General features: G+C 42.1%; 2 protein-coding genes across 3 annotated transcripts; both read right to left on the minus strand.

The window, feature by feature from the left end:
- Positions 1-18,191: 18,191 nt before the first annotated feature.
- ZNHIT6 (zinc finger HIT-type containing 6) lies at positions 18,192-58,743 on the minus strand. The gene is made up of 10 exons (XM_079981710.1): positions 58,585-58,743; positions 56,263-56,328; positions 56,062-56,168; positions 54,375-54,460; positions 50,474-50,577; positions 44,100-44,168; positions 43,241-43,321; positions 42,967-43,047; positions 24,822-24,946; positions 18,192-18,593 (listed from the first exon to the last, which is right to left on the minus strand). Exons 1-10 carry the CDS (start codon positions 58,653-58,655, stop codon positions 18,529-18,531), a joined length of 855 nt encoding a protein of 284 aa, XP_079837836.1. The 5' UTR covers positions 58,656-58,743; the 3' UTR covers positions 18,192-18,528.
- Positions 58,744-64,530: 5,787 nt separating this feature from the next.
- Positions 64,531-234,760, minus strand: COL24A1 (collagen type XXIV alpha 1 chain). 2 transcript variants are annotated; one of them, XM_079981022.1, is made up of 60 exons: positions 234,183-234,760; positions 220,026-220,090; positions 210,025-211,319; positions 206,552-206,605; positions 202,448-202,501; positions 198,783-198,836; positions 197,926-197,979; positions 190,908-190,952; positions 188,672-188,725; positions 184,892-184,936; positions 182,959-183,012; positions 181,707-181,751; positions 177,866-177,919; positions 173,714-173,758; positions 169,261-169,314; positions 169,110-169,154; positions 168,570-168,623; positions 167,388-167,441; positions 166,061-166,114; positions 161,466-161,519; positions 151,883-151,936; positions 151,023-151,067; positions 148,710-148,763; positions 146,980-147,024; positions 131,011-131,064; positions 128,112-128,165; positions 127,289-127,342; positions 125,918-125,971; positions 121,012-121,065; positions 120,319-120,363; positions 120,158-120,202; positions 117,940-117,993; positions 113,405-113,458; positions 112,542-112,595; positions 111,598-111,651; positions 109,073-109,126; positions 108,314-108,421; positions 99,679-99,732; positions 99,366-99,473; positions 98,822-98,875; positions 97,947-98,000; positions 94,329-94,385; positions 93,156-93,209; positions 91,751-91,804; positions 91,558-91,611; positions 88,279-88,332; positions 86,953-87,060; positions 84,827-84,934; positions 81,953-82,060; positions 81,810-81,863; positions 81,281-81,343; positions 80,378-80,431; positions 79,839-79,874; positions 73,484-73,519; positions 73,367-73,393; positions 70,717-70,782; positions 69,342-69,510; positions 68,470-68,579; positions 66,916-67,131; positions 64,531-64,730 (listed from the first exon to the last, which is right to left on the minus strand). In XM_079981022.1, the coding sequence occupies exons 1-60, from the start codon at positions 234,236-234,238 to the stop codon at positions 64,584-64,586; spliced, it is 5,070 nt and encodes a 1,689-aa protein (XP_079837148.1). In that variant the 5' UTR covers positions 234,239-234,760; the 3' UTR covers positions 64,531-64,583. The 2 variants fall into 2 exon arrangements, with proteins under 2 accessions (XP_079837148.1, XP_079837149.1); XM_079981023.1 differs by lacking the exons at positions 117,940-117,993; positions 120,158-120,202; positions 120,319-120,363; ... (4 more) ...; positions 131,011-131,064; positions 146,980-147,024 and having other exon boundaries at positions 113,405-113,452; positions 148,722-148,763.
- Positions 234,761-288,358: the final 53,598 nt, after the last annotated feature.

The raw sequence follows: 288,358 nt of genomic DNA on the forward strand, positions 1-288,358 counted from the left end.
CCATCATTTTACCAAAGAAGTTAGTAACTCTTGCTCAATTAAATTATACATATCTTTGTACTTGTAATCTTTAAACACAGCATTGTGCTTGTTCCAGGTCAGTTCTTAAGGATTCTAAATCAGAGCATAAACTGATTGTTAAGTACGCAGTGAAGCCAAAGTATTTTTTCATTATTGATGGCATTTCTCTAAAATGCAACATACTCACTCTGCAGCTAAATAGGTTGTTGCTAGTGCTTTTAAGGATTTCTGCTGCTGCTGCTGCTGCTGCTTCTTGCAGATGAATACATTTCTTTGTTTGTGGGGGAAAGGTTTCCTTCAGTCTGCAGGAGGCAGTTTGCTTTCACTAAATTCAAACTTAAATGAGCTTGAAGCAATTACTTGTGTTAATCCTAAATAACATGGTGATTAAAAGTAAACATGTTGTTAAAAAGGAAAAGAATGCTAGGAATTCATAGTATTTTTCCAGCAGGCGGAGAACTAGCCTCTCCTTTTGCCTCTGCTTCTCTCCCCACCCCCCCTACAATGTAATGTCAAAGAGAGTAAAGGAAACAGAACTATTCAAAAGGAACAGAAAGCACAAACTTATATTTACTGGTCTCAACTGAGTTCAGTGAGGCTTCCTCCCAAGGAAGTGGATCTAGGTGTGTAGCCAAGGTCTAAACAATTTCAATCCTATTTTCTGGTGTTCAGAGTGCTTCAGAGTCCATAATTTATCAATCCTCAACAATCCAGCAACAAAGCTAATTTATATTTCCATTCATAGTTAGGGGGCTTAGAGCTGATGGACTGGGACTCGTGCAAGGCCATTTGGCGAGCAGAGCTCACACAAATGCTATATACCTAGTCTTAAATTGGGCCAAATTGGCATTAAGAGCATGAGGCTCTTAATCTCAGGGTTGTGGGTTCAAGATTCCTGCATTGCATGCCCCTTCCGACTCTACAATTCTTTGGAAACCCTTTGGCTCAAGCTTTCGGTTTCTGATGTTCAGCTACGAGTGCTGATGCCTTGATGCAGCCAAATGGTACCACCCACATACAAGTGGGAAGTAGAATAGAAGGCTTGGGTGAACCTTGAAGTTTACAGAAACACACACAGAGAGAGAGAGAGAGAAAGAGAGAGAGCGCCAGGTATTCAAAAACAAACAAACTAGAAGGTGGGGAAACCCCAAAGCAGCTGATGGGGGCAGGGTTGTATAAAAATGTCCGGTAGGAGGGGAAATAGAAGAGAACATTCTGAAGAATGGCATGGCTGGCTGACTGGAATGCTGAACTGGAATGCATTCCACACTAACACTTTCCTGAAGGGCCCACTTGTTCATATTTCTCCTCGCACCTACGTTATAGAAAACTCTGCTAAAAGGGATTCAATGGCTGCTTTTAGATCCAGCCAGGTGGAGACACTTTCCCAAGGGATTATGAGAGCACCATGTGCAGCCTCAACACACCCACTGCTAATCATCCATTTTGTAGGTCTACGGTAATGCCTTGAGGGTTTGAGGTCCTGACTGGTTGGTTAGGTCCTAGATGGCTTTAAAAGGGGGGGGGGGGAGAGACGAGACAAATTCATGAACGACAGAGCTACCGATGGTTATTATTAGCCATGGCAGCTAAATTAAACCTTCCCATACGGAGGTAGCATACCTGTGAACACCAGGCATTCAGGAAGCACAGTAAGGAAAGACTTTTGTTTGTTTGCGGCATTTCTGAGTCTCCCCGGAGCCAGAGCTCTCTGGGTGATGTACACAATCTTCCTTAAAAGCTTCCAGATGCATTTAACTGTTCTCTTTTGGAAATGAGCTGGCCTGATTTGCCAAGACAGGTCTTGTGAGTCTATATGTACAAGAGGCTCTTTAGGCGGAGCAATTGTTAAACACAAGGCTGGTGTCAAGAGTTTGGCATGGCTGGGCGTCTGCCAAGGCCCATGGCAAAGTGGGAAGGCCCCCTGCCAATTCCTAGAGTCTCCTGCTCTTACTGCTCTAACTACCTGTTCACCTGCACTTTCTAAGTGAACAATCAGGGAGAGGAATGATGAGAAGGAAAATAATATTTGCTTGCCTTGTCCTCTTTTCTCTGGAAGGTGGGGCAGGCTGGGGCCAGAGGGAGATGTAGCAAATGGGCCGTAGTGACAAGGAGCAGGTGGGAACATCAGTGGGAGGTCCACTGAGAGCATCTTGCCCTAAGGTGCCCCCAAAATAAAAGCGGTGTGGGTCATGCAAGCACTTCTTATATGAATAAGCCATCAGCTGAACACTGCAGCTTGATGAAGCAGGTCTAATTTGATCCCTGGGCAACGTGGAGTTGTTATTCTTTTAAAATAACAGTCCAGTGAGGAAGTTTCGGCAGAGGCAGACAGCTGGTTAAAAAAGCTCAGCGGATATTTGAACCCAGGATTCCCTTTTCAAATCTAGCATTCCTCACAGCTTCACATCTGTCATCATATGCACATGGGGGAGCTGTGTTGCTACAGTTTCACTACCGTCCTGGAGACATCAGCTATGGTTTCCAGCACCACGCATGCATTCATTCATACATTCATTTCCTACGAAGGTCTAAGGCAAGAACGGACCACCAAATTGCTGGCGTGCGTTCGACTAATAAATGTAATACATCACAATCAAATGACTAGCCAAGGGTCTCGATAAGCATAGCTTCCACTTCACTTTTTTTATTTTATTCTAATGGCAGCTCTCCTTATCTCTGCTCAGTCATGTTCCTCTCCCCGCAAGGCATTCGAATCTTGAGCTGGTTTGGAATTTAAGTACCACCTGGCCACCAATTGCAGCTACATCTGAACTTGTCTGTACAATATTTTTGTTGACAAGGGAGGTTTGAAACTAACTGAAGCATGTTTGGCCAGGCTCCTATTTAATCCCGGGAAGGAGCAATGTACTAGTTAAAAGAGGACTAAATGTTGTTTTTCCTCATGGAGCAGGGCGGTGGGTATATGGACAATGAACTGCGTTTTTGATACACCTGCCAGCTGATTTCCTGTGGCTGTGTGGAGACGTTCCTGTGCTCAAATGAGTGGCAAGTTTGCAACCAGCAGTTCCTTGAAAAGTTACAGGAATTCACCGGGTACTGTATTTCTGTTTGGTTTTTCATCTGAGCCGTGCATCACATTGAATCAAGCCCCTTCCAGCTCAGGGGCAGCTGGCAGTATTGCTCCTTGTCCTTCTGCTCTTTACCTGGATGTTAATAGAGGCACCGTGACCGTTTCTTAAATAAGAGAACATTATTATACACAGGTAGGAATCTGCAGTTGGGGGCTCAGAGTTGAGGCTTGTTCTCTCACAGTCTGAGGGCCACCACAGAACGCTGCTGCAGACTGCAGAGGGGAAGGAGTCTGTAGAAATATGTGGACAATCCTGTAAGCTGATGCCAGCAGGAATTTGGCATGCAAAACTGCCTTAGTTTATTAGACTAACTGGTTGATCTCAAGCACAGCACTGTTTGCACAGATTGAAAGTAACTCTGGGAGATTTCAGGTAGAAGCATTTCCAAGCCCTGTTTGCTACCTGATAGACTGGAGATGAAAGAGACTGAGGCTGGGCTGTTCTCCATCCAAGGCGAGTGCCCCTGAACTATGGCTCCTCTCCCCTTTAAAGGTTGCCCCATGGAAAATCCACGTGGATGACACACACACACACACACACACACACCAACAAAGCATTCTTGGAATGCCTCCCTCCGTGGGATTACTAAGTCCAAAGACATTATACTGGAAAAGGCAGAATGTTTCAGGACGATCCAATGGCTTACAGAAATTGCAGTTTGCCAAACTTTGGTTGCTCAAGCTCTTTCGTAACCTCTCATCAGGAAAATTCTCATGATTGCCATTCCTGAAGTCTTCTATGCAACCAAAGACCCAGCAGTGTCAATATCTTCAGTGGCTTCCAGATGGGTTACAGATATCAAAAATTCCCTGCCTTTTTATATCCCCCTACACCATGGGCAACCCCGGCTAATGAGATAAGGAGTGAAAGCAACATAACTGTAGGCAGAAGATCCTATTAATCTTCCAGTTGCCTGACAAATTGCAAGGTCCCCTTTTCAATGGTAAAACTGAGAATGGAGAAAAGAGAGAGGAAAAAGCAATCTATTCTGAGCTAGGGCTGTGATTGTAGCTAATTATTTATACAGCAGTTTTAGATTGCACAACACTTCACAGTTTTTAACTGTGCTGGCCTACACAACAGTCTGTGTTGTAGGGGATTATTACTCCAATTATACAGATGAGAGACATGATGCTACTTCTGCTCTCACGGTGCCTAAATGATCCCTTAGCTCTACTAGTGCTCTGTCCCTTCCGAGGTCAGCTGTGAATACGCAGAGAACATTGTGGAGTCCCAGAGAGACATTTCATTTACATTCATCACTGGGCTTAAAATACCCTCCAAAATTAAGGGACTTTCCAGTGAAATATGCAGTCCCCTTCCATCACTTGTTTCTCCCCACCCGCCTCCAGCCACCACAGAGGCACCTCCTCCATCCCAGTCAGGGTACACCATAAAAGGCAGTATAGAAGCCCCAAACGTCTGCCTCCACAGCCACAGGGGGATATCTCTGTCTTTATTCAAGGAAACGGCAACACTTCCCAGCAAGTCTTGCCCCTGTGGAGCAGTTGCCAGGACTGAAGGGGCTCCCGCCTTCCATTCTTTCTAAGGCTCCTCCTCTCCTGGATGTTTCCCAAGCAGTTTCAACCTGCGTCTGCACACCTCTGGTCTCTGTTCTGCCCTCCTCATTATTCTGCGCGTTCTTAGAGACCGGGGGAGGGGGAAGGGAGCTTTTCACAGCAGGAGCGGGAGAGTCCCTGGCTTCTTCAGCAGCCTCTTAAGCCCCCTCCTCTGCTTCAGCCTTGGAGTCTGAACTGCTCCCATTCACCAGCTCTTCCTGCTCACTAAACCCTGTTGCCCCTTCAGCACCTTCTCCCAATCCTCTTCCTCCGACTTCTCCTCAGTGTCCCACCACCAATCCCCTGGCTTTGAGCCTTCCTCCTCTAGGGTTTCCCTTGGGGGTTCCCCGACTGGTGTCTCCCTTCACTCTTCGTCCACCCAGTCCCTGACATTATATCAGCAGCTTCGCCCAACTACAATTTCCCGGGTTTGTTTGTGTGTGTTATTAAGTGAGTATGTATATTTTTTTACTTTTTATCCATGGTTGATTAGGGCCTTTCACATTTACCGTATTACAATAGAACAGTACACCAAGTCCCTTAGCCTCCCTCCCTCCAACCTGATTCATGCCTTAAAAAAAAAAAATAGCTACAGTATTATCACATCTGATATTGGGTTGCTTGGCATGCTTTACAGTGCTCAGATTTGCATGCTCAGAGGTTATCCCCAGATTTCATGTCAGTTAACTTGGCATAGTCTATGACTCTGTAAATGGTTGATAGAAAGGATGCAGAAGACTACAACTTCCACCGGCCCCCGCCAGAATGGCCAATATCAAGGGATGATGGGAGTTGTAGTCCAAAACTGCCTGGAGGACACCGGGTTGACGAAGGCTGAATTAAAATAATATGAACATTACTTCACCCATCTTTCTTGTGAACTTCTATTCCCTTTACTGAATTGGCTGGAAGTCACAAGGAGCCACCCTTGTGCTACAGCAAAACAGGCAAGCCTGGAAACATTCTCGAGAGAGAGTATGCTAGATTATGTCAGCTCAAGAAGCACAATGATTTATTACTGGGTGTCAATGTGGTATCCATAAGTAAATAACAAGGATGCTCCCCACTCCCTGCAGTTTCCTTCTTCCGAGATTACAAATTACACGAAGAATTTTATGTTGTCATAAACAGGAAAAAACATGAAGCCCAGCCTTCGCCCACCCTGGTTTCGGCAATGCAGTAATTGTCTCAAACGTCTTGCTCACAAACATGACAACTCTCTGTGTGCACATATTAAACCTTGCAATACTTGTAATATTCCACACTCTGAAATATTTCGCATACCCTCCAACTGCCCCCAAAATACCAGGATCGTCACAAAGAGTCCCGAATTCCCAAGGGACATTCCTTGCAGTACAGCGTTTCAGTGTGTTACTGGAAGTTCAGATCTAACACATTTCTTCGCTCTATCCCTCCCACTCCATTCCCTGCTCCACTCAATATGGCGTCACTTCCTGTTTCTATCAATTTTGTAGATGACGATGATGCTACTGGGTTTGACTAGATGGTCCAACTCAAGTGTCGTCAATATGGTGGTGCCTTTCAGTCTTTAGACTACAACTCCCATTGAGTATGGCCAATGGCAAGGAAAGATGGGAGCTGTAGTCTCCCAATTCATTATTTTAGCGGATGGGGAGGATTACAGCCTTGCTGCCCTGCTCCACGCAACTCTAAATTCCACAACTGAAGCCAGGTACAGAATCCAAGGAGGAAGACTAAGGAACACGCAGAACTTGGGAAGTTTGCTATGACCAGCCTGCAAAGCACTTCCCAGATAACGGCTTGCATCTCTTCCGGCTTTGGCTGTTTACAAAGTGTGCCGGTGGTATTTATTGCTCTCTGTTATCAGGTTTCTATTCATATCTTTCAGCTTGTTTCGCCTGAGAATGCGGACAAGATTCTTGTTGGAGTGCAGCCAACTATGTGTGTGTTTGACCCTTATTCATCCCAGCTGATTAGGACAGCAAGGCTGGGAAGGGCCGACGGGTCGCTAGAGGTTGTTAATGCATCACCGAGGGAGGGTGATGTTCCAAGTGTTTTAAAGAAAGTGGCAATACATCTCTTCTTGGAAAAGTAATTGCTCAGAATGTCCTGATTGGGGTAAGTATAATCCATTCTTCAATATTTTACCCTTGGGCCAAGGGTCTGGTTTTAGGTGCAACACAGCAACACCACGAGGCATCATGACACCAATTTGGAAGCTGGTTAAAGCAGTTGTCTCCACAAGGAGATCTCTTTTCAATTACCGTATTTTACTCTCTATAAGACGCACCAGACCATAAGACGCACCTAGTTTTTGGAGGAGGGAAACAAGAAAAAAAATATTCTGACTCTCAGAGGCCAGAACAACAAGAGGGATCACTGCGCAGCGAAAGCAGCGAATCCTCTTGCTGTTCTGGCTTCTGGGATAGCTGTGCAGCCTGCATTTGCTCCATAAGACGCACACACATTTCCCCTTACTTTTTAGGAGGGAAAAAGTGAGTCTTATAGAGCAAAAAATACGGTAGCTAATACTCTGCTGAAGGAATTAATAAAGCTATGTTGCACAGTTCCTTCTGTCAGCTTAGAAATGTAGAATAAAGTTGTCTAGATGAGCAGGGCTGGCTTGTTTCCTGCTGCCTCTGGGACTGCTGTGGTGGTGAAGGCCTAGAATTGAGGGAGTTTCTACAAAGGAGTTGTCTGTATCTGATGTACCTAGCTGCACATTATGCATTAGAGTGAGGGCACCAACTGGCAACATTGCCATCATCCAAAATATATTAGGGAGCGGTTACCAGGCCTTAGCTCCCCAATATACTATGTGTTGCTTTGAGCAAATACTAACATTATATTTCTACTGGCAGTAGGGGAAGCCATAAGGCACCTGTGTTTATAGAAATCATGGGTGAGAAGTCTACTCTCAGGCATCTGATGAGCTATGATGTTGTTGCTATTTCTGCTGATGTTATCTGCATTACTTTTCTATGAGCTGGGGTGAATTTATTACTATATGGATGACTGGTGTTTTTACCACCTTGTTTTAAATCCTATATATCTTATATTTGTGGAAGTTGCTCTGAGACGTCCTGAGAAAGGTGTCTCGAAAAATTTAAAACGATGAGGATAAATGTGGGCTATTGAACTCTCACCAAATGAACAATATGGCATATGGTAGGGAAGCCGCTTCGGAAATGAATGAAAAAGATGAGAAATGCTCTAATTCGTTGGAAGTGTTGGAGAAACAGAATTAAAACTGGCAGTACTCAACACAATCAGATGATTTCTGGGAATATCAAGGATTGGTGGCATCTGCAGTACAGATGTAGGAAGAAACCAAAGTGGAGGACCAGAGCCAGTTGAACCTAGTAAGGAGGTATGATTCCTAGTAATGGTGTCTGATGATTAATAAATGCTGAGCATGTATTAGGATTTCTGGACTTTATGACATTTACATTCCTGACATTTTGAGTCCGGTCGTTGACAACTTTATAGGCTCGTCAAGGGATTGATGAAGTCAGAATCTGGTGGAACTCTGCATGGACAACCAGGTTTGGCTTAATGACTAGTCTAAAGGTCATTTGTGCCAAAATGGGTCTTGCCCCACCATGTAGGAATCACTGGTACAAAGTGTGTGCTACGGCCCCTGCATCACACATTCCATTGGAGACAAGGTGAGAGGAGACCAAAGAAACACCACACATAAGGGGGCTGTACAGCAGCAGACTGCATAGGATTTTGCGTGTGTTTGTGTTTGTACATTGATCGAATTAGTCACACAAACCACCTGGGAAGCTCAAGTGCCTGGCTTTTGAATTCGTTTTCTATTTGGGTTTTTATAGCAACCTGGTGGCATGTCCAAAGCATAATTAGGCAAGCAGGCATGTAGCAAGGACAGTAGCAATGGATTTCCCAACCTTAAAGTTTGACCTCGAATACAGAAGTCAAACTGCTATGCCTTGCCGACTGCCTTCCCTTCAAAAGAGAGCAGCAACACAAATCCAAGTGATGGAAATGAGGGCAAGGAAAATGTTTCTTCCCTGCCAAGGCAATCCGCTCACTGCAATCCTTTTAAACTCAGGTGACTACTGACATTTCAACATCTCCTGGATGAGAACATGCATTTCCTGTAGAGAAGCCTTCTCCAAGCTGGTGTCCTCCAGATGTTTCAGGCTAAAAACTCCCATTGGCTTCAGCTAGCACAGCTGTTGAAATTTGAGGCATCGACTTGGAGGCAGCAAGTTGGGAATGGCTGCTAGAGGCAGTTGTTTCCTCCACTCTCCTGAATCAGTACTCCCATCATCATCATAAAAATATATTTATGAAAATTATTGGTACACTACCTTTGATAGGGACGGGGGTGGCGCTGTGGGTTAAACCACAGAGCCTAGGACTTGCTGACCAGAAGGTCGGCAGTTCGAATCCCCGCGACGGGGTGAGCTCCCGTTGCTCAATCCCTGCTCCTGCCAACCTAGCAGTTCGAAAGCACATCCAAGTGCAAGTAGATAAATAGGTACCGCTCTGGCGGGAAGGTAAACGGCATTTCCGTGCGCTGCTCTGGTTTGCCAGAAGTCATGCTGGCCACATGACCCGGAAGCTGTTCGCCGGCTCCCTCGGCCAGTAAAGCGAGATGAGCACCGCAACCCCAGAGTCGGTCATGACTGGACCTAATGGTCAGGGGTCCCTTTACCTTTACCTTACCTTTGATTAAAAAAAATAATCCACATAGAATAACCAACAAACCCACACCGAACAATAAAAACACTATATGTAAAACAGCATAACATTAGTTGCAATAACACCCAGAAATGCCAGGAGCAGGTAACAATAATCAAGCAAAGTCTGGATGAAGAGGTATGCTTTCAATTTCTGGCGGAAGCACCCAACAACCTGTGCCCACTTGATCTCTGGGATAAGGGGTATCATTCTACAAAATAGGCGCCACCAGAAATAAAGCCTGTTTTTTTAATGCTTCAGGCCAATTTCCATATCAAGAAGATATCCATATCAAGATTCCAAACCCCCAAATCAACAAGGTTTGCTTAATCACCCTTCTGTAACCCCAGCAAGTGTTGTGCAACTGTGCACACACAGAAGAGTCCTGAGCTGCTCAGAACCAAAGAAGCCACGATGGTATGAAACAAACAAACAAAAACCCCACGGAAAGGCCAAGCAAAGTCCCATCCAATTTGCTCACGAGGCAGCTAATGCAGTTTGTCAGTGTTATAAATCTCTGGATTTCTATGAAGACAGGATTGCCAAGAAGAGTCCAAGTTAGCGGCGGGGCTCGTTTTATCTTCCGGTCTCATCATAAACGCCACACAGAGGCACAGTCCAAAAGACCGCAAAAAGGCACAATCATAACCATGCTTACTGGTAAAAGAAAAAGGAAGCAACACGGTGATCTGATTTTTAAAAAATATTTTAAAATCAAGGCCTGGCTGGCTGCTAATCCTCTTTGCGTCAAGGCCTCAAAAGCAGACAGTCAATCAGCCATCCTTCTGAACAGAGGGCAGACAAGGTTATAGGTAGGCAGGCCAGGGGAACTCCGCCTGCCCCTGAACATTGTTCCGTGGAATTTGCACAGCAGGGTAGATGGGAATTTGGAGGCTAGCCAATGCTGGGAAGCCATACAAGTCCCTGAGCCAAGCCTTTCACCTTCCTGCATTTCTGAAGCATCAGGAAGCTCCTGGCCAGCATCCCAGCTTGGTAGAACCCATAGAAAACCCCCAGTATTGTAGTATATGAGAAAGGGCTTAAGCAGAGGGGGGAGGGCAGGAAAGATGCTCATTCAAGATATTGCACATAACATCTGTGGAAAATTATTAGAGGCAACATCAAGTTCATTGCTTGCATTCTCTGAAAGCAGTTGTCTTGATACGGGGTGGGGTGGGGTGGGGACACTGTACAAGGCTGCCATCTGCCGGTTAGGGTTGGCAACCGTTAAGATATTTTATCTGCCCAGTTGGGACTTTTGCCTCAACTTCAGATTAAGGTTTTTAAAGAAAAAAAATAATATTTATTTTAAGAAGTGATCTCCTCCCACTCTCACACTCTGATCCACCTTCAGGGGAAGGGCCAGAGCTCAGTGATAGAGTATCTGCTTTGCATATTGAAAGTCTCAGAATCAGTCCCAGGTATCTCCAAGTAGGACTAAGAATGTCCCATCTGAAACTCTGGAAAGTCATTGCCAGTCAATGCAGATAGCCTGAGTTAGATGGACCAATAGGCTGCTTCCTATACCTCCCTTGGATCTGACTAGCCCCCTCTCTCTGGTCTTATCTACCAAAAAAACCCAAAAGCAAACCCCAGGCTGTACCCTAACCTGCCAAAATCCCACCAAGCTCCCCGCAACTGCACCCCCTTATCTCAGTATCTTTCAAAACACACCTAAGAACAATACATGAGTGCTTCGCTGTTCCTCAGAGCTAGAAATACCTGCTTCCTCTCTGGCCCCACTAACCACCACAGCTATCTTATTTGTGTCATCCTTTCCACATCCAAAAGGTGTGCCAATCAAGGGATGTAGTAGTCAGACCACACGTGGAGTCCCGTGTGCAGTTCTGGGCCCCACAATTTAAGATTGACAAGCTGGAACGTGTGCAGAGGAGGGCAGCCAAGATGATCAAGGGCCTGGAAACCAAGCCTTATGAGGAACAAATTGGGTATGTTTAGCCTGGAAAAGAGGAGACTGAGAAGAGGTATGATAGCCAAATATCTTAAGGGCTTCTACAGGGAGCAGGGAGAAAGCTTGTTTTCTCCTGCTCTGGAGGGTAGGACTTGAAGCAATGGCTTCAAGTTATAAGAAAGGACATTCCACTAAACACCAGGAAGAACTTTCTGACAGTAAGAATTGTTCGACAGTGGAAGAGACTCCCACAAGCAGAGGTGGAGCATGACCACTTTGGTCACGCTGGGTCTTGGGGGCCCCACAGAGGATGCTGCAACTATTATTTAGAATGGAGTACGAGAGGCAGTGGGGCACCAAATTTTGGCATCACACATGCTGCTCGCCGCTGAAATTTGAGCCCTTAAGGTTTTCCACTGCCAGGAGAGGTGGTGGACTCTTTCCTTGGAGGTTTCTAAGCAGAGATTGGATGGCCATCTGTCATGCATGATCTACTTGAGATTCCTTTAAAAAAAGAATTATTATGCAATACTGTCTCCACAGAGAAAAGAACATAGCATTCAGTTTATGGCATTAAGAGATTCCTTCATTGCAAGGGGTTGGACTAGATGATCCTCTACGATTCTATGAGAGTAGGAGTGTTGGCTTCCTACCAAATAATACAGCTTGGCAGGAAAGAAGTCTACCTTACATGTCCGGCAATTACCTTACCTTTCTCATCTGTGACTACCCATTCAACTTGTGCATGTATGTGGAGCTGTATTTGTTGCAATTTCTTGTTTGTTTGTCTTGCATGCATCCGATTTCCTTCCATTTCACTGCAAACATCCACGAAATAAAACCATATGCTCTGCCATAGCAACATTCTAATACAAACACAGACTAATCTTTGTTCACTAGAGTACACAGTTCTTTTTTATTTCTTATTAACACAATCTGCATCTGCATACAGTTCACCCAAATTCCATAGCAACCACACAAATACAAATTAATGTTTTTGGGGGTTTTAAAAAAAAGTTTTCCGGGAAATAGCTTGGAACTTAAAAGGGCAGAATGCAATGTTTGTAAGCAAATGCAGCTTGAATTGGGTAGCACTACTGACTATAAATTTTTTCTGTCTGTCTTCTTGCAAGTTGAGGACTTCTATAAACTAGAAATATGTTGAAAAAGAGTGTCTCTTATACTAATACACCTTATACTTGTTATTAGAAGCAGCAGAGGCAGAAGGAAAATGCTAAACAAATAAAGCTCTATTTCTGAAATTACTTGCAAATCCCACTGCAACTAGTGGGATTTATTAAGTTGCATGTGGCTTGAAGAACTGAAAATAGATGCTTTGGATGCTAAAGCTTCCCTTGCTTTTGCCTTTATATGCAGTTTATGAGAAGGAGGCAAAACCAGTCAGAGGCAGCAGCACCAAGTGTTACTCGCAGACTTTTCCTATGACAAGGAAGCACCTGAAACATTCCTGAAGGTTATCTGGAGCATTTAAAAAGACCCAAGAGTATGTTGCCTTTTAAAGCATCCTTTCCATGCCTATTCATCCATATTCCCAACTGCATTTGAAATTTTAGCTTCCAGTGATTATGTTTGCCAAATACCCAGGGCATGTTGGTTGTTTTCAGAAGGTGGTGGTAGTAATATATTGTACCAGACAGCACTGTGTACCATTGCCATGTAGGGGTGCAGGTGGTGCTGTGGTCTAAACCACTGAGCCTCTTGGGCTTGCTGCAAGGTCAGGGGGTACCCGGTGCAGAAAATTTCTTGTCATACCCCCCCCCATCAATATCTACTTGGACTCCCAAGAGACTGTGATCTACTCACAGTATAAAAAGGCTGCCTGTGATCTATCCATTTTTTTTTAGGGGAGGGTTGGTCAAAGTTGTTGAGCTTTTTGAGGGGCAGACCGGGAGCAAGGGCCTGTCAAAAACGAAGGGGGAAGGGTGCAGCTCCCCCTTCCCCCAACAACTCGGGGTAGGCACGCCCTCGGAGATGACATCACCCCCCTCGGAGATGACACCAGGGCGGTCCACACCCACCTTGCTCTGCCCCTGCCTGCCAATCCAGCAGTTCAAAAGCATGTCAGTGCAAGTAGATAAATAGGTACCGCTGTGGCAGGAAGGCAAACAGTGTTTCCGTGTGCTCTGGTTTCCGTCACCGTGTTACATTGCACCAGAAGCAGTTTAGTCATGTTGGCCACATGACTCTGAAAAGCTGTCTATGGACAAACGCCGGTCCCATCTCAAGCTCTAGTGGTTCACTATAGAACAGACTTCAGGAATTGTTCATCAGTTCCCACATTCCCTTCTGTTCTGCTGCAGCTGTCATTGCTTACAACCAGCCACACCTTTTCCTGGAAGGGTGCAATACAGATTCATGTAGAAGTGTTTTTAGAATTGCCTCTTTGTGCACATTCAGGAAACTGGAAAAGCAAACAGGGTATTGCGAATCCATTTTGTTTTAAAAGGTTGCTGAGTCACACCTGGCAACTTGCCAGGTGTGGCTCACCCTTTAAATGTGGATTTTTCATAGCCTGGTAAGACATTTTGTTTGGGTGGGCATGTGCAAAATATGACTAAGCCCCACCTACTAGCCCTTCTCCAAGTTCTGCCTATGCCTCCTGAGCTTTTATCACTACAGTCGTGAACCTACATGATTAAATCTATATCCAGCCCCAGTGCCAATCCTTATTGATATGTAACATACAATGGTACCTTGGTTCTCAAATGCCTTGGTAGTCAAACAACTTGGAACCCAAACAATGCAAACCCAGAAGTGAGTGTTCCGGTTCACGAACTTTTTTTGGAAGCCGTACGTGCTCCATTTTGAATGCTACGGTTCCGATTTGAGTGCCACACTTCCATTTTGAGTGTTACACTGAGGTCTGCCTGTTTTTGCTATTTGTTTTGCGTTTTTGTGGCTTTTTTTGTTTTGTTTTTGTGACTGTGTGGAATCCAGTTTAGCTGCTGATAGATAGATAGATAGATAGATAGATAGATAGATAGATAGATAGATATAGATAGATAGGTGATAGGTGATAGATGATAGATAGACTGTGTGACTGCAGTAAATTGTTTATTGTTTTCATTTTATGACTCAATGCTCTTGTTATATAATAAAATTCATGTTAAATTGCTGTTTTAGAGGTTGTTTTTAAAAGTCTTGAACGGATTAATCCATTTTGCATTACTTTCTATGGGAAAGCGCATCTTGGTTTTGGAACGCTTTGGTTTTGGAACGGATTTCTGGAACAAATTAATTTTGAGAACCAAGGTACCACTGTATTATTTTGCTCCCAAGTATAAAACAGATCATGCTATAGGTTAAGGCAGATATTACATGAGGAGATATAATTTTGTGACCCAATTTTCAGCCAATTTATATTGGACCATTAATTATTTTCTCATTGTCAATGAAAAAGTAGTTTTCAGGAACAGATGTATCAATTTATTCGCTTGTTCAGGAAGTAGGCTTGAGACAGAGTAACAATGTCAATCTTCCTTCCCTGTCCTGCTAGCGCCCCCCACTAGTAAAGACTACTAGTTAAAATCTTGGGCAGCTATCTGCAGTCAGTTGCAGAGAGTACTTGGCCAGCCAAGCTGTTGGTCTCTCTCAGTATAAGTCAGCTTCTCATAGACTATTCCTTGGGGTCCTCTGAACAGGCAGTTAATCTAGTAAACAGACCACATGAATTGTTTGGCTGTCGCTTTGGTATTGCACCAATTTTCTATGTGCCCTGAAACAATTATGGGGTTTGCTACACCGCCCCACCTCCTGTGGGTTGTGTGTGTGTTTTTTTGTAAAACAAAGACAATAAAGTCATTGTAATAAATACTTACTCACTCTTTCATGCGAGGACAATGAGCTAATGTTTATTTAGTACTTTGAAGCTGCAAATGTACCAACACATGAGCTGAAGTTGCTATTGCCGCAGCACTTTTTCCAGTGCTTTGTCCAATCTAGCTTTAAATGACTCAGTTAATGAGATGCTCACCATTTCCCCAGGGAGATCATTGCGCAGTGCAGTTGAAGAAGTTTTCAAGACTTTCAGGGTACTCATCCAAAATCTGTCAACTGCTTGATTTTGTTGTGTTTTCTTATTTAAACTGAAGTCCATCCCAATCCACCTGGTCTATTTGGCTGATGCAGTGATGGCACACCACTGTCTACAGCTTCCTTATAGCATAAAAGGAGGCAAAAGGTCAGCCCAATGGATCAGGTAGCTAACAATATTCAAGTTCAGGCAATTATCCATGGCCAAATGTTATAGTGAACAGCTTCAAATGCATATACTGTTTGGCTTCTAACTAATACATTAGCTCATTTCAGAACTACAAATTAGCAAGGAGCACATTGCACCTTTGCAAATAATTATAGTTGCTTGTATTTTTCTTACTTTATTATGCAAACAGAAAGCTTCTTTATTTCAAGTATTCCCAGTTCTGACACCATCTTTTAACAATGATGGTTATTCCTTAGGGCTGCTCTGTGTTGTTCTGTTTATATCTATCTAGCTCTCTAAACCGCAGCATTGAAAAGTGATTATTTATCTACTTAGGTCAGGGAGAGATAAGCGCCTTGCCGAGGCATTATTTCCATTATACAACATTACAATCACATTTGAATTTGTCAGAAGTTCCATCTATCCAGGGCAGGTTTACTTGCATCCATAAGAAGACCAGGGATCTATTACTCGGAATTAAACAGGTCATTAAACTATTCATGAGTCAGGGACCATGCTGAGGACTGCATTGGGGAGGAATGGTGGGAACCGCCCCCCCCCCCTTGCCCTGCTGCTTCCAGGAGCAGGAGGACAGTATAGATTCGGAACAGTGGTTTGCAGAAGGACATAGTTCAGAAGGCAGAAGCTGGAAAGTACTGGAGGGGGAACAGCTAGGAGGAGAAGCACTGGGAGAGAGTTAACAGATGCACTGTCTCTAGAAAGCATTCACCCATTCTGCCCAAGGTCAAGAAAAGCAGATAAGGTGGCAGCACAGAAAGCACAGTGGTTACAAGACCAGGTTACAAGACGTGGTAGTGATGTGGGTGATTAGGGAGGAAGTGGGTGGGACCCTTAATTGGGAGCACCTTCATTCCTAGGAATGGATTCTTTGTTCTCTCACCGTGATCATTAAAGGTTATAACTGGTAAGAAGAGACCTTTCTCTTTGTTCTGCTTATCTATGGCCAAAGGGTGGGGGGGAGCTGATTCCCTGAAGCCTGACATCATGCAAACTATGTAACACAATGCAATCCCGTCTTCTCAAACCTATTATCCCAGAGTTTCTTGAAGCCTGGTTTTTGTTTCTTGAAGCCCAATTCAAGCAAAGTTCCAGGAACATGTTTAGAAGAGTATGTTACGTGTCCTCTGGGAAGCATCTATTTGTTTCAGTTTTCAGTCCTCATGGGCAGAAACTGAAGTCTTAATGAACCATTAAGGCTGTTGATGGGCATAACCCGGCCAAAGTAAGACTGACTTCAGATACTGATCTCACTTCACGTTTCAATTGTCATCACCAATCCACTATGCAGTGTTATTTTGAGGGCAGACAGCAGCTGATTCTTCAGGTGCTTTGTATAAATCAAGAGAGAAACAAAAAGATTGCTGTTCACCACCTTATAAAAGCTAGTTGGGCTGTGATCTTACCACATATACACACAGCACAGGAAGAGACCAGTTACAATGTAAAAAGAAGGGCAATCAACCTATAGGGTCTTCCCAATATCAAAAGCTTGTTTGAATTACCTATGAACCCGACTCCACATCATCAGTTACAGCAAGGTAAGTTCTTGCCAGTTTAGTCCTTGATAACAGCATCTTGCCAGACAGGTGCTCTTCTGAGCACATGATGGGGCAAAATTTCTCTAGATTCCATCCACTTCTGCTGCATCATGAGCAACAGATTTGGCTCACTATGTGGTAAAATCTTTCAATAGCATGTTAGAGTAGGGCTGGATCTAGACCCATCGAAGAAGCATTTCAGTTAAACGGGTTGTGAACTTTGTATGAGAAATTGGGCTGGCAAAAATGGAACTCCACAGCACCATCTTGTGTCATAGTGTTAGAATGCATAAACAATGCATATAAAGTGTTTATTCTTTGCGAATGTAGCTGAGTCCTGGATGCCCTGGCTTTTTCTCATTTTCTTGTTTTCAATAAACTCACTAAGGGAAATTCAACACTAATCTTTCCTTAATATTTACATTGCCTGCATTGTTTTTTTAAAAGCTAAATCAATTACGCACACATTTTAAGGTAGCTTAACACTGAGTCAGACCACTGGTCCATCTACTTCTCTGACTTCAACATGAATTGACAGCTACTTTCCAAGGGCTCAGTGGCCTCGCCGTGCCAAGCTACCTGAAATTCTTTTACCCAGATGTGCCCTGGGCTGAACCTTGCACAATTCTTTCTAACAATGGCCTGGTTCGTGCATCACAAAAAAAAGACTGGCTTAGAATGAGCATGTGAGCATGCATGCTCAAGGAGATCAGAGGAGCTCTGCTTCTTCCTGATCATTCTGCTGCTGCACTGCACTAAGCCTCAGTACATTATCCAAACCCAGGTTTGTGGTTTAGCTCTCCTTTGCAAACCATGAGCCGTAGAACAAAGACTAAACCTTGGCTGCAGCTCATGATTGGTTTGGAAAGAACTAAACTGGAAGCCCAGATTTGGATGACATGTTAAGCCTAATGATGTCTAAGCACAGCGCAGCAGCAGAACAACTGGGAAGGAGCAAGTGGCTGTGATTTCTCTAGGAGCCCACAAACTCACCCCAAGCTGTTGCTTATGTGCAATCCAGATCAATATATTAAAGCAGGGATTTATTGCAACAAATATTTGTTTCTTTTATGAGTTGGTTGCTTCTGTTTCATGTTCTTTACCACACCCAGATATTTGTACAGATGAAAGGAGAGTTAGGTGTTTTATTAAAAGTATTTATAGCTTTCTACTTCAATAAGTGGAAAAAACAGCCAAGTGTACAGAGATTGGCAACAGAGTCCTGTAAAACTGCAATTGTTACATCAGTGATTTTCACACAAGAAAGCTAGAGCTAGGCACCTTAATCTATAAACATAGATTAGAACATAATGCAGAACATACATTAACAGATTGCAGTGCTTTTTAATAGCTGTAGGTTTTGGATACTATTATTAAAAAGCAATGCTCAAAACTAATTTGCTGAATATATGTTCAACGAGTCAGGTGCAAAGCAAGTTGCTCCAACTCCACATCCGATTTTGCTTTGTCAGGAGCTATCATGGATTTCCCCTTCTTCCTCAGATGAGTTTTCCTGGTTGGATTTACTGGCATCTAAAGGAGAGAAGGGGAAAAAATACAATATTTATATATTTACTAAGCTAACCCCAGCCCTGGTTTTGCACCCTCCACAAATGTTTCCTATTATTCTCTTCGATTTAAATGGATTCTTATCTACTATATGCTTTTTTGTATTCTTATTTATACCACTTACAAACTTTGGTGATTAAGTGGTATAAAAATAGGTGGAATAAATGAATAATAAATGCACATTTCCACAGTACATAGTTACTTGCAAAGTAACTATCATTCATTCATTCATTCATTTATAAATTGTATACTGCCCTTCCTCTGTAGGTCTCACAATATAAAAACACAATATAAAACTACAAAATACACAATAAAAAAGAACAAAAAAAAATCCCACAAACCAATAAACCTCCTCCCCCAAACACATTTAAAAGGAGTATAATATGTTCATCATTAATAGGTGGAAGTTCTACCAATTGTTCATGGAGTTACTCCTAAATCAATCCCTAATCAGAATCCAAGAAGGACTGCCATGTGGTGTTGGACTTCTTGCCTGAGCATTTTGTTTATTGACTAGACCTGGGCTTATAGTTCTGGAGGTGCAGCTACATAGGCTTGCAATTTCCGAGGAGTGTTTGGAAGTGTAGGAGGGCTTTGTAAAGGTGAAAGATTGCTTGGCTGATTTCTTGTCCATCTCCCTTAGACAGAGCAGTCAGGCTTTTTTTGTTGCCCCTAGTTCCAATGAGGATGGCTTCCAAGTGGTGCTCAGAGAGCTACCTTCTTTAAAACGGGATGCCTGTGACTGCTGCCTCACATCTACTACAAAAACTGCACAGCAACAGACATTTTCCTTTTTTAAAAAATGTATACCTTCCTTTCTACTGCACAAGGCGGCTCACAACAATTCAAATCAGAATATGAAAATATAATAAAAATGTTCCTTTCTGATGTGCCATCGGAGACCATGGGTACAGTTTCAAGTGAGTGCTTCTAGCAATTCATTGGCCAGGAAGACCACTGAGAGGGACAAAAGGATGCAATTTTTTCTATATTCAATGTAACACCTAACTGATGGAACAATCTATTATCTAGCCTTTCCTTCAAGGAATAAAGTCAGCATATATCCCCCCCCCCCCCCCCGTGAGAAAAGTTAGGCTGAGAGATAGCGACTGGATCAAGGTCACCCGGTGAGCTTTAAAGCTGAACCCGGGTGTTCCCAATCTTTGTCTGGCACTCTCAGCATACTGGCTCTCATAAGAAACCGTATTTATAAAGCAAAACTGGATTCGTGGAACACAGGGTGTGGTGATGTATCACTAGGTGGAAAGACTCAACATGACAGCCATCATTTGTAATGTCAGGCAGAACAGAATTTGGCATTTCATTAAAACTTCTGATTTACACAGAGCACTACTGAGAATTGGTCTTGTTTCATGTTGGAACCCTTTCAACGAAACTAAGACATGACGCATACATGTTGCCTTTTTGTATAGTTCAACATTTCAACATAGCGTTTGCAAGTCTGAGCCAAAGTGAAGATGTTACAGATTCAAGCTGTCCAGAGTTCCAGGAGTGACTGATGTCATCATTTCCTGAAGTGTTTGTCAACCTTCCCCTCCCTCTCCCACCCTCCAGATCACCCCAATTCTCCTGCCACAGCCCTACCAACCCCTCCTCAGATGAGGTCAACAGATATATATATACACACACACATATAAAATGCATGTTTGCAAAGGAAATACACATAATTTTTCTTATGGGTATTTTCATTTAACTAGTATTGCTTAACACCAATGTGCTTTTTTGTACATATGAGGCCAAAGGCTTCTTATTAGAGAAATATTACTAAGATGAAGTTAATGGGGAATTGCTACGTAGTCATGAAATGCTGAGCAGATGGTCAGCAGGGGTAACACTGGGATCAAGTGTGCACCTGTATAACTTCAATGGAATCTAGACAAGAAAATAAAAGCACTTCACCCAGAAACGGCTGAGGTCACATTTTGTCTACATTAAATCTAGTGTATAATCAATTAACATCTATATGCCAGATATGTACTGAGTACTGAGATAGAAAGAAATGTTTTTGTCCCTAAGTCTTGTAATAACTTCTATAATCCTTTAGTAATTCTAGCCGTGACTATGCTTGCAGACAGAATGGCGAACACCTGTACTTTCTTTAAACAAGACCAACCATACTAACCCCATAAAGCAGCGTAAACAATCTGATTTAAAATTACTTTTAATTTGAAGGCTAGGGCCCTTTTTCTATTATGCTTTCATCGCAGAACACTGCCTGCTTTTTAAGTGGAATACTGTATTTCATTGTGTATGCATATATAAATTCAGGTTGTGTCTTTTGTCAATTTGTGCAGAGAAAAACACATACTTTCTAACATATTGCTCAGTTACAAACGTAACTAATGAAATATCAATCTTATTCAAAGACAAGAATATAAATCCAGAATTTTGGTGATCTCATTACAAGGCCCATTGTAAGATCTTTCCAAGGTGACCAGAACAGAAAGAATCTGCTGTTTCAATAGGCTCATGAATGTTTTCAAAGTTTTTGGGTCTCATAAGGAAAAACATTCCAGATATTTCAATTCTAGAAGTGTCTGGTTGTGACCTGCACTTATATCCACATTACTACTGACTATCTATCTATGTAAAATAAAATAGAAAAATTCTACATAGGCAGCAACTAAAATACCATGGGAATGCAAAAGCTTGCTAAGAAACGGCCAATCAGGCACAATTCACAGCAGCTTCTTAGCAAGAAGGTTTTGTAAGGTTCAGTTTCCCATTCAGATTAGCTAGCACTCACATGTTCTACAAATGGAAAGGTGTGATCCACATTATGCTATTAGCAGCTAGATTAAATTCTGTTTTTTTGTTCAAGCTACTGAACACACTTATAGAGCAAGCTTTTTGAAAAAGGTTATTTTGATATAAACCACCTTGCACCCTGGTTATATATACAGGACATATGTATACATAGAAAACATAAGCAAGCGAAGAGGGATATCAGAAAAACTTCCTTAGCCCCAAACTTATTCCAGAAGACAACGATGGCATCTTCCCTTTTTAAAATGTATGCCATTACTGTGCCTGCTCAGCACTGCCAGTGCAACACTGTAGCCATTTACCACTGAAGCCTACCCTGATGTGTTTGATCTTTGTTATTTGTTAATTATTATTTGTATTTATAACCTCCTCTTCCATCAAATAGTTGCGGGGTGGGTTGCAAAAGCGTAACCATTGCAAAGTACCACGCACAATTAAAAATTCAGGAACAAAAAACTGCTGCACAGAAAAGAGCTATGCTAAAATACCATGATATACAACTAAAATACAATGCAAGGGATTAAAACATTGTTCCAGCTGCATTTAAAAGCTCATCTTCCATTAAGTACAGCACCCTCAACTCTTAAAAACATAGCGAAAGGAGGAAGGGAGTCTGCAGGTAGCATAGACTGGTGACTGGGAGCGGCCGCCGAGACCATATAACACCGGTCTTGAAAGACCTACATTGGCTCCCAGTAGTTTCCGAGCACAATTCAAAGTGTTGGTGCTGACCTTTAAAGCCCTAAACGGCCTCGGTCCAGTATACCTGAAGGAGCGTCTCCACCCCCATCATTCTGCCCGGACGCTGAGGTCCAGCGCCGAGGGCCTTCTGGCGGTTCCCTCATTGCGAGAAGCAAAGCTACAGGGAACCAGGCAGAGGGCCTTCTCGGTAGTGGCCCCCGCCCTGTGGAACGCCCTTCCAGCAGATGTCAAAGCGATAAACAACCATCTGACATTCAGAAGACATCTTAAGGCAGCCCTGTTCAGGGAAGTTTTTAACGTGTGATATTTTACTGTATTTTTTGTTTTTATGGAAGCCACCCAGAGTGGCTGGGGAGGCCCAGCCAGATGGGCGGGGTATAAATAATAAATTATTATTATTATTATTATTATTATTATTATATGATGCTGCCTCTTCTGTGTGGTATCTAGGTATAACATGGAGTCAGTCTATGGTAGGAAAATATGTTGCTATGCACACTGGAAAGTTACTGCAGCAACCAGAGAGGTAAGGTTGTGTAGAGCCCCCCCACCACCACTTTTTGGTACTTTTCATGTCGCCCTTGATTCTTAATTCAATTTTGACTCCAAGCAACATTTCTGTGCCAATTACTAATATGTCTGGCTGCAAAACAGCTGGCCGCCCAGATGGCACTGGGTTCTTTAAAGATGCACTTGATAATCAGGTAGCATTCTGAGATGCATTCGTTCTTTTTCTTTCGCATCTACTCTACCCAGAAATATTGGCCAAATGTATAGGCTATAAAACACTTGGGCATGTTCAGGTCTGTGCAGTTTGCAAAGCAGAAGCCTTATTTGTCATAAGAATGTAAGAGAGCCTTGCTAGATCAGGCCTAAGGCCCACCTAGTTCAGAATCCTGTTTCTCACAGTGGCCAACCAGATGCTATGGGAAATCCACAAGCTGCGTACGCATGAATTAGCCCTTTTATGCCTTAACAACTGATATCTGGACCATGCTTCCTCTGAGCCTGGAGGCAGCATATAGCCATCATGTCCAATATAAACATTAACATATTTATGTGGCAGAATATTAAAATATTATTTCTACCTAGCATACTGACTCTGGAATATAGGATATGACCAAGAAAAAGAAATGGATTAATTCTGTTCCAAGGTATTTTGAAGGTTTCACAGTAGAGGAAGCAAACTTTTCTCAGTTATGTAACCAACCATAATTTGTAAGATATATTCAAGCATTGCCTGGTGCCTTCAAACTTCCAGTTACCAAGCAGGCATTTGATCTGGTAAAACAAATCAGCTGCAGATGTTAACAAACGCTACGTTGCAAAATTGTCTGGAAGGTTATTCATATAACAGGTATGTGTTTGTCTACCATATCAAATTTGATGGCTCAAAAACCCGGAACTATAGTTTTGAGGCATTTTAGATGGCAAGTTCTTAAAGAAATGGGAGTGCCTGATCACCTCATCTGTCTCCTGAGAAATCTCTATGTGGGACAAGAAGCTACAGTTAGAACTGGATATGGAACAACTGACTGGTTCAAAATTGGGAAAGGAGTACGACAAGGCTGCATTTTGTCTCCCTGCTTATTTAACCTATATGCAGAATTCATCATGCGAAAGGCTGGGCTGGATGAATCCCTAGCCGGAATTAAGATTGCCGGAAGAAATATCAACAACCTCAGATATGCAGATGACACAACCTTGATGGCAGAAAGTGAGGAGGAATTAAAGAACCTTTTATTGAGGGTGAAAGAGGAGAGTGCAAAATATGGTCTGAAGCTCAGCATCAAAAAAACGAAGATCATGGCTACTGGTCCCATCACCTCCTGGCAAATAGAAGGGGAAGAAATGGAGGCAGTGAGAGATTTTACTTTCTTGGGCTCCATGATCACTGCAGATGGTGACAGCAGCCACAAAATTAAAAGACGCCTGCTTCTTGGGAGAAGGGCAATGACAGGCCTAGACAGCATCTTGAGAAGTAGAGACATCACCTTGCCAACAAAGGTCCGTATAGTTAAAGCTATGGTTTTCCCAGTAGTGATGTATGGAAGTGAGAGCTGGACCATAAAGAAGGCTGATCGCCGAAGAATTGATGCTTTTGAATTATGGTGCTGGAGGAGACTCTTGAGAGTCCCATGGACTGCAAGAAGATCAAACCTCTCCATTCTGAAGGAAATCAGCCCTGAGTGCTCACTGGAAGGACAGATTGTGAAGCTGAGGCTCCAGTACTTTGGCCACCTCATGAGAAGAGAAGACTCCCTGGAGAAGACCCTGATGTTGGGAAAGATGGAGGGCACAAGGAGAAGGGGGCGACAGAGGACGAGATGGTTGGATAGTGTTTTCGAGGTTACCAGCATGAGTCTGACCAAGCTGCAGTGGAGGACAGGAGTGCCTGGCGTTCTCTGGTCCATGGGGTCACGAAGAGTCGGACACGACTAAACGACTAAACAACAAGATCCATTTTACATTATCATAAACTGGTAAATAAAATGCTAACAGTATTACAGTGATTAAATCACTTAAAACCTAACTAGAAAGGATCAACATATACACTGATAATATATATAATCCAAGTAATTGCAACAGGGGGAAATGCTTTATTATTTACAAGCTGATGCTCATTCCTGGTTTTAACAGGATAAAGAGCCTTAATTCTTGTTTGCATAAAATGTTATTGCATTGTAACGTATAGTTTCTTACCGTGGCCAAGAATCACCATATCCGTCTGGAATTTCTTCAAAACAATATGCAAAGTTGGGTATTCTATGACAACCTTCCCTTTCAAATTGTCTCGAAGGCCTTTGCTGGCATCCAGTTCTTCGTACCTTTGAAAAAGTAATTGCAAAAGTTTATCAGCAAGCAGATATTTGAAAGTGTTAGCAAATCAAAGTTATTCACAGGTATCGTGACAAATATCTCCTCCAAACCCAGTAGCGGCCGATAGGCGGTGTGGCACAGCTGTTTTGCCAACGGGAATGACTGCTGCCATTTACCAAGAGGGACAATGTAAGAAGCACAGAGGTGCTGGATTGGCTTCACTATGGCACTCACGCCGTGCTGTGCTCTGCACTGGTCAAATCCAAGAAAGGAAAGGGCAGTTCTGCAATCTAACATTGTGTCCAAAGTGTGGCTAGTTTGTGCTGGCATACGGGCCTATATAAGTAATTCCAGGTCTCGTTTTGTTGATTACGTCATAAAAATCTCCCATTTCAGACTTCCCTTCCCTTGATAGTGCTGAAGTACCATGGCCATTGAGGATTAGGTCCACCATTTTAAGGGACAGAGTTAGAAAATAAAAATCTGAAAGGGAGGCTATCAGTGTACTCTGGGATAGATGTGAACCGAATTTCAGCTTCCTGGAAATAAAACAAACATTTCATAACCTGTTGAGCCAGTCAACCGAAACCACTGTTTATATATATATATATATATTCTCTCTCTCTCTCTCTCTCTCTCTCTCTCTCTCTCTCTCTAGTAATTCAGTTTGTATGCTGTGCTGTACACATGGAGGCACATTCCAGGCTGCCACTGGAAATCCCCCAAAGCTCATTCAAGTATTTGAAGCAGCAATTGCATGCCCACAGCTCAACATTCCGTACCAATGTGCAGTTCTCCTCTGGGTTGTTGGCCTCTGCCTCGAGACACAAACAGAAAAAAAATGGTTCTTTTTTAGGCTCTTTGACATAACTTGGGCTGCAGGCATGTATCAAACTTTGGTTTTGCAAGTGATGTGGATATATATCACCTCCAAGTCTTTTATGACTCTTTTTATATTCCTCTAGCAACAAGAGTGACTTGATTAAACCCAATAAATAATCCAACTATTTTAGGCACGTCCAAGCAACGTGAGGTCCTTTGGGACCTGGAAAAATGGGGGTATAATGGGGGCGGGGAATAACAGGGGGCGATAATGCATGCTGCACCGATGTGCACAGGGACCAGATTCCCTGTGCTGGTCCCGTGGGATAACCATGAGGCATGGTCCGAGTCCAGTCCTAGGTCGAGGGTGCAGTATGGAGGCAGTCCATCAAAGTTGAAGCTGGGTTCAAGGCAGGGAGTCGGGTGAGGTCAGGAGCTCTGGCAGAAAAGCAGGACAGGGTGCAGGCAGGAACTGGCTACCAACAATGTTGCAGCTGCAACTTGGGACTGGGGCTGGCTGGCTTTTATCTGCCCCGAGGCATAGTGCGGCCCCGGTCCCCAGGTGACTTGCCTCTCCTGGAGTGGAGGTGAGCACTCCTCCTGCGGGAACTTAGTTTCCTCCGCCTCTCTGCCCTGAGCCTCTGCAGCTCAGGAGAGGCTGGAGGGTTACCGGACCCAGAGGGAACCTCAGCTTCCCCTGACGGGGCTGAGAGTGAAGCACCTGCAGGCAATGGGTCCTCCATCACCTCAGGAGCCAGAGCAGACTCAGCTGGTGCCTGCACCTGAGGATCCAGCACAGGTGAGGACCCTTCAGGCTCAAGCCCCAGCCCTGGCTCAGCTGGTTCTGGAGGCGGAGAATCCTGTGCAGGCTGGGATTCCTCAGGTTCAGCCTCAAAGTTCAAATCCCAGGCCATCACATTCCCTGTGCAAAATGGTTGCAGCCTATATAAAATTGCAACTTCCCAGCCATGGCACCTGTACACCCTCCTTTGCTGCCCACCAAGGCTCTCCCATTTTCTATTTAAAAAAATGGGGGGGGGGTGTTACCAGTTTTGGGGAGTGCTGCCTTCTTCATCCATTTTATTTGTTTTAGTGGGATGCAGGTATTTCGTGTGATCTGGGCATTACAAGTTTTTCTTCTGTGAAGAAATGTGTCCTGGGCTCAAAAAGGTTGGGAACACATGTTTACAAATAGCTCAGTCATTTGAGGGAGATATATAAATGCTTCCTTAAAAAAAAATAAAAATCCAGTAATCGGGGTATCTTCTATCTGACTTTAGTGTACACGACATTAATTAAGAACTATCGTAGTTAGATGGCAAAGGTAGGATAAAATTATATCAATATACATGTGCAAAACTTTGAAAGTTACAGAACGGCAGAATTATGTAGCAAAACAAAACCAGAAATCTAGTTGACGAAATTAAGAACTATTTGTTTGTGGAAATAGAATTTAAAATGTCATAACTTCATAGTATAATCCACAGCTACTCACACCAGCAGCTCCAAACTAAACTCCCAAAAGAAAACCTCATTTTATTTGTGTGTTCTGGCTCATCCATGTGACTTGGATTGGCCAGCCAATTCCATATAAGGGAGACTTTCTCCTTCTTGGGAGAATGCATTCAAAGCCAGCAGCAGGCATCATCATAGCATTTCAAAATAACTGAAGTAATCCTAAGAACTTAACTGTGCCTATTCCTAATAATTATTACATAAGCAAGCTACGGTCCTTCCAGACCTATACATTTCAAGAGCAAAAAAAACAACAACAAAGAAAACTTCAACTCCTAAGGCTATTAATAGCCAACACTATCTCAGCAATTACTTCAAAAAAAGCAAAGTGAGCTGTAATTCCTCAATTGCCACCAATCTACTAAATCCAGTGAATAAAAAGTTTAGATATAAAGTATTTGCCTGAAATAGATTCCCAGTATTTGCCTGAAATAGATTCCCAGTATGTTGCCTAGCCTTGACTTCCACCAACTGTATTATCTATTGTAGAATTCCTTACCAGTTACCACAATATTTTAAATCGATATTGCTGGTATACCTCACTGCTTATTGCATAACACTGTATCAGGAGTCAGATTTTTAAAAGTCAAGATGTTAAAAATTTGCAACTTGCTTTTTCTGGTTCTGGAAGAAACAACTTTAAGCAATGGTTATGTCCCTCAAATCCAACTTCAATCATCATGAAAATATTTGGTTTCATGTTTCTTTCAACCCAGAGTAATTATGACCAGCTCTTTCTGAAACCTTTTAAAAAGGATAACAGTATATTGCGTTTCTTATTCAATGAATGCATTCATAAGTTGTGGATTAACACATGAACAGAACCATATTTACTGATTTATTTACAGTACTTTAATGCAAAATATGGCAATACCTTTCTATTGGCAAGAGTCTCAACACATTCTTTTCTGGTTAAGCAAACATCTACCACCAAAAGGCTAAAGTCATTCACATGCCACAATACACTTTCCATTATCTCATGTTTTAGACAAAACATCTTTAGCGTCCAGCTTGGCATAGCATAAAACATTTGTACTTTAAACTATTTTATGATAGTAAATTATTCAAGTGTTAGATCACCAAGGCATAGCTTTAAGTAAACTTTATTGGTTGACAGACAGTGACAGCTTTTGGCAAATAGCCAAGACTCTGGTGCAGTACGAAGAGCAAAAGAATCTTAAGAGAATAGTATTTTCCTGTAGTGATCTAACTAAATCTCTGGAACTTACTATTCTATTTTGCTTTTACCTTCTTGGCTTCCCTCTCCCCATAAAAACAAACAAACAAACAAACAAACAAACAAACAAACAAACTGTTAACTGTATTCTGCTCTCTCTCAAATACAGCTTTGATTTGCTTTGCTTTTATAAATTAAAGAGTGTCCCATTTATAAAATCTATCAACACATTTCACAGCACTTCAAACACACAAAAACTGTTGCAAATATTAAATGTTTCAAAGTAAATGACAATGTTAGACCAATATTTTACCATTTTATTACTTCTATTGATCATATTTTTGCACAGACCAACTTAATATTTTAAAAAATCCCATAAACAAACCGCATATAAAACCAGTAATAAACAAAAACAAAGACTCAGAGAATCGTAGAGTTGGAAGGACCATCTAGTCCAAGCCGCTGCAATGCAGAAATCTCAGCTAAAGCATCCCTGACAGATGGCCATCCAACCTCTGCTTAAAAACCTCCAAGGAAGGAGAGCCCACCACCTTCCATGGAAGACTGTCAAACGCCTCTTACTGTCAGAAATTTTCCCCGTTTAGTCTGAATCTCCTTTCTTGTATCTTGAAGCCACTGGCTCAAGCCCTACCCCCCAGAGCAGGAGAAAACAAACTTGTTCCTTCCCCCAAAGTATGTATTTCAAGGAACAAATCACACCCACCCCACCTTAAGTCCACTTTTGGACCTGTCCTTGGAACAAGTTGCACTCTCTCAGCCTAACCCACCAATGGTTACTGTTAATGATGGCCGTATACTGGCTCCAGAATCAGAGGCAACACACCTCTCAATGGCAGTCACTGGGGGAGAACAGCGGGAGAAGGCAGTTGTGCGCCTGTCATTGCTTGTGGGATTCCTACAGGCATCTGTGCTGGTCAAAATGGGCCCTTGGTCTGTGGTCCATCAGGGCTTGCGATTAAGAGGGTGCAAATGTAATTGGCGTTCTTGAATTTTATCCTTGAGGGTGGGAGGTTTTTAGATCGATTGATTGTGAAGATAGTTTCTCACAAGTCAGAGGCTGTGGTCTCCTTAGCGACACGTTCAGGAGCTCTTCTTTTAGTGGAATTTGTGGTCCACCCGGTACCTTTGGTGACATTGTTTTAGCACCAGGTGAAACATTGATGGACTGAGATTATTTTGCTTGTGTGGCTGTTGCATGTTTTAAAATGGGTATTACCGTATTTTTTGCACCATAACACTCACTTTTTTCCTCCTAGAAAGTAAGGGGAAATGTCTGTGCGTGTTATGGAGCGAATGCCTGCGGGTGGCGGGGGGGATCTGCTGCAGTCGTGAGCAGAGGATCCATGGTTCCCCTTCCTTCCCTCCTCCGTGGTTACAAAGCATGGAGCCACATGGATCCTCAGGATTTTTGCATTGGGCTACTCCACACTCACTGTCAGATCACATGTCTGTGGCCACAGCATGAACCACAAAAATCATATATCCACTATTTCGTTTAGAGTATTTTTTTTCTTGTTTTCCTCCTCTAAAAACTACGTGCGTGTTATGGTCTGGTGCGTGTTATAGAGCGAAAAATACGGTAATTGCCTGGAGACCTTTAGATAACAAGTCTAATGATAAGCAATAATAATAATAAGGTAAAGGACCCCTGGATGGTTAAGTCCAGTCAAACGCGACTATGGGGTTGCGATGCTCATTTAACTTTCAGGCCGAGGGAGCCAGCATTTGTCCACAGACAGCTTTCCGGATCATGTGGCACAACTGAACACAGTGATGGAAGCCAGAGTGCATGGAAACGCTGTCTACCTTCCCGCCAGAGCGGTACCTATTTATCTACTTGCACTGGCATGCTTTTGAACTGCTAGGTTGGCAGGAACTGGGACAGAGCAATGGGAGGTCACACTGTTGTGGGGATTCGAACTGCTGACCTTCCAATCGGTAAGCCCAAGAGGCTCAGTGGTTTAGACCACACCACCACCCTCTCAATTAAGCAATAATACCATTGTAAGGAATATGAAGCTCTAGTGCCTTGATACAGGGGACAGTCTTCTGGAATCATCAAGGACAAGCTCCCCCCTGCTCAGCATTCACGCCAACTGGGGTTGGTGGTATCGTTTTTGCTGCTATTTGGATGTTTTGTATTTTATTGTTATTTCAGTGTTTATTAACATGAGATGTTTGTTTGCCCTTATTGATATTAGCATGACTTTGTGTTCTGCTTTGTAACTGTTAAAGCATCATCACGAAATGTTGCATTTATTCTGTGCGTTGTTGTGAGCCACTCTTTTCGAGCATGGTTCTAGCATGGGAAAGTGGCATACAAATAAGATCACGGTGTACACACCTGCAATTTATGTTTGTGTGTGTGTAAAAAGATTGCATTTTCTAGAATTACCCTGTGACGACTACCATATTAAAGGATTTCAAACAGCATCTGAACAAGTATCATCAGTGCAACATGATGGAATGGATTTACCTGTTGTGCCCCAAGAAAAATGATGATGCTGAAGAGAGACAATATTGGCAAGAGCTTTGCGCCTGCATTTTAATGCTTTAATTTTGTCCATTATGACTGACCAGAAGCCGCATAAGCTCCGAAAGAGCCTACTGGCTTGCAAGAAGGCCAAAAAGGCAGCCAACTAATCCTTCTGAAAACTGCTGCATTCTACAGAACCCTCCATCATAAATGTATACCTCTCCAATGGAGCCTCCAGCTATTATCTTAGTGGTGAACTCAGTCATCCCTGCCAGCTCAGACAGCAGGAAATTCCCTGCTAAGATCAGTCCTTCCTGCATGTCATCTGCACAGCCTTTCGTTTTAATAATGGCATTTTTGTAGTCTGTGATTAAAGATAAAAACGAAAATCCCGTTGAGTCTACTCTCCTATGATAAAGCATGACTGCTCCATTGAAGCATCTTCACTGGAACAATGTATTCGTACTTTGTGAGGAAAAAAAACTCTTTTTAACACAAGCTTTGAAATCCCCCCACAAAACATGCTGACATCAGCATACAATGAAAAATGGAAGTACTTCCTGAAGCAGCTATGGGCACCATCCCATTTTATTAAAGCAATCCTTGACAGAAATATTACTGCCAAAACACAAAATATAAATGAATTTTGGTACTACTGCTACTAATAATGCAGAAGGTTTAACCCCATTTCAGGAGGGGGAGTTAGAACAGAGGAGATGTCCACTGCACTTAAGAATCCTTTCAAGTACTAGTTGTGAGGGGCTGCAGTGCTGCAGAGATAATAACTAACAGATGGACATTCATTCCTAAGTGGTGAATAACTCTTCCTTGTGGTTATGATTTGTGAACGGGAAAATAGTGAAATGCTCTTCTCAGTTATACAGCAAGGGGGGAAACTACATTCTGGATTATAAAATTCAGTTCCACCTACAACTATAGCATACCTTAAACTTTGCACTTATGTTTGTCTAGTTACTAATGTGATCATTCAGATTTGTTAAGTATTAAGGGAGCTAATGTTTTCCGAAAGGATTTATAAAGAGCTTTGGCACTTGAACTATAACTTGGTTTAAGTCCCCATAAAAAGGATTACAACACTGCAATAAAATGCAACTTCCTGAAAATAGATATGCTTTGTACACTGAAATTATCAAATATTCCACCTCAGCTAACCAAAAGTGTCTATGCATACAAGTCACTTGTGTATTTGCCAGCTGAAGATGAAGATGCTGCTTCAGATGTATTTTTAGGAAGGATAGCAATTATCTTCCCTTCACTGCTACTTAGCTCCAATTAAGACCTTTTGCCCAGTTAACAAAAAATAATTAGTTTCAATTGTTTGCCTCATGAAGCATATTTCACCATGAAAGCCTGACTTTTAATAGGACATATCCTTTACATTTAATGCTCCATAACATAAACATTTGTTTACTTATAAGCAGCCACCGTCCACCTTTTGGAGTATAGCTGACCCAAAGAGGCTTACAATTTCAGCCTAAAACTAGCAATGGAAGCACTAGCTACACAAGGGAATGGGTGTTTTTAGGAGAAAGGATTCTGAAAAAGATGGGTTTTAAAGGTCTACTCAAAAATAAGTGGCATGGAGGCCACACATACCTCTGTGGGGGATAGGTTCCACTATTTAGAGGTCAGGCTATATAACTATAATCATTTGAATTGTAAACCGGCATTGTATATCTTTGCCTATGTAAACCAAAATGGGGGACATGACAATATATGAAGAGAAAGTCCCTAGAGTCTGTGTCTGACATCTGAAGAACATTTTTGTCTTAAAAACATGCCACTTGTAGTTACTTAGGACAGCTCCACCACATGGCAGATGCAACAACTGGAAAGAAGTACCTTCACCACAATCACTGCTATGCAGTAGGGTCAAAGATCAGATCTTATCTGTGATTAATTGGTCAGGTCTGGTCTAGCCTAGCATCTTTGTTCTAGTCATCATTCCTGTCACTTCATTACACAAGCTCTTAATAGGCCAAGGATTTGCCTAGCTTCTAGCTTGCAGTAGGAAAACCCCAAGACCTTTCAGGAAACCACCAGGATCCACCTGGCAATGAACTATCTTAATAGATTCCCCCATGCCTATACAGTTTTAGATTCTCTGTAAGTCCTGCCACATAAAGATCTGTCCATAATAAAGGAGCCGCACAAAGCTGCCAATCATTCCTGATCATCTTCGTATCCTGGATATAATACCAGATCAAGAGCATGCCCTGCCACAAATATGACTGATCCACCATTGCTATAGAAATTATGGAATTCTGAGCCACACCCAAGAAAGAGATCTTGGTATCAATGTCAAATGATGGCTGCCCCTTACACAGCTAAGTGTCTTCCTGCTTGAGCTGACTGTGGAGTTGGAATTGCATCAAAGGAACACTGATTCTGGCTCAAGAACCCAGTGCTAGGAGCACACTCTCAAAATTACATGGCTTTTGGGCAGCTTATCCTGAAAGGGAAACAGAACCCATGACAGATCATAAAAGTCCTCCCCCCACCCCCACCCCACCCCCACCCTCCTCATGTCCAGGCAACTGATGAATCAAAAACTGAGGCAATTAAAACACCTGATATGCAGAAATCATTGACTGCCTGAATCCTGCACTGATCGAGGAGAAACAGCCAAGAGAATGATGAGGACGATAAAAAGAAGAAGATATGACACTCAAAGCAGGAAGCACTTTTGATGCAGCAGCAGACAGAAGCCACTTTCCCTTCCCAGCACTCTTCTCTTTTCTGCTGTACTCATGTAGCACAGGAAAAAGGACTACAGGCAAGAAGTAGATAATAGCCCACTGAGGCTCATGGGGTTAAGTTATGTATCAAGACCCAGGTTTTACTGACAAGCCTGGAACGGAAACCAATGAGCTGGTGGTTGTTTGCTAGCTTGATGTAGGAACAGACTACAGACTCCTTAAGACATTATTAGTATTATTATTCCCTACATCTGTAGATTTCAAGGCAGTTCACAACACAGCATTACAATATACAAGCCACAAAATACATAATAAAATTAAGAACAACCCAAACTAGGAAATAGGAGGGATAGATGTATACGGGCTACAGGCCACAAGGCAAGGGCCCTGATTTCTGCTGAAAGGACTCCCTGGATGTAAAGGTACAGTGCCCAGTGCAAACATTTCAGAGCCTAATACAACAAACAGCCATTCACTTAGCAACAATCAGTGTTTGTCCTGCAAGTGCAGCCTCATTGCGTCTCTGTAAGTTTACAGAAGGCAGCAGCACAATGGCAGTCAAATCTCAGGAAAGCAGATGGTAGGAAAATATGCAACAAGTGAGGCACAATAGGAGGAAATATGAAAGGTAGTTAGGGAATCCCCGAAAACAAGCGCACCCCCCCCCCTACATTTTCCAAGTGTAACACTGTTAAGTGACGCTCCATAGTGCAATGATCCAAAGGAAAAGGCTTGAAAAGCTAGTCAAGGACTTAAAAAGGGGAAAGATAGGTGGTTAAAGTTACGCAGCCTCCAGAACTCAAAATGTCCCCCCAAAAGTTGGTGATTCCTGGTCTATTACAAAACACCAACATTGAGGGAATTTAAGATATTAACTTAAACATAAATGAAATTCATAAATATCTGTTAATTTTGTAGCTAAGAGAGATCTAATTTAATACACAGATGTTCAAAGAGTACAAACGCAGAACTTAACTATGAAGCGGGAACCGTGTAGCACATACAGAATCATCATGTTAAATCTTCTCTCCTACACCAAACGAGAACTTTAGTTTTAAAATGGAAGTTCAAAACATATCTTGTTGCTGTATAATTGTGTTACTTGCTGATGAAGTTGCATGTTGTACAAACAAATTACCATGGCAAAAGATACATGCAAAACTTTCACATAATTGTTTTGCTATGCACCGGTAATCTATGTGAAGGAAAGATGACAGCTGTGCCACAAAGGTTATCTGGATTTATATCAACCAAAACATGTCTGAAGCATACACTCAGGAGCTTAAACTCTGGCAGCTAATCATCACTACTGATGGGAAATTGATTGGGAGCAGTAGGGCTGCTTGTCAATGGAAGCCCCCACCAAATTACTTAATCAAAAGTATTTGCCACAAATCCTGTATCTGCCAATTTCCTAAAGAGGAGTTTGGGAAAATAGGTCAAAATTATTAAATTTTGATTTGGGCAAAAATGTTCCATCTATGAAATACCTAGTAACTGTTTTGTTTCAAACAATGCAGTCCCAGCAGTTGTTGTCGTATACCTTAGAACAGAGCTTTCCAAACTTTCCATGTTGGTGACACACTTTTTAGACATGCACCATTTCACGACTCAGTAATTCAGTTTTGCTAGCAAACTGGAGGTTAAATGAACCCCTTTCCAGCCCCGGGAGGAGCATGGGGAGCGTTCACGCAACACACCTACACCCTGCAGCCAACACACAAACGTGTCACGATATAAAGCTCTGCCTTAGAATTTTGTCCAGAGATTTTGATGAAGCTTGTTACAGAGCAAACTAGGGCACCGTTTCAAACCACAGCATACAAATTCTCACCTTGCTTACACAATAATGTCTTTTAAACAGAGTCCACGCTACTTCTGGATTCGTATTATGAAATTGTAAGCTGCCCTGGAAATGCGAATGTGGCCCTGGAGGCACATAGTACAAATCCCACATATATAAACAAAAATAAGTATTGATTAAGCACAGCTTATTGTTGAAGAGTTGTCCTTGTTACTTATACCAATTCCCATGCAGATTCATTCCATCAGGTCCAACACCAGATGTAAGCGGTATATTATTGATACTGGCCACTCCATGATCTTGATACAATTGGGACATTTCTGTGAGGCAAACAAATACAGTGGTGCCTCGCAAGACGAAAAGAATCCGTTCCACGATTCTCTTCGTCTAGCGGTTTTTTCGTCTTGCGAAGCAAGCCCATTGACGGCTTAGCGGATTAGCGCTATTAGCGGCTTTTAGCGGCTTATCGGCTTAGAAAAGGGGGGGGGGGGAGGAAAAAAACCCCGCAGGAACTCGCAAGACATTTTCATCTTGCGAAGCAAACCCATAGGAAATTCGTTTTGCGAAGCACCTCCAAAATGGAAAACTCTTTCGTTTAGCGAGTTTTCCGTCTTGCGAGGCATTCGTCTTGCGGGGCACCACTGTAGATTCTGTTGTGCTACATAATGTACAACTTTGCCCAAACTAAATCACACCAGTATGGGATGCCTGCTGCAAAATATCCTAATGGGATCATCTGGTCAATAGCTGAAAGACATAGAAAAACCTTTAATGCGAAAGCTATATTGATTGACTGAGCACTATACCATAGTCAATGATAGTCTAGAACCGTGGTTCCCAACATGGGGCACACGCCCCACGGGGGGTAATTTGATTTTTAAGGGGGGCAATTCAAGAATGAGTTATTAACAGTGAATGGCATTTTAGGCTTTCTCCATGTGAATAGGAGTTCACTTTTTGAATAAGAAGAATTATATGTAACCGGGGTGGGGTGGGGCATCAGGATTTTAGAGATGCTTAGGTGGGGCATGGCCAAAAAAGCTGGGAACCACTGGTCTGGAATCATATTGTCTCTTTTTTCAGGGGTATGTGAAGATCAATCAGTAGCTTCAGGGACAGTCGAAGATACTGATGGTGCAATTATATAGAGTTCTATCTGACCACTGGCTGACACTTGTTGGTTTCTGCAGCTGGCCAATTCTGAGCAACCATGAGCCTCCCATGAAATTTGGATCCATGTCATGGATTTCAGATCTGCAAATGCCATATAAGCGCCACTTGACCCTCCTAACCTCCAAAATAAGGCCGTGTGTGTGTGTGCGCGCGCACGCACACACTTATGTGTGTACACACACAGACACACAATAGTGGTCTTCTTGCCTAACTACAGTTATGACAAAACCTAGTGGGAATAAATAGCTGATGCAACAAGCATTACATAACTCTATGTAGTCATTTGTGGTTCTGGACAAGGCCATTGGGAACAGAAACATGGACTCTTTAATCTACTGTGGAGAGAATGAAACTTTAAGAAAAGGAATAGTTACTTCTATGTACGGTATTCATTTTATTTGGCATGTTTTCTTCCATGAATAAGAGAAAGTTGAGGTTATTCTCCCAATTAACACACACTGAGTTATAAAACACAAGTATCTTAATCTCCGTACTTTTAACATTCCCATCACAGGTCTTCACATTCTTACAAAGGTTGTATTTGCTGCCTGCCAAAAATTCACTAACCCTTGCAAAACAAACATGTTCCCTCTTCTCTGCCAAGGAAGGAAGGTCAAACCTCTCCTGACAAGGTCAGAGGAACAGTTCTAGTTCATTACTGTCGGAAAGAGATAAACAGAGGGATTCCCTTTTGGCAACATAAAATGGAAAATCATTCTGGGGATTCTTTTCGACAGCAACATGTAAGATTCCCATCTCAAAACCAGTGAAAGAAACAATCCTAAGAATACTATTCCCAGCTATGCCTTTATCCCCTTTTCACCTCAAAACACCAGCTCATATTCAGCTACATCCGTATACTATGACATATGTATTTATTGCTCCATTCTAAAGTTTCTAGAATGTCTGTGGGTTGTATGAACTTTTACAAAACAGTTAGAGGTCACAACGGTTAAAGTGATTTCAACAAGATGGTTACAGAATAGACCCTTGAGTTAAGGCATTATCAACACCCTATAAACGCACTGTTTGCTCTGTGCAACTCTTCAGATATACAGCATTTTGCTTTATACTTTTGAAAATTCTGCTGTTAACCAGAGATAAGAACTGACTAGACACAGGCTAATTCCTTTAAGGTGGTGTTGGCAGACTGAATCATAAGTAAATCGAGATAATCAGTGAACTAATGAAAACGTTACAATGCTGGAATGTGAACATTCAAAGTGGGACAAGTTTCGATATTAAGGTCCCCCATATTTATTTGAAGATCTATTGCATTTAATAACATTTAGCGACATTTTGATTGCTCCCTAATTGACTGCTTCTATACTACAAGGATTTCTTAGCAAACTTTTTGATTCATTTCTAGTCCATAAGGGGCAAATTAAACTGAGATGGTTGTTTTGGAAGGTGATTAATAAAGCAATGATGAGCATCATCATCATCATCATAATGACAACTAAATTGCTGCACTATCAACAGCCAGCACAAGGAGTCCTTAACAGAATAACAGGGCTTCCCACCATCTCCTCTTCCCGTGCCCCCAATCTGGGCACTAGGAGAAAGTGATTGAACCTGGGACTTTCTGTATGAATAGCAGATGCTCTGAATGGCACTGAGCTGCAGCCACAGAAGGAGATGTCCACACACAGATTATTTGCTGGATCAGGAACTTCAGAGGCAAATCCAATTTATATCTGAAGGTAAGTGTTGCCTATTTGCATCCATTCACTTTTGATGGAGTGCATGGGCATACAAAAAGGCACCCCTATTAGTCACAGGTAGATACTTCTTAAATATGCAACTAGACCTGGAACAGAGCCAGTGTTGATCTACTAGCCAATTCACTAAAGGTTGGCCAGGTTTTCGATAAAATGACAAAAGCCACCCTTGCTAACATACTACAGTGGTACCTTGGGTAACATATGCTTCAGGTTACAGACGCTTCAGGTTACAGACTCCGCTAACCCAGAAATAGTACCTCGGGTTAAGAACTTTGCTTCAGGATGAGAACAGAAATCGTGCAGTGGCAGCGGCGCAGCAGCAGCAGGAGGCCCCATTAGCTAAAGTGGTGTCTCAGGTTAAGAACAGTTTCAGGTTCAGAACGGACCTCCAGAAAAAATTAAGTTCTTAACCCGAGGAACCACTGTATTCATGGTTATTTCAAAGTGTATTTAATGTATGCAGGAGTTTTCTTACGAAGCATATGAGACAAAGCCAGCTTGTTTTTCAGCAGAATGTAAATACCCACAGGAAACTGACACAACAGAAGAAACAAAAGCAGATTCTACAGCAATGACTCTTAAACCCTTTTCGACTTTTAGGTATGCAAAGCTTTGTCAAGATCACACAAAAATGACGTACTTAAAGAGTAATTCGTTTCACCAAAAGTTTACTTTCCCTTGGAACAGTAGTGAGGGAACAGGAGGTAGAAAGCTTCTCAAGAACTCTCCTCATAGACCACAAGTTTTCTAAGCCACAGCTATAAACTAAGCTGTTATGCTTGGATGAAGTTCAACAGATCATGGTTACATTTTTAAAAGCAATTTTTTTTGTTGAGGACTGTCCACTTGATTGCAGCTACTGGGTCTATAATCCATGCAAGTGCTAAAATGAATGGTAAAAAGTAGCAATCCTTAAAATACTTGCCATCCATCCCTGGTTTCTGCAGCTGCAAAGGAACTGGAAGTGTGCTCTTCAGTGTACCCGATTCTTTCTCCTTTACAGCAGCCGCTTCAAGTTTTGAGCCATGGCTTTAACTTTCCCATGCCTAACTTCTTATGGCATCAAGCCTGGGAAATGTGGGCGTGGCTCACCCAAAACGGCCTGACAGGCCTACCTCCATGGCCTTATGGGCCTAAATTTGGCCCACAGTCTGGAAGATCCCCACCAATACCATAAAAATAGTTAGCAAAGTTATATAGGAAAATAGCACTGATAGAACTTAAGGCACTAACAAAACCGAAAGGTAACCATCATCTTTACATATCCTTAAACTGAACTAGGAAATGTCTATTTGGGCATAAAAAACGGATATCACACAGCTGAAATAAGTATCCGTTCTGAAAGTAAAACTTAAGACTGACGTTTTATTGCAGATTTCCCATAACGAGGACTATATTACCTCAACGAAGAACAAAGACTTCAAACAGAGAGAGCATTAAGCACCAAAGTCTTACAAGACTCACTTGCAGTCTGTCTCTTTCCCACACTATGCTTGAATCAAGTCGCCAAATACATCTGTTCTACCATTAGCTTTAAAGAAAGTAAGCTCATCTTGAGATATCTTAATTGGTACACAATGGCCTGGTTTGTGCATAAACCATGGTTTATTGCTTTAGCACCATATGCCTCAATAAGCCCACAGGAAGCATTGCACTTGCTGCTCCCCTGCAGCTGAGAGGCTGACTGATGCTTTGTTCAGTTTCAGTTTTACTGCACCCTGTAAGAAGTCAACATCAGACATGGGTTATGAAACCTTGGTTCAAATACAGTGGTACAGTGGTACCTCGGGTTACATACGCTTCAGGTTACATACGCTTCAGGTTACAGACTCCACTAACCCAGAAATATTACCTCGGGTTAAGAACTTTGCTTCAGGATGAGAACAGAAATCGTGCTCCGGCAGCGCGGCAGCAGCAGGAGACCCCATTAGCTAAAGTGGTGCTTCAGGTTAAGAACAGTTTCAGGTTAAGAACGGATCTCCGGAACGAATTAAGTACTTAACCCGAGGTACCACTGTACCTCGGTTTACGAACTTAATCCGTTCCGGAAGTCTGTTCTTAAACCGAAACCGTTCTTAAACCGAGGCGGATATGCATAAGCTCACAGCTTCACTTGGGCCAGACTTGTTCAAGCCTGCCCACAGTGCTAAAGCATGGTTTAGCATTATGTGTGAACCAGGCCAACCATCGATATGCAACCATCAAAGTAGATTCTGCAACAAAAGAAAAATATGTAAGGTGGAATTTAATGGGTGTTGCTCTGCTGATGAAAGACATCTATCAGCAGAACGGACAAAGAGACACTTTTCAGCAACCTCTCTTCCTCCATGGAGCCTCTGCACTGAAGGGTTAGGGAATGGCTGGAAATTGCTTCCTTCCCTATTCTGCTGATGTATGCCTTCTACCAGTGAAGTTACACCCACTGAATTCCCATATGCTCCGATACTAGCTTTCAGGCTGGAGTCTCCTACAATGGGATCCGCAGAATTACAGCACTAAACCAGCAGTCAATTGATGGGGTCCCCACCATACAAGGAGCAAAACCCTAGAACAGTGTTTAGGTCCTAAGAACATAAAGCAGAGACTCTTCACAAAAGAAAAAAGATATATCATTAATGGCTAGCGCAGGTGTCATGCTAGTCAACTGTTTAAAGATCTAGCACAGGCCACATGGTTTAAGATCTGCACTGATATTAACCAGACTTAACTGTACCCTCGAGACACACCTAACTGAGCATTTGAAACCAGGTAATGCTGGCTTTCTATGAGAAATAGCTCGAGAGAAAAGTTGTCCTGCAATAAAACTTTGTCACAGTCAAGCGTCAGAAAGTCATACCAGTCATTCATGAATTATCACCAGGGTAGTGTTATACTTTGAATTAAAATAATTAATTAAGTATCTCAAACACTCATTTTGTTAATTAATATCAACTTCTTTGGTTACAAAGACTTGTCTGACCACTCTCCTGGGAAAAGGAGAAGGTGAACTTCCCTAACCAGATTGTATAATTTGGCAGCAGTTTCTTTCCTTCCTTTACTGGAAAAAGCAATATCCCCTACTGCATGAAGTCATTCTGAAGGCATCCCAAACATAAAGCACTAGACAAAGTTATTAATTTATTCTGAAGAGGACAAATAGATATTTCTAAAAGCAACGCAATGAACTGCAAAAAAAACCCATTGAGTATGCATCAGGTAAGCTTCACTTGGAACTGACTGCCCCCCAAAACAACAGAAAAAAAGGAAAAAAACCACCTACTGCGTTACCAGATGGCAAATTTGTTTTAGAGATTTATCCAGATTTTGATCATTAGCTTTTGCATCCTACTCAGAGTCTAGAATTTAGAATATTTAGCAAGTCTGTTTTTTTTACGCCATAGTTTTTCTTTACTGATACCTACCTGTTATCACCCTGAACACCTATACCTGATTTGTACAATATGATTGTATTATTGGCATTTCAGATATTTTATTTTTGGAATTCTGGGTAACACACAATTCAGATACCCTCACAGAACTGGAGCCGGTCATGATTACGCAGAAGCAGATCCTAATGCTTTCAATGGAACTTACTCTAAAGTAAGGGCAACACTATATAACCATTTCCTAACCTCTCTGGGCAATTTACAATCCCGTCTTTCTTCTCCTTTTCACATTCCACCCTCTCTTTTGCCTGGGACTTAATTAGTTCAGCTCCCGTGCTGCATCTGTTGTTTCTGAGGTAGGCGAGTCTATTTATGGACTTCCTCTGTGGATGCTGTTAAGCGTGTAGATCTGTGGATTTCTCTTTGTCACCAAACCCAGAGCAAGAAAGAAAGGTAGGACTGGAAACCTGCTAGGACTGAAAAGGACTAAAAGCCACTGAGTGGGCTGGTGCTGTAGTGGGTGATACAGGATTGTGGCGCAGATTCCCCATTCTCGGTCTACATCTACCACAGTGGCTCTCCAGGGGTTCAGACAGTGGTCTCACCCCCAGTCCTACCTGGAGATGCTAGGGAATGAATGTGGGCTCTTTCACACACAAAACATGTGCTGCATCACTGAACAGCAGCTCTTCCCTAAAGTAAAGGTAAAGGGACCCCTGACCATTAAGTCTAGTCGTGGCCGACTCTGGGGTTGCGGCGTTCATCTCGCTTTATTGGCCGAGGGAGCCAGCATACAGCTTCCGGGTCATGTGGCCAGCATGACTAAGCCGCTTCTGGCGAACCAGAGCAGCACACGGAAAGGCCATTTACCTTCCCGCCAGAGCGGTACCTATTCATCTACTTGCACTTTGACATGCTTTCGAACTGCTAGGTTGGCAGGAGCTGGGACCGAGCAACAGGAGCTCACCCTGTCACGGGGATTCGAACCGCCAACCTTCTGATCAGCAAGCCCTAGGCTCTGTGGTTTAACCCACAGTGCCACTCGCGTCTGTAAAGTACCACAAGTGAAAAGAAAGTAACTGCGTTCTTCCATGCATGTCTTGCGTTTTGGACCTAAGGGACAACATTTCGCTCCACATTCTTCTAAGCTGGCCATTTTATAGCTGCCTTACTACTCAAAAGGTATATGGAGATACAGAGTTTGCTGCTTTGTAAAACAAAAATCTCTTACCTGATGGAGTTTTGTGGTCTGTTTTCCACTTTCATTAAAATTCGTATGTCTGACTGAGGGGACATTGCATAGGTTTTTAATCTGAAATGAAAGGCGTAACATTAGATAAACCTTGCCACGTAACAAGAAATCTGTTTCATTCCAAACAAACCAGACCAAGTAATGTGCTTGTTGGGTGTAAGCCACGATGCATCACAAGACTGCCCAATATGCTTTAATGACTGATTTGTATCTCAACAGAACGTTAGGATGCTAAATATTTAGAAGCATGTACCTTTGATGAATGACAGGATCAGAATCTTGAGGATCAACATACCACTTTAGAATGTCATACAGTGGCTTATCATCTGCGACCCTTTACACAAAAAGACAAAAGTGAATCAATCATGAAGCTTAATACTGGCAAGAACTAGAATAATCAGGTTAACATGTGTGAAACTGTAGTTATATAAGCCCCAGTGTCAGAGCTGTGGAAAAGGCTATAGCACAAGAGCACATTCAAGAAGAAAAGAGGACCTGACTTCTCTGACACCGGTACAAGAATACCAAGGGCCTTTGAGGAAAGGTTTTCCTGTTCTAAATGTCTCATTTCCATAATACAGAGATGAGCTGGTGCTTTAATTTTAAAGAAATCTTCCACATCTTTCAATCTATTCTATGGGAAGACAAGCTTTCTCCCACCTTTTCTAGATAAGAAATTATAGCTGGGAGAGTGCCTAACTAAGTAATGGTAGTCACCAAGCAAGATACAAAGTGGATGGTAATAATTCAAGAACATCTATGTGTTGCAACAGGGTCGGCAAAATATAATGATCAGAGCTGCCCTTGACTGCATGATGAATGGATAAATTAAACCTAAAAACTATGGAACACATTCAGTTTTATAACAGATCAGTTACACTTCTCAGTAGTAAAGATGGACATTTTAAAACAATAGGTTTTAAACCAAACCACAGAAACAGTATCTTAAAATCAAGATTTAAATTTTATGCTATGAATTCAGTTTATTGTTTAGCCAAGAAGGCTGCAATAATCATTTTTATGAAACAAAAAGCAAAACAAGCTGTGATACAATACAACGGTAGCGGTTTACATTTCATGGTAAGCAGAGGCTAACAAAAACATTTGGGTACCTTTTTTCTGTGAATTTAGCATGACTATGAGGAAATAGAAGCTTCAAGTGCCAGTAGAACTTTTGTTCCCTGAAACAAAACCAGCGCAGACTATTAATACTTCATTATGTAAACTATTAATCACAAATGCAATTGCCTGAGCTCTGTGGCAGAGAGTCCAAAATAAACAAGGTGGTAGGAAAAGGTAGATCAATATCATCACGAAAGGATTGTTCACATGATCACTTATGCAGGTAACAAACTTCTTAAAATCACTTCCACCTTGGGTTGTTTATACAAGTCAATTCAACCCAACACTGAACAGAACTAATGACTACTGCATCATTCAAAGCACAATGGTGCCTTTACATTCTGTATAGCTTAAAATGTATGAACTGCTGCTTCCCTGATATTTAAGATGTGATAATACTTCTTTTATTATACAAGGCTATATATATATATAAATACAAGTATCAAGTTTACGAGGCTCTGATATCAGTGACTGGAAACAATGCACTGTTGCCATAGCAAAGTTACTTTGACTATTGGGCAGATAAAACATTCAGCTGAGTCCAACTTGCTACAGAAACATGCACAGTAGCAAAACAGTAGACAAATCTGTTGCTATGTACAATTAAATATTCACTTGAGATATTGTTGGATTGATCAGTCTAGTAACGAGCAAAGCACTTTGCAATATTTACACAGAAAGCAAAATGCAAGTTTCGCTAGCGTGAAGATGCCATGTTTTAGTAGCTGACCAGGCAGAAAACGAGTATGCTGTAAAACATATTCTGGATGGGATTTGCAGTCCAATGATGGGATTTTGAGGTCCACAGGATAGCCACCCTTGCTGTACAAGGGATCCACTCGATTACAGAATAAATGGCAGCTGAAAGTGGATTTCCTGAGGCTATTTGTTTTCATGTCCAATGCCCCATTCTCCCTTACCCCTGAGGAATCTCACTGCCATGAATGTAGGAAATTTAATCTGAATTAGTTTACTAGAATTCACAAGATCACATAACACGCTTAGCTGTAGCTCTTTCCTTTTTTTTTTTAAAGGTAAGAGTAATCAAAAGGCAAGTTATGAGAAAGAAAAATGGGCTAAGGTTTTGGAAACATTAACCACAAGTTATATAAACCACTTGTTGCATTGACATGGATGTCAAGTGGGGCAAAATTAAGCCAAAGTAATTATGAAAAGGTTTATTCTTCTTTAACTAGTGGTGACTTGTTTGTCCACTGGATAGGGGCCACCACATGCTAAGCCTCTGCTTTTTAGCCAGTCTAATCATGAGTCCTTGAGGGGGTCTGTCCACAAGGCTGCAAAAAATAACACTGAGGTATGTTAAGAGGAACGGTGGAACCACAGGCATGGGAGGGCAATAGCTACTACCCAAACATAATTATACGTAAGTGCATTACTTCATTCTGTTCAGAACTAGACATTAAGGAGGGGAAATGAGAACCGGGATATGCAATAGCATTTTCAAACGACCCAACTGCTGCTTTAATACAGACCTTAAACTTATTTAAGAAATTTATATCCCATCTTTCTCACAGAGCCTCCAAGATGGCTTGTCTTGCACCAGTAATTTTTTTTTTTGGGGGGGGGGGGTAAAGGAGGTCTGCATAGGTGAAGCAGCATTCATTCCTGAACCTTAATGCATGTACAGCCAGGCTTAATTCACTTTTCAGTAAATGAGGTCCCTGCAGTGTTATATATGTCTCATAAGCTTCTGTAAACAACACAGATCCAGACTAATTAAGTGATTATAGTCTCCTGTGAACCCCCGCCCCCACCTAGAAATCTCATTAAAGTACATGAATGCTGAGCCTTTTATGACACACCGACCACTGAAGCGCCAGTGTGACATAGTTGAGTTCCTAAACCACGTAAGGCACCAGAGAAGCCTCTGTTTTACTGAAGCGTAGCTAAGCATCAGTAACAACCCACTAGAGATTTGATATATAAGCAAGAAAGTTGTGCTAACTTTACTGCAAGCTCAACTATTTTTTGATCCCTATAATTGGTATAACAAGACAATTCACCTAGAACTGATTGAAGTCCATTTTCATGGTACACAAATGACTTACCAGAAAGGCCTCACAAGAGCAGGAAAACTACCTTGCTAGGTGCATAATAATAATAATAATAATAATAATTTATTACTTATACCCTGCCCATCTGGCTGGGTTTCGCCAGCCACTCTGGGCGGCTTCCAACAAAATATTAAAATACAATAATTAATCAAATATTAAAAGCTTCCCTAAACAGGGCTGCCTTCATTGTCTTCAGATGTCTTCTAAAAGTCCAATAGTTGTTTATTTCTTTGAGATCTGATGGTGTTCCACAGGACGGGTGCCACTACCGAAAAGGCCCTCTGCCTGATTCCCTGTAACTTCGCTTCTTGCATTGAGGGAACCGCCAGAAGGCCCTCTTGCTCGAGCATGATGCAGCAGATTTAAAATTTACAAGGATAATTCCAAGGCGACTAAACATGTAACAATTTAAAAATTCTCAAGATTCTTCATTGATTGAAAACAATATCTACTATATTGGCTACATTTGAACATAAACCTTGGCTTACTACACACAAGCAAACTGTTCCCTGCTTCAATGCACCTGCTTTAGTGTTACATCTGAAGCACTAATCCCTGGCTGCTTGCTCCCATTACTCTCAACAAACAATGACCCAATAAAGTTTGGTCTTGGCTTACTGACCATGGAAAACATCACAAACCCCTTGTTCGGACATAACATTAAGCTAGGGATCATGGTTTGCTTCCTCCCAGCACAAGCTCAAAGGAACAAATTTTCTTTTGTGTGGTAAGCCAATGTTTACGGTTTACTGTGACATGCAACTGCTGTCATTCTTTCAGTTCATTTTTATGATCAGAATGGAAAAGCTACATTACTGTTCTCAATACATGGAAGACAAATAGCATTGCAGCATTTGACAGAGTACACAATTCTAACTGTCGGTCTAAACTGTATTGTTAACATGTATCTACATCAACATGAATTTTACACGTCAGGCCTTGGAGCTTAATATGGATTCTGAAACATGAGTTCAACCATCATTGTGGCAAGACATCATGGCTTGACAACCACTGAATAATGCATTTTAAAGCTACACTTTACATGTTTTTGTTTCCCCTGATTGCTTTGCACCTGTACTGCTTGATTTGCGCTACATGGGTCTGTTAGCATAATGAGTGTGTTTTTAAATGGCTGCTGTTGATAGTATTTTGTCTGCATGCTGCTGACTGGAGGAGAAACCCAAATGAACAGAGACCATGATGATATTGGTTTATAGCTTGTGGCCAAGCTAAATCTATTTTTGTTAGAGGCGGAACAAAAATGGTTCAAAGTGTATGCAAGAAATCTCAGTGTACCCAATGTACCTTCATTCTAGACAAAAACTTGATTTGATCTGCCTAGTCTATATGCCATACAGCTGGGGAGTGATATAATCTAAAAGGCAGGGAGGCAGGGAGGCTCTGGCCCACATGCCAAACTAGGACCATCAGGCCTTCACACTTGTCCCACAATGCCATTTTGACCAAGCCATGGCAACGTGCACTACAGGGGCTGAAGGGGCAGGTCTTGGATGCAAGGGGCTTTGCAGGCACTACCAACCAGCTCACCAGAGGTTCTTGCAAGCATCTGACAATCAGCTGAACTTGGTGCTTTGGACGTACTGCACTAGGTGTTTTGTAAGCTTTCAGGGCAGGGGGAATGCAGTTTTTAAAAGAAGCATTTCCCCCCTGCAGGGACTTCAAAGCGGTTTCCCCTAACCGACAATCAGTTCAAGGGATGAAAATTTAAAGTAAGCCTTTTTGAAAGCCTGTTACCAGTGCCAATCAGCTGATTGCAGTTGAAAATGCATCTTCAAAGGAGGCTGGTCTAATTGGCAGTCAACTGATTGGGGGTTACAACTACCTCCTTTGATCTGTGTCAGGTGTCAAGTTACCTGATCACATTATGATACAGGCTGAGTGACATGCTTGCAGTCCTACGCACCTGTCAACATTGGCCCACTCTGGTGGGGAACATAAGGATCTAGCATGCTGGCAGGTTCCAGTTCTCCACCCCGAGCTAAGGCTTGGAGATATTTTATATTTTTGGCAGCGTTATGTTAAGGGGTCAACATCAGTTTTTGGAACCTCATTCTGCATCTGAAAGAATATTCCCATTTTTTTTGCTACCCAAATACCAGTCAGGCACCTGCAATTTTTTTTCCGCCTTGGAATGGTGACCCAAACAGAACCATACATAGTAGAGTGCTATAGTGCAGAGCACTGGAAAAAATGTTAAGGAAACCCAGGTTCAAATCTGCAGTCATCCATGAAGTTCATTAGATGACCTTGTGTCTGTCATTATCTCTTAGCTTAACCTACCTCACTGAGTTGATGTGAGAATACAGTGGTACCTCAGGTTAAGTACTTAATTTGTTCCGGAGGTCTGTTCTTAACCTGAAACTGTTCTTAACCTGAAGCACCACTTTAGCTATTGGTGCCTCCTGCTACTGCCGCACTGCCGGAGCACGATTTTTGTTCTTATCCTGAAGCAAAGTTCTTAACCTGAAGCACTATTTCTGGGTTAGCAGAGTCTGTAACCTGAAGCGTATGTAACCTGAAGCGTAAGTAACCCGAGGTACCACTGTAAATTGGGATGGAGGAAACAGGGAACTCCTTGCAGGAAGGGTGGGTAGCTTATTAAAAACAACAACTGCACATACCAAGTGGTTACATGCACATCATTGTAAATTACTACTGGCCAAATGGTTTTCTGGATTTACTTAGGGTAAAATTGCTGCAAGCTAAAAGGTTGTCAGACTTAATAATTATTTGAGTCCTGTTGCTAGGAAGAAAAGATGCAGCATCGTATTTTTTGGAAGAAAGAAATATTGCATTTGCTTTGCAAAGCTGCATACAGGCACTATCTTTTATATCCTAGACGTGTTAGGTAACCTTTTTGCAAATTCCTGTGATACTTTGCTGCTTAGTTCAGAAAATACATGCTCAATAGAGAACTATTTGGGCTGGTTTCATAATTACTCCTTGCAAGCACATCAGTGTTGGAGAATCTGTTTGCTAATATGCTGCAAGAGGGACATCTACTGGTTTATAGCGAAACGTCACATTTCCCCTCCATCACTATCTGTCAATGAGAGATGATTTTCTAGTGTTCCTTCCAAGATATTACTCTAGGGCTTCTCACCTTCCATTTCTATCATTGTTTTCTGAGGACTTTCTGTTTGCAAGGAAAAAAAAACACCAATTCCTCTGGCATAAACCACACACATAAACAAGTGACCCATAAGTACCTGGTCACTAGTAAACAAAAAGCCTCTACCTACCACTAACAGAAACACAAGTGGATTCATTAAAACGTCCCAAAATTATTGATTGCCCCATACAGAACAAAACAAAAATATTGCAAAGTAAGGGACATCTGAATCCATGTCCCTGAGATTGAGTCTCATCCTCTACCGACTGTAGGTGCATTATGTTACTGAAAGTATATTTCTAATTTCACTTGACAATTAACATGCTGACCAATTCACATCCTTTTGAAAAATCCCAGTATTTCCTAAAATATGCACTGTAGTTCAGAAATACTATACTTCAGCTTGCAGATGGAATGAGCCCCCTCTCCCCTCCCCAGGCACACTGTTAGTGCAGTGTTCTTTGGACATCCTCCGGAGCCAACTGCAAGGGAGGAGAGAAAGTGGGTGGGGAGTCCCATTGTGCAAGCAGAAGTCTTTGTCCCGGGCTTAAGTTGATGAGGTTACTTAGGTGAATCCTACCCTATATTCTCCCAAAAAGAAGAAATGCAAGTTATTTTCTACTCCCTCCGTCAAAATTTTGCTTCATCAAATATTCATTAGAATGCACGGAAACTGTTTGGTGAACATATTGCATTAATGTCAACTATATTGTTTATATAACCTAAATATCCATCAAGGGATTGTTCCTATTGTCCAACTATCGCCATGGCGTAAGTTTAGCACACAGTAAAGGAATTAATTAAAGAAAAAAATCTTGAAAATACCACGGGCTAAAATCAAGCACAAAGCTAAGCATATACAAGCCTTTTTATTTCAGTGGGCTTAATACTAAATTGTGACATATAGGCTTAAATTTAATGCATGAGAATGGCATTTAGAAAAGGTCTCTATAACTTGGGACTTTTCAACTTAGCACAGTCCAAACCTATTTTTGAAGTCTTAGCAAACCTTGACCAAAAAACAGGTATCACTGAGTTTCTGGTCAAGTCACCCTTTCTGGCTGACGGGCTAGCTTTAACTTAGTGGGCCATAAGTTATTCAGAATGACAACTTTTGATGACATTATCCCCATAGTAATATTAACTAGAAACTTACTTGTTGTTAAAGAACGTAGAATTCTCTCGTCTCTTTGTGAATCCAATTGGCAAAGTTCGTAGGCAGATGTCGAACCTTCGAGCTCGGTTTCTCAAAAAATTCACCTGATTGAATGTTTCAAAAGACAGAAAAAATAATTGCTGACAATTTCGAAGTCCAGGCTAATGGTCTTGCTTTTATGCAATGCTAAGCCATGGTTTACTAAGTGTTACAAGAATGAGCTGCAGTAAGCTTTGCACCTGCATGCTGTGACCATAAGGAGAAGTTTGGAAACTGCTGCTTTGGTTTTTGATTTACTGTTGCTCGTTGAGATACCTGAACATGGATGAAACATAGCTTATTGTAATGATTGTTTACTGAAACAACCCAAATGCAAACCAGTTTATGAAGCTGGCTTGTTTCAACAAAGCATAGTTAAGATTAACCACTGTTTATCTAGGTTTGCATATCTGTAGTTAATTTAAAACAGAAGGGGAAACTTCTAGTCTCCTCCTTACAGATATACCAAAGGAAGAGAGGGTGGAATGTTTGAGTCCAAGGCCCAATGCAGCTTGTTCGTGAAACACTAAACTGTGGTTTAACATTACATACAAACATAGCCAATGAAAGAGAGCAGTGGCGAAAGAGCTGAGTGAGAGGCAAGTACAATTTCTACCTGAGGACCTAAACCCTCCTGGCTCAGATAGGTGTTGGGCTTAATTTTCAGGAGTTAATATTATTATTGATTTATACAGTGGTACCTCGGGTTAAGTACTTAATTCGTTCCGGAGATCCGTTCTTAACCTGAAACTGTTCTTAACCTGAAGCACCACTTTAGCTAATGGGGCCTCCTGCTGCTGCCGCGCCACCGGAGCACGATTTCTGTTCTCATCCTGAAGCAAAGTTCTTAACCTGAGGCACGATTTCTGGGTTAGTGGAGTCTGTAACCTGAAGTGTATGTAACCCGAGGTACCACTGTACTATTTTAGTATAGTAGTCTTTACAGAGATCAGATAAATAACCAAAAGTTCAATTCACAAGCTACACAAGTAGTTGCTCTCATTAATGGCTTAATATAAAACATATATATAGCTGGAAGTAAATCCCATCAATTTCATTTGGATTTATGTCTCAGTAAGATGTAACTAAAAGCATAATTATACTTAAAGCTGTAGTTTAAAGGCCTATCAATGTACATTTTTAGTAGCACATAAATGCCATTATTTGATGAAGAACTATTTATGTATTACTGTATAAATAATACATCAGAACTCTAAAACAAATTTCACCCATGCTGTCCCCTTAAGATTCAGAAGATGTTTGATTGGTTTTATACACAACTAAAATAAAAACTATTACTTCTGCATTAATAATCCACACCACGATATGAGATCCTCCTGCTTTAAATTCAGATACCAACAACCACATATTATAGCCTCCAGGTCTCATCACAACTCTGAAGACATTTGCTAAGGTGTGCATGCATATATACATTCTATATGTTATAATTTTGTTACCAGCAACAATTCTATAGTGTATATTGGTGTACAAAATGCTTCTCTCATAGCACCACAAATTCTTAAGTGTACAGCCAGGTTGAGAGTGGCAAGTTGCCAATTTCCCTCCCTTTGCAGGGTTCTTCTTCCTTAACAGTAACCCAGCAAGAAGTAATTCAACAGGTGGCATTTCCCATCACGGCGTATTTGTGCTAGAAAGTAATCTACCTGTGTGACCAAATGGAGAGAAGGAAAGAGAGAGAGAGAGGAAATACTTTTTCTCACCTTGGCTCAGTGACACCCTCTCACAGATGAGTGGGTAAAGAAGATAGGCAATTTCTAATTTGGGCAAATGTTTTCCGCTGGCATCACCTTTGAATCCCACTCCCATATTTCTCATGTGAGGAACAGAAATTTATATGCCAATGTTTATTGGTAAACACTTGCAGGAAGCACAGTAAAGCACTCTTCTGTGGTGTCAAAGGTTGCAGACATTCTGCAGTGTTCCTGGATATTACTCACTATATTCAACACTTGAGCCCATTAATAACTAAAACTCTATCCCACAATGCACAGTATATGAACTCTATAACAGCTACAATACTGATATGGTACTGCAAATCATGTACTGCAAATACAATGCTAAGTAGTAATGTGATTTTGTTAAAGCAAAAACAAGCACCCAGGAACACACCTAAGCTTATGTGTTACATGTGTTCTATTTCTTTTCAGATACTGTATTTTTTAATCACCTTCTGCATATTTTTAAAGACTTGCCTTTAGCAATAATTTTAATGTTTCATATTTATGTAAGCCACATATACCAATCTAGTGGTATATAAGTTCTGTTAAATAAAAATAAACAAATAAAAATGTTCCGACCCTCTAGCAACCAAGAGGCTGAGATGAGATTCTTTCACGTTGCAGTTTCACGGGATAGAAACGTGGGCACATTCCTTCTAAATGAGTAAAGAAAGTTTTTACCAAAATTGTTCCTGCGCTCTTTTAGACCCATGAAACTCAGTTCCCTGATCCAACCCATAAAATTTAGACATTATCAAGCTATCAGGATATAATGTAATAAGCTGGATTGGATTTTGTTCCCGCTAATACAGGCAAATGCTGTAGTTTCGTTCCTTGCATTCTTTTCAATCTGACTTGAAGGACAAATATTTTAAAACTGCTATTAAAAAGAGTTATTAGTGCTGTTTTTGAAAGTACAAGACTGAGATGATCTTGATAGTGGAGTTAGCATGGCATTACTCACTAAATGTGTTCTCTTTGGAGGAAAACTAAGTGTGAACAACACAATCATTGTATCACTGCAACCTTTAAGTGTCAAGAGGAACTAAATGAATAATGTCATTAGATTACATTATAATGCCCAAAGGCTGCCCTCCACTTTGAGGGTAGATGGATGTACCGTATGTATCACACTCCCCAAACCTGCACAATTGTCCCTGTGAACCCTGACGCAGGCCATCTAGCTTTGGCCAACCCAGGTACACAGCTCATTTTGGACCAGTCTCCAGAAGAGGTTTCACTGGGGCTACTTTGCAGCTCCGGAGATCTAGCTGGAGACGCAGGCTTGGCAAGAGATGGAAAGTGAACAGTCCCCCCAAACCCCTACTAAAGTTAATGTAACTTACCAAGGTGGACAGAGGGAGGGGGCGGAATGGAAGAAGCCAATGTTCTACAAAAGCTGGCTTGAGATGCCATTCTATCTGGCCAATCTCTCCAACCTCTTAAAATACAGCAACATCTGGAGGACAACACCTTGGCTACTACGGGGGGGGGGGGGGAAGGTTGACACACAGAAAAGCAGCCAAATTGTCTGACTACAAACAAAATTAAGCCCTGTCACCAATTAATATCGCTATGTTTAAAAATGACAAAATTCAGAAGAGATGGGTTTTTAAAAAGCGCATCCACTGAGCTAATGAGGTTTTGTTTCTTTGCTTTTAGAAAATCTGCTATCAATAGGGGTGACTGAAAGTGAAGAAGCAATGGGGGAAAGGGGCACTTAAATCTTTCTGCCACTCATTTCTCTGCTCAAAACAGCTGGATATAATTTTTGTTGTTCTTGTGGGTTTTAAAATGAATACAAACCTTTGCACACATCAGGTGTGTGTGTGTGTTAAATACACACATTAGTGTATAATTTGTACTTAAGTGATTTTCCTTGACAAATTTCTTTAAAACATTAACCTTCAATTAGAGGGATCACTTTTTGAATCTGGTTCAGTATGTTTCTCAGTTTGAAGGATAATAAGCAACTACTGTGACTGAATCAAATTCTTCCTTCCACCTCCATCTGCCCCATCTGGTATTTGTCATTTAAGTTTCTAATACTACCCTTTTGCTTTTTAAAAAGGCAATGAACATTTGTTTTCTGTAGTATGCTCAAGGTAGCTAGAAAGACTTACAAATTTATTGCTTTTTGGTCTATGTGAAGTGTCATCTCGAGCAGCGCCATCAGCTGTTCTTCCCACATCTTCCAGAAACCGGTAATCTGAAATTGAGAAGGGCAGTGGGGAAAAGGCTCAAATGAAATTAGCTCCCAATACCCTTTACAACGTGATTCTTAAGGGATCATACGAAAGTGATGGGTTTTAGCATAAGTTCACAGCAAATAAGAGAGGGTGTGCATCAAAAATTTGTCATTTGGTTGCTGTGCTTTCTAAAGCTTAAATATGTGATATTATTGATGGGGTTTTAAAAATGTGAACCACCATATCTGAAGCAGCAAGGCAGGACAAAAATGTTTTAAATGAAATAAATGCCTGTGCTAATACCATCCTAAGTACCGTATTTTTTGCTCTATAAGACCTACTTTTTCCCTCCTAAAAAGTAAGGGGAAATGTGTGTGTGTCTTATGGAGCGAATGCAGGCTGCGCAGCTATCCCAAAAGCCAGAACAGCAAGAGGGATTGCTGCTTTCACTGTGCAGCGATCCCTCTTGCTGTTCTGGCTTCTGAGATTCAGAATATTTTTTTTCTTGTTTTCCTCCTCCAAAAACTAGGTGCGTCTTGTGGTCTGGTGCGTCTTATAGAGCGAAAAATACGGTACTTACCTACTGTGCATTACTCACTTGCTTCATACAGGGCCAGATTTCTCTAAGGGGGACAAAGTTTGTAGGTTAGCAAGGTGCAGAAGGACCTGTTTTCTTTCATTCACCCCACAAGCTGTATTTAATGTGCCATTTAACAGCTTTGTGCAACTATACATTTGCTGATGGTGGCTATACTTAGGCTGCAGTCCTAAACCCTGAGTTCAAAGCAACTTATTTATATGTAAACACACTAAGGATTGCATTATTACTTCAGTAGTGGCACCCAAGGTCTTGTACCTGCTGGCAATGCAGATAGGAAACTCCAACACTATATACCGTATTTTTGCTCCATAAGACGCACCTAGTTTTTAGAGGAAAACAAGAAAAAAAATATTCTGAACGAAACAATGGATGTATGATTTTTGTGGTTCATGCTGTGACCACAGACATGTGATCTGATGGTGTATTTGGGGCGACCCAATGTAAAAATCCTGAGAATCCACGGGCTTTTACCTCCCCACTCCCAGGCAGCCTCAGGTAGCCTCCCTTATCTCTCTTCCGATCCCACTGATCAGCTGTTTCCTTTCCCTCTTGTTTGCCTTAGTGTCTTTTCCTTAGCTGGAGAAGTTTTTTGCTCCTCCTTTTCTTCTAATTTCTCTCCTTATTGCTTTAGTTTTCCTGTTTCCCCCCCCTTTGCAAGTTTGCTGTCTTTACCTCCCCCCTCCCAGGCAGCCTCCTTTATCTCTAGCGTCCCTTATCTCTCTCCCCGGCAAACGATCAGCGGCTTTGTTTCAACACCCACTTCCCTCTTTCAAAAAAAAAGGGGGGGGGAAGGCATGCACTGCTTTTTGCCCCTGGGCAATTCGGCTCCAGGGACCACACATTCGCTCAGACATTTCCCCTTACTTTTTAGGAAGAAAAAAGTGTGTCTTATGGAGCGAAAAATATGGCAATGGTAGGTATAGAACATTGTAGGTGTAGAACACTGCCTCCTCCATACCCACCCATCGCAATAACACCCTGGAGCTTTAGAACAATTGAGATTTTTAGAGACTCTCTTACCACTTAGAAGATTTAAATCACTGAACTCATTTATGGAAACGAATGCTGTCTTTTCTCTTACTCCATTACAACTGAATGCAGTCTTATGTTGCTTCACGCAAGCCAAACTGAAAGCACACAGAGAAAGCAAAGCAATCTTGTCACTCTCTTTTCAGTACACAAGAAAAAATAAGCAAGGGATGTCCATCATTTTCTATCTACCTGCATGAGTATTTCATACAACGGGGGCATCGATATTTTGCTTCTTCTGTATTGCAGATTTCACAACTGAAAGGAGAGAAAAATGAAAGGGCCTCTTTACATTGGAACAACATGGGTGAGTGCTAAAACACCATTTTGAGAAAGCGTCCCTTCATGCTAATAAGCAGTAAAAGCAATAGATGTATTTGGTAAGTGTGTGTGTGTGTGTGTGTGTGTGTGTGTGTGTACACACAGTGGTACCTCGGGTTACCGACGCTTCAGGTTACAGACTCCGCTAACCCAGAAATAGTACCTCGGGTTAAGAACTTTGCTTCAGGATGAGAACAGAAATTGGGTGGCGGCAGCAGGAGGCCCCATTATCTAAAGTGGTACCTCAGGTTAAGAACAGTTAGGTTACGAATTGACCTCCAGAACGAATTAAGTTCTTAACCCAAGGTACCACTGTGTATATCTATCTATCTATCTGTCTATCTATCTAGCTATCTATCATCTATCTATCTAATCTCCAGAATGTTTTTGTTGCATACAAATAGTATTTAAAAACCCATCTTATATTAGTGGCCTAGAACATCTCTCAATAACAAGGATTAAGTAGTATCAATATGCTTCCAGCAAAAGGCTCTGGGATTGAGACACAAGTAATATGAGTAGCTCAGAGCCTTCAGTCAGAAACAACAAAACCTGAACTAACGCTCCTCTAATGAGCTGCCACTATTCTGAAAATGTTGGACAGGTATTTCCCCAACACCAAGCTTGCACTTGCTTTTTACTTCTCCTCTTCTATTCATTAGCAAGTGATCTTCCTGCCCTATGATGGATGATGGTAACATCTTAATAGCAAAGTCAGTGATTTTATATCAGAGTTCCTATTTTAGTGGGGGGAAAGTCTGATCGGAGCATGTGTGCTCTGAAATGAATCCTTTGGGGAGAGAATGTGCCCGATCACAAGAAGTACCTATGATCCACAAAGTTCTTCACATACTCCCATCAGAGCACAATGACCTTATTTACGCGCAGTCATCTCAACTTCTGGTTTAACTGCTGTCCCTCTTTTTCTCGCAAAAACATTTTTAGAAATTAAGTTTGAAAGCTAGGTCAGACTGACCCAGGCTATAGTTTAACACAGTAAATTTGAGGAAGTGGTTTACAGATCAGCCAAAAGGCAACAGTGAGCTAATAACTCTGGGACTTTGGTTTGGGGCTGCCATTTTTTTCCTCTCCTGACAGGGTTTCTATGCCCTTCACAGCTAATCACTTAAGTGTCTTAGTTAGTGCTGTCTACTTTATTGTACTCGATATGGAATGGAACAAGACAAAATACACAAAAATCACGCATTGTTTGAGCGTAGATCACACATTGTTTGAGCATAGACCACCAAAGAAACAGCAGCGGTTTCACCCCAGGGCATTGCGGGACCGGGGCTAATACAGCTTGGGTCTTCCCTCCACATGCCAGGCACTGGTGGCAGAGAGAGTCAGGCACAGGCAAGCCTTATACCCGTGATATACCTACCGCCAGGTGAAAATGCCATCACGCTCTGACCCTCAAACCCGTACTGGGCGATGTATCGTTACATTGCCCAGGCCTATGTACAAATTTAATAAATATGTAACAAATAAGGTGTTGTTGTTTTTTAAATCCATATTAAGAAAGGCGTGGGCTATCTGGTAAAGGTAAAGGGACCCCTGACCATTAGGTCCATTCGTGGCCGACTCTGGGGTTGCGGCGCTCATCTCGCTTTATTGGTCAAGGGAGCCAGCCTACAGCATGACTAAGCCGCTTCTGGTGAACCAGAACAGCGCACAGCTTTCTGGTATCCCTTTTAAAATAAGTTGCCTTGACCCAAAGTTAAGAGGAAGGCTAATTTAGCCCCAGATTATCTTCCGCAGAAGAAAACTTCTGGAAAACTACAATCCGCTGCGTGCAAGGACATCACAACATATTGCCCCCGCCCCACATAATAATAATAATAATATATGATAAATTTTATTTTATTATACACACACACTACTACTACTACTACTACTAATAACGCCGCTCCTTAAATATTATCCTGTTAACTTTGCTCGCCTTCCCGTCCTTCCAGACACGTTTCTCTCCACGCCGCGAGGAGCCCTCTGGCTTTGCGCGCGCGCCCCCCGTCGCCTCCAGGGTGCGCGTGTGAATGTGTGGACGCGTGTGTCGGATTCCCCCCTTTCCCGCTTTCCTCCCGGCTTGAGCCTCTCCCCTCCCAAGCCAACCTAATAATAATAACTCCAGGGCAGGAGGGCAGAGTGGAAAGAGGCCAAGGAGACATTCCTCCCCGCCTCACACACACACACCTTCGCAGCGACATCTTCCGCCTCGCGCTCCCTTCGGTCTCTGCCGCCGCCGCCGCCGCCGCCGCCGCCATGCTCAGCAAACGGCCTGCCCGTCGAGGTGGCTCCCCTTCCTCTTTTTCGAAGTCCTAGACAGTCGCCTCGTCTCGGCGGCGCGCGGGCGAAAGGGAGGCTGCTGACCCCTGGCGGGAGGTCGGGGAGCTGCAACGAAAAGGATGCCTTCCAGGGTGGGCGGTGGGAGGAGGAGGAGGAGGCAGGGAGCATCCTCGCTCTGCGATTCTAAAGCGCCAGCCTTGGGGATGCTGGGCGCAGTTTGGAGGAGCGCAGTCCCGCGAGCAGGCGGATCCCCAAATTTTCCCCGTTTGAAAACGGCTGGGGAGAGTTTGGCTGACCCATTTGAATTGGTGTTTTGGGGTCGTCCCCCCGCCCATGCTAGGCAGGGCCTGGTTTGGGTTTGGGTTGTTTTAAAATTGTGTTTTTTGTTGTTTTAAAATTTCCCACGGCGCCTCCTTTCATTTATTTTTGTCACACTTCGAATTCCATAAACGGTACAAAAATGCAACAGAAGGAAAGCAGTTAAAGCTCAGGGTTAAAATATGGGTGGGAATGGGAGTGTTTTATTATGCATTTTGTTATGCATTTTGTGTTTTCATGTTGTGCTTTTAGGTTCCATCTTCGGAGGAAGAGCGATGTACAAGTTTAATAAATAAAACAATATAATCGGTAATGCGACACAGGCCACCGGAATGAAGCTCATGGACCTCTGGCAGATTGTTCAGTCAGATAGTTAAAAACGTGGTGCCGAGAACCCCAAAGTTTGATCCCCATAGTTGCAAATTTCTTCATTGCAGGGGGTTGGACTAGATGATCCTTAGGGTCCCTTTAAACTCTACAGATCTACAATTCTATCATCCACGGACTGCTATCTGGAGGCCTTATCTGGGAGTAAGTCCTGTTGGACCTAATGGAACTTCGTTCTTCTGAGCCGACATGTGGGACTCCAGCATCCTTAGGCTTGCCCTACATCAGGAAAATTCCTGACATGTTCTGGTTTCTGGGTGTAAAAATGGCATCCATTTTGCCAATTTTTTGCTCCAAAAGCGTAAGGCTTCCCCAACAATTTGGGTTTATTCCCAGAAAAAGCTCAAGAAAAAGCTCAAGAATTTTACTTTTTGAAATATGGCAACCCTAAGCATCTTCTTCTTCATCATCATCATCATCATCATCTTCTTCGTTGTTGTTGTTTTTATGTATATTCTGCCTTTCCCCCTGACAGGTAAAATAGATCCTATTCCTTCAACTGGGCAGGAAGTCCCATTCCACTTCTCAGGAACTCTCCTAGTTAATAGCAGCAGAAGGAAGGAGCCTCCTATCAGATACTGTCTGTGTGGTAATGTAGACCCCACTTTTCACTATAGTGCCTTGAAGGGACTTACCCTTCTCCTGGCCTTTGTCTATAACCCACACCTGCTAAGGCTACTTCATGTGTTACACAATTCCAGTCTGGGAAATAATGTAGAGATTAAAGGGGCAATCCCCTTGTAAAGGTGTAACAGATGAGCTGTGGCCTTCAGGGAGACATATTCTGAACTCCTCACCGTAAGTGTACACTTGGGACTGTTCCTCATAAGTGGTAACCCTAACCTGGCTATGTAAGATATCTGAGATGTCCTTTGCAGCCTGAAAGAAGGAAGTGTTGCTAGCTACACAAAATTGTTTTGAGACAACGATCTCTCTGAGTAGTGCTCCCAGTATATTCTGAATAACCTGTCCTGGGCTGCAAGCCTAAACGCTCTTTCTAGTGAATAAGCCTCGTTGAAGATACTGGGACTTGTTTCTGAGCAAACAAGTATAGGGTTGTATTAATTTGCTGTAGCTTCTTCCAGATCTACTCTCAAAAATCCTAAAAACACATCCTACAACCATAAAAAACAATTGTTTCTAGGCGAATCAAGGGGTGACTATATGTGTACATGTGTTTTTAATATTTGGATGCTTCCACCATGTATACACTCACACATCTATGCATACGAATGTGCAGAGTACCTGGAGAAGCTTAGGATATGAAAGCAAACCCCTCCTTTCTTTTTCTGCTTTCTCATTATACCCAGGATGGTTCATAACATGTAGCACAAGATGGCAGCTGCTGTCTAGAATTTATAAGCCACCTCCTCTGCCATAGACACCCTTCTAGTCTCAGAAATTAAAAAAAGCTATACTGTTACTTGCCCAGGAAGGGCACTCTGCCTCTGTGCAAATGTATTTTCTTTTTTCCTATGTTACATTGTGGAGGCCTGGTGTTGACAACAGGTTTTAGAGCTGAATTCTCATTAAGCTTGTCTTGGATTAACCTCAGTTATCACATCTGTGTAGTAGGGCAGAGCAATCCAGTGGTCCAGCTATCGCCAGCATAACATTATACAGTGGTACCTCGGTTACAAACTTAATTCATTTCGGAAGTCCATTCTTAAACCGAAACCATCCTTAAACCGAGGTGTGCTTTCCCTAATGAGGCCTCCTGCCACCGGTGCCCTTCCACTGTTCGGATTCTGTTCTTAGACCGAGGTAAAGTTCGCAAACCAGGACACTACTTCTGGTTTTGCGGAGTCCGTAAACCGAATCGTTTGTAAACAGGACTGTTCTTAACCCAAGGTACCACTGTACATATATAATGGTAGTAAATTTTCAGGATCTGTTGAAACAGAGCACTAAGCACTTCAGTAGAAATCCTTAAACTCTTCAGCAGATAGAAATTACAATGCAGTATAAGCAAACTACATTTTCCAAGTCATTTTACGCTAGAATGATCCCTTTGATGAGACTCTCAAGTAACAGACTTGACCCTAGAGTTTGGGTTGTTTACAATGCAATCCTCTTTTTTTTTTGGACAGCAACTGACAAATTTATGAGGCGTTGGTTTGGGTGGATCTGTGAAACAGTGACACTTTACTTGTTTGCTTCCTAACCCTGGTATATTTCCTAGGAAACATCTGCAATAATGATGTTACTAACCAATGGATGAAGCATTAAATCCAGGAAGGGTGTAGATTTCTTTAAACAAATGCAGTAGCTGTATTTTGAGATCCAGATGCATAAAAAAATATGAACCAGGTCCCAAACTCCATCTTTACCGCTTAAATCACAACAAATAAGAATGATTTTAAACATCTGTGGGGGTTTTTTTGCTTCTGTACATTTAAGCCACAAAGCCCTATGTGTATGACTTTTTCTGTAGCCAAACCTTTACATCTCCTTTTATAGATGTCAGATCTTACAATTGAAGCTATGGGAGTAGGGCTACATTAATGAGTTGACAAGCTTGCAGAACACCAAGCAAAGGCTTTCTGCTGTTGGTGGGCATACTTGAGGTATATGCTTCATAAGTTTTACAATTCTGATTCATGAAACTAGGCGTCAGATCTTAGACTTCATAGGATCTAACAGTTGCAGGGCAGGACATCTTGTAACCTGGAAGAACTGCATAAATTGTTTAATGCCTGTCCAAAAAGCATCCATCAGGTTTTAATGGTCATGTTGAGGAGATTTTTAAGAAGGTAATTGACAAATGTGTGCACCTAGTGGAGAAAAACCAGATGGTGAGGAGTCAATAAAGTAAGATCTACGAGGAATGGTTGAAAGAGATTGGTACAATTAAGCCTGGAAAAGGCTTGCATAAGCCTATTATGCAAAAGATGGCACAGACTTGTTCTCTTTGCTCCAGAGGGAAGGCCTGGAACTGATAGACTGTTTAAAAACAACTACTTCCCCTCCCCAAATACAAGGAGGTGCAGATAATATTGGATTGAACCTTGTTGACAACAGAAAGGAACTTTTAAAGGGTAAGTTGCTAGACTGTTTCTGACAGTTTGATGGATAAAATATATTATGATTAGAATTTATATACCACCCTGTACCTGGGGGTCTCAGGGCGGTTAACAGAATAAAATAAAGATAAAGGTAAAGGTAAAGGTACCCCTGCCCGTACGGGCCAGTCTTGACAGACTCTGGGGTTGTGCGCCCATCTCACTTAAGAGGCCAGGGGCCAGCGCTGTCCGGAGACACTTCCGGGTCACGTGGCCAGCGTGACATCGCTGCTCTGGCGAGCCAGAGCCGCACACGGAAACGCCGTTTACCTTCCCGCTGGTAAGCGGTCCCTATTTATCTACTTGCACCCGGAGGTGCTTTCGAACTGCTAGGTTGGCAGGCGCTGGGACCGAGCAGCGGGAGCGCACCCCGCCGCAGGGATTCGAACCGCCGACCTTTCGATCGGCAAGTCCTAGGCGCTGAGGCTTTAACCCACAGCGTCACCTGCGTCCCATTAAAATCAAGATATAACACCACAAAATACCTAATAAAGATAAAAACAACAACCCAACAGCCTCCCCCCCAAAAAAATACATTTTTAAAAGAGCATAGGATGCAAATCAGATCACAGAAAGGCCTGGTTAAAAAGGAATGTTTTTGCCTGGCGTTTAAAGGTGTACAGTGGTACCTCGGGTTAAGTACTTAATTCGTTCCAGAGGTCCGTTCTTAACCTGAAACTGTTCTTAACCTGAAGCACCACTTTAGCTAATGGGGCCTCCTGCTGCTGCCATGCCGCTGGAGCACAATTTCTGTTCTCATCCTGAAGCAAAGTTCTTAACCTGAGGTAATATTTCTGGGTTAGTGGAGTCTGTAACCTGAAGCGTATGCAACCTGAAGCATATGTAACCCGAGGTACCACTGTATAATGAAGGCGCCTGGTGAACTTCCCTGGGGAGAGCATTCCACAGACGGGGAGTCACTGCAGAGAAGGTCCGTTCTCGTGTTGCCACCCTCCGGACCTCTTGAGGAGGAGGCACACAAAGGAGGGCCTCAGATGATGACCACAAAGTCTGGGTCGGTTCATATCGGAAGAGGTGGTCCTTGAGGTATTGCGGTCCTGAGCCGCAAAATATTTGGGATGAAATAAATACATATGTGAAACAGTATAATATTACTGGGATAGAATGCCCCTGAGCCTGAAGTAATTAAGATTATTATAATTTAATAGCAGCCATTTAAATATATGCTGTATTAACATTTTCAACAAGTTACAAAATATTTACACAATACATCATTGTAGATGGCCTTTGATAGATAAAATCTTTAACTGCAGTCCAAAAACTTCTTAAAAGACTACTGTGTGTAGTCGTCCTACAACTACAAAATCCTGTTCTTCTTATAAGCACCAGATACTGTTCTGCCTCATGTACCATTTCCATGTCTACAGACATTTTAAACATTTTAAACAAGGTTTTCACATAAATAATGTTTTCACTCATAATGAAGTATGTGACCAAATATTTTTTTAAAGACACAATTTTACAATGAATGCAACCAGCACATACAGTCTAAAAAAAAAAGTAATAAAAAAATGATCCAAATAATCTTGACCAAGGCCACAAAGACTTTTGAGTTGTACAGAGAGCACCAGGCAACACAAACAGGAAACACATAAGAGGTAGTGTATCATCTGTTAAGATGTCTGTGTCCACAAAGGACTGTAATACAACTTAAGTGTCTAAGGGAACCATTTGTTTTACGGTGGCATAACTCATTGTCATACAATTATAATACAAGCTATTGCACATTTGGGAGCGTTAGCCAGACTTGCTCCTAGTACTGCATGCCTCTATCTTTCCTTAAGGTGTCCCGGGACGATGCTGTTACGGAGGTTAAAAAACACTGGGTTTTCTGAAGAATTTCCAGATATATGTAGTGTTTTCAGTTCCAGCGAATAATATAAAAAGCACCAATGGAAAATTAAATACTTTATTAAGGTTGTCAAGGTCTCTCTCTTCTTCTTCTTTATTTAAGAGCAATATCTCCTTCTTAGGAGGAAGTCTTTTTCTTCCTGAGATTCGTTTAGAAAGCACCAACGTTTTTCTTTATATTTCTTCTGCAGTTGTTGTTTTTTTTTTTAAAAAAAAACCCACTACTTGCAGCAATTCCATGTGAGAAACTCCACTCCATTCAGAAGTCTAGAGAAAACACACCGGGCCACTTTCTATGTAACGCTGTTGTCCTTGTTTGAGATGAGGAAATTTCTGCACTTGAACAACTGGAAGCTGAGTGGTGTCTTGAGTATGAAAAAGGAACTGGGTTTTGTGCCAGCTGCCATCTTGAATCTGCAATGCATATAACAAGAGTGTTAATTAACACACATTAACAATCAGCCCCTATGCTGGTTTTTTAATATTTTAATATTTTCTAGGCCTTTGAGAGAAAAACAATAACGAAGGACAATTATTTATTCATTACACTTGGTCTTGTATATTAATGTGTTCAGGATTTGGTACATTATTTTATGCCATGGGTAGGTAAACTAAGGCCCGGGGGGCCGGATCCGGCCCAATCGCTTTCTAAATCCGGCCTGCGGATGGTTCGGGAATCAGAGTGTTTTTACATGAGTAGAATGTGTCCTTTTATTTTAAATGCATCTCTCGGTTATTTGTTGGGCCTGCCTGGTGTTTTTACATGAGTAGAATGTGTGCTTTTATTTAAGATGCATCTCTGGGTTATTTATGGGGCATAGGAATTCGTTCATTTCCCCCCCTCCAAAATACAGTCTGCCCCCCACAAGGTCTGAGGGACAGTGGACCCGCCCCCTGCTGAAAAAGTTTGCTGACCCCTGTTTTATGCTTTCTTAATGTTGTGTAGAAAACAGCACCATGGGGATAATCCAGAAAGGATTTGGAAAGTGAGCTGATGTAGCTCCTTTTTGTGTAACGTGCTCAGTTCTAAAAACGCTCTTTAAAAAAAATGTTATAAATAAATTAAAAGCTATATCTTAGTACACACTTAAGGATTGATAACGTTTGAATCAAAACCTTGTGCAATCTACACACACACACACACACACAAAACCCAGTGTATTGGGTTGAAGAGGGCTTTGGAAGTTTGCAATTTTTGTTTTTGCCCAATCACTCAAAGATGTGAGCGCAGTGGAAGCCATTGAAAAGTGAAGTCCCTGCAGACAGGCATCTGTGAAATTCTGTAGGAATCTCTTTCCTGCAGAAAGAGATAAAGATCTCAGAGAATCTCACAGAAAAACTGCACTTTTCAGTAACTTCACAGCACTACCTTTATCATATATTCTATTTCCAGCGTGCATTCACCACAGTTTCATAAAGAGCCAGTGTGTTTTAGTGGATAGTTTGGGGAACTGCAGAAATCTGTTTGCAGATTCCTTTGTGCTTACTAAATTTATTGACACTGGACTAACACATTATCATTCAGTCCCACCTCACAGGACTATTATGAGAATAAAATGGGATGCCCTTGTGTAGACTAACCTGAGCTGTTTGGCGGAAGGGTAGGATATAAATACAGTACATAATATGTTTAATAGCTGTGAGTGGAAAGAGCTAGAAAAATAACCAATTGGAAAATGCTGATTTGATAGCATTTTAGCACCTACTTTGCACAGCTTCCAGTTCTTTAAGGGCTTGTCATGCTGACATTTATTCTGCTCTTTGAGGTCAGGGAGAGCAAATGATGACAAGACCAGATCATGTGTAAATGGATACTTCTTGGCTTTCTCAAATAAAAAAACATGAAGTATTTGGATTGCAACAGCTTGTTCATAAACCAGAGGCAATTCAATAGTGATTGGGAGGGGAAAGGAGCTCTTTCAAGTTTTCATCAAATAGTCCAAAACATTCTGACTTTTTGAGTTCTGTCATTCGTTTAGGACAGTGTTTCCCAAACTTGAGTCTCCCAACTGTTTTTGGAATACAATTCCCATCATCCCTAGCAAGCAGGACCAGTGGTCAAAGATGATGGGAATTGTAGTCCAAAAACAGCTGGAGACCCAAGTTTGGAAAACTGATTTAGGACATGGGTGACCCATCTTTGGCATGGGTACCAGTAGTGCACAGAGGGATTTGTGACACTTGTGCACTGTTGCAGAAGGGCATCCCTCTTTATCATCCTATGAAGCACTATTGCTTTCTCCAGAGTGGAGGCTTCTAAATACAGTTTGATAGAAATGTTGTAACCTCCCCAGTGAGTAATTAAGAACACCAAGGCTAACAACTCTGTGGTTAAATGGAGTCTGATGCTAAGTGATGGGGGGGGGGGAAGCACTACAGCTGCTTGCAGCTTTTGGACAGAGGTACGTTTGGATTTTGCATGAGTGCTAGGTGTGTCTCTGTGTTGGTATCCTTAAGAAATAAGAATCACTTAAGTAAAATCTTAAATGTTAACAGTAGTGGGTAAAGTAAATGTCCACAATTTCAACTCTCATCTGTATTAATTCAAATTAAACACTACTTTCACTGCAAATTTTAACAATGCAAGCAGATGGCTTACCATGCATTCATCTAGAAGCACTTTTGGTTCAAGCGGAGCGTTTGCTTCAAACATTTGGCCATTCCATCCTTTGAAGCTGACGGAGGGCCTCTGAGCACGTAGGTCATTGGTTCCCCACACCGGGGTGTTTAGACAGTGGACTGTGATGGTATGGATTGCTTCTGAACTCAGTAAATGAAGGAAGTTCATCTGCACTTTTCCAGTGCCAAACTCCAACTGTTTTAACAAAAACACACATTAGTGCGGAAAGTCAGATTGCACTTTATAGCCACAAAAGCACAGTGATCCCATGCAATTTAGACATACCTTCACAAAGGCTTCATAAACATTTCTTTCCACTGGTATAACAAACTATTGACATTTAATCTGCTAATGTAAACTATTTAGACAAAACATGCATACCGCTCTCCACAGAAATATGTCCTTCTTACAGAAAACTTGCACTACATAAATATGAGTAGGAAGATGACAGTGTGCAGTTCATAATGTTAATGGGGGGAAAAGAAGACGACATTCTTTGAAGCAATGCCTGCTCTTCCATATGTCACTCCCATATGACACTTTGCTAGTGTTTTCCAATGTTTCTTCAGCTGTGTACAACATGGTCTTTTACATTAGTCTACGTCCCAGGGTGTAACAGCATTTTAAGACACTCCTGTTCTTGTTTTTTTTCAAATTTTCCATTAAAGCCACCAAATGTTCCAGAAGCCAGGGTACAGTGCCACATCGAACAACAGAAATTACTGAGTGATAACTCATTTTATCAGTAAGAAAAGAGTTTTGTCTTCTGTGTAACTTGAGAACTCAAATTAACCACTTCATTTCAATGTTACGACTGTTGGATATGACAGTAAGTGGAGCTTACTATCATGCAGTCACTCAGAAATACCTATTTTTTTTCTTTTATTTTTGGACATCCAGCCTAAGGAACAAGCCCGTAATTGATGACTAAACTAACACTTCACTGCAGCTACGTATAACATTAGCCTAAGAGTTCGCTGCTGATTGCAAAGGTTACTCCCCACCAACTTTTCCCTCCTCCCTTTGCTAGGGTTCTGAACCTGATTTATCTTGCAAACATGAGCCTGCAACCCTGCATGGAGAAAAGTAGCTGATTAAGCACACATTTCTCTTGCCCCTTCTCTGCTGCAAAGCACCCTCTTTTGGGGATGGGCTGTAGCTCAGTGGTACAGCATCTGCCTTGAATGCAGAAGAGCCCAAGTTCAATTCCTAGCATCTCTTGATAGGGGTGAGGGAGCCGTACTGCCTGAATCCCTGGAAAGCTGCCTGCCAGTGTAGACAATAACGATACTGAGCAAGCGGAACCAATGGTCTGACTCTGCACGGCAGCTTCCTATGTATATATTGCAAATATTCACTGGCCCTAATGAGGAGTTGAAGTTTACTGATTTTCAGAAAACTAATCTAGTGCTAACAAAGACTATCAGGGTATTTTCCTGTTCTTAGGCGCATATGGTGAGGTTACGTTTAAAAAAAGGCGTAAGTGAAATCCAGAAGACTATAATGTAGGTCTTTCAGAAGAGAACAACATACCTTGGTTACAGAGACAGGTGATAAGCATGTCTGGCCACCAGCGCTGAAGTTGCAGAAAACCTCAATGGCATCAGAAGGACATCCAATATTCGGATCAATCCAGTATTTTCCTACCAGTTGGGGAAGGCAGAAAAATTAGAAAAGAAAATAGAATTTTCCAGCCTTATGTTTCCAGTTTCCAAGATGGAGAGGGAGGGGGGAAAATAGATGCAAGTTTAGGCTCAAATATGTTCAACAGAGAAATCCAGAAGTGGGAAAAGGTGTAACAAAGTGTTTTACACTTTTTACTCCTTTTTAAAATTGGCTCCACAGTAACAACAGCCAAAGAGTTGTACAATCATCTTGTGAAAGCAGCAAGAGTTACTTTTCTTTTGGTGATATGTTTATGCTAGCCGAATCCTACAGCAGCGATAGGAGACTCAAGAGAACACTCAAGTAGTGTGAGAGCCATGCTGCAGAGGCAGTGAAGAAGAAGAAGAAGAAGAGGAGGAGTTTGGATTTGATATTCAGCTTTATCACTACCCTAAGGAGTCTCAAAGCAGCTAATAGTCTCCTCCCCCCCCCCACAACAAACACTGTGAGGTGAGGCTGAGAGACTTCAGAGAAGTATGACTAGCCGAAGGTCACCCAGCAGCTGCATGTGGAGCAGGGAATCAAACCCAGTTCACCAGATTATGAGTCCACCGCTCTTAACCACTACACCACACTGGCTCTCCAACCATACACACCATCCTACCTCAAACTGGCCAAAAATGCCCAGATAGCTGAATTAAACCCAAAACCAACTGCACTGTATATTGTGTACGGTTGCTACAGATATGATTAGGATTCATTTCAGAGCAATTAATAACAACTGGGGGGGACGGACTTACCATCAGACACCTTACGTTCACAGTTAAGCAAATCCCTGCAGATACGTGCTGGGTTATCTCGAGTTCCCAGAGGGTTCTTAATACTGTGCAGTAAATTGCTAAGGTAATGTAATGTTTTGAATATCTCGGCACTGTGATCCAGTAATGTTACTTCAGTGTTTTGGTAGCTCTGCCAAGGGGGGAAAAAAACAACAACAATTGACATTTTATGGCATCACCAAAAAAATGCCTTGGTACCAAGACACGGCCAAATGGCAAACTGGATCATAAAGCTGGATTTTCAACTGAAAGGGCAACGTATTCACAAGAGATACTGAAAGTTACACTGAGGTAAAAGATACTTAATAAAGAGGGAAATTAATTTTTTAAGTGAAAGTGATTCATATATGCAGAAAATCTACACATGCTAACCCCCCAAAATCCAAACAAGTATACCCCAATGACATTTTTGTCTTTGAAAGACAAAATAGCTAATCACTATTGTAAGGCAATCACATGAGATCCTTCCCATACATAATGGCACATGGAAGGAAACAAGAGTCTGGATGCTGCTGCTGCAGTAAATAGGAATTCTGCTTTCCCTTTCAAGGAAAAGAATAATAATATTAATAATGCAGATTTGCATTCCTATCCTAGAGAGGGCAACAAGAATTGTGAAATGAAGAAGGGAAAGAAACCACCACATCTTCAAAGGTTAGATGGGTGCTTTGTCCCTTAAAGAAGGTTGAATTAAAAAAAAAAACTTTTAAAAAATCATCAAATGGCTCAGGAATGACATAGGCACAGGGGTTGAGATATTTAACTATTTTACACAGAGATTGTAATGGTGTGGACATGTTTGGAAGAACAGCATTTCTCAGTAACCGAACCTTGTGGTCTGATTTCTGACAAATTGGGAACTCTCTGCAGAAGAACATCATTTCAGCCCCCTACAACGATGACTGACCCCACAAGCACATTTATTACATGAACGGCAGCGACGAAACAAGTTCTGATGGAGTGGTAAGGTCCGAAGAAAAGCCATTAGTACCTTTTATAAATTACGCTTTGCGTTGTGTGCATATCTCAAGTTGCAGCCTCCCAAAAAACACAATACTTCATTCATATAATGTGTTTCCAATTAAGCAGACCACTATTGCATAACGTTCTGAGCATTTAGGCCAGAGGTCTCAAAGACTCAGCTGCAAAACTTATTCTCTATATCCTGCGGTGTTTATATGTACAGTTTCCCCCTCATTATTCCCGCCCCTGCCAAGTAGTATGGTATTTGTAAATGTGTGATGAATTAAATATTTGTGAAGACATACAGCTTATCAGTGAAGCAACTTTTATAACATGTATACATGTGACAAACTAAACATGCAAATATTTTTACCTCCATCTGTAATGCAGTATTGGAATCAATCAAGGCTTGAATAGCAACACTGATGTCAATCTGCTTCTGTATATAATCAAACATTTCAATATCAGCAGCATAACAAACAAACCATCAGAACATCAGAAATTAATTATGCACATTCTTTGGCTCCTGCCACATAATTAAAATACTTATTGCCAAAGAGTATTAATATTGCTGTTGTTGTAAAAGGGATTATTATTATGACCGGAATGCAAGTGAAATGAAAAAGATTTTGGAATGCAGGAATAAAGAAAACCAGAAAACCAGCAAATCCAGCATGCGGGGGGGGGCACTTTATCTAAATTATATAATTTGGTATTTGAATGATTGGTATTAATAATTGTATTGGAAACTGGTATTGTTATAATGAGGCTATTATTTGACTGTAATTGAAAACTACTTTAAAATATTATAAAAAAGAGATGGCTTTTTTGGGGGGGGGGTGAGGAGAGAGTGATAATTTTACTATAATCTTCCAGGCTTGCTTGCAATTCCTACATCTGCCATTTCTATGCTTCAAGGTAGTTTGTGCCTTGCAATGCAGGGAACTGCCATAAATCACACATTAAGGCTTGTGGTGAAGTTGTGACTGAGGACTGGTGGATACTGGTTAAAAAGAGCAAAACGTGGCAAAGAAGGGAGAAGGGTTTTTTAAAAGCATTAAATACTTTGGGTGGACACACTCCCGCAATACTCAGAGTAAATGCAATGGACTTAAGTCAGCCATGATTCACTTAAATCCATTGGCTTCAATGGATCTATCCTTAGCATGGCTTAGTCAGATATTGCCTTTTAGGAAGAATCCCTAGGAACAGCATGATGTGTAATATTTTATAAAGACTCAGTATATTGCTTATACACACAACATGAACCAAGTGAAAGGCGAACCTTTCTAAGCCCTGATGTAGCTTGAGGCCGCAATCCTAAATGTAGCCCCATGAAAGTACCGTATTTTTTGCCCTATAGGGTGCACCGGCCCATAGGGTGCACCTAGTTTTCAGGGGGGGAAGTCAAGGGAAAAAATATGATCCCCCCCCCTGCAGCTCTGGGAGCAGCAGACAGGCTGCATGCAGCCTGTGCGCTACTCCAAGACCTTCTCCCTGCTTTTGCTGGAGGTGACGGAATTCCCCCACCTCACGCAAAAGCCCACAGGAGCCGCGCGCGACTCCTGCGGGCTTTTCGACCAGGAGGGAGAAGGGACTGAAATGGCCAGTCAGTCCCTTGTCCCCCCTCAGGTAAAAGCCAGCAGAAGCCGTGCAGCCTTTAAAGAGCGTGCGGCTTCTGCGTGCTTTTGAGGGAGGTGGGGGAATTCCCCCATCTCCCGCAAAAGCCCACAGGAGCCGCACACCCTTTAAAGAGTGCACAGCTCCTGCGGGCTTTTCAACCCAGCTTGTGGGGCTGGCAGTGGGGGGCAGCGCTGCTTTCCCCCACCGCCAGCCTCAAAGCGGGGTTGGGGAGCAGCGCTAAGGCGTCGTGCGCCTTCCAGCTGCCCCCCAAGCTTGTGGGGCTGGCGGTGGGGGGAAGCGCTGCTTTCCCCCACCGCCAGCCTCAAAGACCAGACTCTCCTGGCTTCAGCGAAAGCAATGCGACGCCTCCAGAGCGCAGGCTTCGGAGGCTTCGCGTTGCTATCGCTGAAGCCAAGGAGCCTGCATTCGCCCCATAGGACACACACACATTTCCCCTTCATTTTCGGAGGGGAAAAAGTGCGTCCTATAGGGCGAAAAATACGGTAAACATGCCTAGGAGGAGAAAGGTAAAAAAAAGGTAAAGGACCCCTGGATGGTTAAGTCCAGTCAAAGGCGACTATGGGGTTGTGGTGCTCATCTCTGCTTTCAGGCCGAGGGAGCCAGCGTTTGTCCACAGACAGCTTTCCAGGTCATGTGGCCAGCATGGCTAAACCGCTTCTGGTGCAACAGAACACCATGATGGAAGCCTGAGTGCACGGAAACGCCGTTTACCTTCCCACCGCTGCGATTCCTATTTATCTACTCACACTGATGTGCTTTTGAACTGCTAGGTTGGCAGAAGCTGGGGCAGAGCAACAGGCGCTCACTCTGTTGCGGGGATTTGAACCACCAACTACACTGCATTGCCCCTGCTCAGTGGGCAGAGTCCTCCAGAATCTCCTCCTAGGCATGCTCCATTGCAAAGGATGGCGGCTGGGCATGATTACTCTTGTCCACCTCCCGTTCGCTGTCCTTATTATTTATTAAATTTGTATACCGCCCTTCATCCGAAGATCACAAGTCAGTTTGCAACATAAAAATACAAAACCGAGAACACGAAATGCACCCCTCTCCCCCAGGGAAAGTTCGTCTGGCATTTTCAGTACCAGGCCTTTGGGTGAATAATATTCTACAGCCTTTTAAATGTGTTTGAGGGAGGGGGGGGGAACTATTGTGTGTGTTTTTTTTTTTAAAAAAAAACTATTTGTGTTTTATCTGTATTTTTATCTTGTCAACCACCCTGAGATCTTTTAATGAACGACGGTATATAAATCTTACAGCAACAACAAACTAATACCACCACCCCTTCTTAATAGTGACTACAAAAGTTCTAGATGATAGTGCCCCAACTCTTTTACAATTCAATGCTGAAACCATCATAGAAAACATATCCAACTTACTCTTGGACCAGGTGGCCCTGGTGGACCCTAAAGGTAGGAGAGAGGAGGACACCATATAAGAGTGGTTCATACAATTATGCAGTTATGCAAACTTTAAAATAATGTATATTCACTTACAGGTGGACCTGGATGGCCTCGTGATCCTTGAGGTCCCTGAGTAAAAAGAGATGATAAAAATGCATGAAATATAGTCTTTCTTTTTTTAAAAAAAAAAGTAAAACAAATCTCTATATACCACTTTGGAATGAAAGGCAGTTTACCAAGAGGACTGACATGTTTAATGCATATATTCAACTAGCTGTAAAATGGACCAGGATGGCAAAGGCTATTCTCTACTAGCTATGACCTACACAAAGATTTCTTAGTGCACTGTAGACCATTTGCCTGAGTTGCTGTGTACTTTTAAAAAAAGCGAGTCTGTGTACTTTTAAAAAACTGAGTAAGCTTTCTGTCAAAGGTGTCAGCCCAATACGACTCAATTACTGAAGTTCTCTGTTTATCCAGTCCTACCCCCTGTGAATACTGTGGGGGCATTTAGCATTTTAAAATGGTTTAATAAAGGATTTAAAGCACGTCACGAGCAAGCAATTCTGCGTATTTTTCGACTAGCCAACCCATTAGTCAAAAAAATATCATTTATTAAAATATGTATTATTAATTTATTAGTCATGTATAATGTACACTGTGTTTGTTTTTCAGAAAATTAAATAAGCATGCCATATAGAGAAGCAACACCTCCCCATATAATGTCTACATGCTGTGCCATGGGATGGGTTGAATCCATTGGTTTGGGTCCTAGCCTCCAGTGCAGGAGAAAACCAGCTTGCTCCATCTTCCCGGAGACAGATATTGGAAGATGGCTGTCATATCTCGTCTCACTCTCCTGTTTTCCAGGCCGTTGTTGTTTAGTCGTTTAGTCGTGTCCGACTCTTCGTGACCCCATGGACCAGAGCACGCCAGGCACTCCTGTCTTCTGCTGCCTCCTGCAGTTTGGTCAAACTCATGTTGGTAGCTTTGAGAACACTGTCCAACCAGTTTTCCAAGCTGTTGCTGTTTAGTCGTTTAGTCGTGTCCGACTCTTCATGACCCCATGGACAAGCACACGCCAGGCACTCCTGTCTTCCACTGCCTCCCGCAGTTTGGTCAAACTCATGTTCGTAGCTTTGAGAACACTGTCCAACCATCTCGTCCTCTGTTGTCCCCTTCTTCTTGCGCCCTCAATCTTTCCCAGCATCAGGGTCTTTTCCAGGGAGTCTTCTCTTCTCATGAGGTGGCCAAAGAACTGAAGCCTCAGCTTCATGATCTGTCCTTCCAGTGAGCACTCAGGGCTGATTTCCTTAAGAATGGAGAGGGTTGATCTTCTTGCAGTCCATGGGACTCTCAAGAATCTCCTCCAGCACCAGAATTCAAAAGCATCCATTCTTCGGCGATTAGCCTTCTTTATGGTCCAGCTCTCACTTCCATACATCACTACTGGGAAAACCATGGCTTTAACTATACGGACCTTTGTTGGAAAGGTGATGTCTCTGCTTTCTAAGATGCTGTCTAGGTTTGCCATCGCCTTTCTCCCAAGGAGCAGGCGTCTTTTAATTTTGTGATTGCTGTCACCATCTGCAGTGATCATGGAGCCCAAGAAAGTAAAATCTCTCACTGCCTCCATTTCTTCCCCTTCTATTTGCCAGGAGGTGATGGGACCAGTGGCCATGATCTTCGTTTTTTTTGATGTTGAGCTTCAGACCATATTTTGCGCTCTCCTCTTTTGCCCTCATTAAAAGGTTCTTTAATTCCTCCTCAATTTCTGCCATCAAGGTTGTGTCATCTGCATATCTGAGGTTGTTGATATTTCTTCTGGCAATCTTAATTCCAGCTTGGGATTCATCCAGCCCAGCCTTTCGCATGATGAATTCTGCATATAAGTTAAATAAGCAGGGAGACAATATACAGCCTTGCCATACTCCTTTCCCAATTTTGAACCAATCAGTTGTTCCATATCCAGTTTTAACTGTAGCTTCTTGTCCCACATAGAGATTTCTCAAGAGACAGATGAGGTGATCAGGCACTCCCATTTCTTTAAGAACTTGCCATAGTTTGCTGTGGTCGACACACAGTCAAAGGCTTTTGCATAGTCAATGAAGCAGAAGTAGATGTCTTTCTGGAACTCTCTAGCTTTCTCCATAATCCAGCACATATTTGCAATTTGGTCTCTGGTTCCTCTGCCCCTTCGAAATCCAGCTTGCACTTCTGGGAGTTCTCGGTCCACATACTGCTTAAGCCTGCCTTGTAGAATTTTAAGCATAACCTTGTAGAATTTTAAGCATAATTTCCAAACTAAACATTCCCAATTCCTTCAACCGTTCCTCATAAGGTTGGTTTCCCAACCCTTGATCATCTTGGTCGCCCTCCTCTGCACACGTTCCAGCTTGTCAATATCCTTCTTAGACTGTGGTGCCCAGATTTGGACATAGTATTCCAAGTGTGGTCAGACCAACTCAGAATTGAGCAGGACTATGACTTCTGAAGAAGTGTGCATGCACACGAAAGCTCATACCAAGAACTGACTTAGTTGGTCTTTAAGGTGCTACTGGAAGGAATTTTTTTGTTTTGACTATGGCAGACCAACACGGCTACCTATCTGTAACTATGACTTCCCTTGTTTGGGACACTATATGTCTGTTGATGGAGCCTAGAATAGCATTGGTTGTTTTGTTTTTGCTGCTGTATCACACTGTTGGCTGATAAAACCATAGAATTGTAGAGCTGGAAGGGACCCCAAGAATCATCTAATTCAATCTTCTGCAGTGCAGAAATATGCAGCTGTTCCATACCTGTCCCAAACCTGAAATCAGCACCACGCTCCAATGTTAAACTTGTGGTCCATATTAAGACCCCTAGATACTTTAGCTGAAATTCTTGGATAGCTGGGGGTTAAACTAGATGACTCTTGGGGTCCTTTCCAATTCTACAATTCTTTGATCCTTCCCCTCAAGTCTCCCCCTTTTCTCCTCCTCTTCTGTCAGTCTTATTTCTTCTGTTTATCTATCGCCTTCTCTGCTACACCAGTTTCCCTTATCTGCTCTGCCTCCCTGTTTACGTCGCAGAAACCCAAAAATGATTGTCTGTATAAGCCTTGCAAGGCTTCAGAAGCCTCAGTGTCACTCTGCGGCCTCATTTCTGGTCTGTCCAACCCTATGATCGGGTAGGACCACCCAGGATGCAGCACGACAGTTGGCTGCAGACTCTGTGCTCTCCAGACATAGATACAAACCATAAAACAAAAATCACAGAAAATATTTAATAAAATTAAAATGATAAAACCACAACACTACAAGTCAGTAGGTGGCAGCAATAGGGCCTTTCCTCTGGCCTTGCAAAGCCATTGAACTCAAGAGAAGAATAATTTTGCCATAGCTTTGCTTTGCAGGCTCTTCCACAGGTCCAGAACAGATAGGTATGTGACGCTGGGTATGTGCCATAAATTTAAAGAACATGGCTTTCCCCTAAAGAATCATGGGAATTGTAGCTCGTTAGGGGTGCTGGGAACTATAGCTTTGCAAGGGGGTTAACTATATTGCCCAAGATTCTTTGGAGGAAGTCAAAGATATGTTTTAAATGTATATTGTGTATGCAGCCTGACTTTCTGAAAAGAAGAGAGATAGGTTTGAAATATATTATACCTCTTATAGAACTCTTGGGACCTCCATTACAGTTTGTTCCCCTCTTCCTTGTATCCAGCCTTTTCAAAATCAGTTACCATTTTCTGACTATTGATGTACTTGGTTCCCCCCCCCCGCCCCCGCCCCCCCCAAAAAAATGTGAGCAGAAGACTATAATCCTGAAACTCAAAGAAGCATGATCTTGCTGTTTCTGCACTGCATATTTTTTGTTCAGTACTGAACTGGCAAAAAATATTGTTTCCAGGAAACACAGTATACTTTTGACTTCTTGTTTATTCATAGGAAAAGAAGGCTACCCATTTCTTATTTATTGTTTTTAATTGCTCTGCTCAGAAATCCTAATACTATTCCATGTTAAAAGTAATCGGGCATCTAGGAAGGATGCCAACAGTTTTCTTTGCTTCAAAGGAATGTGTTCAGACTCAGTACAGAGCTGAACGAAAATTATTTGATGTCTGTGAAAATACATGGAAATAGAACTTTCACCCTGGCTGTAAAGGCAAAGCTAATTGCTTTGTGCTGCCAACAGTCGCATTCCCCTTTTCTGACAAGTGGCTCATGCAATGAATTCGTGATGGAAGGAAATTGCTAATTGCCAGCGGTGCACAATTTCAAAGGCAAAAAGAGTACTTAAATGACACAGAGACGCCTATTTTCCACTGAAACGCCCTGGAAAGATCCATTAACAGGAAGATGTGTTTATGTGACAGCAAAGTAGACTATCAGCGGGGGGAAATAAGAGGAGGAGGAGGAGCATCTTCGGACACTGAACATCCATAAAAATATCAAGAACACAGAAGAATTTACTTCTGGTAACCATGCATGGAACATGTCTGCTGCCGAAAACGCAAACAATAACGATCACAGAAACCAGTGATTGTTTTGAAGGTTAGCCATGAACTCGAAAGTTATTAGGACCAGACTACTGCGGGTTCTTATATGGGAAAGACATTGGGGTGTACCATGGTTCCAAAAGGTCTCTGATAATTGCTTTGCTCTCAAGTAAGATTGAGCTGCAAGGATTTGGCGTTGAAGATGACATTTCTGAGAAAGGAAAAAGTCTGTACTCTCTGGCCTATGTTGCTCCATCCCTTAGTACTAAAACGAATCTCAATAAGGTCACTTTACCAGGGTTGGCCCAAGACATTTTGCTGTTCTAGTCATCTATGCTATGATCCGGGAGAAGTGTCTCAAGACCCCTGAACAAATCTTGAATTTCATGGGTTGCTTTTAAAGTTGGGCTGGTCCTGATCTTCACTCCAGTCACTGCAGTGACAACAGAGTTCATGATTAGTCCGAGTGCTGCTAGCTGCTGGACTTAGCTACTATTGAAATACTTTTATTGTCACTTGTAGAACTTGTATAGTGAGATTACACAAGTACCCCCCACTCAGCTCTCTTAGTCTTAATTCCTCTCGTTTACTGACGCACACCCACCAAACCCAGAAGTCAGTTGCCCTGTTGTTATCTTTTCATTCAGCAGCCTAACAGCCCACGGATAGAAGCTGTACTTTACCCTGTTGGTGTGACTAATCATGCTTCTATATCTTCTGCCTGAGGGCAGGAGATCAAGAAAGTGCCGGCCAGGGTGTGAATCGTCCCTGATAATTTTCCTCACTCTCCTGAGGCAACGTTCTTCCGCTATTTCATCCAGCGGATTCACAGGAACAGCCCATAATATATTGTGCTGTATTCACCACCCTCTGTAGGCGCTTCCTATCAGATGATGTCAAACCAGTGTACCACACCGTGACGCAGTATGAAAGGACACTTTCTATTGTTCACCGATAGAAGGAGATCATCAAATGTTGATTGACATCGTTCTTCTGCAATACTCTGAGGAGATGGAGTCTCTGTTGGGCTTTCTTAACCACCCGGGTTTTATTTATTTTCCAAGTAAGGTCTTCACTGAGATAAACTACTAGGAATTTAAAGGAAGAGACTCTCTCCACACAGCCCTCCCCGATGTACAGTGGGGCTAGTTCTCCTCTCTTCCTCTGAAAGTCCAAACCATCTCCTTTGTCTTGCTGATATTAAGGTGCAAGTTGTTCCCTAGGCACCATGTAGATATTTTTTGGACCTCCCCTCTATACGCTGATTTGTCTCCACCTGTTATTAAACCCATTATGGTGGTGTCATCTGCAAACTTAATAATTGCAGTAGACGAGTCAGATGATACATAATCGTATGTATACAATGAATACAGGTAGGGAACGTATTAACATATTCTGTGAACGTATTAGCAAGCGTCACCTAAAGATGCTCTCAACAAAAAGCCCATATTACTACAATGCAGCTGCAAGCATAACTAATATTTCTGGTGACATTCTACAATTCTTGGCTACACAGAGGCACATCTATCTACCACTTGCACTTCTGTCCCCAGAAGCTATGTAATCATGATGTTGCAGGAAGCACTGTAGGTGAGTGGTAGAGTACCGGTATATCCTTTGCATGCAAACCCCCCAGGTTCAATTCCTGGCATCCAGGTAAGAGCCCTGCCTAAAACCCTAGAAAGCTGTAGCTGATCAGTTTGGAGAATACTGAACCAGACAGGCTAGAGAACTGACTCACTGTAAGTGCATAGATTTCTTTCACCTGAGCAGCTGGAAAGATGCAAATAAACACAGCCCACAACTTCTTGAAAACAAGGAATTAGTAAGGAAGTTATGATCCCTCCCCTCAACTTGGTACTTTTGCAGGATGTGGGTGGAGCAGAAATCACCCCAAACATGCTGTGTCCCATATATTGTGCATCCTACCCTATTTTTAACATTACAAACTTTATTTTCACGTACCATTTCGCCTCTGGACCCCTTTTCACCCCTGGGTCCCTGAAATTAAAAGAAATACATGTCATCTTAAAAAACCCCAAATACAGTGAATTATAGTCACTCCAGAAACCATTTATTTCAATGTGTTTTACACTGTGAACAAACCATTCATTTCTACAGAACAGGAGGATATCTAACTTTACTTCATTTATGCATAACATTTGTGCAGATATATTGGAATGGCTCAATACCACCTGAACTAACCGAGCAGCAATACTTACGGATTATAGCAGCCCTTGCCAACCTGGTGCGCCCTCCAGATGTTTTGGACTACAACTCCCATCATCCCTTGCTATTGCCCATTTAGGCTGGGGCTGATGGATGTCCAGAGGACATCAGGTTGGCAAAATTTGGATTATTAAGGGAAATCAGTGCTCTCGTGTTCTTGTCTACAAAACAACTTTTATCTTGCATGCATGTTACAATGCAAAAGAGTTCTCTTGTTCAAAGTGTGGAAACCTTCATACTATGAAAAGCAATGCTGGGAAAGACCAAGCACTTACAGGTTTGCCTGCTGGACCTATGATGCCTTCATTACCAACAGGGCCAATGTTTCCCTAAAAACAAAATGCAAAATTTTTTTCGGAGCAATAAATTAACGACAGTACTGTGCTGTGTGACATTTGACTATTTAAAGAACATACAATTCTGTGCCCGGTGAAAATTAAACAATAGTGAAATGATATGAGATGAAATTCATGTTCAGAGAAGGCCAGTTCTGTTTCTGGATATAAGAAGGGCAAATAGACAAGTTTGCATCCCTTTCATTTGCACACCAAATCTAATGTATTTCTGAACATGCATTTATGAACACCTGAATACTGAAAGGAACTTGACCTCTGCTGTTTATCTAAGAGCCCTATCTATATGTGACGTAATTTTCAGCTTAAAAGACAAACAATACCATTACTTGTAGTAAGTAATAAGAGAAAGTGATCCTTAACTGGTATGCTTGTGCAGATTGCACAGTGATCTATTCGGCAAGTTTTGAAATGTTATGGCTAGTTAATTGCTGGGGATTGTGTGGGGGAACAGGATTATCTATGGTTAATGCTTCAATGGTGCTGATTAATTCATTGAATCTTGCAGAAAAGCAAATTTTGCCTCCATGGTGATTAGAATTAAAGTATATAACTGGCAATGTGCTGCCCTCCCTTGGTAACCCCCAAATTTTCTGTCAGAAGCAGGTCACCTGACCTTGCCTCAACCAGGGTCAACCAAGGTGTAAGTACAACTCTCACAAATTCTGCTCTGGGTCACCTGTCCTCAAATTCAGTTGTTCCTACTTATCTGCTGGCATAGGAGGAAAGTGGTCTGAGTTTTCACTATAAACCCATGGGAACTGCAGAGATGTCAGTTAGATTGTACAGTGAACAGTAATTTTATTAATAGACAGAATCACTTACTATTTGTCCTACCGGGCCTTTAGGTCCCAAAATTCCAATTAAACCAAGGTCACCTTCGGGACCCTAAAAAATGAAAAGGAAAAGCTTAGTCATAGTACATCTGATACACTTTAAAAAAAAGCATTTGTCTAAAAAAAGAAAAAGCTAAAGTAAATGAAAGTGAAACTAATATAAAATATGAAATGTTATGTACTGCAATCTTCTTCTTTAGATCTCTGATACAGTGAAAAAGCCTCAACAGACAATGCACTTCTAGTCAAATTACTGTAGCTGTTTCATAAAGTGAAATATTATTTCTTTTGCTCTCCAATCTCAGGGCAATTAAGAAGTGCTCGCTGAAGATCTTTCATGCACGACAGATGGCTTACAGTTCAGCTTTTAAAAAGGACATGATCCAGCCACACAAAGTTTAAGAACGTGTTAGTTCCATTTGCTCCAATGGGAGAGTCAAGGACATGCTTAACTATTTCCCATTAAATGGGATGTAAAGATGTTTAGCTTTTGGACTGGGCTCAAAGTGAGCACATACCTTGGGACCTGGGAATCCCTGAAATCCCATCAAACCATGATCTCCAGATTGTCCCTGGAATATTAGCAGAGAGGAAGATTAAGATATGAAATTGCACCTGAATGGTACTAAAAACTGTTTTACATACAACAGGCGGTACATACAGCATGACCCTTGAGGCCAGGATCTCCCGGGGGGCCTTGATCGCCTTGGGTCCCAGGATGACCTCTTTTACCTTGCTTTCCTGGGTGACCCCGAAGCCCTTGTTCGCCCTGCAACAAGAGGGAAAGTACACACTCATTATTATTCTTATACAGGAGAAGCATACAGTGCCTTGGAATTTCTTCATGAAGAAACCATAGATAATGATTGCTAATGCAGAATTCACCCCGATCCTTTTTTTTAAAAAATGTATTTCTAGTAAAGATTTTCTTGATTTACAAAGGTATGTGCAATTTCTCTCTCTCATATTTTTTTCCACGTAACACTTTTTTAAAAAAACCAATCAGTTTCATTTGTTTAGACATTAGGAAGAATAGGAGGAAAGAGGTGCAGGGCGGGAGAGGTGAGTGGGGTCGGGGTCGGGTGGTGATGTTTCTATTTTACTTAATATATGTGAGGTTTTGTGTTAGCGTCGCTTGTGCAGGTTCTCTGCTGTTCACTTGTGTTCCTTTGGTGGTGAGAGAGGTTGGGGTTGGCCTAGGGTGTGGCTGTTCATTTGTGGTTGGCTGTGGTGATCTTTGTTTTCATGTGTGAGTGGGGTGGGTGGGTGTTTTGGATCAGGTTAGCCATATTGATTTGTATGCTGTTGGTGGATTTTTGTCATTGTCTTGTTAGGCTGTGTATGTGATAAAGGGGAGCCATACCGGGGTGAAGGCATCTTCTTCTATTTGTCCCTGTGTCAGTTTCAGTTTATTGGTTAATTTTTCTAGTAAGGCTGTTTCCCATACTATTTGGTACCATTGGTCCATGCTTACTCCTGACAGGAATTCACCCTGATTCTGAGGTTCAGCGATTAAAGGATTATTTCAAAACTGTGCTTAGGATTTGAATACGTTATCAGCTTATCAGCCTGATCTTGGCAATGGTGGCGGGCAACTGTTGTTGCTTGTGTGATGTCATTACTTTTGGCCCCTCGTTTTCTGTTGGTGAATTTTGAAAAAAAGCAAAAAATTATCAGCTAATTTGGACTGAATGGTGAGACTTCTTGCATTGTGTGTTCATAGAAGCAAAGCCAACGCTGCTGAAATAAAATAAAAACTCCTTCTTTCAAACCTGGAGGAATAACACCCTAATACCCAGTCCACCAGGCATGTAAACTCAGTAGGAATATTCCTTGTGGATCGAGGGCCCGACCCCCAATATGTGAAATAAACACACAAGGACACGCGATATAAGGTTAATGGGCAAGAAAAGGCCACAACTTTATAGATTACAGCAGTGAAAAGGTATTGGCTTAGGCATTGGATGACTATAGGAGGTGGGTTTATTCAACAGTAGGTGGAGCCTGTTGATGCTAATACAACTATAGGCTCACCCCCTGATGTCACCGAGGGTCGTGCCATGGCCTCCCGCCAAGCAGGCATCGGACGGAATACACGACCGCCAGATTCCTTTAACGGAATAACACACGGTAGATAGCATAGGCGATGGCCACACCTAGCCCTTGACACACATGAATCCAATGCCTAACCTACCCACCAATACCACAAAAGTTGTGACGATTGCTACGAGGTAGGCGAAAAAACCAAAAAGCCTAATGCCAAATGGAATAATTCCTACCAGGCCCCCCAGACAACCGGGGCGACCAACCTAAGGTCCATAGCAAGGCCAAAAACCTAGACCCTGAGCTAAATGGGAGTGGAGGGTGGGTGACTCGCTGCGGGACGACGACGACTGAGGAGGAGGCGGAGCTGGCCCCGCAGCATTAAGCTGCTAAACACGCCCCCCGGAGACACCTGGTTGGCTGCCTCCGGTGGGCGTGGGCACCAGCCAGGTGAGGAGGGGCGGGGGCTACGGCCCCCGGCCAGGAGGTGGAGCTCGGGCTCCCGCCCACAACCACTTCCAGGGAGGAGAGTCTTTTCCACCAACCCCAGCTTGATCTTTACTGCTAGAGGGGGTTGGGATGTGGTGGAATCGACATGCCTCTGGCCTGGGGAACTGGGTGGGCTTTACTGCTGCAGAAACCCTTGTTATGCCCAGCCAGATGGGAAACAAACACAGTTGGGTCTTCTGCCACTGATGGAAGCCAGCAAAGAACCCTGATATGGGGCATTTCAGGATGGGGAGCAGTGGTGCCATTCAGTCCAAAGAATCCAAAGTTCCATGGATCCCCTAAGCAGGGAGTTAGGGTTACTCTGCTGTTTTAACGTGCTCCCAGCTGGCAATATTAGCAACCAATAAACTGACAACCCCACATTCCTCCACAGTATTAACAAATGCAATTATAATGACAGTTATAATTACCCCCTCCCCTCTCCCAGTAGTTCGCTCTAAGTTTGATTCACTTATCATAAAAACAGAAAGCAGTCTCTTTCAAGGCAATTAGTACAAACTAATTGGCCTTCCCTTTGGTACAGAGAGCAGGCTGTGCCTATCTTTCTTTCCAAACTGCTGGGAAATTAAATGCTCCCCCCCTTTTTTTTTACCCTTTCAAAAAGCCTTGTCTTGCTCCTGAAGTAAATTCAGAGAGATAGCTCAGTTTGCACTGGAGCAGAAGAAATGTCTCCTAGACTAATTAGGGCTTTCAGATTTCACAGGTCGCCCTTGTGATCCTATAAAATGCTAGTGTGAACTGCGAAAGTTTGTAAAGAGCCTAAAAATAAATAAATGGGAAGCCCTATAAGAAAAACCCTTTTGTTTTAAGGCAACTTACATACATGCATTTTCAGAGAGGGAAGGAGCATACTTCCACAATACCAGGTGCATAAGCTTTGGTAGAAGCTGCAGTTTTGCCTTTGATATTACTTCCGAATGAGTGGGCAGAAAGATTTCAAACACAGTGCCAGCCGGCTTGAGAAGCTCCCCATTCGAAGTACCTTTAGTCCTGGTGGTCCAGTGTTTCCTGGCATACCTGGTAACCCCTTTGGTCCCTGAGTTCCAGGATATCCTGCCAGTCCAGCTAGTCCCACGCTTCCTCTGTTACCCTTGACAAGCAAGTTATACATAGTCACATCAACCACTGGTTCCATATTTTTTGAGCAATATGCCAAACACATGCTTTTGTTTCTTCAAAGTAGCCATACTTGATACACACACCTTCGTACATTTATCTGCATGCACACTCTTACACAACATCAGTACAATGATGGCATCCTATAAATTGTTATCTAAATAATTATGGTATTATTATTAATTAATTATTATTATTATTATTATTATTATACCCTGCCCATCTGGCTGGGTTTCTCCAGCCACTCTGGGCAGCTCCCAACAGAATATTAAAAACATAATAAAACATCAAACATTAAAAACTTTCCTAAACAGGGGTGCCTTCAGGTGTCTTCTAAAAGTCAGATAGTTGTTTATTTCTTTTACACCTAATGGGAGGGCATTCCACAGGTTGGGCGCCACTACCAAGAAGGCCCTCTGCCCGGTTCCCTGTAACCTCACTTCTCGCAGGGAGGATACCACCAGAAGGCCCCCGGAGCTGGGCCTCAGTGCCTGGGCTAAACAATGGGGGTGGAGATGCTCCTTCAGTACCAACACTTTGAATTGTGCTCGGAAACGGGATTAAATGATGGTGCTTTAACAATACTATTTAAAAATGAGGACATGCTGTCTATTTAAAAACATTGTTACTTAGAAATTAACTTTTAGCATTTCATAAATAAGCACTAAGTTCACAACCCCCAATGACTTAGAGAAATAAGGCCCTAAATCAAAGCAGACTAGGGTGATCGGGTGTAAAACTGGCCAGGGGTCCTGCATACATAGAAAGTGGTGTTTCAGCAGTTGTATCCCGCCCTGGTATCTCTGCTGATGAAAAGTGGGTTGCAAATATGCAGGAATATGCAGCTGTCCCATACGGGGATTAAACCTGCAACCCTGACATTATCAGCACCATGCTCTAACCAGCTGAGCTATCCAGGTGTTGTGAAGCTACAGATGCTCTGTGTGTTTTGCACCTAAAACAGACTGGGGCTCCTGGAACTGATTTGCTATTGCAGAAAAAAAGCCACTAAGGTTGTGCAGAAAGGTGGCCGAATCTGATCAATATGTTCCCATTGCAGGATGTCAGATGCTTCTGCATAATAATATAATATAATAATAAATTATTATTTATACCCCGCCCATCTGGCTGGGTTTCCCCAGCCACTCTGGGCAGCTTCCAACAGAATATTGAAATACAATAACCTATTAAACATTAAAAGCTTCCCTGTATACCTGAAGGAACGTCTCCACCCCCATCGTTCAGCCCAGACACTGAGGTCCAGCTCCGAGGGCCTTCTGATGGTTCCCTCACTGCGAGAAGTGAGGTTACAGGGAACCAGACAGAGGGCCTTCTCAGTAGTGGCACCCGCCCTGTGGAACGCCCTCCCTTCAGATGTGAAGGAAATAAGTAGCTATCTCATCTTTAAAAGACATCTGAAGGCAACCCTGTTTAGGGAAGTTTTTAATATTTAATGATGTATTGTTTTTAACACTCGATTGGAAGTCGCCCAGAGTGGCTGGGGAAACTCAGCCAAATGGGCAGGGTATAAATAAATTACTATTATTATTATTAACAAGGCTGCCTTCAGATGTCTTCTAAAAGTCTGGTAGTTGTTTTTCTCTTTGACATCTGGTGGGAGGGCATTCCACAGGGAAGGCGCCACTACTGAGAAGGCCCTCTGCCTAGTTCCCTGTAACTTGGCTTCTCGCAGCGAGGGAACCGCCAGAAGGCCCTCGGCGCTGGACCTCAGTGTCTGGGCAGAACAACGGAGGTGGAGACATAGTTGGCCCTACACTACAATGGCATGGAACAAGAACCATACTGGCAAACAAATGATGTAGCTACTTCTCAAACAAGTGCTGCTGGCCCTCAGGGAGAGGTGGCAATAGGGCAAGAGGAAATTATGGAATTCCCTTCTTCCATATGGTTCTTGCTTACAGGTATTTATGATGCACTGAGAATATTTAAAGACTTTTTCATGTGGAAAACAACCATGCAAGTACTACTCACAGGAAGGCCCTGTTGTCCAGGTAAGCCAGCCTTTCCAGGATTCCCAAGAATGCCCTCTGGTCCAGGATAGCCTTGTACGCCCTTCTGACCCAAAGGACCAGGTATACCCTGAAATAAATTTGAGATGTATTAGGACAACCCTGAAGAACACACTATTTGCAACTAAGCTATGCTAAACATGATTTTACACAATTAAAAAAAGTACAGTTATATACCTTGAGAAAGTTACTTAAGTCTGAGAGCAGACAACTGTTAATTTGTTTTTAGATATTCTTTCTCTCTGAATGGAGACACTTTATATTCTGGATTTTCCTTCTTTTGTTTTAGGGAAATAATACTGGCTAATGCCTTTTTTTTTTAATCAGTAGGACAGCTAAAGTACAACACCTAGCAACATAAACTACAACCACTCTTTCCGTCCAGGCCATTCAGCTTCTGTAGCAGAAGAACAAACATGTTGTACACAACTATGCAACTACAGTATGGAAAAAATCAGAAAAGAGGAAATATCTATATTAGAGGACTTTCCGGGGGGGGGGGGGGGGGGGAAATACTTGAAAATATGCCAGGGAGATCCCCCCCTGCCCCACTTGTGGGTTTCATTACAAATTACCATTGAAATCGTAGGGCTTCCTTTTGTATCTAAGAACAGGTTCATGCTTTAAAGCACTGTGTCCAAGCATGCTAAAAAAAATTAGGCCCTAGTGTTTTCCCTGCACTTTACCACTGAATCAGAGCAAACAGCAATTTGTGGAAAACCCTAACTGCCATTTGTTCCGATTCATTGATAAAGAGTGGGCTTTTGCAGGAAAAATTGCAGGGGCAGGGAAAAAGCCTTTGTAGGCTTGTCTAGGACTACAATAGAGACTTTATGAAGTGTGGCTTTATAATGCTCTATTAGACTGCAATCCCAAACACACTAACTAGGCAGAAATCCTCATTAAGCACAGTCCAAGTAAACATGCATAGAACTGAGATAGAAAGGTGAAATATACACATGGTACAATTTAAACCAGTTTTTCTACTTTGCATGTTAGTGAATATAATTCCATCTGATTAGTTGTTTTTCATCACTACATGTCACTGCCGCCTTCCTCTTCTTCTTCTTCTTCTTCTTCTTCTTCTTCTTCTTCTTCTTCTTCTTCTTCTTCACCTCACCCATCTGACTGAGTTTCCCCAGCCACTCTGGGCGACTTCCAGCACATATAAAAACATAATAAAATGTCAAACATTTAAAACTTCCCAGTACAGGGATACTTGCATTTGCGGTGGGTACCTGATACCTGAAATCTAGTGTGCTATTAATAAAACATTTTGCTTACTTACAGACATCCCAGGTTTCCCAGCTTGACCGCTCATTCCTTTTTTCCCAGCGGGACCCTAGAAATTTCAAAACATGTGTTCACTGACAAAGCCAATGAAACATAAAAGCAGAATAGAAGCTAGGAGGATATTTATTATCTAGCACTGGGGGTCAAAGAACACAAGAATCACTTCAGTTTCAGGGGAATCTAAGATCATAAACCGGCTGGATATTCTTTCTACTTGAGTACAAAATCTGTCAAAGCACCGCAGTCATTCAGAAAAGCACATTATCATTTCCCCGAGATTATTCTGTTTCAGCAACATGTCATTTATGAAAGAGCATGAATGGGCCAGGCAGAATTGCATCCTCGTTGCTCACAGGTCAGTTAGAATGGATTTTGTTTTTGTTTTTTTAAAAATGTCCCCTATTTATAGGATTTGTGGTATTTCCTATTAATAAATAAAACATCACAGGAGTACTTTCAGCTTTTAACTGCTCTATATTAGCCCAAGAACAGATTGTGCCCCTGCCAGAATACATACTGCTTCAGTGCTTAAGACCGCGTAAAATAAGAGTTCTGTGTCATCCAAGCCAGGAAAACTGGTTTAATATCTGCTTACTAACCAGGGCTGAAACCATGGTTCATTCAGTCTGAACCAGGACAATGTCATTTAATGATCATTAATTTCTACAGCAGCTTCTTTGTTATAAATGTAAGCTACATTATTATGCATCATTGTCTTTTGAATCGCTGCTGCTGCCCGCCTGACGTTAAAAATGCAATATTCATAAACAGAAAATAAAGCAAGCTGGGCTGGGTCACACAATCTCATTTCTAAATCTGTGTGTATGTTTAGGGGGGGGGACAGGATTATACACATGTCCCTCCCTGCTTTGGAGGTAATGCTAAACCCCAGTGCATTCTAAGGACAAACCTAGGTGAGCCTCATGGCTGTGAGTTTGCAAGCTTCTGCTTCCATTTTTGACCGGCCCCAGTTTGCAGGGTCATCTGAACCCAACAAACTGTGGTTAATATTAACTAGGCCTTGATGGAACAAGCCAACTTTAAAACCAGGGTTTAAGAAAATGATTTGTTTCAATAAAACACTGTGATGGTTAACTTTAGGTTAAAGGCAAATCTGCAGTTATTTTTTTTTTTTAAAGAAGCAAATGCTCCTATCTCTTCTTCATGGCTGCACTGATGAGGGGAGAGAGGAATTTGCAAGGTTTGCTGAACCAATAGTTTATAAACTATGGAACTTGCTCACACAGGAGGCAGGGATGTCAACCAACCTAGACGCCTTTAAAAAAAGGATTAGACAAATTCATGGAGGAGAAGTCTATCCATGGCTATGAGCCATAGTTGGAGGAACTAATGTTTCTGAATACCAGTTACTGGAGTGTGCTCTTTGTACTCTGGTCTTGCTTGCAGGTTTCCCATAGGCCACTGTGAGAACAGGACGCTGGACTAGATGGGCTATTAACCAGATCAAGTTGGCTCTTATGAACACTGGATATGAACCCTCCTACACAATTTTACATTTGTTGCCAATTTGGAGTCCATGTGAAAGAAAAGTGGTTCATTTCTGGTTTGGATTCCTGTTCTACGTGATGCATTTTGCAGAACTTAGCAGCACAGTATGGTTCAAGTTATGGACACAGGTTTAACTGCAGTCTTAAGATGTGCATTTTTCACTAGGCTTTTGGTTGTTAAAACTATTTTTAGGAATAAAACTCTGATATAAAATTTCAGCCTAAGGGACATCATAGAAAGTTTGAAAGAAGCCCAAAGAGGCTGTGGATTTGGGGTTCTATATTACACCCTGCCAAAGTGGCTTGTGATCACAGTGTAGGCTTTACAGAACTACTGAGATATGCAAGTTAATAAAATGTGGTTTTGCTTTGAGTCACAGATTATCACATACCCTTCAGAAAACAACTTTATTGCAGCAAGACTTGGTGGAAAGTGGAAGTATGAAGGTGCAATGGGGATATTAAAAGCCGTTCCTTATGTAATCCTTTAAAAACATATTAAAAGTCACTCTGTGGAAGAGCAGAGCATTTCTTTGGCAGCTTTCACTGCAGCCTCAATTCAAAGTATTATTCAGAAGTGGAACATTTATACTTGGTGCTCTGGAACTTGCCCAATACACATTACGCCAAACATGTATGTGCTGGACCTTCTTTACAAATGAGTTCAAATGGATTTGTACCATGGCCAGAATCCAGAGAGCTCCTATGGATCTCGGGCATGCTAAGTGGGATAGCAAACTCCCCGTGCCCAAGAGTAGCAGCCCCCAAATGCCACATCACTGCTCTTGAAATTAACCTTATTTCCAAATGTGCTGGAGGGCAGAGGAAGGGGGAACTGCTGCTAAAAACTAGACAAGGCAAAAGTTCTGCAAGGTATGCAGAGTTTGTTGTGTGGTTCTTTTGATGGTGGCCTTTATCAGCCCAAATGCTCATCCAGATCTGGCTTCCTGTGTTTACTTTTAAAGTCACAAAATAAAAGGATTCAAGGATTAAAGTCACACAAAAAAAGGATTCCCCCCTCCCAAAGGAAGAAGCATATTTTCACAACCAAAAATATAATGGTTAAACATATCCACAGAGACGAAGCCAGAAAGGCAACTGTCCATAAATGCTGCTGCCCAATGTATCATTGATGTCAGCAGTGAAGATCTTCATCTGCTTTGCTTATTTTCGAACAGCTTCGTTCTAGGAACTGCCTCTCAAGATATCACAGCACAATGAAAATTAAGCTCGCTGCACTTGAGATCAACACCTGGAGTTCTTGTTCCAGCACCCAACCCTAGACCTCTGCAGGTTGCCACTGTCTGCTGAAAAGTGCGGCAGGTACCATCTAATGGGAAAAGCTGGAGTCTTGATGACCACAGGTTCCTCATCCCAGACATAATGAGATATGCAAAGCTAATGGGGTTAATAAGAACTGCCTTGTTGCATCATCTTGCCCAAGGCTTTTTCACCAACAGTGGCCGAAGAGTTGCCTCTGAAAACTCACAGGTACCTCTTTCAAAATGCCCTTTTTATGTAAAATTAGACAGATGGGGTTAAGGAGAAGGACTTTCCAGCAAATGACATCCACCTTATGAATACATATCCCACTTTCAGAGCAGCTTCAGCAATATATTATATTCCTTTTAGAGTTAATGGGTTCTGGAGACAGAAACAAGCTAACAAAACAAGCAAGCTTATAAATGAAACTGCTGGTCTGTCTAGTGTTGCAGAGTTCTAATTTCAAATATCACAAAAAATGTGTCTTGCTCTTTTCTACCTACTTGAGATCCTTTCTCTCCTTTTAGTCCTGGTTCACCTCGTTCACCTGGCTCACCCTTTGGAAAAAGCAAAAAAAAAAGTAATATGAATAAAGCCTAGAAGACATCAAGGCAAAGGAACAGGGATTTCCCAGCTGGTAACAAATATAGTAGTACCATTCATTTTATTATATTTATCAAAGCACAAGAGACTTACTGGTGGCCCTTGTTGTCCAACAGCACCTCTAAGTCCTGGAAGCCCCATGTGGCCCTAGAAATAGGAAGTACAATATATTATTGGGAGGCAACTAATGCTATCAGTTTCTGGTGAGATGACAAGCCTGAGAGGAGCCAAGGTGTACTCCAACATGTTTGTTTCAATATATTTCAGTATATTAATCACCTTATTGGAACTTGGTCTTCAAGATATAGTCCATCTCCCCAGGTGTTGTGGACTCCCATAATCCCTGACCACCAGCCATGCTGGCTGGGGATGATGTGAGCTGTTGCCCATAGCATTAGGTACCCCAGATACACCCCATTCAACCTGTTTTGTCCTAAAGCATCTATTGCAACATATTGCATTAATCTGTTAATCCTTTGCTCCACCTATTGGCTCATAACCTGGTAAATCTTGCCCTTGCCTTCTGTACAACCGCCTGTTCATCCATCTGGCTTTTGCTAGTGGAAAAATGCTCACATGCCTTTATGCATCCTTATTTCTGGTCTGTATCTGCACTACCCCTATACTGTATCCAAGTCTTAAAGCCATGCTACCGCCCACAATCTCGAGGCGTTGTTGTCAGATAGCATTTGGCCTGGGCTTTGATCCTATTCATCCTATTGGCTCCTGCCCAACGCATACAGGCAGAGGCTCTAACCTGTAAGAAAGGGATCTCTATTCAGACAAGTAGCAGTATAGGGTCAGGAGCAAACAAAGCGGTTCAGGATCAGGGCAAGGCAGTTAGAAATGACACAGATGTCCCAACAAGTTTTAACCCTATTCATCCAGCCAGTTCCCAAATCTTTACCCAGTTTTCCAGTGGTGACCCTGATACAGTTGAACCTGAATTCTGATTAGCTTCTAGTATCAGATCCTGTCCATAATTTCTTTGGCAGTAGTCAACTCTAGCCCTGTCTTTTGCAATATCACTGACACTGAAATTCTATTCATATCTAGACACAGAGCCATAGCTAGGTGATCTTGCACCCCTGGCAAAACTATCCAGATTGCACCCCCTAGCCACAGACAAATTAGCTCTTCTTTCCGCCTCTCCTCCAACCCACCCCTCCACCCACTCAGTTCACCCTCTATTTAAAACAATTTCTTATGAGGCAATAATAAATATTTATGGACATATTTTTAAGCCGATTTTGCGCCCCCCAATAGCCTGCGCCCCTGGCGAGGGCCCACCTCGCCACCCCCTAGCTACATCCCTGTCTAGACAGAACGAAGATTCATTGAGTTTAACGGAATTTACTCCCCGGTAAGTTAGTATAATGTTAGTGATGTTGTACTTAACATGCATTCACATGTACAAAAGAGTGATTTTTTCTATTGCTGTTTTAGAATAAACTACAGAGTACGCCCCATATCAATACAAATGGAAGCAGAATTCTACCTTGTAACCAAAATCACCAGGTTCTCCTCTCTCTCCACGTTCACCAATAGGGCCCTAGAGAAATAACCACAAGAAGTCCAGATGGTTTAAAATTTCTTTGAAATATGGCTGCTTTAGAATAAAAAAAGAAAGGGGAACTTATATTCAAAAGTAACTTTGAGCAGGCCGGGGGAGCAGGAAGAGAGAGAAGAGAAAAAAAGAAAGGAAAAAGAAAGCAAAGCAAACATAGTCAATACAATAAATGATGTCTAAAATTATTTTTACTATGGCTAGTTGAGGTTTTGAATCACATATATGTTAAACCAAAAACAAACAAACTGAAAATGTAATTTCAAGAAATTAGGACTAATCATACTTTAGTTATTGATAAGAATATTTTAAAACTGCAAACTCATTAAAAAAAATAACATTCTGTGTACAATAAATTATCAAAATGCCACAAAATTAGGAAATAACAAAATGCAAAAGATTATCATCATGACCAGATTAATTGTCTAAAAACAAAGGCAAAACAAAATCGTTTTGAGCAAGTGATGAAATAGAATTGTAGGTACCTGCCTGATTTCTATAGTAACAATGTTTAAATTACTGGTGCTACTGACACTAAAAATCTTTGTCGGAATTAGCATTTATACAGAAGTCCGAACGCTCTAAAATGTTACATTTAACCTTACATTTGACCTTTGGGTCAAACTAGATGAGATAGTAAAAGTGTTAAAAACTACGACAGAGTTTTGGGTTTGTTTGTTTGTTTGTTTTACTTTGAAAATAGGTCTGATTTTTATCAGAACTATGACTGGGGAGGAAAACATTAAACCTCATCTCCCTGTGTCCTGCTATCTCTACCCCTACCCCTGCCCTCACACCCCTATTACTAAATGTCTTACAAACCCTGACACAGTTTCTAATTACACATTTAGTGCCACTTCTAGTTTAGCCCCTTGATACCCCTTATGTTTGCTGCTTTCCAAAAAACCACACATGCAATTGCTGGTAGCAATGAAAAAGCTGGAACCTGTACAAATCTAAACATAACGTATTTCAAAGCAACTACACCAATTCCACACATCTTTGCACAACATGAGTGTAGTCTCTGGAGGCAACTGTATAATTTTGGGGAACACTTTCAATTCTGAATCACGTATATAGTTTTCTGTATAAAGAAAGACCTACTGGTTCACCTATGGGCCCAGGTGGTCCCAGCACTGCGCTGTCTTCCCCCGGGTAACCCTGAAATAGAGACAAATCAATGGTTTATTGGCCATGAAGCCTCAGGGTATTGTTAGTAAACTATGCATGAAAAATCGAAATATATTCCCTATGCAGGCCATATGTACGCAAAGAGGTACTGAGCCATTTACATAAAAGACTTAGTAGTTTGTGATAGTTATACTTGTAGCATCCCCTCAGCAAACAGATTTTATAACTTATTATTCTGAAGAACCATATACAGTCGTACCTTGGAAGTCGGATGGAATCCGTTACGGAAGTCCATTCGACTTCTAAAATGTTTGGAAACCAAAGTGCAGCTTCTGATTGGCTGCAGGAAGCTCCTGCAGCCAATCAGAAGCCACAGAAGCCGAATCGGACATTCAGCTTCCAAAAAGCGTTTGAAAACTGGAAAGCTCACTTCCGGGTTTCGAACGTGATTTGTTCAGGAGCCAAGGCGTTTGAGATCTAAGATACAACTGTACTTGCTGCTTCACAGCAAATCTATTGGCTGACCAGTAGTAAGTTCAGTTTCCAAACAGACAGCCCCCCAGAAATAAGTACCACTCCCAGGTAGATGAGTATGAGATTGTGTGTCCATTCTTAGTATTGTATAAATTGTTTTTCCATTCTTTCTCTTTCCATAAACAGATATAAACCAAAATGTACAAATTACTACTGTTACAAACAGACATGCAATCTAATTATATAGGCACAGCAAAGTAAAACAGCTAATATCTGAAGCACAATTTAATAATAAAATCAGTTGCCATTACGCAAGCTACATTGCATAGAACAGTAATTTATTAAAATTAAAAGTTTAAGCATATTTTGTAAGGGCACAATCACCAAACACAAACGTGTAAAATTAGATATTTTCAGCATCAGTTGGATGCTATCCTGTGAGTGTACAAAAAAGAAGTAGAATTGCACGCAGAAAACCATCTATTTGAGCCACAGCTCCATGTGCTCTCCAAATGGAACACCTGGGAGTTTCAGAATTAAGACTTTCCCACCAACTGCAGTGTAGAGAGACAGATCTGAAAGTACAACCCTTTGGACCTAATAAGCTGCCCACTTATTGAAAGATGTACCGTATTTTTCGCACTATAGGGCGCACCTAGTTTTCAGAGGGGGAAATCAAGGGAAAAAAATTGATTCCCCGCCCAGCTCTGGGAGCAGCAGACAGGCTGCACACAGCCTGTGCACTTCTCCCAGACCTCCCTGCTATTGCGGGAGGTGGGGGAATTCCCACAGGAGGTGGGGGAAAGCCCACAGGAGGAAGAAGGGACTGACTCGGCCAGTCAGTCCCTTCTCCTGTCAGTCCCTTCTCCCTCCTTGGGAAAAGCCCCCAAGAGCGGCACGGTCTTTAAAGGCTGCGCGGCTCCTGCGGGCTTTTTCAGGAGGTGGGGTAATTCCCCCATCTCCCGCAAAAGCCCACAGGAGCTGCGCACCCTTTAAAGAGCGCACGGCTCCTGCGGGCTTTTCCACCGAGCTTATGGGGCTGGTGGTGGGGGGAAGCGCTGCTTTCCCCCACCGCCAGCCTCAAAGACCAGACTCTCCTGGCTTCAGCGAAAGCAACGCGAAGCCTCCAGAGCGCAGGCTTCGGAGGCTTCGCGTTGCTGTCGCTGAAGCCAGGGAGCCTGCATTCACTCCATAGGACACACACACATTTCTCCTTCATTTTTGGAGGGGGAAAAGTGCATCCTATAGAGTGAAAAATACGGTATTTTACATTTTATTTGCAAGTGTCATCAGTATCCACCAAAATTAATGGAAAAGCTGTTGAATACTGGAGAGCTGTATGTGTTGTGCATACTGGAAATCGCACGCCTGCAAGCAACCTCTGGCTGTTACCGCGCCTGCTTCCCCCTTTTTCTGCCAGGGGACAAGGAAGGAGAAGACAAGCTGCAGTTGCTACAAACCATGGGGGAAATCCCCTATTTTGTGTAAAGCCCTGCCCCCTTTCACAGTGAACAAAGAGATAGTCATGTATACCCTAAGGACAAATTAGAACAGTGGAAGTGCCTAGCAAGTACAAGAAGCGTAGAATCTTATATGATGAACTCTTAAGAATGTCTGCACTGCTGGGAGCCAAAGGTATTGTTATAAGAATTTTAAGGTCTCAAATACAGAATATTCATAAATGCACACATATCTAAATATATGAATCATGTGTCTAAAATAGTATGGGAGAGCAATCCTGAAGCCATTTTAACTATCCCAATGGCCTCAAATATTCCTTTGCAGTAAAGGAGGCAAATGGGGAAAGCCTTCCCATTGCCTTTTTACTTGCAAATCCTGTCTTAAGGGCATATTTGTGTATGAATAGGGTGAGCCTGTGACGTGGATTCAGGAACTAAAGTATTATCCATCACAAAAGAATGGCCAGACTGCCCAGGTAATGCAATCGGTGACCATTATCAGCTATCCTGGCAGACAGGATTTCTGCTGTAGACCACCTCCTTCTGTGATGTATGTATGGTGGTTTGAGGGGTGGTCTTGGGCTACAGGATGGGCAATTTCAAAAGTCTATGTAAGGGCTTGCACACCATTGTTCAGCGTTTTCCTCCCTCCTGTGTGTAGTGAGCGGGGACCGTGTTGCAACATTTCCTTTAATAAAGATCAGGCTTACTAGTCGCTTGGCTTCTCAATATACTCTGCTTGGCCTCTGTTTTCTCCTACCGATAGGGAAGCCACTTAAGGACTCCAGAATACCCCATAAGGGAAAGGGAGCAGTTTTTCTTTTAAGAGTTTGATGTGACAGGAAGAATCAAACCTCACACAGCATATGCTACATCAGGGATGAAATATACTCAAGAGTCGAGAGTGGATTTCATGCTCTTTATTCAGCTCATAGTGGTGAGGAGGAATGGAAGTTCCCCCAGAATGTCTGCTTTATATACATTATTTACACAATGGGCCCCACGTGATTGGCTAATTCCGGGATTCTCCTGTAGGCCAATCAGGTTGTGGATTCACTTCCACCTGGAGCTGGATTGGGTGGCTCCTGTGGACCAATCAGACTGCTGCATTCTGGGTCCTATTGTTCTTGGACCAGTCAGACTGCTGCATTTTGGATCCTATTCAACTCAGTACATAACAAGGGACAACACGGATTAGAAAAATCAGCACATGCCCTGCTCCCAGCACAATGTCATCAGTCACGCAAAATGGCTGAGCATCAGTGCATCTGTGCTATAAACCGAACCTGAGGATTTATGCTTTGGCATAAATGTGTGCAACCCAACCAAGGTCATTTCATTAATAATATTCAGAGGTTTCTCCTCACACAATATTATTCCCTCAGAGCTTTAAAATAAGAATGTGTAAGAATCAGGGATAGCCCAGTCGGTAGAGCATGAGACACTTAATCTCAGGGCTGTGGGTTCAAGCTCCATGTTGGGCAAAAGATTTCTGCATTGCAGAAGGTTGGACAAGACTACTATCATGGTGCTTTCCAACTCTACAATTCTAAGTGGATGGAGGGATATGTGTAAAATATATGCTTATTTTGTGAGCCTCTGAGACTTCTAGCCAACCACCTCTGTCAACTACAGTATTTGCTACCACTCTTCATACCTTCTCTCCTTTGGCTCCTGGTGGGCCAGGAGCGCCTGGCTGACCCTGGTGACCCTAGGAAAAGAAACAAACATAAACGCCATGCCATGTGTGCAACCTGTTTGCATTGTTATGTATTCAATATGCAGTCAAAGGTGACATGTCGGGCAAACAGCGTAGTTGGACAATTGAAGACAATAGATCACAACATTTGGGAACAGAAACCTGTTTTCAACAGGCCCAGATTCAGTTTTAGTTACCACATGTGTTTTCTGGTCTTGTTGGGATTGATGGAGGATGCCCTTTGATCCGTGACGGAAGAAAGGTATATATATGTAAAAAAAAAAAAAAACCCACAACAAGAAGTAAATAAAATCTAACTTGTGTTTGGCAGTTTGCCTTTTTGATAATTTTCTTGAAAAATGAAAGTTTCCCAACAATAAATAAATAAAACGGAGCTATCAAATGTGTGTGTATCAGTTTGATTATTTAAAATATAACTTTCTTGAAAAATGGAAATTTGATGGTTAATTCAAATAACTTGTTTATTTTTTAAAAAGAGAGAATGGCCATCTAGAAGCAGACAAGGGACAAATGGGCAGAGCAATCCACACACATGCCTTGATACCAGGCTGCGTGTGCGAATTATGTGGCGGTGTAGTTCTGTCTGGCTCTCCTGGCTAAGCTGGCCTCCTGCCAATGGTAACCAACCTCCCCTTTCTGACTAATGAATGGGTGGGCAAGTGGCCCCCACCAGCGGGAGACAGCAAAACTCCCAAATGGGGGGGGGGAGGGTGTATAAGATTTTTTTGCACAAGTCAATGGGCCATAACAAATGTAGCGCAATGTACAAAGATGGTACACAGTCAACAAACTCAACAGAAAGTACAGCCTACCCCATAACCTGGAATTCCTGGCTCTCCTGCAGATCCCATTGACCCTAAATGTCCCTGTATGTATAAACAGGAGTAAACACAATTTAATTACTAATTACATAAGCTCTCAATCAACCTTCTGATCAGAAAAACACAAAGGGCATAACCCTCACCCAAGTTAAGCAGACATAAATCCCGTTGATTTCAAATTGTGAGAGTCAAACAGATACTGTCAACATAACATATGTTCATAGTGGCTGGCTCATGCCAAATAGGTACAGCACAATGTTGTTGTTGTTTAAAAAATGCAAATGCATTAAAAAAAAAACCTATACCCCAATGAACTAAAAATATAGGCAAACAAGTTCTATAAGAGTTTAGATAAACAAATGAACAGAGAGTCAGTGTGGCATCGTGGAGCAGGAAGATCAAGGTTGAAATTCCCACTCAGCCATTAAACCAACTGGGGGTTCTTCAGCCAGTCACATTCCCCCCCCCCTCTCTCTGTCTAACCTATTTTACAGGGTTGTTGTGAAGGTAATAGGGAGAACAACTGTATACCAACCATTGGGCCTCTAGTTCCTCTTGAACCCTTTGGACCAATTTCTCCAGGCTGCCCGCGGTCACCTGTGGCGCCAATCTCTCCTGGGGGGCCATGCTGTCCCTTTGCCCCCTTTTGGGGAGGTTAAGAGTCAAAGATAAGACAATACAAGATGTTATTCCAAATGCAAACTGCACTGGAGAGCCAGACAAGAGTCCCAAAATCCTGTTAACATTCTGTTTCAAAACTGTTTGTTTACGACCTGTCCATTATTAATAAATAAATGCTAGGCCCTCAATTAATACAAATACATGACAGAAGAACAAAGATGAATTACCTTTTTTCCTGGGCGGCCCCTTTGACCTAGATTTCCTGGAGCTCCTTCGGGCCCCTGAAATATTTGTTATGAAGGAAGAGAGCTTTGAGAGCATGTTTAAACTTTGGTGTGAACTGCATAATCTTAGCAAGGTCTTATAACAAGGGTTATGGGAAACTCTTATTAAACATTAGTACGACTGTTCTATTTTGGAGAAGAGTGATATAATGCTGGTGATTTTTATCAAGCCAGTGAAAATGCCACAAAAATCTAACATGTCTGAACAGAAAACAACAGCTGGAGACTAAAATAAATTTTGTGCTCAAGCCAAACACTTCATTTAGTAGGGATCTATATTCAACCAGGGAAGGACTAAAGAATGTCAGATTCAGGCCAGAGAAGTATCTCCAGTGAGAGTACATGTATTTGCATTACTACGGTTCCTGACTAGGCCAGTTACTCACTAAGGTAGGGATCAAGCCCACTGGGGCAGACACATGTCCAGGCTTCAAGTTTTCCTCTTAAGCAACACAGGACATGTTCAATCATCCCTACATGTACTTGATCGGGAAAACTTTTGGGATACAACAAGATATTCTGGATTTGCATTGGCACGGTGCAAATCAAAGGCTTAGGAACCACCACAACTGAAGCAATATGTAGTCCACTAATACTAAATATATTATGTAGCCACCGTCCCCATATTCCCAGTGTTTTGAAAGAGCGCAGAGGTCAACAAGTGTCCTCTCATTGAGCAAGTTAGTGCTCCCCTTTTATGTGGCAGTCAGGGATAGAAGCCCCAACTACCACTTGGCACAATGGAAAGAGAACTTTCCCCTCTGGTCCTGAAAACTCTCCGTCTCTTTGTTCCACCCAGCGCTTTCAAACACCTTCCATGGCACTAATGTGCACCTAATATGTAGGAGGAAATTAGGGTTGCCATATTTCAAAAAGTTGTTGAGGTTTTTTTTTTTTTTTTTTTGGAGAGGGGAGCAGGCCAAGTTGTTCAGCTTTTTTTGCAAAATCTCTGGGGGGGGGGGGTTCTCTTAGGAAGTTCTCTTAGGAAATTTGCCTAAAAAATCCCAGATATGCCCAGGAAATTCTGGACGTATGACAGCCCTAAAACAGTTCTAGCAAGATTGTTCTCTCTGTTGTGTATTGAGTCAAAGGATTTTATATCTGCATTATTATTGTCTGTATTTGCATTAGGGTAAAGTAACTGCCTTTTGGGTACAGCTACTATTGGTTCATTTAAGCTGCTGTATTTGGATCCTCTGTCTTATTGGTTGCCTCCAAAAGGCAGGACTGTGATTGCCTGATATTGTTCCCTCCAAAATGTATCCTTTCTAGTTAGTTCCCTGTCCCTATAAATGTAGCTCTCCCCTCCTCAGTCTTCAGTCTTGTTGCTTTAATAAAGAAGTGTTACTAGAGAACTGTCTCCAGCATATTATGTCAAGAGAGCTGAAATCACAAACCCCACGTCACAACAACTGGCGACGAAGGTGGGATCCGGAATGCTGAGGAGCGGTTAAACGCAGCCCTGCCTCAGAGTCCGGATTGTAGCTAAGAACAAAACTCACTGGCCAGCTGAGAAGACGACCCTGCCCACAGGACAATGGAGAGTCCAAGGGTATTGGAGCCCTTCCAGCCATCAGAGCCCCACACGTGGGAAGACTACGTCGAACGCTTTGAGTTCTTCGCAGTGGCTCAAGGGATCACCGATGCCAGCAAAAGAAGGGCCACATTCCTGAGCTACTGTGGGCCTGAGACCTTCAAGCTGGCCAAGGCATTGCTTGCCCCAGCGAAGCTAAGTGAGACATCTCTCAAAGATATTCTTGCCTGCCTAACAAGCCATTTAGCGCCTACTGAGACCAAGATGGCCCGGCGGATGGAGTTTCATAAGAGGCAGCAGCGTGCTGGGGAGTTTGTATCTGCATTTCTAGCTGAACTGCGGAAGCTCGCTCAGCACTGTGACTTCCAAGATCTGGAAGAGACTCTCCTGGATCGGTTTGTCGGTGGTCTGAGCAGCAAGAAAGCCAGAAGACGCATCGTGGCTAAAGAAGAGGTTACCCTTGCTTCAGCCTTGAAGGAGGCCACCACCACGGAGAATTATGAAAGAGAGGAGCTTGATGCCAGTTGCAGGGTCCCTAAGCCACAGATAGAAGTTGCGCATGCCATGGACGAGCTAGAGGCTACTCCGAGTCAGAGCCCAGTCCATGGGGTCGAGTCAGTGCGTCAGGCCTGCACAGTGCACAAAGATCACCGAGGCAGGTGCCCTGGTTGTGGCGGAAACCATGAGCGGAAGAGTTGTCGTTTCCGGGATGCTATGTGCTGGACGTGCGGAAAGACAGGTCACATCGCCAGGGTCTGTAGATCGGCGGCGTTGGGAGCGACAGGAGCACCTAGACTGGAGCATCGCAGATCGGCCACAGCAAACCATGTTCTAAAGGACTGCCAATACGTAACGGAGATCAACGGGAGGGTCGTGCAGTTTCCAGCGCAAGGCAAGGCACACGTCAAGGTGAAGATTGAGGGTCAGCTGTGCGACATGGAGGTGGACTCCGGATCTGGATTCACTATCGTGTCGGACCAGACCGCGAGGACATTCTTCCCCAGGGGTAAGTTGCCCCCTCTGGAGCCCTTCCCAGCAACTTTGCAGTCATACTCAGCGGGCCGCATCCATGTCATGGGAATGTGTGCCGTGAGAGTACAGTTCCGGGACAAACAGGCGGTACTCAAACTGGTGATTGCGAAGGGCAGTCGCCCCAGTCTCCTGGGCACTGACTGGTTCCCCGCCCTGGGACTGAGTATATCAGGGCTTAATTCAATCCAAACCTGCCCTGAGGTGAGCGAGGCATTATGCAAAGAATTTGCTGGTCTCTTTAATGGAAAACTGGATTGTTATAAAGGGCCCCCAGTTGACTTCGAATTGGACCCTGGGGTGGCCCCAGTCCGACTCAAACCAAGGCGAGTGCCATTTGCACTGCAACCCAAGATCGAAGCAGAGCTGGATAAATTTGTCAAGCAGGGAGTTCTCTCACCCGTGGACTCCGCTAAGTGGGAGACTCCAATCGTCACGCCCCTTAAAGCAAATGGGGAAGTCAGGATCTGTGCTGATTACAAATGTACTATCAATAAGGCACTCAGGGGAAATTCATACCCCATTCCAGTCGTATCACATCTGTTGGCTAAACTGGCTGGGGGCAAGGTGTTCGCCAAACTTGACCTGGCACAAGCTTACCAACAGCTGCCAGTAACCCCACAATCAGCGGAAGCACAGACTATTGTCACACATAAAGGGGCATTCAGAGTTAACAGATTACAATTTGGAGTTTATGTGGCCCCAGGGATTTTTCAAGGGCTCATGGAACGCCTGTTAAGAGGTCTGCCGGGGGTCTTGCCATTTTTTGATGACGTTTTGATTGCTGGAAAAGACCCACAGGAACTGGTTGCGCGTGTCCGTGCAGTGTTGCTCAAGTTCAAGGAGGTGGGATTGCAACTAAAAAAGGAAAAATGCAGTTTTGGGGTGCCAACTGTGGAATTCTTGGGGTTTAAAATTGATGCATCAGGCATCCACCCCACAGATGCTAAGGTTAAGGCCATCATCGAGGCACCACGACCACAGAACAAGACGGAGTTGCAGTCATTCCTGGGACTTATTAACTTTTATCATTCGTTCTTACCCCAGAAAGCTTCGGTAGCTGAACCATTACATAGACTGTTGCAGAAAAAGAATGTGTGGCGATGGGGGCAGGAGCAGCAGAAGGCTTTTGACTCTTTGCGAGGAATGCTGAGTAGCAAGAGCGTCCTTGCTCATTATGATGAATCGAAGCCGCTGGTCCTGGCATGTGATGCCTCTCAATACGGCCTGGGGGCGGTGCTGAGTCATAGGGAACCGGATGGGTCGGAAAAGCCCATCTCTTTCTATTCCCGTACGTTGTCGCCCACGGAGCGCAACTATGCTCAAATTGACAAAGAGGCGCTTGCAATTGTGGCAGGAATCAAAAAGTTCCATGATTATGTGTACGGTCGTCATTTCTCCATTGAAACGGACCACAAACCACTGTTGGGGTTGTTCAATCCGAACAAACAAACGCCACAAATTCTCTCCCCCAGAATGTTGCGTTGGTCTATATTCCTGAATGGGTTCCAGTACACCTTGACCCATGTGCCGGGGAAGCGGTTGTGCCACGCTGATGCGCTGAGTCGATTGCCCCTTCCTGGCGGGAGCAATGAGGATCCTGCTCCAGCGGAGCACATAATGATGCTGGAAACACTTCCGGGGGCTCCTGTAACGGCTACTGATATTGCTGAGAAAACGAGGAAAGATGCTGTTCTCTCCCGTGTGCTCACTTGGGTGGGGAGGGGGTGGCCAGGTGGTCCGCATGAAGACAAATTCAGGCCTTATGCGACAAGGCAGCACGAGTTATCCATGCATAAGGGTTGTCTCCTGTGGGGAGATAGGGTGATCATCCCAGCACCACTGAGAAACAGGGTTCTTGAGACACTTCACATGGGACACCCGGGAATGGTCAGGATGAAGTCGCTAGCCCGATGTTATGTGTGGTGGCCTGGAATGGACCAGAACATAGAAAAATGGGTACGAACATGCAAGGCATGCCAAGAGGTGCGGCCAGAAGTGGCCAGAGCACCAGTTCACTGGTGGGAGCAGTCCAGATCTCCCTGGAGCCGGCTGCACTTAGATTTTGCTGGGCCATTCCAGGGGAAGGTCTTTTTGGTTATCGTCGATGCATATTCCAAATGGTTAGAAGTGGCGATGGTCCCTAGCATGGCATCAGCTGCCGTAATCAAGGTGTTGAGGCAGCTGTTTGCAACCCACGGGTTACCTGAGACCATTGTATCAGATAATGGGGCAGCTTTTGTATCCCAAGAATTCAGGGCATTCTTGGCTGATAACTTCATAAGAGGGGTCACATCCGCGCCCTTTCACCCATCCTCCAATGGGCAGGCGGAGCGCATGGTAAGAACAGCCAAAGAATCCATTGCGCGCTTAATGGAGGGTAACTGGTCAGCTTGCATTGCGCGAATGTTATTTTTGCAGCATGCGACGCCGTGTACTGCGACGGGCAAGTCGCCAGCTGAGCTGCTCTTGGGTAGAAGATTGGTAACGGTGTTGGATTATGTCCACCCGGATAAAATGCCAAACCGTAATTCAAGAGCAAACCCCCAGGCTGAGACTGACACAACAAGGTATTTCGCCCCTGAAGATCTGGTCTGGGTGAGGAACTATTCACGAGGTTCGCGGTGGGTGGCTGGTGTGGTCACCCGGGCTAGTGGACCTGTGTCCTATTATGTGACCTTGGAAAATGGGCAAGTTTGGAAGAGACATATAGATCAGCTGAGGCGCCGGGCGCTCAGCAGGGAGGAGTCTGATAATTCATCCCTGGCTAACGACGCAGAGCTGCAAGACCAGAGTGAAAATGGCCCAGAGGTGCAATCACCAGGGGCTTCAGCAAATGAACCAGGGTCTGCTAGTCCTCAGGATGACGAGGTACAGGTAGGGGACCCTGAGATGTCTGGGACTCCTTCTGTTCCTGACGAAACCCCTATAGCAGCCCCCCTACCACTGGTGACACCCAATCCAGAACTGGCAACACCTGTTGTCAGGAGATCAAGTAGAAGTTGTAGGACCCCACAGTACCTGAGAGATTACGTCTGCTGTGCTCACTAGGGGGGGAGGGGTGTTGTGTATTCAGTCAAAGGATTTTATATCTGCATTATTATTGTCTGTATTTGCATTAGGGTAAAGTAACTGCCTTTTGGTTCCAGAGGGTACAGCTACTATTGGTTCATTTAAGCTGCTGTATTTGGATCCTCTGTCTTATTGGTTGCCTCCAAAAGGCAGGACTGTGATTGCCTGATATTGTTCCCTCCAAAATGTATCCTTTCTAGTTAGTTCCCTGTCCCTATAAATGTAGCTCTCCCCTCCTCAGTCTTCAGTCTTGTTGCTTTAATAAAGAAGTGTTACTAGAGAACTGTCTCCAGCATATTATGTCAAGAGAGCTGAAATCACAAACCCCACGTCACAACACTCTCATCCTGGAAATTATAGCTCAATTATCACTGACAAACTACAGCTTAAAACTGGAAGCCACAGTTCCTGGCCGAGGCGTGAACAGTATTGTGTACCTGTTCTCAACTGCATGGCAGGACTTGGTGGAGGAGCCATAGCTCAGCAGTAGAGTATCTGCTTTGCTTCTAAAATCCAAGGAAGTCACTGCTACACAGTGTTGATATTATTGAGCAAGAAAGACCACTGTGTCTGACTCAGTAGAAGACAGTTTCCTTTCCTGTGTTTCTAATAATTTTGTTGTTGTTTTGTCTCACTGATTTTCTTCGCATACATTAAGTGGATGTTTCATCACTCTGTTTAATTTCCCAGCCCCATCACCAATGTTTTTATGGCTACAAGAAACAGTAATTTAGGAATAGAGGAAAGCTGTTGATTGCCACACTACAAAAAAACAAATAGCACATCCAAAGTAAGAATATTTCAGCAGGCATTTTCATCAACAGCTGACTTCCGGATTAGACTCATTAACTGATAACACTTTGGATATGCTTGGTGACTAAGAAAAATAACTAGAGGACAACATGTTGCAGTTGACCAGATTTTGTTCGTCTCGTTCTTGGCTTTTCTAGCCAATGCATTATGCAAAGCAATAGCATTTCTGGTTTGTTCCAAACCGTGTGGTTATCTTGAAAGATCAGCAGCATTGAAGGCCAAGCTAGCCGAGATGCCAATCATGCAATTAGCAGCTCCTGAATAACATCTGTGACCTCACAGACCATGCCAGAGTCCCAATTAAGATTGCTGCTCCCTCCCTGTGCCCACTATTTACTTTTCGAAAGCCGCTCATGCAATAATTGCTAGCCGAATGAACAGCATGCATCTCGTTTTTATCAGCCAGGTTTCCTTCAGGAGGATGGACGGAACAGAAATTTAACAACAGCAACAATCTCATTTAGTTTGGTCCCTGGACAAAATGGCCCGTGCATATGTTCTAGAGCTTAGGGGAAATCTATATTATAAATGGCATCTTAAATGGATAGTGGCAAACAAGTGTTCTGATTATACCATGTTGTTGAAGTGTCCTGCAAAATTTGAGACAAAATAGGGGCTGCATGGAGCATCTTTGGAATACATTGTGCCTTCTTATGATATAAAAATATACAGTGAAATGGTATGTGACATGCTAAATCTATCTCATGGTCCAATCAAAAATACTGGCATTAATATCTGTTGGGATGTACTTAAAACGAAACTCTGAGTAACTAGGATAGGGTTGCTATATGAACTGGAAAATTCTGGTAATGTCCAGGGTAGCAATGGGTGGGGTCTCTAAACCTACTATTCACGTACGAAGTTACTATGTGATAACGTGTGAATAATAATAATGTGAAGGAAGTGGATATGATTTACTACATTTTACCTAGATATATGCAAAGAATGAATAGCAGAGCTGACACCAACATCAAACATTTGGTTTTAACAAACCTTGAAGATACATGCTACATAATAAAAAGAAGAGTTAAATCAGGGAGAAATACCACCAGAACATTTTACAGCAAAACAATAATCATACTGCAAGGAAGAGACGCTTATAATGTAAGCTACACGTCTTACTCAGAAGTGAACATGACTTAATTAAGTGAGACTTAATCCCAAGTAAATATGTATAGAATTGCAGTCTCAAATCTTCTGATTTTATGCATTGTCTCTTGAAGATCTACATCTCTGAAGCATATATTTTTTTAAAGAAGTCAACATGTGGAAAGCTCTGATTTTGAGCAGGATTTCCACACTTCATTTCATTCTAAGACAAACAACTCTATGCAATGAGTAATGTTCTGCTGGATTAAACCATTGGGATGAAAGTCTGTTTTGAGACCAGAGTCTTCCCATAGGATTAGGTGGGGCTTTGAACAAGCATTCAACAAGCAATGGAAACAGGAAGGAGAAATGAACACGCGCTTTCTGTTTTTATGCTTCTGTGTAATGTCTGAAGCGGGAGCACAGATGTGTAGAAACGAAAACTGGGAGGATAAGTGCCACTGCTTATTACATGAAGTCAATCTGAGACACAGTTAATTCTCCACAACCATCCACAGTGGTGGCCCCATTACTGCGCTTGCCAGCAGAAGTGATAATTAGTGCTAGCTGTGAGACAGAAACCTATCCAAATTGAGTTGGACTGGAATCAACAACTCCCCCCCCCCCCCATATGAGCCACTCAGCTGTTGCAACTTTGGCCACGGCTTCCAAGGCCTATATCGATAATTTCTGTACACTAAATGTGTAGTTCTGGTGGGGTAGTCATTGGAGAGGATCCCAACATTTCCCCCTAAAGCAGTGTTTCTGATGTGTAGGAAATCATATTTTCTAGGACTCAAACCACATTTTGTTCCTGGGAAAATGCAGTCGTCCCCCCGCAGTGTCATGGGAGGCACCTAGTGGGATCAAAGGCAATAAGCAATATAACTCCCCTCCCACCTGTTTCATGGGTTTTGTATTTAACTCTTTATATACCACTCGCACAAGAGACCACTCATATAGCGTGCTTATCTGCCAAGTTCCCTTGGAGTGAATAGGTCACATCGCTATTATTTGCACTATAATTCCAAGATTACTTACTGGAATGCCCCTTATGCCAGGTGCACCTGAAGGGCCTGGGATTCCTGGGATTCCGGTCTCTCCTTTTTCACCATCTTCTCCAGGAAGCCCTCGGTCTCCTACACTGCCCTAAAACAGTCACATGCATAAGCAAAGGTCAAGAGGGGATGGGATCTGTTTATCAAGTTCAACCACCTTGGAAGTGTTTACATGATTCTGACCAAACTAAGCCCCTTAAAGCAAAATATACATAGGAGGCTTAGTTTGGTCAGAAACGAGTATACACTTACAGAGCTAACACTAACCACACTACTTCTGGTACACGAGCCACCATAGCTGCTAGAGGGCCATGAAAATTTCTGCCCCAGGCTTTTTAGACTCGTCTACCCATGTACTATCTGAAACCAAAGGGTCGAATCAGTTGCCAGATGTGAATTATTTTTTTCAACTCTCCTACCCCTCTAAATCACCATCTTACTCCTTCCGTTTTGTTGCAATGTCTGCATGAAGCCTGCTTTACCAATCACAGGAAACCAGCTTGAAATACATTCCGCAATACAGTGAAGGAGTGGTGACAACAGCTCTTTCGGACAGGAATTGTGCAAAGATGCAAATTCTCTGTGCCTTTTGTCTCTGTGATTTCTTATTGCGGCATCAGTGTGACATTGCTGAACAACTTCTATGCACACAAATGCGGCAATGCTGTATTTTGTTATATATTTTGTTTAAAGAAACACGGTACAAAGACAACGCTGGGGCTGTTCAGTTGTTAAAATGTACCTTTGGTCCATCCTTCCCTTGGACACCATCTTCCCCCGGTGGTCCTGGTACACCCTATTTTTCAGAAGAAATAAATCCAAATGTTGTCACCTTCAAAAACTGTAGTGTACAAATACCTAAAATCGAGGTACATTAGCCCGGGGAACAACAGTAGAAGGAGCACCATGTGAGGGGTTAGAACAAACAACATATTAAGGGGGGTTGCCACTGTCTTCCAACAACACCCAGACCTGCCTGAAAAGGAGAGGGGATAAACAGGGACAAACTTCCTGAGCATATCTTGGCAGAGTGAGCTGTGAATGACAGTTCAATAGGGATTTCAGCTCCCTATACCTGAGATGTGTGTAGCTGGAGGAGTTGAGCAGGAGGGAAGGAGGGGGTTACAGGGGTCTGAACTTTTAAAGCAAGGCTTAGCACCCTCTGCAAAATGGGAAATTTCTATGGGCTTACATCATAATTTGAAATACGTCTGAACCGAAAGAGCTAATGTGTTTATTGGCAAGCAGCTTATTCCTTTCACTTATTCAAAACAACTTAACATTCTGGAAGAAATGGTTTTAGGTTGATGACAACAGACTGCTGGCTTTCGTATTTTCGAAAGCGCGATTGGTATTTGCCTCTTTTTCACAGAATGCCCTGGTGCAACCTGAGATTGTTAAGATATATATAAAATCGGGCCCATTAATCAGCAAAGCTATGCTTTCATTATCATTCTAAGATTGTAGTTGGGTTTTAATAATAATAATAATAATAATAATAATAATAATTTATTTATACCCCGCCCATCTGGGTGGGTTTCCTCAGCCACTCTGGGCGGCTTCCAACCGAATATTAAAAACAATATAGCATCAGACATTAAAAACTTCCCTAAACAGGGCCGCCTTAAGTTGTCTTTTAAAAGTAAAATAGTTGTTTATTCTATCATGTCTTCTACCAGAAATGTCTTTTTCTAGCCTGAAGATGAGTTCATTGTTTTTGCTTGGATTGAATAACAACATTATTTTAGTGTCTCCACTGATGACCATGTATTTTTGTTGCCTTTATGTTGAAGAGAAATCAGATTATAGAAGTCTAGAATGCAGCAAAACTGTCAAATGCCTACATAATTGAAAATGAGCTATAATAAACATACCATGCCACACCATGAGGCAGCGATCGCCACCGTATCTTGCCATTAGGTTTCCCTCCTCTTTGTCCTTTTTATACTCTATCTATGGGTCCCTTGCTGTGATGTCATGATTCCAAAAAGATTTTGTGCCCCACAAAATATTTACATTATTTTTAAAGCTATTTTTAATAACAAAATGTCTTTGTAACCCCATCAAAACCCATCCAAATGTGCACTTTTATACTTTGGCCACACTCATTTTTACTTGCAGCCCTTGAAGGGTTAACCAAAGGGGCCAAAGGGGTCCTTATGCCGAAAAAGGTTAGCCACTGCTGCCTTAGATTTATGTCTCTTCCTCTTACTCAATCTGATCCAACCCACAGTTTGCCACTGCATACAAATTATCAAACTATGGTTTGCGTTTGACCTCCAAATCATAACTGAAAGCCAATATTTTGACTGTGATTTCCAATTCTGGTTTGGAAGCAAGCACAAACAATAGTTTGCTGTAATTATGAACTATGGTTTGCCCTAAACAAGCAGATGTTAATGGAATTACAGTACACAAGGATAGGAGGGAGGGGAGGAAAAGAACATGCAAATCTAATTCATGTAACACTAAGTTTGACAAGTGAACCATTGTGTTCAGGTTTCTTGGACCAATATTAATATCTTTTTCAATGAGGAACAAGGCCCAACCATGCTCTTTGACTCACATTAGCCAAGGCTGAAAATAAAACCAACTCTGATATGAATTAAAATGCCTATTGCAGTTATTCCCAAAACTGTGTTCAAGGCTGCATTGGCATAAGTATGCTACAAGGAAAAAGAAATACGATTAATTAAGGTTTCTTGTGAACCTGTTTCTCTGCAGGATTTACTGCTCTAGCCTTCCTTGCTTCCAGTGCATCTCTACTGGGAACAAGTTATTCTTATATTACCAGGTGTGACTGGATCTTGCCATCCATTGCTATGGGCTTATCTTCTTCCAATAAAAAGGCACACCCAGATCACTGATGTAGAAACTGATGGGGGAAGGAGGTAAATCTTACTCAAAAATGCTCTAAAAAGTAATCCTATTCAGATGTAAGAATGAAGTGTGTTTCCATTTTTCATTCCGGAAAGAAACATGTCTCCGTTATGAGAAGTTTAGATAAGGCTGACCTAAAGCCTTCTTATACCTACTTTAGTCCTATTAACATAAGTTTATTGCCTTTTTCAAAAATAAGATACCTACACTAATCATAACTAGTCATATTTAAGCCTCTGCTTCTGATGATGCTGAGAATTTTCCAGGCATAGGAATCCAAGAGTCTCCTTCATCCCTTCTCTGGTTTCATAATTTGCATACCGCTTTGTATTTCTAAAATTCAGGGCTCTCTTTAGTTCCAAAATATGTTTCATATTTACCACTTACTCTTAAACCTTGTTCTCCTGATTCTCCAGCATTGCCAACAGGTCCAGCATCTCCCTATGACATACAACACAAATACATGAAGCCGATGGGCTACATAACAGGAGCAACAGAACAAAAGATTATATCTAACATGGCAGAAGTCTTGTAACAAAATAAACTCAAGCAACAACAACATTTTGTTTTGCATGCAAACAGTAAACATATATTGATGGGTTGGAGAACTAAACTGGAAAAAATCGGAGAACTGAACTTTGAAGTGTTTTAGTTTGTTGGTTCAAGAAGTGAAAATCAGGCAGCATTTTATTAAAATGGTAACAAATCAATTTTATCCTTCATCCTTACTTAGAGGTGTGTCTGTTTCCCACATTGCTGGGCTTCAGACATCAATTCGAAACATTTTAAATTTGCCCAGGCTTTCACAAATTAATAAGGGGTACATCAATAATGTACACCGATAATGTACATATTTCTTTTTAAATTAAACTATTACAAATGCTGTGTGTGTGTGTGTGTGTGTGTGTGTGTGTGTTTAGTGCTGGTTTATTGCATTTTGTTCGTATGTTTGATTTACCTTGCCCTGGGCTCTTACTGAGAAAAGGTGATAAATAAAGAAAAATTATTTTGCAGCAAGACAAGCAGATAGATTTGCAACAAGTACTTTAGAGTTTTGCAAGCATCTCTATTTGTTTGTCTTATTTATAACTCGCTCAATCAATTATATCAATAGAGAAATTGACAGCTTTTCTTCTTTCTTTGAACCACAGGGATTTGGGCTCCTGGCATGCATACCTAGCACACAGGCCCATTTTATTTTTAACAATAGCCATTCAGCTCAGCAAGAACATGCACCTGAGATCTAATCTAATGTGGCCTGAGAGGCAACTCCCCACCTCTTTCTCCCCATATCCCAGAAGGTCTCCCTGAAACAGCATGCCAACAATTACCTTTGTGCCTGGTTCTCCTTGTGGCCCTGGGTCCCCCTCTGGGCCAGGTGGTCCCTGAATTGAAAGCATAAGCAAGCTTATTCACTGTCCAGCACTAAATGCTTCCCAGCATAAAAGCAAGATGGAGCACACAAAGAAGATCATACAGCTAGAGGGGGAGGGATTAATAATTGGAGGTACACTTCTCCCAGCAGGTTTGTGCATTAACAGGGGGCTTCTACAATGTCCCACAAAAACCTATCTAAGGTTCTTGAATGCCATCTCTTCTACAGGTCTTGGAGCTTCTTACCTTGTCCTGGTCAACAATGGCCACTGATGATCCCCTACACCTGCTTTCCTTCCAGACATGTGTCCTGCTCACATCCCAACATCCTTCCCTACGTATTGCATCCTGCTTGTGTTGCATAGCTGAACATCTGATAACACACTTCCAACCTCTTTCCAAGCAAAACTATTTCCCTGTGTGATAGCCAATGGGCACACTTAATCGGCATCATCCTAATTCACACACCTGTCGCCTTGGAAAGCTCAGCTTTGCTGAAGGTGGCTATCCTAAAATTGTATGCATTTCCTCCCCTTTTTTCAATAAACTCATGCCAGACTCCGGGCAATTCTTTGTCCTTAGACCGTTGGGGCAAATTATGACCCAGCCTTTTTTCTTTCTTTTTTAACACATATACAGAACGCACACATTATGAAGTGTACAATAATGCTAGCCAGCTCCCCTCCCAGGACCAGAAGAGGGGCAGCGAGTGACTGGGCTGCCTGCAGCCAGCCACAACCATGTCTTTGTAAGGAGCAATATCTGCAGAGCGCAGTAACTCGAAGCGCAATAAAACAAGGTGTTACTGTGCAATACTCACTTCAAAGCCTGGTTCTCCTACAGGACCAGCATCACCTTGTTGTCCCCTCGGTCCCTAGTATTAAACAAAAGTTTATGTATGCATGCCATTCAGTTATCTTTTGTAGAAACTAGTACAATTACTTACTACAGCAGCTCTGCTCATAAGAAATGAATGGAAGGGTTGCTTTTATAGATCTATACCTGTATCAGAATAAATACGAAAATCAGTCTGCTCCATCTAAGGATTATTCTCTTCCCACCTGGACCAGAAATAAGCTTTCTGTCTCTGTTATTCTGTCCTCCTTTTGGTTTAGATAGGACGTAATTTGTTTTGTTAGGGCAGCCTGGAATTTAATTAAGTGAAAGTAACTACGAATAACAGCCTTGTTAGTTGTTAGTTCAAAGAAAAGAGCGAGCATTTATTATTATTGTATTATTATTATTATTATTATTATTATTATTATTATTATTATATATACTGCTGACTGTAAAAACAAACAAACCTCAAAGCAGTTTACAAAAAAAAGAGGGGCTCCCTTTATGCTGCAAAACAAATACATGTTAGCCTAGTGGGAGTTTGGAAACTTTTACATGCAAATTGACTAGTGCTAGTCTTTCACCTGAGTTTGGAGGCTTTTTTTTTTTTTTTTAATAACATGGGAGGGTGATCTTGTGCCTTTCCCTGTCATCTGCATACTTCCCCCCATTATTCTCTTCACCATTCCTCCTCTCTGATTCCCAATAAAACATACAAGATGGGGAAGGGGACCCTTATCAGTTTTATCTGCATATTTACAAAAAAAACAAAAATGATGCAAACCACCAAGGGTGAATGAAACCCTGTATCTTATTTATTAATTGTTATTTACAATTTTACCACACCTTTCCTCGCAAGGGTTCAAGGTGGCATTTTATGGTTTTTCCCTCCTCTCATTTTATACCCATAATAAGCCTGTGAAGTAAGTTAGCTTAAAAGGCTATGTTAGGGTACCAAGGGGTTGCTCGAGAGCAAGCAGGCAAATGCCTCCCCGCTCAGCTGTGAAGCCTTGCTTTTGATGCCAAAATAAACTTTCTCTGTGCAGAGGGCCACTCTCCCATGGCTGGCTCATTCACTGGCAGAATCTGTGAGTGGGCGGTCCTTAAACCTTCCCCAGCAGCGTAGTTTCTTGACGCCCAATCTGCACCTCCCCTCTCGGCGCAGAAGCCTACTGCGCAGGGAGGGCATGGGTAACGGAGGCCCTCTCTCCTCCCCGCTTTGCCCAGGCAAGGTGTCCTGGCACTGCCTTGCCTCCTGCGAGCCCTGAAGCTCCTCTCCACTGGAGGCGTGGTTACTCTCCTCTGCTGAGGAGGAGCTGCTTCCCACGATCTTTGGGGGCTCTCTGTAATCCATCCGGCTTTCCCCCTCTTGCCCCTGAGCCGATGGCAGTTCCCTGACAGGCTGTGACTGCCCCAAGATTAACTAGTGAGCATCCTGATTGATGTGAACTGTGGTCTCCCAGATTCTAGTCCAGAGGTGCCATCATCTCAAGACAATTGAGGAGGCCCAACACTATATCCTGATGTCACAAGGAGCCAGAGGGCAGAGCCAAACGCCCTCTGAAACTCCGAAAGTGCTTTGGCCCCTAGGAGTTGGCACACCTGTTCTAGTCTAACCACTAGGCCACATTGGAGCAGGAGGAGAAAGAAAGTAGGGAAAGCAAATGAACCCATGGAAAGTAGGGAAAGCAAATGAACCCATGGAAAAGCTGACAGAAGGCAGAAAGACAGGCAGGGTAGCAATCACAGACAAAGTTGAAGTGGTGGGGGAGGAAATTCTTCTCCCCTAGCACCACAGTAAACAGGATACTGCTGAGAACTTATCAACAGGTGCCTTCCTGAATTTTAAAACAAGGTCCAAATTACTTCAAGGAATTGGAATTTCACCATTAGGCAGAAATCCATATGGCAACCTAAGCGCTTTGAGCACCTCCACTGTATTCTGCTGCTTCGGGTGTCATGAAGATTAGGGTTTGATCGAACAGGCGAATGTTTTTCCCATACTATTCCCACGGAGCTCAGACAGGCTTGGCACAGACACCTTTTTCTCATGACTCCAGTGGAAAACCAGAAGTCAAAGCATGTAAGTGAACAATACTGGAAAGCTCAGGTGCAACCAAGAACACAAGTGGCCACCAGCACAGATTTTAATGAGGCGGTGTGACACTGAGGTGAAATCCCTTTCAAAGTATACCCAGTACTATCTTGCAACCTCAATGGAAGGATCTTTGTTATGCACTAAAAAAAGGCAGAGAATTCCAGAGCAAATGCCCATCGGTCACATATGATCTAGTTGAGATTACTGCATTGCAGGGAGTTTGACTACATGATCCTCAGGGTCCCTTCCAACTCCACAATTCTATGATTCTATGACTGGTTGCTTAGACGCTGGGTTTCTCTAACTTGGGTCTCCAATTGTTGTTGGACTACAATTCCCATCATCCCTGGCCACTGGTGCTGCTAGCTAGGGATGATGGGAGCTGTAGTCCAACAACAGGTAAAGAGCTAAGTCTAGAACCCTGGGCTTAGAGCATCTTGCCCAAGTTTTTAAGAACACAGAATAAGCACCTCTTTGCTTTTTGTGTCCATCTGCAACGTGCAATTTCCCTAGCAAAGCCATTTCAACCTTCTGACACTGGGATAGGGAACCTGTAGCTCCCCAGACGCTGCTGGACTGCAATTCCCATCAGCCCCAGGCCAGCATAGCCAATGGTCAGGGATGATGGGAGTTGGAGTCCAACATTCATCTGGAAGGCCTCACGGTCCTCATCCCTTTAGCTGCTCACATTTTCCTCCTGAGCTCATGCAGTGAAAATATGTGTGAGGGATCGTCCCACAGGATATATAGATAACACACTCACTCACACACATTTATCTGTATTTCCCCCCGCTGTGCTGTGAGATATGATTTTTCTCACCCTCTGCTTGCTAGATATATATTGTATTTCTAGCCCAAAAAAGGTTATGCAACAAATGCCTGCAGGCACACTTCTGAGATAAGTAGGCGCAAAGCCAGACCTTGGAAAATTCACATTGGTGTAAATCTTAGAACTATATTGCTGATGTAAAGAATCATAGCAGTGTATTTTTACATCACTTACTGGGAAGGGTACTTTTTCAGAACAATGAAATCCCAGAAGTAATGTTGACTTACTTCTGTGAAATAATAGCTCCAGTGCTGCCTCAATCAAGAAGCAACATGTCACTGAATGACATATGTTCATTTTTTTCTGGATTTCATTGTGTTTACACCTTTCAATTGATTCCACATTATATTGCATTTTCAGCATTTTTAAACATAAATGAAGATCCGTATTTAGCAAAAGAATGTCTGGTGTTTACAACATGGTACTTTTTGATATAGTACCAACAGGCCAATTGCATGCAGCTCTAACATTACAGAATGTCTAGAGGCAGAGAGCAACACAGAAGCCACTAACATTAGTATTTAAAAACTATTTATATAAACATGTAATGTAGATTCGTCTACCTCCAAGCAACACAGAGCTGCATAAGAAAAGGAATAGGATTGTACCAACCTAACTTCTGTTAGATAAGTTTTGCCAAGGCGATGCTCTTAAACTCAGAACAACTGCTTATGCATGCTGACAACTACACACAACAAAGTGGGTGAACAGCATAATAACACAAACAGTATTTTATACAGCAGCATCAATGCACACAAACATATGACAGGCGAGCGGGGAGGAAGGGAGGAGGAGAGAAAACTGATATCGCCTACTTCAGGGAGGAGGAAGCTGTAGCCGTCTAATTCCCATCATCCCCAGCCAATATGGCCAATTGCCAGAGATGATGGGATCTGCAGTCCAGCCATATATGGAAGGTCACAGTTTCCCTATCTGTGATCTAAGTGTTCTAGGAGAGAGTTCCCATAAGGGGCGCTGCTGGAATAGAGATACAGTCATTTAAGGATAGAATGGAATTTGGGGAGCGTGAGAAAGGTAGAGTTGGAGAAACAGAGGGCATGAGCAGGGATGCACAGCAGCAATGTGAAAATCCTCGATTGTATTGCTCTTCCATTTGCTTGAGTTGTATGTATCTTCCAACCATAAGCAACATTAGGTGTCTGTAACATTACTGCAGGCACTGCAAAGTTATATGTGGGGGTGCCAGAAAAAGCAGACTGCTTCATCTGGTGGTGGGTGCAAACGATTAGACTACTACAAGCTCAAGTAGCTAAGCACCAACATGAGGAGATTTTTCTCATGCACTACCACAGGCTAAAATAATCATGTAAACAGACTGCAAGTACAAATTAGTAGGTGGGGGTACATGACAGGTTTAGCAGCACAAGCCTATACATGCTTACTCAGAAGCAAGTCCTATTGAATACAAGGGGACTTACTCCAAGGTAAGGGTGTGCAAAAGGCTGAAGCCTCAGTGTAGCTTCTTTTACAAGGTCTACTTAATTACAGTGCAAAATGCAACATCTGTTTTCCAAGAAATTTGGCATGGCACGCGAAAGTGTTATAGGAGAAATCATAGAAATCAACTTACTGGTTCACCCATAGGACCACTGTCTCCTGTGTTTCCTGGAGGACCAGGCAAACCCTAAAAGCAGAAAGCCAACAGAGAAAAAAAAAAGGTTGTTTCAAATTCCATTTAAAAGGCATTACATTCCTTGGCCTACACAATCAAAACACTGCTCACAAAATCCCTTCAGTGACATTTATGGTTTTCTTCCCAGCTCTTACCAAATTAACTCTTGTGGTTAATTGGTTAGCTGCTTTGCCAATTAAAAACAGAAAAAAAGCTGGATCCTTAATAGTTTTTGTGTACATTCATTTCTTCAAATACTAAGTTGGTCCGTTAAGTTCAACGGGTCTATTCTGAGTCAAATACTATCCATGATAACTGATAATAAAATGACATTTTTTGCCAAATCAAACTTGGTTATCCCTGCTGCAGCTTGATTTTACATCGCATTCTTAAAAGTTCAAAATGAAAGCAATAATATCCTAAAGCAGGTGGGCGCAGCAACAAGTTTAGAAGGCAAAACAATGCACCTCTTTTAACTTGCTGAAAAGTGTTTCTTCTCAGGTGTTTCTTCTCTGTAGGTTTTCTTACTTTCTAGTAAACTGTGTATTTCAAATGTTCTTCAAATGAATACAATAAAAACCATGCTTGTGGCACTTTAGAAAGCAACAGGAAGGGGGCAGCAGATTTCCAAATTAAACAACAACAACAAAACAGCAGGCAAACATGTCAAGTAGATCAATGGCAATGTTAATCAGGATGACTGAAGTATAACAGTGCATTGCAAACACACCGGCTTTTCCCAAAATTTTTTGGGTTTCTCTAGATTTTTATTTCCCCCTTTTAAAAAACCCTATATTCTTTGGAAGTTCTCTCATCTTTTAAAAATGACTCTCCAAGAAAACCCCACATTTCCATGTGTGACTTTGCCATATTCTCTTAAGAAAGACAGTTGGTCCAAAAAATACAAGCTACTTTGCTCGATCAAGCCAAGGTCCAGCATTCTGCGTACAACGGTAAACAGCCACAGATATTCACAAGCGTAGAACGGTGGAGTTCCTATCCATAGGGTACTCAACAGCCAGGTTAGATCCTACACTGCAGAATTGGCTCTTCAGATAGGGTGGATTTGCTACACAAGCTTCTCTGCTGGTGGGCTCCTGTTGCTGACCAGGAGGGGGAAGGGGAGGAAGTCAGTACGGTGCAAACGCACTGGAAGGAGTGCAAGATTGGCTGCATCTGTGTGTTTGCACCATGCCCACCTCCCTGCCGGTCTCCTTCCAGTCAGCAACAATGACCCTCCTGCCATAAAAACAGCTGCTTCTGCTAACATTGCCTCGTTTGCCATTCTGTCACCCGTTCCACCAGCAACAAATCATTTCCCCTGTCTGCTCCTTCTGCCACTTTTATAACATTTCAAAATCAAATCTCTAGGGAAAGTAAATTTATATGCCTTTTTACTATTATTTTGAGCAAACCACTTGAACTCTGTTAAAGTGCAATGTCACAACTGTCCCCTTCTGTTCCCAAGGTTTTGTTGCACAGTGCAAAGGAGAATTTGATGGCTTCAGTGTAAGCAGAGGATTGGCAGGAGAGGGGAAGTGGTTGTTCAACTCTTTCTTTGCCAAATGCTTTGCTCAAACCTGCCCCCCCCCGGTGGGGGGGGGAAGAATATGCTGCTCCAATGCTCTTGCTGTACAGTGGTACCTCGGGTTACAGAAACTTCAGGTTATGGACGCTTCGGGTTACAGACTCCGCTAACCCAGAAGTAGTACCTCGGGTTAAGAACTTTGCTTCAGGATGAGAACAGAAATCGCGCGGCAGCAGCGGGAGGCCCCATTAGCTAAAGTGGTACCTCAGGTTAAGAACAGTTTCAGGTTAAGAACAGACCTCCAGAACGTATTAAGTTCTTAACCTGACGTACCCCTGTATTGGGAAAAGTGTCACTTGAAGTCTGAAGGGGGTTAACTGATGTCAATGAAAGCGTTAAATAGTCCCCTACCCTCTTGTCAAGTCTCTGCTCAATCTGAAGCCAGCAGCCGCACACACACACACACACACACCAAAAAGGAACAATTATTCTGTCCTCAGTAGCAGATAATAATATAGAAGGGAAGCTTAGTTAGATCATAACTGATCAACTGAGGTCCTTCAGATGAAAAATGCAAAATAATACAGGCACACATAATTAGTTTTTGGCAATATAAAGAATTCTTCTGCCTAAGTATGAAGAACTTACTGCTGTTCCTGGGCTACCTCTTTCTCCAGGGTTTCCAGCTTTGCCCTGCTCAGACAAAATTAAGAGAATGGTAATGTCAAAAAAAAATTCTAAGAAGCATCTTACTACATTTGCAACTGTAAATATAAATGCTGAAAGAACACTACTTCTCTGGCACGTACAATGAGTCCAGAGATGCCTTTCTTCCCTGTGTCACCACTCTCTCCCTGGGGGAAAAAAAGCCAATTTATTGTAAATTTACAATAAGAAGTTGACAGTTTCTTCAGTTCGTCTTTTAAATCCCAAACCAGGCATAGGCAAACTCCAGCCCTCCAATGTTTGGGACTACAATTCCCATCATCACTGGTCCTGTTAGCTAGGGATGATGGGAATTGTAGTCCCAAACATCTGGAGTGCCCGAAATTTGCCTATGCCTGTCCCAAACTATGGGCCTTTTGTCACTATGTACATAGACAGAGAAATGCAGAGATCGATATTCTACTAATAAGTCCCATCAGCACAAGGAATTCTGCTTGAGCCATCGGACCTTCCCTCTCCTGCTTTTGTATGTGGGAACCCCAGAATAGATTTGGGGGAGGTAATGGAAAAACATTCTTGTGCACAAAGAAAAATCCTTGCACTGGTGAAATGTTCATCTTAGTGCTATGCTGAATTCCACCAAGTACCCCATTATCTATTTTAAAATGTATACATCACTTCCACACTAGTTCACACGAGCAGCTGACAAGAATGCTTATCACAGGAACCACACAGAGCTGAAAGCAACAACATCTCAACAGCCTTCGCTTTCATTCACCTTCTAGCAGCATGATGACAAACTTTCTGAAGTGCAAAAAAGAACAAGTTAATATTACCTTAATACCTTGTGTCCCTTGCTCTCCCAGAGGACCATCCTGGCCTCTTGGTCCCTACAAATTAAGAAACAAATTTCTGGTATATGAAAGGGGCATTTCAGTACTGGTGCAATATTGTTTGTGTGTGTGTGTGTGTGTGTGTGTGTGTGTGTGTTAGGGAGAAAGGCTTCTCTCAAGTTGGCAGAATTTCCAGCAATAGCTCTCTTATTGTTTTCATGAAAACAAGTTGTATGGCTGCTGGCATTTTAAGAATAACCCAAAGGCTGTAATCCTATGCAAGGCCCACTGAAATCAGAGGAAGTGGTCCTGAATAGAGGGGGTGAGAAATTGAAAACGAACCTACCTAATGTGTACTTTCTGAAACATTATGTGAATTGAAATTCACACATCTTTGAATTTTGCAATGCAGTTCTGCAACCAAGTAATGTGTAGAAAAATGTATATAGTAGGGAAAGTATGCATAAAATGCATATGCTCATGAAAATAAGTTTTAAAAATGCATTATATTGGGGGAAAGAGTTTTGTAAAAATGTGTACATCAGACAACAAATCAACACTAATATGCTGATGAATTTTCATAATGACTTTTTAAAATAAAAAAATGGCAAATTAATGTGGAAATGTGGAAATGAATATGCAGGAAAGGGTAAGAAGTTCAACTGCAATTACATTATCCCTCTTGTTATTTGCTATGGCCCAAATTTCAATTCATTTACGTGGAAGGGAAATGTCAAAAGCAAGGCAGAAGATAATGTAATTATTTATACAATGTATATGGACTAAAGAAAACAAGAACCGTCAATGCCACAATACCATTTTTTTGTACATGCAGATGGATAGCATCCTTCTGTCCCCCCCCACCCCATTCAAAGCAACTGCACTGTGGCTAAAACTATACCCACACACTCACAAATAATTTAATATAAATAAAAGGTTCACAAAATGGCATAGCACTGCTGCTTTTCACTTTTAAAAAAGCAATGCGCTTCTGTACAGGAGCTGTATAGCAATGAAGTGAACATCCTCCAAAAACAAATAATTAACAAAAAACACAAATTCCATCATGGGTCAGAAATACTTCTGTAACCACATTATAAACAGTAGCCATAACTGCAATGATTGCACTATGTAGTAAGCACAGTATTTTCCCTGGTCCAAAACATTATTTCTTATAAAATTGGGAGGTGGGGGAAGTTATCTCACATCCACAAAAATGCAGGCTTGAGGGAACACGTGGACAATGCGTATACTAGATCAGAAACATGTATTGTGCAAAAAAAAAACAAAAAACAACAACCTGTTTATTTGGAAAGACCCAAGGATAGGATATTCTTGGGTGGATGAAAAGGGTAGAGAGAAAATGCAAGATGGCAGCAACACACTGGCTGCACCTCCCAGGTTTCTGCATACTTTCTCCCAGAGGTTCTATAAAATATCCATATTTAAAAAGAAAGGTGGCAAAAAGATATTTACTCATACAAATATTTATATATTGCTATTTCATTTCAAAATATCAAAGTGGTTTACAACAGTATAGAGAAACCATACAATGAACACCGTACAAATAGTTAAAATCAGATATCAATTAACTATTGTATTGGAAAAAAATGTATTCTTAATTGCCAGCATAAGCTTGGCAGAATGGAAAGATTTTCAGCAAGTATTTAAAAGTTGAAATAGAAGGAGCCTGCTGAATCTCTGTAGTGTTCCACAATACAAAGTGTTCCACAACAAAGTGTTCCACAATACAGTTGTACCTTGGTTCTCGAATGCCTTGGCTCCCGAACAAATCAGCTCCCGAACTATCAAAACCCGGATGTGAGTGTTAAGGTTTTTGAATGGTTTTCAGAAGCTGAATGTCTGGCACGGGTTCCAATTGGCTGCAGGAGCTTCCTGCAGCCAATCAGAAGCTGCACTTTGGTTTCCAAATGTTTTGGAAGTCGAACGGACTTCCAGAACGGATTCCATTCGACTTCCAAGGTACGACTGTACTGGGATGATAATGCTAAAGGCTGTTTCTTGCTGTTATCAAGCGAGTCTTGCCAACTCAGGAACAACCAATGATGCTCTTCCATAACATTATAGAGGAAACATCCTGAAGAGATAGTTAAACCATCAGCCAGCACCGCTGCCTGGGAATTCTCTACGGAGAGTGAGGAGAGTCACTCCAAATCAGTTCTCAGGAGCCACAATCACGGATAGTATTTCTAAACCTTTCAGGTGCAATGGGAAGGGGCCCCACATATTCGTTCTAAAACAAACAAGCTGGTTATGTACACCAGGAGATACCAGGAGTTTGAAACTGAGTATAAACCCCTTTGCTATAACAGACCAAAATAATAATAGGCCTATATTTGGAGTGGACTCTTGGACTTCCCTAAAAAAAAAAAGCAAAAAGCAGAGTTGTAGTATTTCTATAAATAGCACAGTGTGACTCACTGCTGGCATCCTGCATTTTCAGGGAGTGCACAATGGATGCTCTAAGCTACTTGGCTGTAGTCACTTCTGCTGGGCTGTCTGCTGTACGATTCCATATAAACAAAGAAGTCAAAAGCGTAACTTTGCCAAACGGCAGCTACTGCCTGCCCCGCCCAGTGCCATTGAGTCAGCTTTGTTTCGAAGAAAAGTTAACAGGATATTGCACACTTAAATGTAGCGTTTATATAGAGTTGTAAGAAGAATTCACATATCTAATACAGTGGTGTCTCGCAAGACGAAATTAATTCATTCCGCGAGTTTTTTCGTCTTGCGATTTTTTCGTCTTGCGAAGCACGGACTTTGGAAAAGCTTCAAAAATACCAAAGTCTTCAAAAACCTCAAAAAAGGCTACCACACCGCGTGCTATGAGTTGCTCCTCGAAGTGAATGCATGGTTTAAAGAAAAAGGAAACAAACTTGCAAGACAAAGGAAACAAACTTGCAAGACGTTTTCATCTTGCGAAGCAAGCCCATAGGGAAATCCGTCTTGCGAAGCAACTCAAAAAACGAAAAACTATTTCGTTTTGCGAGTTTTTCATCTTTCGAGGCATTCGTCTTGCGAGGTACCACTGTATCCAGAAATGTTGCAACAATCTTCTAGGGTAGTTTGACTTCACTGTTCCCATATTGCAAGTGAGGGGCTGAGAGATACCACGCTACCTGAAATTGACTTAGTGTGTCCAACAGCACCTTCCCCTCTGTCCCATTTTCCCATTCCCTCCCTACCTCCACCAAACAGATGCTCAGTGTATTTTGGCCACTAAGGGTAGCCCACCCCAATAAAGAGAACTCAGGCGTCCGAATGCCTTTCAGTTTAGAAGGGAAACAGGGCCACTAATAACAAGACTGTGTTTTCTACGTGCTCAGAGGACCCTCAAGGTATGCGGAAACATATACCCGAAGCACCATGACGGTTATTTCATTTCTTTATGCTTTTTGCAGAAAAACAAATCATTTGAATTAACAGCTGTATCTTTGTGTAAGCCCCATCTATGCATATATTCACCAAACCTATTATTTTCATCCACATTCAGTATGTTAAATGAATACATAAAAACCCCACTTCAGGATGGCCCGACAAACACTTGTGAGCTTATACTCTTGGTGACAATTGAGCATACAGAAAGGCAAGTGGGGCGGCGGGGGTCTAAAGAGGGAATAGGTATATTTCTAGTGCTCCAGATGTTTCTGGACTGCAACTTCCACCATCCTTGACTCCTGGCCATGATGGCTCAGGATGATGGCAAAGGAGTCCTGGTCTAAGGGAACCAGAAATCACGCAGACCATGTTTTCATGGACGACAACAATTGAGACATAGAATATCAGGCTAACGGTATCCTCTCCGTATCATCTCTCTATATTTTCTGTATACTAAATGAGGTCAAGTGGGTCTTAAAGTTTGGCAAAAGAGTTCTGAATGTTAACACCAGCTCCTATGTGTGCAAAGGCTTATTAGAATGCACTGTACTAGTATTGGTGGCTTGGAAGCAATAGCACTGTAAAACAAATAAAACTTACATAATAAATTATTTCCTTCTGATCCTGTTCAGATTACTTAACTTCAGAGTAACCAACATCCAGATGTAAGCTTTTCCGCTACATTTCCGACATGAATTGCAAAACTGGATTTGATAGTACAATCTTTCGGCTCACTCAAATTCTTATTGTTTTCAAAAGTTCTCAACGACTGCATGGGTTTCGTTCTCCACAGCTTTCTCATATGGAGGATAGTATTAACTAGTTTGCACATAATGCAAAGCCAAGTCATGGCTTAGCATGAACATGCAAAGATAAAGATAACGTGCTAGTGTATCATTCTTTATAAGGGAAAGAACAATTCCTCTTTCTTGCAGTTTTTTCTAGTTTTGGAAAACTGTGTTCAGGCAGCTTCTTGCATTTTCATTTTCTCAAAGCCAGATAGCCCATCTAACCATTGAGCAGCCCACCAAAATCTCAGAACATATGACAACTGGATGCGCAGAGTGCAGCTTAATGGAACACAGCTATGGCAAGGGCAGCTTGAGGAAGTGTCACCTGTCTTGGGCTTGCTCATAAAAGCTTTAAAATCACTTAAATACTCTTTAAAAAGCTCACACAGGTGTATTACCGGTCCTTTATCCATACCCAGGAAGGAAATCAGCATGTGGAAACAGACCTTCACCTGTGATTTGCCCTGCATAGTGTATTCTATGTGTAATAGAAAAAAATGTGGATTCAGAACCCAGGGGTATCCAGTGTGTTTATCCTACCTAGATTATTGGCCTGAGTTCCTTTCAAAACACCAGTTACAGCTGTAGGGACTGGCATCATATTCCAGAGCTCTTCTCCTTTATCTTGACAGATGATCAGCTGACTATATCTTCAGATGATCTGAGATATATTGTAGGCTACAAATCTATCTTACAACAAATAAAATCCTACTACTCACTCTTTGACCTTTGGGGCCCTGTAGTCCAGGAGGTCCTCTTGCCCCTGGAGGACCCTAGAAATTAAAAAGAAGATTTTCAATGTTAATAATTTCAGAAGGCCAGTTGAGGCAGCTAGTGAATACAATTTAATTTTTAGCATAGATAAGTGCATTCCAAAGTGCTTCAACACCAGCCAATGGCAATCAACCAACCAATCAATTAAACAATAATCCTCCCATGCCTATTCCAAGTTGCTTAACCAATTCATTTTATATATATATTTTTCCTAGATGGGAAGTGATGATGATGTAAACACATGAATACGTTGTTTATAACTTTATCCAAATAGCATTGCAAGAAGTGGGTTCTCAAGAACCATGTTGCTAAACGAAAGAAAATTGATTAGGTTGCTTTTAGGTCACTTAAGTACAAAGTCATTTATCGTTAACTGAGTAGGAGACTGCATTTATTATTATATTTTCTTCCAACCTTTCCTATAAAAAACTCACTTTATAGCAGTCCTGATATGAGGGCTCTCTCTAGCTTAGGTTAAGACTTATGTAAAGCTGCCCATTTTTTTAAATGGCTGAACAAATACACACACACACACCGGATTTCCCAAGGAAAATCATCTATCCACCACACAGCTTTTTAGTGATGTAAGTTCTATCACCTTCTAAAGATTTGTTGATGTTGGTTGAACAAGCAGATTATGGAAAACTTCTTGTATGAGAGTCAAGTTGTTATTATTTTAATATGTTCTGTGAATTTTCTTTAACATTTTTTTAAAGAAGCACAATACAATAACATATCAGTCCTGCTGTTCCCACTTGACTGAAAAGTCAAGAAATTTAAACGAGCTACTAACAGGTACATACATTTCTAAGTCACTATCAGGTCATCATGGCAAAGGATAAAATCTATCAGGCTGGATGTAATGGTGCCCTTCATTTAATGGAAGAAGTTCCAATTCAAATGAAACTTTCATATAACAGAAATGAGGAATGTGATTTTGGCCAATTCCCCCTTCAGCCCATCCCACAAACCTCTCACACTGTTCCAGGGCATTCCCCAGTGCTTGAGAGGAAAAACGCAGGGAGAATAATAAAATATCACTGTTTCCACTGATAAATCAAAGCCCCTTCTGTTAAACATGCACTTAAATGTCTTCCTCTGAACTGACACTTGCTGATTATTAATTTTGGTTGTATAGTATGGCTGGTTTTATCTGGCTATGTCTGCATCCCACCCCACATCGCAGTTGGTCAATTATCATCAGCCTTCTGCAAGGATACACAGTATACTAACAAAGCTAGGGTTAATATGTAATTGTGGGGCGATTTGTATGTGTAATACACTGCACCCAACAAACAAAAATAAGTTTCACTTACAGGCAATCCTTGTGGCCCTATACCCCCAGAGCCACCTGGAGGACCTGGATATCCCTGAAATGGAAGGAAATGGTTAGACTAGTTGAATGGCAGTCACCGAAATGCTCTCATGTGTCTTCTCCCACTGCTCACAATTCAACACCTGCGACTGCTCGCAACTTACCAGCACCATGTTCATTCTGTAGGTCAGGAAAACCCAACAGACTCAAGGCTTTAACCTTCGGGTCTTCACAAACACATGAGAATATTCACATGAGGAAGGAGAATGGCTATTATCAGAAACAATTATTGCCAATTGCTCTGGCCAGATGCTTATTTTTGAAGTAGGAGAGTTGGCTTTCCCAGAGCTTCAGATACTTTAGATTTTTATTCATACGTCTGGCTAATTTATCATTTCTGAGACTTGATGTGTTGCCCTGTCAATTATCTCCAGACACACACTCCATCCCAGTGAAAGTGGCAAGTTGTAAATTGCTTCTTGAAAAATCAGGCCACAACAGGTTTTGTTTTTTCAAAAATACATGTGTCTAATATTTTCTTTGATATGACAGCTTCTCATTTTGTATTAGGTAGAGGCTATTTCACACAAATGCCTCTCCAAGCAATCATGACTTTAACACCTTGAAGTTAACATGTGACTTGGTCCTAAAACACTTCTTAAAAAAGGATTAACTAATACCGCTTTTCCTTCTTTTTCTTGCAAGAGTTTTTTCCAAAGCAGAAAATTTCCAGTAAGTTTCTAAGTACTAGGTTTCTCACTGTTCATGCCATAAATAACATAAAATAAATATGCATATAAAGTTGCTCCCCATTAATTACTTACCATGATACCTTTTTCGCCAGGAGGGCCCATTGGGCCCGGACTACCCCTCTCTCCCTAAAAGGTAAACAACAACAAAAATGAAACTTTGTGATATGTTGTCATTGCATTTTTCTTTCTCTGTGAGAAAATACAAGGTTAGTTGTGGGCGAATGGGGCCTGGTCATATAATTCTTCTGCCAGGGTGGAGAACATATGGTCCTCCAGATGTTGTTGGACTCCTGCTAGTTTTCTGGAAAATTTTGCTTACGAAAAGTTATAGGTCCTGAAGCTGAAGCGCTCAGTTTGTCAATGTATTCCTGAGTTGGTTCCTGTGTGGCTCAGAATACTGTTTGGAAGACAGAACCACCTGCTTGTTGGCTGGAAGAAAAATGCTGCTATGAGGGGACATCTTTATTGCTGCATGGTCTTCTGTCTAGCGAAAGTTCTCTTCCTGCTACTGCTTTTCTCTTTTCTTTTGGCTTAAACTGAGCTCTGCCTGCCTCCAATGAAGAGAAGAAGGTATCTGGGGTTCCCTCCTCCAAAATAGGCAAACTGGAAACTGTCTTCTTGGCCTTGGACGAAGGACCCTTTTCCTACTAACTGCCTTCCTCTACTTGAAGAGAGAAGTGATGATTTTATGGAACAAGGCGCCAATCATAGTTATCTACATGGCAATATTATGAAGGATAACATAGCATGGGGCAGCCATATTTTCCATAAATTGCTCCTGCTAATGATGCCGTATTATTAGGTATCATCGTTCCTGGATCATTAGTAGGTATATTTCCCAAGGGCACTGCAGATCTGTTGCTGTGTACTCTGCTGCCGAACCAATAATGTTAATTTAGAAGTTAAGGGGGGGAAACAAAATTAAAAAGACAGCCCTTGGATGGTTAGTAAAGTACTATAACCTTGCATCATCTGATTTCCCTGCCTTGGAAACAAACCTCTGACCCTGCTCTCAGTCTTTGGGAATGGTTTCATATTTCTGGCTGACCACTGCCCCCCAAGGATTAAAAAACTCTTATGTTGTGAAGCATCATGAGATCTACAGGTATAGGGTGGTGCACCAATCTAAATAATAATAACAACAACAACATTGGCATACAAACACTTTGTGTAGCCCTAATGGAATGTGTATTGAAATAGCACAATTATCAACAACAGACCAAAAAAAAGTGTTACACTTTTAAAATACACCTTACAATATATCATGTGTGTAAAATAGTTTTATGAGAAAAATTATTTCAGCACTTTATGTAAAATGATATGTTACAGAGAAATAAGCAAATGGTGTGATAATGATAAGTGCCTCTTAAGGGTTTCATTCCATTTGAAAACTGATTAATTACCCCAATATTTTATTCTCTTGATTCAAAACTTTGGTTTTAATCTGAAAATAATCTTGTCAGTTTATCCTTAAGTAGCAACCAATTGCAATTACTGTGTCATACTGCTTGGCATTATTAAAATCCATCTCTTAGTTATATCCTGAAGAGAGGAAATAAGTTTATTTTTCAGTTATTTTACTTTGATGTTAACATATAACGAAAGTGACTTTTCACATTTTTCATGTCAGATACAATACCATCATAGAATAAAATTTTGGGGTGGGATGCCACTAAGTTGTTGTGTGCACAGAACAAGGTCCACTTGTGCAACAGGACTTCCCCCCATCTTCCTCCCAAATCTGCTCTGATTTAGGGGGTGAGTGGTGGGAGGAGAGATAGGGGACAACCCCATTGCGTGAGCAAACCTCATTCCCTGCATACATTGCCCACTTAGCACTATGCTGAATCCCTCTCTTTCTCTAGAATTTCCTTTTGAATTCCTGCCATTAAACTGGCTGAAATAATTTTTCCCTTCAGGGTAGAAATAACAAATATGCTAGATCACACTGAAAAATATTTAGGTTTCTAGCATAATGAAACCTGACATCCATTTAAATAATAGTTTCCTGTTTTCAATTTTAAGAAAAGGAATAATAGAGAATTCTTCAGAACATTAAAGGGCTGTAGTAATAAGGACATTTGGAAATATAACTTAACCCTACTGTGTATTCTAAAATTAGATAAGGCTATTAATCTCCCAGATGTTCCGAATGCTCTTGAATAAAACTTCTTGCTTTGCCAGTCTTTGATTTCCATGCAGTTCTCTTCTCCGCCTACCTTATACTGTATACAACATTAAAGTCTCACGTTGAGTATGACTGTTCTACAGAAATGAATTTATGATCTGAAAATTGAGATGATGTACGTACTCTTGTAACCAAAGAAAAATATTTAATAAAATATAATAATAATAACAACAACAACAACAACAACAATGACTTTATAATTCAACAGACACCATAGGCAAACACCACTAATATGTGTGCATGTTTGAAATGTGTCTAGTTTGTAACTTAGGACCAAACTTGACAAGACAGCAAAGATCAAGGGTGTAGATTTCCATTTTTCAATTGTTAGCAGAAAGCAGCTGCTCTAGCCTTTTAATCTCAATTGGGGTCACACGGGCATTGGACAATGCCCTCCAAAACCCACCCTCCCTCCTACACATTTTTTATGAAAGTCAACTCTCAAAGGTGCTATTTGCCCCATTAAGGAGAACTTTCAAATAAATGTAAGCTTCCCCTAACAAGAAAATTAACTGCTTCAGGGGAAGGAGGGTTCTTTATAATTGGGGAAATGGCACAAGGGGAACTCCTATTCTCCATACTGGAAGGAGGCAGCAGCTGATTTTAGAGAAAAAGATAAAGAGGTGGGAGGTCCAAGCACAGGTCTTCATCATCTTGTCAAGTTTGGCAAGATTAACCAAGATCAAAACCCTCACATGCAGCTTTTGCAATTTTACTGTATTTGGAACATTACGTGTGCCAGAGTGATTATTACATTATCAGTACTAGCATCTCATTATACACCTTCTCGCCGGGTCCTCCAGATGATCCAGTTTCACCAGGTAAGCCGATGGGACCCTACAGGGAAAACAAAAGTAGATGGGTTTCTAATTTCGTATCTTCATATTTGAGCATCAACTCATGCTAATGGTGTTACTGGAATCATCAATGTAAGTGCTTTTCCCTACACCCAAAGATACAGAGTTTGGTCCACTGGGGTTTAGTGGGAGCTAATTATTATTTCCTCATGTCTTCTAGTGATTTCAACCGTATACATTTCAACTTTGAGATTAATATTGGAAGAGCATGAATCCTAATGGCACAGCTGTTTTAATATCACTTTAATCCTAGCCCCAGTCAAGCTACCATAAATTCATCACAAGTGTGTCACTGGAATGACGCTACAATGAATGGGTCCAATCTTTATTTTAAACGAGCTCATGGAACTCATTAGTGTTCCCTGTGGGGGGTGGGGGGAGCTTAGCCCAAATTAATTTTGTTGAACTGTCACACATTATCTGAATTTCTGGCCTAGGAGTGGGGAACTTAGGGCTGCCAACACTATATTAATATAACTAATAACTCCAATCAGTCTGGACAATTATTCAGCTTGGAGAGTGAAGACTGTCTACTACTTTAAACTGTGCTTTCTTATTATTGTATTATTGTTTATTTTGTTGGAAGGTGCCTCAAGACTTTGGAAGGGGAGAATACCATTGTCTCAAACCATAAAAAATATGAGCGAGAGAGACTCTCAAGATTACAAAAAGCTTATTTGCATGGTGCCTTTAAGGCAATCCTTATGAACCACAAGCAACTATTTATAAGCCTCACCCAAGACTAATTTGGCTAACGAAAGCACAGAGCTTTCTGCCTGCCCCATAAACTGTTTGCATGCTATATTTCTACAGAGGAAATTTAGCAACTGCCAAAGAAGTATTCTGGAGGTCATAATTCTGGCTATCTTCAGAGTAGAAGGAAAGGACAAGAGCAAAAAAGAGTGCAAGTTCTGAAGCTTCTTGCTTAGGTACTGGGAGTCTCATCCAAGAATAAAGGGTAGTTGCGATACAGATGTGTTTCTGTGTATAAATGGCTCTCAGCTGCAAGATTTTCCTCCCTGGGAAAATACCTTCGAGACTTCAAACAATAGCAGTACACAAACTTTAGGAGATTCAAAATGCTGTAATTGTAAAGCAAGTATTATTGGAAACATCCAGTCTTTCTAAGAGCTTCTAAAATTGGTGTTAGATGAAACAGCGTTAAGAGCCCGGGATCACAAATACCGCTAACAGAAGCTGACAATCTTCAAAAGATTAAAACAAGGTATTAGAAATGCAATGTAGCAGACTGATATGCAGGGCTTTTTTTTCAGCCAGAACTCACTGGAACTCAGATCTGGCACCTCTCAGATGGGCACCATTGCCGTGATAAGAGAAAAGGGGAGGCATTCATGGTGAGTTCCGGCACCTCTTTTTCTGGAAAAATAGCACTGCTGATATTTAATTTAAAAAAAAAACTCATAACTTGGCTATTCACTCTGTATATTGGAAAATAGGAACAAACCAATTTCACCTCGTATCAAATTAGCTTTATTGATTCATCAGTATCAAACTATTGAAGCACTGGCCATCAAACTATGAATCCCCAGGCAATAAGAAGAATTAAAAAGACCAGTTCAAACAGCTATATGGGGTGAGGCTTCAATGATACAGACCTAACAATATGGGCCTTCATTTTAGGATTGATTTGTAGCACAGACCATCCTTCAACGAGTATCTATCATGGCAGTGCAGAATCTGGCAATGTAATATGTGACTTCTGGGTTTTTGTCCTGTAGTAATAGGGAGATGTTGTGTTGTTCCGAACGCCCTGGGAATTTATATAGGATGGGCTGGATAAACCTGGCTCTAATGTCTATATAAGACTGGCAATGAAGAAGGGCATGCTCCATTGTTTCCTGCTGCCCAGATCCACATGGGCAATTTCTCTCCTTGTATGGTATCTTCCTATAACAAACCCTTGTAAACACAAGAAACACAAGACAAACTAGAAGACACCCAAATGCCCTGGTTAACACAACACCAACTACATGCCCTCTTAAACAACCCAACAGTAAAATCAGCAGCAACTAGGCCCCTGACAACCTTTGAAAACCTCCTCCTAACAACAAAGGGAAATGGTAAAGGGACGGTATCCGCAATATACAAAATACTACAAAATCCCGCAAATCCCCTAGACGCAATCAAAAAACAATGGGAGAATGACATAGGCTATGAGATTAACCCCACTCAATGGACCAGAATGTGGTCCAAACCCCCCTTTAAATCCATATCAACGAAAAGAAAAGAACTCACACTGAAACTCACCTACAGGTGGTACCTAACACCAAGGAAACTAGCGCTAATACACCCAGGAACCTCACCAAAATGCTGGAGAGGGTTCACCTCCACAGGCACATACCTTCACATGTGGTGGGAGTGTCCCAAAATCCAACTATTCTGGACAACAGCCATACAAGAAATATGTAAAATAACAAAGCAAGTATTAGACTTCACCCCAGAATTGGCCCTACTAAACATCTTCCAAGACAACAATGCCCATTTACACCACAAAGAACTCATAACCCACCTACTTTCAGCAGCCAGAAACACCATAACCAGACACTGGAGAGACCTGTCAGGAGTAAGCATGGACCAATGGTACCAAATAGTATGGGAAACAGCCCTACTAGAAAAATTAACTAATAAACTGAAACTGACACGGGGACAAACAGAAGAAGACACCTTCACCCCAATATGGCTCCCCTTTATCACATACACAGCCCAACAGGACAATGACAATAATCCACCAACAGCATACAAATCAATATGGCTAACTTGATCCAAAACACCCACCCACCTCACTCACACACGAAAACAAAGATCACCACAGCCAATCACAAACAAACAATCACATCCTAGGCCAACCCCAACCTCTCTCACCACCAAAGGAACACAAGTGAACGACACAAGCACGCTGACACCAAACTACATACATTAAGCATAATAGAAACACCGCTACCCCACCCCACCCCCATCCATCTCCCCTCCCTCCACCCTCTCTTTTTTTTCTTTTTTTTTTCTTCTCCCCCTAATGCCTCAACAAATGAAATGGATTTGTAAAAATGTTACACGGGGGGGAAAAATACGAGGCATTACACTTACACTGTAAAACAAGAAAACCCTTAATAAAATATATTTTAAAAAAATAATAAATAAAAAAATAACGGCCTTCCTGAGTTGCTGATGGGAAGGCCTGGCAACGGGCCAAGGTGAAAGCCCTTCACTGTTTTGGTATTCGACATTAGCTATGTATGGCATTTGGGAAGTCAAGTATCTTCTAGTTTCACTAATTAGAAATTTTGGGGACTCAAAGACCATGCTTGGGTGATCTCAGAATCATGGAAAACACATAGCTTTGTTGGTAGTGGCACAGATTTTTATTATCAGGGTGCCAATATATTGGGATATATATTTATCGGGAGTGGGTGGCACTGTGGTTTAAACCACTGAGCCTCTGGGGCTTGCAGATTGGAAGGTTGGTGGTTCAAGTCAGCACGGCAGGGTGAGCTCCTGTTGCTCTGTCCCAGCTTCTGCCAACCTAGCAGTTCGAAAGCACCCCAGCGCAAGTAGATAAATAGGCACTGCTGTAGCGGGAAGGCAAAGGGCATTTCCATGCGCTCTGGCTTCCACTGTGCCAGAAGTGATTTATTCATGCTGGCCACATGACCTGGAAAGCTGTCTGTGGACAAATGCCGGCTCCCTCGGCCTGAAGCGAGATGAGCACCGCACCCCATAGTCACCTTTGATTGGACTTAACTTACCTATATTGGGATAATTAGTCTATCTGAATATTATTTTTATTCCTTGTAGATTATTGAAACTAGGACCAGTATATACCTGCCCTCAAAGGCTCATGGATGGGTGGAGAAGGGGGTAATGACAGATTATCCTTGCTCACAGTCAGGGTGTGAATGTGGTGAACCAGTCAACTGCCTGCTTATCATCAATGGCACATAATGGACACTTATCTCTTCCTCAAGCGGACCCTCAAGCTCAGTCGCCATCCCCAGACAGTGAGAAAGGAACGCACATGGCCAGGCGGCCACAGGGGGAATTCTCATTGGCCGCCTGGGTAGCTAGCGTTGAGTTCCCACCAGCTGCTGCATTTCAAATTGGCCAGTGAATGGCCTCTTCTGGCGGGTGGTGTGTGTGTGCCTTGGAGGCTGAAAAGGCATTGGTTGCACACATGTCCTGGCAACCACCATCCTGCCTCAGCACATTTAATGCCCATTTAATAGACATCACAAAACCAATTGGGGTATATTTTCACATCCATCCTAACACGCGCAGCAAGCCTAATCTTTTTATTCATCATCTGGACTTCTAAAAAGTGCTACTCTCAGATGTTTTCCTGAGAACATTTTAATTAGAGGGTGAGGTGTGTTTTTTCTTCCACAGTGGAGAAGTTTGAGATTGGTACTGCATTATGCACTCTATATTTATAAAGGTTAAAAGCCAAGTTGTTTTCCTCTGCTTGAAAAAATATTCCCAAGGCCCATGAGTGCCAAAGACTGACTGGCATGGTCCAGCCCCCAGGGCAAGTGACAAGCTATAAATTAAACTGGGGTGGGGGGGTGGGGTGGAGGAATTAAAAAGTTCAGGATGAAATGTATCCAGAAAAAGTCTAATTAAAAGGCAGTTGACAAAATACCCTAATGAAACCCCATCCAGGACAAGCAGAGATTCAGATCAGGTAGGTTTGAAGCTAGAAATTAGGCTTTTTAATAGAATCAAGACTGGAGCACAGACAGATCAGAGAGCCAGGAACAAAGCTGAGAAATAACAAGCACAAAAAGGCAAAACTGTAGGGTTCGAACACAAAAATATACAAGCCAGCATCTGAGTCAGAAACAATGGGCTACCTTAAGATAAAAGGGATCATTTCAGCACTCCCAAAGGCTATCACAATGTAAGCACAGGGTGGAACCAGAAGCTACTGGATGCTGGTAAAGTCACTGTCTCCTGAAACAACTGATTTTCAGTGCAATATCATACTAAAGAAAATGCCACACCATCAATACACTAAACAGTATACAGTGGTACCTCGGATTAAGAACTTAATTCGTTCTGGAGGTCCATTCTTAACCTGAAACTGTTCTTAACTGAGGTACCGCTTTAGCTAATGGGGCCTCCCGCTGCCGCCGCGCCGCTGGAGCACGATTTCTGTTTTCATCCTGAAGCAAAGTTCTTAACCTGAGGTACTATTTCTGGGTTAGCAGAGTCTGTAACCTGAAGTGTATGTAACCTGAGGTACCACTGTACATGCAAACGAAAACGAAGGACAATCTCAAACTGAAGTGGAATGCGCTTTTAAAACAACTACAGAAAATATTGTGCTGTGGTTTCTGTTTGTCTCTCTCTAACGGCAAAGATGACTTTTTAGAAGCCTCCTTGACACATGCGTTCTTCTGGAAAATTAATCAGAGGGTAGATCCCACATCTAACACATGCTTAAGGCAGGCAAAGCTTCTGCCAGGGCATCTGCTATGTGTTAAAAAGTTGGACTACAGTAAAATAATTGGAAACATGATGTGCTTAGTTGGGGGGAGGCACTTGAGCATGTAATAGCAACGATAATAATCCTTCAGTAGACCCTTTTAGAAAGAAGATTATAACTAGGTAGCTCCATGAATTCCCTGCACAAGCAGTTACTTATCGCATATATTTATAAACACTTTACTTCTTCCTGTACCTCCAACCAGTTTTCTGATGGGATGCTCAAAACAATTACTTCATCTACATTTATCTTATCATTTCCCCACTACTGATATGCACACTTCTCTTTTGAGAAAGCTGAAATTTGTGCCTTCCTTTCTGGCATGATATGCTTAGAAAAGTGCAATTTTCACATACGGTTGCTTCCAACAGATTAGCAATGGAAGAAAATGCCTACAGGCACAAAATACCTCAAATTCAGGGAGTTTAAGGGGTGGAGCACTAAGAATAGGAAGAGTTAGGAACTAGCAGATGGACAGCGTTGCCTCTTTGGTGGAAAGCCATACTGGTAGTTAGCTATTTCATCCCCAAATTAATAAAGCCTGTGTTTCTGTTGCATCATCTTGCTATGCTAATGCTGCATCCAAACAAGTCTTAGTGTTGCCGAGGTATTACTTTTCTGTAACTAGCTGGAAGTGGAATTAAACAAGTGAGTCCATACAGCCAGAGAGAGAACCGCCATGTTACCCCAAAATGCCCTTCCCTGTGGCCAACATGTGTCTATAATGCTTATTTACAATCACAGCTTGTTGGGCAAAGGTCCTTCACGAAGTCAATTAATACTTTCCCGATTCAGCTTTTTCCTTCCTTATTTATGTTTATTACAGCTGGGGATTACTAATCATCAGCTTGCTAATGGCACCATTGTTGGTTTCTGCTCCTGCAAGGGTGGGGAGCTTTAATTATTGGTTTTCTTTCCATTTTTATGTCTATGTTTCACTGTATAAAAAAGAAATATATATATATGAGAAGGTAAACCCTTCCATTACCCCGCAGCATGAATAGAAAGCAATGATGGGGCTATCAGGGCTAAACAGCCCTGTTTAGGGAAGTTTTTAAGGACTGATGTTTTTATAATGTTTTAAGATATGTTGTAAGCCGCTCAGAGTGGCTGGGTAAACCCAGTCAGATGAGTGGGATATAAATAACAAAATTATTATATATCAAGTAAAGCTATTAATCACTAATCCCCCAACTAAGATGTATCGTTATTCTCCTTGTTGTAAAGGCGGCATACAATTATGGCGAAACATTATCAACAGGAAACAATTAAATGGATGGGATCTGCAAGTAAGAAACTTTAATTAAACACACAGGGGCCACGAAAAGTCTTGATAGTACTTTGCCTGTCCACACTGGACAGTGTTTGATTGCCAAAATGTGGGGAGGGGTGGGGATCATCACACATCAGGCCTGGAGGGGGGGAGAGGACAACACACGAAACACCAGACTGCAACAATTTGACATTACATGGATCCTCTGCAAAAAATTAAGTGAACAGATGGTAATTCCAGAGAAAACGACTAGCATGGAATTAAGGACATATGTAACAGAACCCTGATAACTTTCTTTTCTTTTCTCTTTTGGTAAAAGAAAAAGAAACACAGATTTCCTTGAGGCAGCGGAGTTATAAAAGTATTTCAGACAGCTTGTTCTGTATACTGAAGTACAAGACGTAATTTTCCTATAAAAGGAGATCTATCAAATTTGAAGAATTGCAACACACAACTATTCTGGAGAGACTAGTGCATTTCATCATTCCAGATGGAATCAATGAATCAGGAACAACTGTTCATTTATAGGAGCTCTAATTTGTTGTTGTTGTTGAAACTGATGTTTCACAGGTGATTTGTAGTATGTACCGTGATTTTCCTATATGGATAAAAAACTCACAGTAGTACAGTACAGTACTATTTGGATATAATTTGAGTCTCCTTATCTGTTGTGCAGCCTATTGTTTTCAAAAGAACTGAAGTCTTTTGTAATCACTACCTATGAAACTACTAGTGAGACCTGTAACAAAATACTGCAGTATATATTTCCTCCTATTCAGAGTTCTAGTCACCCATTCTGTCCAAGAAGGGCATTCCAATCATCCCACACTGTTGCCCCATTCCGTTTTTCCTTTTCCAACACCCCATGGTACATTTCATGGCTACTGGTCATTCTCAGTCCTCATTGGGCTTCTTTAAATTTAAATACACAAGAATGAACATGCATGTGAGTGCCCACCCCAACAAACCCCATTAAGGTAGCAGTCATATACAGAATTTCTAGAGAGTAAGCAAACTACAGGCCGTACTTCTGTGTAAAGTAGCTATTTGCCACAAGCATTTAATCTTAAGACAGTAGAGTTTTCCAGACCTAACAAAACCAGGACGGAACATAGTTCATTTGGCACTGAGTTATAACCAAACCCAATACTCAATTCACAGAGTAAGAGCTGCTTCACTCCATCAGACTAGCAAACCGGAATTTTTGTGTGTGGTCTTTGGGTTGATGCCTCACCTTCATACTTCAAACTCAATTTCCTGCCACTTAGCTGAAGTACTAAGAATGCTATGGCAGGAGCACCAGGATCCACAGAAACTCACTCACGTTGGGAATATGATTATAAAGATGTGTTTTCCTTCTAAAAGTTCCCAAAGAATTGAGTCTGGTTGATGTTTGTGTTAACATTTCTGACTTGTGAAATCTTAACCGGGTAGCAAGTCAAAGGTTCGTGAGTCAGGGTAAAAACCTGTGTCGTTAACCCACCGCTGGGTTAAGTACATTTTGCAAGATGAACCACGTGGCGTCCACATTTCAAATGTGCATTTAAAATTATACAGGATTAGCCAAGGATTCTCAAGCAGGGATTCTCATTTCATTCCAGAGCCAACCTAAGCAAATGAAAAGATGGTTCAAGTCTCCCCAAATGCAAACAACTAATATTTTTTTTTGGGGGGGGGAGAGTGGGGGTTACTGGATTATTTTGTTCTTGTTTGGTAGTAGCAACAGTTGAGAGCTGGGTGGAGGAAGGAAAAAAGAACTTCTATGTCTCCTTTTCTGCTGTTGCTGCCACAATCCCTAGAAACAGCTACAGGAAGGGAAAAGAAGTAAAGGGTGCTTTAGGGGCTGGCAGGGAGAAGAAAGGGGTTTGTGGAAGCAATGCACACATCTCTAATCCAGGTATTGCTCTGATCCAAATAAGGCTGTGAGTTGCTCAGGGGAGTTCATAAAAGCTTGCAAGGAAGTGTTTTAGGAGCTCTGAAAGGCACTCCAAGTGAGGAGTCGTTGAATTTCTGGAACAACCATAAGAATTAACACATGGCACTTAATACATTGAAATTATATAGTTCTCTAGGCTTAATTCCCTCAGTGTTATTTCCTCCAGTTTCTCCCGCCACCTTCAGTATTGAAATAAATCATCACAGACTACCATTTACTTTTCAGGCACAGATCAAAGTGCTGAGTTTTACCTATAAATCTTAAATGGTCTGGGCTCAGGGCACCTGAAGGACTGCCTGTTCTCATTCAAATTTGCCCAGTTCTTTGTTGGTGTTCTGAGGTGAGGTGATGGTGAAGCCAAGGCCTACTTAGTTGTTCCAGGTCTGAGGAACGCCTTTCTCTTGTCCGCGTCATTAGCACGCTCTTTGATGGCATTTAAAGGTCAGCTAAAAATGCAGTTGCTTTTCCAGCCATTTAATGAGATTAATTTTTTTTTTAAATGCCTTCTGTTTTAAATTGGATTTGCTCCTGCTGCTTTAATTGCAAATTTAATTTGTTGAGGCCTGTTTCTGATGTAATGTCGTTTGGACGGAACACTGAAATATGACAAATGGACAGGATCAAGCTTTAGGTCAAGCAATCACCCCATTTCTCTGGCAGATGTCACCAGCATTCGCTTCTGGGTTTAACCTGTTTCTTTGAACAAATCAAGATACACTGTGGTCTGTGATCCTGGCTAGTTCGAATAAACTATAGTTTAAACTAATCACAGATCCCGGTTCAGACATAACAAACTGTGGTTAGTTTAAACCAGGAAACAGATGCTTCCTGTCTCCTCCTCCAGATGATGCAAATAGACGGATATGTGCTCAACCACAAGGCCACACATTTGAACTGCACCTATGTGTTTTGTTACAATTCTTTTTTCCTGTTGTGAGTTACCTTGGAAAGCATGGCTCAGAGACTTATGACCCTTGTGATGCTACAAACTCACAGCTCTTGCAACACAGATGTTAATTTTGAAAACCAGCTGAGATAGTTACATCTTGTGCTAATGAAACATTAGCAGTCCAGTTCTTCTGCGATCATATTGCAGATTTATTGTCTTGTCTTCTATTTTTTGGCTCCTTATCTCCAAACTTGAGGCATTTCTACAAAGTTCGAAGAATTTGTTCTACTCAGCATCTTCAAGTCCTCAATCATTTAAGGCAATTTCAATTTTCCCTTTAATTTTGGGCATAGGCAATTATGATTTTCTCTCCTAGATAAATTAGGTATCCTCAAGGCCTAAAACAAGTTTAGCAACGAGGCAGTTAAGTGCAAAGCTTCCAAGCAGGCAGGTCTATACAAAAAATATTGGCTATGCTTTTTCTTAAATGTGAGCCTGTAATAGCTCAACCAGGCATATCATTTCTAGCAGAACTCCCATACATTGTTTTAGTTACCCTCTGTGTGTTTGTTGCTAGAACAGAATACATATACTTGTAATGAATACCTGTCTACCAACAGACATATGTATTTAAATACAGTTTTGCAGGCATTTGATTGGTGGTATCCCATACTATAACATTAGACCACATGCTTTGAATGCAAAAGATCCCAGGGTTGATCCTGGGTTTTATCTCCAGTTTAAAGAACTCATTGGGTTAGCAAGGGCCACTGCTTCAGGCTTGAAAGAGCAAATCAGAACAGGCAGTACTGGGCTGGATAGACCAATAGGAAGCTTCATATGCTCACATGACATTCTTATTTGCCCTTCTGGCAACAGCTCAACATTCTGGCACTGTTTATGGTCCTTTGGTCTGCTGCTGACATTTTCTATCTTGGTCTGACTGTCTACAGACTGAATTTTATATTGGGCTTCTCTACGAGGAACCCACATCCATATAAATCAAATATTCAGAGGGTGTTTCCTCCGCCCCTTGGCAACGAGTTATGTTTCCAAGTAATAATGGCAGCCAAGAAACATAATGCTTTTGTAGGTCACATTAGTTAGATGACATTGAAAGAATGTCATCTTTCAATCATCTTTTTCAAATGTCTAAAGCCATTCATGCAGTGGATTATGCTCAGCGATGGACAAGACAGGTTACATGCGTCTGTGCGTAATACAATGTGGTTTCAAAGTTCTGCCAGCTAGTAATTTAAAAATCTGAAACTCAACTGTGCATGCCAGCACAGTTGAGACTTTTCTCCCTCTAATCCAGGGGCAATTTTCTCAGTAGCTGAAGCCAATGTTTTTCTTGGCATCGCTTTCCAAAAAAACACACACAAAAAAACCAACCCAAAAAACACTTTGTCTCATCAGCATTGTAAATCTGCTCTGGCTGAACTCCTTTAGTTCTCATTAAATTAATCAAATGCTGTCTAAAGGGATCTGCTGATTCTGTAAGAGGTGGCTAATCTTACCAGCCAGGGAAAGCTGCAGAATTCCACTTCAGGTTTTAAATTCTATTCTGTCAAAGTCATGGATCTAATAAGGATCTTAAACAAATTAGCTTCCCCTTATATAAAAAAGCCTGTTGGATTCCAAGGCTCACAACAACAATGGAGGGAGGGGGGAACCAAGATACTGGCTTCTTGGAAGTGTCTGCAGACTCATTGTAAGCAATAACTGTGGCAAACACAACTTACATGGGTAGCCTTCAAACAGGAAAGAACTATGGCCAGCTGTGCCTGTTAAAATCCCATTATAGCAAGGCATTCCCATTATTCCTGTAGAATTTTCCGCAACTTTTCTCTGCTGCTTCAAAGGTGTCATGATTTTCAGCACATCAGATACCCATTTTATAAAGCTTCCTTGATGCTCTTTCACTCTGGAAAAACCAGAGAGAGGTAACTGTGCACACATTTAATGCTATTCCTTTAGGAATAATAATAGTAGTAGTAATAATAATAATAATAATAATAATAATAATAATAATGAAGTAGTTATTTATACCCCGCCCATCTGGCTGGGTTTCCCTAGTAACCAACATCTATTTTGTATGTGCTACGGTAATTTTATTTCCTTGTTGGCTATTGTTCTCTCTCTTCTTGAGTTTTAAGATGTTAAATTTGGTTAGCTTGTTCCCATTGTTTCTGTGTGGATTTTCTGTATTCATTGACATTATGATTATTTCTAATTGTTCTTAATGTGTGTATTGTTTTTGTTCATTATTATTCATTTGGTATGTTGTAAGCCACCATTGTGGAAATGTGGAGTATAAATAAACTAATTTTTGCCAAGGGCACATGGAGATCCTGCATAACAAAGAATTGTACAAGTAACGGGGGGGGGGGGGGAGACCCCAGACATTAGAGCTATCAATCTAATCATTCTCCCCACCTGTAATGAGGACATTGTTGGACAGCTTTATAGCATATTGTCTAGATTGCTTCAGGAATTTTTATTACCATATATGTGTGTTTCTACACATCCCTGCTAGCCCTGTTTAGGGAAGTTTTTAATGACTGGTGCTTTAATGTATTTTTAACCTTCTGTTGGAAGCTGCCCAGAGTGGCTGGGGAAATCCAGCCAGATGGGTGGGGTAGAAATAATATATTATTATTATTATTATTATTATTATTATTATTATTCCTAAGTAGAGTACCACCAGCAGCGGTATTTTCTGCATAAAGAGGAGGGCAGTTTGGAACTCTGTGTTTCCAACAATACATGAATGTAGGATAAAAAATGTTCAGAGTGTGGGAAAATTATGACCTAATAATCTTCAGTTATCAATGGGACTGTGGATACCATCCACATTCATGCATGCATCACTTATAAAAGCCAAAAAAGTATTTCAAAATCCATATATACTATTTCAGTCTACCGTTGGTCTAGAAGCTGCACCTGGTACAGAATTTGGCCAGGAGGGCTGTAAACAGAATGAGGAGGCTCAGTTGTTCAGGTCCATGGATTCGTCAAGTTTATGCACTTCTGATAATACTGAACCAAAGCCAAAAAGTTCTTTCCATTACTATTCTATGTTATCATCTACCTCAAAAAATATTCCTTAAATTCAGTAATTGCAACATTTGGTCCAAATTTACAATTAAGTGCTATGTACACAACTCACCATAGTCCACTACTCCTACTTTTGTTTTTTAAAAGCATTTTTCTTTTTTGGCTACTGCACCATATAGGCCAAATGTGCTGTTTATTTATTTGATCATTTCTAATGAAGTAAAGTTGCAAGATGAGTTTTTACAATAAATATATGTCTGGTTATATATTTGATTGTGTAAATGCAGCTTTGCTTCATGAAAAGAAACCAAACAAACAATACATTTGACATACATTGTATACAATATCGTTAATATTTTTAGAGGGAATTAAGGCCGCTTCTGTACATAATACTTATTTGCAAGTAGGGCCAAAGGTTACACAAATATATCTGTGGTTTGGAAGCAAATAACCAGGGATTCTATTTTAAAGTGAGTTATCCCTCTCTCTTTGTATTTCATCCTTCGGACCACTGTTCCAATATTCTGTTTTAGTGTCTATAGGTTCCTAAGGGGATGACTACTGAGAGCACAAACATTTAAGACTCAGCTAAACAATTCATTTAGTTCTACTTTCACATTCAATTCTGTTGAAAAATTCTCAAATGTTAACAAGATTAATCTTGTCATCAGCACCTGGGAGACAGCTGTCAATCAGTTCATGCACATGAATCACATATGCCTCAGCTGTCTTGATTCCATTTTTTATTGCGAGAGTGTGGCAGCCATTTGGGCGCTGTGCTCTTGCACAATTTCTGGCCACAATCCCCCAGCACTTTTTCAGGGCCGTGATCTCACATGGTGCCCCAAAACAAATGCTTTTGGCCACTGTGCCCCCCAAGTGTTTTTGGAGGGCCACAATCTTGCATGGGTCATGTGACTCACATGGAAGACGGGGTCCTAGATTGTCCCTCAGTCATATATGGAATCACAGTTTAAGAACCTTGTGAACAACCACCACAGAATTATGTTTAAAGCTCCAGGAAACTGCAGTCACCGACATAGGCTACACAACATAGCTCAAGGAAACGCCGAAATGCCACAAACTGAGTGAGATGCAACACAGAGACAGCTGTTTTTTTTAAAAAAAAGCTCAGTAGTTCCACTAGGCCGAGAGACAACTTTGGGATTACCTATACAAAATATCCGTAAAATTTAATTACAGTGGATTCAATAAAAAGGCTCAGACCAGATGCTAAACTTTAACCCTGCTTTGCTTTATATTGCAAGGCATACAGTTTCTTACAAAAGAATACCAATGAATCCATGAACATTTCTCCCTAATTCTTTCCAGATAGTATGCCACACTGGTATTTTGGATTGGACCTCCCCTGTTCAGCTTGGTTAATGTCTACCTCAGATTCTTGATTTGTAAAATGAAGGGCAAAAATATTTACCTATGTCTTTACAAGAAGCAGGGATGAATGTCTGCCAATATTTTGAAGAATGAAATGATAAAGTAAGTGTGTGTGTAAACACTATTCCAAAATTTACTTCACATCTGTTTCAAAGTATTGCAAGGCATGCCATCTAAAATAATTTTCTCCATATTTTATTAGCTCCAATGCAAAATTTGTGCCCCAGCAGATGCACATGTTTAATAGTGTCTTGTGTTAATATTTTTGGAGTTTATAACTAGATCTCCTCTTTATTGCATATGAAAAATAGGCATTACCCTAAAAATTATTTAGGGAAAAACATAAGCACCAACATATAGCATCTATAATCAGCATACCCACCCAATCTTAAATTAATCAAGACTTTCTTTCTTTCTTTCTTTCTTTCTTTCTTTCTTTCTTTCTTTCTTTTGTATTCTTTTTGTGTCCCCAGAGAAATACAAGCTCCTTCCCCTCAGTGGAGCAGAGGCACGTTACACATAGTCAGTACTAATTATTCCGTTTTGTGTTCCTTCCAGGGAATATGCGGCGCAGTGGTGCAAAGATCCGCCCGGCGCCCCCCCCCCCCGGTTACCCAGTCCCAGGCATGCAGGAGGGCGGAGCCAGCCGGCTGCCTCAGCGTCTCACTGGCTTGGTCGCCCCTGAAGTAGCAGTGCAGCCGCCCGCAGCAGAAGAGCCTGTTGCGGCTCTCCAACCAATGGGCGGGCTCTTCCCCGGACTCAACTCTCAGCCTGGTGTCCCTGAGAGCCCAGTGCCCGAGTGCCCCACACCCCTACTGCCTATGGGTAAGATGGCCCAGGTTCCTTTCAAACTTCTGCCCTTGGCTGAAACAGGAAGAATCTGAAGTAAGAAACCGTTACAGGGATCTGAGGGCCCTTAGTAGGAGTTGTTGGGAACAAGAAAACTGATATTGTTTATGGACACCATAAAGGTGAACTTAAGCATGTCTACAATGAAGTTAGGTTTGTAGGTCAACTATTGAAAGAAAGTGCTCCTACAGATTCTGTGAAAAGATGTCAAGGAGGTTCTAATACCAACAGTGAGCACCTTTGCACCATTTTATACAAACCAAATTAATGTGATATTGCATGCATCTTTGCATGTAAAATGCAGGTTTTTAAAAACGCAAATAGCAGCTCCTGAGAGGGGCTGATAATTACTGAGACTGCAGCAGATTGGGAGCAGGAGTTTAATACTTCTTAAGAAAACAGAAGAAAATTGCTCTTCCCAAGCTGCTATTTGCATTGCAATCAAAGCAACCAATGTAAGTGAATGCTTATATGATAGGCTATATGCAAATCTATTTGGGATAGTTAATTAGATATTCTATGCTAAAATCTAGACACAAGTTAATTCCTTTTTTCTTCTTCATTTGGAACCCAGCCTGCTCAAACTCTGGAGCAGCCCAAAGATAAATGAGCATCTCAACAGAAGCAGCTGTGTTGAAGGTTGAATTTATTATTTAGAAGATATCTGAAGGCAGCCCTGTATCAGGAAGTTTTTAATGTTTGATGTTTTATTACATTATTATATAGACTGTAAGCTGCCCAGAGTGGCTGGTGAAATCCAGTATAAATAATAAAATTATTAATATTAATCTATGGATAAAGTTTAACTTTTTGCTGAGGGTGGAACAATATACTTGGCGTTGGGATGCCACTGAAAACTGCAGACCCATGCCAAGTTCTTCCCCTGCCCCCAGCACCACTATTTACCGTAAGTTGTAAGTTTCCCCATTCCAAATCACTGGCTATCATTACAAAATATACCATATTGTGAATAAAGCATAAATTTAACCTTACTGTTTCACCAGTTTTCCCAATAATTCCTTGATCTCCTGTTTCTCCCTGTGAATTAAAAAATTGATTTAGTAATTTAGCACACAATTTCAGTTTAACAGAGAGGAAGTTTTCAATCCTTACTTACCTCTAACAGCTTAGTGCATTTCCTCTCCCTAAGGCAGTTAATCAATGCACAGATTTTTTTTATTTTTTTTTTTGGCCTTTCCAGTACTACTCATCTTTGTAAGTTTGCCATGCTAAAATAAATTGGCTATATTTTGCATTTTGTAGTAATGTTACTTGGCCAGAGCCCCCTTTTAAAAGCACAATATATTCATTGATTATTTGTCGGATGAGGCTGATTAGTTCAGGAAGAAGTAATGCATACAAGTTACTCAAAAACTGATGCAATTGTGCACTTGGCAGGAGGCCTTTTCACTCCATCTTCCATGGCCCACAGGTGAACGAACGCACACTGCACCACACCAGATGCTACTCACAAACAGGCCTATGTGCATCTTCAATATACCTATTCCAGGTAAAACTGTAAGGTCATTTGTGGAGAAGCTTTCAGAGACATTCAGAGGCTTCAGCTGGTGCAGAATGACTTGCCTCCTGAAGGAGTGGGTCATAAGGAGCAGACTGCACCATCGTTCCCAACCTGACTTCCAACTACATTCCAGGTTCAAGCAGGGGTAATTTTGATGACCCATAAACCATTAAAAAACCAAGCGTATTAGGCAGATTTCCCCCTACCTATGTTCCACCATGTCTAGGGACACCTTAAAAAAAAAAAGTACACCATAAATGTACCAGGTCTGATCTACAATGGCATCTCTTGTGGACATCGATATGTTCTTCCCCTAGACACCTGCCACAGCCCAAGCCTGAATATTTTTGAGAAACGGTTTAAGTTTTTTTTTACTCAAAGTGGTCTAGATAGTGGTTTGCTGGTCTGGATAGGGTAGAATAATTGGCAAATGGATGCCTGCCTTGAAGTCCTGGGTTGGGGACAGCCAAAGCAATACAAGCAATCCTCTACCTTAAACATTTCATCATATTAACCCTCAACCCAAAGCTTCCTGGGCTGGGCTAGAGCAACACAAAAGGACATCTGTGGGCAGGATTCCTGCATTGCCATGGGTGATGACCCTTGCGGTCCCTTCCAACTCAACAATTCTACGATTATATGATTTGTTCCTGCTGACTATGGTCTCTTAATTATGGTATGCTTCACCATTTGGACTCTCTTTATAAGAGTGGACACTGCTGTGTGCTTTATGGGCAGGGAAGGGGTGGCCAACATGTGCACAATGTCCTACACACTTGGAGATTATGGCTTGGAGCCACAGAAGGGAAATTTCCTATCAACTTCTCCCTCAGGTGCCCATAACATCCCAAAAAGCCTCTCAGGTGAATCAAAGGGCATACTGAAAATGTTGGTGGAGATAGGAAAGGCTGCTGGAGAAGAGAAGGTGAGGATCTTCTGCTCATCCTTGGGTATGTTGGGGTGAAGTTGAATCAGAGAGAGTGGGGAGAGAGAGAAGGAATTTTTGGTTGATTTATCCTTGTTCTGAATGCTTTTGTAAGTCGCTTTGAGTTTCATTTTTTTGAAAAAAGGAACAATAAATTAAAATAAAAATTGATATATTTCAGTTTTCAGTTTTCATATGTGAACCTAGTATTAGCTATACAATAAATACGTTATATATATATTTACAACAGTAAATTCAGAAAAAAGTCAACCCTACCTTCAGGCCTTCTGGTCCTGGTTCACCTGCATAACCTTTTCGACCAGGCTTTCCCTGCATTCAAATAAAGAAAAACCTCTGCTTTTGAATGGCTTTGGACTCATGAAATGTACCAGAGTTGTATCATGCCTGACACAAAATACCTGTCCATGCTTCAATAGACTGAGCTGAGTTGCGCTGACACAGTAAAAGCAATGCTTAGCTAAACTTTGCCACTGTTGATTAGCTAGAATTGAAAATTGAACATATAGAGGCTCTTGTATTTATATGAACAAAAGAAGCTTAAACTAACACAGAATATGCTGTATTACACACAGTAACAACCTGGGCAATTTGCTGTGTGCCAGGTTTGAGAACAGAACAAATAATGTGCAGAAGGACCTCAAATATTACTTTTACAAAAAGGTCGTATGAGCAGAGGATTTTAATGGATTAAAAAATTAACAAACATAATAAAGACTTGAATTTATTCCTTAAAATTATCCCTTAAAATTCATTGAATTTATTTCTGAAAATCATACTGAATTCTGGGATGTTCTGACAGTGAAAGACAAGAAATGGAATATGGGAAATTTGTTGCCATCAAAGGTGCACAGACAAATTTTAAGAGAATGAATTTCCAGCAATTGCACCATTAATATCAACTCATTAGATAACCGAGGAGCATGTTTCGCATCCTCATCATCAAGCAAGGTTCCAAAAATATTATAAAGGTGTCTTCTTGTCAACCTCTAGAAGAACATCTAATCAGCAGATGCAAAAAGTGTTATGAGATTCTGGCAAGTTGTATGTGCAGAAGAGATTAAACTGGGGATATATTCCTTTATATTATTGGTGAAAGCATTTGCTAGGGCCTCTTCTTTTTTTTAACTCCACATCTATCCTGGATCTTCAGAGGAAAAAGCAAACAAGCACTGTATTTTGAATATAAAACTTGTTTAATTAATTAAGTGTATATACATTTCGGTAGAGAATATATTTTCAAAAAATAATAAAAAGCAAATAAATAAAAACAGATGAATCAAGACAGAGTGATATCATTCAGCTTTCATAAACCTTGCCATTTTGCATATTGTTTTCCATCTGGTGCCTTGTCAGAGCCAAACCAGAAGTGACACCATTCATGCAGTTAACAACTATGCAATGAGTTGTTTAAAGGTAAATAGAAATTTGATGTGTGTCAGCCTGGACCACAGAGAGGTGAAAAGGAATAAAGCCCTACTCATGTCCACAGATCTAAACTGGACCTACCAATTGATAAGTTATGTGAACACTGTCCTGTCAACTTTGGCCCTCAGATAAGAGGCAGGAAGGCGAAGAGCAGAAAACATGAACTACTGCTGCTTGCAATAATACCGTTCCCATTTCAATGCAACTTTCAGTACACCTTTGATGCAGTACACCTTTGATGACCAGATGGTGGCAACAAACATCAAGTGATGGCTGCTTCCATTATCCCCAACTTCTCTGAGCTTCTCTGAGGGTCAAACTACATGTCATGCTGGATGTGTTGGGATCAAAACACACAGAGAAGGTACGATTATCCCTTCTTCCCAACTACAACCTCCTAAAATTGCCTCTCCAAAGTGGTGATGAATCTTTATAAAAAAGAAGAAAAGGAAGTAACCTTTGATGCCAATAAGAGCTTCTCTTCTCTTCTCTTTTTTCTTTTCTTTTCCTCTTCTCTTCTCTAGGCCTCTTGGCGTAATATTGTTTTAAAAGCTTTTTCATGTTTTACTGTTTGCCTGTTGTTGAACGGCACCCTGATGTTTCATGAGATGGAAGTATATAAATAAAACAGGGTGTGTGAAGGGGTGGTTTTCAGAAGGATCACAGCTGAGCAGCAAAGGGATAACCCTCCCCTCCCTGCACACTGCAATCCAGTAACAATGGGGGACATGGCTGTAACTAATCTAAGAAAGACAGAGAGACAGCTGCATGTGGTGCAGTAAGTGCATCACGCAGTTTGACCCTGAGGCACCTGGCAGGTCACTGATGGAAGCAGAAAACTGGACAACACGGACTACGTTTCCATCCCAGCTTTCATCTGAACCTCTCAGAGCGCTATGAGGCAGGGACATCAAGAGAGAGTTTAATGCCCAAGACTACCTAGCAAGTATCACAACCAAGTAGGATCTGAAGAAGGGTTTCCTATGCCCTATTGATTCACTTAGCCGCAGGGTGACCTCTCTAAAAAGTCTGTGACAGAAATACAAAGCCAGCTCATGTCCACTAGTCCACAATGGCAAACGGTTGGAGAATTTCACTTTCAACAGGTCTTCTACTGCAGTTCTAAAATATGAAGTTACTTACCCTTGGTCCAGCTCCCCCAATAGGTCCAGCAGGTCCTTCTTCTCCCTGAAATAAAAACAGGTTAGCCATTCTTCTCCATTCTTGAATGCTGTGTTTATTTTAAGCACATGGTGTACTATTCTCTTAAACACCCAAATGGGTCTGTGTGCAGTTAAACATGAAAGAGTTAAAAATAATAATTAATAACCAGCAGTCAGAGATCTAGAAACAGAATGGATGGAAGCCTGTGGCCTTTCAATTGTTGTTGGACTACAACTCCCATCAGCCCCAGCCAGTGTGGCCAATTGTTGGGGTTGATGGAAGCTGTAGTCGAACAACCTTTAGAAGGCAACAGGTTCTCCATCTCTATCTCACCCACCATCTAGAATTCACATGCCAAGTATTTGATTGGATGTATTTACTGGAATTCCCAAGGTAAACAGATATTCATTAAACCCTATGTTGATGCTACTTATACCTATGTTTCTGATGGTCACAATGTTAAGATATTTCCACTGTCTCCACAGCAAGTGAAATATCTTTTACCGTTAATACCTCTTAAAACTAACCTTACAAAGAAAATAAAATGTATGCACTCAACAACTTCATTCAATTTATTTAGGCATCCAGATCATTCTTCTTCAGAATGTGAAACTTAATTCTTCAGTATATCTGCAAGCTGCCAGATTCAGCTCATTTAAACAGTGCATAGGAATCAAAAGAAATAAATAGCACAGTGATGTGCAACAATTTCTATTCAGCACCTGCCAAAACAGAAGGTCGATATCTTTGCAAACAAAAGCAACCACGTTAGTGAAAATGGGAGTCCAATTTCAAGAAAAAAATGGTGTGAAATTAAGGGAACAATGTAGCTTTCTTACCTCAACACCTTTGGGGCCTGGTGGTCCTGGAGGTCCTCTGTCACCTAGAAATCCCTAAGTAACACACACACAAAATATTTAGATTAATGAATGAGCATGTTAGTCTAGACAGCCTAGAAAGAGTGATGCCATAAAAGCTAAGACACTTCGCTCTATTTTATTCTTTTAAGTGTTTCCTTAGGAAGCACACTTGTGACCATTTGAATTTCTTAGTAAAACTACAATATGTATACAATTATCTGCATATGCATTTCAGTTGCACAGAACAAGGCAGCTTACAATGGGAAACTAACTGGTTGTAGCGAGGGAAAGCTGATAAGCATTTCCTGCTGAAGGCACTGATCTGAATGAATCCATATTTTCCTATTTTAGGTGAGAAAGAAACTGGGGAAAGGAGTTTCGGACACAAACATAAATCCATGATAAGGGTCTCCTACAGTTTTGCTGTAGCAATCAAATTGATAACTCCACAAAACTGCAGTATCAATTCACTAACAGCCTGGAATGAGAGGAGTACATTGCACAATTTATTTAAAGTTGGCCTTACTCAACCATAACTCAACCATAAAATATCCAGTTGTGTGTCTCATTTAAGAATCACAAAATAGCCTTTGCTATATATTCTGTATGTATTCAGTTATTAAAACGCTACTTAAATAATACACAAACCACCCACCCTCTAGGGTTACCCACCACCGGAGAAACCCTGTTCCATGTTGTTTTCTGCAAGCAACTGCTCTGAGCATAAGTCATGACCAAAAGGAGACAAGTCCAGAGATGCAGAGATGCAAGAGGCAGCTACCTCTAGACCTGGATAATTACGTTGCATTTGTGCATTGCAAACTGCTGAACAATCCAGTAATACTTGCCAGAGACATGGAAGTACTGCTACAGCAGAAACGTATAGGAATGAGGCAAGGCTGGAGCAGTTAATCATACAGAGACACAAGGAGAAACCTCTTTTGATGCATTAGAAGTAACTGAGTTAGATGCCTGATCTCACCAAACGTAGATATGTGGCACGTCTGCCAGCTGACAGGAAGCAGGAAAGCCCTGAGCACTGAATCATACAAAAATGTAAATCTCCTCCTCCTCCAGGGAGTACTCCAGAGAGATGGGTACTTGCAGGTGCCTTACTCAATTAATGTTCTTCTTATAACATATCAGTTCTCTCAGAGTAGACCAGTGTGTCCCTGTGTACAATTTGGAAACTGCTGTTTTATATAATCCAGCATCGCAATATAGCATAGCCAATAATGTGACTTCTTAAGGGGAAATTGTTATATTGTTCCGGGATACTTCAGGATAGAAAACAAGGGTTGAGGAACAAGTTCAGCACTGTGAGGATCTCCGGATCTAGTGAAGCACTACTGCTTGTACAGTAAATGGCAACAGCTTTGCCATCTCATATTACACCACAACCAAGCTGTAGATGGAGGCCAGATGTTTAGCTTCACCACTTTCACCACTGTTCTGCAGGGCTACCCTAATATTCAGGGATATATTCAGAGGTAAGTCCCACCCTCACACATTTCTGATTGGGTTCAGGTGTTACAAAACTGCTCAAATATTTACACGCACAACCATAACTGTACTAAGTTACTACTCAGTAAGTGGTCAACTGCATTCACCACAGGGGAAGTCTACTTTAAAACCACTAACAGTAATTACTACAATCAGTTTTTCACGTGATTTTTCAGTATGGTAACTGGCTTACAACCTCCTTCATCAAGCTACATTTCCAAAAACTTCTTACGATAGAAGAAGCGTTTATAAGGCTAGAACCGAATTCAACCAATCGTTAGCTCGCCACGTTGCTTGCTCCCTTGTGCAAAGTAGGTTGTGTGAGCCACCCCAAAAACCATGAATGTTCACTGAGAAACACAACGATGGCATGAGCAGTGCTGGCCCGTCTAGTTCTGTATTGTCTACCTTGATTGGCAGCGGCTCTCCAGAGTTTCAGACAGAGAACATCCCCATCCCTACATGGAGATGCCACAGATTGAACCAGAGTCCTTCTGCATGCAAAGCAGTTGTTCTGCCACTGAGACACAGTCCTTTTCTTCATAGGCAGGGCTATTATCTAGGAACAACAACCACTGTTATAACAGCTGTGAAAATTCTGATCCTAAATCTCTGCTGCCTTGCGCCTATACTCAATCATAAGAAAGGTTTCGGGAGTAAACCCTGAGGAAGAATCCATACTCACTCCCTTGCAGGAAATCTTCGTTCTCAAGAAAAGGCTAAGGAGTAAACCCTACACAAATCCCGAGTCGAGTCCCTAAGACAGTTGGATGGCGTCTCCTTCTGGCAACTCCTACAGCCAATTTGGTGCAAAATGTATTGCTCTACTTTCCTTTGGACCACATCAGCTAGGCCCAGAGGGAGGGCTTATTGTCTGGGCAGCACAAGACCTCCAGACACACTGCCTAGGCTTGCGCCCCAGAGAGGTCTATACAGTGCTGCTAACGCAGCCAAAACAATGTGGGATGCAGCAGTCACAAGTTACCAGTCTCTGCAGCCCACAGTGCTGTGATTCTCCAGCAGTGTGAACTTCTCCCCCAGAGGCGCCCTCAACTGTCTGTTGAGACAGATGGGTGCTAGCATATACTTCTTCTTTTTTTAATTGAAAACATCTCCAGTTTCCAGCCTAGTGGAGTTTGGCTGCCCTGCCTCTGTTGCCACTTCATCCTTTCTCCTTGGAACCACTCTCAAGCCAACCCTCCACACTCCCTGGTCTTGGACTGTGTTTTATCCTGCTGACCCAGCTAAACCACACATCTAGTGGATTACCAGTTTATTCCTCTTGGACCAAATGATCCTGCAAACATACATTAAACCCAATCATGCAAGGTGTAGGTAAAAGGACAAACAGATCCTCAGGTCCTACATGACCCTTTGAGTTAATGAACCACATTGCCAATGAGATCTGCTAGACTGTGGTTTGTACAATGCAGCCTCTGCTTCTACATTCAGCATAATTTTAAAATAATTTCTGAATGGCTTGAAGAGGGCCAGAAATGGCACATACCGGATCCAAAATTCTTGGAAAGGGCCAAAAAACACAGTCAAACATTGACGTTGTACTGGGGAAATATAAATATTACTAAACGGCTGTTGGTTTTCTTTCCCGTATGCCTGTCAACGAACACGATATACTTTTCACTATTAATTAATTAATATGATGCAGATGGGCAGCAACTTTCTTTGCTACTGCAGATCTTGAGACATGACTTATCCAGTTTGCAAAAAGTGTTTCCAGACACTATCAGGATAATTAACTGAAGTTTCCATTCCTTATAGGAGTTTCAACTAAAAAAAGAAAGTGAAGGTCTTTCAGAGATTTATCAAACATGCCAGGAAAGAATCTAGAGAGTCTACAAAGAGTCATATATACTTCACATTGCTATGTAACTTCCCCATTAGCTTTCTCTTACAGGATTAGTAAAGTTCTTAATATCATGTAAGCAGTCCAAACAAAACACCAGAAAGTAATGGAAAGAAGCTACCAGCTATTTCCATTCTACAGCATGCGTGGCAGTTAATTCTCAAATAAGTGCGCTGAAAGACATAAATGAATTAAATAATTAAAGGCTCCCGTGAGCCATGGATGAAAGGCCCTGCTCTGATTATCTGAATGTATACTTGATATAGGCTCGCTCCCTTCTAAATCCAACTCTGCTAGAAGGTAGATACCACTGCATTGGGCATACTTGGATCATTCAATCATAAAATTACTCCAGAGGGGGCTGTGTAATCAATAAAATCTCCAGAGGGGGCTGCATGTTGCATTATTGGCCTGAGTTAGTGCTCTGGGCCTGCCCATTTTCAATCAGGAGGCATGTCCTAAACGGCCTCGGTCCAGTATACCTGAAGGAGCACCTCCACCCCAATTGTTCTGCCTGGACACTGAGGTCCAGCTCTGAGGGCCTTCTGGCGGTTCCCTCTCTGTGAGAAGTCAAGTTACAGGGAACCAGGCAGAAAGCCTTCTAAGTAGTGGCACCCGCCCTGTGGAACGCCCTCCCACTAGATGTCAAAGAGAAAAACAACTACCAGACTTTTAGAAGACATCTGAAGGCAGCCCTGTTTAGGGAAGCTTTTAATGTTTAATAGGTTATTGCATTCTGGTGTTCTGTTGGAAGCCGCCCAGAGTGGCTGGGGAAACCCAGCCAGATGGGTGAGGTATAAATAATAAATTATAATATTATTATTATTATGTCCAGATCGCTGACATGTAGAAACCTGAGTGGCAGCCTCCTCTGAGGACAGGCGGTTCTTACTCTTACAATACACTTTTCGGGTGGAAAAGAAAGCATCTTTCCAGGTTTACATTGGAAATAAGACAGCCTTGCCTTTCAGCAGCTTGTGGAAAGCGCAGTGGCAATGCATGCAGTGGGCACAGCCATGGAGTTGCCCTCCCAACACTGCTTTATGGGACAGGAGTAGGATGGCAGCAAGGTCGGGGACATACAATTGCACCAGTAGGACTAACAATCTGGTACTGCTGTTGGCTCAGCTACGTGGCCCCAAGCTCACCATGGCCTTGCCCATTCTGGTCCAGGTTGGCCACAGAGATGCCAACAGCAGAAAGGGTGCTCTGGTGCTCTGCCCCATCACAAACTCTGCTTTTGGGTGTATGGTTAAATGGGACTGGATGCCCATAATGGCAAATGCTGTTTCCCACATCCCCACCAAGCACACTTTTGTCAGAGTCAACAGGAAGGGCTTCAGAACCTGAGCCAAGTTATTGTGCAGGTTCATATGGGAATAGACAATTTGTAGACCATTAATCATATCAATATGAGCCGATTAATTGATTTATCAGTCTATTAAATTTGCATAAATCTTCAGACGGAGCAGCATCCAAGGCCAAACTAGCTGTGATGAGGATGCAGCTAAAGTTGCACATACTTTGATCCTTAGACGACACATTACCACTTTTAGTACACATGCCTCTTCGAAGATAGCATTTGCTACCTGCAGGTTTTTTTAAGTATAGTAATTAATATTAATTATCAAAAATCGCTTGAGATAAAATCTGCTTAAATCTGTTAATTGTGGAGGCACCTTTATATTCAAAATGTTTTTAATTGAATCATCTAACCAATTAGTGGGGGGGCCACTAGGGGACGCATCGGAAGATGGCTGACAGTAACATCTCTACGACCCACACGAGGTAATTTGGAGGCTATGATGGGAGTAATTAGCCTCCCTACACCCCCCAGGATGGTGGGGGGACTTCCTTGCCTGCTGTGCCCTATACCACCCCCGAATTTGTGGGGATGGGGGCACTAGGCACAAAGCCCTCCTGTGGGATTCCGGTGCTCCTGGACGCCGTCCCTGATCCACTAGCTGCAAAAGAAACAATTTGGATGAAGGAATGCACATATCTCAAGGAAAATGGGGGAGTAAAGACTGCTAACAGAAGAGATCTCTGATAAAATAAGACGAATTGGAGGAACAAAAGAAATCATGAGAAGATACGCCAATACTCGGTATGGCAAATGACTGGTGGGGGAGGGAAAAAAACTTTCCTTTCTTTCCTTATGTGATTAAACAAGAATCCCCTCCCTCACGAGTCAGAAATGTCGTTTTAAGGACTTAAGCTGTGGATTTAAGGCTGTGTGGAGATAAACTTTCGAACCAAAGCATGTTTTAAGAAGAGCGTGGAATGTATAAGAGCTTTGGAATGATGCAGTTAAAAATGCCGTCGCCATATTGGGTAGTTCTATCGGAGGACTTAAGTCTGAGAGGAGAAATAGAGAAATAGAGCTATTTTTATATTGTGGGTGAAACTCCTCAGTGGGACTTAAGAGCGACAGTTTTGCGAGATTAACGATGGAAAGAGCGATGTTATCTATGAAGGCGATGATATATGGAAACCATCTCGATTTGAGGATTGGAAGAACGGAAAAATTCACACAGGATTATTATTGGTGTTAATCGGCTTAAGGAGACTATCAGAAGAGATCATAAAGAAAAAAGAGAAAATATATGAACAAGATGTGATGTGGAAACAGCAAGATAAGACTGGATAGAATTATGAACTCTGTTTGGATTGATTTGGACTGATTTGGACATTAACGCAGTAGCAAGAAGATGATCAGATTCCCCCTTCGGATCTTGAAATATGGGTCCCCCCAAAAAATTTAAAATTCGGCTTTGTAATTCGGAATTTATGTGATGTGATTTAATTTGATTTGATTGGCCGGTTAATAAAAATTATTTTTTTAAAAAAAGATTCATCTAACCAATTAGCATCCTTACGTCAGCTGCTCTTGTGATGGAGAGGCCAGAGATATCATCAGCAAACACAACTCAAGGGAAAGCACACGTACAAAAATCAACCACCAATAGGTTCTTCTAAAACTAATGAAATGAAAATACTTCCAACGATGTTTGGATGTTGATCACATCCAAAGGTCAAAAGAAAAATGTTGTTTACAAGCTGAACTGTATGTTCAGATCATGGTCCATAATAATACAATTCAAATATACCAGGGAATTACATTTGTTGATTACTGTAGGGATTTGGAAAAAGAAATAGAAAAAATAATAATGAACCAGCCAGTCTAGTGTTTGCAGGCAGTATGAAACATGGATATCTTAAACTAGTGTTAACACAAAAGTTCTGTAATGCTTTCTTGGCAGTTAGCATACATTTAACTTCTGTGGAAGCATAAAAACAGAAGAATGAGGAAAAGAGAGGCTTAGCAAAGCTTTCTTCCAAAAATAAAAGAGAGAGGGAAGTCCTCAAAACCGCAGTCAGCACAAAGCAGCTGGGAGTGCTAAAGCTGAACATTTCCAGTGTCATGTAGGCCTCGACTCTTGGTCTTATAGACTGTGTAAAAGCTTTTCCATTTTGTCTAACGCTCATCTCAAATGTAAGACACCAATTTTCTCTGATTAGAGATGGCTGTTTGAGCTCTCCATGTACAAGAGCCAAAAAAATCTATGGAGACCATAAAGCCTCTTCGTAAAAGTTATTATTATAGCAAACAACATTTGAAGTTTCCAACTAACTAATCAGCATTTTGGCAGGGATCTGAGCGAATAGCAATAAACTAGAGCAGTGAGGGTTGTGACAGTATATTTTACTAGGGAGAAATGTGAACATACTTCCCGATCGCAGATATTTGTACCCAAATAAATGGCTGAAATGTTGACATAACATCAACATTAATATCAACATGTGTCATTGGACTTGGACAATGATTGCAATCAAAGTTGTTGCTGCAGGAGAGGTGCTTTTTCTAGGTCTTAGGCTTGGGAGAATGTCATAGTCCACACAAGGTGTATTTAGAGTCGATAGGCGTTTTAGCAGAAACTTGGGGCATAGTCATACAAAAATTTCAACCAATGGTGACCATGTTTTAAAGCAGCATCTGCCAACTTCTAAACAAGTCATATGGTATTCAAACGGCATTCAGAAGCATACAGCTGCAAATCATGGAGGCAGACCATAGCTGTCATAAGTAATAGCCACTGATAATCTTCTCCTCCATGGATTTTGCCTAAACCTCTTTTAAAGCCATCCAAGTTGATGGACATCACTGCCTTCTGTGGGAGCAAGCTCCATAGTTTAACTATGCACTGCATGAAGAAGTCCCTTTTTAAAAATCTGTCATGAAATCTTCCAACATTCAGCTTTATTGGATATCAACAAGCTTTAGTGAAAAATTAAAAAAGTCCCAAATGCTGCAACCTTTCCTCATGGATTGAGTCACTCCAACCTCTTAATCATTTGGGTTGCCCTTTTCTGAATCTTCTCCAGCTCTACAGTATCAGCTTTGACGTGAAGTGACAAGAACTCCACACAGTATTCCAAATGCAGTTGCACCAATAGCTTTGCCTAACAGCATTATGATATTGGCAGTTTTATTTTTGATTCCTTTCCTAATGATCCCCAGCATGAAATTTGCATTTTTCACAGCTGCGGCGCACTAAGTCGACATCTTCATTGAGCTGTCCACTTTGAGCCCAAAGTCTTGTTCCTGGTAAGTCACCACCAGTTCAGACCCCATTAGCATATATGTGAAGTTAATAAATTTTTGTTTACACTGAACTGCATTTGCCATTTGACCACCCACTCAGTTTGGAGTGGTCCTTTTGGACCTCTTCACAATCTCTTTTTGTCTGAATGACCCTGAACAAATTAGTATGATGAACAAATGTAGCCATGTCACTGTTCATCCCTAATTCTAGATCGTTAAAAAATACAGGCCACAGGTCTTTGGGGTACTCCACTTTCTACAGCCTTCCATTCAGAGAACTGTCCATTTACAGTATTCTTACGGTTTAGTTCCTGCTACTTAAGCAATTCCTGATCCACCAGAGGACCTGTCCTCTTACTACATGGCTGCTAAGCTTACTCAGGTGTCTTTGGTGAGGTACCTGAAACTCCAAGCACACTATGTCAACCAGATCACCTCTCTCTATATGCTTGCTGATGCTCTTGAAGAACTCTCATGGGTTCGTGAGACAGGACTTCCCCTTGCATAATCCATGCTGACTCTGTTTCAGCAAAGCTTGTTCTTCACCATGGCCTAGGTGGTCACATGCATGCTGACATCATACATTCAGTTCATCTTTGGGCATCTGATTGCAACCACTTGGAAATTCAAAGGCCCTTTGAGGCAGCTTCAGAGAGTACCCTCAAAATTCAGTGGACTCTGTGCCACTGGACCCTCCCAACTGACCTTTATCAAGATACAACTAGCATTACCTTGGTTTCCCTATCCACACTGGATCTAGTGTTCCAGAAGCCTATCCAAGAAGAAGCAGGAAGAAGCTGCTGAGAACAAGGCGTTTTGTGACCTGAACCCAACTCTGTCACAGTTCTGATAGCGCTGTCTGTTTATGATTCAATGTGTTAGTCATTCAACCACAAAGCAAGGATACTAGATCATGGCTAGGGAAATCACGTTCTTGCCCTTGTTCTAGACAACCTGTTTTAGTTAAGAGTCCAGAATTATTGGTAACAGTGGATTAGGAAATGTTAATAGCTGCATCAGAGAATTCAGGATTCAGGCTTACAGCTCCCTTGCACAATCATCTTACTGCTGTCTTCATCATCCATGAATGATGAAGAGATCCAGCCCTGCCTATGACTAGGTAGTCTAAGACTCACAGTCTCAACTGTAAGCTGATCATTGACCATGCCTAGAACAGCGCCAGAAAGTCTATGGAGTCTCCCTTCTGGCTTCAGGGATCCCTTGGTAAGGGAAGTGTGAAAACAACTGAGGCAGGATCTGTACCTACAAACTCCTGCCTATCTTTTTTCCCTTGCTTCCTTCATACATCCAACTGGTAGGATCCAACAACTGTGCCTATTTTTCTTCCATTTTCTTCTCCTACTGTGCTTTTGAGAGAGAACTATGCAATTGTATTTTAAAGAGCAGCAAGTTTACCTATGTCAAGATCTAAAAGATTTCTCACAGACCGACCTCTGAATAAGTTATTTGAAGCAAATGGATAGTGACTTCAAAGTAAAAAAAAAAAAGTTACACTTTTTCTAAGCAAGGAATATTGATATTATCCTGCACTCTGAAAGACCTTACAACAGTACTTCACATTTGCTTACCTTTGGGCCTTCAGGGCCATTCAAACCAGGAACACCAATATCCCCTGGAAAACCCTAGAAATCAAGAAATAAATAATGCTTTTATTCTGCTTATTCAGTTCTAAAATCCAACAGGTCTATGGAGAAAATGTTGGTGTGGGTGATGCGAGAAAGACTTTACTAATTTCACATTTTCTAGATCAAGTTAATACAATAATTTATTTATTATATTATTCATTTATCTGATGATAACTTAATCAATATCAAACCATTCACTCTTAGACACAAATACCTACGAAATGTAAAAGTCACCTTGAAAATCTTTTCACATTCTGTTCCCCAGCCCATATTGTAATGGTTTCTTCTATTTTGCTACAAGAGAGAAACCAACCTACCTCAAAAGACTCAAAACGACTTTAAACGCTTAACTGCTCTGCCACATTATGTGAGCCATTTGCAAAGCTACTGAAAATAACAATTTCAGAAATGAAAATGTTCCTTCAAAGAATCTGTAGATTTTGCATTTTTAATAGTTTGTAAAGTTCTGTGGCAGGTTAAAGGTAAAGGGACCCCATTAGGTCCAGTCATGGCCGACTCTGGGGTTGCGGCGCTCATCTCGCTTTATTGGCCGAGGAAGCCAGCGTACAGCTTCCAAGTCATGTGGCCAGCATGACTAAGCTGCTTCTGACGAACCAGAGCAGCGCACAGAAACACCATTTACCTTCCCGCCGGAGCGGTACCTATTTATCTACTTGCACTTTGACGTGCTTTCGAACTGCTAGGTTGGCAGGAGCAGGGACTGAACAACGGGAGCTCACCCCGTCACGGGGATTCGAACCGCTGACCTTCTGATCGGCAAGTCCTAGGCTCTGTGGTTTAACCCACAGCGCCACCTGTGTCCCCTGTGGCAGGTTAGGCACAAGTAAAAGGAAGGAACTACTTCAAGGAACAAAGTTATTTCCAATGCTGTTTTTCTAGAAAAAGAGGTGCCAGAACTCACCATGAACACCCCCCTCGTTCTCTGAAAATGGCAATGATGCCCACCTGAGAGGTGTCAGAACTGAGTTCCGGTAAGTTCCGACTGAAAAAAAGGCCCTAGTTATCTCCACCCTTTCCTTTTTTGTTCACAAGCTACCTTAAGTTCATCATCAACTATCTTCCTCTGCAGAACTAACAGATCTGTTAAAGGAAACAAGGGGTGCCTCCTTCAACCTTGGGTGAGACCACTGGTGTTCTATAGGTCAGCAGCAGTGACTGGCAACAAACGTTTCAGATGGACATTTTTCTTAGTTCTACTTGGACTGAACCTAGGAACTTTTGCAGGCAAATCACGTGCCCTGTTACTTTAGTAAAAGGTGACAGATTTATACATTCTGAAGCAAAACCAAGAGTATGTGCTCTAATACAGTGCTATGGCCGTTTTGTAAAAATACAAAATATCTCAACATTCTAGGAGCTCCAAACCACAGAAGAATCCGTGAAATTTCAGAATGGTAACGCAACTGCTTTGTGTCTAAACAAACATCAGCTAATTTCTCCATTAACTAAATAAAGCTTCGCGCGCACACACACACAGCCCAACAACCAAAATAAAACCATTGCTTGAAATAATCCAAAGAGCTGTTTAGGCTCACATGTTAGCCTAGCTGAGTGTTTGCTTTTCTTTGAACAGCAGGCCTCCTATATCATAACAAGATGCTTTAAAAACTTCCCTCAGTTTTAAAAGTGGTTCGTATTGTGGCTTTTAAAAGGACAACGGAAGTTACTGTTTGAGGAAAAACAAGTCTAAAGCCTCCAAGTCTATGTGTGTAATTGTTATAATCCTAGTTTCACACTTCAGTCACTGCTTTTCTGCAAGTCTTTATTTTCACTTCTGCAAGTCAACATTAAAATATTCCATTAATGTACATGTCATTAATTTTACTAGAGCTGCTCTGCAAAAGAAAATCTTCAGGTGTTCTGAATGTCAAACACAGAACTTAAGCGATGCTAGCACATTTCTGTTGGAAACATGAAAGCCCCAGAACACGTCGTGTTTCTTATGACCAGGTCTGGAATTAATGAAAAGTTCATACAGTGGTAACTTGGGTTTAGAACTTAATTCGTTCCGGAGGTCTGTTCTTAACCTGAAACTGTTCTTAAGCTGAAGCACCACTTTAGCCAGTGGGGCCTCCCGCTGCCGCTGCACTGCCAGAGCACAATTTCTGTTCTCATCCTGAAGCAAAGTTCTTAACCCGAGGTACTATTTCTGGGTTAGCAGAGTCTGTAACCTGAAGCATATGTAACTTGAAGCGTATGTAACCCGAGGTACCACTGTATATCCAATAATGGTTCATGTATTCAAAATCCCCCATGCTATGCAGTTCTGTCACTGTAGCTGCATGGAGGAAATAATATACAGTGGTATATTATCCCGCACGTTCGCAACCCGCAGCACTGCATCTGCACGTGACACGATTCGGCGCTTCTGCGCATGTGCGTGACATCATTTTGCGCTTCTGCGCATGTGCTGAAAACCGGAAGTAACCCTTTCCAGTGCAGTCTACAGCCTGAAAATGCGCAACCCGCAGCGTTCGCAACCTGAGGTATGACTGTATAGTGGCCAGATGTCTCTTATTTTAAGAGTATGTGTCTAATTTCAGATAACTGAAACTGAACTGCTCCATAGTTCCCTTGGTGTCTCTTATGATTGCAATTTCCACCTGGCAACTCTGAAATAACAAGCCTTGCTTTGGAAATATAGGTCGAAGCACCTTAATTAATTAAATTACTCTTGGCCAAAGGCACTTGAGAATCAAGAGATTCAAAGCACTCTCATTTTGCAGGAAATTATGCAGAAGCACTGATAGCTAACTACCAGCTGTTATGAGGTTCGGGTTTTTTTAAATATAAGTAATAGTAAACAGAAGTTATTGGATACCCCAGTGCTTACAGCACCGTCTGCAGAACCTCAAAACGTCACAGTTTGAGATGAAACATGGCTTGAAAGTAGACTTTTGGGAGCACGATCAGGGATTCGTGCATAAGAAACTTGCATTTTGCTGCCACCAAAGCATGATTCAAATCAAACGTGCCCCTTTTCCTTTGTAATTCCCAAGCTCTGTGCACAAAACATATGGCAGTCAACTCCCATATGGCTGACCGTCCTGAAAAAAATTAAGTGCGCAATTTCAGATCAAAACAATTTATGGATACAATGAAGTATCTATTGAAAGAAATGACTTATGTTTTCTTTACTCCAGATGCAGTCTGGAGTAAAGCCCCTTGAGGAAACAATAAATTCTGCTTTGAAAGAAGTTTGTGGGATGCAATGCAGGGACTTCCCCACCGAAGGGGGAAGAACCCCACGAAGACACAGAGAAGTTCAGTCTGCCGGAGTTGGCAAGGAATCCTTTTTCCATACACAGGATAGTGGTTTTAATCAGATGGCTTTCCAATGCAGATAATAGTAACAATGCTCCTGTTCTCATGAAATTCCATTTTCACAGCAAAAATAAAAATGAAGTCTTTAAACTCAGATTCAAAAATATACTGTAGCTAGGCCCAAGAGAATGGGTGTGCCTGTTGGCATTTATTTTTTTTTACTTCTCCCTCTCCCTGCTTTCGGTCAGCTGACCCTCATTACCCACCACCGAACACAAGCTACATGAGAAAATGCTTGTTGAAGTACACTGTGGTTTGCCATGCAACACAAGCCTTAGATTATATTTATGAGCCTTAGATTATAGTTATGAACTTTTGAACGTATTTCTGCAATACAGCGGAAGCTCAGTTTTCGAACGTAATCCGTTCTGGAAGACAGTTCGACTTCCGAAACGTTCGAAAACCAAGGAGCAATGGGCGGTCGGCAAAATCCATTGAAAAGATGGAAAAACATGCAGCAGAAGCTGTTCAACTTTCGAGGCGTGTTCAAAAGTGGAAGCAATTACCGTATTTTTCTCTGTATTGGGGGACTCAAAATTAAGAAAATGCACTATACGCTATCAGTGTATAAGATGACCCCTTATTTTAAACTTCAAAAATGTAGGAAAAAATATAGTCTTATACATGGAAAAATAGGATACTTCCAGGTTTTTGGGGTTTGGGTTCCGAATCATTCATCAACAGAGACGTTTGAGAACCGAGGTTGTAATGTACCAATGTATTAACCAAATATGACACCTGGTTAAGGCAAATAAACCAGTTTTAAAGGGTTTGCTTCTAAACAACTTATTGGCTCTTAAGCAATTACGTTCCTATCTTAAATATATTTATGTATTGCAAAACATGAATGTAGATTCTTATTGAGGATCTTAAAAGGATCCCAGCTTACCGGATCAGAGCCAAACTGTATATCCTGCTTTCTAAGCAGGTACTGAAAAACATCTGCATTAAACGAAGAATCAGCAATGGCTATTTATTTATTACATGTATACACCTCCTTTCTTCTGGGGCATCCAAAGTTCCCAAGTGGTCTCCCATTCAGGCACTGACCAAATCCAGCCCTTCTCAGCTTCAGTACAGTTACTGCATCATGAGCCAAATCAGCCATGCATGAGCAGCGGAAGCTTGGCCTAATTGTGCTGTTTTCAGTGCAAAATAGGATGCATTACTTACTTCTTTAAATAGTTCCTTACCTCAGGTCCAATAGGTCCCAGTGGTCCCCGGGGTCCTGGATCTCCTGTTTTACCCTAAAATTAGAGCATCCATTATAAATTCAGGTTTTTCTGCATAAGATGTTTCCTATTTCTTAACAAAAACGTACATCTGAACAATTATCAAAAGAAAAGTTTATATCTATATCTATCTATCTATCTATCTATCTATCTATCTATCTATCTATCTATCTTGATTTTAAGGGTTTCATGGTGAAATGGCTCCCGTTTTTGGTACATTTTTAATTTCAAAATAGAGGTGTATTAAAGGCTCTACTGAGGGACGCGGGTGGCGCTGTGGGTTAAACCACAGAGCCTAGGACTTGCCGATCAGAAGGTCGGCGGTTCGAATCCCCGCGATCGGGTGAGTTCCCATTGCTCGGTCCCTGCTCCTGCCAACCTAGCAGTTCGAAAGCACGTCAAAGTGCAAGTAGATAAATAGGTACCGCTCCAGCGGGAAGGTAAATGGCGTTTCTGTGCGCTGTTCTGGTTTGCCAGAAGCGGCTTAGTCATGCTGGCCACATGACCTGGAAGCTGTACGCCGGCTCCCTTGGCCAATAAAGTGAGATGAGTGCCACAACCCCAGAGTCGGCCATGACTGGACCTAATGGTCAGGGGTCCCTTTACCTTTACCTAAAGGCTTTACTCTAAGTATGACTAGTCTTGGATACAAACCCTTTATCTATCTATCTGGAGTGATTTTTAATATACCATTTGTTATATTTTCACCAACACACAGTCAAAGGAATATAAAGTTTCCTATTATCAATTTGGATATTACCAATGTTCACTCTGTACTGGTTATTAATTTATTTTTTGTGATTAAAATAATGTCAGTGCATGCATATTGGAAAATATAACTAGGATGCATCGTATCCCTGCAATTCGAAAAACAGTTCAGTTCCTGTCACATGACACACACACCCCACTTTTGGACTGTCCTTTCTCTTATATGAATCAAATAGGTTAATGTTTTCATATCCATTGGGTTCTTATTTTGCCAATCAGATTCTGTAGGTGTTTCTCTTTCTCCCTGGTTTCTTGTTGTTATTAATTTGGTCGGAGAGAATCCCCCCCCCCCCATTTACATTCTTCAAAGCTGAACATTTGAAAATGCTCCCCAACCACATACACACCCGAAATATATTGCCCAATGATTTATTTCCTTACTTCTTATAAATAACATGCATTGTATGGCAATGTGCCAGATAAGATTTGGTCAGCAACCCTTTTAGATATTATTGGATACCAAACTCAAATGAATGCTGCTACTGTCAAAGTGCAAATGAATTCAAGTGTTAAGGCATACCGGGGGTCCTGGTTTTCCTCTGATTCCTGGTGGTCCCGGCAAACCAGCTGTACCCTTTGAGAAATACAGTTAAAGGTGGCTAGAATTTAAGTGAAAATTATGGCAGCACATTCCCATTAAAAATCGAAGGAGGGAGGAGGTGGTTTTATAAATTATCTGTCAGAGCACTTGTTATGCTTCCACTTTGGGGATAAAGCATTCCCATAGAAATATAGGAAAATCCTATCCAGATACATCTTAACCCTGCAACTCAGCTAAAATAATGATTATTTTGCTTGTGCCCATAGGTATTTGGCATTACAAAGCTACGTGGGGGCTGAAAAGAATAAAAGACAGACATTTACATTTAATTATTTTTCTTTCTTTCTTTTTGCCACTGCTACGAAACATTTTTCTTTGAAAACCAATCCACCTAGATGGGTTTTAAAGCAAAACAAAACCTCTTGCTTCCCTCCTGTGCTTATCCTTCCCCATTCTGTCAGAGAAACATAGGTTGCTTCCAGGCAACCTGTTAATTGAACAACCATCCTGATACGTTTGCACAAAGTTTGCGGGGAGCTTATCTAGAGGACATACGGGGAAGGGGAGAACGTTCTGTTGAGCAAGGAAAAATCCTTGCACTAACGCAACGTTAGCCTTAGCACTATGTTGAATTCCGCCAATGATGTTGTTTTCCGGAAGGCAGCAATATACCCTTTGGAATCAATCTGCCTCAAAAAATATCACAGGCAAAATGTTCCCTGGCCCCGAATACAGTGATTGAAGGCATCCATAGCAAGGTCTTATGCATGGCCTGCGCACGGGCATTCCTGCACACAGAGTGCTGAGTGGGTGTGGATACCAAACACCGATTTGCCCAGTGCCTGGGCATGGGTGGCTTATACAGCCAAGGAGAGGATCAGAGGGAAGTCAGAGAGGAAGTCTTCCCTCTGGTCTGCCCCCCAGATCATGCCCCCAAGCTCGCCCACAATTGGATGAAACCACGGGCGAGCCCCAGCAGTTAGTGCAGCCAGAGGAAGAGGAAGTGACGTCAGCAGAGCTGAGAATGAGTTATTTGGATACCACCCATGACTGATAAACACAACAGTGCAGAACACAAGACCACTCTGTATAAAGTGTAGCACATTTCCAAGAAGACTAAGACTTATATAAGTTGGTCAAAACAGAGCTGTTATGAGTTACCTTGTCTCCTGGGTATCCCAGCTCCCCCATCTCTCCTGAAATGCCTTGTTCACCCTAAACAATGTATTAGTATATTCAGAAACATTGAGGTGGGGGGGGGGGAGAGAGAGAGAGAGAGAGAGAGAGAGAGAGAGAGAGAGAGAGAGAAGGGACACTTTAATAGAAAGTTTTATGAAGTCCAACAAACACAGAAATGTGTCAGTATGGCTTGTTATTCACAGCCCAAGTGCACTGCACTGCTGCACAAATGAATATGATTTCAGAGCCTCTAATGGCTAAAACAGGTCTCAGCATTTGATGAGATTATTCACAGTAGTAATAGCTACAGCAGCAGGAAGTGTGTGTTGGCAGAGATTCTTAGCCCTGAGCAGCTTGTACAAAACAAAGTGGCGGGTAAAATGCAGAACCTTATTGCAGGTGCTTCCCCCCCCCCCCCAAAAAAAAAGAAAAGTAAGAAAGGGTTCTTTGTAGAATCACATTAGGAGATGTAGATAAGGTTCAAAGTTAAAAGAGCACCGATAATGAAACTATTTAGATCACCTTATCACCTTTCAATCCAGGTTGCCCCATACTCCCCGGAAGACCCTATGCAGAAGAAAGATAAAAGAAATTACAAAACACAATTGTTCAACTGTCTGGCAGAAAAGGGCTTTCAGCAAAACACTTGGGTATGAGCTATGAAACACTGTACCAGAGGTCCAGGAATCCCAGGTGCGCCAGATGGTCCGGCTGGTCCTACAACACCCTAAAAGACAATAAATAACATGACTGCTCTTTGTCTTTACTCTTAAAAGGGAACTAAGTCATACAGAGAGCCTGTATAACAGGAGTATCCAACATATGCATTTGACCTACAAATCCTGTCAGCCCCAGTCAGCACGGCTAATAACCAGGGAAGATGTGGGTTGTAATCCAACAACACCTGGAAAACAACATGTTGGCCACCTCTGTCATAAGACATTATAGTGTATTTGCTGCTTGAGTGCTGGTTTTCTTCTGACCCATCCACGCTAACCTGTCTGAGAGCTAATTAAACAACAATAAAACATCCAAGATATGCATGTAATTACGATATTGCTGTTCTCTTTCCTCAGCTGGAAAATATATTGCAAGGATATCCTGCCTGCCTGATAGACTGGAAAAGGGCTGAACAATACAGCCAGGTAGAACTTTTCTGCTCTTTCCAGATGGGGAAATGTCTATGCTGAAGGACGGGATGAAAAATGAAGTAACAGGAAGTTCCACTCATTTGCTCGCAAGTGTGGAAGGTCATGCTAACCGATTTCACACCCTATTAGCGTGCATTTGGGAGAATGCACATAAGGTTATCTGCAGGTGGTACCTATCCCCCCATGCCCTGAGCAGAATTACTAAAACAACAAGCTCAGTTTGCTGGAGGAGGGGGAGGGGATGGGTACATACAACCATATGCAGTGGCCTTGCCCCATTATTCAGTCTTTCAAGTCTTTATTAAATAAGCCTATCTTACATTCCAAACGTAATCTATGGACCTAGTGATGGCCCTTTTTTCCTTATTTGATAATTCAGAAGCAGAGTTTTCCAATAAAGAACTACTTTGATTCCTTTGGTTCACAGCTGCCAGACTTATAGTGGCCAGACAATGGAAGTCAGCTACAGGGGACATGTAAGACTATTGGTATGGCATCCGAAAATGAAGGACAACTTTTCTAAAGTTTGGCATCCATTTACTAAATGTATTAAAGTAAAGGAAAAGCCTTCTTCTCATGAAAAAAAAACCACATTCTGGGATAATATGCCAGTAAAAGACAACTGTCTGGAACTATAACGCTGGTTTTTTTTTTTAGAATAGTACCACTCCCTCCTCTCTTCTCATAGCCTTCCTTTCTTCCCCACATCTTGCTTTGGCAGTTTCTCTTTATTGTTGTTATGTTTGCTTTTTGTGTATCAGAAAATGAAAACAATTACAAAATAAATAAATAATGACCAACACTTTGAACTAAGCTCAAAATACGACATGGAGTTAGTGAAGTTGGTAAAAAAAAAAAAAAACACAGTTGAACGTTTTCATTTTGTTTCTTATTTTTTTAAAAAACTGGCCTTGGTCTGAAGTGTAGCTGCAGTAAGATATATGGCTACTTGTCTGCCATTTATGGATAGAAGGAAATATAGCTCTTTGTCTCCCATAAAAGGTAATAGGAAATGGGTGTATCTTTTATGATTGGTTCTAGCAAACAGCCAATAGAATTTTCAACCAGGCTGATTGGACAGAGGCAGCCAAAGGAGGAGCAAGGGGGCTGGGTTGAGGAAATATAAGTGCTGGCCATCAGGGTTGGAGGGGGCAGAGCTTTGGTAACCATATACCACTGTGCCTATCATTTATTTGTCTGACAAATAAATTATTATTTTAATTTCTCTATTGCTGCGTTGAATATTTCATTCCAGCTAAGCGTTAACCACAAGCAGGGTGCTACACTGAAATTTCTGCACACACTTCAAAGACAGCCCTAGTACAGCCTGTAACAGCAAACTAGCCTTGATAAAATTAAAGTATGAGTGACCCAGGCCGTGTCCTCTTTCTGCAGTGGCCGCTGGGACACAAGCTTATGTTATACTAAAGCTCTCCTAGCACAGCCAAAATACGGTTTTCCCATGGGAAGTCGAAGTCCAGGGGTACTCATAGGTTATGAACCAGATTCTTCAAGGGCACTGCAACTTTGTCCAAAACAGGCTATATCTCTATGCTACATCAACCATCCTACCAACAAGAGCATTTCTGTCTTGTCTCTGTCTCAGCTTGCTCTCCTACATCTGATTTCAAACATCAGTTCAGGATCTGAATGTTTTGGAGGGCTAGGTTTCTAAACACAAGGCATTCATAGGGAACACTGGGAACATATAGAACTTTTAGAACAATTTAAAGCGGGTCACTTCTGAATAACTCATACCTCGTGATTATTATGAGGGTGTAGATCAACTCTGAGTAATCACCCGGGTCAAAACTCCTCTAAAGAATGGGTTGTGTCTCAGCACAGGCAAAGGGAAGAATGCTACTTAAATGGATTGTGTATTTTACAAAACAGAAATGGACTAAGTAAACTGACAGTAAAGTAAGTAAATATTCCCCTGAAAATGAGTGCAGATAACTTTTTTAAAAGCCTTTTTTACTTTAGGTTTTGAAGCAGACATTTGGACTAGATTGCTCTGATGTGTAATTGACCCTTTCATTTAAATGTGCATACATGTTCTGTCACATCATTTATTCCTAGAAATCAAAAGCAGCCACCATACCATTAGTCTTAGTATTTTCTGGCAAAGTCCACCTTGGTTTCGTTTCCAGTTATAGTGTTTTTTTGGAGTTTGTTTGGGTCTTTTTTTAAACAGTAGAATATTGGGACCTTATTTTAACCACAACTTGGAACTGATTTCATCACTGATTTCACTGGGACTTGCTTCCAAGCAAGTGTGCTTAGGATCTCAGCCATAGCCTGGAAGCCTTGATCTGGCAATGGCTAAATGTACTTTTGTCTAGAAACAGCCAAGCCAATGTTGATGTTATGGAAATATCCATATGGCAAAGTCCTGCGCCGACTTGAAAGCCAGCTGAAACTATTCCAGCTATAAGAAAGAGAAAATAACTAAGGACCGGTGTGTTGATCTAGAGTAGACTCACATGTGAGCTTGGATGGAAACGAAGGCTTTCTACAAGCACAGAATGGGAATATGTTTCCACTGAAGGGAAGAAATACTTGTGCTACTTGCTCCTTAGCAACATCCAAGAAAAACACATTAAAAAAAATCTGTTTTAGGAAGCAAAATAAAAGAATGCTGTGAAGAATCAAAATTATGGCACTGAAAGGCAGATCATGTAACATGATGACTAAAGAATACAAGCGTGGCTGTGCATAAGAACTCATTTTGCTACTTAGAAAGTAAGAAAAGAGACTACTTTTAATTTGTAAGGAGCTTTGTCAAAAGTCTGAGCAGGCTTTACGAACTCAAAACATAAACAATATACTTGAATCAACATCCTATCATTTTTGTGTCGCTGCGTATGTTTCAGGATGGATGGCCAAACAGCATACATGAACAAATTTGCAACGAATGTGCAGCTACTTTTGCCACTGATGTGAAATGGCTACGGATCTCGTGCACAAAAAGAGTTTCTGGATGAGAGAGCATCTTTTCACATAACTAAACATGCAGTGGAGCTTTCCACTGTCTTTCTCAAATGCATTAATATGCAAAAAGACTTTTGCAATCAAGAATCAAATTTTAAAAGCTGCTTCTAATTGCAGAGCAGTTAATTTTGTCCGGGGGCCAGAGACAGAGCACACAAGTTTGGCAGTGAACCAGCACTGCCAGATGCTACATATGTGCTATAGCCTTGCATTCTGATAAGCACATACTCCTATCATGCATCTGCCTGGGTGGTTGTGGCACAGAGGATGGGGTGGTTGGCCACAAAATGCCAACACAATCCCTCCCTCCTTATTGATTGCTTGATGCATGTTTCCTCTGGAGAGAATTAGCGTTGCCATGCATCTGTGTAGGTGGCTCATGTTTTCAGTTACATGCTAAAAGACTGCAGTTCACTTCTTCGCATTCAGTAAATAGCATATAGGCATATATCTCCAAGCCATGTTTTCTCTATTCCAACTCATTTAAGCACTGGTATTTTTCCCGGAATTAAAAAAAAGAAAGCTTCTCTAATAAACATGCATAGTTTGTGTTGCAGCATGACCTACTTTGCTCTTTATTTCAAGTTCATTCATCTTGGCTGCAAACCTCCCCCATCCCACAACCTTTTGCTTTCTGTTCCATTTCCGTCTTGCCCCAGCTCCCATTCAGCCAAATCTGCCATTGTGTACGGTTTCAGCAGGAATCACTACCACTCAAGCACAAGCCCTGGTGTCACAGCACAGGTTGGCACAATTCAATCACATCCGTCATAAGATCACAACAAAGTTAAAATGACCACAGATCAGGGCAGCCATGTACAAATTGCATGTACATTAGTGAACTACAGAAGGTTTGTGCAAATCACTATCCCTAAAATCCCCTCAATATTTAGCAGAAACTTCTGTGAATGAATGGCACAGCACCCATGAGTAATTAATTGAACTTCTGAAAAAAGGTCTATGTGATGGAGCATATCTACTCACTCGAAGTCCAGGAAATCCAGGAGGACCAACACCACCAACAATTCCCTTTGAAAAATAAAAAAATGGGCGTAAAACAATTAGAATTGCATGTTTCTAAGCAAAAGTTCAGATGGTGACAAATACAGGGAACAGGTTGCAGGATATGAGTTCGGCATAGGGAAAAAGAATGTAAGAGCCCCGTTGGATCAGAACTGTGGCCAGATGGCTACAAGATGCTCACAACATCCAGAGGCATGTTGCCTCTGTTCCTGCAGGTGACAGACAGCACTCATGATCACAAGCAGCTGACTCTCCATGAATCTGTGTAATTACCATGCAAAGCAGAGGGTTGGCTCCCAGTTCCCAATGGGGATCTCCCATAATAAGGGATTAAGAGAGTCTGCCTTCTAACAGCCGACCCAACTTCGGGGGGCTACTGCTTGGCAACGCTCACAGGTTTCCTAAGGAGCCCACCGGGACTGGTCCATGCTTGTAAGCAGGCTTGTAAGTTCAGGCCAACACCCTGTGGACAGACGCCAGCACATGGGCAAGGGGCCTTGGACTGCAAGTGAGCTGCATGAATGGGAGCTGCCCTGGACCATACAGCCACCCAGGTTGCTGTAACCCAAAATAAAAATTGTGGCCTTGTCTCCGTGCCATTTCTTGCTCTGACACCCCACCTTTCATGCATTTGGGCACGCGATTTTTGTGGCAGAAAATTCCACATTCTGTGCAAAAAGGTGCTTTGCTCTGTCTTTCCATTTATATGTTGCTTTATCTGTTCAGTATGCAACGGAATTGAGGTTATTGATTCACATATTTCCATTTTGCAGCTCTGAGGATTCGCTGTTAATGTGTGAAATACAGTGGTACCTCAGGTTAATTACTTAATTCGTTCCGGAGGTCCATACTTAACCTGAAACTGTTCTTAACCTGAAGCGCCACTTCAGCTAATGGGGCCTCCCACTGCCGCTGTGCCACCAGAAAACAATTTCTGTTCTCACCCTGAAGCGAAGTTCTTAACCTGAAGCACAATTTCTGGGTTAGCGGAGTCTGTAACCTGAAGCGTATGTAACCTGAAGTGTATGTAACCCGAGGTACAACTGTATACCATTTTATTTATTTATTTATTTATCGTCATGCAGACCACTGCTGCACTCAAGGATCTGTGATGGTGGTAGAGGTTTACCTGTAGGGGGGCTGACAATTCTGCTGCACAGTTACAATAATGCCTACTTCACAATCAACATTATTTTTCAAATAATGATGATAGTTCACATTCACTGTAAGCGTTCAAAGCATTCCACACACACCCTTCCACCACCCTGCAGGAAAAACCAATAGTATTATTCCCATATGGCAGATGATTGACATGGGGGTGTGTTTTAGAGGGGGACTTAATAAGATCCAAAAGGATTAAGTGACATCAAATTTGAAGCGTGATTCGAACCAGGGACTTCTTGATTTGCAGTCTCACGTGGTATTAAGCCACAAAGAACCACAGAGAGGGTTTTTGTTTTGTTTTGTTTGTTTCCTCCATTTAGGTCAGTCATTGGCACTTTAAACAGCTACTCAGGTGGCCAAATCTGTATCATGGAGTTGGTATACCCTCATTTCCAGTTCCTATTTTTAAAATGGTGATGTAGAAAAGCAACTATACCTAAAACTATTCTTTAGACAAGCATTTGCTCTATTATAGCAGAATACGTGGGGCAGAGGAGAGCATATGGCAAGGGTTGCCAATGTTCTGGGCCTATGGGCACATTTGCAAATGGTACAGTGGTACCTCGGGTTATGTACTTAATTCGTTCCGGAGGTCTGTTCTTAACCTGAAACTGTTCTTAACCTGAAGCACCACTTTAGCTAATGGGGCCTCCTGCTGCCGCCACACTGCCAGAGCACGATTTCTGTTCTCATCCTGAAGCAAAGTTCTTAACCTGAGGCACTATTTCTGCCTGTAACCTGAAGCGTCTGTAACCTGAAGCGTATGTAACCCGAGGTACCACTGTACAAGGAGACATCTGTAGTTGCCTTTATCTGTGTCTTATCCAAAGTGCTGGTTATACGTATGACATCTAGGTATGTTTTAAACATAGGTTTCTCTTCATTACCAGCTGCTCAAGTTCTAATGTCAGAGTTTGGAGGAAACCTGCATTAGCTTCTGAGCCATGCCACATTTTTCCTACAGTAGGTGCAATAACTATCTTATTAGCATCTGCAACCCTCCCCACCGCAGCAGCTGCAGGTTTGGCAGCTTGCCTGAACCAACCCTGCGGGGCAGGCTTGACTGGTTGTTCGATAGCAGCAGCTGTCACAGACAATTAGAAGGAACTCCTTTGCAAACGGATTTATTGACTTTTCTTCTTCTTCTTCTATATAAATGTTCTCAGTTGCACTGAATAGTTTTTTTGTGTGTCTCTCTCTCTCTTTCTTGGAATCCAGGTTCTGCCAAGTTTGATTCTATAATTAAACTGTTTATTCTGCAGCAGCATTTGCAAAATATTTTATCTGAGCATTTATAAAGAAGCAGCTGCTAGCAGTTAGCTCAGGCTTCTTACAGGGCCAAAGGTCCAAGGTATTTTCTTTACTTATCAAAACGAACCCCACAACAAACTAATTCTGATATAAGCAATTATTAAGAAACCCCCATAAAATGCTCTGACGGTGTCCGGCGCTTGCAGCATCCCAGACAACAAACTCAGATTGCTGTGAATTTCTAGCCATCCAGGACAACATTCTTCATAAGTCCTAGTTCAAGTGTTCAGCTGCTACAGAGCTGCAGCGGCTGGTTTGGTGGAGCCGAGTGACAGAGATGCCCTCCCAATAACAGCACTGCTGCACCTTCCCTGGGTGGGACCAAAGTGGGGCAACACTGAGGTCAGGCAGTGGCAGGAGTGGCGGATTGGCTCTGCAATGAGGCTGCGATTAGGAGCGTGGGTCCACAGCTCCACAACAGCAGCTACTGTTATAAGGGTCTATCGTGAATACAACCAAGGAATCACTTGCCTTCTTTCTGATGACATCCCTAAGAAGTTAAATGTTTGACCTAATCTGTCTATCTGTATTATTATTATTATTAATAATAATAATAATAATAATACTAATAATAAAACAGTCAAGGGAGGCCCTGATTTGGACTGGGACTGCAACGTAAGAGAAAAGGGACGAATACATCCACATATTATTCTTCTCCTGAAGAAAAACACTGCCATTCACCTTCAGCAGTTGTGTAGCTTTCAGATGCTTAAAATTGTCTGCACACAGAGTCATGACACAAATTTGCATACACTAATATATATATATATATATATATATATATATATATATATATATATGCACATATGTGGAAATTTAGGATGAGAGAAAAAATGAACTCTGGCTACCAGGGCTATCTCCGAGCTATGCAATGCCAGCAGAATTTTCTGAGCCTGGTACACTGTGAATTGGAACTTCCTAGGAATTTCTGGACCCCTAAGAACTGCTGCTCACGTACATATTAAAGTGGAAATAAGTGCCTCTGGGCAAATTAAGATGATGGGTGGCTGGGATCACACTAGCACTGCTCTTTGCAGTGTGCATGTATGTAAAGTTATTATTATTATTATTATTATTATTATTAATAATAATATTAATGAGTTTCATAAAAGCAGGGGGAAGACATGAGGTGTGGGGCACAAAACAAAACACCTTGGGCCTTCTGGACCATTCCTGAACAATGCCCCTGTCATTTGCGGGGGGTGTGGTGTGGATTCTGCTATTTGCATCCCCTGTAGCTCATCCGTGTCCCCGCCACAAGGCACATAGCAAAAAAAGAAAAAGAAAAAAAAGAATAAGAATGGCATAAGAAGCAAGGTAAAGTTCCCTATCTAATCCCATATTGCATGCCAATTGCTCCAAGCCTGTTATTAGGTTAAAGATACACAAACACAATCATGCATTTAACTTGGCATTTAGCTTGACCTTAAAATGTCGCTCTGAAAACATAGGGACCTAGGCTGCTCAGTCTCTCCAACCCATATACTGAGAGAGGTTAACCTCATATTAGGTAAATGGAACCTCTTATAGATAGGAATGTGGTACAATCCTGGAGCAATGCCTCTTACAGGTTGTCAGAGACTGAATAAGCTCAAAAATTCCATCTTATTGTTTTCTGTCGCATGACATCATACTTACAGGACTTCCATCAGGACCAGGGGGGCCTCTATTTCCAATATCACCTGGTAATCCCTGGTTAAAACATCACCAATAGTTTTGTTAGGAGTCACAGCATATATGAGTGCATATTTAACATTATATGTTGAGAGTAAGCTGGGGGGGACGGGACCTGCTCTTAGGAATCTTCAAACCAAATAGTGTTTGGGGGTTATTCACTGATTTACTAATATAGTCTCTTATCGGCTTTCCAGCTCTAACAGCCTGATTCCCACATAAAGAAGGTAAGAGCTCCAGCATATCAGGCCATCTTGTCTAATCCTGTTCTCACAGTAGCCAATCAGATGCCTGTGGGAGACCTGCGAGCAAGACCTGAACACAACAGGACTCTCCTCTCCTGTGGTTTCCAGCCACTGGTATTCAGAAGCATGCAGCCTATGACACCTCTGATCGCCTTATCCCCCATAAGTTTGCCTACCTTCAGCTTCATTGGCCCTTGATGTTAGCATTTCAAGACAGAGAAGTTTCTCCCTAGCCACTTCTTCCACATGAAGCATAATTTTATATCCCCCTGCTCCCTCGTGCTCACCGTTTTTCTAGACTTTAAACTCCTAAACGTTGCCACCTTTCCTCACAGGGGAGTTTTACAACTGCTTGATCATTTGGGTTGCCCTTTGACAAGCTTTTTTCAGCTCTGCCGTATCATTTTTGAGGTGAGGAAAACCAGAATTATACGCAAGTAGGGTTGCACCACAGATTTGCACAACAGCATTATGATATAGGCATTCCCCCCCCACCCCACAAAAAACCTTTTCCTAACGATCCCCAAATGTCGAATTAATCTTTTTTCACAGTTGCCGCACACTGAGTCAACACCATCAGGCTGGCAGCTTCATGTGATGACTTGCATGGACTGCTACCACATTTCCCCCCTCACAGTGGTGGAGCTTCATGCTCTGGCACTTGGGGGGGCAGAGAGCAGGTGGGGTGGGGCTGGTGCATGTCCTAGGGGCATGGCGCACCACCCGCAGGTGTGTGGTGCAAGTCCTGGGGGTGTGGCATGTCACCCACAGGGGTGTGACATATATTCTGGGGGCATGGCGCACCGCCTGCAGAGGCATGACGCGTGTCTTGGGGGTGTGGCACCCAGTGCGGGCAGGGGGGGAGCCGCGATGGCACCCCACCGGGATCACGCTGCCGGGGGCGGTGCGCTCCCCCTGCACCCCTCTTCCTCTGCCAGTGTCCCCACATCCACATGTTCAAAATTGGAATGGGGTTCCTCCTCATGTGGAGGAGCACTACATGAGTGGTTCTCCTTCTGATGTAACTTGAATGCACAAACCTTATTTCGATGCATTGAGGGGGTTGCATGAATCCTCCTCAAGTGTATAGTCTTCAAGAGTAGAGAAATCAAACAACCCACCTACATGCATGAACAAGCAACCCATGCATATTATATCCGTTTGTGCCACACTGACCTCACCACTGCCTCACCTCTTCCCCTCTACCAGTAACCAGTAGTGACACAACCAACTAGGGGTCAGGTGACTGCACTGCCAAACCACAACATTTGCTACTGGAAGCAAGTGGTGAAGTAGGAACTCCTTTTTGAGTGTTTCTCTGGATAAATATCTGTATCCTTATTGTGTTAATGACCCCCTGGGAATCAACTTTTACCGTGACAGCAATCGGTCAACCACTGCAACTCCACACCATGCCAATTTAAAACAAGTCAGCATTATATATAAAAAAGCAAGACAAAACAAAGCTAAGAACAGAACAGAACAGAGCACAATTCTATTCATACTGCTATGAACTGCTAAAGCAAGGCAATTCTTTAATTCTCAAATATCGGTTGGCGTTGTTTTAAATCCAACACTGTTCAGAAAACTGAGAAGTCCTAAAAATCAGGATCCAAAGAATTACATTGCTTGCTCTGCATTCCCAGGGGTGCTTTCAAGTTGTGTTCCTTGAACGATACTCTACTATAGCCATTCTCTTTTGACACCTGAAGCTGCTTTCAAAAGCAGTATCTGATAAGGCAAAGAGACAGTCCTCTGCTTAAAAAAATAATAACAATAACAGTCCAAAAACTTTTGGGGATACAAAAATAACTCTTCAGGTGCCAGTCTAAATCTCCTATAAGCCACTGTCAGGATTTGTCTTTTTTAAAAGCATTATCTCCCATTACATTTTAAACATCCCTGTAACAATTCAGGTGGCACACTGTTCTTTAGCATTAAATAATACCAGTTGCTGGGCTTCTGTAGAACATCCCTAGGAGGAAGTCTATTAATATTTTACTAGGAACTATGATTGATTGTTCTTGCAGCTACAGTGAGTTAAACTGGAAAACTGTAAATTCAATTTATGAAGTGTCCTACATCAGATTGACTTCTAGCTGTATAGAATAGTTCCATGTATAAGAAAGCCCTCATATAATTTATTCTCCCGACCAAATATAATGTTTGAAAAAATTCTGTGTATCAAATATAATACGATTGGCAATAACTTTCAAATACAGTAAAACATGCCAGTTTTCATAGAATAGACATAATGTGGAAAAGTAACTTGATACATATGTTTTGAATAACAGAGTGTTTCTTATTTAAACATACTATACATTCAGAATATTAAAAACGCTTGTAGCCCAGACCCTATAATTTTCTTAATAATAAAGCTAACCAGTTTAATATTTTGTTCCACTTCACGTATGCCAAGAATATTTGAAGTACTAATCACAACTGCTCTCTTAGCAGAATCCCTTCTTTCTCTCCTGAAGTCTGACGTTCTAATGCTACTGCCTATGAAACGGTAGCAAAAGAGTAACCAAGATGGAGCCAAGACCATTTTGAAAGCAGTACATCAACCTATATAATGGCGGGAAGTGGAAATCAGATCTATCTCAGGAGCTATTACGGCCCAGGTGGGCAAGCCAGGCACCACAAAACTACTACAGCTGCTTTTTGAATTTCAAGGAGTGTAATTCACACATAGAGGGACACGGATGGCCTAGGACTTGCCAATCAGAAGGTTGGCTGTTTGAATCCCCGCAACGGGGTGAGCTCCCATTGCTCGGTCCCTGCTCCTGCCAACCTAGCAGTTTGAAAGCACATCAAAGTGCAAGTAGATAAATAGGTACCGCTCTGGCGGGAAGGTAAACGGCGTTTCCGTGCGCTGCTCTGGTTTGCCAGAAGCAGCTTAGCCATGCTGGCCACATGACCCAGAAGCTGTACGCCGGCTCCCTCGGCCAGTAAAGCGAGATGAGCACCGCAACCCCAGAGTCGGCCACGACTGGACCTAATGGTCAGGGGTCCCTTTACCTTTACCTAATTCACACATGGAGAAAGGTGCATGGGAATGGCTCTCCCCATCATTTAAATTAGCCTGATGCATTTCAAATGCCAAATCTTTCTTTAGGAGCAACCCTACTTATTCTTTCACAGAGTGCTACCTCTCGTGCTGTCTCGCACTGCATAGGTCTATGAGACAGCAAGAAGCACTACTCTGCAAGGTTTTACAACTAAAGTGGGGAGGTTAAAACGTTATTTGCTCTTTCCAAAATCCTACTGAGGTCCCTTCCATTCTGTCTGCACCCTTCTGCTCGTTGATATGGTCCTCTACTCCCCACCCCCACCCCCCGCTTTTCTTTTTCTGGCCTTTGTACAGAACATCCTTTTAATAAGAAACCTTTCCTCCAGGACAAAACTAAAAAAAAAAAAAGCTGAGGAAAATAGCCTCAGAATATAAAAGGGAACAACCAATCAAACTAAATAAGCAGCAAACTAAGTGAATAATACATTGGCCCGTTATGCCAATAAAGACTGAATGAATTAATTAATGAAACATTGAGGCACTTTACCTGTCTCCCTTTAGGACCTCTTTTTCCAGGTAAACCAGGAATGCCCTGAAACAAAAAAGTCACAGAATAGAATCCTTGAATTAAAGCTGAGGGCTCTTGTTCATGCAGTTTGTTTTTATTACTGTTCTTGTTATTTGTTTACAATCTTTAATTAATAAATCAATTAATTCCATAACGTTTATAGCCTGCTTATTTATTTTTTAACAAAATCTAAGTGGCATATATGAAACAGCATAATAATTTTCAATAATATGCAGCTAAAATTAACAACATTTAAAAACAAGTATGAATAACTAAACTATACATCCTGCTGAAATCAAGGTTTTTTAGTAGGCATCTAAAACATTATATTAAAAGGGGCCTACCTAATAGGCAAGCAGTTTCAAAGCATAGGTGCTAACCCACTAAAAGAATGACTCCACACAGATTTAGAACATGAGGCTGCTGGCAAATACTGACCCCAAAAGCCAAATTAGTAAACTGTGCACAAAATGATATCTATCTTTTGGGGGTGAGGTGGTGTAGGGGTGGAGATATACACCCGTGGGTACTATTGGCTCCTAATTGACTCCGTTTGTATTGATGTTAAAAAAAAACTGAGTAATTTGTCTATTGTGAAAATAGACCAAGTACTGCCTCTGTGCTCAAGGGACGATGAAAGACCAGATATCTAAGTATATGTAGAAATGTTGGCATCTGTCTGTCCCGAAAGACGATGGAGTTTGCCTCCAGAGGTGGAGTCAAACTGCTGGAGAATCACAGCACCCGCTGTGGCTACAGAGACTGGTAACTCATACGTGCTGCCTCCTGTGTCGTTGTTTCTGCTGCATTAGCAGCACTGAAGTGACCTTTCTGGGGCACAAGCATGGGCAGTGTGCAGGCAGTAATAAATTTAAACAGCTTCCAAAGGGATTACTTGAACCAAAGCACCTCACATTCATTTCTCAGTTGTTTCGGTCAATAGCGTTAGAATAGACCCCAAAAGCCATAAGAATAAACACATTGATTTTGTTGTTGTTGTTGTTAAATTAAGGAAGGAGAGGACATGACAAATTACACTTCCTGAGTTCCCTTGCAGCAGCTGTTTACGTTTTATGAAATGTGCACATTAAGAGAAATGACCCATTTAATGCCATGTCTAGTGTGGCCTTCTGTTTGGTGTATGTGAGGCAGAATCCTATGAAATGCATGTCACATTTAGATTTCATGGCACTTTCTTATCATAAATGCGCAAAAATTCCATAAAACCTACTCTTTCTCCCTCGGGTCCAGGCAGTCCTGCCGCACCAGGGGGCCCAATGAAACCCTTGATAAACAAAAGAAATAAGAAGATCAGAAATTGTTTTTCCAGCGCAGAGTCACTTACGATTTGCTACGCTCATAGATGACCAGCACCAAATGCTGCATGCAATTTAACTAAGGAGGAAAACATGTTGCAGAGAAAACCCTATTGTTGTAATTAAAGGAACTGATCAAAAGAATAAACAGTCACTTGTCTGGTTGCCCATGGCAAGAAAGATTCAAGAACTGGGGTTGTTTAAAAAAGAAAATTAAGACACAACTGAGTGACTAATATGAGGAGAGATTGATCTTAAAATCTGTCATTGGCTAGTAACTTTTGTATACTTATTTCCAAGGCTGAATGATCGAATAAAGTTATTTTAATTCAAATATTGATGAAACACCTAGCTTTAATTGCATAATTTTAACTTTGTGAATTGTTCTTCCAAACTAATTTTTTCCAATCAGCCTATTGTCTTTTAAAGATAACTAAATTTCCCCCACCAATTTAACAGCCAATTGTATCAATTCTGATGCATTTTTCAAACATGGCATCAGAACAGGAACTGAATCTGTATGTCCAAGTAGTCTATACTTATAGTGTCAAAATACAGAAAACTATAACTTAAGGACAACTGTTCTCAATTGTGCACATGATACATACACACATAAAGAAAACCCACAAAGGAAAACAAAATCTGTGCAGTAGTAACCAAGGTGACAAGCAAATGTTTATTGAGAAAAAGAGTCGTATTTCTCAGATGTTGCCACAAAATATTCCACTAATCGGCAATTAAAATGAATAGACTTAGTGGTAGAAGGATCCCACGTTTTATTCTCAGCATCTCTATTTAAAAATAAACTTCATGCACACCAGAAAACGATGCTGGGAACCCAAAATACAGGACGGATAATGCTGAGTAAGTTGGGCCACTGACAAATTTAGTGTAAAACAGCACTTAAGTCCTTTAACTTTACAGAGCTTGTTGTCCTGGCTTGACTAGCTGTTCAACTAGTTCAGTAGTAACTCGTTAGAATCTGACGTAACCTCTTCCATGTAAAAGAAATGAGCAAACTAGTTCCTAGATCAAGTGGCAGGCGTAGCTAACCCATGGCTCTTAAGATATTGAACTACAGCTCCCATCATCCCTCATCACCAGCCATGCTGGCTGGGCCCAACAGGAGTTGTGGTTCAGCAAAGCTTGAGGGACACAGATTGCCTTATGGTAACAGACTGAACGCTGATCATGCCCCTGCACTGTTACACCTTTCTGCTAAAACTGCTATTCTAAATAGAACAATGGATTGCTTCGATTTCGATGGCACACACATAACTCTTTTAGACCTTTTCTGCTTAGCAAGTTCAATATCCAAGATCAAAGGAGATTTCACATTCTTCTGGGTCAGTTACAGATGGACTGTGTGGAAGCACACAAGCCCAAGACCTCCTCACAACCTTACTGCGTTCAGAGGAGAAATCAGGAAAGTATCGTCCAAAGACACCTTTAGTTTTGCAAACCTGATAACTGTGGGGAAAGTCTGTTTTATTCTTCCATCCTGTCTTCTTAACACACTAAATCAATTGTTTCAGGCACAAAATGCCCAGCATCCATACATGCACATCCACACAATGTTATTTCCCTCCGGGGTCTGTCTCTCTCTCTTTGTATTCCAATCAAAGACGGAGCACTAGAATGGATAGACTGTAGACTGTGAGCACAATGAAACAAACCCTTCTGTGAACGTCAATGAAACACAGTTTGTGAATAACTCACAGAGTGACCCAGTGAGCGGAAAAAATAGTAAATCTGGATGAAGTATCTGCAGTTCCATGCTGCATTGCGAATGGGCAAAAAATAAAATAAAGTCATGCATGTCATAATCCTTTAAAAATGCTTACTTACTCTTACACCTTTAGGGCCTGGGTTACCTTCTGGTCCTGCTAAACCCTAGCACAAGAAGAAATGCCTTTTACTTCATTTTTAATACACAGAGATACTATATTTTAAAATGCCATAGCTATTCATTTGCAAAACTGGCAAAACGCTTTTTCAAAAATTATGACTGTGTAAGTCAGAACTCTCTATATGTGATCAAATTTGCAGAGGGTTTTTTTAAAACGACAACATGTAGTTCCCTTGGTATGGGTGCAACTTTCTTTCTTTCAGTTAATTATTTGCAGGGATTGCACCTCACCCCCTTTCAATTAGAGACTTGGCTTAATATGACTTCACAACAATTTTTTAATAAACTTTTAAGCTCGGATGCAATTCCAGACATTTCCCAGAACAACATGCTGATTTCAGTCATTCAAAGTGCTTGATAGTTGGGAAGAGCTGGCAGGCTATTATCCGGTTGCTATAGCCCCTATTCATGACTGTGAGTTATTAGAAACCAATTAGCAGACACAGAATCACTACAAAAGCCAAAATTAAGGGATAAAACTGACCCCTTTGTATGTGTACTTTGGAATTCAACTTTGTTCCTGATATTAAGTGTATTAAGGAAAACCTGTGTCTATGACGATGGATGTTTTAGTTGGTTCTCTCTCTGTATGTACTGACTTAATGGAAAGAGTCGTTTAATATATTAACGAGCTTATGAAAATTCCAGTGGTTAAAAACAATTAAGAAACCAACACAAATATTGAAGGGAAAGTACAGTGCATTTGAAATAGTATTTTTTCTTGTTGTTGTTCCAGGGCTGGTTCTCAGCAAGCTCTTCAGTTCTTGACTTGTTCCATATTTATAACCCTTTGTTCCCTACTGCTAATTTTTGGCAGTAGCCCAACCGTGAGGATACAACCATCACCAACCATTAACTCTTCATATCTAATTGGCGAGCCACTTTGTGCCTACCTTCTGATCAGCAAGTCCTAGGCTCTGTGGTTTAACCCACAGCGCCACCCACGTCCCAACACCTTCTTAGGTGGGCAGAATTGAAGCTTGTTGGGTGAACTTTTGTTTTCTGATCGAATTCTGAGATTCACCAAAAGAAACCAGGAGCAAAGTAGCGACTCAAGTGGGTGGGCCCGTTTAACAGTTGAGCATACCCTCAGCCTAGGAATTTGTTTTCGATACCAGTACAAAGTTCACACAAAAACCCAGTCCTGAGCCACACCATCCCCCAAAGCTTTCTTCATCTCAGCAGTCTCTTATTCATTATTATTTTTGTGGCAAGGAAAGCCTTTTTCTTATTGGAAGTCAGAGAGCCTTGTGGATTCATTGAAAACTATCCAGAGATCTACAAGTGGATTCAGATCTACTTCCTGTACACACCCCATGAGCCTGCAAAGACAGTTGCAACTGATATGCTCTATCATATTATTCATTTAATTCAGCTTCCCTTGCAGTTAATGACTGTGCTTCTGAAAAGTACAGCCCTGATCTGGGTTCTTCTTGTTGACACCTGTTAACAACATGGAGGATGCATGGTTAGCCGGCTCTAACACCTGATAACGAGTCACTGGATTTCAGCTGGCCAATAGCAGTGGTGTGTGGAGGACTGATCTGGTTGTTGAGGTGGTTTAGGTTTTAAGAATTGGAAGGACCTGTTTGTCTTTATAGGAACTGGCCCCAAACAATTAGTTGTGGAAAATGTAATGCAGAAGCATCCATTTTGGACCATGGCTTGAACTGAAGACAGATAACATAACTGCACGCTGTAACTACTTTGCTTATTTTCTCCAATCTGGGCACTTCGCATGACAAACACAACTGGTGTTTCCCACAGGGAACACCGACATTATCAATGCCTTAATCTCGTGTTTTACAAAGGGTGTTCATGGGCTTGGACGTCAGTATTCTCAGATGTGCTTAAGGATTTGGGTATGTCATCCACAGGGCACTTATTTTCTGCACATGTTACATATTTGGTACACCTTCAGTGTACACACAGTAACTGGATTTGCCAAAGAAGGCCTGGAGCCAATTTTAAGTCGGCAGCGCAACAGGCCAGCTTAAAAAAGTAAGCCGTTATTTTGCCAGATGTTCTTGCCATGTAATGTCTTTTGCTCTCTTTTAATCATGAAACTCCTTTTTGAGAGAAGATTCAGTCAGTGAGAACCAAGACTCCCTTACAGTTTAAAAATAGGCTTTTATGCTTTCTTGGAATTAAACCCACAGAGCCTGGGGGAAGAAGTTGACAGGGGTGGCACAGAACCTAACAAAAAAGTTTTTGGTTCATGCTTGTTTCAGGCTTTCAGCTTGGCCAGAATTGAGAATCTGACTCAAGTTTTGCCTCTTTGCTTTTATATAAATAAAACTACGCTAGTGGCAGCTGTTAGTATCATACTCCCAGATTCAAATTCTAGATAGATTCTGGTGCTGATAAATATACTCCCATCAGAACTGGGGTTGAAAACCAGCAGGTGCTTCTTACTGTCCTAAAGTGGCTTATCACATAATTATTCCTCCACAAGAATCAAGACAGATGTTGGGGAAAGTGGGGGAGAAGGAGTTTTTGTAACTTCTGAGTGTCTACTGAGCTGTTTATTTGGTTTCTAACATTTCTGATGGAAGGCAGGTGTGTCTCAGAATCATACAGAAACAAAAACATAAAAGGAGCATGAGAAAGAGCTGTAAACAAAAGAAAAGGAGAGCAGGAAACAAATATTAACATGGTTGTTGCTCCAATGGGGGAAATATACCAAAGCCTATCATCTACGTATCTCTTTATGCATAGAAGTTTAAGACAAATGTTGCATAGGACAAGCCAAAAGATTAAAAAAAAAAAAAGAGTGACCAGCCTAATTTATATCAATAAACTTTACCAGAACACAAAACTTCTAGATGTGTAAGGACAAATGCACACACTATATCCTGACACAAAACTCCACATCTCTTCAATATGCACTTTACCTTGTATAATATCTCTTTCAAGGATCTTTGCAATACACCAAAGCCAGAATCATAGTTTGCTTTGCTCCTTACAAAACATGGTGATATGCCAAGATTTGTTATTGGTTAATTGACTGTGTCTTGTGATCCCTGGTTTGGGCATATTGCTAATCCTGGGATCATGGTTTGTTTCTACCAGGGGCAAGCTGGACTAACTGAAAGCGAGTGCAATCACCTTGTGCATGATTAAACCATTAACTGTGATTTTACCATGATGTGTCCCTGCTGCCATAGTGAATGACACACCAGTCATACTTTGGTGGGGTCTTAATTCCTATATTGCATGTTGCCTTTAATCTCCACTTATGGAACAAATTAGACCATATTCAGGTGCAGACAACTTATATCCCCAGGTGGCTAACCAGAACAAAGACTTCTCCAGTCGAGTCTACCGCCCAGACTCCACACACACACATACCTGCCCATAATTGGGCAGTTTAAATTCGAGAGGGGCAGGATTTCCCACCATCCCTTGCAGACAGCCAGGAAAATTCCCCAACAGCTGTCCGCCATGTTGGGAGTGTTTCACCCCAGGGAGCTAGGGGGTGATGGGCCGCAACCACCATCCACCCCAGGACCAGGTGAGTGGTCATTCTTTTATAACTGCTCTGTGAATAAACCGTGCAAAGAAACCAACAAACTTAAACAGAGTAGAGCAACAGACAAATTATTGTGGGATTGTATTCGTGACTGTATTTTTTTTTAAAAAAAGAAGAAAATCTGATTATTTGGGTATGTAGTAAAAAAATAATGTGATAGTTTAGGTTTGAAGTATAGTTACTGCACCTGCCTGCCAGGGTAACCTGGAGCCCCAGGGTTGCCAGCCATTCCTAGAATTCCCTGAATTGAAGAAAAGGGGTGGGGGAAAGAAGAATTAATGCATTTTCTCACTTGTAGGTAAGGCCTAAACGTTCAATTCAAGACTGCCTTTCACGTAACTTACAGAAAATGTCAATCCTGTGCATCAACATGTTAACTCAACCAAGCAATGGAACATGTATCTCAATAGTTAGTGGGCGGAAGAGGAGGGCCATGACATTCCGTGGTGAAATGCGAGACACAGGCTGATTCATGAGGGAAACTGTTAGACCACTTTTCGGAAAAAGTGAAACATGGAAGATTCCCTCAGGGGACAGTGATTTATAATGCAGATTACAGAAACTGAGCCTGAGCTTGGTCATACAATTGCTATTTACACTGGGGAAGGGGGGACCATGTGAGAAGGTTTTCAATATCTACATAAGAATTTACTCAACGTTGTCTGCTGTCATGTACCCTGGTGCAATAGTTCAGAAGCCAAGTTAAATGGCTATTTTGCGGCTCAAAACCCCACTAGGTGGTAGGATTTGAGGTGATCTGAGAAGATTTCTGCATGGGAGCAGCTAAGCGGACAAGGATGTCAGGGAAGTAGGGAAATGAACCTGCAATAAATTCTGGCAAAAGTACCACCACCGCCCGTCACAGTTCACAGCCTGCATTTTTTCAAATCATTCTAAAATACACAGGGTGCAGATTATGTAAATTTGGAATAAATGAAAATCGGCCGGGGGGGGGGAGGCAACATGGCTTGGCTGCACCGTTCACCTGGCCTGCATCCAGGTGAGTCATTGCAGCATCCTGGGACCAAGAGGGGAGAGACACAGCGGTTACACCATAATAGTTTGCTGACTTCACTGAGCCCCTCTCCTCTGCAGCCACAGAACACTGTCTGCCGCTGATGAAAATGCTGTTTCAGAAGATTATAAAATGCTTAAAGACAGGAAAATATTCTAACTTGACTAACTGGGGATAGAAGCTGCCTGCTAGATAGATGCTCCCTGCATCCAGTCTTGCACTGCGAAGGGAACCTAGGTAATATGTAATAGTTGCAGGGATCTCACCTGTTTCACACACAGTGACGTCTCCCAGATACATCCTTACCAATCTTCCACATATGAACCTTATTCTCATACAGATAACACAGCTTATTCTCAGGCAACCATTTGTTGCAAAAAGAAATTCTGGTCTACAAATAATAATAGTAATAGCCCACCCAGGCAGAATTAAGCATAATTTACAACCAGCTCATTCACCACCTCCATCCAGGGCAGGGTTAATTAATCTCTGGTCCACAGGCAAGCTTGGCCCACCAGGCGGTTTTCCCCCAACTAACCACACTTGCCATCATACATGACATAAGATGTGGCACAGGAAGAGGCATGTCTGACAAGGCAAACTTGGGAGGCTTAAAGTGTGCTCCCAATGGTGCAATGGCTAGGGAAACCATCTGATGGGCAGCAGAGACAAAACCTGATGGATTGAGTGCACATCCCAAATTTGGGATTTCAAAGCACCCAGTCACATCAGATGTCTGACAGGTGGACAGCCCTGCCCAACTGTCCTATTTGACCTGCAGGGCCAAAAAATGTCGTCGTCCGTCCCCCCCCCCCCGATCGAGGACAAAACAGTAACAAATAAACAACACCATAACTATTCCCTCCCTGCCTCCAATTCAAGTAAGGCCTTGCTCGTCTCCGGTACAGCCTTTCCCATTGAGTGCCATTTCACACTGAGTGGTATTCCAGTTACCACCCAACAATACATCATCTGCTACATCAATGGTGGCCAAACTTGGCCCTCCAGCTGTTTTGGGACTACAATTCCCATCATCCCTGACCACTGGTCCTGTTAGCTAGGGATGATGTGAGTTGTAGTCCAAAAAGAGCTGGAGGGCCAAGTTTGGCCACCGCTGTGCTACATCATGTATTGGTTCAACTAGCACAATATTATCTACTGTGGCTAGCAGTGGTGCTCAGATGCCAGAATCTTCCCCAGTTCCGTTTTTCTGAAATCCTTCTAGCTGGCATTGCCAGAGATTGAAATTGGCCCCTTACTCATGCAAAGGATGCTCTACCACTGAACTTTGGTTCCTCCAAAAATTGCCTATGGTATCAGCCTCACTTTCCCAAACTCTGGCACAAAGTGCTTATTAAATGAGAGATGCATTATAAGAGATGCATCAGATTGCGACTGGACTACTTACTTGCTCCCCACGTGGCCCCGGTGGTCCTGGATACCCCATGGGACCCTACAGGTATGAAAGATAAATGTTTCAATGAATGCTGAAATGATCACACACACACATCAGGTATTGGCACTCTGCTTCCTCCTCCCCTCTGCACCCTTAAGCAAAGAAAATTTTGCCAAGCCTATTTTCATCTGATATCAATATAGCTTAGTTTTAACAGCTGGCGTCTGAAAAGACAAGTCTACTGGTGAGATGGGGAGAGACTTGTATCTCCATACTCTTTATCAACTTCTTGATATGCCAACCTGAAATCAAGCAAAGGTTTGCATTAAGTAACATGTAGATGAAAAAGACCTCCAGGAGCAATCTGCTTGTAATTACTGAATGCTGGATCCGGTCCAGGCAGTTTCCCCCCATTCCAAATCCTTTTCGCAACACTCTGAGTAATACTGTGAGGTAGCTATGAAGAAGTTTTTCACAGACAGCTCCAAGAAGCTATCTAGGAAAAGAGATTAATTAAGATAATTTTACACACATAAAAGAAAACATCAATATTCCAATAAATTTGGAATATTCAGCAAGCCAGCTTATGCAAGCTGTTGTCTCACTACTTAAATAGCATTGTTCTAAACTGTATTACAGAGAATTATTGCTGTTTAAGAAAGTGAACTAAACCTGTAAATTTTACTGTCTGGCTTTGGGGAAAATAACGCAAGTTGAGAAAGTTTATGATCACCCAAAAAAACAAAATTACACTCTGATCAATATTCTTATAACAGGCAAGGACTTAATTCCATTGTAGGGTCTACCTGCTCATCTCACGAATTTCCCTCTTCTTCCATACAAAAGAGCCCAAGGTATGTTGCAGCAGTTGTACACAAAAAAGCACAAAATCCATTCTGTTTGTAAGCACCTTTCAAACTGGGGGTAGAAAAATTGCCTTGTGTTGTGCACGCACGCATGCACACACACACACGGCTAGCTTTGGAGTGGTGGGCAAAATGGCTGTTGGATGTGTAATAGGAATTTTATGGTCTTAGATATATGGTAATGTTCATAAGTGTACCAACCAAGCACATAGACAGATCAGCACAGGAAGGCCAATCTGGAACCATTTTGATTCCTAAACTGAGTAAATGTTTTCTCTGCATGGTCAAAGTGGAAAAGCCTCCCCATTGTCTTTTCCTTCACAAATCCGGTGTTAAGGGTATGTCTGTGTTTGAATAAGGTGTGAGCCTGTGACATGACCCAGGAACTATTTTCTCCTACCAATAGGGAACCTATGTAAGGACTCTATATGGGCTCTTGGATACCCCATAAGGGAAAAGGGCAAATTTTTGTTTACAACAGATGTACCCCTCTACTGGTGACCCTGGCAGGCATACCTGGCAGCACTGGTAGGCAGCAGAAACAGCACCATCTCACTGGGGCTGGGCCACTTTCACATCTCATGATGCCCTGGAGCTACATACTATATTGGGAGACACTGTAGAAAATCAAAATGGCAGCTGCCCAGTGCTCCTTGAAAAAATGTAGCAAGGGGCCCAGGTAGTGGGACCTGCCAGGATACTGGTGCCCTGACAGACACCCAAGGATTCCAGGTGCTGACAACCAGTCCTTACACACATACACATGAAGTGAGGACACATGGAGCCAGCCACAATATAAAAAAGGCTAGTTTCTTTTTTAGCGCAATAGGTAAAAAAAAAAGTGAGTGGTCTAGGTTTCAGCTCCTTTTCTTTGGAGTTCCCCCAAGGAAACAAAACCAGGAAACGCATGCAAATAAGTGTGAACTGCAAAGCAGATTACGTAAAATGAGGTATATTTTTTTGCACATCCACTGAACTTTTCTATTCTATTCAGGCACAGAAGTGTCCCTGAAACTAGAAAATCCGGGCTGCAATTTTCTGGACTTTAAAAAAAACACACACACAACCAAACACCTCTATGCATGCAACTGATAATGAACATTTTATTTCTATCTCATGATTATTTTATGTAATAAAAAAAATCTAAATCACATTAAAACGTTTTACTTACAAGATAATGTACAAATTGAACATTTCCCCCACCATGTAACAATTGCACATTAAGCTTCCGTCTTGTAATATTTCAAGTTGCTAACTCATCTCTTGCTTACAGTTCTGCTTAATTAAGCATATTATATTTGTTCTGTGTCTGGAATAGATTCTAGAAGCAACAGTGAGGAGTGGTATGTTTGAATTGCTGCTTTATGGCTTCCATAGAATTGATTCAGATGCTTCTTACAGTCAAACCAGCCCAACTTTGTTTATAGAGTCCAGACTTCACATCCAGCATGAGGAAAAGTGCACCCAAATTACATCCAAAGGACCCCAGATGCATGCCTTCCACATATACTGTAGAACTTCAGCTGCAGCCCTTAACGCAGCATTGAATTCCTCTCTGGAAATGTCTCCTCTATGACTCTCACGGCTAGCTTTCGGAGAGGCACGGGAAAGGTGCTTTGAGGAGGCAGATTTTAAATTTACTTTAGGTTCTTTAAGAGAACTATTTTGGTCAGCAAAGAAAGGAGAACGTGCTGACAAATATGATCATATCAATTTGCATTATGTCTGCAACCTTTAAAATAAACTAATTGCAACGTGGTTAATTAATTTCACAGTTTACCGCAGCTATAATCATGAAAAAGCAGGTCGGTTTTTGCCAAAATATAGACCAGATGTATTGGCTTAAACAATATAATGAAGCATTGAAGGATACTTTTGTCTGTGTGTGTTTTCTTGCATTACTCTGAATGGAAAATGAACTCTATTTATGTATATACGCTTCATCAACATATCATCAACAGCTCATCCACATTTTCCATTTGCAACTAGAAATGGGCATGTTAAGATTTACTGTCCATGTGGAGTACATTTTTAGGTTCTGAAACTGACTGAAGGATAGGGCGACACTATAGAGAAGTGTTCACATAAAATCACATTTGTGACTATTGCAGTCTGTACCTCAATCTGGCAGAGATGATATAAAATTTCTCTTTAAGATCACTTAAAGAGTCTTAGTCAGTGCACACCATTTTGGGATAATCTACATGTGTCGTTTTTGGAAGTGAGGAAGTTTTGAAGTTATGTCTCAAAATAAAAAGCAAACTAACAGATCTTGAGACAAAAGCATGGTCACCAACATGTTTTAATTGGATTCATTAAGCCTAACAATAAGAACATATTTCCTAGTTATTTTTGTTTAGCCCAGGGGTGCCCAAACTTTTTTCAAAGAGGGCCAGAAGTGAACATGGGTGAGGGCCGACCAAAGTTGTTGAGCTTTCAGATTAGGCCCCTGAAACGGACTTTGGACTTTCTTGGTTTAGCCAATAACTTTTTCCTCATCTTCCCATCACCCCTCATATTTGAACTTCATAATTTTTTTTCTACAGTAGCCAAGGCACCATGAAAGAATTTTACTACAGAAATTACTGCTCAAACTCTATGGTAAAGTGAATTAAAGCACATTTAAAAGATTTTGGTTCTTGTGATGTATGAAAGCTATTTCGACGGATAAACATGCATCACCCCTGTGGTTTTAGAACATAACTTACATTGGAACTTTTAAAGGACCACTGCAGCACGTACTTCCAGTAAATCTACAGGCAGCCCCGCTATTTTCTACTCAGATGGTAGAGGAAATGGGAAAGGACAGAACTGTAGTTTTGTTCAGTTCAAAATGCTTCACTTTTTAGAAGCAGCTCCTCATAGCAAGGTTAATGGATATCATTTAGAATCATAGAATCATAGAGTTGGAAGAGACCACAAGGGCCATCAAGTCCAACCCCCTGCCAAGCAGGAAACACCATCAGAGCACTCCTGACATATGGTTGTCAAGCCTCTGCTTAAAGACCTCCAAAGAAGGAGACTCCACCACACTCCTTGGCAGCAAATTCCACTGTCGAACAGCTCTTACTGTCAGGAAGTTCTTCCTAATGTTTAGGTGGAATCTTCTTTCTTGTAGTTTGGATCCATTGCTCCGTGTCCGCTTCTCTGGAGCAGCAGAAAACAACCTTTCTCCCTCCTCTATGTGACATCCTTTTATATATTTGAACATGGCTATCATATCACCCCTTAACCTCCTCTTCTCCAGGCTAAACATGCCCAGCTCCCTTAGCCGTTCCTCATAAGGCATCGTTTCCAGGCTTTGACCATTTTGGTTGCCCTCCTTTGGACACGTTCCAGTTTGTCAGTGTCCTTCTTGAACTGTGGTGCCCAGAACTGGACACAGTACTCCAGGTGAGGTCTGACCAGAGCACAATACAGTGGCACTATTACTTCCCTTGATCTAGATGCTATACTCCTATTGATGCAGCCCAGAATTGCATTGGCTTTTTTAGCTGCCGCGTCACACTGTTGGCTCATGTCAAGTTTGTGGTCAACCAAGACTCCTAGATCCTTTTCACATGTACTGCTCTCAAGCCAGGTGTCACCCATCTTGTATTTGTGCCTCTCATTTTTTTTGCCCAAGTGCAATACTTTACATTTCTCCCTGTTAAAATTCATCTTGTTTGTTTTGGCCCAGTTCTCTAATCTGTCAAGGTCGTTTTGAAGTGTGATCCTGTCCTCTGGGGTGTTAGCCACCCCTCCCAGTTTGGTGTCATCTGCAAATTTGATCAGGATGCCCTTGAGTCCATCATCCAAGTCGTTGATAAAGATGTTGAATAAGACCGGGCCCAAGACAGAACCCTGTGGCACCCCACTAGTCACTCTTCTCCAGGATGAAGAGGAACCATTGATGAGCACCCTTTGGGTTCGGTCAGTCAGCCAATTACAAATCCACTGAGTGGTAGCATAGTCAAGTCCGCATTTTACCAGCTTCTTTACAAGAATATCATGCGGCACCTTGTCAAATGCCTTGCTGAAATCAAGGTAGGCTACATCCACTGCGTTCCCTTCATCTACCAGGCTTGTTATTCTGTCAAAAAATGAGATCAGGTTAGTCTGACATGACTTATTTTTCAGAAATCCATGCTGACTATTGGTGATCACAGTATTCCTTTCTAGGTGCTCACAGACTGTTTGCTTAATGATCTGCTCCAGAATCTTCCCTGGTATTGATGTCAGACTGACTGGGCGGTAATTATTTGGGTCCTCTCTTTTCCCCTTTTTGAAAATAGGGACAACATTTGCCCTCCTCCAGTCTGCCGGGACTTCGCCTGTTCTCCAGAAATTCTCAAAGATGACTGCCAGTGGTTCTGAGATCACATCTGCCAGTTCTTTTAATACTCTTGGATGCAGTTCATCTGGCCCTGGAGACTTGACTACATCTAAACTAGCCAAGTATTCTTGTACTATCTCCTTAGTTATTCTGGGCTGTGTTTCCTCTGCTGAATCATTTGCTCCAAATTCTTCAGGTCGGGTATTGTTTTCTTTATCGGAGAAGACTGAGGCAAAGAAGGCATTGAGGAGTTCAGCCCTTTCTGTGTCCCCTGTTTGCATTTCACCATCTTCTCCTCTGAGTGACCCCACTGTTTCTTTGTTCTTCCTTTTGCTACGAACATACCCATAAAAGCCTTTTTTGTTGCTTTTAACCTCTCTAGCAAGCCTGAGTTCATTCTGTGCTTTAGCTTTTCTGACTTTGTGTCTACACGTGCTGGCTATTTGTTTGAATTCCTCTTTGGTGATTTCCCCCCTTTTCCATTTTTTGTACACATCCTTTTTGAATCTTAACTCAGTTAAAAGTTCTTTAGATAGCCACCCTGGCTTCTTTAGGCACCTTCCATGTTTCCGTCTCATTGGTATTGCCTGAAGTTGTGCTTTTACTATCTCCCTCTTAACAAACTCCCAGCCATCATGAACTCCCTTTCCTTTTAGTATTACTATCCATGGGATCTCACCCAGCACTTCCCTAAGTTTTATGAAGTCGGCTTTCTTAAAGTCAAGAAATTGAGTCCTAGTATGCTTGGCTGCTCCTTTCCGCTGTATAGTAAACTTCAGAAGAGCATGATCACTCGCGCCTAATGATCCTTCCACTTCTAACCCACTAACCAGGTCATCAACATTGGTTAGGACCAGATCTAAAATGGCTGTTCCTCTTGTTGCTTCTCCCGCTTTCTGGACAACGAAGTTGTCTGCAAGGCCAGTGAGGAATCTGTTTGACCTTATGCTCTTGGCTGAGTTTGACATCCAGCAAATATCCGGGTAATTGAAGTCCCCCATTACTACTATCTCCCTTCCTTTTGCATGCTTGGCCATCTGTTCCAGGAAGGCATCATCTATGTCCTCCGTTTGGCTTGGGGATCTATAGTAAACTCCCACAATGAGGTCACTGTTATTCTTCTCTCCCTTAATTTTGACCCAAAATTTGCTAAAAGCTAAAACAGCTAAAAAAGCTAAAACAGAACAAGCTTGAGGATCCCATGGCAATCAGTCACAGAAGGGACATCCCCGCAAAATCAAATATTAGAACAAAATTCCACTTGCTGAATTCCCACAATCTCATGTTTTCCGAAGTTGGCGCATTAAAAAAAATTGACATTTCTGTAGACTGGGTTTTTATTTTTTAAAAGGTTTCTGGAAAAAGATCTTGATCAAGACTTGAGAGCCACAATCGTCACTGAACAATTACGCTCTGAGCCAAAATAAAAAAAATCCTTGCAGTAGCACCTTAGAGACCAACTAAGTTTGTTATTGGTATGAGCTTTCGTGTGCATGCAGACTTCTTCAGATACACACCAATAACAAACTTAATTGGTCTCTAAGGTGCTACTGGAAGGAATTTTTAAATTTTGTTTCAACTATGACAGACCAACATGGCTACCTACCTGTAACTAGAGCTCTGATCCAAAGCTCTGTTTACTAGCAATCTTATTCATGGACAGCTTTTCACTGATCTGTAAGGAAATCCTTCCACGCACTGAAACTCTGTGTGTAAATAAGCCTCAAGCATTCTCTGTTTGTAGACTTCTAGTAATAGCACTGAAAGTTGATGATGATGATGATGATGATGATGATAATAATAATAATAATAATAATAATAATAATAATAATAATAATAAACACCTTACCTTTTCACCTTTGATGCCTACAAGGCCTGGCAAGCCTATTGGTCCTGTATCGCCCTGTAATTTCAGAATTCAAACAATTATTGTAACCTGTCACAATATTGGGGAGGGATGAAATCATAGCATGTCTAAGGCTGGAAGACGTGATAAAGGCCACTATGTTCCCCTCCCTAAAGATAGAGCCGTTCAGTCACCACAGGAGTCTCCCACCTCCCCAGACTGTTCAACACAAGCAAACCAACACAACACCATTCAGAATGCACAGAACCGGTGTAAATCATCAGCAATACAGCACATGCCTTGCATGCAGAAGGTTCAGTGTTCAATCCTTGGCATTCCCAGTGAGGAAAAAATTCTTTTCTATTGCTACCTGGATACTTATTCAAGCAAGAGGCTACCAATTGAACCTGGAGCTTTTCTGCACATGAAGAATGCATTCTACGACTTAGCTAGGTTGCCCACCATCCCACCTTATTTTCTCAGAACTCTGATTTACACGAGCACCGTTGAACATATTGAAACAAGATTTGAGTTGATCTAGCACCATTTTTCTGAAAAATGTAGCTAGGGTTATTAGGCTTTCCAGATACAGATTCAGATGAAGCTTCAAGGCAAGAAAGGGTATTTCCACACCTGCTTTTGAGTTTGCTTTAACACAACTCTGACTTTGGCACTAGTTCTGATTTATATCTAACAATAAAATATAAATCTTTTCCTCCAATCTGCAAATCCCCCAAGCTACCTGTAGTTTATTACTGAAAACATTCAGGAGAGACTTAAATTTTATGTCATGAGTACAAGAATATCAGCAAGATTTCAAACATTTGTGGAGATGGCTCTCAAAAAATTAAACTAGTTACCTTTTCCCCACGTTTTGCTTGTCCTGGGGAGAATCCTGGATCACCTTTGGGACCCTGTGGTTGAGAAATTAAATAAAGAGTTGAAAACAACAACAACATATGATAGCTATCATTACTTAGGAGATACGGATAATTATAATGTCTAAAACGTGCCCAGGATTTAAACTGATTTTATATCTACTTTTTATGTTTACTGTTGCTACAATAGTTTTTGTTTCTGATGTTTTTGATCTGTTTTATATTTGTTTCATGGTTCTCTTTTGTAAGATACCTTGAAAATCTAGATTAATAAAATTACAATTTTTTTTAATGGTATAATGGAAATCAACTAATTAAGTAGGCCACTGTGTCCCAAAATTAATGCCATACATCAATGGTTTTACACATGCATTTACCTTGTCAGAACCTCTGGAGTTTGTTTGTTTTTTTTTTTTTTAATGGATGACTTGGGTTTCACACCTACAAGAATGCAGCAAAGTATATATTTCTGGCCTCTGCAAACTAGTTTAAACTTAACCAATATAGTACCAGAAATTATCTGAAACACACATTTCATCATAGTTGTTGAATAGGCAACATAGTAAAAGAACACACAAAATGGTTCTGTGGCTGCAATCCCAAACACAGTTGCCCCATTGAACACAGTAAGTAAATCTGAGTAAGACTACACTATTAAGTCTCTACATACAGTGGTGCCTCGCAAGACGAAAAGAATCCGTTCCGCAATTCTCTTCGTCTAGAGGTTTCTTCGTCTTGCGAAGCAAGCCCATTGATGGCTTAGCGGATTAGCGCTATTAGCGGTTTAGCGGCTTTTAGCGGCTTTTAGCGGCTTATCAGCTTAGCGGATAAGCGGCTTAGCGGCTTAAAAAAAGGGGGGAGGGGGAAAAAGTCGGAAAAACTCGCAAGACATTTCGTCTTGCGAAGCAAGCCCATAGGGAAATTCGTTTTGCGAAGCGCCTCCAAAACGGAAAACCCTTTCGTCTAGCGGGTTTTTCGTCTTGCGAGGCATTCGTCTTGCGGGGCACCACTGTATTATTATAATTGGAAGAACAGGGGTGATTAAAAAGCGTCCGGCACCCTGAATCAGTATGTCGAGACCTACAAATTATTAGTAGTAATTTGAGCAGCAACTGGCACTGAGGCAACACTAGCTCTCCATGGAGCTACAACTTCCTCAATGTGAGTTTTGGTGATACAGTCACCAGTTACCAGGCAGAAGCAACATCTGATAAACAACAGGCACAATGCCTGCACTACATTCAATGGTGTTTGGTCCGAATTCTAATTCTCATTGGGGTTTTTTGTTTTTTTATCATATATTGATAAAAGTGCTGTGGGTGCCAGCCCGAAATGGCTGCCATGGGCAACCAAACTAGAGGTGCTGACAGTGACTACTGTCACAAAAAAACACTGCCTATTTTTGATGTCTCTGGTGTTTTCCCCCCATTCCTTCTCTCATTCACTAACTAACTCAATCACCATTCTTCACTTTTTCTTCTTGTGTTATTTCCTGGGTTTGGGTCATAGAAGGAGGAGTATATGTTGCTTTGTTTTGCATTCTACTAATATATATGCCATGACATGTTCTGTTTTGTATACGTGCAAATCCTGAAAAGAGGCAGCTGATGGATTTTGTCAGTACTAAAGAGGAACAAAAACCCCTGAAGGATATAGTAATAATGTCAATCAAAAAACAGTAAAGGATGAGAAGGAACAACACAACTTGCTTCCTGCTCCCTCCTATAGCAGGCAAAGTGCCAACATCCAGGTTTCAACCTCGCATTAACCAGTTTATTTATTTTAGGCAACAGACCAGAAATAAGACCAAAAATAAAACTATACAATGCACCATAATCTTACACGCATGATAGCAAATGACCTAAGTAACCCCTGAAAGTTTTAACCTCAGTCAGCTGTCAATAAACAGGAGGCAGCAATGAAATGGAAGGTAGTGGGACTTGACTCTTTGTACATTTAGTTTGCCCTAGAATGGTTTGTTCAGATGAGAGGAACTATGTGTGTCTGCCTGAGCGACAGCTAGTCCCTGAACTCCATTCACAATTTGCTGTATCTCTTCTCTGAACTAAATAGCTTGCAAACTGACAGCTTGCTCCAGTCAAAGGGAAGCGGCATTAAACAGATGTCTCTAAAACAATAGCTATCACCTCTCATTGCCTTCACACAGAAGGGGGGCGTGATGCTTGTACAAATGAAATGAAAATATTAAGCTTTCACAAATGTTGGATTTTTTGCAGTAGAAGAAAAAACAGGGGTGTTGGTTTTTTTAGCACATTAATAGTAGCTGAATAATGATGATATTGTGTGGCACCATGCCAATAAACTCCCAAAAAATCAACAACCAGCAACTATACCATTATAAATTATTATAATTTTTATTATTGGGGTAAGTGCAGAAAGGCCTAGTGTGTAGGTTCTTCTTCCAATTCTTTGCTAATGTATCATCCATGTAATCTACCACCCAGCTGCTATTTTGCCATTATTTATTTATTTATTAGATTTGTATACTGACCCTTATAGAAAGATTTGCCATGCATATAAAATATATAGCCACTGAAGATTAATGTGTTAAATAATTAATGTGTGAATTATTAATAAATAACTACCCTTGGACTAAGAATTCAGCAGGAATTGGGATTTCAAAAGACACAAAAACCCCATGGAGCAAGTACAAAGCAATTCTTGCTTTCTAAACTAATTAAGTACCAAAAAACAAACAAATACCCGGTAATGTTCGAACCAACAGAGCCTTAAACACTGGTTTTGGTGAAGCCAATGTTTCACTTCAAAATACGAGCAACCTGGTTACTGAAAAAGAACGTCATAGGATATGTCCAACACGCAGCTTGCAACGGCTTCCGATTGGTCTGTCTATATTTTAACTGACTGTAAAACCCACACAGATAGAACTAGTGAACTTTACATATTCCACTTACCTGCTCTTAAAACACCAGATGCTAATAAGAGGGCGCCCCAACAATCATGGGCTACTTTGTTTTACAATGTCAAACTGTGAGAGCCTTATTTGATATATTTTCTTGGCCCGGGGCAATTTTTAGCACCTGTCACTACAGGTCAGATTCCTGCCATGAGGAATCACACTAAAACAAATCATGGTTGGGGCTGCGTTCCCCCCCAACCCCAACAACGTATCTATCAAACTGTTATAACTAAATATGAGCTGAAGGCATTCCACAACGGCACAAATCTGTCCAAAACTATTTACGTAGCTTGCGCTCCTCTGGTTTGAGTTCGGAGTCGCTTACTAGGCCTTAATCTATCAAAGCTTAACACTGTCTTTCCAGTTTAACTGCCACTGAATCTTTGACGCAATTTGGTGACGTTTTCCATCTGAAACGGTTGTCTCTTACAAAAATTAATGATGACTTAAAGGAGCAAAATCCATATCAATATTTAATTCTTTGGGCATTTTTAAAAATTCTACAGTACTGTCTGTTTGCACTCAGTCTTGCACTTCTGTTTACAAGCTATATTTGCTGAGAACCATTTATAGTCAGGACTTCATTTATAAACCAAATACATGACTCTCATTAATTTCTGTGCAAGCAGGTTTTAACCATTCCAAACATGGACATATCAAAAGAGCATTGGATTCACACAGTAGTTTTGTTTATGTGTTAGCATACCTTGGGACCAGGCAGCCCCGGTAGCCCTGGGTTCCCATGTGGACCTGGAATACCCTACAGAAAGCGAGAGGAAAGGTTACACAAAATAGTAAGAGTAAAGGAGTGCTTTGTGTAAAAAATAACCGCCATTCTGAAAGATCATTAGTTCAATAGTCAATAGTGTAGGGGGGGAGTTCTCCAAAAAAAGCCCCAAACAAGTTAATAACCCGCTAACGGCCTTATTCCCTATATTATTTAGTTGCTATTACTGTGATTATTATCCTCCCTTTCTCCATTGAACAGACCCAATAAAACAGTTCTCAATAAAAAAAAAATCATTTAAAGTATCTCTACTTTACCTTTCTACCTGAAATACCCAGCCAGCCAATGAAACATACTCAAATAAAAATGCAGTAATAATAAAAAATTTAAAAAGAAAAATCCTAATAAAACACATCAGGTGAACTGCAGCAAAAGAATAGTTATCGAAAGTTTCTCCCTTCTCCCCTCTCAGACTGAATGCCAACTCAAGACTAGTTAAACGTTCATCTAGCAAATGTCTCTGGAGAGGGAAGCCTGAGAGATACCACTGAGAAATAGTTGTTCCTATACACCATTCACAGAGCTTCTTACAGCACAATCAACTGATTCAGGGCCTTGTTTGATAAGCATAGTAAAATGGACATGCTGAATATTTGCAATATTTCATGTATTAAAGCAATACAAATAGATGAAGAAAATAAAAAATATATATAGCAGCATATCCACAGAGGTCTTCTCTGGAATATGATTCAGCAATATATGATTTCTTTACCGCTGCCTGATTGGGTTGGATTTTTATACAATGAAGTTTGTTTGTTTGTTTTAGACTGTTGCTTTCCCCTGTTTAGCTATTCTTTGTTTAACTGGTGAATAGAGTTGTACAATAAATAAAAGAAAAACAGGCAAAGCAGGATTATTCCATTCACACAATTGGCCCTCCTTGACTAACAAAGTAGGGCCTAAGTGAGACCGCCATGTTTATGGCACCCTCAACTGTCAATTCAGTAGAGGGGCCAACCTCTTGCTCAGCCCTTCTTTCAGTCTCTCAGTCTACCCTCAGCCATTTCTACACATTCTCTTCCAATACGCAAATGGCTGGTTTATGTGGCCCTGTATCATCACCCTGCTCAGCAAGATCCTAGTGATTTATTTAACTTTCAACTTGGCCCCCACCACGTTAAGTAACAGATAATGAAGTAGCAGCAGTAGCGGGTGGTAGGGTAGGATTGCTAAGTCGCCGCTGAAAGCTGGATAGAAAAGGGGGCAACAGTGAAGTGCAAAAGTGCCTGAGGAGCCAACCTGCCATTCCTACTGGCACGGTGGCACTGAGACACCCCCTCCCCTTCTCTGCCCAAGTAGTACCAACTCAGTCAGAGAGAGGTCAGATTAATGGCACAGCCCCACCACACTGCCTGGGACTGAGAAATAGTAATATATTATCATTATCATATCGCTTTATATTTTTTAGGGGGGGGGACCTCAAAGGGGCTTACAATCTACATTAAAACATCAAATGAAAGAAGCCAGAATAGAACATCAATGAAGAAAGTCAAACACAAAGCAACCCAAGTTAACAAAAAATCTCTTTTAACATTTCAGAGAAAACCATACTACGGGAAGTCAAATGTAGGAGGTGCACTTAAAACACAATTAGCAAGAGAATGATAAATCATCAGAGGTTCAACATGTTGTATATTTCCCCCCAGTAAAAATAAAATATAAATAGAGAGAGGGGTCAGTAGGAAGTGTTCTGCTCCTACCCAAATACAGTGGTGCCTCGCAAGACGAAAAGAATCCGTTCCGCGATTCTCTTCGTCTAGCGGTTTTTTCGTCTTGCGAAGCAAGCCCATTGACGGCTGAGCGGATTAGCGCTATTAGCGGCTTTCAGCGGCTTATCGGATCAGCTGATAAGCGGCTTAGAAAAAGGAGGGGGAAGGGGGAAAAAACCCGCAGGAACTCGCAAGATATTTTCGTCTTGCGAAGCAAGGCCATAGGGAAATTCGTTTTGCGAAGCGCCTCCAAAACGGAAAACCCTTTCGTCTAGCGGGTTTTCCGTCTTGCGAGGCGTTCGTTTTGCGGGGCACCACTGTAGAAGTATGTAGAAAAGTAGAACCCCATAGTTTTATTTGTGATGTATATAAATATAAGTATATGTTTGAACAGAGGTGCTATTCAAACATATTCAATTCAGTTTCTGGATATGTTTCACTTATGCTAGTTCAAGTAACTTTCCACACACTCGTGCAAGTCTTGATTTATGAAAATGAGATGAAATAATCAAGTCCCAGTGATTTCAGCAACACCAAATTCCAGATCATTATGCTAATCCAGAAAGATTAATTAATCCATGTGCAGAAACACGCTCCTTTGTATAGAGGCCACCTGTTAGGAATGGGTCCAAATGCAACGAGAGTGCTGTGGAGTTCTGCGCCATGTGCGTTTCTGCACCACATATGCTCAGCCCAAATAATCAGTCAGTGCAGCCAACTCTGATACTGCTGATCGTTGTTGGAATCTTTTTTCTCTTCCCTCTCCTTACAGCAGTTAATAAGGGCTGCCAAAATTGACACCTTCAGTTATTTGGCAAGGAGATCTTCACATGCAGCTTGCCAATACACGTGGGAATCTCTGCATCAGTGCCATTGTTTACTTGATGAGTTAGTTTTTGCTAATTATAACATGCTGAAAGGTACTTCTTAAATATGTCAACTCATTTGCAACTAACGGTCTTGCCACTGGAACGTCAAAATGTTGGTCACACCATTTGTGACATATTCAGGTAAATTTTAGGGATTTTAGGGATTTTTAAAGGAAATTTCAGGGATAACCCAGGGATGTACAAGAGAAAAAGCACTGCTGAAAAAAGTTCATAAAGTGCTATAACTTGCAGTTTCAGAAGTGGGAAGTGTTACTCTGAAATAAAAGTAACCTTGGAGTTTGCAACATACTCAGAATTGCATTGTTAAAAACAGCTACTCTTGAATAGGCAAAAACCAAGATCAAGTAAACAGCTGTCAAATGCTTCAGAATTTTTTGACTTGTCTTGCTTTGTGTGAAATCACCAAAGCGTCCTTTAACTTTATTTTCATGTGAGAAATTCCATAAACCGGTGAGGTTTTATTTTACGTTAGAAATGGACAGAAATACATAACTTTAACTAAAGGCATCTCCACATTGATTGGACAACTAAAGTGGCTGCATATTGACCCAACTGGGCAAAGGATACAAATCAAAGATTAATGTTTAATGGATAAGCAGGATACTTATTTAATGGATCTCCTTTCTCCAAATTTTAGGTCCTCATTCCCTCCTTCTCCACTTAAGAGTTTATAAGAAGGCACTTCCAATCTCACAGTAGCAAACCAGATGCCCATGGAAAGTGTATTTCATTAAGAGCCTATTTCCTTTAATAATTTGACCACTGCCCCAAGAGTTGCCCAAATATTCAAAGCTCTCAGAGTCAAAATCTACCAAATATTGCATTAAGTCAGGTAAGCCACATTATGTGCTTTAATGGAACTTTGATTAATTTCTATAATTGCAAAATGAGCTGCACTGAAACAAAATTTAGGCTTTTCTTTTGAAAGGGTGCAATCCTGGGTATTTCAAGGGGTATTTAGAAGGGGTAGAATTTTCTTGCAGTCGTTCAAAGTATGACTGCATTATCCTGCTAAGAAGGTACACTATATATTCCTAAGGCAGCTTTTCCTCTCTCCAGCTGTGGATAATTCTTCCTTCATTGTTTTTTACTCTCTAGCTCTGGAATGCAGTGATCTAGGAAGCCCACTCCCCTTCATTCCAACAACCAAATGAACATGACCTTTAGGTTGCAGAGTCACAGACGATGAGAAGACTGAAAAACATAAGGATTAGTGTAGCAGCAAACCAACGTTCAGTGGAAGTGTAAGGCAAAAAGTACTGCTTTGTCTATTTCTTATTTCAACACATGCCATATCATGATAATTAACAACAAAGCTTTCTGCACTTAATTTGTTATGTGCGTATGAGAAGAGTCAGAGTTATAGCATCCGATTTGATCATTAACGATCATGTTTTAGGAACAACAGATCAGCCTTTACTTACCCTCGGACCTCTTTTCCCTGCTGGACCAGGTAATCCTGGAGAACCTTGAGGTCCCTAGAGGTAAACAAACAAACAAACAAACAAACAAACAGGTTAAAGCTAACATCAAACAAATGAATTAACTCTGGCGACAAGTTTGTAACTCATCACATCCTATTTCGACAACATTTAGACACATTGAATTGCATGAGATTATTTTTACTGTGTGTTCTCAACTAGATTATACATGGCGGGTGGCTATTCAACCTCTGCTTAAAAGGTCCATTTGCAGCTTTTAAATCTGTGAACATCTCTCCCCCCCCCCCTTTTAAAGATGCCACAGGGATAAGAAAAACCAAATTTCTGAATTGTGAAAGTTAGTACAGAACCACAGAATGAAGATCACATCCCTCTCTCATCCCGACCCAAATCCCACTCTTGCAAAACAAGGACCTATGACTGGAAGCTGCCCAAGAACAATTGTGCATATACATCTGCATTATCAGTCTTTGTGTCCCTTCTTTAAGAGGGATATTGCCATTTTCTGCCCAGGACTCTTGGTCACTTCTTACTCTTGTGGAGATCTATCCCTGAGCAGCAGCAGCAGCAGCAGCAGCTCTCTGCAAGATGAAGCAGAGATTGAGGGCCCCAACTGGGAATGGGGAGCAAGTGGCAACTCAACAGTACAGCGGTGCCTGCATAAGGTCCCATGTTCAAATCCCTGACATCTTCAACAAAAAGGATTAGGTAGCTGGAACTACCCAAAGGAGGGCACTCCATAGGGGAGATGCTACTACCGAGAAGATGCGTTTCTGTGCTGTCACCAAGTGACAATCCAGTGGTTGTCAAATGACCAGAGGGTATTCTCAGAAGGTCTTATGAATTGCCAGGGAGGGGTGTCTGCAAGGCCCCTGGTGGTTCAGGGATTCAGCAGCAAAACAAGTCCATCAGTAGTGGGTTAGATGGACCAAATGGCTTGACTTGCTCTAGGGCAGCTTCCTCCTAGTTGATACACCTGCTTGATCCTGCAGGAATCTACCCTGCAGAAGCAGAGAGCGGGCTTCCACTCTCCTGCTCCATCCCTTCCATTCTAGCACATGTGTGATTTGGTTTAGAGCAGAGGACAAGAGCCTATAACAATATCAGGCAAACTGCTTCCTTCTCCCACTCCCCCCCCACCCCACCCCAATTGCTGCTCCTGGCATGGCTACGTGTCTGCACAACTAGCTTCAGGTACTAGGGCAGCCTTGGTGGTCTCTGCTAGAATGCATGTACCAGTAACAGGCCTCTCTACAAAGCCAGCTTGAATCTGCCTCAGTGGGATGCCCGGACAACAGATTTTAAGCAAAGACTAGTGTTGCAAACGTTTGGTAAAGATGTTGACAGAGTAGGAGGAAGGTGAACTGAATTAGCTATACTACTTTAACTCCATAGCGGAATAGCAGGGGAGCTGAAATTCGTTTTTGGCCATAAGCAATCACGTACTATTGCTATGTCCACTATAAATCTCAGTGAAACATCTGGTTTCTCCATTAGTTTGTTTGCTTTTAATTTTCGAACATCTCTGATCATGCTTTCTGCACGTGGCTTCAAGAAGTAACACTGCTATGCAGAATTTCGCCATCTAGATTTCTAGCAAATGCACATCACATACAAAACAAAAGCTATAGTTGCAAGCTTAAAACGTTTCTGTTTTCAGTGTTTCTGAATAAACTAAAGCCCTAGAGCTGAAACAAACATTCTTCACATCTCTCTCTCTCATATTTAGAGATACATTGCTACACTTTAAAATGATTCTGTCGAGAAATTCAAATAACACAAAAACATAATTACATGTAGAATATATCACAGAAGCATTCTGAAAATGATTATTTAAATAGCTGCTGTTCATTTAACATTGACTTTTAAATAGTCACTTTTCTGGTTGCCTGTGGATCAAATTAGAGATTTCATCCTGTGGTTGTAAAGTGATATGATGCTAAAAAGACTTTCTGTACTTTTCCCAGTACCATAAACGCACACATCATCTTGCACTGCACATTATAAGGTGTGCTCTTCTGACACAGGTATTAATAGGAAACTGGTACACAGGAAGAAGCACTCAGTGACTTAGGAGTGACAAGAGTTGTATCTTCGTAAAACAGAGATGGACTACATTGTTGCCAACAACAAAAAGTGTATTGTGTAACACTTAAAGCCTAACAAATGTATTTTGGCATAAGCTTTCACAAACTAGAGTCCAGTTTGTCAAAGGTTGATACACTGTTAGCAGTCTAGAAACCACATGAATCAGCAAAAAGGAGTGAAAACAGAAGGACTCATTTATTGGCAATTGTAGAATGGGAAGCAATTTATTGTAGGCCAATAGGCCATGGAACTAAATATATTTAGCAACTGCCCTGATATCAAACAATGCAGACTTCTGACAAGTGGCTCAAAAGCCGCACAAAATACATGAACACAAAACTAGAGAATCAGAAACCTAGAATATGTGTGGGGTATCTTGGCCCCTTATGGGCAGGGGTACCTTTACCTTTACCTTTACCTTTATCTTGGCCCCCACCAAACTACAACTCCCAGCTCCAGCCAGCATTGCCAATGGGATAGGGATGCTGAGATCTGTAGTTCAGCAACATGGGGGGGGGGGAGAGACTCCCTATAAATGATCTCAGAAATGATCCAATAAGGAGGGATCATGTGTACTGAATTGTCCCTATGCCTAAAATAACTTTCATTCCCAACACCAACTACAGGCAAATTAGACAACATTGTCTTTGTGCCCTATTTCGGCTCTCACCTTGCGTCTAACTTTGGGCAAGCACATTCTGCTGCCACTATAAACTCATCTTTACAGCAGCACTTTCATCTTCCACAGAAAATAACAAAAAAGGGTCCCCTGCCTATTTTCCTCCCTTGTTCCCTGTAGTGATAGCTCCTTGCACCTCCTTGCATGGAACAACTTCATTAGCATGAAGCAACTTCATCAGCTGGAAGAAGAAAAGACTACTCAAAGAAGAGTGGAGTAACCTCATTATAGGTGTTACTTCATTAAGAATGTAATGAACCAGCCCTTAGAGCAGGTACCCTCCACGTATTAAACCATGTTATAGATTAAACAACATTATCAAGATTAAATTGGCAGATTCCCAGTGCCAAGTAAGTGTCTTATTTGGCATTGACCGTAAGGCTTCTAGCATTAAAACAGTGGAATGTCATAAATGAGAAAAGGTTCTAGTCTCTTCCTCTAACCTTCAGTTTAGTTCTCTGCCTCAACATGTTTTTTCTGCATCCACAGCAACAAACCCTACTTTTATCAGGGACCACAAGTTCAAGGTTATTTCTCATACCTCCAGCTTAAAGTACCAAACTGAAACCACAGGAAATTCCTGCGTCAATTTGTTGAGTCGCTATGCGTCAATTTGTTGAGTCACTATGGTGTATAACCTGCGAACTCCTGCTGCATTTTATTAAGGAACATAAACAAGACAACTTACCGGCGGTCCCGGGTCTCCTTTAGGCCCTCTCAGATTCTCGAGTTCAAACATCCTTTCCAATTCTTCATAGTAGTAATCGTAACCATCAATATCAAGTTCATAACTGGTTTCTGCGTTGTAAGTGTCATCAATCGGAAATATCCCTTCGTCCCTTGAACCAAGCTGGTTATCGAAAGGTATGGAATCAGAAGCTCTATATGATGTTGTGTTTAAAACTTGCTGCAGCTCCACGGGTTCATATGGATCCTGCTTTGATGTGCCAGTTTTGGTTTTAATCTGCTTTATGGAAAACAGCAGATCGGGGTAGGTTTTCCTGCTTGTATCACCCGTGGCATTATCTGTAAGGTTTGGAGGCAATTTTGTGAGAGCCTGGAAGCCATCTTTCTTTTTGCTGGCAACTTGCTGAGGAATTTTCGATGCTTTCACAATTCCCTGGTCATCTGGTTCCGGTATAATTTCCAATGCAGTACCATTTCCTAATAAACGAGGTGTCAGGGGAGAGGTTGTCTCTAGCGGTTCTGGTGGCATGTGGAATGAGGCACCATTGCTGCTACGAAGGTTTGATTCTCCTTTCCTTGTACTCAATGGCATGGAAACTGGTTGGGTTTCTTCATCCAACTGTTTGCTTGGCGGCACCCCAAGGGATGTGTCTGGAGGAATCGTTTGAGACCGGTATGTGTCAGCTTGACGACACTGTTGTTTCACATATTTACAATAGTTTGCCAAGGCTTGTGCAGAGGGGATAATGTCCAGCTGACAAATTATTCCTTCAAAGTTGACTGAATGGGAGTTCATCCTTCCTAAAGTAAACAAACTCTGCGAATCGAATGGCTGTACTTTAGAAACAGTCTCTCTGCTGAAGTGCTTTCTTCCACACTGAGTATACAGGGACACGGCTTTTTCCGTAACGTCAATAGCAAATGTGTGCCACTGCTCATCATGAACAGTGTAATCAAAATATACAGACTGCTTCCCTCCAGTATGCACCATTATCTTCCTTGGGAGCAACTGGACACCAAACTGCAGTCTATTTTTATTTCTAACACTGAAAAGAAAGGCATTGTTTACTGCGTAAGAACGTAAGCTAACCAAAACGGTGAACTGGGAGCCTATGTGTGATGCTATCTCTTGAGAGACAGGCACCTCAATGGCTGCATTTGTGGACAAAACAACTCCTGAGGCACTTAGGTGAACCCCCTGAGGTAATGAAGTACGTGACAAAGGCTGTGCAGTCCCTGTTGATGGTTGATGAAGAGCTTGCCCACTTAGGCCTAAATGATGAAGAATATCTATGCCTAGGGGAGGAAAGAGAAAGGAAGGGGTGAGACAACTTCATTCTTAATTTTACTCAAATGCTTTATATTAACTCTGCGCTTATCCACACCTTCTTTTCCTCCACACTTTCCAGGCATGGTCCACACTTGAAGCACCACAAAAACCCACTTTTTAAAGCTGAATTGGAGCAAACAGAATTGTCATTTGTTCCAAGTGAGTAGCTAAGAGAGGGTTTTCCAGCTCAAACACAGGATATGAGAATGGCAGAAGGTGTGGCATGAATTCATATGAATAATGTATGCTTAACAGTATTTCATAACAATATTTCATACATATTGATACAAAGGCATCTCTCCTGGTTCTGTGGATGCCACCACAATATGATATGTACACATGGTTGGCCATAACCATGACCCTTGCACAAGCCTAACAATTCTACTTAATTATCTTCCCAACTAGTTTCAAACATTAAAATTTCATTTAAGTCAATTTTGTTTTTGTTTTAAATGGGGCAACCCGCCCTCAAAATTTCAGAATTCTGCTGGTCTTTCGACAACATTTTTAATCTGACTTCATAACTAGAAAGGCCTGAATTTGGTGAATATTAAACTGACAGGCAATTTTGGAATCTAAGTCCTAGGAAAAAAACAAACAAATGTAAGAATAGCTTTGACGGATCAGGCTGGTAGCCCACCTTGTCCAGCATCTTGGGCTCATAGCCGCCAACCAGATGCCCATGGATGTGAGCACAACTGCACTCCCCGCTCCTGTGGTTTCCAGCAACAACTATTAAGAAGCATACCGTCTCCGGGTGTGAAGGCAGAGTATAGCTATTGTGTCTGGTAGCTATTGATAATCTTGTCCTCCAAGAATTTGTCTAATCCTCTTTTAAACCCATCTAAGCTGGTGGCCATAACTGCCCCCAGCAGAAGCCCATTTCTTACTACAACTAAGCACTGTGTGAACAAGTACTTCCTTATGACCATGGGTAGGCAAACTAAAGCCCGGGGCCTGGATCCAGCCCAATCGCCTTCTAAATCCGGCCCGCGGGCGGTCCGGGAATCAGCGTGTTTTTACATGAGTACAATGTGTGCTTTTATTTAAAATGCATCTCTGGGTTATTGGTGGGGCATAGGAATTCGTTCATCCCCCCTCCTCCAAAATATAGTCCGGCCCCTCAGAAGGTCTGAGGGACAGTGAACCGGCCCCCTGCTGAAAAAGTTTGCTGACCCCTGCTTTTGACTGTCCTGAATCTTCCAACCTTGTGCTTCCTTAGATGCCCATGAGTTCTATGGTTATGAGAGAAAAACTTCTCTCCATCTACTTTCTCCATGCCATACATAATTTCAAACCACCTCTTACTAACCTTTTCTCTAGGACGTTCTCAACAATATTTTTACTACTAAAGACAGGTTTCAATACCACATTAACAATTCCACAAAATATGCATCATAGTTTCTTTCACAGACACCGAATGAGAAGCTGTGAAACGATGTAAGATTTCCCACCACTACAAAAAATAAAATAAGGTAACCCTAAACCTAACCCTAACCCTAAAAGAAAAATCTCAGGAAGAAAATTTTCTCTCTGAAGTGAAAAAGGATTTGCGCTCAGGTAATGAAGATCTCATCTACATCAAGCATGAAAATGAGAATCATTTTCAATATTCTATTACTCTATTACCACTGAGCCTAGGGCTTGCCGATCGGAAGATCGGCAGTTCGAATCCCCGCAATAGGGTGAGCTCCCGTTGCTCGGTCCCTGCTCCTGACAACCTAGCAGTTTGAAAGCACGTTAAAGTGCAAGTAGATAAATAGGTACTGCTCCGGCAGGAAGGTAAACAGCGTTTCCGTGCACTGCTCTGGTTTGGGTATTCTGTTGCGCCAGATTGCTTAGGCATGCTGGCCACATGACCCGGAAGGACTGTCTGCGAACAAACGTCGGCTCCCTCAGCCAGTAAAGTGAAATGAGCGCCACAACCCCAGAGTTGTTCATGACTGGCATTAACTGTCAGGGGTCCTTTACCTTTTTATACAGTATAGCCAGTCTAATATACATGTTTAATTTACAGATGCCTGCCTGCAGAAAGCATTAGAATAGCCACATGCTGGAGGGGCAACAAATTATTCAAGTTCTATGCAGAACAAAAGCAACGTGTAGAAAATAAATAGATCACAATTCTCTGCTTTCGTGCCCAGTAGGTTCTTATCAGAGAACTTTATTTCTATAGCAAGCCAGTATGAGTTTATACCACATGTTTAAACAAACTGAAAAGCTAAAGGGATGACAGGTGCTGTCCCTCCCCACCATGACCCCAAAGGGGGAAAAAGAATATGCTGTGGTCCTACCTCATATGAGAAGATAACAAGAACTGATGATGGCACAAAAATATCTGTGTATAAAGCTGGGGATGATCAAGCATAATAAGGCAGGCAATAGTGGAAGATTTAAAGCATGGAATGGGCAAGGAAAGTATGATGAACTCTTTCCTATCTACACTTTTCTTCCCCCGGTTGTTTTTCAACCAGCAGGTCCTTCTGGTCACAGAGCCTCTTCGGGAGAAAAATGGCTGGGTCGAAATTATTTTGGGGGAGAAAGCATAGGTTGGGGAACGTGTACAGAGGAGGGCAACCAAGGGTCTAGAAACTAACGCTTAGGAGGAGCAGTTGAAGGATCTTGGGGTGCTTAGCCTGGCAAAGAGGAGACTGAGAAGTGATACGATAGCCGTCTTCAAATATCTGAAGAGCTGTCACATGGAAGGTAGAGCAAGCTTGATTTCTTCTGCTCTGGAAGGTAGGACTTGAACCAAAAGGAGATTCTGACTAAACACCAGGAAGAACTTTCTGACAGATAAGAGCTGCTGGACAGCGGAACAGACACCCTTGGGAGGTTGAGGACTCTCCATTAGAGGTTTTTAGGCAGAGGTTGGATGGCCATTTATCATGCTTTAGTTGAGATTCCTAAATTGCAGGGGGTTGGACTAGATGGCCCGGGGGCGGGGGTGTGCTTCCAACACTAATCCAGCTCCCTCACCTCTTGCTCACTGATCTTGTGCTTGACATCTTCTATCTCCAACCTCGTTCATAGGAAAGAAATGGCCACCTGCTTCTGACACATGGATCTGCCATTCTCACAACTAGTTTGGACCTGACATATTAAATGTTGCTTGGACTAATGTTAGCAGAGTAGCAGCTCTGTGTTTAAGTCCCAAAAATGGCATCGCATCCTCGTACACCTGGCGCCTAATCCAAAAAGCTGCTACGCCATCTCATAGTATCAAAGCAGGAAGGGTATTTACATGATCAATTCCTCTTTGAGTTCTGAGAACAGCAGGATGTTACCTCAGGATTAAAGCGCTGATGAACAGTCAAGTCTCTGTCAGCATGAAAGCAAGTCGAAGCCAAAGCTAAGTCAAGAGAGTCCTTGAAACATAAGGATTTCCACAGACTTTACCAAGAAATTAGGTGTCATTTCACAACTTGCCTTCCCTCTGTTTACCAAAGATATTACTAGCAAATGTTAAGAGCAGACACATCTTGGCTCTGGTTCCAGCAAAAATGTGCACATATGCACACAAATATCGAAGACATTTCTGGAAAGGTTTTAAAAAATTGGCACAGAATGCATACGTTTGACCGTGCTATACATCTTGAAAATTAGTTACACACCTTGCAGTGGTTCTAGTCATGTTAGGGAGTGCACAATGGTGCCAAGTTTACAAATGGCAAGCAGCCGGCATGGCCTGAGGCACAGGAAGTCCTATCATTTGGGGTGGGGGGTTAAACATCTGCCAACTCTTTTGGATGTCCAGCTGCAAAACAATTCATTTATTTAAGCTATAGTCTAATCTGCGGTAATTGTAGACTTGGTTATGGTACAGTGAGAAATCAATGTTATAGGTTGAAGGCCAAAATCTTCCATGCATGATCATGGCTTAGCTGCATTTTTTTGTGTGTTGTTATTTTTTTTAAAATTGTTTTTGTTTTGTTTTACAGAGGCCAAATCAAGCATAGACTGGGTTTTTCAGGGGCACAGGAGAAGTTTTGTTCCAAGTCTGATATGGTATTTTCCGCTCTGTGGGGTATGGGTAACCCTAAAGGGTAAAGGTAAAGGTACCCCTGCCCGTACGGGCCAGTCTTGACAGACTCTGGGGTTGTGCGCCCATCTCACTTAAGAGGCCAGGGGCCAGCGCTGTCCGGAGACACTTCCGGGTCACGTGGCCAGCGTGACATCGCTGCTCTGGCGAGCCAGAGCCGCACACGGAAACGCCGTTTACCTTCCCGCTGGTAAGCGGTCCCTATTTATCTACTTGCACCCGGAGGTGCTTTCGAACTGCTAGGTTGGCAGGCGCTGGGACCGAGCAGCGGGAGCGCACCCCGCCGCAGGGATTCGAACCGCCGACCTTTCGATCGGCAAGCCCTAGGCGCTGAGGCTTTAACCCACAGCGCCACCTGCGTCCCCTATGGGTAACCCTAATAAATGCTAAATTTAACATATCAATCTCTCCCTCTTCCAAGTAGCAAATTGCACTAGTAAGAATTCAAGACTAAACGGAATGAGAAACGTGTTGGGATGAGGGGACCAAACTTTGCAAAAATAAGTACAAAAAAGGGACATCATTGGTTAGTAGCTGGCTGGCATCATGAGAAAGAGTGTCCCATGCCGCAACATTTTGTTGCAGGTCCCCCTCATATATTTTTATTTATTATGTATTTCATTTTTGAATCACTTATTATGACTCTCAAAGTGATTTCACAACATGATATTAAACAACTGCTTTTTCCTTTTATCTATTTTTAAAAAACCCAATTACATACATAAAAACCCATTTTAAATCCAATAAAGATATTGACTAGATACTTACTAAGATATTTTCATACTACTCTGCACCACAACTAGTCAGAGGGCAGTTTACAAAAAATAATAATAATAAGGTAAACCAAAAACATAATACATAATAAACAAAAGAATTAAAATTATTACGTAAACAAGTACATATGGTTAAATTTAAGTTTTAAACTGAAAGTGTGATTTTTAGAAGAGTCAGGAATACATTTATACAGGGGTCCGCCCCCCCGGAAAATGTTTCCAGAAAATGTTCATATACAAATTAGGGTAACTTGCACAGGAAAATATTCTGATGGCCTGATCTACCCTGTTTATTTTTACTTGTATTTAGTCAACAAAGCTAAAAACCATCAAACTGACCAGCTAGCCTAGCATTTATTTGCAACTGGCACCTATTCATTGTTACTGATGGACTTCTGAAACAGATTTTTCTCCACCTCACATCACTGTGAGATCAGCAGTGGAGGCAAACAGAGGTTTCCTGAAGAATTAAGATATAGTCCTCTCTGAAGGTGGAAGGTGTTTCTCTGAAACAAACGTGGGAGCTGAGTGCAGGGTGGGGATCAAAGGTGGGCAAACTACCCCAGAAGGAGCATGATGTGCCCCCCACCAGAGGTACTACCCGTCCCCTAACACCCCTAACACCCCACTACAGGTATGTTTCTGATTAAGAGCACAATGTTTCGATCCTGCATATGCAGAAAGCAGATTATTCCTCCATGTGGCCAGCTATGAATGCGCAAGCAAGCCTTGGGATGTGAGGGCAATCACCTCAAAGCAATGACCCAAACTGCCTCAGGCAGGCCTTCGAGCCTGAGGCAAATGTGCAGAAAGCTATAACCACGTCCGCACCGCTCAAAAGCTCTTTCTAAATATAACAGTGTTCAAAGACACTTAACAGAATGCATTCTTTTGGAGCACATGTAATCCACTTGCTTTCTCCTCATTCCAGCGGCCATTCCCCCCCCCCCGACCGTCCCCCATTAATGATCAGTTATTCCTTCCCGCACACAGATGTCGGCATCTGATTTCATTTACTCCCTAAATTAAAAAAAGAAGAAAGAAATCAAAGGATAGGCAATCTCCTTGCAACATATATTTATGATTTGTCATCTTGAAAATGGCTTGTTTCAAATTCAGGAGAGGCTTTCTTCTATGCTTGCCTGCAGACTCCCATTAATCATTCCCCTAAATCATAGGGGGATAAGGGTAAGAGGGCTGCATCTTATCCCTCAAACACCCCGTGCATTGTCAGGGAAGCCATCAAACTCTTTTTCTCCCGATATGTGCCACATGTCTCCAGTTTTCCCTGTATTTTGAAAGTTTTCTATTCTAAATAACCTAAGAGATCCAGATGCCAAATGACAGAACAGGTTTTCAGCCCATCACATCTAAAGGGCTTGAGGTAAGCAATAATGCTTTGAACAACACAGGTGCGTGTGATAAATTCAAGAGCGGCAGAACATGAAGGAAGGAATACAAAGAACTATGAAGCTACTTCGCTGTTTCTTCAGGTTTCTTAAATGGCATCCCTACCATCACCACAATACAAGTCACTTTTGAAACACAAAGAAGTCGTCTGCTCTGTTTTAGAAAAACAACAAACTGCATAATCCCAAATCCATGGTGTTGCTAAACCAGCCTTCCGCATCTTGGCCAAATACTAACTACAGCCATTGCCAGCAGATATGATGGGTAAAATCTTCAGAAGAACGTAACATAAGAGTCAGTGAGCTGAAATACCTGTTAGGTCATGAAGCCCACCAGGTGAGCCTGAACCACTCAGATTCCCAGGAACAGCAAGTTTCACAAACTTTTTGTAAGTCTTCTGAAGAAGCAGGAGATGGGAAGATGGTGACATCATCGCCCTAAGATGGTGCCTTGAGCCAATTCTCTGTCACCCTGAGCTATAGACATAGATATGAACACGAACGCGCGCAGACACACACACACACACACACTTCCCAATTCTTAAAACTTTTAAATCTGCTAGCTTTTGATTTGCAATGCTTGCTGGAGTGTGAATATCCAAAACCAACTACCTTGCTTACGTGCCCTGACTTAAAAAACCTGGAGCTGCCAAGCTGCAAAAAATGATGACAAAATTTGCAGTTGAATAGTTTCCCAGAGCAGCTTCAAGACATCAACAAGATAGTCCCTGTCCTCAAGCTTAAAATCCCGAAGCTATGGCACAAACAGAAATGAGATTGGTAGGGAAGGTTGGGGGAAAGGAACTTCCTAAATGCAGAAAGCTAACCGTCAGGGAGAAAGGTTCCAGCTTAGTTGTTGTGTCTCCCTGACATGAAACTTTTCAGTGAGCAGGATGCTTGAAGCGTTTGGATTTGATATCCCGCTTTATCACTACCCGAAGGAGTCTCAAAGCGGCTAACATTCTCCTTTCCCTTCCTCCCCCACAACAAACACTCTGTGAGGTGAGTGGGGCTGAGAGACTTCAAAGAAGTGTGACTAGCCCAAGGTCACCCAGCAGCTGCAGGTGGAGGAGCGGAGACGCGAACCTGGTTCACCAGATTACGAGTCTACCACTCTTAACCACTACACCACACTAGCTCTCTATGTTTGTCCTCCATACAACAAAACTACTAGAAGACCAATGTTGTACAGTCCAGGAACAGTTTTATCATGCGAACTTGAGTCTTTCTCGATCACCTCTAAAATTCTTCGTATTTCTTCATGCGACTATTACCTGAGTAGCTACCATAAAAAAGCAGAAGCCTCACAGTGAGCTGGTTTGGATGATACACTACATCAAACTAGGATAGTGCAAATTTGTAAGCTCTGAGAGAGAGGAGACTGCAGCCACTTTTCTCCTCCTCTGGGTCCTGCTGTTGAATGAAGCCATGGTTTGTTTCCTCCAGATAAACATGTGTTACTTCTTGTGGCTTATCTGGAGTGAGACAAACCATGAGTCTGGGTTCAGACAACATGATGAGACAAACCATGGCAGGGCAGCTGCAGCTAGACTAGAGAAGGAATGCAGCAGCCACAATCCTCATTCCTAGAAGTCTAACACTCAAACATTCAAAAGAAATTACAGCTTGGCTTAGTACAGATTTGGGGAACCTGTGTTCCTCCAGAGGTTGCTAGATTACAAGTCCCATAATTCCAACCCATTGTCCCTGCTGACTAGGGCTGATGCAAGTTGGAATTCATGAAAATCTGGATGGTCACAGGTTCGCTGTCCTGGGCTTAGTGTTCCATGCAAACCAGCTCATTTGTTTCAAAGATGACAACCCCAGCACAGGTTTTAACTGCTGCTAAAATAGATACAGATGCTAACTTCAGATGTTAGAACAAGTGCCCAGCCATCTGTCCCATTCATTAGTCCTCTGAATAAACACAAACAACAACAAAAGCACAATCAGTTGCTTTTTAGCCAACAGCTGCGTCTGAAAATTTGTGGGTGGAGGGAATAAGCCAAAAAAGCAAGTTTACTTTTTTGGCCTTAAAAATGCAAGTTCAGACTAAGTACTTATTATGTGAACTAGTTTGTTTTGGAGAGTCCCAAGAAGTGCAAAGGTAATCCGGCTTCGGTTTGCCACCCCCAAAAACACCCACGTGCAATGAAGTCACAATCAAAGCCTTTACAATGTACAAAACTTCCTTTTTGCAAGGAGTCTGCCTAAATATGTAAGCAATTTCACAGACAGAAAATCTGAGTAATTTTGAAAAGGTCAGCCTTCCTAAACTGGTTTCTTTAAACTTTTGCTCCTATTGTAACTATCTGGCATTAGAGGCCTTTGAAAAACTGAATTTCACGTCATTACTACCAGAATCCTTCATTTAATTTTTTTTTTCTCTCTCTCTTTTAAAGGAAAATCATTCAAATATTCTATAATAAAATCAGGAACATGTCTCACCTTCTTCTCGTATTTGTGTAGCACCCACAGCTATACATGTTGCGAAAAAAAGGAGGAGGGTTTTCCTAAAAGAAAAAAGAAAATAATATCAAGTTAAACACACAGAAAAGTATATGTTTTATCCCTAATAAGTGATGCACAATCCTTAGGTATGAAACAATTTATTCACCACCCAATTCTCAGATTCTATTAGGCTTTTCTAGGTCAGTATCCAGTTTTGCCAGAAGACCACATGTTGGTTTAGTGATGGGTAAACATGTTACGTCTCCACCACCATTCCTGGCTGTCCCCACTCTCACAGGTGTCATTTTATCCGTCACCACCTGCATCTCTTATTCTTATATTTCTTCTTTTTGGAATTCCTCATTTGGAACAACCACAGTGAACAGCAGAATTGTGAGGTTGTGTGCTATATATCCATAGTTACACACTGTGTCAGGGCTTTTTTCAATCCCGCAGCCATCATACCATTAAATACAAGGGCCCCCAATCTTTTTGGGCCTGGGACACATTTGGAAATCTAAGAAACAGTTCTGCGTGTCACACAATGCCCATTTCATAGAAGAAACATGGGCGAAGCTCAGAATTCCACTCAGATAAAAGGCAAAAGACCTAGGTGGCACCGCAGGACAAACCATAATGATAAAGCAGTAAGCACCACAAACAAATAAGCCCCCAAACCTTCAATCTCTTTAAAGAGATATACAGTATAAAATTGTCAGGGACAGAGGCCTTAGTGGATGCCAAAGAAGGTGTTTGTCTGAGGCTGAGGACATTGGGGACCCCAGCTGTGATATGCATTAGTGTTTGTGTTACACAAAACGTTAACATTTAGCCAAAGAGTCAGAGGTAGAAGGGGTTAAAAAGGCCATTAGTCCACCTTCTAGAAATCCAATATTAGAGTATCCCCAATAGATGGGTGTCTGGCCTCTGATTGAAGGCCTCCAGTGAGGGAGAGACCACCACCCATTGACGTAATTGGTTCCACTGGATTGGAAACAGGTTTCCTCTAATGTTCAACTGAAATCTATTGTCAGGGGACTGCCATCAGAACAGGGGAGGGAAGCAGGGGGGCTGTTGGGATACGGGGAGCCTCCAAAACTCCTGAGGAGCAGTTCCTCTTTCAGCGGTGGGAAAAGCCACACCTCCAGTGGAGAAGAGAGGGAAGGGGCCAGCCAAGAGAGGAAAGGGCTCGAGGATGCTGCTGAGAGCCCCAGCACCTCACCTCGCCAGGTTGGCCAGGAGGGATGCACGCCACTTCTGTCGCCCAGCTTGTACAGAGGGGTGAAACTCAAGGAGGGGAGGAGGAGGCTTGGGGTGCCAAAGTTCTTATGTTGGGGGAGAAGCTGGAAGGGGCCACTCCCGGATTCTGCGAGTAACTAAGACGGACATGAACTTTGTAGATCTGCACTGTAAATAGTTTGCACAATAAAACCTGTAAAAGACAGGTCGGATTCCTGTCTGGTTACTCACGAGCAACCACCATCAGCATCTGACAGCTATTCTCCAGTCACTTGATGCCATCGGGTTTATCCCTGACCCCTGTAGCTGCAGAGAACAAGTCTTTGCCCTCTTCTGTGTGACAGCCCTTCAATCCACAAATCATTATTATTATATTTTCATTTCAAAACCTTAATTTACCCTATCCCTTCATAGAATTATTATTCTTTTAATGCTCCTATAAGGAAGAAGGAGATGGTGGCAGCTAGATGTGCAAACACTTACATATAATGATCCAAGAAGGAGAAGAAAGAGACCAGCACTTGGAAGTGTCACCTCTTGCTTATGCTATGTTCCGTGTGGATGAGCATCAGCAAGGCAAAATACCCTGACCATTTTCCAGCCTGGTCGATTAACATCACCCAAGGCAACTGATACCATGGAAAGTACAAAGCAAACTATAATGAACACACATGGTCTGCTACACACACAGCATGGAGATCTGCGGGAAAGAATTTGCACAAAGCATTTCATAGAATCATAGGATTGTAGAGTTGAAAGGTACCCAAGGTTCGGTTCTCAACCTGTGGGTCCCCAGATGTTGTTGGACTACAGCTCCCATCATCCCTGACCACTGGTCATGCTGGCTAGGCATGATGGGAGTTGTAGTCCAACAACATCTGGGGAACCACAGGTTGAGAAACACTGATCTAGTCCAACCCTCTGCACTGCAGGAATCTTTTGCCTACAGCAATCCATGGGTGGGCTTGAACCACCAACCTTCCAGTTAACAGCCAGACGCACTGACCCATTTGCTCCATGTTGCTGTGGACCCTTCCCAAGAGCCCCTTGACTCTGCACCCACTGGCTGCCAACCACAGTCTGGCACTATCCTTGGGAATGCTGCCTTTTCAACTGTCTCCACCACCACCACCCGCCCCCGTCAAACTGATTTTGATCCAAATGGAGAAAAAGAACAACGAGCTGCGTTTTTAAGACAGCAATGTGCTCCAAGGCAGAATCCAGCCCCCCACCCCCCGTTTGCTCTGGGTCTTGCAGAAGACAAATAAAAATAGGGGAGGTACTGTTGTGACGATTAATTTGTTATTTACGTTGTCTGTTATGGTTTTTTATTAGGTTTTTATTCTTGATGCTCTGTAAAACATGTTCTTAATGTTGTACTCCGCCCTAGGATTTTTGGATGAAAGGCAGTATATAAATCAAATTAATAAATAACAACAACAGCTGTATAATAATAATAATAATAATAATAATAATTTATTTATGCCCTGCCCATCTGGCTGGGTTTCCCCAGCCAGATGGGCAGCTTCCAACTGAATATTAAAAACAATACAGCATCAGACATTTTCAGCCACTACTGAAAACTATACTTACCTACCTAACTCTGCATGAAATCAGGCTGCACATATATTGCGTTTTGTAATTATCTTTGCTTCCATTCTGAATAAAAACAACTTTTAAACTGGCTTTGCCCCTACATCTTTAACAGCAGCAAGAGTGCAGATGGTTAGGTTCAAATGCATTAAATGCACGAGGCATGGGCTTGCATGATAGTAATGCTGAATTTGCAGTGTCCCAAGCACAGCGGAATGATGAGGAGTACGTGCCACATACTCTATATTACTTTATTTACACTTCAAAGCTGGTAGATTACAGAAAAACATCTTGCCTCTGCCGGAGCAGAGAAAGCATCCTCTCTCCTCTAAAGCACGGAGAGAACACAGTGTGAACAGTGAAAAACAGGAAACCAGTGTACGTCACATCCAGTCTCCTTTCCCATGGGAAAACCCAACAGCACAGACTGTGGAATGTAAACACCTGTCTCGTGACAAGCACTTCGCTGCACAGTGAAGAGAGCAGAAACCAACAAGTTTTCCCTCCCCACTCCCAAGAAGGTGGGGAGACAGGAAGTATCTGCTTCCACCGTGAAGCTAACAACAGTTCCTCGTTATAGCCAAACCTGGGAAACTCTGGTTACTTGAAACTTCAGTTTGAGAACAAGTCGGGATCATAAACAATAACTTGATAGCTGCTAGCTTGAAGAAATCACATTTTAAAGTAACAACAAGCAAAAACAGAAGTGTCCAATCTTGAAAAGAGGAGCAGTCTATGAGTGAAGCTCCTGCTGACATGTGTGCGTAATTCTGAATGACAAGTGGCTAGGCTGTGGCCCTGCAGATGTTGCTGGACTACAACTCCCATCATTCCTGTTCACAGCTTGGGCTGATTGCATTTGGGAGTCCGGCAGCAACCTGGAGGGCCACAGGTTAGCCACTCTGCAATAAACCATAGTTTAGCATTCCATTCAAACAGGGTCTTTCCATGCCAAGGCAAGATTCACCTTCTAATCTTTTGCCAACATAATTTTATAAGTGTTTACCCCAAACAAATAACAATTTGAGGCTTCCCCAGAAAAAGTTTTGTTGTTTGCTTCTACACAATATTCACCACCACCACCTCTGTCTAAATACAAGAAGTATTAGCAAATTTTTCAAGTTGAGGCCTCTGCTAGTTATCCCTGTTAATGCAAGTTCACCTTTCTATTTCTCACACAGCTTTTTTAAAAAAAAAAACTTTCCGAAAAACTGTTGGCAACCTGAAATATAAAAAAACCATTCTTGTACTGTAAATAATTCACTTTTACTATACAAGTTCTTCCTGAGAGGCTGCTCCAGCTGACTTCATTCTGTCTGGTTTCCCTTCGACATCTGATATGAGGAAACACACCTGCTGCAGATGTTATACTTCAGAGGGAACTTTTTAGAAATTACCAAGGCATAGGCTCTGAATAATGTTTCCTTCGACATTGTTTTGTCTCTAGTCAACATTAAAAGGTTTTTAAAAAAAAAGAAAAGAAAGAAACTGTGCAGCACCAAGTGTGTAGCTCCTTCTCTTTTGGCTGCAAAAGTCGTCCTACTAAAATCCAGGAGAGAAAGCAACACTGATAATGATATTTTATGCTCAGCGGCCAATTCTCAATTCAGAAAACTGGAAGAAAAGGAACTGTTCATTTTATGCTAAAAATGGCACTAGATAGGTATATTTCTGTGCCTTCCAAAACTGAATATAATGAGAATGTTTTATACCTGAAAACCAGTCTGATGGAAGCAGACTGATGTTGTTTTTGCCTGCCTCCCTCACTCTTTTCTTCCTTCTCAAATGGCAACTGGTGTCTGTTGGCCAATCTGTGGGGCTCTGGCTGGAGAAGGCTGTGTTAGCCTGACAGGATGCTTGACTCAACTCCCAGAATCCTTTGCTTCTCTCTTGCAAACTGTTATATGAACTTTGCTTGTCCTTACTAGGTGAAATATTAATAAACGGCACGTGATTTAGAATAAAACCCAGGGTCGGAAGCTAATCAACGTATTTTTTTGGAAATAAAGAAGGTGGGCCAGTGGAGAAGCAGCTATTAAAAAATAAGTTATCAAGATACGGCAGGGAAGGAAAAAATTATTATCCTTGTATAATGATAGACTGCAACATCAGAACTTCTGAAGAACAAGGCTACAGTAAGGAAATTATGAAATCTGGTACAGTACTTCAAAACTGGCAACGGCACCCGCTAAAATGTGCCTCTTAAAAACAAACAAGCATAATACTGATTGCCCTGTAATTAAGATTCAGTCCTGGTTAATAACTCATACTTTGTTTGGCAGTCTAAATCAAACAATTCCAAAAGCCCATGCCAGATTTAAGGATGACTGAATATTAGTAATGCTACATTTTGCATTACAAAATAAACCAATCAAAGAGATCTGATAAACAAACCCCACAAAATCCTAATGTCCTATTGTAACTGATATATCGATCTGTTTCCTGTTGTCAGAGTTATCTTTATCAGAAAAAAATTGATTTTCTATATCTATATCTATCTATCTATCCCTCATAAGGTTTCTGAAAATTCACTTGGCCATGAGTTATTCAACTCTAGAATAAAGGAAGATAGGGAAATAGATGTTCAAGTCTGCAGTTCTTTCTGCCTAATATAAAGAACAGAGGTAGAACTTACAAGAAACCACAAACAAAAGGTAGCCAGTTCAGGGATTTCTAAAGATTGGCAATCCATTCCTTAAGCTGCAGAAGGTGAATCAATTTAGAAAACTGATCTCTTCCCATGAATACATGTATTATTTCTTTTTCCACAGTTGTAAGTTGGGAATGAAGAGAAGGAAAAAATAAGTCCCTTTCATGTTGATAGCTTGAATGAAACTTGAACGCAATTACTGTGACACATTGCAAAAGAGTTCCTTCATTTTCTATAGTCTTATATCTGTGCAGATTTGTCTGATAGTCTGCCACCTGATCTCAGAAGGTAATTTCAGAGATAATTTCAGCTGATGGCCATATCCATGTGTGGAAAGTGGTCCTAGTTTAGACCAGACTTAGACACTAAAGGTCTCAGGATCTTTAAATCTTCAAGGTCAAGACAAGCACTTTGAACTGAGCCCAGAAAAAAACTGGGAAGCAGGGGATGACGACCACACATCAACAATGGAATAATATGCTTAGGGTGGTCCAGATTAACCTTTCACAAACTCGGCTTCATGGTTTCCCTGCCTGGAATCTGCAAATTGTTTGCAGCCTCTCAGAAGCTGTAGCCCACCTCACCCGCTTACCCAAAAGCCAAACTTCATCCTGGCCATTTCTTTCACAGTTCCTATAAACACGCTTGTGATTATTCCTCTCCCCACCACCACCACACACACACAAACACACACACATCCTTTTGCACACCAACTTCAAAATCTTTTCCTCATCTGGACCCAATTTGCAAGGCCCCAAAACCAGCCAGGAAACTATCAGAGGGTCTCTGGAGAAAGATGTACGCAGAAAGACAAATGACAAGCAAATCCCATCACAGCTACTCAAGTAGTGAGCAGTTGCTCAAACCCCACTACCTACAGAACATTTTCTCCATCGCGCTCTAAAGCACAGGGGGAGGGGAATGCAATTTGAAGCAAGATTGTATAGGAAAGGATACTCACTTCATCTTTCACTTCATATGCATTTACAGTTTAGCCTCTTTGCGTTTTTGCTTAAAGTGATAAACTCTTAATATTTCCCCCCGGAATTGGCTGGAAAAGTTGTAGAGAGCATTTCCCTAATATTCCATACAGGTTCTTATCCCCCCCCCCCATGGTTAGCTGTTAACATTCATATGCAAAACACAGGTGGGTAGTATGCAGCCCTGGAAACCCTCCTGTGTAGCACATAGTTTTTTGCTAGCAACCTAAGAGTCTGGGTTTTGGTTTTAATCGGTTATTGCTGCAGATATGCGCTTTGATATGCTTTAGCCTAAATGCTAAAACTAGAAAACAAGAATGCAGGTAAAACAAGGCTGCAATCCAGTCACTAGGAAGCAGAAGTAGGAGGAGTGATGTTGCACTCATGTCCTGCCTTTTGGCTTCCCTTAGGTACCTGGTTGGCCACTGTGAGAACGGGATGCTGCTCTGATTCAGCAGGGCTCTTCCTATGTTCTCAGTTACTTGAGAGAAAGCTCCAGTGAACACAGTGGATGGAACCTATTTCTGAGTAAGCATGAACAAGCTGGCACAATATGGCTGCAATGGCATTTGGAAACAAGCCCGAATGAATACAGCACAACTCGCTTAGGAGCAAAGATACATAGCAATGTGGTATAGTGGTTAAGAGCGGTGGACTCGTAATCTGGTGAACCAGGTTCGCATCTCCGCTCCTCCACATGCAGCTGCTGGGTGACCTTGGGCTAGTCACACTTATTGAAGTCTCTCAGCCTCACTCACCTCACAGAGTGTTGTGGGGGAGGAAGGGAAAGGAGATTGTTAACCGTTTTGAGACTCCTTAGGGTAGTGATAAAGCGGGATATCAAATCCAAACTTTTCTAGTACTGTGCTGCCAATTCACTGTGATTTCCAAATGCTTTCTCATCGGGGAAACTAGATGTGAAAGTAGGTAAGGCTCCTGCGCCATTAATAGTCATGGAGAAAAAAGGAATTCAGCTACTAGGAGTTTAGAAGCCCTGTCCTCTTGTGCATCTAGCGACATTATTTCTCAATGAAACACTTAAAAGCAACACTGCCGCAAACAGTAGCTGGTCATATGACATGTTCATGAAGCTATATGGAAACGTTATCGAACCAAGCTTTATATGCCTTCACTCTTTGTTTGGACTTACGATGACTCTGAGGTGACTGATAGTGTTTATTCAGCCCTCAGATGGACAGGGGCATAGCATGGGTTGCCACTGTCCGGGGCCGTGGAAAGAGGGGGGAGGGAAACGGACAGAGTATGTATGCACATTCAACTGCCTACGGCATCTATGTCACCCAGGAGATCGCAGCCGCAGAGCTAAGAAGAGTTGTTCCGTTGTTTGGAGAGGTCACTTCCTGGTTCGCATGGAGACGCTGTTTTCAACAGAGAACTGTGTCGTATGTTGCCTCTTTGTGACTCTATAAGGGAGGAAGCCCCCTCCCCCTAATAAATATTGCAGACAAGAGAGCCTGCTTCAGCACTTGCATACTCTTGCTTTCTCCATGCTCGTGGTAAAAAATCAATAAAAAATCTCCACCTTCCATTGCTACACCTCTGTGATCTCCTGCCATCATGAAACAGTGCTCATTCTGGCAGGAACAGCATGCTCAGAGAACAGGTAGCAAGTCGGAAGGAGCAATGAAGAGCTTCTGCAGTGAGCATTTAGCAGAAGGCTAGCAGCATGTGTTGCATGTGGAAACCCTACATAGGACATGGGACAGGAAAGGATAAGCAGGTGTCTGAAGCAGGCTGTCCAGACCCTGATGCCTTTAATGGCTGCAGGCTGTGACTGCATGCTCCCTATTATGACCCTAAGCCGGGGGCTTATCGTATGTGCACCTTACTAAGAGGATGACGTGGGAACAAAAAGTTAAACTCAGCTAGTGCTTGCAGAGATGGTTTTACTCACTATCTCACTCCTGCACAAGCTAAGCAGTAAGTCAATGATTTTTTAACACCCTCACTCCTCACACAGAGCTATGTTATTCACAAGGCAAGGAGATTGCTTCTTTTGTTTTGTTGTAAAGCTCTCAGCTTGCACTGCAGTGGGGTGGAGTGGGGTGGGTCCAGTATTGGCAGTGTGATGGAAGACTTTGAGAGCTCCCAAGCCACCAATTACCCAAGTTTCTGTTAGCTCTTGTTTTGTTTTTTTAAATAATGCATTTGTTAATGTAACCCAAAACAGTACAGTAGGCCAGCAACTTATGTCAGGGTTACGTTCCAGGGATTGCACCTAAAGACAAAATCATGTACAGTGGTACCTCGGGTTAAGAACTTAATTCGTTCTGGAGGTCCGTTCTTAACCTGAAACTGTTCTTAACCTGAGATACCACTTTAGCTAATGGGGCCTCCTGCTGCCACCGCCTCGCGATTTCTGTTCTCATCCTGAAGCAAAGTTCTTAACCTGAGGTACTATTTCTGGGTTAGTGGAGTCTGTAACCTGAAGTGTATGTAACCTGAGGTACCACAGTATAGTCAAAACTCACTGGGTTCACGGGGGGGGGGGGTGCGTGTGAACTGCCACATTCATTTTCCCCAATACCTTGCCGTCTTTTAATCCCCCCCCCATTTTTTTGGCCAAGTGCCTAAAGCTGAATGTGCACAAGTTAGGTAAACAGGTAAAGGGACCCCTGACCATTAGGTCCAGTCGTGGCTGACTCTGGGGTTGCGGCGCTCATCTCGTTAATTGGCCGAGTGAGCCGGTGTACAGCTTCCAGGTCATGTGGCCAGCATGAACCAGAGCAGTGCACGGAAACGCCGTTTACCTTCCCAGAGTAGACCTATTTATCTACTTGCACTTTGACGTGCTTTCGAACTGCTAGGTTGGCAGGAGCTGGGACCGAGCAACGGGAGCTCACCCCGTCGCGAGGATTTGAACCGCCGACCTTCTGATCAGCAAGCCCTAGGCTCTGTGGTTTAACCCACAGCGCCACCTGTGTCGGGCTTACTGCATTGCCATTTTTTTGGCTGCAGCCATCGCATTCATATATTCAGTCTTCGGTCCACAATGGCTCCTAGGTTTTAGGACTGTAACTGTCTAAACAACATTCTGCATATAGAAAGTTATAACATAAACAGTATTTTACTGTTTTTATAGCAGTGCCAATATTTTTAGCCACTGCCAAAAATGTAAACAGTCATTTACATGACCAAATCCTTCAGTAATTCTCAGGGCTGGCAATATATGCTGCAGAAAGCGTGAGAAACAGATTTTCTTGGTAGCTGCTGACAATACACCCTGCCCCATAGATTTGGGGGTATTTCCAGATGGAAGCTTAATATTGCAAAAAGTTGGACAGATATCACAAGCAGGTCAATGGCAAAAGCTTTTTTGTTAGCCAATCAGCTTTCCCCCAGAAATGTTAAATCCAGATTAAATAAGGGCAAAGTAGGGGTTGCCATCTTGACTCCAATAATGTTATGTTGATGTTATAGAAAAAAGGTAAGCATGATGAGCTCCCATCCCATAATAAAGACCTATCTGGAAGCATCCATTAATCACAACCATCAGGACAGACACATTTTGTGGCCTGAGGCAAAGGACAAGATAGCAACTCCTTCTAGTTCCACATGCAGAAGCCAAATAAATTAGCAGCTGAATCTTACTTCAACACTAGTGACAGGACAGCTCCACCACCACATCTGGGGCAGCAGGCCAGCTTAGGGAGCCCAGACAAAGACATGTAGCAGAACAGCTGGAAGTGCAGAAGGACTGTTGCTGCCCCGGATGGCTGCCCAACTCCCTAACAGTAAGGCCGTCCCTATCAAGCACTAATACAGGGTTAACCAACGTTGTGCCCTCTAGGTGTTTTGGGCTACAATTCCCATCAGCCTCAGGCAGCAAGGTCAAAGTCAGGGATAATGGGAGTTGTAAACCAAACCAGCTGGAGGGCACCATGTTAGCTATCCCTCCTGTATTGTGTGGATACATACAGGTTTTTTTAAGTGGGGGTAAATTTTACCACCATTGGTGAAATTCACAAGGGCTGAAACAACACACATATAAAAAACACTGTGCAAATGTTTTTTTAAAAAACCGTTTTTAAAAACATGTGGAATTTGTTGTTAGCTCATCATCGCCATCTGGTGTCCCATTTGTATAATGCACTTAAAACATTATACATTGGTACCTCTGGTTACAGACGCTTCAGGTTACAGACTCAGAAATAGTACCTAACCCAGAAATAGTACCTCGGGTTAAGAACTTTGCTTCAGGATGAGAACAGAAATCGCATGGCGGTGGCGCGGCAGCAGGCCCCATTAGCTAAAGTGGTCTTCAGGTTAAGAACGTTTCAGGTTAAGAACAGACCTCCAGAACAAATTAAGTTCTTAACCAAAGGTACTACTGTCTTTGGAGATGTACAGCTCAGTCCAAGGTTTTCTCCCAAAACCTTGGGAGGGTTTAGGCAGACCCCCACATAGCCATGAGAACAAGATCTAAGTGCATAGTAATGTTCCCCCATGCATCCAGGATACTGACCGACCAGGGAACACCTCTCTCAGGCAGAGGAGCTCTACGTGCATGCATGCATACATACATACATGCATGCATACATACATACATGCATGCATACACATGTATGGCTCCCTCTCATGGCAGCTGAACCTGCGCCCTGCTCGTGCATCAGCTGGGACTAGCTTGCATGGCCACACGATCCCCTCCCATTTACTCATCATCTGAAATCCCTCCCCTACTGTCACAAGCCTTTGTGGGATAAGACTGCATCCAAATCCTATCATAACCATCATCTGCTGGGCCCATGCACTAGCTGCAGGCAATGGGCCAGTGTGGCATAATGGTTAGAGTGTGGAACTATGACTTGGGAGACCAAGTTTCGATTCTGCACTCAGCTCATTGGGTGACCTTGGGCCAGTCGCCATCTCTTAGCCTAACACCGGGTTAGGCTAGTCAAGTATTCAATCTAAAGTTCATTTTGGAAGACTGGCTCATAGAAAATTAGACATCTAGCTCCTAAGGGTCAGGTACTTAGGTAAAGGTAAAGGGACCCCTGACCATTAGGTCCAGTCATGACTGACTCTGGGGTTGCAGCGCTCATCTCACTTTATTGGCCGAGGGAGGCGGCGTACAGCTTCCGGGTCATGTGGCCAGCATGACTAAGCCACTTCTGGTGAACCAGAGCAGCGCACAGAAACGCTGTTTACCTTCCCGCCAGAGCGGTACCTATTTATCTACTTGCACTTGGACGTGCTTTCAAACTGCTAGGTTGGCAGGAGCAGGGACCGAGCAACCGGAGCTCACCCCATTGAGGAGATTCGAACCGCCAGTCTTCTGATGGGCAAGTCCTAGGCTCTATGGTTTAACCCACAGCGCCACCCGCGTCCCTAAGGGGCAGGTACTTATTTGGGCTGAAATGCTTATGCTTATGGAATGATTGCCAGAGCTCTCCGCTAAAATTATTGCTCCCATAATTTTTTATTTTTCTGGTTGAAAGGACATTCAATCATTTGAAGTGCTCCTCTCCAGATCCATGTTTAACTACCTCAATGAGAACTGGGCCTTAAAGAGCAGACACATCTGACGAAGAATAAATTCAGACCAGCGAAGCATAAAACAAAAGGAGTCAGCCTTGCAAATCTCAACAAAGCAAATTGCTCTCCAGCTCTTCCGTGGAAAGACTACCTCGCACGCCAAGGGATTTGTTTACAGAGAGCTGCCCCAAGAGACTCTGCTGTATTAAATTAAAAGAATTGGCTGCTTGGCAGAGCCTGTTGATTTTCTAAGCAGAAAATGAGCAAAAGCCCAGGGCAAATCAAACTGCATCCAGGAAGATCACCTTGATTTCTCATGCCTGTAAGTCAAACCTAACTAAGTAGTCCTATCCATCACAAGTAACAACAAATGTCTCTTTGCTCCTGTTGCCTTCAGGGAAAGAGAAAGATTATTACTAAAGATGAACTAGGGAAGCGGATTGAAGCTAAGTTTTGGCAACCTGACCTCTCAATGCAGCACTTGCCTGTGAATTGAGCAAAAGAGGGTGGGTGGGAGAGAGGTTTTCCAGTCAGCTGCCTCCCTGCCCCCTCCTCTCTTTCCCTCTCTCTCACACACATGTACAAACAAGCAACCCTTCTCCAAACCTCTCCTTCCTCTCCCAATAACAGTCATCTTGGGTGCCCTTTTGCTTCCTTCCCAAAACCGGGCTGCACAGATGGAAAAGCAAGTGCTTTTCTGTCATGCTTCATGAACGCAGGAACTTTAAATAGCCCCAGATCACCAGTAAAAAAAATAAAAATAATGATTGGTTTAAAACAAGGGTTTTGTTTCTTTCTTAAAAGAAAGAAAGACGGGTGTCTGCAGGCAGCTAAGTCTTTGCAACAGCTCCCTCCTAGAAGGCAGCCAAATCTGCTTGGAACCCAAATGGCTCCTTCTCTAAAAATAACACACATGAACTGTGCCCTTCCAGGGAGGATGGACAGAAAGGCACAACTTCACCCTCATTATGTCTCATACCATGAACATCTCACACATGCACAGGGATGTGCAGCCTCCCCACATGGGTTGCATGTTGTCCTTATACCCTGATAGGCCCTTCCTCATCAGACTGGGCAAGAAAGGGCAATTTTTTGCTCCTAGGTAGGTAGAAAGTCCAAAGATAAAAATATTTTTCTTAAAAAAAATTCATGTGTTGGCTCTAGGGAGCATCAATGTTCAGAAATCAGGGGGCAATCATTATGCTCCATTGTAGTGACTGGGACAGATCTGTTAATCTAATGGTTCACAGGATCAATGTAAGCAAGGTCTTGCCAGAGTGGTAGATGTTGAGTGGGAGGGGGGGGGGAGGTGGCTTTTCGACCTTGGTTGTGGAGCTGGAATCCACACACACAAGTCTGTCCCCAGTTCCAACAGGAATAATATTAATTCTGGGAGCTGCTTCTCTGCAGAGCTGGTATGTCCTTGTAGACTATCCAGAAGAGCTGGCAAACTGTGGAGAAGAATGCTGTGGTTAGGGCAACCAGAGATATCTCTGGTTAAAAGAGATGCTTCCTCCCTAAGTCTACTCTCAGCAAACCCAAACATACTTGCCAGTTCATCGTTAATCAATCAACTGCTTCCCAACTCAGGCCAGCCCATCTGGTGCTAGAAATAAAACAAAAATAATATTTAAAAAAAAAAAATCAAAAAAAGATCCCTGTTTCCTTCTGGTTTAACGAGGGAAAAGGTCAACCAAGAAAGCTAGAGTCTCCTTGCAGATGAGCGGACCTGGTAACTCCCAGGGACAGCTGGGGGAAACCTGGGAGTCCCGGCATCCTGTTCCTCCCAGGAATGGGAAACGCGCCAACCACCTTCCCCCACGAGGGCTTTAAAACATCAAGTCCAGAAACAGCCTCGCCGGGCAAGGAGAGCGGAGATCTTCCAACAAACGAGCATCTTGCTATTGACCATTGTCAACTCATTCGTGCCAACTTGAATAAAATAAAGCCCCGCCCCGCACCATCATCGCAAGTCAGGGCGCGCGCACACCGTGTGAAGGGCCATGCGAATGGCCATCAACTTTTGGGGGGAGGGCCCTCAAAATATTTCATTGGGGGGGACTTGGTTCCTCTGTCCACACCCCCCCCATCATAAGCAGGCACCCCCCCAACCCCTCGTCGCTGCAACAGCCGGGACCCGCAGCTCGGCCACCGCGTTGACCGCCCCCCCCCCGCTCTCCCCTGCCTGAAACTCACGTTTTCGCGGTGGGAGAGATGCTTCCACTCCTTGTCCTTTGAGCTCCTAAAGGCATTTGTATGCATTTGTCCGGGCAGCGAAGTTCTAACCGAAAACAGAAGGCGGCTGTCTTCTTCTTCTTCTTCTTCTCCTCGGGGCGCCCCCTCTCCTCCTCAAGCGCTTCCTCACAGCCAGGGGCTTCAGGTACTGTCCATGAAACGCCGACGCCGCTCCTCGGCTCCGCTCCGCCCAGAGAGGAGCTGCTGCTGCCGCTGCTGCTGCTTGCGCGAAGGTCGCCCTAGCGGGTCTCGCTCCGCATGGCGGGGAAGCGCCAGCTCGGCAAAGGCGCGAGAGGGGGCGCCTCGCGCGTGCCTCGCCGGCGGCCGCCCGGGCGCTGTTGTTTGGGTGTCGCGTGGTGGTTGGCGTGAGGGGCTTCGGCGGGGTGGGTTTTTGCACCAGGTCTTGGCCAACGAAAGGGGGGGGGGGGAACAGCTGCAACAAAGGTCCAGACTGGCAAAAAAAAAGGGGGGGGAGCTCTGCAACGCGCAGGCAAAAAAACCAACAACCACCAAACTTTTACAATTGCTCTCTCTGCAGCTTCTAGTGGCAACAGCGCAGGCAGCCGGAGCTGAAAAGGAGACTCTGCCTCTGGCTGCGGAGCAGAGCAGAGCGAGCAGCCAACCCCAAAGCACAGCGAATGCTCCCCACCGCGGCTCGGTGTTAAATTTCACCGCTCACTGACTGGCGATTACATCATCAAACGCATCTCTCTTTTCTTCCCCCGGCCTCCCGGCAGCCGCCAAGCAGAGGAGGCAGAGCGAGAGACAAGAGCCTGACTCGGGATGGCTCGGGTGGGCGGCCCGACGCCGCCGCTGAGGGGAGCCCGGGAGCTGCTGCTGCTGCTGCTGACTTTGAGCTCCCCTATTGCAGCGCCCGAAGAGGGTTGGACGCACGCGCTCTCACGGCGGCGGTTTTGTGTCCCGCTTTGGAGGGAAAGCGCTTTTGCTAGCGAAGCAGCCCAGGCCTGCTGCTGCTGCTGCTGCTGCCTTGAAATGGCTCGCGCCCCCTTTTTAAGGCTGCAATCCCCCAAAGTGCTTTTTCACCAAGTTCAGTCTTAACTGCTAAGGAATCCAGTGGTCCATAACTGTTCCCAGTCAGCAAACATAATGTTATGTCCAACATCCTGTGCCCATTTAATCATAGCAGACTTCACCGTTTCATCCTGGGTGTTCCATTTCAGCAGCAAGTTATACATCTTTGACAAAATCTTAGTTTTGGGTTCTAACAATTTTGTTTCTAATTTTGATTTTTCCACCTGGAATCCAATTTTCTTGTCCAATTTATAAGCCTCCATTATCTGATAATAATGAAGCCAGTCTCACACTTTGTTTTTTAGTTTCTCAAAACTCTGCAATTTCAATTTGTCTCCCTCTTGCTCCAAAATTTCCCAATATTTTGGCCATTTGGACTCCATATTGAGTCTTTTAAAAGCTTTCGCTTCCATTGGTGACAACCACCTTGGAGTTTTATTTTCCAATAAGTCTTTGTATCTTATCCAGACAATGCTTTCCTGACAATATGGTTTTTAAATGCTTTATGTACTTTAACCTTGTCATACCACAAATATGCATGCCACCCAAAAGCATTATTAAATCCTTCTAAGTCCAAAATGTCTGCGTTCTCAAGAGGCAGCCAGTCTTTCAACCAGCAGAAGCCTGCTGATTCATAATAGAGTTTAAGGTCTGGACCACCGGTTTGAAATTTACGGCATGTAATGCCTTAAGAGAGAATATAATGAAAATGATATATAGGTCGTACATAACCCCAGTCAAGCTCGCAAAAATTTATCACTTGCCCGATAACAAATGTTGGAAATGTAAAGAGACTGAAGGTACATTCTTTCACCTTTGGTGGGTGTGCCCAAAGATTAAGGCTTTCTGGGAAATGATTTATAATGAACTGAAAAAGGTATTTAAATATACCTTCCTTAAGAAACCAGAGGCCTTTCTTCTGGGCATGGTCGGCCAATTGGTGTCAAAGAAAGATAGAACTTTTTTTATGTATGCAACAACAGCAGCAAGAATACTCATCGCGAAGTATTGGAAGACACAAGATTTACCCACTCTGGAAGAATGGCAGATGAAGGTGATAGACTACATGGGACTAGCAGAAATGACCGGCAGAATCCGAGACCAGGGAAAAGAGTCGGTGGAAGAGGACTGGAAGAAATTTAAAGACTATCTGCAGAGGCACTGCAAAATTAATGGACATTAGAGGGATGTTGGACAGAAATTAAGTGGTTACCAGCTGTAATGTAAAGGTTGAGCAATAAGTTATAATAAGTTATAATAAGGATTTGCTGAGTTAAGAATTTGAACTGGAATACAAAAGGGGGAGGTGAGAGGAGGTCTGGGAAACAAGTTAATGGAAATAAGTAATGGAAACTATATTTGTTTTAACTGTTTTTTAATTTTGTATCTTTGTATTTTTGTTACTTTTTGTTACTTTTTGTTTTCCCCCCTCTTCTTTTTTCTTTCTTTTTTGTATTAATTTGGAAACTCTAATAAATATATATTTTTTTTAAAAAAAATAACTGCTAAGGAATCCAGTGCTGGATTTACCTATAAGCTAAACAAGCCGTAGCTTAGGGCCCCACTCTTTTGGGGGCCCAAATACTTTTTAAAGGAAAAAAACAGTGGATGTACATTTCCAAAATATAAGATCAAAAACAAATAAAATAAAACCTACATACAGCAACATGTGCAAATGGCTTTAGATACCTATTAGGTCCATAAAGTACCATATAGCATATATTTAACACAAAAACAGCGGCAGTTTGTTGTTGACAAAGGACAGGTGGACATATAAAGAGCCCCATTACCTTCAGTAGCTTAGGGCCTCATCAGACCTAAATCCAGCCCTGAATATGTATAACCATGGTTGCACTTTTATTACCCGGGCGCAATTACCATTAATTAGTTCTCTTTCTAGCCTCCCGTTTTGTATCTAGCCTCCCATTTTGTTTTCTGGTTAATTTACAAGCATAACTTGTACAATATGCAAACTAGGCCTTTTTTAAGTGTTGTAAAAAAAGAAGTCTGAAGGTCATATTGCTTAATTCTTATTTGAACCCACATATAGAGTTGTTCGGGACGCAGGTGGCGCTGTGATCTAAACCACTGAGCCTGCTGATCGGAAGGTTGGCGGATCCAATTCCCATGACGGGGTGAGCTCCCGTTGCTCGGTCCCAGCTCCTGCCAACCTAGCAGTTCAAAAACACACCAGTGCAAGTAGGTAAATAGGGTACCGCTCCGGCAGGAAGGTAAACGCATTTCTGTGTGCTGCTCTGGTTTTGACAGAAGCAGCTTAGTCATGTTGGCCACATGACTGGGAAAAACCATCTGCGGACAAATGTTGGCTCCCTCAGCCAGTAAAGCAAGATGAGCACCGCAACCCTAAAGTCATTCGCAACTGGACTTAACTGTCAGGGGGTACTTTACCTTTACCTGTTTATAGAGTTGTTGAAAGCAAATAGTTAATTTTTTGAAACTCACAGAGCATTTTTTTTTCTGTCTAGTGTTGCCCATTTGTATAGAATTACCAGAAAGATTTTTAGAGGGGCAAAAAGTTCCTGAAAGTAGTGAATTGCTTTTTCTTATTGTTGCCTATTAAAATATCCTCAGAAGTCCAAAAATAAAACTAGAGTTGAAAAATAGTCACAGAAGTGAACTTCACAGAATTGGCACTTTGGGGTGAAGCTTGAGGGTCTCTGTGAAGGCTTCCCAGATTTAAACCCCATTTTTTGACAGGTAATCATTTTGTTGCCTCTTTAAAAGCTGCAGAATGGGAGATTCAGTCCCTCTCAACATAATTCGGAGCCAATTTTCTGGTATGCCAAGAAGTGGACTGACATTATTGCAGGGGTAATTTTGGTTTGAGCAATTCGCCATAAAACTATATCACATGTCAACATAGCATCATTCAAGATACTTTCAGAAGTTTTTCACTGGCATTCAGACCAACAAATTACAATCATGACTACCTCACTTCAAGCAAAATGGCAACCAAGGGCTCTTCAGATTGCTCATGTAACACACTAAAAGAATCATATGGCAGGCTCCTACTATACAGTTCAGCCTTTCCTAAAATTAGAAAATGTATATCCAACCTATGTTTTCGTTGTGACCCATTGATACTTGGCACAGCCTCTGCTTTGATAGTTTTTAGATTTTTGAAAACGGTTTATTTGCAAAATGTATTGTCCCACCAACACGAAGAAAACAAAATACCACAGCGGTGAGCAGCGTAAGATCATCAACAAGTTTACATTCATAAAACAAGTAAAAAATACATCACAGATCAGTAGATTAGATTAATACATCAACGTCGCTAGATCACCCCTTAGGGAAAGTCTGGGTTGTCAATGTCCACACAGGTCCATCTTTCCCCCAAAGCTAAACATGACAAGTTCCTTCCACCTTGCTTGCATTTGCAACACTTTCAGACATTCATGAAGATAATGACCAAGGCGTGAGTGCTGTCAGAACGCTTTACCACAGAAATTCAAAGAGAAACATCTGCCAGCCCCTTACCATATTCACATGGGTTCGAACATACCCTGATACTGCCAGCATTAAAGGACAATAAATAACACTGCTCTTGCAACCAAATTTTGCAAATCTGAAAGGGAGCCCTTTTCCTCCAAGGAACTGCAGAGGCAGATTTAGGGGAGCGCAACCAGTTCGTTCACACTGGGTGCGGAGTCTCAGGTGTGACACAACTATGATGTAGAATGGAAGACAAAAGGCGGGGGACAGGGACGACCAACTTTTGGCCTTACACAGGGTGTTGCTGAAATTTGAAATCCCAAGGGAACTGGAAGGAGCAATATAGGTACTTAAAATCTCTTTAGCCGGAGCAGGGAACCTGTGGCCTTTCGGATGTTGTCAGGCTATAACTCCATTATCCCTAACCATTGGCCATGTTGAGTTGTGGGTGAACATATCAGACGACACAGCGATTCTTCAAACAGCTCTTGTTTATTCACAGGCCAGAACAGAACAGAACTGAACTGAAGGGTTCAGTCAGCCTGCTTATATAGAGTTCCACTACAACGCAACTGTAACAACTTTCTGTAACTATCCAATCACTGAACATCACTTTCAATCCCTTATTTGCATATGTGGACCTGAGTGAAAACTATCTACGGTATCCCCCTGCTGGCCCAGGGTGAGAACTTCAGTACATAAAAGGCCATATAGGCAGGGGCTGATGGGAATTGGAGTCTTGAAGGCCGCAAGTTACGTATCCATCCCTGCTCTACAGATACTTAGTATCTCTATGTGCTCACTTCCTAGGACTAGCCCCCAAATTTATTTATTTTTTGCAGGTTTCACCTTTCTGCATTTTAATATTTGTTATTTTACCCTTATTCCTTTTTTCAGTTTTCAGTGTACCAGCACCAGCAGCATTTTCCGCTCTCCATAAATAGAACATTCTGTTTGTAAGTTGCTGATCTCGATCAGCAATGCTGCACTCAGCCAAGAAACAGAGACAAGAGGCATAAAAATGTGGGCTTCTTTATTTAGTGTGATTCCAAAGGACTGGCAGCTTCTATTCTTTCTGGGCTATGCCAGCAAAGCTTGGCACTAAAATGTAGAGAAGAATTTAAAAGATGATGGAATGGAGGTTTTTTACTGAATACAATTAGGGAACGATCTAAGAACCTTCCTTCTGGAAAATGTTCGAAGAACAGATGTAATTTGGGAGTAACACTGTGCCAAAAGAAACACAATACTCTTCTCTCCCTTTCTGCTGCTTTAACTTCAATTGATTTTTCCAGTGCTTCTATCTTTACTGTAAAACTCTATATAATTCTGTCCCAGAGGCTTCATCCAAGCTGTCCCCTGAAACATGCACAGGAAAAAGTTAAACAATACAAGCGAGGGCCCTGTGTACATTATAAAAGCAGTAGTGACAAAAAGATTGCCAAATCCACAGACATTATATTCATAACAAACCCTTATTAATACAATACTCCCACTGACTTCAGCATATTTTCCTGCATGAGGGATTTTATGTGCATGGTGAACATTAAAAAATGTCCTCTGCATGCAACGCAGTTATTTTCCCACTGTGAAATATTTCTACCACATACATACTAAATTCTTTATCTATATAAACAGAACCTCCGATACTAATAACGGTATAGGAGTTATGAGAACAGCTATTTCTCAAAGCAGCTGAAACACAGGAAGGGAAAGGAAAAAAAATGGATTTGGTGCACCCAAGTTTAATCCCCACTAGTTTTTATGGGAGAGAATTAAATACATCCTGAAGGTTGAAATCATAAATACACTTCCTGGTTTGACATGCTTCCTGCTGAATGGGCATAGGATTGAGCTGTACATCTCCTTGAAATCAGTATGGTTTAAAAGTACTTAACATGGCAGGTCATGGTTTAGGGCAAGGTGGCGCTGTGGGTTAAACCACAGAGCCTAGGACTTCCTGATCAGAAGGTCGGCGGTTCTAATCCCTGTGACGGGGTGAGCTCCCGTTGTTCGGTCCCAGCTCCTGCCCACCTAGCAGTTCGAAAGCATATCAAAGTGCAAATAGATAAATAGGTACTGCTCTGGTGGGAAGGTAAACAGTGTTTCCGTGTGCTGCTCTGGTTCGCCAGAAGCAGTTTAGTCCTGCTGGCCACATGACCTGGAAGCTGTACGCCGGCTCCCTCAGCCAATAAAGCGAGATGAGCGCCGCAACCCCAGAGTCGGCCACGACTGGACCTAATGGTCAGGGGTCCTTTACCTTTACCTACTAGGAAGACCTCCTCTACACACCCTAGTTAAATGCAACAGCAGCAGTGAAACAAGGGGGATGTAAAAAAGCAGCTGAGGAAGCCCCATGAAGCCCTTGCTGGTGGACATTACTGAGTCAGCATGCTGTAAAAACACAAATACTTACAGGATTTAGTGTAGGTGTGCATCTGCACTGTACTAGTTACAAGCACACCCTGATTTGCAGTGACTATCAGCAGTGCTTTTTTTCTAAAACAAAAACAAAAACCTTTAGGGGTACTCTCATTTTGACTCAAGAAAATCACCATTTTATAGTTCAAATCGGGGGAAATAAATACAGTAAATGGACAAAAGTAGAGAGAACATGCATAACAGCATTATCCCATCTTTTGTTTTTACAGAGTCATCATTAACTTTACACTTCTTTGCTGGCTGTGATGATGAAAAACAGTTAGTAATTTTCCTACTCATACTGAAATACTGCCCCTCAATGAGGCCAATCTTTCATCAGTAAAACTCCACACATCCACATTACACACTGCTTCACATATTAAATGCTCACTTCCGCCTTAGACTCGGGAAACACCGGGAAAGGAAATGAAGCCGCCATCGGGTGTGGTAGCAACAAAACTGACCAATCACCATGCTAGATTTCAACTCCTACTTCAAACATTAAACGCTCGCTTCTGTCTGAGACTCAGGAAACACCAGGAAAGGAAATGAAGCTGCCATTGGGGGTGGTAACAACAAAACTGACCAATCACCGTGCTAGAATTCAGCTCCTACTTCCTACTTCACACATTAAATGCTCACTTCCATCTGAAACTCAGGAAACACCATGACAGTAAATGAGGCTGCCATCGGGGGAGCAACAGAACTGACAATTCACCGTGCTAGAGAAGAAACTATTTTTTAAAATAATAATAATGTTTTCTTCTCCTGTTAGATTCACAAAATATTTAGGGGTATATGTACCCCTGCGTGCCCCCAGAAAAAAAGCACTGACTACTAGTAAGGGTCTAGGGGCGCCACAACTAGGGCAGCCATTCAACAGTTCCGGGCACTACCACTTACCTTGCTGGCTGCCACTGAAAGCATGGTAGCACCCAGAAGTTCCATTGTGGCTTGCCCTGGCGAAATTTGCAGTGGATGTTCCCATAGAAAAGAGCAACAACCATGTCAGAAATTCAAGAAGGGACTATTATTGCCCATTTCCACATACCAGAATTTAAGATTTGCCTCTACGAGCATCCTGTGTCTCGTATATTTTAGTTTCATTTGTTTGGTTGATTTCCTTTCCGCCCCCAGTGTCACTGTGCCATTCTTAGTACTTCTTCTTTATGAGAAATGATCCCTTTTCTTGGGATTGCAATTTTTTCTTTCAGTGGAAAAAAAAGAATGCTGAATTTGGATATAGATATATAATATATTTTTGAAGAGCTGTGGAAAAGGGGAACACAAGCTATCTACCTGGGATTGCAAAGCAGCCAAGGCAGTACCAATATTCTCTTCAAATGAACAAACAAGCAGCATTGTAAGTAATTAGATTTTTAAAGTGCGATGGTTCGTGGAAAAGTATTATCACTGAGATGAGAAACTACAGTAGGAAATTATAGTCAGAATCATTGCAAGTTCCCTAAATAAGGCAAAAATATAATGCACCTTTGGGAATGGAATGGTAGAGCCCATCAGTCCAAGAAGCATGTAATAAATATTTGACTTCTCTATAGACATGTATGGGTTTTTTTTGCTGTAGTTCCTGTGTCTGGCAGAAGAATCCTAAGGAAACTGAAGCTACTTCAAAAAAAGTATTTCCTCTGAATACCGCAATATACGGGGCTAGGCCATATACCAAGATTTATGGAATGTAACGCAGCACAATATTTATTTTAAGTTATGTAAGGGAAAGCCAGAAATTATATTTGATTGCTTTGGTTAAAGAAAATATTACCAGTCTATCAAATATGGATTGAGGAAATCCAAGAAATGGAAAGCTTTACACCATGTCTTTTATGACAACTCGCTAAGCTTATATGGGTTCCTAAAATATTTCTCGTACTCACTGCTTTGTGGAAATAAGAAAACTGCAACAAAGTGATCTGCACATTCAGAATAATCTGGCCGGACACCTTTAGTGGGACTGTGCCATGTCAGACTGCTGTTTAATGGATCTGAATGTTTTCACTTTTACAAAAAAAACCCACCCTGTGTATTGCGGGTTGAATTGAGCCAACTGCAAAAGGAAACAATTAGCAAAATCTTAGCTGGAGGAAGAGAACGTTCTCCCTACAGTCAAGGAAGTGCCATAGGGACAGATTTATTTTATTCATTCATTTATTAAAGTATTTCTATACTACCATATCATAAAATATAAGGGCAGTGTACAAACCCTCCCCAATAAAAATATAATTTTTAATGTGACTGGCTAATATAACAGTTGCAAAGACCTATCGGCATTTAAAAAAACCCCCTATCAACTTGCCTTTGGCCTCTTTCAGCTAAATTTTTATATACGTCACACTTTATCTCTCCCCCCACCCAACCCAAACTTCGCAGAACTTCCACTTCATCCTGTCATGGCAGCTGTTCCAGTGTTCCTTACACTGCCACGGTTGAGACTTCCTCTGGGGTGCATAAACAAAACACAGGAAACCAATACATCAGGGAGAGTGCTTGAGCTAGACCAATTCTCTCTGGTTTGCTAGTTATGAACTGCAGGATGGATGTTTTGCAAGAGGACATTTAGCCACAGAATCCATCATTTGATTCTGCTGTAGTGCATCCCTAATATGACTGCACTATATCAGTCCAAATGGGTTACACCAGCTCTAATGGATTACATCAGCTCGTATTAGTATTTCATAGAATGAAGGGAAAGGCAGTGCTTTCAAACAGTTGCATTTCCTATTATTCCTAAATCCAGAAAGGTTGCAAGTTAGGGTGACTGCATATCCTACTTTACAAAGGACAGTCCTCAGTTTGAAATAGCTGTTTATTTGAAAGGCTGCCAGGTCCAAGTCCAATAAGATGGAGAACCATCAGAAGAGGAGAGCAGAGGATGTGGTGTTGCCTAGCAACAGTGACCGTCTATAGAGCAGACTGAGCAGTCAGTCCCAACAATGGTGCAGACATACTGTATTTCTATTTAATGTATAGTGGTTATTTCTAGATTCCCATCTTTAAAGATAAGCTAACATGTACAAATTGGTCTCATATTTTGTCCTATTTTTTGCACTCCTAACTCCTTTCTGGAGCGCTAGGTTTAATGCTGCAAATGATCACTGATTTTATCAGCCTTCTTAGCTTTCTGCCTTACCGTTTTTTAAGCAGACTTTTGCACCATTATCAGTTCAGATAGAAAGCAATTAGTAACTTTACTTCGTTGGGGCACAAAGGAGAAGCATTCTGCAGATATTTTAACACTTAATGCATTGACAGCCATAGCTACTTCTGTTGGTGTTGACTTGTTAACATGCTCACAGAAGCTGAACAGAATACCAGATCCCAGTGGAAGAAGCCCACTCTGCTCTCTATATAATTGCACTGTGGCTCTTGAATTTAGGGAAATGAGAAAACTATGTTTATCACAGGAGCACATCCTTCATAGGAAATATCCTAGTTCTATCTAACTAAGGAGAACTAAGGAGAAGATACAAAGAGCCATTTTTCATCTCAGCACGAGGCACCCACAAATATGTCTCTTCTCCCCAGGTAAGATGAAGAAGGAAGTAGGAAAGGAGGTCAGATAACTTGAAAGTTATCAGTCTAATACTGAAAGAAGACCAATAGCTTGGCAAAAGAAGCAGCATCTAGGAAGCTTGGTGGTTCCTCACTAGCTATGCTTCCCTTGCAGCTATAGCAGCCTACACCCTCCACCCCCATCGTCTCCACCCCCATCGTTCTACCCGGACACTGAGGTCCAGCACCAAGGGCCTTCTGGCGGTTCCCTCACTGCGAGAAGCCAAGTTACAGGGAACCAGGCAGAGGGCCTTTTCGGTAGTGGCGCCCTCCTTGTGGAATGCCCTCCCACCAGATGTCAAAGAGAACAACAACTACCAGACTTTTAGAAGACATCTGAAGGCAGCCCTGTTCAGGGATGCTTTTAATGTTTGATGTATCATAGTATTTTAATATTCTTTTGGAAGCCGCCCAGAGTGGCTAGGGAGGCCCAGCCAGATGGGCGGGGTATAAATAATAAATTATTATTATTATTATTATTATTATTATTATTATTATTATTACAGCTGCATCTCAAGATTTCCAACAACTTCTCCCTCTGATCTGCCTGTAGTGCCCACCCAGGCCTCTGTGTGTATGGTTATTATTTAGGGATCAAGTGGCATGTGGGTGTGGCTCTTATTTAGAGATCAAGTGAGCCTTGGCTTCAATTTGGAGACCAGCTGGCACCTGGGGGAACATACTGTAAGTGGTTGCAGTAAGGCAAAAAGCTGTTGCCTCAATTGAGCTCCAACCATTCAACCGATCACCTAGTTGCCCGATAACTTGCATGGCCAACCCGCCTGGGCAGTAGAACATCTTGAAAGCCCAAATATAGAAGTCGTCTATAGGCCTGAACTTGAGGTGGCGTATAGCTCACAAGAAAATGGCAAGCCACAAATAACTATGCAGTCTTGAAATGTTGTAAGATGAGCAGCTACAGAAAACGAAGGAATGCAGACAGGGAGCGAAATGGGAAAGCGTAGCGGGGGGGGGGGAGATGGGTAAGTAAACCGTGAGGTGGAATGAAGGCTTTATGCCAAAGGCTTCTCAGGCTGAGAAAGAAGAAGGAAGCCAGAATGTGCTGCCCCCAAAATGCATTCAGAAAGCCGCTCCTGAAGGAGAAGTCCATGACAAAGCTACAAGCGAAAGACTGAGGAGCCCTTAATGCAAACCATCCCATGGAAGCAGCTCTGCACTTGAGTGGGAAACCTGTCAGATCTCATTTGAGAGATGACATAGTACGTGCCTTACGAGGAACCATGAGAAACCTAGGCAAACACCCAACAAGTTACGCAGAAGAAGAAGAAAAGAGTCGGTCAAGGGTATTTGCCAGATGATAAACTGATGAATGTTGATGAGGCAGGAGAGCAAGGATTTATCTAGCCAATTCATGTCCCAATCACATTTCAGTCCTTCTATAGAAATACCCATTGAATTTTTCAGAGGCAACAGCAGGATATCAAGTTAACATCTAATGGAGAGGGAATGCAGCTGGCAAACACCAACACCACCCAAATATAGATTTCTAGGAAGAACTGAATAATCAGCCTATTAGATTTATATTCTGCCTTCTCTTCAGTGAACCCAAGGTATTGTTTTTCCCTGTTATCCTTACAACAAACATTGTGTGGTTATGTTAGACTTAGGGCTCATCCACACAGGGAGTTGAAAGGGACGCTGCTTTTCCATATCCCAAAGTCTCTCATGAAACATTTAACTCATTCAAAACAAGTCATTTATTATCTTTTCTACCCCCAGTTTGGTGTGAACTTGCCTCACATACACTGCCAAGTTTCAAATTAGTCTGCTAAACCATTTCCCAGCTATAAGCCATGGAGACTACTCCCCGGTTTTTCATTTATAATGCCAACTCATCCTTAAGATGACTGTGACTCCATTATATGCCACTGTAGATTTTCCATCCAAAAAAATATTACTATCAAGAAACAAGTTTGCAGACTCTGTTCAAAGAGCATACATGGTAAAAATTCAAAGAACATATATGAGAATGCACCTAGGAGCTCTGGCCATTCTTTGCAAACCTGCTGAGGGTTCCTCAATCAGATCAGCAATGGCAGGCCAGCTACTCTGAAAGACATCCTGATCAGCGTTCAATATCCCTTCCTTCTCTTACGGAGCCAGCAAAGAGCGCTGGAGATAGTGGTAAAGTCTAACAGACCTGGTTAGTGCCTCACAAATCGCCGACAGCTCAAAGATTACTGTCAAGATACCCCACAAGGTTCCTGAGGAGACACATGGATGGAGGCAAGTTTGGGAACCACAACTAATTGATGTGACAGCCCTTTTTACGACAAGGCTGGGTACCACAAATGAAGGCATCCATCATGTAACCACATTTGCTCACTCAACTAGCAGCTCACTATGAGGGGCGCTCGTGGTTACCACATTGGAGCCGGTTGTGAAGAGGGGTACTATGAAAAGATAATTAAGGAACTAAAGCGGTGCACATTTTTTTTAAAAAAATTAAAATCTTTTTTTTTTTTTAAGCCAGTGTTTCTTTGTGCCTTAGTCTCACCATTCAGGACAATTAGGCCTGATTACAGTTGCTAGTAATGCAAATAACAACAACAACCCACATCACAACTGCAATGAGTAAATACAGCAAACATTCTGCTTTTATGGATGTCATGTTTTATTTTTAAGTTGCCTTTCCATGTGTTTCCCATTATCAATTAATTGCTTTTGGGATTTTTCTGGGACAAAGGTTCTCCCCCCCCCCTTTTTTTTAAGCGTAATACCAGACAGACAATTGGAAGTTTGTGAATAATAATAATCATCTCAAATCCTAGACTTCCTAGGCAGCCCTTTTAATAAAAAGTCTGAAAAGCCAATGCATTTCTAAGGGCAGAAATACACATTCCACTTCCAGTCCATTCTGTGTCCTCAGTGACAGACCAGACATTTAAATAGTGGGGCTGAGGGGACGCAACTGGCAGTTGAAAAGGCCTAAGCGGGAGGAGGGCACTTGCCCCCCCCCAACAACTGTCCACTGGGTTGTTCCTAGCTCATAACCCAGGCCATGTTTGCAACAGAAGGATGGTTCTGGAACTCCAGATGTGGGGAGCTATAGAGGAAAATTGGCCTTCCCCCTCTTTGCTGGAACTGATGCTATTCCAGCCTCACTTTGCAAAGGAAAAGCGCTAACCAGCCTTTGAAGCCTCACAGTGGAAGCCAAATATGTTGACATTCTGCCTTTGCATCACACCCCCTAACAGCAAGCTCAGATGGTGAGTGGCAGCAGAAATGGATCAAAACAGGGCCACTGAGAAACAAAATAGACATATTGGCATGCTCAATAGTAACTTTGAGGTTTACATAAATAATGATAATAATAAAACTTTTTTTAAGAAACCCAAGGGGCAAATTGAGCTTGCTGAGTACTCATGGAATGTTGACTGTGAGTAAGAAAACAAAAATCGGGAAAACAAGGGGATTTTCAGTGGAATAGTTGGCTGGAACTGCGAACAGAAACACTCCTTTTAGCGTAGGATACACTGGAACATTTTGCTGCAAACCCTACTCGTCTGCACCAGTGATACTGATTCTGTACACTTCAAAAAGTTTTGATGAGCATTTTCATGCTAAACAAATAGGAGTAAGCAAGTGTTAAGTAACTTTGGAGCACATACACAAACCGAGGGACTGAAATTTAACCCCCCCCTTTTTTTTAAATGTGACCTTTTAATAGTCATGAACTATAGGTTCAAGCAAAAGGTGGCATTGTTGAAACAAAGTCTTTGCGTAGGTGTGATGCCAAATTTAGGCAAGACAAGCATGTTCTATTAGTGGGTCTGAATTTCTTCCTGGCTGCGACTGCGTGGCATTCACTTTTTGTGCCAGGGTGTTGTCCTGGTAGCCATACTAGGAAATCCAGAAACAATTTCCGGCTCACACAAAGAATGAAATCATACTATGAAAATATGGGAAGCCAACTCCAGTACTATAATTTTAAGAGCGTTCTGCTTTAGCACCATGACCCTTCATAGTGTATGACAGATAGTAAGCAAAAATAAAATAAAATTGTGTCCTTGCCCTGAGGGACTTGCAAATTTAAATTTTGCAAAACTTTTGAAAATTGCAAAACAACAGGGCAACAATATAGGCTGCAAAGTTGTTACAGTTGATTAGCCATGCTCATATATCAGCTCCACAGGGTTTGCCTCTGTTATTTCCATTTGGCAGATTGAAAACTAGGGCTCAGAGTCAGTTGCTACACAATGGTCCTGTTTACACTTATCACTAAACCATGGTTTAGCATTACATGGACAAGCTGAGCTTTAGACTCCCACACCCCCCTCCTCTTTTTTGGTGCAGCGACATGGAAGTATTCAGAAGCTTTCCTTTCTGTTTTAGATTACTCTCAGTCTGCTGTTTCATCAAAGCACGGACAAATAGTGGTTTTGTTAAAAGCCACTCAAGTTCTTAAACTATGGTTTGAAGTTGGCTTTTCCCCAACAAACCATAGCTGAGATTAACCACTGTTCCTCCAGGTTCAGATCACACAGCCAGCTGTGGTTAATCTAAAACAGAAGTGGAAGCCGAACTTCTTGCAGACATGTGAAGAGGATCTGGGAGTTGTCCTGAAACAACTGTTCAGTGTGATGTCTACAGCAGACAAATGACTCCACTGGCTTACTGTATGGAGTTGAGTTTGCATTATCACAGACAATTTGCTGAATTTCTGTCTTTGCGAGTCAGTTTGCTGAGCAGAGGAAAAGGAACAAACCTTTTCAGAAGGCCATGTGACTGAGACTAAGTACGATTGTACTGTGGAAATTACTGAGGGAAGCCCATTGGCCTCTGGTTGGCCACTGGGAGAACAGAATATTTGAGTAGATGGGTCTTAGGTCTGCCTCACTTCTTTCTGCAGAAAAGCCAACTGAAGCAGAGAGAGAGAGAGAGAGAGAGAGAGAGAGAGAGAGCTAGCTAACAAATATGGGGATAAAGCACAGCATTTCTAAGCATGTTTACTTGGCAGTAAGTGGCTTAGAACACCAATGACATGCTCTTCCAATTAAGCATGGTTTTAACATTGGCTGTATTTGAAGCCACTTAACAATTATCTTCAATTCTAAGCATTGCAGAGCCTCTTAGTTTTAAGGCTGGTGGAACGGATCCCAAAAACAAGTTTCTGTATTATGCATTTCAGGTGGGTATATTCATAAACTACTATAGAGGATTTGCCCATTCACTGACCTCAAAGGAGAGGAAACTCTAGCCACACATTGCAATGCTTAATGAGTTTTCCATCTTTTACAAAGCTTGTTGCTGCCAGGAAGCAAAAGGAAAATGTTTTAAACCTTATATTTAGAAAACTAGGAAGCTTTGAGATACCAAGGAGATAAGGAGAGGGCTTCTCACTCCTATAGCCGAGAGCAAGCAGAGAGTTTGCACTTCAGTGCTCTTTAGGTAAATATGTAATGTAAGGCATGCCAAGGGGAAAATGTTTAATCATAACAATCTGTAAATCATCACATAATTTTCCTAGATGCTACTACTATCCATTAGTCAATTTATCTTCTGTCTTGTAATATGATTTCTTCCTAAGTTCACCATAATTTATAGAAATTATGCCTCCAGCACTAGAGCAGCTTACAAAGACATTGCAAGCATTGGGTTTTTCCAGTCTGTGCTCTTAACAGCAAAAACAAACACTTGCAGCACGCAGGAAGATACCATGTACTGAAGCCCATCTAGCTCAATATCATCTATCCTGGCCATTAGCAGCTCACCATAGCTTCCAGCAAGAGTCTCCTGAACCTCACTTGGAGATGTCGGGGGTTGTTCCTCAAACCATTTGCATGCCAAGCTTGTCCTTTTCCACCGAGATATGGCCCTTCCCTACTATTCAAAACTATTTGCGGAGCATGCTTTTTTTCACGTGGAAGAATAAACATGTGCTGTGGCTCAGGTTCCCCCACCCCACAGATCTCTTCAGGCATTCAGTCTTCAAATTAACTTAACAAGTAAAAGGAACCACAGGAATGAGCATGCTAGCTCTGTCCGCCATTGTCATCCCAATGGCTCTTCGTGGCTTGGTGTGAGACAATAATCTTTAAATGGGGAGCACCTTGTATTCACAAAGGACCCCTGTGCATTTGAGAACATAGGCAAAACAGGATTCTGAACACATTGGCAGCCTTCATGCGTATCAGAGGCTGCCTATTCCAGAAAGTCAAGAATAGCAACAGGGAGCAGAGCTGGTGTGCTCACCCCCCACCCCCAGCAATCTGTTTGTGAGTTAAATTAATACGGACACTCCGCCTGAGGAGGGCTCATGTCCTCGTGGTGTTTACAGTCGCTGGCTGATGTCATTCCCAACAGGATTATTGCAAATTGTTGGAAGTATGTTGCTAATAGAATCCATTCTTCAGATTCAGCAGAAGCAGCAATTTCTGTTCCAGAAAGACTCACAGTGCAACACCACAATCCCATGTGCGTTTCCTTCAAAGCAAATGTCATAGTCTTCAGTAGGATTTACTCCCTAGTAAATATTCAAGTTTACGTGGAAGTAATCTTCAGTGAATACCAAAAATGTAAGAAGATCTCTACTGAGTTGGACCAAAAGCCATCTAAATGCAATGTATTATGCTTCGTAAATATAGTAGTTGTATTAACATTAGCAAACTAACAAAAATTTGGTCGGCCAGGACTCCATCTTCCCCAAGCCAGGTGGAAATGGGCCAGATATAAGACTACATTTTGAGGACTCACAGGCAGATGAACTCCATCCATTCCTATCATAGCTGTCAATTTACAGTTTTGAAAATAAGGGACCAGCAGCCTCGAAAATAAGGGATCAACAATTACTTTGATAAAATACATATTTTATGGCATGCAAATGGCTTTAGATACCTATTAGGTCCATAAATTACCATATAGCATATATTCAACACAAAAAAACAGCAACAATTTGTTGTTGACAAAGGACAGCTGGACATAGAAAGGGCCCCATTACCTTCGGTAGCTTATTTAAGGGACATCATCAATAAGGGACAGCAGCGGGACATGGCACTGGGATAAGGGACTGTCCCACCAAATAAGGGACGCTTGACAGCTATGTTTCCTATATGCACTTAACGACATACAATGGTCCCGATTCTGGGATCATATAGCCCACATGCTCACTATTTGCCCATATCACTTACAAATGCATTTGGGATGGGGGATAAAATTCAATTCTGTTTGCATTTAAAGGAATATCTACTTAATTCACGCTTTCTGAAACAATGTGTGTGATCAGTAACACAGCCACCTTTCAAAATCCGCACTTTTCCGAATTTTGCAACGCAGTGCTCCAGCCAAGTAACGTGTACAAAAAAATGCACATACAAAGGTAAAGTGTGCAATTAAAATACGGTATGTACTTGGTGAAATAGCATATAAAAATGCATCATAGTAGGGGGAACCTATTTGCAAAAATGTGTGTATTGGGCAAAATTGCACACATATATGCATACTATGAGTAATCTACTTATGAATTTTCATGCGACTTTTGAAATAAAAAATAAACATTGCAAACTTGATGTGGAAATGTGGAGAACTGACGACTAGGAAATGAGAAACGGAGAAAGGGCTCATCCAAACTTCCACATGTCCTGCCACTTTCCTCTGGGAAAACTGGCTCTTTCGTGCTGAATTGAACCAAATGTCAGCTAGGTTTTCCATAGACTGATGCTTCCTCAAATTTAGCGTTAAATCAGGAAGTGGTGGGAGAAGCAGAAAACTGCTCAGACCCATGTTTTATAGGAGCGGGATTGTGGAAGTGTGGGTGAGCCGAACTGAAATTGAAGATTGGGCCACATTTCCATTTTCCCTGTGCCTAGAAAACATGAGTCTGTGCAGTTTTCCGCTTGCCCCTGTTTTCTCAGCACAGGTCCAAGTAGTTTCCCCCTTCCCTGCTCCTTTCCCAGGGAAAACCCACTCTTTAGTGCTTAATCAGAGAAAACATCAATCTGGAGAAAACCCAAATTGCTGTTTGTTCCAACTGAGTGCTAAAGAGCTGTTTTCTCTTGGGGAAAGCAGAGGCATAAGAGGAATGTGGATAAGCCCGCATAGACCCAACCATCTCTATTGTGGTTCTGGGCATATGCAAGAGGTCAGGATAGTTTTCAGGCTTTCTAATCCAGCAATCCTGCATGTAACTAACTTCTTGCCCTTTTACGGGCCTTAAAAATAGCCGTGTGGCACAGAAATCTAATACTGTAGTCGAAGAACTCCCTGACACCTAGATGTAAGGGATGGGAAAATATTAGGCTGTTTTCTTTCTTCTTGTTGAGCTACTGTTAAGGACACAGGAGCCCAAGCAGTCTTTGTTGTTGTTTTAAAGCTGACAACCCAGGCAACTCACTATTAGATTTGAAGGCAGCAGACTGCAGACAGCTCCAACAGATGATTGCTATTTTTACCTCTCTTATATTATTAGTTAGAATGCTTTTGTGCTTCAGTTCTAAACTTGCACTATCTTTAAAAATCCTGGTTGTATTCATGAGATTTAGACAAATGCTAAGAACGAAGCAGCTGCACAGAAAAATGGTCCTTTGGCACCATCTTGGTTTTTTGTTTTTGTTTTTAAATTGCTATCATAAGTCAAAGTTATTATAACTGCTCATTTAAAGCAAGGTCATGTAGCACAAGCTGGCATGCAGCGTAAACCCAGAAACCAGCATCGGGATGCACAGCTGCAGAACCTTCTGTAGCTTCCAACATCACCAGCAACAGCATCACGTTTTCATTGTGACAGACAGAAAGTGTCTGAGAGGAGGGCCTGAATAGCGTGAGGTCCCTCAGACGCTATGGATGGTATCCTAGAACCATAGAGCTGGAGGACCTTATGGGCCAGCTAGTCTGACCCTGCCCCCTCAGCATCATGCAGGAAATCCAGAGCTAGAGCATTCCTCCCAAGAGATGGCTGCCCTGGCTCTGCTTGAAGATCTCCAGTGAGAGACAGAAATGACCACAACCACCCCCTCTAGACAATTGGTTCTGTCATCAAATTGTTCTGACCATCAAGGCATTTATCCTAATCCTCAACCAAAGTCTTGCGCCCTGTCAATCATTCCCATTAGATCTATTCCTGCCCTTATTGGCTTCTCATCTGTGGCAGGCATTTGAAGAGTGGCACATTGAGTGCATGCCTCTGTGAGATTTCTATCAGTAAAGGAACATCTGGTTTGAGGAGAGGAGAGGCAGATTTTGTCCTTACACTAGCAGTTCCCCACCTTCCCCCCATTACTTTCCCTTGCAGAACAGAAAGCAACCAGGGCTTTTTTCCCCAGCAGGAGCTCACCAGAACTCAGTTCCAGCACCTCCATTATAAGAGTGGGGGTGGTTTCCAGCACCTCTTTCTCTAGAAATATAGAAACCATTCACTTACATGGAAGAAAGTAAAGGGTGATACTCTGAGGAACACAGCTGAGATGGGAGCTAAACTTGCTCCCCCACCAAGGTAACTTCAGCATCTAAGATCAGGGGACATGTGGGCTTGTAGCTGACGTGGAGTAATGGTCTGGACCTTTATTAGCTGATTTACAAAATAGGACGGGGTAAGAAGGTAAGGGACGTGTGTGGCGCTGTGGGTTAAACCACAAAGCCTAGGACTTGCCGATCAGAAGTTTGGCGGTTCGAATCCCAGCGACGGGGTGAGCTCCCGTTGTTTGGACCCTGCTCCTGCCAACTTAGCAATTTGAAAGCACATCAAAGTGCAAGTAGATAAATAGGTACCGCTCCAGCGGGAAGGTAAACGGCGTTTCCGTGCGCTGCTCTGGTTCGCCAGAAGCGGCTTAGTCATGCTGGCCACATGACCCGGAAGCTGTACGCCACCTCCCTCGGCCAATAAAGCAAGATGAGCACCACAACCCCAGAGTCGGCCACGACTGGACCTAATGGTCAGGGGTCCCTTTACCTTTAAGAAGGTAAAAGGCATCGTTACCAAGAAATGCAAATACTTTCATTGCACTTGTTCTCAACACAATATAGTCCTACTCCCAAACATTTAGTATTCAGTCCTATGCACACTTACATGGGAGATTCTGTCCATTGTGCTCAGGACCTTGGGAATAAACACGTACAGGATCAGGCTGCTGCTGAGCCCTTGGGTTGCCACATCTGCTCACCACCATCGCTGTAAGACGGAGAACCTGTTATCAAGGAAGAGCCCCAAAATAGCACAGCGTTCGCTCCTAACATTTACTTTGCAGATAAAATGCCATAATTTAAGCAAAAGAGCTTTCATTCGCCAGTGCAAAATACAGCCACGGCTTCAAATGAATTCCATATGGCGGGTTCATAAGAATGAATAAATATGGCTTCAAGTAATCATTCAGCATAAAAAAAAACAAGAACTTCTGGCCAAAAGATGGGAAATAGCTGGTGTTTAGGGGGAATGCCTTGGGTGAAAATTACAAGGATCGAGTTGAGATGCTGTGTCCCCCCCCCCCATTATATTCTTACGAGCCGCAGTATGGAACAGGAAAACCCCACCCACATCTATCTATCAGTTGCTTGGTTTCTTGCTCAGCACCAAGACTCAATCCGGAAATGTGATCCGAAAGTTTCATACGCCTAGTGCCTCCTGCCTGGGCATTCATATACTTTTTCTATAATCCAAGGCTGTGTTTGCTACACAAAACGTTGCACCAAATAGCGCAAGTGTTGCCCTTGAAATGTTCGTTTTTGAGACATGAATGTCCGATGTCAATCAAGCATTTATTTTTCACGTTTCTGCTCTCATTGGCTTCTTTAGCTCCATAGCATTGCGGGAGAGATAATACTGGTAAGCTGTGGAGAGCAGTTCCATGCTGACACTGGCAATCTGAATCTCTTGTTTCTAAGGTTTCGCTAGGCACTGCCATGCACACATTTTTAAACCCCTCTTTACAACCAAAAGACTTGAAAAAGGCTTTTGAAAACAAACAAACAAACAAACAAACAAACAAACAAACAAACAAACAGGAAATCAAGATTCTCATGAAGCTGAAGTTTTCCCCAGTACCACAGTCTTCAGATTTCTGCACAGAATACCGTATACCGCAGTCTTGCCTACAGTACTTCTATTATTAAGTGTTCATAATATTCTGAAGATGGGGTGTTTGCTTGTTAAAATGCCTGTTTTCCCATCATATGTGGGCTGGTCTCTTAAGATCACTTTCACATTTATGACACAGGCAGATATTTTAACCACAACCATGACGCAGATGTCCTCATTTCCGTGTCTCTTCAGTTTGTTCCATTAAAAGTACCTCTGCAAATAGATGCTGTAGAGCGCACAAGATAGATCATAGGCTTTGGAAGAGGCAACCCTACCAGTGCCTGACTAGGTGTGCCATATACTTTTCACAGAGCCTGTCTTAGGTTTCTTGGCCTTTGCTTGCCTTGCTGTTTTGTTCGAGTTATTTTCTTGGCTCCCACTACTGTGTTTTTCAACTTGGTCATTTGTACAGCGCAAGCGTTCGGAATGCTGATGTGGCTGGACCGATATATCAAAGGAAGCTACAACAAAGGGGCCACTTGTGAATTGTGGGTGGTATATCTCTTTGTTATGAACTCATCTGGAAGCTTTTGGTAAGCAAGCGGCTCTTGAAGCATATTAGGACATTGCTACTGAATGTCTTAACAGCTGAGCTAAGCAGCAGTTGCTAAGAGGCAATCCTTCTACTTTCATTCAGGCACCTTATACCCATTCCATGTTCCTTGACACTTGGAACTGCTTCTGCTCCAAGGCTGCCAACTTTTTAGCTGGCTCCCCCGCCTATGTCTTTTAAACAGCAGTTTGATCTGTAGTCATTATCGGGCAATCCTTTTCATCACCCTGCTGTACAAAGCTCCAGCGACTGGTGGCTGTAGATCAAGGTGCTAATAAAGGACCAAGCCAATTTATTAATTTTTTTCTTGTCAGTTGGCAATCTTACTTTGCTCTTAAGCTATGGCTGGTCTTTGCATCAAGCTCTTTCAGAGTGTTCCCTTTGGCACGCTCTGGCTGTGAAGCCAAGCATGCTCAGATAGAACTTACTCTCATTAAACTCGCCGGAATATACTTTGAAATGCACAAGCATAGACTGAAGGTTGTCAATATCAGGCAAGGTTGGGGAACATGTGGCCCTCCAGGAGTTGTAGAATTCCAACTCCCATCAACCACAGCCCATGTGGTAACAGCATCTGTAGTCTAACAATATCCTGAGGGCCACGGGTTATACCTGATATAAGGGCTTCCTTTTATCATGTGGAACTTAGTGGCATCCTGGTTTCCTCTATTTAAAGCCAAAAAAAGAGAGCTTACAGTAACAATTACCTTGCAGTGTTCAGAATCAATATTCTTCACTTCAGAATTTTAAAATTAGTTTGTGAACATAGCAGAATGCACAGGCTGGCTTTCTTGCAAGTGATGTATTTTTTGGCTTTCCCAAAAGCTGTTTTCTCTTTACATGTTTTCCATGCCATTGCTGTATTTGAAGCGAAACACAACTGATGTGGGAACTTTTTGACTTGAAATTAATGGTTCATATTCTGCTTCTTATATACTGATTAACTGATTTACAAAGTTGAACTTTGAATGAGAAACTCGGTTTTGTAGAAGCCAACGAGAATACTGCATCATGTTCTTCCCCCAAAAAAATACGAGGAGCTAACTTTGCCACGTAGCTCCAAAACCAAAATCATTTTTTTCCATGCTTGTGTTATGAAGCACTGGTCCTTTGGCATTTCAATCCAAAATGTGCTTATTAGAATTGTGGAGCTACAAGAACTTTAATCTTGTGAGGTTACCCAATTATTATGATTATTATTAATGCCATTTCTATACCACGTTGTTTTTAAGGGGAAAAAATCTCAAAAGCAGTTTATAACACACTAAAACATCAAATAAAACAATCAAGCATACAACTTTACTGAAGAAAGTCAAAGTATACATTCAAAGCAACATATTTAACAGGAAACTAAGTTTTTATCTTAAAGATTTCAGTATAAAACATTACACTTGAGGTCAACTACAGAATACACATTTAAAATAGCACAACTAACAAGCGGAAAAGATACTACCATAAACACGGAACATACCTGCTGCTGTTGCTGCCAGTTCTGCCAATGGTGGTTCATGGTGGCTGGTGGTTGTGGAAACTCAGGCTGGATGACCTGGGTCTGCGCTAAGAGACAGCTAAGGTGGTCTCTGACCTCTTCAGCAGCCTCACCTTTTGTAGCTAGAGTCAGTCAGCCACCCACCTTCGAGGCCAAGTGGAAAACGGCCTACAAGGCAGGGAGCAGATCTTCCAGGACTCACAGCCAAGACGGTCCTTAGAACTGGGCACTGCTTTCTGTATGTTACAATGCTTTACTGCATTTCTTTAAACAAACAAACAAACAAACCTTTATTGTCACTACACCCAGTGGCGTAGCGTGGGTTGTCAGCACCCGGGGCAAGGCAAGTAATTTGCGCCCCCTAACCCGTGGATTTGCGCCCCCTAACCCGTGGGTTTGCGCCCCCTAACCCTAACCCCCAGATGTTGTGCCCGGTGCGGCCGGCCCCCCCTGCACCCCCACGCTACGCCACTGACTACACCACCTGCGTGCAGTGAAATTAAACGAAATTAAAGAAGCCCCCCCCCATACTCTCAGTCTTGTTTGCACTCTGTGTGCTTGTCGGAAGTCAATTGCACCAATATATTTATTTTTCATTCAGCAGCCCAACAGCCCATGGATAAAAACTGTTCTTTAACCTGTTGGTACAGCTGACTATACTGTGAAAAGAGGTGCTGGCCGGGGTATGAGTCATCCCTAAGAATTTCTCTCGCTTTCCTGAGGCAGCGGTCTCCCGCAATGACATCTAGCGAACTCAGGGGACAGCCCATGATATCATGTGCTGGATTCACCACCACTTTAATTTTCCCTGCTGTTCTTAGTAGTTTGCATTGATTGTTTTGCTGTATGTGCCTGTAATATTTGCGGGTTTTGTTCCACACAGCTTTTTAATGTTTCTGCACACCGCTTTAGACACCATTCTATTTATCAAGTGGTATAAAAATGGTCTTAATAAATAAGCCCTGAAATATAAAATTAAGGTGAGAAAGGATTATTAACGTTGAATGCCCCCATAGTACAGGACTACAAATAATTAGGAAGTAATGTTAACATCTTATAATGTCTCAATAATGCGCACTAGTGAAACAAAGGCAACAGTCCTACACAGCTACTGATATAAGACCCATTGGACAGAGTTGGTTTTACCTCTGAATAAATATGCACGATGGTATGACTGGGCTGCATATATCCAGGATTCAGTTATAAATGGAAATCATGCCACTAATCTTCATGATCGTTTCCCAAGGATAAGCTTGACCAAAGAAGTCCACAAGATGCACAGGATGATTTTAGACCATTGATTTGCATACCTGGTTCCAAAAGTGTTGAACCAGAGTGAACTAAGTTTCGCACCTCTCCTGCTCTTAGGCAGGAATTTCTCCCAGCCCCGCTGACCTGCACTTCTAACTGCAGTGATGAGGGAGGGAGCCAAAGCTTAGGGCTTCACACATGATTAAGTGACATTAAGCTGAAGTAGCCCAATTCAGACATGATGGGGGACTGGTTTTACACTTGCCAGGAAAGAAGTCCCAAAGTTGACATGGGAGGGAAGGAGCCCTCGCTCAGTCCTGGCTTCATAAACCATGGTTTACAAAGCTGGGGAAGATCATCCAAAACCATGAGTTAATGAGCTTAGCCATGTTTTAGAACTGTGTCACAAAGGACGAAAATTCAGAACCCAGGTACTGATATCAAAGTTGCTTAGCAAGGTACACACACATATATAGTTACAGACTATATAAACAAACAGCTAAGCTGGCTGAATAATTGAGAAATAATATATTGCAGCAATAAACAAAGGCAGAATGAATTATTGTAATAGCCCAAATTATTACCGAATTTGAAATAATTTCCCCTTGACGTTATAAAGTGCTTTTGGAGTTCATTCTCCTTCCCTTTCACTCTTCCATCATACTTGAAGCTAAATCTAAGTGAACTGAATAAGCACATCCACTTTCCACAGGTATTTCAACCTGCAATAACCTGCCCTGTGCTTTGATGCATAGAAGATCTTTCAAAGCCTACGGCATTTATTTATATGTATATTTTAAAAGAGATTGACGTTTCAAGATTTTCTGCACAGGCGTGTCATATCTGTTTGCATCTGGACTGCTCAGTGTTCATAAACTAAACTAAACTAAACTAAACTAAACTAAACTAAACTAAACTGATGGACTCCTACAGTGGGAAGTGAATGGGTCACAGCATAACAATTTTTTGTAGGTCCGGAGACTACGAAGACTCATGGGTTGCTGAAATCTTGTTTTCCGTTGTGATATATTTTTTCATAGTTCGAAATCAGTAGCTGATTTTGCATACAGTTTGGTTTCGGATTCCTCCTTCAAAAGAAAGAACCAATGAGGAATCACACAGAGCTTCACCAGATTGCCTGGAGACTTCTAGCTAAACAGCAGAAAAGGAAGTTGACCCCCCAAACCCTGTGGCCCCATCTTATGCCCTACTGGGTCCAGATTCTATCCTACTGCAGCCCTTAAGTTATTTATTTGAAATGATCCAACCCATCAAAAATAATGTTTCCTCACAGGTTTGCTACAAGTTTTTTTTTTAAGCCCACAACGGTAATGATATAAACACAGTTTAAATGACACTGGTTAAGATGGTTAAGTATGTAACCCTATACTTGAGATCTGCTTCCTGAGAAGAAGAAGAAGAAGAAGAAGAAGAAGAAGAAGAAGAAGAAGAAGAAGAAGAAGAATCTGGCTGGATTTCCCCAGCCACTCTGGGCAGATTCCAGCAAAATTACAAAAAGATGTAATAAAATGTAAAACATTAAGCATTAGGATGTGGCAGAAGGCTGTTATGCCAGCAGAATATCAGGTACACTTTTGCCATCAGAGACATGTCAGAAGACCACCAGTGATGTCCTCTGGCTACAGCCATTTCCAAGCACATCCTGAGGGCATCTTGGGCAATGACATAATCAGGGTACACCCAGAACAGTGCGCTTGACCATGCCCTCTTAGACTATCTGGAGGTATGTGGTAGCTGTTGCCATGCCCCAAGCATTGCAGTGTGGCAAGTTTTCCTGGGCTGCCATTTTCAGTACAGCCAGTTGTTTCACAACAAGAACTTGCCCCGTGATGTCTTGGAGATGTCTCCAGTGTGGCGCCTGTCTGCAAATGTCTTGACCCCTGCCTCCGGCATGGATCCCTAACTGGCACAGGACGGGAACTAGTTTGCTTCTCCAAGAGAGAGAGATCCCTGCTGATACATTTCTGGACCATGATGCCACACAGATTCTGGACCTTGTTGCAGTGCTGGCTCCTCTTCAACATCCAGCAAGACCTCAGGAGCATCACGTTCCAGATCTTCTCAGCCAACATCTGGATGTGCTTCCCCCTTAGGACAGTTGAACTAGTACTCTGGGTACATGTGTGCGTTGACTTGTGTGTCTCCATGTACTCAGAGTAGACCCATTGACTAGCATGTTGATTTCATTGGCTCTACTTTGAGTATGTTTTGTTGGCCATCACCCCAAACCAGCTGATCTTCTAGAAAGGAACTGGGGTTTTTTTAGTCCTTGAAAAGGAGGAGGTGAATGCAAATACAGAGTTCAGAGTCTTCTTTTCAAAAGGCTAATTTTGCTCTACATGTCTCCTGGGGGTTGTTGCGTTAAGTTGCTGGAAACAAAGGAGGGATGAGTAATTGGGGAAAGGATGGGTTGTGCACATCTTGTACATTTCTCATTTTATTAGCTTCAATTGCATTTCAATAGGACATTAATTCATTGCTGGGCTGAGCCCAATGTCATGAGAATCCTAGGGAAAGCATAACACTTGCACATGGTTTTCGTACTCATTGGTTTCAAAGTTGACAGGAGCAGCAAATCTGCCTTATGCAGGAGGTGAGAAAAATTAGTATATGTATGTTGACATGCAGACACTTCCTTGTTGTTTTTGACACCTTCTTCTGGACTCAGAGCAGCTTCTAGCGCTAGGTTTTCTTCACTGAGCATCCTTTTTCTTTCTGAGTAATTTACTTACAACCAGGACAAAATATAGCAGGCCTTTATGTAGAAGCAAGGCATTCAGTTAAATAAAACTATATGAGTATGAGAGAACCACAATTAAACGACAAAGGATGCAGTGACAGGGATGTACTCTACAATGTCCTTATGCTGCAGGCCCGTACACACTTACTTGGGAGTAAACTCAATGAAATTAATGAGGCTTGTACAGTGGTACCTCAGGTTACATACGCTTCAGGTTACAGACGCTTCAGATTATAGACTCCACTAACCCAGAAATAGTACCTCGGGTTAAGAACTTTGCTTCAGGATGAGAACATAAATTGTGCTTGGGCAGTGCGGTGGCAGTGGGAGGCCCCATTAGCTAAAGTGGTGCTTCAGGTTAAGAACAGTTTCAGGTTAAGAACGGACCTCCAAAACGAATTAAGTACTTAACCCGAGGTACCACTGTATTGTCTTCTGCAGTTTATGCATGAACTCACAAGCAGCTGCGTTAATGGTACATCAAATTTTATTCTTGATCTTGATGAGGCCTGGGAGCCCACACGGAGTCGTAATTAACTCCTCCAACCAGGCCACACCTCTGACTTGGTTCTCCAAAGGCTGGCCTCCTGGGTCATAGCTGTTTCTTTTAAAGGAGCTCCATGCAAGCTGATAATATGTACAAGATTTACTTCAAATTAAATGTGAATAACACATCCTCCAACACGGGGATCAAATCAGAAACCGGGCGGATTCTGTAAATCCAGGACTGTCCCTGGAAAATAGGGACACTTGGAGGGTCTGGCATAGGATTACAGTGGTACCTCTGGTTATGTACTTAATTCGTTCTGAAGGTCCGTTCTTAACCTGAAACTGTTCTTAACCTGAAGCACCACTTTAGCTAATGGAGCCTCCTGCTGCCGCCGCACTGCCGGAGCATGATTTCTGTTCTCATCCTCAAGCAAAGTTCTTAACCCAAGGTACTATTTCTGGGTTAGCAGAGTCTGTAACCTGAAGCTTATGTAACCTGAAGTGTATGTAACCTGAGGTACCACTGTACACTATTAGTACAAGGTCTGATTCAGTCCCACCACAAAATTACCTAAATTCATTTGGAACACACATTCAAAATGCACATATTCATGCTATCTCAAAGACAGGGAAAAAATGGAGGACATAGCTAGAAAATATACAGATATAGCATTTTGTCTGCAACTTTACAGGTATTCAGAACAATTTCTCAACAATTATTTTGACAGACACTATCAGTAAAAATAAAATAAAATGCAATGTTGCCTTCCCAGCGATGCACAAATCTTTTTTCAGTGGGTTGGGATTACATTTCCAAATTGTAGTTCTTACTTAATGCATTTTACAGTGGCTTGTATTGTAATCCATGTGGATAATGGATGCCACATAAAACCTGCTTCTGTTTTCTTCCTAAGCACTAGTGATACACATAAATAATACTGTTTTACATGCCTGCTTCGAAACATTTGTTTCAGCAAGCCTATCCAGGCACCTGATTTTAAAACATTTAATACACGTCACTAAATCTGGTGTCTGTAAAGCCTTGCTGAAACTGAAATGCTACATTTGTATTAAATATTTTATTTATTTATTATTTGACACACGCACACACACACAGAGAGAGACACAAACATACACAGAGAACAAACAGCAGAAAGGATGTGCTAGTCTGCTTTACATGCTGTGAAAATTCTCTATTGGTATTTGATGGACAAATCATGCTTTCACAACTGATTTTGCTAAGGAAAGCATCCAGTGTTAAGAAGGGATTTCTATTCTCCAAATTAGGCTGGATGGCAACATCATGGGACAGGGGATTTGTCTCCAACTCCCATGTGCCTTGGTCAACTTGGCCAATGATCAGAGAAAGTGGGAGTTGTAGTCCAAAGATGGGGTAGGCTGTTTATAAATTGCAAATATAGCTCACTTACTTGAAGCATCCCATTTTGCTTCTCCATATGTGTAATTCAACCTAAAAACATATCTGGCATAGTGTACCTAATGCATTATGATGTGCATAACCAAGGTCTAAAATGCCATGTCTTTCCCAAATGCTAGGAACTCAACTGGCTGACCTTGAGGCTCCTGCATATGGAACATATATACACCTGGAACTTCAACCCATAACTGACCTAACTGTATTTATAACAGCAAATTACCAATGCAGCACAAAACATTTCCAACTATATACGCTTGCTGGAGTTCCACAAGTGAAACAAGGCTGCAAAACCAATAAAACATACAAAACAATAGTCCACTGGAATGTTCAACTGCAGAACTGCCCGCACAACGTCTTTCATACACTCAGCAAAATTACTTTTCCATCTTATTTCCCCCTTGAACAACACTTCTAAAACGAATGAATTTATCTTCCTGATGTATTTTCCAGCTTTCACTTAAAAGAGGAAATGGAAAAGACTGTGGTTCGTCCATTGAAACAAAAGAAACAACAAGGCAGCTTCTGTTTTTCTCTCACATATATTTTTTTAAAATGCTGTCCAAGTAAACTCTGCCTCTTGCCAGCCAGCTCTTTGGGGAAAAATTTTTCTACTACCATCCAAAAGGTGAACATTCACACACACACAGACACACACACACACACACACACACACACACAGACACACACCATGAAACAAATAATTTGGGCCAATTGATTCTTTTGGAACACTACAACACAGTCGTCAATGTTAATGTGGTGACCAACTTTTCTCTGTCGTACATTTCAAAATGCAGAAATCCTTGACTTCCGTCCCTCGTGTTTTTGTCGTTCAGCACGGGGAGTGGGCTGGGAAGAAGATGCATGTCATACACACTTCTCAGGAATGCACCACGACAGAACATGGGTTGAAGACTGCAAGGTGGGATAAATCTCCGTGTCAAAAACTGTGGGAAAGCTAGCAGCTCAAAGAGAAGGGTTCTCTGACATCGCTTTCTCTTTGACATCAAGATTTCTGTGTAGAGAGGGTTGATTTTTTAAACATGTGAGTGAGCATTTGGACATACAGATGATTCTTCAACCTGCATTTTGACCTGGAACAGCTCAGGAGGGATATGCCATATGTTCCCCCTCCAGGGTACTGGTCAGTTCCCAGGACAAACAAACTGAAGCAACAGGTGGCATCCGTGACTTTTGCCTCAAAGAGAAGCATAGTCATGAATGTAGCTCACTGGTGGGGAACCTCAGGCTCAGCATGGGGCAAATACATCCCGCAGGCCACACTATCCAGCTGTTGGGACTTTCCTCAGGCTACACCCTTCACCAGACTTAATTTTATGTCCTCCTTGAGTGTTTTTGCCTAGCTGGAATATGTCCATAATTCTGATAATGTCTTTCGATTACCTGGGCAGAGAGAGGTGCAGGAATGTGTCTAGAAACCAGCCCAAATGAGAATGCAGATTTCGGTTTGAAAAGCGGATTACCACCCCTGCTGTAGGTAAATGTAGCAGACTATGATAGTTTCTTATACTACATAATAAATCTAGTAATCCGGCTGCCTCAAAGCACAGTGATGGGGATAATGGTAAGCAGACTTTCTTGATGTTTTGCTGCTTGCAGGGCCAACCCAAGACAGTTGGGCACCTGAAGCAAACCACAAAATGGTGCACACCCCCTGCCAGGGAAAAAGCAGTGTGTGAAGATCTACATCAGGAAAAAGGTGGGAAATCAAATTTACCAGTTGAGCTGAAGTGAGAATCAAAGGCCACCGAGGGGTGGGATGGGGGGAGGAAGGGGCCCACTCTGAATCATGCAGGGTGGGTGCAGAGCCCAGAAGTCCCCATAGGGCAGCCCCTGGCAATTTCCGCCTTAGGGGTGGAAGGAGACCAGCAGCTCCTCCTATTCACCAAGAGGCCGCAGTAGAGGCAGCATTGAGGAGTGCCACTGCTGCAGTAGCTGTGGGTGATGCATTCCTCAGTGGCTGGAAGGATGCTGCTGCTCAAGGCAGTTGCCTCACCTTGCCTCATGAGTGGGCCGGCCTGGCTCCTTGAGGTGGACAGGATGGCAACACCCGCCTGCAATTCCATGTACAGAGTGTCTGCCATTCCTGACAACAGCAGGCTAGCAGGACAAGCTGCAAAATGCGCAAGGCTCTCTTCTCCACACTATTCTCCACCCTCCAGCATTTGCTGTTTTTAGTGGTCACCTCTCTCTGCCAAATGGCAGGTCTTGTCCTGAAATGAGCCCAAAATAAGAAGGAAAGACAGCTGGGAGAGACAACATTCTGGTGGCGGTGGTGGTTATATATTAAATTTCTATACCACCCTTTATGCGAGAATCACAGGGCAGTTTACAATATAAAAACAAACAAACAAAAAATACATAACATAGATTCATGGAACTGTAGCGTTGGAAGGGACCATGAGTGTGTGGAAGATTTTTTGCATTGAATCGGGTTAAATACTATAAAACTAATTAATAACTTGAGCTAAAGCATTTATACAAAAAAATCACCCTGGGTGGGGGGGAGGAATATGCACACAGTCTAGCCAAGTACTATATATGCATTTTTAAAAAAATATCAGTAGCGTCAGCATGTTCTTAAACCACTCCCACAATCACAGAACAATGCAGTCATTCTGACATTCATGAGTTTCACTGAGTTCAACATAACTTACTCACAAATAAGCATGTCTTGGGTTGCAGCCTTCAGTGTTTTCACTTCAGCGGAGTAATGCCTTATGTGTGCTATTGAGGAAAATGATACGGCACACTTTGAACACCCATAGATAGGCAAACTTCAAAGTAGATCTCAGTGACTGAAGTCGAACACATTTCCAATAAACAGAAAGTGGAATCACAGCTTGAAAACATGAACAGATTTACACATTAGTTACTGGGTACGGGTCCGCCACTAAGAAGGTGACCATAATACTTTACATAAAGCAGAGCATCATGCAGGTATGAGCATATTCTATATACTTTTCAGTCTCTCTTTCAAAACAATCAAACTCCTTTCCTGCCTCGTTGTGGGTGGTCATGCCAAATTTGTATGCCAAAACTGTGGAGATTGGCTCATGAAATAAAATATCTTGCTGTGCATTGTGTTGGTTGATTATAATATATAAACAGACCTTGGTAATACAATATGTTACCGAGTCTGGGGGTTGGTTGATTATAATGTATAAACAAGCGTTTGTTTTATTTTTCATGGCTGAAATAAGACAGTACTTTTGATTCAAAAGAGGTATGGTATTCATGCTACTTCTGTGTCCTACTAGATGTTTGGTTTTATTTTTAAGGTTTTCAAATGTTGCACCTACAGAGAACCTTTTCTGCATTGTCTGAAATTCTACTGAGCTGAAATTGTGCCTAGAACAGGAGCGGGAAACCTCCAGATGCTGCTGAACTACAAATCCCATCACCACTGGCCATGCTTGCTGGAGCTGATGGGAGTTGTAGTTCAGCAACATGATAAGGGCCAAAGGTTTCCCACATCTGGCCTAGAACACATCCAGCAACTACCCATCAATGCATGTTGCATGAGAATCCCCATAGTGGTGTGCAAGTCGTCTTTCAGGGATGCTTCCCCACTGTTGTGGTTGATCTCTTAATTGAAGATCTTGAGATAAGCTTCCAAGGAATCCCAGGCCTTCCTGGGAATAAAGTGTGAAAACTACTGCACCGTAAGCAGCAAGTGGGAAACATCATTAACTTTTCTAATAAAATTACAATACCGTCAATGTCTCCATGTAATAAAAGTCAATTATAACCTATTCGGAGGGGGGATTCATAAATACAGCTCTTATTAAGCACAGTTCAATATTGATCAGATCCAAGTCTATTTCTCGCTGTAATTTCCATGTGTGCACATAATGAGTGGAGATTGCACCTGCTCGCTATCCCCCCCAATTCACATTCAGCTGCAGGTGAGCCCAAACTCTATATGCATACAACTATACACACAAAGGATCTGTATTAGGACTGGGGTAAGTCCATTCCAAACCACTGTCTTACCTAAAACAGGTGCAATTTTCAGGGGCAGAGGCTGGAGTGAAACAGGCCGTCTCATTTTGCCAATGCTACCATCATTCTGCAGAGGACTGAAGCGTTTTTGTGGAGCGGCGGACCTCAACATTCGGCACCCCTGCCTCTCATGCTCCATTCTAAATAATAGTTACAGCGTCCCCAAGGCTCCACACCCAGTGGGACTGAACAGGTCGCTCTCCCCTAAATCCACCGCTGGTGGGGAGAATAGAGGCCAAAGTTCTGCTCTGGCTACTACTACCACTCTAAAAGTGGTGTTATTATAAGGAGAAGATCTGCAGATGCTATGTTAAGAAAGCCCCCTTAATTGCCCCCTCCCTCCCTCTGCCACCCTGAAATGAGATACTGTTTTGCTCCAATACTCCTCCACCACCACCACCTCAAACCATTGGCATGTTCCCTCTGCCATTTGTCAACGGAGTGGGTGAGCTGGGTGGCTGTTTGGGGCATGCCCTACTGTGTGCTTTCTCTGTGCTTTGAGCCCCTCCCGTGTACAGCTGGAGATGCGTAGAGCCCCTTCTCACATCTGGCTGAACATGTGGGAGTTGGGGGCAGGGCAACTGGGCACAATCCTGCTCTTCCTCCACACAGTCAGAATATGAATACAGAAGGGGGTTTGTATCCTCGCCTTGAAAAGCTGACAACGGAAGAGCTTCAAAATAGATTTGCGATGCCTCATGCATATGAAATGTGTGAGCCTTGCCAATTTATCTGTCCCACAATTTTCTTAACAACTTACTCACTTATGATAATTCTCCATTTCACAGCAGCTAACTTTCTGCAGATGTAAGAAGATTCTCTACTGGCAAGCAGGACGCGTTTTTATTAGCAACTGAGCGAGCTCAGGAATGGGCGGTTATGAATGACTGGCAGCAGTCAATGACAAGGGAAGTAAATATTAGCCAACTAAAATCCCCATAAATGAATATTTTAATGCATCTGATATACTTGGTCTATGGCATCCTTGGCTACATATCCAATAGCCCAACCTAATCATCTTTTTGGTGAATGAAATCTATTCATGGCTGAAATGGAGAATCCGAGCATAAATCTCCCATGGGTTGTAGCGTGGCGTTGATTTATTGGACTTCACTTAATCTGAGCGTATTTGATATGAATGTCCTACAGTGTTTTTTACTGGCATACACACCTCATAACAGTAAATCAGAATAGGATTCATCCATCATAAAAAAATGCTGTTATGGAGCGGGGTTATCCCAGTTCATTTTAGCTCCCTGAGTAGGCTAACGGCATATTTATGAAAATAATACTCCCATTTATCTTTATCCTGGCCCCTGTCCAAGCATTAGCTAACACAGATAGCACCATGTACCATTTCTGGATATTTTGTGAAGAGTCCAAATGCGGTGTGTTGGCATAGGTGCCGGTGCATAAAAATCAAAAGCAGAGAAATATGTAGCACATGAACAACTGAGCATACTATAGCTAGGTGTGATCTATTGCCCCATAGCTCAACAATAAATGCCCTAGTCTGGGTAAAAATGAGTGGCCTCTGAAGCTAACAGAGGACTACTGCTTGTTGATCATTTACTTAGGGATCTGCCCTAAGGGCAACTTTGACCTTCAGAGGAGATCTGTTCTCTTAGCTTTACCTTAAAGCCCAATTATGCAGAGCCTTGTTGCATCAAAAGCAAAGGGCCGTCAGCGCCCAGCCAGACAGTCCAGGGCAACTTACAAGCAAGGCATACCCCAGAGGTCAGCTGTGGTGGCTCCAGTGATGCCCACAAAATAACCATCTCAGTAAATATTCCCTTCAAAAATCCACAATGCACAAGCAACTGTTTGCTCTTCCTGCTCAGTTCCCGCTTGGATTGCCTCAACCTCTTGTATATTGAATACACCCCCTTAAACTTCCCCACGTTTCACTGGGTGCCAGGATTTGCCACCCACCCTCCCATCTGTTGGGAACAATGGGGCGGTTCAAAGAGCTTTTCTCAGTAAGTGAGCACAACAGTGGCTGACGCAAGTCCATTTCCCCCCTATGGATGGGTGGCTGATGCGGGAGGGCTGTGTTCCCACACCTGTCTGTTGTCCTGCCTCTCATATGGCAGCCATTTTGCATTATGCCATGCTCCAATGGCAGCCATTTTGTGACTGGCACTCATGGCATTTTTGAAAATTCCATGTGGACCCATAGTACCAAAAGTAATGTCTAGATCCTTTCTTTTTTCCTAAACACAACTAGCTCCAGCATTTTCCTGTTTTCTCTCTCCTTTTTTCTTTCAACTGCAAAGTTTATGGTGGATATTTTTGTTGTTGTTCTGAAAACGGGAAAGCTGTTTCCCAAAGCCCACCATCCACAATGGCAGCCTTGTAGCACAGGAAGTGTTTGAGAAAGAACGCTGAGAAATACTTACTTTTCCAACTCTGTCCCCAGACAGTCATCTGAAGAGTTAGAATCCCACATTGGGCGTTTGCATATTCAAGCACCAAATTTATGTTTCAGGGTGAAGATAGACTTGTACCCTATGTGGGAGGACATGGCTGGTTTAAACTTATGTGCACCTGGAGGAATTATGCAGCTATTCCACTGAGTTCAAAAAGTTGGGGTTTTTTAAAGTTGTGTGCAAGAGAAAAAGAAGCTGAACAGAGAAAATATTATCACTTATTGTGTTTCTAAAGCCTTCATTCCATTGGATCCCACTGTGGCCTACAAGCAGGACAGATTCCGCAACAAAACTGACACAAAAGATGAATGGTTTGCTTATGACATCATGCAGATGCCCTGTAAAAACTGAGTGAGCAAACTGCGGCTATTCCATAGTAAATAGAGTAGAAGCATTTTCAGAAGCTTCTGCTGTTTCAGAGTAGCTACAATCTTTCTGAAAAACATTGGTGATTCAGGACCACAAACTTGACACACTGTCAATTTATCTTCATATCCCATTTTAAAATCATTTGAAATCTATTTAATTTGCTTTTATTATGCACTGTTTTGCAAATGTTTTGGTTTTTAAAAGGCATCTTTACACCAATTCAATGCTCATTATTTAAAAAATAATAAACTGATAAAAGATGCCACCAGGAAAAGTATTAATGAAGGTGTTTACCGGCCTGATAGATTACAGCCAAGTACAATAAAAATATCGCTGCTTCCCACAAAAAGCCCTAAATCCAACATCATCCATAACTGAGGGCAAGAGGGAAATTCAGATGATTTTTTTCAATGCATGCATGAATCAGCCAAATATTTTCCCACAAAATTAGCTTCAGCTATAATTATAACCTGAGACATTAGCCTGTTCTCCATCTAGATATAAATTAAAAGAACCACATTTTCATCGGCATGTGTTCATAAGATCTAATTTTCACTAATGGTGGTATATTATATAACTTCTAATTCCGACGTTTAAGAGATGCAATTAATTTAAGCCCCACAAATCTACATCTTGGACAAAGGATCACATATCTGACCAAGGGCCAAACTTTACATAACATTAAATGTATGATCGCATGTAACGTACCATATTTTTCCATGTATAAGACTAGGTTTCACCCCTAAAAAATAATGTCCAAAATTTGGGGGCGTCTTATACACGGATAGATCTCCCCCCATTTTCTTAAATTGGAGTACCCCAAAATAAGGGGCATCTTATACATGGGGGCATCTTATAGACGGAAAAATACGGTATTTGTTTGGGTATGTTAACAAAAGTTGCAGCAGGGCGGGGGTAGAGTAAGAATTGGGACAATGCCAAATGGGGAGGGAAGATTTAGCCTTTCCTAAGCTACATTTCCAATTAAAACTGCCCCCCCCGCCCCGCAAAGCTGCTAATTTTTCCAGGAGGGAAGCAGCAAGCTACTATTTTTAAAAAATACCAAAGCAGACCAGATAAATTGAGGATTGTGTTGAATGTCAACATGTTGTTTGGCCCTGTTAGAACTGAGTTTCAGGTTCTGACAAAGAGTCAAAAGTCACTGTAGTTGCTGCTCCAGAGCCCATGTGGATGTGAAGAGAACTCCGGTCACTGGTAGATTAATTGCCCCCTTTCCGCTTCTGAAATACTATCGTAGTTTCGTTTGCTGGTGGTTATCTGGCTAAAAGTGGCTGAACTCTAAAACAGTAACTTGCCAGCAGCTGTTCCTTAACTCTTTTTCCATTCCTTTCTTACACATTCAGAAGTCATTAACCTATTTCACCATGGGAACTAGATGTACTTTTGCTTGTCTTTAGGGCTTCTTCCGGGGGTAGACAACAACCCCTAGATATCATTTCTTCTTCTTCAGCACTGTGGATTTCTAATGCTGGGGAAGGAATAGATTACATTTACTGTCACCTGACCCAACCAACTCCCACACAACTGAGCCCTCCATCAGGTTATCTACTTGATCGGTGCTTTACACGTGGTAAATATTAAAAGCCAGTCGCAGAGCCGAAAATGCTCCAACACCCACTTTTCACATCTTCAAAGTAACATGTGGAAGTCCCATAGGATGTACGTGTGTGTATATAGATATTATGAATTTGTATATACCAGATGTGAGGGACAAGTGGATTTACTTAAGCTGTTGAACAGAATAGGGGGGAAATGACATTTCGTTTTGACCTGGGTTTTTCAGATGCTTTCTCTTTTTGCTTCTGCTTGGGGAACATTGATGCAATTACTTAATTCCTTTGTTGCTGCTGCTGCTACTGTGGCGAAAAAAATAGGAGAGAACCCAGGGACATACTTTCGGATCAGCTAGTAACAGCCCTTTATCCAGAACAGCACATTCATCTTGCTGAATTAATGAGCTGTTGTATATATTGACACACTCTCTCTCTCAATTGATACTTTTATGCCATTATTTCTGTAAAAGTAGGTCCTCAGGCTGTGGCTGTAGAACAGATGTAAACTGGGGAAATTGGGTTTATATTTGATGCTTCTGTTATTCTACCTATTTATCTAGACCGCTAGTTCTTAAACTGGGATGTACAGATTATAACTGGTGAATGGTTTGCTTCTAGGTAGATCTGTGAAACTGAGGTGAACAATACTAAGAGCTTTCTCCTCAAGACGCTTTCTCGTGCATGGAGTTTTTATGTTGCAAAAGCATTCAAATGTGCCATTTTACCACCTGGTGAAGTGATCAATAGGACGTATCAACTTTCTGTTTACAGAGGCCTAATGAAAATATCCAGGTTGTGAAACCTGATTTGTAAATGCTTTTTGTCTAATGCAAAATATACTTTGTGAAGCAAACACAGCAGAATTCACAGATATTTCAGCTCATTCTGGGCTCTGTTGCAGATAGTTCCTGAACAGTGATGAGTAAGGCTATAGACCACAAGTTTACAGTAAGGTAAAATCGGATTAGGTTGCATTTTCCATGTAGGTTCACACATACATCAGTTGGGGATGCATGAATCCAATCAATGAGAATCTTGCATGTGAAAGCTCACGCTACTATAAATTTGTTACCCTTCTAAGTGCCACAGGATTTCCCCCTCAGTCAATTACAGCATTTCATTAATGCATACATATCAATATCACATCACACTTTACAAAACAATATGCAAACAAAAGCACAATATTTCCACACTTCTCCAAATGTTGCAATGCAGTTCTCCAGGCCCGTAATGGGTACAAAACTGCATATACTAGCATAAAGTGTGCATAAAAAAGCATATATTGGTGAAAACAGCATACAAAATGTAACCTATAAGGCTAATGGCTTTGCAAAAATGTGTATATTGGGCAAAATATATATGAGGATAAATTTGAACCAAAATCGTGCTAAATTATCACAAGGCCTTAAAAAGCCCTTGGAAATATAGACAAATGAAGTCGAGCGGAAAAAGTAAGAAACTGAGACAAAACAAAACTGACAATTTCACTCATCCCTAATATGCATGCTCGACACGGGTGGTGCTGTGGGTTAAACCACAGAGCCTAGGACTTGCCGATCAGAAGGTCAGCGGTTCGAATCCCCCCAACAGGGTGAGCTCCCGTGGCTCAGTCCCTGCTCCTGCCAACCTAGCAGTCCGAAAGCACGTCAAAATGCAAGTAGATAAATAGGTACCGCTCCGGCGGGAAGGTAAACGGTTTCCGTGCACTGCTCTGGTTTGCCAGAAGCGGCTTAGTCATGCTGGCCATGTGACCCGGAAGCTGTACACCAGCTCCCACAGCCAAGAAAGCGAGATGAGCGCCGCAACCCCAGAGTCGGCCGAAACTGGACCTAATGGTCAGGGGTCCCTTTACCTTTACCTTAATATGCATGCAGTCTTCACATGTTACAATGCACATGGAGTGATCCCTTCCCCCCACCAACAGATAAGTGATTAGAAATCTGTAATACTTCAAGTGAATCTTATCCATGTCACAGGTGCAATGATTTATGCAACACAACCTTGTCTCCGCAGAGCTAGTAAAAATGCCACTTCTTACAGAAACCTTTTTGAAGGCATAGCTCCTCTCGTTGTAAAGTAATGTGTTTAGTGGAGACATCAGACTAAGGCAGAAACATCAGAGCATCTCTAAAGTGAAGGTCTGACCCCAGTAGATTTTAAAATGTAAGAGTGGTTTCAGGCTTGTGGTATAATTTATACCATATGTTCTCTGCTGTACCATTTTCAGACCAAACAATTTCTGTGATTAGACCTTTTGCACAGGAACAATCCACTAGTGCAGCAGGCCTGCCCTCTCCTTCAGTAAGACATGCCCTTTTATTGCATCTGGGATTTGATTAATAACTGGAGAACCCATAGCTTGGAATTATCCAGCTAAGAGGCAGGGAGTAGAAAGGATAACGCAGCATGCAACTCCAGATTTGAAAGGCGAGTAAGTTGTTAGAATTCATTTTCTGTTATGCACATTTCTTCAAACAGAGGCATTGCTTGTGACATTCAAATTTATTTCTAAAAGGAAAGGTATTTTCCCAAGATTGATGGGAAATGGGATTGCAACCTCAAACATGGCAGTCCTCCTTTATTCACTCAAATGTAATAAATATGGAACAGTTCCAATTTCAATTTCATATGTCAGTCTTTGGGCTATAATTATTCCACCTTGCTATGTGTGGAAAAAGTTATATAGACTCACAAAGACACACATCATTTTAAGGGATAGGGCCAAGAGAAGGAAACTCCTAAACTCATATATTTACAAAGCTAAATTGTTCATCTTCCAATTAGTTTTTCATATTCAGGACTGGGGAGACCAGGGCCCATATTTTCCCTCAGCCTTGGACCTGGGTAAGCAGAAAGGATTACACTAGATCAGTCACAACCTAACTTATCTCACAGGGTTGTTTTTAGGGGGATAAAATCAGGTGGAAACTATATTCTGTAGAAATTGATAGAATACACAGAATTAGTAACAACAACCACAGAATTAAGAAATAAAGATCAGTCACGGATAAGAGATGAGTGGAAGTGTTTTGGAGAGTATCTTAGAGGGTGGAATAAGTCAATTTAACCTACAAGTAGGCATGAACATATGAGCACTGAATAAAGTAAGATCTGAGACCAAAATGTGTGGAAGAATAGAATATGCAGCCCTCAAAAGACTATCTAGAATGCCAAGGAGAGCTGGACTGGGAAGTCTGAGGATAAGGGGTAAATGATGAATATTGCATGATGTATGTGGCAGTTGTAAAAATGCATAAACAATTAAAAAAATAATAATCAGGCGGAAACTGAAGAGAATCAGAACCACACAAAAGCCATTTTAGGCCAGCAGCCACTACTCTGAGGAAAAGAGGGTCATGTATTGCTTGCTCTGCTTTTTGTACCACTCCCTTTAGAATGTACTGTTGAGGAACAGCAAGGAGAACACACACCCCCAGTAAAAATAGTGAAGATAAGGAAGTAATACACCACAGAAGTGAAGAACAAGTTCCATTCCCGGCCCCCTTGTGAGTCAGCGGGGAGGCTATCTGGAGATACCAAGGACTGAACCTGTGACCCTCCACATGCCAAAGGTGCTCTAGCCACTGAGCTATGACCCTACCCTTAAACAACCTCTACAGGTTAGTGAGACAGGGCTCACACTCACAAAAGCCGTGGTGGTTGTGCTTCAGCAAAAATGATAGAATATTTCTTCAGTACGGCCAACAGGACAGCATCCTGGATTGCACCTGAGGGAAGCAGGCTAGTTTGGTAGTACAGGGCAAGCCACATGCCACACGCAAGTCTGCTCTCCAGTTCCTTACTGCTGCTTACTACCCAGCAGCATCTGCTGCCTGAGGCAGTTGCTTCATTCTACCTAAGGTAAGGGCCTGCCCTAGTCCTGTAATACTCATCCTTGGTGGTTCTCCAGATGTTTTTAGTTGTTGACACACAACAACCAAATATTGTTTGCTCGAGTGACCGAGTATGCTCAGTGTTTTATAATTCACCTGATGTTCTTCATAGCTCCATCCATCCTTGGGGACTTTCCACTGAGTAATAAAGGAAGATCACGAATGAAGAGCTTTAGTTTGAAAATGGGTACTTTGCCAAACTGAGAAAATTATCTCCAGCTGCAGGAGCTACACTGATGTTTATATCTTGCATATACTGCTGCTGCATCGTTGGATTGTGTGTGTGTGTGTGTGTGTGTGTGTGTGTACCCTTTATCTACCAGCATGATTTTCAGCTTAAATGTGAAGGGAAGAAATATTCATTTGGGGCTTTGCAAGTTCTCTTTTCCTCCAAGTCTTGCTTTCCAAAGTTGGAACAATACATTTAAAGATCTATGGAAATTCAAAACTGAATTGTTTCAATTTAGAACAATGCAACATTTTTAAGTGCACAATTTTGCTCAGAAAAAAACTACCCCACTATAGAAACCGAGTTAAGTTCACCAATAAGAGTGAACTTAACACACAAAAATATGCATCTATGATCCTGGGAAAGACGAGACAATACAACCTGGATCTGAAACAAAATGCTGCAGTGCTGAGGGATTTTCTGCCTAGGATTCCAGCCACTTCATTCCTTTCCCCCTCATTTTCCTGGTTTTGTCCTGCCACCAACCGGAGTCAGGTAGCTGTGGCCTCTGAACATGCACAGTCCTCATTGGGCTGTTGCAGTTCTTCCCCATTTAAGGTTGTCTTTTCCTTCCAGTGTGGTGTAGTGGTTAAGAGCGGTGGACTCGTAATCTGGTGAACCAGGTTCGCGTCTCTGCTCCTCCACATGCAGCTGCTGGGTGACCTTGGGCCAGTCACACTTCTCTGAAGTCTCTCAGCCCCACTCACCTCATAGAGTGTTTGTTGTGGGGGAGGAAGGAAAAGGAGAATGTTAGCTGCTTTGAGACTCCTTAAAGGGAGTGAAAGGCGGGATATCAAATCCAAACTCCTCCTCTTCTTCTTCCTTCTAAATAATTGCAGTTTTGCAACCTTTAGGCGTCCCCCAAACTTTATGATACTTCCGTTTTGAAAATGGGTGATGTTAGCAGCAGCACCCTAATCCTGACCACCAGAAATGGAGGGAACAATATGGTTACACGTGCAAAATCTGAGAGAAAAAAGAGAATACTCTCCAAAATTTCCCATTCCATAATGATCATTTTACTATTTATACCCCACACGTCTTACTAGGTTGTCCCAGCCTCTCTGCATGGCTTCCAACATATATAGAAACATAATAAAACATTAAACATTTTTTAAAACTTCCCTATACAGGATTGCCTTCAGATGGTTTGGGGGTCAGATAACTCCATACCCTCCAACATTTCACCAATGAAAATAGGGACATCCTAAGGAAAAGCGGGACATTCCAGGATCAAATCAGAAACCAGGACGACTTCTCTAAATCAGGGCCGTCCCTGGAAAATAGGGACACTTGGAGGGTCTGAAAGAGAAGTCCAGTAATATTATAGTATAGAGCAGAAGGTGGTAAATGATTATCAATCTGTATGCAATCCAAGTGTTTTTAATAGCAGCAGTTCCTCATTAGCCTGACTCCTCTACACAGGAAAGGTCAACCCAGGGTGTGTCCTATGCCTTGCCACTTGTCAATAAAGGCCCTTGAAGAGGGAAATATATTTCCAGTAGACATTTATTTACTGCTACAGCAGAAGGTTAACAAAAAGTCAGTAAGTTTCAATTCAGTAAACATAAATTACGGTAGTATGAATAATATATAGGTGGCTGCAGCTTTGAGCAGGATGTGAGATTTTATTTTCCCAACCCTACTCTCTGTAACAAGAGTGTAATTTCCAAGAGGAATATCTCTAACTTCCTAAAGCACATTGTGTATATAATATACATTTTAATGCACCTCACTTAAAAGGTTGATGAGGATGCTAGGCTTACTTTTAAATACAGCCCATCGGACAGCTCATCCCTTTGAAGCAAGCGCCGTAAGGATTTTGGTGCTGTCAAAGTAACTCACTTAACTGTTAATTTAAGCTTTTCAGTCTATGGCTCCCAGAACATAGAATGAAAAGCTTGGATAACAAAATGAAGGGAACATGAAAAGGCTTTCTTTGATCTGGAGTTCTTCCCAGTAGTATGAGATCACAACCTCTTCATTATGCTTTATTGACTGGAAGAAGTTGAAAGCTCAGAGAAGGCAGAAATTGGCACTAGCCACCAGATTAAAATGCTGCTATTATTGGGTACAGTAGTTCCTGGAGAGCTACAAAATATGGCTCAACTGGCACTGTGAAGATTTACATGAATGAAGTTTCAGCATCTAAGACTAGGTATGTCCATTCACCTACACACAGAGAAAGCACACTCTTCAATAAAAGCTGATCTTTAGTGCTGAATTGGAACAAACAGCAATTGGGTTTGCTATTTTCTAGACACAGATCAGCGGAAGTGCGGACAAACCCATGGATGCAGCTGTATCCCTGGCCCCCACATGATAAGGAGGGGAGGGACTAGTCTTGATGGTGGGGAAAAATTTGCTCATATTGGAGAAATAGCCATTTGTGTGTTGAGGCAGAATTTAATTCTCCTATTTTGTACTTTAAAAAAAATCATAATGTGAAATTGTCAGCCCATTTTAGACTTTTCAAAATAAGATGTGTGAGATCACTTATTTTCAAAAACAGATGTATAGGGAGAGTCTGCAATTTCATCCTGTGCTGATGAGTATGTTTAGATATTACGGATCACTTCAGGCTTTCCTTCTGGCAGTCACCGCAACCATTGTTCAAGTTTGGGAAGCACATAAATGAGTTTCAGGACAGACACAAATCAGTGTCTCTAATTGTGCATAATGGCTGCCTGAAGTCTAGAGGAATTGGGTGTCGATAATAATCAAACGAGGAATTTCTGTAAAGGCATCTGGTCCCAATGAAGACCATGCAAATTGCAGCTAGGCAGAGGGTCTGCAATAAGAAGCACACTATGGAAATATGTTGTGTGTTTATTTATTTGCAGAATGGAGACCACATAAACATGCCCCTCCATTCACTTTCTTTCCCTGGAAATTGCATGCATTTGGAAAGGTCATTCTTTTCATGTATGTAGAATGCAAGTGTAGGGTTAGGAATAATGATAGACAAATCTGTCAATTTTGGTTTACAATGGTACCTCAGGTTAAGTACTTAATTTGTTCCGGAGGTCCGTACTTAACCTGAAACTGTTCTTAACCTGAAGCACCACTTTGGCTAATGGGGCCTCCTGCTGCCGCCACACCGCTGGAGCATGATTTCTGTTCTCATCCTGAAGCAAAGTTCTTAACCTGAAGCACTGTTTCTGGGTTAGCGGAGTCTGTAACCTGAAGCGTATGTAACATGAGGTACCACTGTATTTCAGTTTCTAGCCCCCGCCCCGTCTTAAATTTTCCACATTTCTGCATCAATTTGTGATTTTTTTTTCCTTAGCCCTCATGAAAATTTATCAAAATTTTAGTGAATTTTTTTAATGGTACAATGCATGTTTGTATGCTATATTCATTATCATATGCATTCTTATATACACTTCCCCCTAATATACACCTTTCTGCACACATTTTGCTGTTCCTGGACTGCACTGCAAAATTCAGAGTGCAGCAAAATCCAAAGGAGGATAGCCAAGTTTCAGGTCGTACAGTATTTTGGGAAGTGCAGATGAGGTTCATATTAAAATGTGAATCCAACCAAATTCCTGCATCATCTGTAGTTAGCAACACTAATAAGATGGTGTTCTGTAAAGTATTACACTATATCAATAAAATAGCACGGTGCTTCTTAGTATTGCCTCTCAGACTGTTGGTTGATGCATTAAGATATATACTTGCTGATTGCATAAAATACAAAATGTTCCTTTAATTCCTCTCATTTTAGCTCCAGAGATGCTCCGAATTATGAAAAATGAAGCCCTTTGGGTATTTTTTAAGGGAAGAAATGTTGAATCTGTTTTATATTAAGACAAGTGAATCATGTTATTATGCCATGATAGCCTTGATGGCCTATCCTGTGAAAGGCATTCAAAGAGCGTTAGACAACGTAGGGCTTCTTCCTTGCCTGACTAACTGTTTGGATCTGCACCAGCTGTAGCCAGTTAGTTCACACCTCCCCTTCATTTGCTCCCTGTCAAGCAAGCAACCATTTTAAAATAAATCCAAAATCCTGTGTAAGTAAGCCCCTGGGCTCCCAGTCTCTCCACTGAGCATATTTGTCAGTATACCTTAAATTACAGGTGGTCCAGAAAGGGTCAAAGCAGCAACTTTTGTGGTGCCAAAATGTGCACGTATTTCCTCCCAATTTTTAAGGCTGCCTGCATAAATGTGTTTCCTATCTCCCCCAGTGTTACCTCTGTAAGGTTGTCCCTCTTTACCTAATTCAATGGACACCCAATCCACATCTGGGTTATGATGGTATTAGCTGTTTAAGTTGGCCTGAGAGAGTCAGCATTCCTAAACCAGGCTTCCTCAAACTGGGGGCTCTTGCCTACCTCAACCTCCTAGAGCGCCACTCCTGCTGCTCCTTACACCTCAGAGCAAGCATAGGCAAACTCGGCCCTCCAGATGTTTTGAGACTACAGTTCCCATCATCCCTGACCACTGGTCCTGCTAGCTAGGGATCATGGGAGTTGTAGGCCAAAAACATCTGGAGGGCTGAGTTTGGCCATACCTGCTATAGAGGGTTGATTTCCTCAACTGAGACTTGATAAAACCATTCACCAGGATTGGGGGGTTTTTTTTGCTGACGCTGAAGAGTTTTCTTCTCAGTCCATATTCACTCAGTCATCTTCACTGCAGCCACTCTGCCCAACCATGCAATAATCAGTTTTGTCCTGCTGCTTAGTTTCCATTTCTGTGGAGAATTTTAAAAAGGGCACTTGCTATCATGGAAAGGACTGCTGCTGTCCCTGTAAGTGGCTAGCTCACACTAGTTTCTTCACACGGTCATTTCTCCAAGCTCTCTCCAAGAGAGTGAGTGTGGTGTAGTAGTTAAGAGCGGTGGACTTGTAATCTGGTGAACCGGGTTCGCGTCTCCGCTCCTCCACCTGCAGCTGCTGGGTGACCTTGGGCTAGTCACACATCTCTGAAGTCTCTCAGCCTCACTCACCTCACGGAGTGTTTATTGTGGGGAAGGAAGGGAAAGGAGATTGTGAACTGCTTTGAGATTCCTTAGGGTAGTGATAAAGCGGGATATCAAATCCAAACTCCTCTGTGGGGAAAATAAGCTACACACAACCTCCCTTGTGTGAACAAAAAAGGCCACTGTACACCCAACTACAGATGCTGAGGAGATATCAGTTTTACCCCATATGGATTAAAATTGCCTTAAGATTAAAAAAAACAACCCATGGACACTTTTTTTAAAAAAGGAGAGATCCAAATATAGTAGCTTTTAATGTTTCCGTGCCTCAATAATAACACAGCTGCCAGCAATATGTTCTTCTCAAAGGGATTCACCTAACACTGTACATGTGTTGTTCCTAATTTCAAAAGAATGGCCATACTTGGTAGTTGGGCCAAGGGCAGGTGTGTAGTTCAAACCTAATTTTGGACGTGCCACTATGTATGTTCATTATCTGGTCACCTTGCGCAAGAGGGAAATCACAAGAGGTCTTCTTCCAGATAGTCACAATGTGCTTTGACCAAATAATCTTTTAAATAATGCTGAAAAGTGCTATGTGTTACTGGAGATTCTGATGGCATGAGTCCTGTTAGGATGACCATCATGGTGTAATATCTTTTGATGGATGTGAAGTCCAAGGGACTATGTTCTCTCCAGTATGCATCAGCAGCCACATCCCCTTCTAAAGTTCGTAGAAAATTCTCAACACTGATGGGATAACTTAATACTAAATTGCCAGAAGCATCATCAGCTCAGCTGTAGCACTGATTTGTTGCACCTAATATTTTTTTAAAGGCTTTTTAAATATGCGACATTTAAAGAATTCGAGTTTGCTTCTAGAATATGAACATTTCTGATTAAGATATACTGTTATCATCCCCAAAGCAGTAGTGTTTCATAGCACACAAGTGGAGCAATTGTAGGAACAACCAGTGTGTGGCACATGGTAGCAAATTGCACTGCCAGTTATCTCAACCATAAATATTTGCCAGAGGAATGACCACAAAACCACCACTACAATGGTTAAAAGAAAATCTTGCACAGTTACAAGAGAATCAACAACTGCACATGGATATTCACCAATAAAAAAAAATCTATGCATATAAAGGAAATTTTTCTAAATCCATCTTCCCATGTCAGACACCTTTCGCAATAAAACATTTACATATATAAATATTTCCTAGTGTTTGAAACATTCCAGAAGAGAAATGGTTTGTGTAGCAATATTCCACCCAAAGGCTTGCTAAGTATCGCACAAGTTTGCATTAAACAGCATTTCGATCAGTTATGTGAAAATTAATTATAAGCAGCGTGTGGCTATGGGAACAATCTAGTTCAAAGAATGATTAATCAGCTCCAGTGCAAGAAATGCTAAACAAAAATGATGTATTCCAGACTTCTGGATCCCGAAACCAAAGCCTTGCGCTTTTGCAAGGCTAACAAACTACATACTGTACAGGGAAAACTCAGGAAATTCATGCTAGTACAGTAGGGTTCACTGCTCACAATAAGATGTCATAGGCCTCAACTGCGCAGCAAGGAATCTTACCATTTGGATAACAGCTTGACAGCATCATTAAATGTATTAACTGCAGTTCCACTTACTCTAGTTAGCAAATGAAGAATGCGAGTCCGTGTATTTTTTTAAAGCTGCCTTTTATCTAATTTTAAGCATCTCTGCCATCTATATGCTCTCACAGACCACATTACAATTTTCTGCCAGCAATACTTTTCACTGCTTTACCACAGAATCATCGAATTGTGGAGTTGGAAGGGACCACGAGGAGCATATGGTCAAGCCTCCTGCAAAGCAGAAATGTTTTGCCCAATGTGGGGCTTGAACCCACAACCCTGAGATAAAAAAGTCTACTCTACCGACTGAGTAGAATCCCCACCCAATAGTTAAAGAAGATTCAGCTATCGCAAAAAAGGCTGAAAAACGACAATGCATTATGCCTGAACAAAACAATCCTGTGCATACGTGCACAGGTAAAGAAAAAAAGCAATACCACTGGACGGTTAAGTCCAGTCAAAGGTGACTATGAGGTGTGGAGCTCATCTCACTTTGTAGGCCAAGGGAGCTGGCGTTTGTCCACAGACAGCTTTCCGGGTCATGTGGCCAGCATGACTAAACCGCTTCTGGTGCAACAGGACACCATGACGGAAACCAGAGCGCACAGAAACCCCGTTTACCTTTCTCCCGCAGCGATAGCTATTTATTGACTTGCACTAATGTGCTTTTGAACAGCTAGGTTGGCAGAAACTACCAGCATGAGTTTGACCAAACTGCGGGAGGCAGTGGAAGACAGGAGTGCCTGGTGTACTCTGGTCCATGGGGTCACAAAGAGTCGGACACGACAAAACGACTAAACGACAACAACAAAGTGTACTTTTGAACAGCTAGGTTGGCAGAAACTGGGGCAGAGCAATGGGAGCTCACTCCATTGTGCAGATTTGAAGTGCCGACCACAGCAGCAGGAAGCTGGCAAAACTCTACCCTTCTGTACACTAGCCACGATATTTAGTTTGAATCCAGATTCAGGAAGCTGCCCACCTTATCTTGAAGCACACTGTAATATGTTTGAGTCAGCTCACGGACAGAATTCAAATTCACTTCATGAAAAATGAAACCATTAAAGTGGGGAGTCAAAGCAAACTAACTCCCCCCCACACACTTTTGACAGAAGTTGATATATTCTCATGCATACTGGCCCCTTCAGATTGGATGAAGCCAGCCAAATTGCAAACACATCGAACGAGAGTTGTGTTGGACAGTTTTACATTTTGATCCCCCTCCCCCACACAAAAGGAAATATCAATTACTTTTATTTTATTTGGAGCAAAACTGGTTAACTTTTGCAGATGATGAACACTGCCAAATTTCAGAATGATGGCTGTGGTGGTTCTGCAGCAAGGGCAATTAGGTTGGTAAAACAAGAATCAATTTACGTCCTTTAGTGTTGGCAACTAGTAAGACATGAGAGAGGTGCCCCTGGACAAGAGGCTTTTGTGCTAGGAGTCTTTAATGTGGATTTGGGTGGAGGAGTCATAGGGATTTTCCTCCCTCTCCATGGTTTTGGCTTGGGGGAACTGGACTGGGCATCAATTCAAGAGGTGTCCCAGATAGCACAGTGCACAGAGCAGCAAAGTGCTTTGAGAATAGAGGATTAGGCTGGCTTTGGGTATCTGGTGCAGCTAGTGGCATGTAGACGTCAGGGCACGGGGTTGGCACTCTGCCCATCTATTCTGTGCCTCAATGCCTCCCATTAACCCCAACCCTTCCTCCTCAAATCACAACCAAATTACCGTCTTGGTTACTCCCAGTGTCCTGAACCCCTGGGGCCTACCTGGCAGCAAGGCAGTATGTCAAGTCTCAAGTTCCACTGACAGGAAACACAGTTCGGGGTAAGTCCAAAGGTCAGGAAACACAGTCCAGAATCAAACCCAAAGCACCATCTCATAGAGGTCCAGGAGCATCCAAGCCAAGGTCCATCAGCATGACCAGTTGAGCAGACACAGCACCTCATCTCTGCTTCCCCTTTGTACTTTGCCTGCTGATTGCAGCATCTGGGCTTGACGAGGCAGGTGACCCTCACCTGTGCTGAGCCTACTCCAGCTGAAGAATCACACACTTCCTCCCAGAGCTAGCGAGCCCCACCTGGCCTGAGCTGGGGGCTCTTGCCTACCTCAACCTCCTAGAGCGCCACTCCTGCTGCTCCTTACACCTCAGAGCAAGCATAGGCAAACTCGGCCCTCCAGATGTTTTGGGACTACAATTCCCATCATCCCTGACCACTGGTCCTGTTAGCTAGGGATCATGGGAGTTGTAGCCCCCAAAACATCTGGAGGGCCAAGTTTGCCTATGCCTGCCTCAGAGCCTCAGTGTTCACTCCTTGCTGGGATCCTCTTCCCTCTTCCCGTCATCCTGCCAGTTTGTGACACTCACGGCCATGTGCTAAGACACAGGTGCATCTGAATGAACTCTGGAGGTGTGTAAATGGAGAACTTGCCCAATGCTTCTGTTTTTATTCACAGGGAAGGAGCACAATAAAATAAAAAAGACCTTCAGCCTTCAGTCAGCTCCAAAAATAAAAATAATAAGTTACTGACCTGGACTGTAACAGATTTCCGAACTGGTAAAATCCCCGTCTTTCAAGTACACAACTAGGTTTTTATATCACCCTGCTTTCAAGAACTTCAGAGGAGTTTCCCCGTTTTATCTTCCCAGCAACCCTGTGAGGGACATGTGGCTGAGGGTGTATGACTAGCCCATGTTCAGCAAGCTTTCACAGAAATAGTCCAATAGGCTACATACTAATGGTTTTGTATCTATTGTGGTATTTTATGCATTGTGACTTGCAGTTAACTTTTATTGACAATAGTTTAGTAATTATTTATTGTAATTCTTAAGAGTTAATTTCAGTTTATTATTTGCTGATGGTTTGAGAGTTTATTTTATTGTGTTCTAGATTGTTGAATTATTGTGTACAGTGGTACTTCGGGTTACATACGCTTCAGGTTACAGACTCCGCTAACCTAGAAATAGTACCTCGGGTTAAGAACTTTGCTTCAGGATGAGAACAGAAATCGCGCAGTGGCGGCACGGTGGGAGGCCCCATTAGCTAAAGTGGTGCTTCAGGTTAAGAACAGTTTCAGGTTAAGAATGGACCTCTGGAACGAATTAAGTACGTAACCAGAGGTACCACTGTACTAGATTTTATTATATACTAGATTATTGAACATTACTTTAATTGATCTAAGTCGTTCCATTTTAAAGTTATGTTCTATTATGACTTTGTTTTGGATTATAATGCGTGTGCATGTTGTTGCGGTAAACCGCCTTGTGTTTTGTAAGATAGAAAGGCGGTATACAAATTAAAAGTGAAATGAAATGAAATATTATACCCTACTGGTTCTCTCCTTACTCTACTTATTTGCTCAGCTATTGCAGTGGGAGGAAAGATGACTTAATAGCTACTGTACCACTCAAGCTCTTGCATCGCTGCTGTTTCTCTTCAGGTAAGCAGGCCGGTATTAAGGTGTGCCTGCATCCATCACTCATGTCCATCGGGACAGGTAATGACACACATAGCTGTTCCAAGTCTCAGGGCTGTGTGTCCTACTTAGAAATGATTTCCACTGGTATGCAAAACACTAAATCCTCCTTACACCACAGATAGGGCAGGTGCAAAAAGTACTTATCAATAGAAAGAGTGGACTGCGCAGGTGTCAAATGCCTCTACATGAATGCCTCATATTTACCCAATTTTGACCCTGGATTTATGTGCCCTGCAAATAAGAGTCTGCAGAAAGTGCATTATTATTGCAGTATTACTGACTTTGATCTCTCTCCCTCTCATTATCATACACACACAGAGGTACCCCTTCCTAGTTTTTCTCTTGACTTCTACAGTTTATTTACACTGATTTTCAAGAGGGAAGAAATAACGCACCATTTTCCAGCATACCCTTGTGTTTGGATATCCTGCAACCACATTCGGCTTTCTCAGAATAACCTAAAAGTTGCCAACCTAGCATTTAGCTTCTGTCGAAAAAACACACACATTCCCCTCCTTTAAAACCAGGACTGTAAATTAAAGCTGCTAAAAATACATGTTTACTTTTTGTAGTTTATAATTCACAATGGCTTCCTCCCCACCCCCACCCCCCGCTTTTCAGGGTGGGGTTGGTAAATTGGTGAGTGGATTGTTACCACAGATAAGCATACTCCAAGTCTGTAAGGAAGTGCCTTGACCAAGAATAATCATGCGGTCGCGGTGATAATTAAAAAGGGGAATTGGCATGACTGTTTTGGTGGAGAAGGCCTTAAGTCGTGCAGGTGGCTGCTGGGTGTCTAAAAACTACTCAAAAATTAGATGGTATGGATGAGCCATGAAGGATTCCAGAGATTTCCTTAAAAACTAAGTGTGCACTAAATGCAGTTCCACATGAGTTTCTAGGTCCATCCCCCCTGAGCTATTAAAATCACACATACACATCCTTTTTTTAAAAAATGAAATTTGCTTTTGTCCTTCACCTTGAGAAGGTAGAATTATATTATTCTTACCAGAAGGTTCCTGAAGGCCTTCTAGATCAATAGTGGTACCTCAGGTTACATATGCTTCAGGTTACAGACTCCGCTAACCCAGAAATAGTACCTTGGGTTAAGAACTTTGCTTCAGGATGAGAACAGAAATCGTGCTCCGGCGGCGCAGCAGCAGCGGGAGGCTCCATTAGCTAAAGTGATGCTTCAGGTTAAGAACAGTTTCAGGTTAAGAACGGACCTCCAGAATGAATTAAGTACTTAACCTGAGGTACCACTGTACATGGAACCAGTTGCTTGTACTCAACATGTTGCACTAAAGGTACGTCCAACAGCTTCTCATGGGATTTCAGTGTTCAGATTTAGTATAACTGAACTCCGCAATTCGAAGTCCATGTAGAACCCATATCGTCCTTGATGTTCTATATGGCAGACTTGGAATCAAAGGTTCAGCAGTGGTTGTTGGCTATCTCCAGTTTGGGGTCCAGAAAATGAAACCTGATGCAGTTTCATTTCTGAAGCTAAAATATATTTGGGCCTAGTTAGCACCTGGATGGGAAGCCCTCCTTGTTCCTTCCATACGTTACAGCCAACCTCTACCAGGGAAAAGCATGATGCATACATATAAACATACATACACAGAGATAAAAAAGGTAAAGGTAAATGACCCCTGGACGGTTAAGTCCAGTCAAAGGCTTTCAGGCTGAGGGAGCCGGTGTTTGTCCACGTTTAGGGTCATGTGGCCAGCATGACTAAACAGCTTCTGGTGCAACAGGACACCGTGACAAGTGCCAGAGTGCACATAAACACCGTTTACCTTCCTGACACAGCGGTATCTATTTATCTACTTGTACTGGTGGGCTTTCGAACTGCTAGGTTGGCAGGAGCTGGGACAGAGCAATGGGAGCTCACCCTGTTGGGAGGATTCGAACAGCCAATCTTCTGATCGGTAAGCCCAAGAGGCTCAGTGGTTTAGACTACAGCGTCATAGGGATCACAGGGATAATTAGAAGCTCATATGTGGATTTGCTTCTAGGCCATACAAGAGGCTCTGGTTTCTAGGACAAGAATGGGATGTTTTAAACTTAGATTAATGGGCTTTGATCTCCTAGCCCA

The sequence above is a fragment of the Podarcis cretensis genome, assembly GCF_951804945.1.
Source record: "Podarcis cretensis genome assembly, chromosome: 6".
In the NCBI taxonomy this organism is placed as follows: Eukaryota; Metazoa; Chordata; class Lepidosauria; order Squamata; family Lacertidae; genus Podarcis; species Podarcis cretensis.

Excerpts from the sequence above, each read along its gene's own strand:
- COL24A1 (XM_079981022.1), bottom strand. The coding sequence starts at position 234,238 with ATGCCTTTAGGAGCTCAAAGGACAAGGAGTGGAAGCATCTCTCCCACC. Across the intron at positions 188,726-190,907 it reads CGGGGCCACGTGGGGAGCAA|GGAATTCTAGGAATGGCTGG; the intron begins GTAAGTAGTCCA and ends TCTTCAATTCAG. Across the intron at positions 68,580-69,341 it reads TGAACGTAAGGTGTCTGATG|GAAAATACTGGATTGATCCG; the intron begins GTAAGTCCGTCC and ends CCCAACTGGTAG.
- ZNHIT6 (XM_079981710.1), bottom strand. The coding sequence starts at position 58,655 with ATGGCGGCGGCGGCGGCGGCGGCGGCGGCAGAGACCGAAGGGAGCGCG. Across the intron at positions 56,329-58,584 it reads CGGAAGATGTCGCTGCGAAG|TTGTGAAATCTGCAATACAG; the intron begins GTGTGTGTGTGT and ends CTCTCCTTTCAG. Across the intron at positions 24,947-42,966 it reads AGACCACAAAACTCCATCAG|GTACGAAGAACTGGATGCCA; the intron begins GTAAGAGATTTT and ends ACTTTTTCAAAG.